Source organism: Python bivittatus, unplaced genomic scaffold (assembly GCF_059951505.1).
Source record: "Python bivittatus isolate LINGU-HERP-01145 unplaced genomic scaffold, Pbiv_v1 ctg000980_np1212, whole genome shotgun sequence".
Taxonomy (NCBI): Eukaryota; Metazoa; Chordata; class Lepidosauria; order Squamata; family Pythonidae; genus Python; species Python bivittatus.
Window position 1 is genome coordinate 66,006,123 of NW_028277125.1, and position 270,302 is coordinate 66,276,424.

General features: G+C 39.4%; 2 protein-coding genes, 1 long non-coding RNA gene and 1 pseudogene across 7 annotated transcripts; 3 read left to right on the forward strand and 1 right to left on the reverse strand.

Annotated features, from left to right (window-relative positions):
- Nucleotides 1-695: 695 nt before the first annotated feature.
- On the forward strand, nt 696-75,860 carry LRRC27 (leucine rich repeat containing 27). 2 transcript variants are annotated; one of them, XM_088131942.1, is made up of 11 exons: nt 696-1,020; nt 7,089-7,360; nt 7,636-7,766; nt 10,063-10,121; nt 25,387-25,539; nt 36,310-36,550; nt 39,996-40,127; nt 41,313-41,412; nt 57,401-57,540; nt 71,543-71,669; nt 74,664-75,860. In XM_088131942.1, exons 2-11 carry the CDS (start codon nt 7,151-7,153, stop codon nt 74,802-74,804), a joined length of 1,434 nt encoding a protein of 477 aa, XP_087988068.1. In that variant the 5' UTR covers nt 696-1,020; nt 7,089-7,150; the 3' UTR covers nt 74,805-75,860. The 2 variants fall into 2 exon arrangements, with proteins under 2 accessions (XP_087988068.1, XP_087988069.1); XM_088131943.1 differs by lacking the exon at nt 71,543-71,669 and having other exon boundaries at nt 74,664-74,812.
- LOC148213608 (large ribosomal subunit protein uL10m-like) lies at nt 11,335-14,772 on the forward strand (annotated as a pseudogene).
- Nucleotides 75,861-88,951: 13,091 nt separating the features above from the next.
- PWWP2B (PWWP domain containing 2B) lies at nt 88,952-125,103 on the forward strand. Of its 3 annotated transcripts, XM_007431146.3 has the most exons (5): nt 88,952-89,043; nt 92,568-92,664; nt 92,965-93,364; nt 114,179-115,838; nt 124,541-125,103. In XM_007431146.3, exons 3-4 carry the CDS (start codon nt 93,222-93,224, stop codon nt 115,818-115,820), a joined length of 1,785 nt encoding a protein of 594 aa, XP_007431208.1. In that variant the 5' UTR covers nt 88,952-89,043; nt 92,568-92,664; nt 92,965-93,221; the 3' UTR covers nt 115,821-115,838; nt 124,541-125,103. The 3 variants fall into 3 exon arrangements, with proteins under 3 accessions (XP_007431208.1, XP_007431211.1, XP_007431210.1); XM_007431149.3 differs by lacking the exon at nt 92,568-92,664 and having other exon boundaries at nt 88,982-89,043; XM_007431148.3 differs by lacking the exons at nt 88,952-89,043; nt 92,568-92,664 and adding an exon at nt 92,799-92,880.
- A 28,361-nt stretch (nt 125,104-153,464) lies between these two features.
- Nucleotides 153,465-240,275, reverse strand: LOC112540990 (uncharacterized). Of its 2 annotated transcripts, none has more exons than XR_015794350.1 (4): nt 226,694-227,036; nt 186,774-186,934; nt 162,490-162,598; nt 153,465-154,662 (listed from the first exon to the last, which is right to left on the reverse strand). It is a non-coding gene; the product is annotated as an uncharacterized LOC112540990 (long non-coding RNA). The 2 variants fall into 2 exon arrangements; XR_015794349.1 differs by lacking the exons at nt 153,465-154,662; nt 162,490-162,598; nt 186,774-186,934 and adding exons at nt 202,144-202,734; nt 238,475-239,570; nt 240,178-240,275 and having other exon boundaries at nt 226,694-226,814.
- Between the last annotated feature and the right edge of the window lie 30,027 nt (nt 240,276-270,302).

The following is a 270,302-nucleotide window of genomic DNA, read 5'->3' on the forward strand; positions in this document are numbered from 1 at the left end:
TTAATGAGAAAAAAACATGAATTTGAGTGATTGCAGTATCGGGCTGCAACATAACAAAATTGAAAACAGCGAAGGGGGTCTGAATACTTTCCGAATGCACTGTATATTACCTTATCAGGCTGCTTTAAAAAGGTATAAAATTGTGATTCTGTTCAAGTCCTGTGAAAACTGAGAGACTTTGTTCAGGAAGAGTGCCTGAAAAGAGGCGGCAATTAAGTATACCGAAGGGGTGCTCCTTGCCCATGGAACCAACCCACAGGCAGGGCACTTTCAAGGGCAAAACAATGGCCAGTTTTAATGTTTTAAAGCCACGCTGGTACCAAAGTATGCTAAATCATTATGGGTGATGGCTTATCCTGAGAAGACGGTGGGGGAGGGATTCGAGGGCGAGCTGGTGCCTATCCAAATAAAAAGCTAGAAAATGATGTGGGGTGCTTTTTAAAGCTGCCAAAGACTGGCTTTTTGCAGCCTTCATTATTTTAGATCTCTGCCTAATTTAAAGCCGAGCGTGGGAGGAAGGGGGATCTGAGGCTATGAGGTGGCATTACTGGAGGTGTCCGGAGCGAGAACGTTCGGAGGGGGCGACAGACGGTGGGCGTGGCTGGGAAAAGAATCCAAAAGGCGGGGCGGCTGTCTACGCCTGCTCTCCCTCCTGCTCCCCCTCCCTTTCTGCGCTGTTTTCCCCGCGAGGCGAGCAGCGGGGAATCCCGTGCAAAATGCGAAGGCAGCCGAGGGCCCCCAACGTTCCTCCGCGGCCGCAGAAGCCGCCCCGCTCTCTCCCTCCCTCCCGGCGCCAGCGAGTCGAAAGGAGGCCACCTCCGGCGCTTCCCAGCAGCTTGAGGGTTGCTATGGCGACCCCGGCAGCTGCTTCCTGAGGCCTGTTTGTTGCCTTTTCGCCACGACATAAAGAAAAGGCGTGCGCCAATATATGCCCGGGGTGGGAGGCGAGGGGGCGGCTGAGTTGCAGAGGGGCAGTGGGCCTCCTCGGCGCAGCTGGCGGCCCTCGCACCACTCCGTGGAGTAAGTTGGTGAGAAAGGACGAGAGAAGCGAGGGCGGGGAGGAGGAGGAACGGAGGCTCATGGCAGTGGGAGGGTCTGCAAGCGAAGTCTCAGGCCGCGGGGAAGATGTCTTGCTGCTTTATTGTACCTCAACACGAACGCGCAGCATAAACATAAACGCATGCTAAAAATTAAATGGCAAAGGAAAAGAGGGTTTACCTTTTTCTCCGGGGTCTCTCTTCGACGCAGTGAGCACTTCGCGGGATGGGGTTGTGTCCATCCTGGGTGTAACTTAACTCCCCAGGCAAAAAAAAGTGATTTGCCGTTCAGAAAATTGCAGATTCTCATTTAGCGGCTCCAAAAGAATAGGCCAGCCCGCGTTCGGCAGAATCAAGCAGAATTGTAGACGGAGCAGAAGGGGGAGTGTGCCTTTGTGGGTGGGAGGGGGAGAGGGGCTGATGTCCCACCCAGCTTCACAGGTGGCAGGTGACCTACACAGAATTGCAGGGCCAAGAAAAAGCACATTGATTGCCAAGGAATTGTGTCTGGTGTGGTGCATATATGCATACATAGTACTGTATGCACAGGCATATATGATTGTGTGTGTGTGTGTGTGTGTACCTTCGGATTCGGTTTTTGATTCATGGCAACTGCTTAGACTAGTCCCTGGATTTTTCTTGGCAAGGTTTTTCAGAAGCGGTTTGCCACTGTCTCCTTAGAGCTGAGAGAGAATGATGGGCCCAAGTTTCATGGTCTCCCAGTGTCTAGCCTGATGCCTTAACCACTTCACCAAACTGGCTAAATATATATCATTAAATATGAATTACTTATTGTGTAAAAGGGAAGAGGCCAACAGCAATAGCAAAAGGAGCAACTTTAAAATTGGACTCTGGTATGCCTTTTTTCTGATAGTATTCAAATGAACAAAAACATGCCGCAACTTTGAATATCTCACTGATCTTGAAAGTAAGAGATGTTTGATGCTGATTTACAAAGAGTTTATAACTGTTGCCATAATTCCCATATCTTTCTCTGGTTTATGAGTAGAAATTTTCAAAAATGAGTCAAAATTGTATCTACCTTTTTGCCTTAGCATCCCTGAAAACTGTAGCATGCCAAAGTGTATGATCCAATTAAGTTGGCAATCTCCTACAAAGTTTCAGATAATGACCAATGCAGATTTTACAGATTAGTAATATCCTAGGATTTTTCCTCCTTCCTTTTCTGTTCTGCCCTCATTTTGTTTAACATCCATCCCTATGAAAAGTTTTAAGAACTCAATTCATAAGTTTATCTATTATGTTGTGACATTTAGATTGGTCCCAATTGTTATTGTTACACTATGGAGTTTGAATTACATAATTCTATGGTTCAGTGTTGTTACTAAAACAAAAGCACCTATCCAGTATCTCATAATAAATGTTGCTTACCAGCATGAGAATAATTTGAAAGATTAAAACAAAATCTAACTATTCTGGCATGTTTTCCAAGAATTCCAGAAATTAGCTAGTGTACATCAGTACACATGCTTTAAAGACTGTTACTGCAAGTAAAAATTTAAGAAAATTTTGTTCTTGTATGTTGTCAAACCTGACAACAAGGCTCTGAAGCTGATTGGGAATCTCATTAAAGAAAGATGGAACCAGGAAGCAAGAAATTAGTGATCTTATTTGTAGGGTATTTATCCTGTACACATTCCCTAGGTCCAGGAAAAAAAAAGACTGGTGTCTGTCAGATCTGTTCTTCAAATACATGATAGGACACCCTATCACAGTGCATGAATAAAAATAGGGAGTCAAAATTACTTCTCCTGCCTCCAACCTAGTAGCAGGATATAGTGAAGGACATATCCAGCACTTAGAGACTATAGCCTGAGGTTTTCATATACATCATTGGAAGGAGGATTGTTGAGAATTTATCTTTTATACTCACAACATTCCATTGCTTGTACTGAGTGAAACCAGCAAAAGAAACAAATGTAAATTAAGTGATTGAGGTAAGGGGTCTTATTATAGAACACGCATGATAGAAAAGGATGCTTTGAGTGGGTGGAATGAAGAAAAAATTATACTATGAATGGAAACAAGTAACAGCAATGCTGAGAATTCTGAAGTAGAGACCAAAGGAAATAGTTCTTACACGGGATGGCAAGAAGACTAAAGATAGTCCTTGTTTAATGACTGCCTCATACAGTGACTGTTCACAGTTACAGTAGTGGTGAAAAAGTAACTTTGCAACCAATCCTCACATTTACAACCTTTGCAGGTCTGTAAAGCAAAGGAAAGCTGAAGTAAGTTCATAAGCACAGATGCAGTTTCAGTTAGCAATCACTTTGCTTAATGACCACATTGCTGGTTCCAATTGTCGCTAAATGAGGACTACCAGTGCACCATATAAGCTAGAGAGATAAAACTCTTATTGCTTTAAAAAATGAAGAGTTCTTTCAAATTCCAATGGGGTTCTTTTCTGTTGAGGTTTGGGCCTGAAATTGGAACTAAATTTGTGACTGTCAGTCTCAATTTGGGGACTTCTGTTGGGAAAACTATTATTATTATTTTGAATATGTGCCATCAAGTTGTTGACTCTTAGTAACCACATTGGTAGATGTTCTCCATGATCTTTCAGCTCTTCCAGTGGTGCCCCATCGCCATTGTAACTGAGTTCATCTGCCTTGCTGCTTGTCATCTTCTCTTTCCTCCCACTTTTCCCAGCATTAGAGCCTTCTCCAGAGAGCTAGGTCTTTGCACAATGTGCCCAAAGTAGGATAATTTGAGCCTGATCATTTGTTCCTCAAAGGAGAACTCTAGATTGATTCACTGGATGACCCATTTGTTGATTTTCTTGGCTGTCCATGGTATTCTCAGGAGTCTTTTCCAACACCAAAGTTCAAAAGTGTCAATATTCTTCCTATCCTGTTTCTTCAGAGTCCAACTTTCACTTCCGTAAAATGTTGAGGGGAATACTGTAGCTTGCATGATTCTGATCTGTGTAGGTATAGACACATCACAGCATTTGAATAACCTTTCCAAAACAATAGGAGCAGTATAACTCTTGTTTTTCCTAGATCTCAATACCTTCTAATTCCATCAACTGTTCTGAAAAAAATGTCCATTTTATAGTGGTCCTATTCCCTCTTGGATAGCAGTTTCTACAAGTTGATGCTGGGGAGTTTCTATCTGACTCCATATCATTTATGTACTGAGGTTGCATAGATCTCCAACTTACCCCTGTGCTATTTAACAATTAAATTAAACTGGTGGATAAGGTTATTTGGACAAGTTCAGTGACATTACATTCCTAAACATTAAGTTTGTAGCTTAGGATACTTGGAGATCCATCTTTGTCGGTGAGATACAAATGTCCAATGTGACATGGAATACTTTTTTTCAGAAGAGGCAGGTATTCCAACCGTAATCCTCCGATAGTAATGGTCTGGTTTCAGTGATCTAATTTCTAATTACTTAGACTATTAAATACATTTTATGTAGATTTTATGCCTTTGAATCTGACTGTATTTTGTATTCAGCTAATACAAAATAATGATAGTGTACTGACTGAAACCTGGCATTATGATCATATTACATCAATATTATATCACCATTGTTGGTTCTTGCTTCATATCTAAATCCAATTTAAAGTGCTAGTGCTATCTATAAAGTTCTTCGTGCTTAGGAGCCCCAGTTTCGAAAGCATCACCTTTTCCTACCCATGGGTATCTAAGCTCAGCCAAGCCCTGTTGATCAGACTCCCTACTAACATGCTGAAATGTGGCAGATGGCCACCTAAGTGCAAGGTTTTTTCATTCATAGTCCCTGAAGTTTGGAAATACTTCACAGATACATGTCTGGTACATACTTTTCAGCTTTTTAAAATTCTTTCTTGCCATTCGCTGTATATTTCTGCTGCTATGCTATATTTTTATCTCTGATATTTTTAGCTTTTGTGATGCCTGTTTTAGCTTGCTACTTTTAAGCATTTATTATGATTTGGATTTTGTCTCAGAGATACTAGTTATAAGCTGGCTAATACATTTTAGAAGCAAATAATACACTGTTAGTATTTCAGATTTATGAAATTAAGCTAAATTCATAGTTTGAACAGTTCCCTATTACTTGAAAAGGTGGTGGCAAATATAAGGTTTGAAGTTATGATGGTGCTGAATGAAGGGATTTACAACTGGTCCTCAAAGTTCCGGCCATTGCAATGCACTTGCGGTCAGGTGAAGACAATTTGGGCCCATTTGCATTTACAACCACCTTTCGGCCACTTGCCTACCAGCTGCCCCCACTGCCCAGCCCTGCCTGCCGCCCCATTGTATGCCACTACTGTACCAGCCAGGGCCTTCTTTCATGCCGCCGCCTTTGCACCGCTGTAGGTGGGGCCTTTTCTCACACCCCAGCCAGGACCTTTGTTTACATGCCGGCCAGGGCCTCTGTTCACGCCCCACCCAGGGCCTCCTTTCGCACACAGGTGCAAAAGAAGGCCCCAGCTAAAAGGAGGCAATAGCCGACATGCGAACGGAGGCCCTGGGCAGGGTACCAATGGAGGCCCTGGCTGGTGCATGAGAGAAGCCCTGGGTGGTGTGCAAGAGAAGGTCCTGGCTGCACTGGCACAAAAGAAGGCCCCGGTTAGTACAGTAGTGGCGCACAGTGCAGCAGTGAGCAGGGCTGGGCAGCGGGAGCAGCTAGTGGCAGCGGGTAGGCAGGTGGCCAAAAGAACAGAGATTGGGGGGAGATAGGTGGATGGGGTGAGTTGAAGTGGAGGCAGTCCCTTATCTTTTTCCAAGAATGGCTTGGATCCAGGTGGGTTCTTGCCTAACGACCGCATGAGATTCACTCAACAACAGCAACTAGGATTGCCAGAACTGCCATTGCTGGAGTGGTCACATGACATATCACTTAACGATAGTGTCAATTAGAGTCATTAAGTGAGAACTACCTGTACCGCATAGTGTCAAAATGACTTGGTATCTTGGAGTTCAGTAATTAAACTAAAATGTGGAGTGTTAGAGATGTCCAAAAAAAAAAACAAAAAAACCCCAAGTCATGTTGTGACAGAGGCGTGGAGAGATGAAGGAATGTATGGAAGGCCCCTGAAAGAGGAGAGAATATCCACAGATACTGATGTTAGCTCCCAGCATTATATTATTGTCCACTCTGGTATGGTATCCAGTGTGAATGAAGATGAAGAGTTAGCTACCCTAGGACTTTTGAAATAAAAGGATAGGAGCAGGCTTTGCTGGTGTGTGATTTCAATGGCATTGACTTCAGTACCTTGCAGCCTATTAAACACAAGGTCAGTAAGGTGTAGATACTTATACAATGACTTGTGTCCCCTGTTTGTCTTTTGTTCTACCTGTTTTTTGTGTAAGAGGTAGTTAATCTCTGGTCCTTCCTTCTGCCTTTGCTATATAGGCACACATACAAGCAAGCATTCTTCTCTTGATTCTCCTCCTAATAGGAGGTAGCAAGCAAAGTGTTAGGCTCTTTTACCAACTCATGTTTTACTCTAAGTGAACCTTTCTGCTAAAGGTAAGAAACGTCTTCACTCATTCTTACTCAAGTTAGATTCCACTGATTTCACTGTTCAGGAGTGCAAAATGTTTCCCTTCAAATAGGACCTAGTGCCCAGAGTAGGCCTGGGGGCTCCAGTTAGGGGAAAAGAATGTCAGTTTGATCAGGTTTAGCAGCATGGGCCTGTGCCTTTTGACAGCTACAGTAATGAAGCCTCAAACAAATGCCATCTATTTATATAAGGCATACAACCTAAAACTTAGCAGAGGGGAAAAAAGACAGCACTGTCTTTTGATTTTTTTGGCATCTGACTTATAAGACCCATACATAGTCCAAATGCAATTATAATTTTGTCTTCTGTTCTGATCTGCTAGTGATACTAGCAATTCTGGAAGGTAATTCTTGTCAGCATTCAGTTCTCCAAAATTGCAGTATTAGAGCTAGCACCATAGTGAAGCAAGGAAGCCATTATTCCTTATTTAAGAAAAAAATATTCTATTAATGCTAAATGTATTTAGAAGCAATAGTATGTTTATGTTGTTGATTTACACATATCTATTTTTTGTTGTTTTTCAGTTTATTACTTATCTTTGGATAAAGAGCTGCTAGATTTCTGGTTTAGTCAAAGTTAATTAACAATGGAAGAAAAGTGGTATTACACAGAAAATGATGGCAGTGGAGATAACCTTCAAAATATTCAAAGGAGGAGTGATTCAGTTTCTAGTTCATCAAGGTGCATCCATGAGGCTCTTGAAAACCTTGGGTCAAATTCATCAGTTTCTTTGGATCTGAGTCGAAAAGACCTACAACATCTTACTACAGAAATATACAAATTATTTAACCTTAGAGTAAGTCTTTCAATGTTAACATATCTAATCATTAAAGGATGACTGAAAAAATAGATTATGTTTTCCCACTTTTTAAGATGTTGCAATAGAATAGACAAATTGCATTTTAAGATTACTGTATCCTTGGTAATCCTTTAAAATCACTTGAATAATTTCAACATTTTTTAGTATTTGGGGGGAAATTGTAACACACAAATTGTATATTAAGCAATGCAATCTCACAGGCCACATATCCCTCTCTCTCTCTCTCTGTCTCTCTCTCTCTCTGGTCTTAGCATTTACATCTGGAAGGAAATGCCCTTTCTGTAATTCCTGAAGATTTTTTTCAGAACCTGCCAAATCTTACTTGGTTAGATCTGCGTTATAACAAATTTAAAGAGCTTCCTTCTGAGATTGGATGCCACAAGTAAGTTTTCTGCTATATTATATGTCTACCATTTTTTTAAAAAAGGAATTTGTTGAATAGTTCATTTATTTATTTACTTATTTCTTAAATTTATATGCCACCCATTTCCCCTGGAGGGTGACTCTGGGTGGCTCACAATTAAAATCAAACATTAAAAACAGTAAAAATATAAATATCCATATTAAATTAGCTAAAAAATAATACTATATAAAGCAATTATTGCTTTATCATCAAGCAATTATTTATGATTAAATATTAACCCTAAAAGGGCAAAATATTAGAAGTACTTTTAGCACAGTTAACTAAGTGGTGATCTATCCTTTGATATCTCAACATTTTTTAAAAAATGTGTTAGTCTGTTTTTATTGTGAAGAAAAAGCAGCCAGGGTTCTTGTTCCAGGCAACATTCCATATCTGGTGTAGGACTGCAACTGTCTCCTTGTAATTCTCTGTTTCCTAACCTGGGCAACTTTGCAATGTGTGGACTTCAGCTTCTAGAATTCTTAACAATGGCCATGCTGGTTGGGGAATTCTGGTAATTGAAATCCACACATTGTAAAGTTGCCCAGTTTGGGAAGCACTGTTATAACCATACCCTTCAGCTGTTCTTTGTCCTCAGAATAGACTGGCCTGAGATACATTACGCAGTGCTACCTCCCCATTTAAGAAAGACAGGTACAGTTATTAAAAAAGTCCTAAAGTTTCTTCTCCATTGCTCTGACAAAATAGTAGTAGTAGTTGTAAATTATTGCCCACTGGTATTGCCTATCCAGTGATTTGGCAATTTCACAAAGCAATGAGCCACCAGCCTCTACAAAAATCAGCTTTGATGTAGGCTCAGGCTACATCAGGCTGAGCTCTGATTTGGAAGAGGCCATTACCAGTATCACTAATGAAGTGTGGGGCAACTAGTAATAGCAGCTGGGGTTAATTCTTAAATAGGAGATTGGTGCAGAGCCCTGATTTGAGTTGTAGTTTTTTTTTATTTGTGCCACATGGATGCATTTTTTTCATGATAAATAAGCATGCTTTTCAAAAAGCAAGAATAATGCATATACAGTAATATGTAGTTTTAAATAAATTAATTAAAAAATGGGAACAGATTTTTTTTCTTATTCAAGTGTCTGCCAACTTCTAGAAAGAAAGTGAGATCTGATGTTAATATCAAAAAAGACAGATAAGTGAGGGAAGCTGGCTCCTTTCCAAAACCATGCCACACCTATCCATATTCAGCATGGCAGAGATGTCCCACAATGAGTCATCTCCTGGAACAACCTGTACTGAATAGGCAAACTGAAGATTTTTGTAGAGGTTGGTGGCTCATTGCTTTGTGAAATTGCTCAGTTTCTGTGTTGGGCTTGCTTGTTTCTTCAGAAACAACTCAGTACTTAGGAAGCTTCTGGTTACTACTTTAGCACTGCATATCTAAGCTGTGACCCAGACATTGCCACTGCTGCTTGTAGAGCAATGTTGGCTTTATCTTGGGAAACAGTCTCTAGGGTTCCCAGCTGTGCTAAGAGCAATCACATGACATATATGCTGCCTCTCATCTCCTGAAGAAATCTGATGGCAATTGAAGTGAGTCCTAACATGTCATGATACTTCCCTGCAAACTCTTCCTTTTTTTGGCTTTGATACTAGAATTAAATTAGGCTAGGGGGAAAGCATCAAAATAATGGGCTGCAGAAAAATAGGGTCCACAGCGAGCTTTCTTCACTTACATTGTTTCTGTTCTTTCTCAGTTCACATATAAATACATGAAGAAAACAGCGTGAATATGTTTGTTGTGACTTTTTTTTTTTTTTGCATTTACTGCCAGTCTGGCATATATAATGTTTGAAATGGCTCTTAATGATAGAGTGAGGCTAATTTCAAATTATGCTCTCCTGATTTGTACAGCAGATAGATGATGGTGATGATGATGATGATGATGATGATGATGTAACGTTTTTATGGACTAAATATTTAAAATAATAACCCTTTGAAAAATCATTCTATAGCTGATATGACTAAATATATTTTCTAACTAGACATCTGAGGAGACATCATAGAAAGCATCTCCATCCTGTTGGCCCCTGATGTGGGCTAGGAATTGATAAACAGTATTCTTATACATGCACATATATTACATCATAATTCATTAATTAGATCCATTTAGATTCTTTCAGGAATCTACTCTTTCATTAAAATGGTATAAGAATATATACATTGTCTCTTATTTTCTTGACTAATCATATTTGTCATTTGAAATTCATTATATATTTAAATGTTTGTTATTTTCTTATTTATTAAAAAGGCAGTTGAAAACTCTTCTGTTAGAGAGAAATCCTATTAAAAGGCTGCCTGTGGAGCTTGGTAAGTATTCTGTCTTCTCAATAATATCTAGGTAAACTTAGCATACATATATTCCTTTCAAAATACTAATTCATATATTGACTTTTATTCTTCAGACTTTTATTCTTTCTCTTTCTGAGGATCTCATCAGTTCTATTCAGGCATGTCTTTCTTAGTCCTTCCTTTCTTCTTAACCTATTCACTGTTCTTTTAAATATTTGTTTTGCATTTTTATCCTCATTCATTCTCAATATGTGACCAAACCACTTCAATGTACTTATTTCGTACTGATCACCCATTTTAGTATTCAATCTACACTTACTCATAACCCACTCATTTTTGTTCCTATCTCTTCTTGTTTCATCTTCTTATTTTTTAATTCTAAAAATGTTTTCCCCAAGTTAATTGTTTTATTGAATTATAAAATGTGAATAATACATTATAGAATACAGATAATAACTAAAGACAGTGGTGTTTATACAAAAGAAACTAGAAATTGTTACCACTGTAATGATTTAGATAAATTAAACCTTTAAAGATGAGGAAAAAAGATTATATTGATGTTAAATATAATTTCTAAAATGTAATGATAAGGTTGCTTAAATTATACAATTAATGCTGAGTGTGACGTGGATAAACAGTTTCAAAATGCATTGAGTTATTTTATAATATGAGAAAATTGTTTATCTTTAAGCTTAATACTTAGTGCTAACATCTTTTAGTATTATTTAATGTTTTTATAAACACTAAAAAAGGGGGGAAGGAGCTGCATGGAAAAAGTAGATAGATATTTAATTTTTATCGTCCCCCTTCTTTATTCTCCAACCAATTTACAGTTTTCATAAACATTTAGACCCCCTAAAAACCATACAAGTAGTCCTCAACTTAGGATGGCAGTTGGGACTGGAATGTCCATCGCTAAGCGATGCAGTGGTAAAGCACAACCACATCGCTTAGCAACAGTATTCCCTGCAGTCCCGGTTGCCGTTGTTAACTGAATCCCACGGTCATTAGGCAAGGTAACTTCCTGCCAGCTTCCCATAATCAAAGTCAGTGGGGAAGCTGGCAGGAAGTTGCAACTCTCAGGCTGGCAGGCAGGTAAGTGGTTCCTGCTGGGTCCGCCAGAATATGAGGGGGTGCACAAGAGGCACGGCATGGGTTGGGGAGGGTGTGAGAGTGGTGCCGTGCGGATCAGGGAGAGTGTGCAAGGTGCAAGGGGCTGCTCAGGTGCTGCATGGGTCAGGGAGGGTGTGAAGGTGTGCGTAAGAGGCGCCACATAGATCAGGGAGGGTGTGCGAGAGGCGCTCTGTGGGTCAGGTAGGGTTCACAGGAGTGTGGATCAGGAAGGGTATGCGGGGGTGCATGAGTGATTGGCACGGCACAAGCGCAGAGGGGCAGGAGAGGGTGCAACTTGCAACCTTTTCTGTCAGCTTCCTCATTGACTTTCTGGGAAAGCCAGCAGGAAAGGTTGCAAATGGTGATCATGAGGCACCTGGCAACTGGTTGTAAGTGTGAACAGGTTGCCAAGCTCCCAATCGTGATCACGTAACCACAGAGTGCTGGGGCAGCTGGAACTCTGAGGACTGGTTGTAACCTCCATTCACTGTGTGCCATTGTAACTTGGAACAATTGCTGGCCGAATGGTCATAGGTCAAGGACTACCTATACAGACAATTTTTTGCCATTCTTGTGAGGTTTTCTCTGAGATTGAGAATGGCACCATTTGAAACAAGTAATTTATCTTGGGTAATATGTTCATTTTGATAATTGCACTTGATCCTAACCAGGAAGGCTTTAAATTTCTCCACATTTTGAGATCTTGTTTGATTTCTTGCCATAATTTGGTATAGTTATTTTGATACATTTCTTGATTATAACCTGTCAAATGGAAACCTAGGTATTTCACTGAATGGGTTATCTGACAGCCAGATTCTTCCTGCAAGAGATTAACTTCTCTTTGTTTTATCTTCTTAAGCAACCTGTTCTCATTCCACTTAACTATTTTCATGTTTCTCCTGACATTGTTCCCATCTCTCACTTCCATATACAGAAATGTGTTTTTATATATAGCCATTTTTGCTTCTTTTGACAAATACTTATCCATCACAAAATGCCATATACTCTCCACTGCATTTCTACCAGGATTTGCCCAACTTTTTTGTTTGTTTTTCTACCCTTAGTAAATAAAAGGTAGAAAAGTTCATCCACTTGATATAGTTTGTCTTCATTTATGTATTACTTGGAATCATTCTTTCCATTTTACCTGTCAAACACAATTATCTTGATCTTTAATACATTAATTCTCAGATCCATATTCCTTATGGCATCAGGCAAATATTTGCTGCAAATAATTCAGCTTCTCAGCCAACAATGTGTCACTGTCTGCATACAAATGTGCACACATATTCACATCCCTAACACACTTCTAATGTTACCACAAGCATTCCTTACACATTTATCTATAAATATATTAAACAATCAAAGGGAAATCAAACCTCTTTATCTTAATCCTTTCTCAGTCTTTACCTATTCATTAAGCATTCCATTTATTCTCATGCATGCATTATTTCCATCATCTTCTTACATTTAGCAACTAGCTAAATTAAATATCCCTATTTGCATTACAGGTGATCCTTGGGTTACAACCACTCATTCAGTGACTGTTCAAACTTACGATGGCACTGAATGAGTGGTAGCTATGACCAGTCCTCAGAGTTCCGGCCATTGCAGCATCCCCATGGTCACATGATCTCAAGCCAGGCCATGGGTGGCCAGCTCATGATTACAACGTTGCAATGAGCCATGGTCACATGATCACAATTTCTGATATTCCCTGCTGGCTTCCCATAAGCAAATCAATGTGGAAGCCAGTCAGAAGTCGCAGTCATGTGAGGTCCTCACTTAACAACGTGCACAGTCCTCACTTAATGACAGCAGTCGGGACTGCCAGAACTGCCATCACTAAGTGGTGCAGTCATGTGACTGTGTCACTTAGCAATGGAAATTCTGGTCCCAATTGCCATCATAACCGGAGGACCACTTATATATGTTCCTTAATTCAAACCTATTCATTTTATCATACTTTCTCTGAATCAACACAAACAAAATAAAAGTTCTTTCTCACATTTATTCATTTTTCAATTACCTGCTGAATCTCAACTGTCTGGCATAAAGCCACACTGCACTTCCCAAATTTTTCTTCCAGTTGTCAAGCACAGATGGAGCTTTGACACACACATTGAAGAAGTTGCACAGCCACTACATATGCAAGCCAAATCAATATTTTACATTTCTCTTATGGCAGACTCACCATCTTTCAATATTCTGAAAAATTTTCTTGATGTTTTTTCTTGATGTTTATAGTATTCATTTCAACTCCACTTTCTAACATATCACATTTCACATCAAAATGCTCTCTCCAGCCTTCCCTCAGTTTCATCCCAAATAATTTCATCACTTTTATTGCTATTTTCATTAACTCATTTGGAGACTTCTTGTTTAGCCTTTTTACCCACTTTCATTTTTTAAACTTTCCATCAAAATTCTTCTCTATCTTCTCTGCTTCTTTTAATCTTAATTGTTCCTTCTCTCTTTGACTATAATCTTTGCAACCCACTTTTCCGACTACACACATAATGCAGTATCTTTTTTGTTCTTTTATCCACACCTTCTCAAGACAGCTGCTGTTACTGGTTAGTGTAAAAGGGTTTGTAAACCAGCTATCTGCCTACCCTTCAGCTCATCCTCCATGGCTCCAAAGCTATCTGTCAACCCTTCAAGGTAGACCAGACTTGGAAGCCAAAGTTATGAATATTAAAGCTACGTTTATTATAGGGTTACAGTGACAGAATCTTGCAACTCTGAAAGTGCCTTCCCCCTCCCTGCCTTTATCTACAAGAGAACTAGGGAAGGTCAAGTCTGAGACATTTTCTCAAATTACATTTCTGCTTTGGACTCAGATTTCTCTTATCTGACCATTGTCTTGGTCCAGCTCTTCCTCCTGTTCCTCAAGGTTATTCTCTTATCCCATTACACTATCACGCATCACTGGAAACCTGTGCACATTATGAGGGAGAAGCTGATGGCAGTGACTGAGCACATCCCACCAAAACTTTGGTTTCAGAATCATGTATGAAGCCCCATGTCATTCTTCCTAAGGAAGAGAATGGCTATGAAATACTGTTGCTGCTGCAAGTGAAATAAGCATTCCTTGAGAATAAAATAATCAATGTGTGCCAATACAATTATATACATGGAAACATTGGCTCCAAAAATATAATATTCATGTCGCATTTTCCCCATTGAGATGTAATTCATTTGGGGGGGGGGAATCCAAATATAAGAATCTTCTTCTCTTTGTGGACTGCAACCTTCTAATTGTTAGTATGGAAACAAGTCCCCAGGAAATACTGCAAGTCCTAAAGTATGTGCTGCAGATTGATATCCTAGGAGTTTACATTGACAATGCTGTCCTAAGCAAAAAAAGCCTTTATAGATTATGTTAAGATGCTAACCATAACAACTGCCCAAGGGAAAGAGCTGGTGACATTTCACATTTCTGCAGTATGGTCCTGCTCACTTGAGTTTCTTGCTGGACCAATATGTTCAACAGCAAAGTGAAACAGTTCAAGAAAAGCAGATGGGAACTTCAATCAAGTTGGAAGGCCTTTGATTCTTCAATGTGAAAATGCCATAAATTTGTTGCATGTCCATGATTTGGGTGAGAGGAATTAGTATGATCAATAAAATTCTGTGTATCAGTTACATTAAGAGGAAAAGAAAGAGGACAAGGTCATGAATAATTGCCCTATGGAAGTCAAATCAATAATTGATTCTTCTCCTCCCTTCTCCTCCTCCTCCTCCTGCTCCTTCTTTGCCTTCAAGTCAGTGTTGACTCCTGACAACTGCCTGGACCAGTACCTGCAGTTTTCTTGGCAGGATTTTTGGACGTGGTTTGCCATTGCCTTCTTCCTAGGATTAAGAGAGAGTGAATGGCCCAAGGTCACCTAGCTGGCTTTGTGCCTAAGGGCAGGACTCAAACTCATAGTCCCTAGTCTGGTGCCTTAACACCAAACTGGCTCTCAATTCAAATCTATACTGATATGTATATTTCAGCAAGTATGGAAGCATCCCCAAAGATTAAGTACCCAAATGGAAGTCTGTTACCATATAATAGACTGGGAACTAAAGAAACTATGTACAGTGGTACCTCTACTTATGAACGCCCCTACTTACGAAATTTTCGAGATACGATCAGCTCCGGCCCCAAAAATTTACCTCTACTTACGAACTCGCCTCGACTTACGAACCGGATCCGCGGCCATTTTCCGCCCGTTCCACGTGGTCCGCGGCCATTTTCCGCCCGTTCCACGTGGTCCGCGGCCATTTTCCACCCGTTCCACGTGGTCCGCGGCCATTTTCCACCCGTTCCACATGGTCCACGGCCATTTTTCCACCCATGCCACATGGTCTGCGGCCATTTTCCGCCCTGCTTTGTGGTCCGCGGCCATCTTCTGCCCGTTCCACGTGGTCCACGGCCATTTTCCGCCTGTTCCACGTGGTCCACGGCCATTTTCCGCCTGTTCCACGTGGTCCGCAGCCATTTTTCCGCCCGTTCCACGTGGTCCACGGCCATTTTCCGCCCATTCCACGTGGTCCGCGGCCATTTTTCCGCACCTGACGCGTGGTCCGTGGACACCGGAACGGATTAATGGTAATTACATTGAACCTTATGGGAAAATTTACTTCAACTTGCGACCAACTCGACTTGCGATCAGAGTCACGGAACGGATTAAGTTCGTAAGTAGAGGTACCACTGTATTTAATTCAGCCCTATGCTTTTTGTCATGGTACAACCTCCTAAAATTTAGTACTTAAAGAATTGTATTAAATAGGGTGGAATAAAAGTGCACTTAATGAAGAACATTATCAAGGTAATTCCCAAATTTTCTAGCCTAAGCTAGTTTCTCTCACACGTTCCTCGTATTTAATTAATTGGATTAGAGGGAAAGCCAAATTATATTTGTATTTTAAAAATCTACAGAAATTATTTGTTTAGAAAGTACATAAGGTGGAGTGAAGAGAATGTAGAAGTGTTGATGCCCTTGAGTCAAGCTTGAGTCCTAGTAACATGCAGTTTTTTCAGCAACATTACAGAAGTGATTTGCTATGCCTGTCCAGGATGTTTTTCAACTTCCTAGTCTAGCCTACCCTCCTGGTATTCTCTGATGGTCACACATCTAAGTATTAAGCAGGCCCAAACCTGCTTAGCATTTAAGCCCAGACAAGGTCAATCAAGTTCTGGCATCTGCTGTTATAAACAGACTGTTGGTGAATGGCTTGTTTTCACAATTAAGACACCTTTTGTATCAGAGTTAAGTTCCAACCTTACTCATTAGATGTAGAAACAGCTTAAACCACCATACACACACGCACACACATACATACATACATAACAAGAAGTCATAGAAAATATCCAGATTCTTAAGAGCTAGGGCATCCCTGAGGTAACTGATTTTTCAAAATTTGAAACTGTCTCCTTTCTTACTCAGTCTATTGCTCAGATATAGACCTTTGTGCTAAGTTCGACACATATTATGCCGACATACATTTAAAATGTTTCTAATATATTCACCTCATATATTATACATTAAGGAACATTTTAACATTACCGCTATGCAAGATTCATTGGTATTATGTGCAAAAAATATATATAAATATTTCATTTTCTTATATTACTAAATGGTGCTGTAGGAGCCTTGTATTTTCCTAAGACAGTATTTCTATAAGAGCAGCAAGGTCCACAGGCGGATATTTTTGTATTATATCAGAAGTTAGAATACTCATGAGAATGAATAAGAGCAGTGTAGAAAAAGGGAAAGAGGCACAGAAAGTGTGAAACTGGGAATAACAAAATTACTGCTTGTATTACTGCTGAGGAATATTCCTGAAAAGAAAATTTGTTTTACAACATTCTTAATAGGGTTTAATTGACAGCAATTTAGAATAAGGGAAACCTGATAAGAAAGATATTTGTCTTCCAGCACTGTTTTTGCAGCAATAATTTATATACAAATATACCTGTAATCATGAATAAAATACAGACTAATGCAGAATATTAAGTACTACACTTTCAGAAATTAAGAGCAAAACCGTGGAAATAGTAATCAGTCAAGCTGTGAGTGGACATTTTAAAATACCATTTTGAACACAGTGTGAAAAATATGTTATTGGCTGCATTATGATCTTGGCAGTTTTCATATAGTTTTCCCCAAACTTACATTGGTTCTGTTTACTTTATATTACCCAGATGTATTTGTGCTGTAACATTTTTCTTAATGAAATTAAACTGCCTTTTGTAAAAAGAAAAAAATATATGTTGTAGCCAAGTATATTTGAAATCTAGGTGTAATATAATTAAGACGTTTTTTCAATATACTTTTTATCCAAATGTGATAAGTGCAATGGAAAATGAAGAACTGTAGATAAAAGAGTAGATTTTGGTCTTAATAATAATTCTAATCTACTTCTATCCCACTCTCATTCTCAAGGGACATTTATTATATACTTATCATGACTCATTAAGAAATGTTTACAAGGGATCCAGACAGTGTTATCTTTTATCTGAAACCTTGTGTTTTCTCATATCTAGAGAAAGGAAGAATAGCTGCACAGTATCTTTTGATTCAAAGCTCTAGGAGCTACCTATCTGGGAGCACCCTCTTTTTACAGGGCATGCTGCTGATTAAAACAATATTTTCATTGATTTCATGGAAGCAGGGACATGCATTTATTAAAAATAGATAGCATAAACATTAAATACAGCAAAGATATTTCGTTTTTCTACTAGTGATAAGGGAATTTCCTGCCCTCTGGTGGAGACATCTGTGAAAAACAGGTGGGAATGATAGCGTAGGCCATATATGCCCCACTGCCTTAGATTGGGCCTACCACCTCCCCAGTTACTCAGTTAAATAAGTGCTTAGTCGGAAGAGCAAAGTGACTAGGCCTAGAGCATAAAGGAAATTAGACTGCTTCTGCCAAACTCTAGAAAGTAAGGGATTCAAATAGACTGCCTTCCTCTTGTACTACTCTAACATTTGGAATGCCCATGAGGAGTTTTAGGCTTCCTCAAATCCTCCACTGACGCTGCAAAGACTCACAGAGACACAGAGATTCAGGTACAAACATATTACACACTGCCAACTATATTTTCAAGTTGTTGCCATGCCTATTTCTCAAAGCCTCTCTGCCTTCTGGAGTTACATATAGCTGGGCACAGTCCAGCAGTCAGGATAGAAATAGATTCTACAGGGTCTGTTTGATATGTAGGGTAGTTTTATCAGGTGTCTATACAGCGGTAATACTGTAGGTGCTGTACAGAATTAGTCCTGAACAGTCTCGCCTTGACTGCCTATTACAAGGAGTTCCTTTATATATTGAGGAGCTCCAGGAGATAAAAATGGATGAAGGGACTCCTAAGATACTAGGATGACATCCAGAAAGATTGTGTTTGTAGGTGTTTGGAGTTAAATGGAGTTTGGTGTTTTGCTTGCTTTTAAAGTTGTGGAAGATATGGTAGATCACTGTGTGCACAGACTTTTTTAAGGACTTCAAAAAAATCTTACATCTTCCTTGCTTGGAGGTGGTCCCAGCAGCAGTAATGGTGGCCTGCACCAGATGAGCAGCAGATGGAGATGGAAGCTGGCACAGCACAGTCTGAGAATTAGCAGCCCGAAGCTGTGTGAATTGACTTCACCAGCAGTTTCTTCTGCTCTGTGAGTTTCTACTTTGCTAGCTCACAGATAACCCTAGAGTGGGGTCAGAGGGTCCCATTCTTGCGTGTGCCAGCAGCTAAGCAGAACAGATTTGACTAGAGTTTCTTCGTCTCTTCCATCTGGACAAATGGGACCAGCTTGCCAAAGGAGTGCTGATGGTTGCCTTACCTCTTAAGAAGTTTTTTTTGAGGAGAAGCACCTGGAGGGAGCTGGGGTGATAAGAGTGGATCAAGTTGAGGGACTGCTTGTTATTACCCAAGCCCCATAGCTGCTCTGGAGTTTTGCCCTCTATACCCAAATTAGATGGTTGATCTATCCTACTGGGCATTTTCCAGATTTTCATTTTTCCATTTTGTACAGTCTATGGCTTGAGACTGTCTTGAAGGAGACTGGCCTGGTGTGATTTACAACCCTATTCAGACTGTCTGAAATGGGGTCCAGAGATGGAAGGAGAGAGGATGGTATATGGGGATGGATGGGTGGTAAATGGGAGTGGTTAGTGACCTACAGCAATTGTTTTACCACCATGTTGCTGAGTGTCTGAGTGCAGGAGCAGCCAGGAGAAGGTATGTTATCTGCCATGGGGGATGAGAGCCTCTCTGAGGGAGATTAAATACTGTATGTTCTTTAGCGTGCGAGGCGGATAGCTTGGGATGAAATTGGGGGAGGAGAGAGTGATTCCATCAAGGTTATGATATATGAGTGGGTCAGCCACTTGTGGGGAAAACAAGTCTGGTGACTTAGAGCTGTCCTGCCTTCCAGCCCTCAGTAGATCAGGTCATCAGATTCTTGATGCCAGGCCAGTATGTAATAAAACTGCCCTCATCCATAATTGACTGTGGATGAGGCAGTCCACTTGCTGTGTGTAACTAGGCTTGAGTAGCCCAGGAGAGAAGAGGCCCTTTCTCATAGATATGCCCATCTGGGTTTCAGCTATGAAGCCATGGTAGTGGTGGTGGTGGTGGTACAGTTGTCATCCATAAGACTTTAATGACTTTCAGAGTTTCTGCTTTCCAGATAATCAGGTAGGAGGCCCTGGCTAAAGTTGAGCTCTAGGGAACAGTTGGAACTGAAAGAACAGTTGGAGCAGTTGGAATTGAAAGAACATCACGGTGACAGGCATGGGCATATAATGGTGGGAAATTGGCAACGGGCCATTCTTGTCTTATACCAGTTCTGTGTTCCAGCTTCCTGAACTCAACCCCTATTCTTGGTCAGCAGACTTTCAGAGTCCCTGGCTTTTGGCTGCTACTACTAAATGCCAAGTCAGCTTGTAATAAGGACTCCATAAGACATTAAATTTGTGATCACAGACGAGAGCTGACCTGGCATGTATTACCAAGACGTGGGGGGGGTCCCCCTTTTGGAAATGTGCCCAGCTTAGTTTCAGATGTAGCATCAGCCAAAACTTAAGGGCAGGAATGGTGGTGTAGCAATTGTCATCCAGGATTCTCTTAAGGCTTTCAGGGGCGCTGCTCCACAATTGTAGGATGTGAGACCCTATTAAGTTGGGCTCTAGGGATCAGTTAGGATTGTTGCTACTGTACCAGCCTCCCTGCTATGTAGCAACCTCCCTGCCTAAGCTGCTTGACTCCATTTCTGGGTTGGTGGTGGAGTTCCCCAGACTTATGGTCTCGGGGGACTTCAATCTGCCTTCTCTGGGAGTGGAGTCTGAGGCAGCTCAGAAGTTCATGGCTACCATGACAGCCATGGGCCTATCCCAAGTCACCCAAGGCCCAACACAGGACAGTGGTCACACAGCTGATCTGTTTTTCCTGTCAGAGCAGTGGCAATGTAATCTGGAATTGGAGGAATTTCTAGCGTCTCCCTTGTCATGGTCTGATCACGCCCTGATTACCATGGGATTCTCCAGTGCCACTATCCACCTCAGGGAGGCAGGACTTATTAGATCAGTCTGCCCGTGGTGACTGATGGACCCTGATGGGTTTCAAAGGGAGCTGGGAGTTGTTCCTCCTGGTCTGCTGCACGGTCCATCTGAACCCTTGGTGGCCACATGGAACAAGAGGGCTGCCAACACCTTGGATCAGATTGCACCTATGAACCTCTCCCCCCTCATGGATCCCTTCACTCTGTGTGGTTCACGAAGAATTGAAGAAGATTAAATGGGAGAAGAGATGTCTAGATTATCACTGGCGCTCAAGAAGGGACAAACTCAACTAAACATGGGTTAGAGCCACTATTAAGGCCTACCTCGCAGTAAGGGCAGCAAAATGACGATACTTCTCTGCCCTTATTGCGTCCACAGATAGCCATCCTGCAACCTTGTTTTGGGTGACATGTGCCCTCTTGGGTAGAGGAGACTAGGAGATCCTTCTAGAAGCCTGTGTGGAAGAATTTGCTCAGCTTCTGTCAGACAAAGTTGCTTGAATTTGTTCTTAATTGAAGTACCAAAGGAGACTTTAGAAGAATGGAATCAGAAAATAGTAGCCACAATGTCAATAATGATGTCTGCTTCTATGGATAGAGTATGTCTAAAAGAAATGACAGATGTAGAACAAATTTTACCTGACAAGATAGAGATGGTATTGAAAGTGGATTTACAACTGACAGGCCAAGAGAATGACTGAGAAAATGATGTTTCACTGAATCTACAAAAGAAACTGGCTGAGGTTTTAAAATTTAAAAGGGAAATACAAATGACCTGGATAATTTTTTCCTATTGAATTTACCAAACAGGCTTGTTAAAGCCTTGAAGAACTCTGTGCGATGGAACAAAGAAGAAATGAAATAAAATCCTACAACAATATTTGAATGAACTAAAGATTAAGACTGTTAGAAGTAAAAGGAAGGAATATAAAATTGGTTTATTTGATCAAGGTTAAAACAAGATAGGTTGTTACTTCTGGCTACCCTTTATGGACTTTGTTGGTGCCAGGACTGAAAATATTATGTTTTATGGATTTGTTTATAGATAAGAGATGGGATATGGGATGAAGAGATAAATGTTTGTAACCTCAGAGGGGGTGAAGAGTTACTAAATTTGTTTATTCTTGTGATGAAGGTTGGAAGTCACCTCTTTATACATTTCTTTTCTCTTTATTATTTTCTCTTTTTTTCTCTCTTTTAATTTAGTTTATATTAGATTTTACTATTATCAAAACTCTTAGTAAAAGTCATACAGTATATGTGTGTATGTGTGTGTATCAAAAAAGAATTCTCAGTTGGATGTCAGCATTGCTGCAGGTCCCAGGGAGATGCCCGGGGCAAAGTCTGGCCCTGTTATCTGGGAATGATTTGAACTTATTGGGCCTGAGGAAATGGTTAGGGTCATGACTGTGAGCTTAGCCACCTACTCTTTAGATCCATGCCCCTCCTGGCTGGATACAGCTGCCTGGGAGATGTTGTGTGGGTGAATTCTAGTGGTGGTTAATTCTTCCTTGAGTAAGGGGGTTGTTCCTCCACTCGTTAAGGAGCATTGGTTCACCCCCTCCTCCAGAAACCATTGCTGGATCCCACCATACTGGGCAATTTTTGTCCAGTATCTAACCCCCTTTTTGGAGAAGGTGGTGGAAAAGATGGTCTCACAGCAGCTTCAGAGGGCTCTGGATGAAGCAGATTATCTGGATCCCTTTCATTCAGGCCTGAGGATGGGACAGAAATGGCATTGGCTGTGCTGTTAGATGATCTCTGCCAAGAGCAGGATGGAGATTGTGCATCCATCCTTGCTCTGCTTCACCTCACAGCAGCCTTTGATACTATTGACCATGGTATCCTTCTGAACCAGCTCTGGGGATTGGGGATGGGCAGCACTGTATTGTGCTGGTTCTCCTCCTTTCTCCAGGGTCAATATCAGTCGGTGGTGATGGGGGGAGGGGTCTCACCCTCAGCCCCTACTATGTGGGGGTCCACAGGGTGCGGTGCTCTCTCTGTTCCTATTCATCATCTACATAAAGCCACTGGGAGATGTCATCCATCACCATGGGGTGAGCTATCATCAATACACCAATGATATCCAATTTTACCTCTCTGCCCCTGGTGAACAAGTGATGCTGTTGATGTCCTATCCCGATGCCTCTCTCTGTCTCCCTCCTCCCCCCTCATATATATATTAAAAACTTTATATATATATATATATATATATAAATAAATGACTGAGCCCCAGGCACCTCAGCTGGACATACTAATTGGAACTAGCTGCCCAGAGTCGTATATTTGAGATGGGCAGCTATATAAATTTAAATAATAAATATCAGACTCAATAAGGGTAGAGAAATACTGACACCTTGCAGTCCTTATCACCATGGGATAATTCCAAATATGGACTCTTACTTATCCTTTTTCAGTCAGACTTGCTTCGGTCTTCAACAGCACTCCATGCATCTCTTCTTGCACTTAATTTCCTAGTTAACCAAGGTGCAGCCTGGAATTGATGCACAGGGAGAGGCTACATAGGAGAAGTACAGTCCAAGGCTCCAGCCATCCACTCACTCCAGACTCTGACTAAGGCTGTGGCCCATCAGATCCTCAGGGTTCCAAGCTCCCTCTGGAATCCCACTAGGCCCATCGCCTGGGGCAGGCCACTCAAATAGGCCCTTTCTCTTTATGGTTTCTGTATTATTCTATTTACAGTTGTTTGTGATGTAGATTTGGGATGCAGATGATGATGATGATAACAATAACCAGATACCAGGTTTGAGTTTACATTGCAGCAGAAAGAATAGTGAAGTGGAATTGTTTCCCTGCCCTTATTGCATCTGCAGAATGCTATCCAACAGCACTGTTTAAAATAGCCTGGAATCTATTAGGAAAGACTGGGCCAAAGATCTGTTAAGTGGCTGCTGTGATTTTTTTGCCTGGCATTTTCTGGTTCATATCAGTCATATTTACTCTGAGTTGAAAGCCAGATGGTTAGGACGATTAGAATCCGATGAATCGGAAGGAGTGATTTCTTGCAAGATAGCCTGGGAGGCTTTTGTGCCTACATAGGAAGTAGACAGTCTGTTATGCTAGTTTTGCCAAACATGAGCTTGAGTTCTGACCCCAGGCTGCCAGGGAAGAACAAAGGTAGTAGTCAATGCCTCAGTGCAGGAGAAGATGCCAGCTGCCTTGAAAGAGACCTGCCTCGGACCCAGCAATCCTTGATAGCTATTGCTCTATCTCCAACCATCTAAGTTTAGGAAGACTGTGGAGAAGGTGATGGGGTTCCAATTAATAAAAATTCTGGAAGAATCAAATTACCTGGACCATTTAGACCCAGGAATGTGATCAAAATGCATTGGTCATTCACAGGATTTGAATATAGGGGGTATGATTATCCTTGTCCTGTTGGCTCTCTCAGTGGCCTTCAATATACAGTATCTTGTTGGATCACCTCCAAGGATAGGGAAAAGGGACTGTATCGCAGTAGTTCTACTCTTTCCAAAACAGATGTTTCTTGTTGGTGGTTATGTGGAGGAGAAGTTGAGGCCTCAGACACTCTAATAAGGGGTACACCAGAACTCAGTCCTCTCCCCCATTTTGTTTAATACCTACAGGAAGCCTCTGGGAGAAGTTGTCTGTAGATTCAAGATGATATTCATATGCTAATGATATCAGTTCTCTATCCACCCTGAGTCAAATGAGAGATTTGCTGGAAGTCCTGACCCAGTTTTACAGATTGTCAGGGACTAGATCGGGAGAACCAGGCTCTAACTCGAGCACAGCAGTACACAGTAACTGTTAATTCAGAAGAATGCCAATTCTGGGTAGCATCACCTTTAATGAGGTTGCATTGTCCTTGAAAATGCAGGCTCACAATCTGGCAGTCTTTCTGGATTCATTGCTCCCACTACAAGAGCAGGTAGAAGTCCTTTGCCCAGGTTGGGCTGCTGCACTAGTTGTAGCCATTCCTGGAACAGGAGGTGCTGAGTACAGTCACTCATGTTCTTGTCATTTCTCAACTGTATTAGTGTAATTCACTGTACATGGGACTGCTCTTGAAGACCACCTGGAGATACCACCTGTTGCAGAATGTGGTCGCCTATGTGATAATGTTCCAGTACTGCCGTCTTACGCCACTATTATGGAAGCTGTACTGGTTACCTATTTCTTTCCTATTGCAATTAAATAAAAGTGCTGGTTGTTAACCATAACATGTACACATATATGGCTTAGGACCTTAATTTCTTCAAGAATGCCTATTCCAGGTAAAATCTGTGTGCTCAGTACACACAAGCAGGTAGTAAAGAAATGGAGTAAATAAGTGAGGAATGCTTGCTGAAGGTCCTCATATTCTGGGATATCTAGCAGGAGACAGCACAAAAGCTGCCATTTTCTGTGAAGCTTTGCCTCTTACAGAACAGCTGGCCCTTGGGGCAAGAGTGGTCTTTCCTCATACTCTTCCAGAAACTTATTAAAATGTGGTGTTCTAAGTGTACTCTTCTTGCTAGTCAATAGTCTTACCGTTTCTAAGTAACTTTACAAGTAAGTCATTTCTCACCGTGATATGAGGAGAGCTTTTCTTCTAAAACATTTTAACATTGCATCTTTTTTTTTTCTTCTTTTGGTAGGTAACTTAGTTTCACTTACAGCATTAAATCTCAGGCACTGTCCTCTGGAATTTCCCCCTCTTGAAGTGGTACAGAAGGGTCTGTCAGTTATTTTATGCTTCCTCCGAAAGAACAGTAATAAAAATATTGACTGTGCAGAGCCTGTTACTCCAGGTATAGTAATGTTTTAATACATGTTTTTGAAATAACTGTATTAACCTAATAAAGTGATTAAAATTGATATGAGTTTTATACAATTAAGATACCAAGTGACCTGAAAATATTTGTGGGACTTTCTCCCATTGTTTCTGCTCAGTCCACCAGATCTTGCAGTGAAGGCATGCTCCAGGTCCCCTCCATTAAACAGCATCATCTTGTTGGACCCAGGAGTCATTCCTTCTCTGTGCATGCCTTCTCTGTGGGAGAACCAGATAGGCCCAAACTGGTTAGTCTTTCACAAGACTTTAAGATCTGGCTGTTTCCCCATGTATTTGGGCCAGGAGGTTAGCTGAACTCTGCTGTTAAACTGGTTTTTGTGATTTAGGTTTATTGTTTTAACCTTGAGTGTTATGAGTGATACGTTGTAGTTACTGTTTGTATTCAACATCCAGAGTTTCTGTTATGAGATGGGTGGCCGTATAAATAATTTAAATAAATAAATAAATATTATTTCCATTTAAGGCACAAAATATTTTCGTTGACGAATCTAAACAGAAGTCAGTTTAATAATACATTTGATATGATGGGGATGGAAAGAGGGAGGGGGAGAGGAAATAGGCCTGCAGTTTTGTTTGGTTTCTGTTTGGGAGAGAGGAAATAGGCTTAAGATTTTGTATGGTTTCTCTTTGGTTATTTCTCTTCATTACACTTCATTGAGTTGTATGCCCTAAAAGAGGATAAAAACCCTGTGCCCCACTTTTGTCCTTATATAAGACTTTCTAATTGTCTTTGAGAATCATTAGGCTCTACAGTATATAGGCCTTTTCTGTGCCAGCCCAGGGTTCAAGGATGCCAGATAGTAAATCTAGCATCTTCTGTGTTATGGTTGGTATTTTACCTATTTTGCTTGAGCTCCTAATAAAGGCTCTGCGTATATGATATACAGTATTTAGCTACTAAGACTCTATAGTAGCTTCAACAACCGCTTTTTGAATGTTAATGAATTAAATGATTAACCACAGCCATTTAAGTCAATCCTTATTTCTTTATATCCTTGATTGATTGATTGATTGATTGATTGATTGATTGATTGATTATATGCCATCAGGTTGGTATGAACTCTTAGTGACCACATAGATTGCTTTTCTCCAAGACAGACTGTCCCCAACCTGGTACTTTTGGTCTTTCAGTGGTGCACCCATTGCCACTGTAATTGAATCCATCCAGCTTGCTACTGTTTGTCCTCTTCATTCTTCTTACACCTTTCCCAGAATTATAGACTTCTCAAGAGAGCTATGTCTTTGCATAATGTGCCCATTATTGGGCCTGATCATTTGTTGTTGCTGTTGTTGTTATTGTTATTATTTGTGATCATTTGTGCCTTGAATGAGTACTTTGGATGGATTTGTTCCGTGATCCATTCTCTTGTTTTCTTGGCTATCCATGGTATTCTCAGGAGTCTTCTCCAACACTAAAGTTCAAAAGCCTCATTAGTCTTTCCATCAGTCTATTAGTCTTTCTGCTTCTTCAGAGTCCAACTTTCTGCTTCTTCTCATAGCATGTCACAGGGAAAACTACTGCCTGCACGATTCTGATCTTTGTAGGTATAGACACATACTGGAATCTGAATATCTTTTCCAGGACCCTCACTGCTACTCTACCAAGTGCTGGTCTGTTGTGTATGTCTTGATTGCTGGTTCCTTTATTGTTGCTAGTTGATCCTAAAGGCAGAAGCTGTATACCACTTCAGTGTCTTTATGGTCAATTCTAAAGCTGGTTGCTGTGCCTATTGTCATTAGTTTGGTTTCTTTATGTTTAATCTTAATCTCATTTTTTCTGTGCTTCTTGACTTTATTACTAGAGCTTGCAGATCATTTGCATTTTCAGCTATTGGAATAGTGTCATTAGCATAGCTCAAGTTATTGATATTTCTTCCTCCAGTTTTAAAACCACACCCATCTTTTTCCAATACGGCTTCCCTCAATATATATTCAACCTTATTCAGTATAGGTTGAATAAATAAGGGGAGAGTATACAGCCTTTTCTCATTCCTTTGCCAAATGGGAGCCAGTCTCTTTTGCCATGTCCTCTCCATACTGTGGCTTCCTGACCTGTGTATAGATTTCATATGAGGACAGTGAGATGTTCTGGGGTTCCCATTTTACTAAGCACATTCCACAGCTTGGCATGATTGACACAATTAAAGGCCTTTCTTTAATCAATGAAACACATATTACTTCTTTTTGAGATTCTTTGGCTTTCTCAGTTATCCAGCACGCACCACCAATACCTTTATGCCCGTACCTTTGATTTATTCTTTATTAGTAGTTGTCTTAATGCAACTGTAGCTGATCATTGGCCTTCTCAATGATCCAGCATGCACCACCAGTAACTTTATGTCCATACCTTTGATTTACTCTTTATTAGTAGGTGTTTTATTAATGCAACTGTAGCTGATCAACTGAAAGAAAGCATTGTATTTTGACATCTAGGAAATAGAATTATAAAGTCATCCTCAGTCCAAAGTGGGGAATGTTTTAAAAAAAAATTGAGGGTCAAATAAACAACCTGAACTTTTGGTTGAACTCTCAATGAATGACTGAAGGATTCCTCTTTTATTACAGGGAAAAAAGTAGTCAGATGAATCTATCATGAAAATAGTATAATGATTTGATTTCTGGAAATAGCTGAAATCAAAACAGTAGATGCATCCAGAGAGAAAAATACCCCCCAGTCTCCCCAATCTATAACTTTCTGAAGCAACAGTAGATGAAGAATAATTGTGATCTATTATGTGATTTCTAGGGATCAACAAGTTGTTCTAAATGCATTAAAATTTTTATAAAGTGCTTTACTCTCCAGTAATTTCACAGAACTGATGTCAGTATCTACAGAGAACTGATGTCATTCTAAACTGTCAGTATCAATACTCAAAATATTCGTGATATTTCTGATAGACTATACTAAAAGCATTAAAAATGAAACTCCTAAAATGTCATCTTGATTTATATGTACTTGCATGAGTTTGGATAAATAGGTATAGTAAATCCTTCTAAATGCAATGTTTGTAGGGCATCTACATTCTGATGCCTAGTATGGTGTGTATCATTGCATCTAGAGGACTATCTGAGGATTGGGGGATTTGGGTGGAACTGCCAATCAAAGGATGGCAGCAGGCATCTTCTCCCTAATTATATTCCTGTATAGAGTACTTGGAGAATGACTCTCTGCAACTGATAGCTTCTTTGATACTTGGTGACTATCCCCAAAATTTTAGAACGCTAATTATCCAGGGCTTTGGAAACCTAGGGTGAGTCTTCATAAACAAAGTAATTTTTCATCTATACCAGTGATGGCAAACCTTTTGGTCTTGGCATGTCAAAAATTTGGAAAATGCCTAACTTAACTCTGCTGGCAAGTCACACACGCCACCCCCGGAACAAAAGAGAAACAATTCTTTACATATTTATTTTAAAAAATACAGTCCACTCATGTGTGGTGCTAGGTATTATATAAAGAAATGTCAAATAATTATAAAAATGAAATACAGGTAAAACAAACTCAGTTTCTTTGGTAACTCATACAGGGAGAATAGTTGTTGGCAGGTGTTGGTGAATGCTGGCGTGTCACCCAAAATGTCGTGGCATATCACCTTTGACACACATGTCATAGGTTCACCACCACTGATCTATACACAGTTTCCCTCCACATGTAAAAGACAGCAAGAATGTCATGGAGTGGAGCTAGCAAGCTCATTCTGTCATCCCCTCCATGTAGAGCTTAATCACAGAGAACAATATACAAAGCGCTTATTCCAGCACAACCGTAAAGGACAAAAAATACCAGAATGTGTATCCAGTAATACTGTGCCATATCCACCATTTTTTAATATGGAACAGCTATATCCAGATTTTTTGCATTGAAAACCATGACAATTGGTTATTTTCTATACTCGTCACATGCTTCTGAGTGGTATTTACAGTTTGGAGAGAGACAGAGATGCGGGGGGAGAGAGAGAGAGAGAGAATATACTTTTGCTATTCATGAAACTCATACAGATCTTCCCAAATAATTTAATGTCTCCATATCTTTTGAAGATTTTGCATGGAAAGAGCTGGAAAAGAAATAATTTTGTCCCTATTTATGCTATAGCAATCTTATCTTAGAGCATCAGTAATTCCATCCTTTAAAAATTCTAGATGTGTTCTAAATAAAAAACTGCATAATAAACATACTATCTTTAAAAAAAAAAAAGTATTTTGCACAACCTTCTACATGCTACTCTGGTATTTTATTGATCATCAAAGGAGGATGTTCGTAAAAAAAATTGTAGCAGATCATCACATGTCAGTGTAGTTGTAACATGTGCACATACCTTGAAATTCTGTATTTCACAGACTTGCCTTCTCCGCTAGAACAAGAAGCAAAGGCCATTGTTAGAGAATACAAGAAAAAATGTGACAGACCGCCTGATCGTAGGAAAGTTTTCAACGCTTTGTGGAAACAGATGAGCTTCTTTAGTGAGTTTAGTAGAGCACTAGAGTTGGAGGTCAACAGTATTTTGATACTAATCCTTTGTAAATATTTCCGAATCTAGATCATATAGTGGTTTGGTTCAAATATTGTACTCAAAACTATGATTTAGACTGCATGGCTGTATCTCAAGCTCATTTTTTTCATGTCTCCTTCAAGCTCCAATTCCCTCCTAAACTTGGAATAATAAAATTTGCCATTGCATCTAAGTAGAGGAAATTATGGTAAACCATGTTACCTCAAAACCAGAATTTGAAATTAGGCTGATGAAAGTTTAGCCCATTTGGGACTAGAAATGAGTAATGAAGTTGGAATATGAAGAAGAATAGAGGAACTATCAGTTGACAGCCTTGATAACTAAATAACAATTATAACAACAATAACAAAAATGGCAGTAATTACCTGGCTGTGATGCCTAAATCAGTTCAGTGTAAGAAAATATTGTCCATCACATATAAATAAATGTTTGGATTCAGTTAGCAGATCCAACAAGAACATTATAGATTAGATTGTTTTGTGCCAGTTAAATAGCCATTTGCTGGATATTGTCCCCAAATATCTTGCCCTAGCTCAAACTAACCAAATCATTTCTTGGAGAAATCAGAGTCTTTCTATATTCAAACTATAATATTAAGTTTCTAGAGAAATAGTATGTGTAGCACAGAAAATATTTTGTATGTTGTAATACAGTGGTACCTCGGGTCACGATTGCTTCTGTTCATGAACAATTTGGTTCACAAACAGCACCATTCGCAAAATTTTGCTTCCGTTCGCAAACTCCTCATTGGGTGACGAACAGGATCCGCGGCCATTTTCCCTGCTATGACACGTGGTCGTGGCTTCCTGTAGGGAGGGGGACTCTCCCTCCAAACAATAACTGCCTCCCCACCCGCCTTCCTGTCCTCCACGCCAGAAGTCACCTCGAGCAAGGTTAGTGTTCTCTCTCTCTTCATACTGTACTGTACTGTACTTTGTTTCATATTTTTGTGGTTTAAAAAAAAAATACATATGGTTCAGAACAGATTAACCATATTTACATTGAACCTTATGGGAAAATTTGATTCGGGTCGCGACCAATTCAGGTCGCGACCAGAGTCGCAGAACGAATTAAGTTCGTGACCCGAGGTACCACTGTATATCTAGTTTGATGGTGTCCTCTGCTTTCAACTAACTTTATTTCAGATGCTCCTTAATTAGTTCCTTCTTTTATGTTATTTTTTTTCCTACTAGCCTGGATGCTGTGCATTTTGTTGGAATAACAGTCTTCCTCTATTATATTAAAAAAAAACGAAAATCCTCAAGCTAAAATATTCACATTCCTTCCCAATGGAAACAGCACTGAATCCCTGGCACTGGATCAGAACTAGTAATAATTTAACCCTTGTAGTTTCACATATTTTTAGATCCCTAAAAAGATCTGATTTTCACAAATGACATAATTATTTTTTAATTTTGTGATTTATAGATTTAATTCGGTTTAAACCCAGGAGCGCTCGAAGAATCAGTAGTGTGTCCAGTAAAGGTAGCACTTAAGAAATATCTTATTTTTAATTAAGTTTAAATAGTGCTCAGCTTATTGAGGTGTACATAGTTAACATTTGTGATTCTTTTTCCAAGCCTGAAGCAAATAACAAATATATATTTAAAGATTGATCTTTTTAAAAAAAATGATCATTGTGAAATTTGATGCCCTCTTTTGCTGGTTATGTTGCCTGTTACAGAAACAGAAAAAGGTTTGGCAGAAGGCATAATGACCATGTTGGCTTAATTTAAGATTTACTGTAGTGTTTCATACAGCACACTTTTAAAGCAGTTTATACCAGATTGCAGTATCAAATATGGTTTAGTACTAGCACTATGGCAATGTAATGCTAATAACTCTGACTAATCTGTTTACCAATCTAACAATATAGGTTTCTTAAGCTTACAGCACTTACACAAATGTGTTTGACATTAGAATGGATTGAAATGAATGGTCAAACTAACATTCTGCATATTCTTTCTTGAATTCCTTTTTGTTACTGTTGGATTTTGTTTAAGAATGTATTTAAAACACATAACTCTAAAGATTTGTGCCGTGGTTTTAGAATTGTAGAGAAAAAATAGTAATATGGTATTATACATGCTTTTTTGCCACCAAATATCACTTTTGAAAACTGTGACGCTTTGAAAAGGCCAATGAAAGTAAGGAAAAGTTATTCTTTAGCTTGAAAATGTCTCATCTTCAGCCTTTTTGCCTAATGTATGTTATAGAAGTTTGTAACATTTATTGCTATCTTAACTTACTGTGTCAACTATCAGAATGTAAAGAAATGGATAGATGTTATTTATATATTGTAATAGTAATTTATTTATGCACATGTAACATTTGTTTTCAAAACTGTTACATTTCTGAAAATTTTGTATCTGATGGCTATATGTTCAGAAATCATAACAGCTATTTGTATAAAAATAAATTGTACTTTCAAATACATGGTAGAGTTCTGTGACTAATTGTTTTCTTTGATACATATATGATTTGTTTGTTATGTATATTGTTTTCCCATCCTTAGCTTTGAATTTAGATCAGGAAAGCTGCGCAGGAGAAGATACTGGATCTCTCTTCCAGTGTTACTTTTCCTAACTTCAAAGCAACTGAGAAAATGGGAATGCTGATTGCCAATCTTTTGCATAAATTACATGGATTAATTTCAGAAGCAACATTTCCAACACTACCAATCAGATTTTTCCATCTTTTCCTTCTTCATTTTTTGTATTAAAAAAAAAACTGCATTGATAGTGGGAAAATATGGGAAGATTGCCAGGAAAAAACAATGTCTTAGTGTTGCATAAAATTCATGACTAAATATTTTACCCTGCAAGAAGATTTGGAAATATCTTTTGAGCAGTTAATTCAGTGAAGGAAGCTATTAAAGACCAAAGTCACAAAACTTTATGAAGAATAGAGGTTGTGTAAGGTCAAATTCTTATTTTAACCTGTGTTCTAGTATATGAACAAATACTCATAAATGAATAAAAATTAACTACTTTTCTACCCAGGAGGCCAATTAGAACCAAAACTTTCAAGGGTTCCATGTACCATGCATAAATATTTCCAACCTTGATGACATTTCATAAGCAGGAAAATGTTATGTTCAAGCCAAATTTGTCTGGTGATATCTTCAGGGTTTAAGCTTTTACTATGTCAGCTGAGTATGTTGTCCTTTTATCTGATGCATATTTTCTCAGGCATTTGTTTTACATTCTATTAATTGTTCACAGTAATTTCTTATGTTTCCAGCAATTTCCACTGGACATGGTCATAACAGAGCATAACTAAACATGTAAAATTAAGGATAAGGCAATGCCATGATTGGTGAGAGAACCAGTTTGGTGTAGTGGTTAAGGCATCAGGCTAGAAACTGGGAGACCATGAGTTCTAGTCCTGTCTTAGGCATGAAGCCAGCTGGGTGACCTTGGGCCAGTCAGTCTCTCTCAGCCCTAGGAAGCAGGCAATGGCAACCCACATCTGAAAAACCTTGCCAAGAAAACTGCAGAGACTTGTCCAGGCAGTCACCAAGAGTAAAAACCGACTTGAAGATACACGCACATGCACACACACAGAGTGCCATGATTACATATGCATTTTAAGGAGTAAGTAAAACAATTATCCTACTTTTCTAACAACAAATCTGCTGCAGATCTTTGTACCAGAAATTGCAGAGCATAGCTAACCAGTAAATCTTACCTGGAATCACTGCCTTAATAGACTATGTTCTGGAAAGGCACTGAAAAGGGCAGTTAGCGTCATATCCTTTAGGATCTCTGATAGCCTCTTTTTTTTTTCTTTTTTCTTTTCCTTTCTAAATCCTTTCTAATACCCTTGTGCCAGAAATTGCCAATCATGGCCATAATCTCTTATGAGATATCCTCCAACAGGCCTTGTTCATAGTCCAGATGGCCTTTGGGCCAGGTTTCAGATTCCTGTTTTTTTCATAGTTTGGGTGTATGCACATGTATAAAGCCTGACAGCAAAAACATCTGTTTTTGTACTGTTCTCAAGCTAGATGGGGAATCTGCTCTCTGCCTTGTATGCATCTTGTAGAATCAGAATTGTTGTCTAGTGTTTCTTCATATGGGTTATATGGTTTATTAATTAGTACAGTGTTAACAAAAATAATATTTATGTTTCCTCTGCATTAGGCAGGGAGATCCCAAGTCTGTGAACTCAGTGCAAATTAAATACACATTATTTGACAAAAAACTCAAATCTAATTATCTGAGAATCAAGTGGCTAAATGAAGATTTGGAAGAAGCTATGCATCCCTGAAAAGATGAAGCTAATCAATCCATAATTACCAACTCTGCTTTGACAATTACAAATATAGGTCTTACTTTCCATATAAGTATTTCCTTAGAATTAAGGGTAGCTATTCTCTCTCTAAAAGAATACTAATAACCCACCTTGCAGTTTAAAAAAAGACCCCAAACAGCTTACAGCAGGCACACTACATTCAATTCAGTCGTTTTGCTGGGTGTGTGGCTCCAATCTAGAATGTATTTTATAAAATAAGCTAAAGCTAATATTTTATTTATTTATTTATTTAATTTCTATAGCTGCCCATCTCAATCAAGTGACTCTGGGCAGCAAACAATTGTAAAACAATAAGAACAGTTAAAAACAATACAAAAATAAATATATACAGCATCCAAGAAAATTATAATAATTATCCATATAGCCAAGAGACAGGGCCCTTAACATATTTGGGGCCCAAGGCCTGGGCAAATAGAAATGCCACTCAAAATAAAGATTCAGTGGAGCTGATAAACTAGGTTGCTGTGGCTACACTGTATTTACTTATGTGCAATAATTTACAATACTGTGTCAACTTGATTGTGTATTTGTAAATTCAAGATCATCATTCCAAGAACACAGGACAGTAACTTGTGGTACATCTCTAAGCACATTTGGTGAATAAGCCCATGAAACACAAAGGGGATTCAAAATAAATCTGCATAGAATAGTACTCTGCATCAGTTTAGTTTTCCAACTTCAGTTAAATATCCAGACATTAATCCTCAAGTCCTCAACAAAAAACACATCTTGATTCATTTCTACTAGACACAATTTGTGGAAACCCATTTCTGGCCAGTGCCCTATAATAATGAAAGTGATTGATAGAAAAGATGCCACACCCTAAAGTTCTTACAGAAATTTCAGAAAGGTGTAATAAGTCAAGATTTGTCTTTTGTATCAAATCAAATTAGCTGCATAACATATAAGAAGAATATACTATATGTTTCAATATAATTTAACATTCTTTAGGTCTATAATCCTTCCTCCAACTGTATCAGAAGATACTATATTTGCTGATAATGGGGTAGCATTTGAGATAAATCTTAAGACAGAATTAAATAAATGTGTAGGGCCTTCTCCTGGACTCCTAACAGATTCCGAAATCTAAGGAGAGGGGTTTATTAGAAATCATGCCTACCTGTTTGGTTGTAACTCAGGATAATTAACCAGCAAATAAGAATCTATTAAACTGGATTATTTTGCATATAAAGAGAAATAAAACATAGAATGCAGAGAGATGTGGGAGAAACTGCTTGGTAATAGATCTTTTAGGAAGTAGAAGGTGGCTTTTCAAGAATTCCATTGTTTCATTTATATAATTACTGGAAACGCAAAACGGCAATGTGGACAACCAGACTCTAAAGCAGGGACAAATAAAATTTCAACACTTGGAGGACAATTTCTTAATATTCGTATTTTAGGGAGCAGCCAAAGGGGTGATGTTATCCAGTGACATAAAAGAAGTGTGCAGGGCTGGTGGCTTTGAGGTCTGGGCTTCTGTTTTAGTTTAATTTTGATTTGTTTAAAAAATGCTTAAATATTTTTTCCTCTGAAAAAATCAGGGGAAATCATCAAAATCTGACAATTCAATTTTGGGGAGTCTCGAGTAGTATGGGGATTGTGAGCACATTTGCATTATACCCTTACTGATATGTAAACCAGATTGAGTGAAGAAACAGTACATTTCATTTCATATTATTTTATTTTCATTCTCTATACTACTGAGCTGGGGGTTTAGTGATTCTTCTGTTTCCTTTTTTGATGATCACTGCATTAAAATAATGAAGAGGAGAGCGGGTGCAAATGTGTATTTCTAAATCTGAAGAAACAAAAAATAAAAAATAACATTTTCCTATTTTCCTTTCACAATTGGTTCCATTTATGAGTATAAAGCAACTTTTTTTTTATTTCAATAGAAATGCCTCCTGTTGAAAAATTAAACTTGGCAGACTTTATGAAATCCAGTTTGGATTTGTCAGATGGATGGCCTAATGAGGAGGAAATGATACGATTTCAGAAGCTAAGGGATGAACTTATCCAAGATGAAAGACAAGAGTACCCTGAAGACAAAATAGTAACCAATGAATCCATGCCTATATTAAGGAGAACCAGGACAAAGGAAAGCATCTCTCGTAAATCATCTATACTTTCATCAAGGTAACAAAACATATAATCCAGTGTATAATATTTTTATATACTTTATGGCAACTTGCAGTTTGCATTCTAATGTAAATTATGTATTATTGCAGCATGTTAAATTCCAAAAATGCACGATTTAATAAATAGTAGAAATCTAGAAAACCCAAAGGGAAATTAGCAACTTTTCTTTTTAAAGCTACAATACCAATAATAGAATTAAAAATGTCCATAACAATTATATAATGTTGTAATCACTGTAACAAAAAAAAACCCCTTAATTAAAAAAAAGTCTAATAATCTTCCAGGTATCAACATTCTCTTGAATGCAGTTTAAATGCATGACTCAGCGTCAATCATTATAAATTATCCTTTGGATGAATTCTTGCTGCTTTTTCAGAGATTTTTAGTATCTTGACACACTTCTGTCAATGATTATAATTTATAATCCTTATAAATGGCTGTAAAAATAGATGGTGCATCTGTATCAGGTACCATATGAGTAATAGGAATTGGGAAATTCTGGATAGAAATAGGAAGGTTTTTGTGTCTGAATGTTGCATAGATCATATTTGACTGTTCGTTCTTCTTGTGGCGTCTCTGCTTGCTTGCATCTTACCTGAGCAGAAGAAATAGATGTATGGAACTGGATGATTTACTGTGGTATACATTAGAGTGGCAATTTGTGCTGTGTTCCCCCACCCCAAATTTACTAATGCTGGAGTAGACTATAAACAATGAATGGAATCTAAACATTACAAAAACTCGCCCAAATTTCAAAACCTGTCTACATGATAATATCCACAAGAGTCATCATCACAATCATATTGCAATCTGATTGTCACACAGTTGAATGAAGCTAGAGTACTTGCAGAGAGGAGCAAAATATTAATGCAAGTACACAGATCAAGGATCCTGTCAGTTCTCATTTCTACTCTTTCTCTGTTTACTAAATTTGATGTAGAAATTGAATCTAAAACTTTTACACACCCTAACAGAAAAATAGGCTCAGAAATTGCTTCTTAAAATGTTCCCTATTCTTTCTGATTATTCTAGTAGAACTCTTCAAAAGCTAGAACTGTATTTTACTACTATTACTACTACTACTACTACTACTACTACTAATAATAATAATAATCTAGATAACTTGATCTTGTTGAATAACCTACATAACTTGATCCTGTTTGACTTATCTAAATACCCTTCAGTGTATTCAAAGATAAGCATTTCTTGAGGAACTAAATAGCTGCCTGCTGTTCTGGTAGGTGAGAAAATTATGCCACTTGGTATATTTAAAGCAGAGATAGTAAAAATACATGTGTTGTGTGGTTTAGTGTTTTAGACTATAACGTATCATAAAATTCATTTAACCTACAAGGCGCATCCCAGTTAAACTGAATAGTGCATACTTAGTACAAGGATTTCTGGAACAAAAATAATTCCTAATTTTTCTTCTTTCCCTTAGTAATGCTAAAAGATGGCAGATTGTCATTATAGAAATTCTTAAGATTTCATTCCTTTCTGTGGATTCAAATATAGGCCAGGATCACAAGAACAATGTAGCTTATGACTTCAAATTTATATTTCTTAAACAGCAACTATACCTGTTACAGAGAATTAGCAGTTTTGATGTTCAAGGCCTGTTTCAAAGAGAATTTGAGTGACAGGCTACATCAAGGGCAGGGCAGTATTTAGGAAGAGCTGGGGTACAATTAACATTGCCCCTACCATCTTGTGTTTGGGGATCTGTGCACTATGCCTCTGTGTATTTTTTTTAAACTCCAAACTAGTTAGCAATCAGTTGATCATTTTAGGAAACCAATACAAATATGCAATATATATTCACAACAAATATAACCAATTAGCAGTATATTTTTTAAAAGTAGGAATTAAATCAAAAATAAGACTAAAGAAATGGTCAGTTATCATCTAGAATTTATAACAGCAAATATTTCCAGATTATTATTCCTATCAGTGTTTTGTAGCAAAACTGATAAAATACAGTGGAGTCTGTGGCTTCTTAAAGACTCACAAATGTATTATCTCATAATAAGCTTTAATGAACCATGAACTATGAACATTTACATGATAATGAATCAGATACTTTTTAAAGTGGCAAAGGACATGTGAACTGGAATCTAAAGCCAGGAAGAAATGAAGCCCGTAAGATATGCTTGGACAATTAATTCCTTGAAGTGGTTCCCATTACAAAGCCTTTCTCCTAGAAAGCTACCAGCTGCTAATGCTGGTTTTGGAACATGATCCTAATGAGGATTTAAATTTGCAACGGATATTTCATTAGAAGCTTATATATCTTATATGAAGTATTTTTTAAAATCCTTAAAATAGAGTAATTTTGTGAATGCTTGTTTTGCCATTTAAACTTGAACAAATCCAAAAGCAACCTTGTAAAGGTCATGAGATCTTATGATTTCAATGACCTCACTCTTTTCTCGAAGCAAATGGGGAATGACACCCCCTTGGTCAAAGCATGCAGTCTTCTGTTTAAAAAAAGCCACTGAGCTAAGCTAAAATAGTGATTTAGACGGTTTTGATGGCTTGAGGCAGATAGAACATAGCAACAGATTTTTCTTCAAGAATTCAGGAGGTGGGGAAAAGGACATAATGTTTTGTGTTATGGGATCAGCATATAAAGGAATAGAATACATATTTTTGAATAAATGAGCATATATTTAAGACCTAATATGAATTAAAGAATTGCAATTTTAATTTTGAAGACATCAGGAAGAACTCACCAACACCTACTTCATAATGCCTTCCTGTATTTTCTGCTATTTTCATAAAAATCTAATTCTTCATTCCAATAAAAATGCAACAGTTCTAAATGTATCAAGATAGAGATGGTTTTGGCCCAAAGTTAGTCATGGCTCAGTCCCTCTGAAGCCAAAGAATAATAATAAGTCTATTCCCACATAAAGTAATGACTGACTTCAGTTGGATTGAGCCTGCATGCTTTTTTAATTCTGTCATTTTTTTCTCTGTCTGGATATAGTTTATAGAAATCTAAGCAAAATCAAAGGTTTAAGTCTAAATTACCAAAAGAACAAATAAACAAACCCCAAATAATGCTCAAACCAATTTTATTATTTTAATATTTATCTTGCATATACAGCTTATTTCAATTTACCACAGTCATGTCAAGAAGCTATTTATGACCTTTAATTTCTGGGGAAAAAAATGCATGGAACAAGTGTGAATTAGATCAGAACCAATCAGAAAAAGGATTGTGGGAGTTATATAACTCAAAAGTCACTGTTTTGTTAAACTGACTTCTATCTGGAGCAGATTCTGAAGTAGACTTTGTTTTTTAAAAAAATAAATAGAGCCTGGAGATATTAGAAATGATTATAGACATTTTTACAATTACTTTTTTTTCAGCTACTGTATTTTGTGTAGCTTTTAATGACAAATGTAATTGATTGAAGCTAACAAGTCTATTTCAAAGGGGTAAGAAGACTCTGTTTCCTGCTGCTTCATCATACGATTTCATAATCCAGAGTAAGAAGGCTGAGGAGTGCAGATTGGCAGCATTAAAAGAAATGAGGGAAAAACAAGCTTTAATTGAACAGCGGAGAAAGTAAGTATTATGACTATTTTCAACAATATATTATTATTAGTGTAGATAAGTCTGCTATAGATGGGTTGCAGAAATCTAGAAGACCACTAGATGGTGGCAAAGAGTTATTTTCTTCTGTAGTACTTTTCTGCCATCTGGCAGTCATCTGGATTTTTGCAGCCCAGATATGGGAGCCAGGATGTAGAAATTCTTACCACTTGACAGAAAAACACACCCCTTTTTCATTTTATAAATGAATATATTATTATTGTATCCATCCAGCTTTGATTTGCTTTTTGCTACTTGCAGAGTGCCCGATTCAGGGCACAGATTCACATAATAGGACCAGATTCATGATTTTAAATCAGTAAGGCAGAGAATTATTTTTAGTGCAGGAAAACTGCAAACAGAAGAGAGATTGTTATTCACCTGCTATTTTTCACTGCCATACTCAATCAGTTCCTTCCTACTGTTACTTTTCTTTCTAATACTCCAAGCCTGCATTTTCACAGTGTGCATAACAGGGTCAGTTAAAACGTAACGTGTTAAACAAACTCACTAACCAAGTGATTTCCAGGTTAAGATCATACTCATTTAAGAAAGGATAGCTGGGGAGGTAGACAGTTATACTTCTCTACCTACTCTTCCTCACCGTAGCCTCTGAGCAATTTTCCTACAACTTTACTCTAGCATCTTCCCCATAGTTGCAGGATTTTAACTTAATTCATCCTGATTTAGAATGCACAGAAAATATTAGACTTATTGACACCTTTGCTTTCTTGTTTCAAATTAGGTCTTGAGAGTTTAAAACAGATGTGTAATTAATTTCACTATTTCTGTTGTGATTCCCAAGAGGCATGTGGCTACTTTGAAAAGCACTGAAGCTTGGATAAGGGAGATTTAACCATTTCTGCTATGTGAATACCCTCAAGCTGCTCTTAAATCCATATGCATGTGAGTGTGCATGTACACACACAGCCCATATTGCATTTATGTGTTACATTAAGTACCAAAAAGTAGAATCATTTTAATTTATTATGACTGATCATCTACAAAAATACTATACAAATTTTGCTTGCTCCAGAATAAAATTCCAGTATGATTTTCAAAGTTGGTGTCTTTCTGGGTAGTACATCAAAGTTGGTTCCAATATTGACTATGTGGCTTACTGGTGAAATGTTAAATGCTTTTAAAATCTTTTTGAAGAGATAAAGAAGTCCTTCAGAAATGGAGAAAACAGGCCAGGAAGATAAGAGAAAGGAAAGGAGTATTGTACACATATTCACCCAAAAAAGGAAATACAATGGTATGTAATAGCATATGATTTTGTTCTGAGGAAATGTGAAGTTGTTTCTTATAGTGAAATACTGATATTAGAGTTCTCTGCAACATTGGCCTAAATGCTTTATACTGTATTTCACTGCAGTTGTTTCCCCATAGCTGAATTATGTATCTAAAAGACTTCTGATGCCCCAGAATGGAACGAGCTTCATTAATCCTATGAAAGTAGTTTCCTTCCTTCCTTCCTTCCTTCCTTCCTTCCTTCCTTCCTTCCTTCCTTCCTTCCTTCCTTCCTTCCTTCCTTCCTTCCTTCCTTCCTTCCTTCCTTCCTTCCTTCCTTCCTTCCTTCCTTCCTTCCTTCCTTTTTTTCAATTTGTATACCTGTCTACCCATACATGACTCTGGGCAGCCAATAAAAGTTTTAAAAATATAATAATTAAAACAGCAATAAAATGGCCATACTGAGAGAAGAAAGCCTCACAATTTCCACAACTCAACTTCAGTGGTGGGTACATCTAACAGTCTAGCCTAGCACCTGTGGAAACAACCAGGTCTTCAAGGTTCTCTTGAAGGATAAGTATCCTTAATAAGGATTAGTACTTGGAGGATAATGTTATTCCAGGGGGCTTATGCAGTAACAGAGAAAGCATGCTTGCAGTGTCCCGCAAGTGACCTTAATAGATGAGACCTGAACATGCCAGCCCTATTGGATCTTACTGGAAAGGCAGATACAATGGGAGACATGTGATTCTGCAGATATCCAGCCCCTATTCCAGTTATACCTTTATAGATAACAAAGCATCTTGAATTGCACTTGGTAGCCCACTGGTAACCAGTGTAGTTTGCATAGTAGAGATGTTACAGGTACAACCATAACTACTTGTGCCAGCAATTCTGGACCAACTATAGCCTTTTAATTATCTAAATTATACTTCCTTAAGTATGTAAGAATCCTTTGGTCTAACAATCTCCAGATATATTGAACATAATTTTTTTAAATATTCCATCCAGCATAGCAGTTGGTTACATGCATGAGCATTTTGAAATTATAGCTCTGTATATTCAGGAGAGTACTAGTTCATAGGTCATGGGCAATAGTTGTCATTAAGTCAACATTCAAACTCTGGTTAATTGCTGAAATAATGTAAGAGAGTGATCCTATCCTTGTGGCATATTTGAGGCTATTCTGAGTGTTCTAATAAGCCACTGATATCAATATTAACCTGACCATCATATATATATATAAATATGCAATATACAGATGTTTTGGACACAGGATTAATTTGGGATATATATCGTATATCAATTTTGTGATGTTGGGGTTATTTACAAACATGATTAAAGAAAAACAGAATAAGCACTCTTGCAAGCATCAAATATACTGCTCCATATCAGAACCCCAAAGGGTCAGTCTTCTATCTCCCTCCAGCTCAGACCTTTCTGATTTTCTCTGTATTTGGGATATCAGTACTGTTGCTGTTGCTTTGTGTTACAAAACTGGGATAGCTGATCATCTGGTAAAAACAAAACACTGATTTTAATAGCGATCATAGTTTTCATAGTCTTCCTGGAGATACTAGGCCTAGTTCATGCACTGTATCTGTGTGTCTCTCTTGTGGGTCAAATGGCTTCAGAAAGGGAGGACTTGCATCAGAAAAAATGGTGAATGCAAGAATGGGGCTTTTTTCCCCCTCTAGCAGCCACTTCTCTGCAGTTCCCGTCTTCTTCCAGATACTTCTCGGGCTACCTTCCTGATCAATAGTTGTCTTGTAAAATAATATCAGGAATAATGAAAGTTTTGGTCTTTGTGTAGAAAATGGAAAAGATGCATTCTTAATTTTAATGATTAGATATAAAAGAAAATCTTGAAAATATGTAGATAGCTAAAAGCACAAAAATTAGGACTTTGGCAAAGTTCTTGGGGATTAAGGCGTCTCAGATAATCTAATCATCTCTTCAAGCCTTTAGCTATCTTTCTGTCCTTAATCTATAGTGTCACTGGAATGAATAATTTGTATTTGTGTGAAAATATATGGATTGGTTGAATCAGCATAATTTGATAGATCCTGTTTAAGAACTTTTTGGGCTCACTCGGGCCAAAAGTACAGTTCAGGTTAGATCTTGAGGTTGAAGTCCAGGATCCCCCAACCAGAGTTTCCACCAAACAAAGACCTAGAGAGCAACGGGTGATAGAGGCAATAGTAAACATCAGCCTCTGATAGGGGCAATGGTTATCACCCAATATATATTCACAAGTATTCATTGTATTATTATTATTTGAAAAATGTAGTCACTTTTTCTCATAAAAATAGAGTTTTAAATGTGTTTACATAAATTAAAATGTGAAAGTTCAGAATATACATTTTTTAAAATCACAGCTGAGAAAATACTCTTGTTTTTCTGGTTCTAACATATAAGGTACGTCAAAATAATAATAAAATATGGAACAATAGAGGGTAAGATAAGAAATGTTTATTTAATAAATAAAATTGTATAGATGGCAGTTAAAGAGAACTCACCCAATGAGATAAGTCTGTGATATGGAATGACCTACAGGAGCTACAGCAGTGATTGCAGCACAAAGTACATTTTCAGATCCTGGCCTTTCTTTATCCTGAGTTAATCACTTTTATTTATTTATTTATCATATTTATATGGCCACAATCTCACAAAACCTGACTCTGGGTGGCCTACAATTTTGCCAGTTAAGATATCATATCTACATTAGGACTATAGCATCCTAGAGCTAGAACTTACCACTTGCTTATCTAGATCAGCCTTCTTCACCAAGATGGTGTCCTACATAAATCAGTCCCTTGTAAATTAACCTACACAGTAAACTTTCTCTTCAACTTCATTTTAAATTATTGCTACCCACCCCCAGAACTATGGAGGAAGCATGTGCAAATGTAAGTAAATACTTACACCAGCTCTTCACAGTGCAGCAAGGACCCATGTGTGCTGTAGGTGTCAAAACATCCTGCACATAGCTATTCAAAAACTGTGGCTGCCCAAGCTGTTTGGAGGCGTTGAAACAGAAGGGCTTTAATTTAAAATAGGATTGTTGATGGATGTCTCCTGAGATTTTGCCTCTGCCAAATTGAAGTAAATGTAGGCTGGATGTTACAATCAATCCAGAGAGAAAAAGCTGTCATCCTGGTCCCAAGACAGAACCTCTTTGTTTTGTAAGGCCCTGTAAATACAGCAAGTTCCCTCTGTTCATTTAAAGGAGTAAAGTCTTCCTGTACTCCTGGTGATCACGTGGACAGGCCACGTAGTTGTCTTTGACAACAGCGAAGACATAGCTGCATTTTTTCTATTCTTTTCCTCCCAGTCAGGCTTATAGATCTGTGATTTTCAGGTGGTCATCTATCCAAATAACAATGTTCCAATAGAAGAGAATATATGTAGCTCAGCATTGAACTGTGGAGTCCTCAGTGCTCTCTGAGTTTGGTTGTTTACTTGCAGATGTTTCATTACCCAACTAGGTAAGATCATCAGTGCTGGGGTTTGCTCCCTGTGGAGCACTAGCACTGATGATGTTACCTAGCTGGGGAATGAAACATCTGCAAGCAAACTATCAAGCTCAGAGAGCACCAAGGACTCCAGAAATAACAATGTGGTCTAACTCTGCTTAGCTTTACCAGTGTCATTAGGTGATGCCACTTGCTGTAACCCTATTTATTATAATTTAACAAAACAATCAGTGAGAGGTCTTTGGGACAGGTAGAGCTGGACATCTGGGTCATGCTCCTAGATTCCATATAGCAAAAAAGAATGGCATGTATCAGCCTTTCATTTTTATTTTTTAAATATTTTAAGGCCATGGGATAGGCTAGCTGTATAATTAGATGATCATTTTATTGATTTTATTATAACTTTTTTCTTTTTTTCTCCCCAATACAGTATTTTTACCATCATCATCATATTTATTTCCGTCATTGACCAATAAAATACATACAATAAAACAGACAACAGTATTACCCCTTTCATCATATTTTTACCAAGTAAATGGGCAGCAGATTATTTAAATAAAGTTAGTTAAGTGAAGTTAAAATGAAAAACTATGCAGACTTAGGCTGTTTTCTAAAAAATCAGGGCTATCAATATTGCTATGTGTTTTTGCTAGTGCTGTTGATTTGGCACTCCTTTCTTAGCCAGGTTTGGTTTCTAATGTACTTCTAATGCACTTAAGAATTCCATAGAAAGCAACATCAGAACTTGGTTTAGACTTCATGCTCAACCATGGCTTGCTTATCCATAACTTCTTAACTAAGCTGCACTTAAGTACACACAGTGCCATAAGTCTTGCCATAAACAATTGTGTTTTGCTCACCCAACATGTTAAGTCAAAACCAAATAAACTGTGTTATGGTTTAGCAAAATGCATGAACTCAATCTAATTAAGGTTATGCTGATGTGGAGAAAAGAGTTTCTTCTGCTTCCCAGTCTGATGAGAGTTCACTTGTGGAAAATTCAGGTTCTTCCTATAGAGGCCACAGGGAGAAATCCACTGATAATATAGAGACCATTCTTCCATTGATCTCTAGAATCTTCAAGGCTCAATTGGTTGTGGTACTGAATCCTTATGTCTTTGATCTTCACATTTTACTCTTAAAAATAAAACTAGGACTATCCAGTAAATCAAAGCAGTGAATTCTTTGATTAAAAAATATGGATACCATACACATGGTTAATATTTACACCAAATTTAGTATGTTATAATGGCATGAGTTTGGATATTTTGTATGTTCTTTAGAATATTTGAATATTCTTTTCTTAGTCTCTCTCCAGTCATATATATGAAACACAAGAGGGCACTGCAGCACCATAGCATTCAGTTGCAGTGAGGCCACAAGCTTGCACGATCAAACGAATAAGAATGCAAATCATTAAGGAACAAATATGATCATATTTCCTTTATTTCAGTTCTGTCAGTTGAATATTTAGAGGGTAGTTCTAAACATGATTTTGTAGATAAAGTGTGACAAATTCATGGTACAAGTAGTGCAGAAGAAAGCGCTGCTTGGTGTATTATGGCTAAGTGTTATTGGGTAAGTTGTAAAATGGTTATCTTTGGCTGCATAGCACCTAGCTGACTTTGTCTGATTAAAAAAAAAAAGGGCTACAGATCTAGCTAATCCTAGGATGAGAGATCACTACCAGTTCCTAGGGCTGTAGTTTAGACTGGGAAATTGAAAAAATCCTGGAAGAAACAATGGCAAACCACTTCTGCATTGTTGCCAAGAAAACAACATGATCTTGTCCATGACAGAATGAGGAGTCAAACTTCTGAAGGAGACTTAACTTTACATTACCTTTGATTGATTGCTGTGTCAGACCACTGGATTCATTTATCTGAATGGCTTAGTGGGAAGTAGGAACATAAATTCAAATATATACACATAGAGGTATGCATAGGCACAATGCTGCTTTTCATGCTTTTTGTCACTGCAAGGCACACATTTTAGTAATCCTTACAGTTTGCGAGCAGAAGCTAAGTTATTATCTACTGGTAGGTCTCTGGATGATTTGCAGTAAATTAGCTAGTCTTCCTGACTCTCAAAGGCCTTAACATTGGCAACAACTTAAAAATCTTTTCCCCCAAAGATTCCAATAAAAATTGAAAACAAGGTATTGAATGACTGGCAGAGACAAGTAACAAATTTTATATAGCTAATAAAAGACTGAACTAAAGTTCAGGCAGCCCTGAACTTTAAACTATATTATCAAGGTAGCTGTTTAATTTGGATTACAGACTGGATTATATCACTCTGTAGTTCGGTTACCTTCACTGAGGGAACAGGATTCCCAGACAGACTGCACAAATTATCTTTAGATCGATGCAAACAGAAATAAACAACTTATAAGTGATTGTACAATAATAAGCAATGTATTAAAAGTTGGGAATAAATAGAAGCTGTCCAGACTTCTCATCTCTTGCCTTATTTTTGTATATTTATTTTCATGAAGATAAAAGGATGAAGAATTCTATTCAGTGGAGAAACAGCAAATCATATATACAGCAAGATGTGATTATTAATAAGACAAATATATAATCATTGAGGCTTTCTCTTTGGAATAGTCAGTTTCAATATCTTCAAATAAACACTATAGCTTTAAAAGAACTGCAAAAAGAAGAATAGATAATTAGAGACCTGACTGAATTTGAAAACCTTATAATACAAATTTTTCAGCATTTTCTGGGTCTTGCTTATAAATTGCTGATGAATATATAACTCAGAAACTGAACAAGTTAAAGACTGTATGATTAAGATGGAGAATTTAAATACAATTAATGTGTAACAGTGGGAATTTCAATGGGAGAAAAGCATTAAGTTCACACCAAATAGTAGACTTAGAGAAAACTGATAATGTTTTACCACTGGTATATTTTTCCAGTATTAATTGTTAAAATTGACAGATTATTCTCTAAAAATTTCTAGAAATGTAACAAGCATGTTGGATCATTTTTCTATATTTGGTGATAATGTAAAGCTCAACTATTTTAGAAAATAAATTTAATTTAATGTATTCAGTTTAGGCACTGCTTGACTCCAAACTGACTCTGTGGTATACAATAAAACCAAACAGAATAGAAAATATAATATTTTTTTAAAAAGGAATAAAGAACAAGAACTAATGGTGAGTCCCACTATCAATACCCATACCTTTAAAGAAATCCAACAGAGGCCCCAACCACCCAAACCCAAAGGCTGGGAGAAAAGCTTTAAGGCTTTCTGGTAGGCTATCAATGTGGGAGCCACATGGATATAATTCAATTACAAAAGGATTTATAATAGAATGAAACTAATTTTAAAATCTCAAATTTCCTTTCCAATCTGCTAATTTTTTTGTATTAAATATTATTAAACCGTACATTCCTACAAAATATGCTAAATTAATTTTGTATATGGTAAATGCTGCAAGGATACTGTATGCATTCTATTGGAAAGTATGCATAATTCCATCTGCAAAAGGATGGCTAATTAAGCTCTGGAAATACGCCTTGATATCCAAAATAACTTTGTATTTTAAAAATAAATCTGATACATAATTTAATTCAACTTGGAAATTATTTTTATTGTAATTCAAAATATTGACTTGTACCATACTGAAAAGTTGGGGGTTTTTTAACATAAACTTTTAATTGCTTGGATAGAAATTACTGTAATTCTTAATCTCATTTTATGATTTTTTACTGTGCTGTTATTATTGATATATTACATTGGTTTTAATAATGATTTGTAGCTTTTAAAATAATGTATATTCAGTTATTTAAAACTAATCAATGAAATACTGGAAATTTTAACCTAGCCTACAATGCTTGTAAATTCCCTGTTTATTTGCTTTGCACTTTATTTTTCTTTTTTTTGCCTCTTTTTTCCCTTTTCTCCCCATTTGGGGGGGCCTTTTTCTCCTTGTCCTTTTCTTTAAAATGCTCAGTAAAGATATACTAATAAAAATCTTTCCCCTTTAATTTAGCAACTTAAAAAGAAATTGAGAGCAAAGGTGGAACATGAGTGATACTTGGGATCTGCAAACTCAGTTCTGCTATTAAATCTGGGTCCCCAAGATCACAACATGGATAGTTAATGTGGTTTGTCAGGACACCTTGAAGCCCACCACAATCCTTACCCCAACTTTGTGTATTCTCTTATTTAAAGAGAAGTAAAGCAAATCCCAAACTCCAAAATTATTTTGTTTCCAAAATTCCTCTGGGCCCCAAATAGGTGTCCTATGCTTTCTTAAAAAATAAAAATGGAGGTGTTACGCACTGAACGGAAATTCTCTTAGCCCAAACAAACTGAAAAAGTTGGCTCATATGTATCACTTTCAGCCACAAATTTAGGATTTGGTAACTCATCAACTGCTTGCCTTTCTGAATAATTTTCACTGGTCTAGGTCAAGCATGCCAAATTATGACCACTTGTGGGCAGAAATGAATATTATTCAAAGCACCGAAGAGCTGGGATTTTCACATCTCATGGGGTTTACTAATCTATAGACTAATGACCGCCTTATCTGTGAAGAACGCTCATTCTCTTAATTTGCAGCTGCTTGTTTCAGAGACGTTCCGTTTTACAGCACATTCTCTGTGGCTTTGAAGATCTGCAGAAGGGAAAAAAACGTAAAATCAAAAATAGATACATGTTTTTATTTGTAGTGAGCAAAGAAACATCATAGGAAGCTAGGGAAAAATCTTTAAGTCATTCTCTTTTCATAATAATTGTTCTTATGTAGCTTAAGTGCAAACATCTTTACCTGCTTGTTGCAGTCATTATTTAGATGGATGATCTAACCAGAAACTTGAAGATTACAGAAACAGATAAGGCCATGAGGGGGAAGGAATCCAGGTTCAAAAGCTCTTTGTTGGTGGTCCCTCTGAAAACCCAAGTATCCCTGAGGTGGACCTTTTATATCTTTCCAGGACTGTGATGGATTCTGCCTTCCTCAGTACACTTAAGGTACAAAGTCCATTTTCCTGACCTTGATTTCTGATTAATCAGTCCTCCTGGGTTCATATACAATTTCCATTGTACAGTCTGGTCCATCCTGATAAGATCATGATTCCATCTTTTTTGAGAAGAAGGATTTGGAAGTATGCCTAGAAAAAAAAAAGAGAAAAGTAAGCTAAGATGGTAGAGAGTGATCTAGGAAAGTTGAGAGAACAGCAGGGAGCAACCCCCAGGTTTGTGTATTCTCAAGCATCCCATAGCATCCATTTTGGGAATGCAACTACAATATGTTGTCCAAATTCCCCCACCTTTTGAGGGGAAAAAGTGATTGTTTGCCTGAGACACTATTTTGCAACTGACTGACTGGTGGATTTCAGAGTTTAGTAAACCAAGTAGATCACACAAACCTGAATTTTGTCCAGCCTTAGCACCATTTAGACTTTAAATATCTAAACTGCTTAACATACAAAACACCTCAAATGATTCCTAGGCCCCCTGCTGGCATTACTGAAATGATTTAGGGTTCACGCATGCAAAGGTTCTTCTGCTGGAGATATTTGTACTCAGTGCAAAAATTCTTGCCACAACCAATGTTGTTAAGGCAACAGGGACTGGGGGGGGGGACTCATTATCTGAAGGGCTTGCATGTTGAGCATTCCAAATCTAAATGCATCTGCCATCCAGAACAAGGCAACTGCCTTACAGTATTCCTGTGGGATAAATAGTCAACTGCCAATAACTCTCTTGTGTTAATCATGTGAGGTTACTCGATGAGAGAGGTAATAGGACTGCCTCATTGGCCCCAGCCCTCAAATCATATCTCCTCTTCACGTAATCTATATCCGTTTTTGTTGTAGTTTTACCCTTTCATATGTTAGCCCAGAAGGACTATGAAATACTGATGATATTATGTATATATTCTCTAAGTGTGGCAAAGTTCAGCTCACCAAATTCTGGAACCAAAATAAAAACTGGGATGAAATACAGTATTACAAATATCAAGTGCCTCTCCAATTTGCTTCAATTTATCTTGATATTCATCTAAAAGAGACATGGATATTGGCATCAATAGATGTATCAAAGGAAAAGGTTATATCATGATAACAAATGGTTCTTAATGCTTGGAACAATGACATAGCCCAAACTGACTAAAGCGTCTTGTTGCCACTGGTGAGAATGGGATACCTCTAGCTAAGTATACAAATGCTGTGAGCAGAATTCATATTATACTTTTTGGAATTACAGTGCCCTTTTCACCTATGCTTGTCTAGTGTACATTATGCAGCACTTATTGAAAGCATGACTAATCTGTTTTAAAAGTACTTCCAAACAAGCAGTTTTTAGTGCTACCAGTCATAAGACATTGTGGAATCAGCCTGCCTTTTTCTTGCAACTGAGTTCTTTTCTAGTAAGCAAAATGACAGAAGAAACTATGGGGTTACAAATGGAAGATGGTAACATCTGGACCCCATTTGGCACTGGTTAAATTCCTTGCCTGTAGCAGGGCAATTGCATAATAAAAGCCTTGTTTGGAAGCAGCTTTTCTAAACAAAATGTTACTGTTTAGTTAGGAGGGAGAAGAGAGAAGTGCCTAAACAGTTTTTAGGTTCATTTTCAGAAAACATACAACTGTCCTTTTTTTTTTTTTTTCCTGTTCAAAAGGTTTAGCCACAGCAACCAATAGGGGGAAAATAGAGATGAACAACTAATTCTCTAAAACTTACGAAATTTCCCTGCAAAATCCAGAATTAAAATCCATTTATAAATAGTCATTCATCAGCTGTATTTACAACATCTAACTTGGTTACTGAAGTAATCCATCTTCTGGGTTTGTTCAAAATATTGAATCATAAACCAATTAAACGAACACACTAAGTCCTACCATAAAAATTAAAAGCCCACCAAGGTTAGACTAACCAAGCTTACCATGGTGCATGAATGCAGTGGTTACACCTCAATGTTTAAGTGACTCAGTTAAGGTTCTTGTATGAATCCGGCCAGAGTCAGGACAAAGACTTAGTTGGAGGGAAGCTATAAGCCAAATGAGAGACCAAAAGAAATAGGGAAGGGTTGGTCCCCTTCCCTATTTCTTTAGCAAAAAGGTATCACATTTGGTTTAAGAAGTGGCAGATGGATTACTCTGACATCCCCAACCAGTCCAAAGCACCTTTTTGCCTCCCAATCAACCACACAGCCCTAATAACTGTAGCTCTTTCATTGTGAAGATATGGAAAATATATCTGCTGTAAGGATGTCAGCAGCTGCCCATTGGAATTTGAAACCTCATACCTTGGTGCAGAAACCCTGCAGGCTTGGTAGCTTCCTAGGCAGTAGATGCCTCCCAGATTGGCTGTTGGTCTCGATGGACTATGAAAGCTTCAGGGCTAAGCTTGAATTTCTAATTATTCCATGCTTGATGACTGAGTTCAGGGAATGTAATACTTATTGAACAATCTGATGGAGAATATAATCAGCATCTCAGATAGTAAAACCACTCTTAAATGTTGATTTGGAAAGGAAATAAAAGGAATGGTGCTGTAGATAATTCTGAAACTGTGCCTCAGACATTTCCATATACACCCTACCCTCCCTGCACAACTGATTTACTTTTTGAAAAGTTTAATTCTGTTAAGCACCCTAAAATCAAGAAGCATAAGGGGAACTATATCCATTCCACCCTGGGTCACACGACCAGGAGAAAAGAAGGAGGACACCTTAGAATGGAGCAGTCAGCAGCATTCCAAACAACTCTCCATAAGGATGCACTGGGGGAATTTTTTTCTGAATGTTTGCCTAAAGCCTTCAGCATAACCCAGTTCACATCTGAACACCAATTTTTTTCGTTGGTTTCTCCCATCATAGCAAATTTGTTCCTGTTCTGTTCAGTTTCAGGAGACTTATCCTATTCACAGAGTTCTGAGCCCCTTCACCTAATTTCTTTCCAACATTCCATTGCTTTGGAAAGAATTTAAAAAATTGACTTGATTATTAATCCTTTTGTGCAATCGTCTCCAACCTAGCGGCTTCCAATTGTCTTGGGCTGCGAATTCTGCGAGTTGCGATCCAAAATATTTGGAGGATATTGCATTAGCAAAAGTTGCTTTTATACCTTCATGTTTGTTTATGTAACTCACCTTGAATATGTCTGAAACTATCCAAGGTGTAAAATCTCTAATAAACTCAATAACCTGATTCTTTGGAACACTTGTGCTGTTTCCTCTGCAGAAGTACATATAGTCTTGTTTGAGTTATGAACCCCCTCAAAACCATCTCATATATCCCCACCACACGCGCACGCACACACACACAATTGGGAAGTTTATCCAAGTAATGCATTTCATGTGGACTAATTATAGTGTAACTATTACTGGGAAGACATGGAGAAGTATCAGACCATAGTTACCATTCAGGCAGGTTTCACCTTATTTTGGTTATCATGAAGAAGACCTTCATTTTCCAGTCTCATTTAAGCCAGTGAAGAACACAGGAAGAGATCTGTTTATACTGTGCATTTTGAATGTTTACTAACAGCTATTCAATGTAGAACAAAAAGATTATTTAACATTTACTGCTTTATTAAAACATGTAGACCTTGCCAGAATGCTAGGACTGAAAGCATATACAAATCTTGCTGTAAACAACATCCAAATTTCTTTACTTATTTAAACGAAGATTTTCTTAGTTTTTGCCTACTGAAATATTCTCATACCATCTTTATCCTACAACACATTTCTCTAAAAATAAATGTTATTAATACTTTGAAGAGTCAAGATCTGATAAGAAGTGATAAGGGTTGGGTTTTACATGGAATGTCATTGACATTATCTTTAAGGCTGTTTTGCAAAAAGCAAAGTGATTTATTTTGCAGCAAATTAGGAAGAGCAAGGACTTTAGAAATTATTTTGGGGTCAATGTCATATCTGAAGATTCTATTTTATTATTGTGACATTATATAAACAAATAAATTGGTTAGCTATGTAGCCTGTGGTTATCCCATACCTCCTAGCTTCTGTACTAAATGTTGTGCTACAAAGAGTAAGATGTAAGATAAAAATGGTGTCTTTGCCACTGGGCACAATAGAAGAGCTCACCCAAATATAGGGAAATCTGCCTCTTGGATATCTATTATCAAAAAGTCAAGTGCAGGATATAAGAGGGCTGCCCCTTCTCCAAACAGTGTCATTCCTCTCCCCAGAATAAAAAAAGGACAATAAATTACATAAAATGTGCATGTGCTAATTTGTATATATGCGTGTGAATTTAGAAAAAAATGAATAAATAGATATGTAATACATTTCACTATAAGGAGAGGTATGTTAACAGAGAAAATATATAACTGTTTAGTCTAGGTGACCCCTGAGCAATAAAATAGGCCTGCCTTTCTAATTCCCCTTGCTTTGTGTCATACTGGAGTGGTTTCAACTTTTAAAAAGGAAATGGTTTTTTATCCAGTGGATTGAAAAGTTCTTCAAACAGAGGATGCTTTGAAGTGGAGGTCTGTTCTCTGTAAAGAAGACCACACTAGGTAGGTTATTGTCTGATTTTAAAAGCAACCATTGGGCTCAGCAGATAGACAATGAGATAGAGATTTGGTTCTGGGAGCCTGGATTCATTCTGTATCATTTGGCATAATTAGCTCTCCGCTTTCGATCACCCCTTTCTTATAATACTGGGAATTATGTTACTTTTTCTTCTTACAAAAATGATTGGACTACCTAGTAATACATTTTCATTAGAACAGAATAAATAGAATAGAGAGAAATTCTGGCAATGAGGGGTTTTGTCTGCTGTTTGCTTTTATAATTGCAGTTTACAGAATTCTCTTTCTTATTTTTGGAATTAATGGCTTCTAGATATTTTTTCCTTTAACTACTTATTTTAAGGTGTGAAGCAACCTACTGCATAAGAGGAGAGGCAGGTGGCTCCCTATAGTTCCTCACATTGCTTTGACGTAGCATTCATTGCCACGTATAATAATAACAACAATAATAATGTCCATGATGTTACTGGCTTTCCATAAGCTTTTAAAAATTGAATTGTTTCAGAGAGCCTGTGGAGGATGAAATAATGCCATTGGTTTATTATTATTATTATTTTATTTTATTTTATTTTATTTTATTTTACAATTATTAATTTTATATTATGGGTGTTCTGTTGTATTTTGGTTGTAATTTTGTTGTACCATTGATTGCCATATGTACAAAGCCAAGATTCCATGCATAGTGGCAGGTATAATTTAATAAACAAATAAAATACAATAGGCATTTATAAACTTCAAACTGATTTTATATTGTGGTATCTCATAATTCATGAATGTTATTAGCAATTCAACTCTCAAAGTGTGGATCATGAGTTGCTTCCCAAGGCAATAGCTTTCAGAGTAAATTCCAGTGGAGAATGCCATCTTTTCACAGCTGCATGCATGGATGTCACTCAGACAAGCCATCATACTGCTCTCCTGCATGCTTATTTATGTCATACAGCTGTCAAAGATGCTGTGCAGTTCTGAAAGATGGGAAATTGGATGTAATTAACTTTAGGTTTTAGAAAGGAGAACATTCACAAATGTCATTTCATTAAAACTGACTCTCTTAGTATGAGGATTCAGAATAGACATCTTGTCTGGAACAGTTTGCACACAACTTGAGATGGGATCTGTTGAGGAAGTTACAGAAGTTGTGTTCTGAACTAAATAGAAACTCCAAAGGACAGGAACATGAATCCTATGCACTTCCCACATCGGTGATCCATCCAAGGGAACCAATCACCTTTAAATTTATACACAGTTTGGGATGAAACCATAAGACCAGTTATAATAAAAGGTGGTGATTTTATTAACTGGCATTCTTAACAAATACTTGTTTTTGAATTGTTTTGATCTGCAGTAAAATTTCAAGGACAATGAGCCGTGTTGATTCAATGCTCTGAGGAACTTGTTTCCATTCTTGCATGATTTTAATTTATGTGAGAAATGAAGCAGTGATTGGCATATCCCCAAAGAGTATGATTTTTAAACACCATTAATATTGAATCCTCCTTCCAAAATGATGAGCATGTTTTTCACTTCTCTCTCTCTCTCTCTCTTTTATATCCCATCATGATTAAGTGAATCTCAGCAGTTTTCTTCACATTTAACTGTCGTAAAGATTACCCCAAAGTCATTCAGTGATTTTCTGAGCCCACCTTTCTATTGTTAAACCTAGCATGCCCTTCACTTCTGACATTGGCTGGGTTAGAATTATTATCTATGATAGATCCCTATCTTAGCTGAAGTTCTGGCTGGGTCAGTAGTTCAAAATGGAAAAGCCAGTCTTTCAAATGATTTTGAGGACATCTTGTCATTATTGCTCAATGCCACAGTTGCTGGCAGTGCTAATTTCTGCTATTAGATTTGGGGGCTACATTTGTATTATGCTGAAATTAGGGTCTGTTTTTGGCAAAATATGTGAGCATTAAATAGGCCAGATGCTGAAGGCATAGTCACAGACAGAGTGGAAATCAAGCAGCCAAATAAGTTGGTGAAGGATAAGAAACATGGATGTAAACAGAAAATAAACTAACGGTCAAGTATTGACTGACCAAATGAGAATCTAATGGCCCAAGACATGAATGTATAAAAAGAGAGACCAGATGCCCATAGAAAATCAGCATATGCTTTTTGGGAAAAATGGCTTATGCTAGGAAACACATATTGAAAGTTATTTTGTACAGCCAGATGGATGCAGTCTCTTAAATCACATAGACCTACTTTGATTGAACTGTGATAGCAGTTCTGGCTCTAGATATGAGAGAGATGATGCTGCAGCCTAAAGAAATCAGGGCAGTCATTTCTCAGTTTGCTTCCCCAGGCTCTGACTGAGAATGTGTTGATGGAAAACAAATATCAGCTATGTCTCTTTTCTTCTCTTCCAAACATAAGTGGCCTGTCTAGTAGGGAATGGCAATAAGAGTAGTGGTACCTTTTCTAAAGAGTAGAACTGGGTAATTAAATTAAGGAGTCGTGTTGCATTTGTACATCTTTTACAGGGAGAGGAATGTTGATTGCCTTTAACCGCTTGATGTCTTAAAAATATAGTTTGTCTTCAATCCTTCATATGAAGAGAAAAAGTAAGTTGTTATGTATATGATGCATTCAACTTTCTTGTTCAAACTGTGATTAGGGAATAGCTGCTGTAATATTTGAAATCATTACATTTGATTAAATGAGTTGTGAAGGAAGAGGGATTAACATTGGTGAAATTTAAACAAATTTTGTAGCTTCAGTATGTATGTATGTATGTATGTATTTATTTGATTATATTCTACCTCTTCTCCAGAAACTCAAGATGGCATACCTAGCACTTCTTCCTCCAACCCTGGGTGGCGACAATATGAACTCTCATGGCTGTAGCTAGACTTGACTCTGTCTTCCCAGTCCCACTCCAATACTTTAACTACTCCCTGCTAGGAGATTTTTAAGGCATATTGCTGTACTGTGTTAAATCCAGCCAACACAATGAATTACTGTTTTTCTCCAAGTTGTGCTAATGCCATTATATCCTACATTTTCTTTAGGTATCACAAAATGCACCTTATGCTACAGATAATATTAAGTGCAATGATAAGCTAGAAGGTTGGAGAGAACCATCTGACCAGGATGAACACATGGAAACAGTGCAAAATATAACTTCAATGAAAGCAATTGATGCCTTCAGGTAAGAACAAAGAGTTCAACCTCACGTCCCCATAACTATAACAAAAATATGTCCTAGTAATCAACTTTTATGCCATGCCCTCATGACGTTGCCTTCATCTCATTCTTCACCTGGGCAGAGACTGTTTAAAGTTGTTTTTGTCTATTCCAGTTTTAAAGTACTGTTTTCCCTCTTCTCCCAACACAATTTTTGCCATAGACACAATCTAATATACTTCACTGATGATGTAATTTATGATGTAATCAGGGTTGGCATCTGCAAAGCACCTATGTACAACTTTAGGCTGTTGCAGGCACCACCCTTCATGGACTTTTTGGCTTGAGCTTCAGGAAAGACAGGACATCTAGATTCCACAGCAGTATCTATGTAATGCCTGACCTGAGCTAATCATGACATTTGTCAGGTTTTATGTGGGCTCCTTATAAACATGGATTTACCTCTCTTTCAAAACAACAATAACACCTCTGCCCCTGTAACTTGTAAGTTGGGCAATTTGACAAGTAGTTTAATCAGCTGTTCTGTCATACACATAAATTTGTCCATCCTTGCTTTACCTCAAGAGAGCAATTGATTGTTGTTTCTCAAGCCAGTGTCTGGCATGCATTGGGAGTAGAAATGAAACCAGGGGGATTCACAAATCACTTTTCTTGAATTAAAATAGTTAAGGACAACACCAGTTACCAGGCTCATTATCAAGGCAGAATAGGGCTAAACTGAGGTAGTGAATTTATGCAGGCATACTTTTCTGTTGGCTCATTGATTGGAAGAGAGCACTTTAACATGGTTATATGGGTGCACTCAAAGAGATGTGGCTGTTTGGAAATACTCCAGTAATAAGGCCTTGTATCTGGAGCTTTTTTCTTTTCTTTCCATTTCTATATAATGTCCAAAATCGCCTTAAGTTATCTCAACTCCAGCTGAGCAGTATGTTAATTAATTTTCTCTCCCCCCCACAAAAAAAATACCCATCATGCCCTTTATATCTGTTTAGCCATTATCATAGCCAATAGCTGTTTTAGGAAATGGAAGCATTTATTCAGTATTCAGTGGGAAATGTCTACAACATGTTATTTTAAACAAAATGCTTAATTGACACATTGCAAATACTTTCTCACTGGGAAACTGGAATTGCAGTTTTCTAACATTCCAGGCCCTTTCTTTCAGATTTAGCAAAACCAATTAACAACTAGGTGCTTCCTCCTCCTCCTCCTCCTCCTCCTCCTCCTCCTCCTCCTCCTCCATAATTTCATGAGTACATTGCATCTGATCCCACACTCTTAACTCAGAAGTTCTGTACTAATGTATAGATGCCAGTAGCATTTTAAAGAAAAAGTACTTTGAGCCTGAAGAAGGAGATGACGTTCATTATATCAATATATTGCTGTCAGTGTTATTTAATGAATGGCTGCCATAAAAGGGCAATGCAGCTGATTACTAGGTTTTATGAGACAAAAGAGAAACTAGGGATTCAATTAAAGGCGTAACAGTTTCTGGTTGGCAGTTTAAAAAAAAAACAGCTAATTTTTTTTTGATGTTCTTCCCCATCCCAGAAGTGGGATCCTATATAGGCATTTAAAGAAGGAGACAAAATTGCACATGGATAACACTGGCATAGCTGAATCCAATCACTGTAAAATATAATGAATCAAATATCCAAGGTGAATGGATAGTAAGAGTTCTCTCCTTATGAATAGGAAAGAAAAGTTACAATCCAGTTCCATTTCTGCTAAGTATAGTATAGAGGATGATGTTTACTATCTTTCAAATAGGTGTGGGAGAGGGGACCCAAACAAATAGGAAATTCTTTTCTTCTGTGTGCAGAAAGTATTGCAATTCTGTTCCAGCTGTCCTCCAAGGAATGTATCATGATGTACAGTGATTTTTTTTTGTTTCCTCTCACCCTTCAATTTATTCCATAGGGTAAGTTTGCCAGTGAGCAGAGATTTGAACCAAGAGTCCTTTAGTTTAAGGCAAACTAATTTGTTCTACTCTTTCATTAGTACTATGTGGCATGTCAGTCCTGAAAAAATGAAGTTCTGTTCTATAAACACATCTCTCATGACTAACACTGTTTAAAATTTGGTACAGGGACAGAGAAATAGAACAAATGCATCCACCCTTCATGTTTCTACTTGGAAACATATCAATATTCTAGTATTTATTTGTGTGTTTATTAGATCTACAGTACATCCTGCCTTTCTCCCAGGAGCTCAGAGCAAAATACATACAGTGGGGCAAAAAAGTATTTAGTCAGCCACCAATTGTGCAAGTTCTCTCACTTAAAAAGATGAGAGAGGCTTGTAATTTTCATCATAGGTATACCTCAACTATGAGAGACAAAATGGGGGGGAAAATCCAGAAAATCACATTGTCTGATTTTTAAAGAATTTATTTGCAAATCATGGTGGAAAATAAGTATTTGGTCAATATCAAAAGTTCATCTCAATACTTTGTTATATATCCTTTGTTGGCAATGACAGAGGTCAAACATTTTCTGTAAGCCTTCACAAGGTTTTCACACACTGTTGCTGGTGTTTTGGCCCATTCCTCCATACAGATCTCCTCTAGAGCAGTGATGTTTTGGGGCTGTCGCTGGGCAACACGGACTTTCAACTCCCTCCAAAGGTTTTCCATGGCGTTGAGATCTGGAGACTGGCTAGGCCACTCCAGGACCTTGAAATGCTTCTTACGAAGCCACTCCTTCGTTGCCCGGGCGGTGTGTTTGGGATCATTGTCATGCTGAAAGACCCAGCCACGTTTCATTTTCAATGCCGTTGCTGATGGAAGGAGGTGTTCACTCAAAATCTCACGATACATGGCCCCATTCATTCTTTCCTTTACACAGATCAGTTGTCCTGGTCCCTTTGCAGAAAAACAGCCCCAAAGCATGATATTTTCACCCCCGTGCTTCACAGTAGGTATGGTGTCCTTTGGATGCAACTCAGCATTCTCTCTCCTCCAAACACGACGAGTTGAGTTTAGACCAAAATGTTCTACTTTGGTTTCATCTGACCATATGACATTCTCTCAATCCTCTTCTGGATCATCCAAATGCTCTCTAGCAAACTTCAGACGGGCCCGGACATGTACTGGCTTAAGCAGGGGGACACGTCTGGCACTGCAGGATTTGAGTCCCTGGCGGCATAGTGTGTTACTGATGGTAGCCTTTGTTACTTTGGTCCCAGCTCTCTGCAGGTCATTCACTAGATCCCCCCGTGTGGTTCTGGGATTTTTGCTCACCGTTCTTGTGATCATTTTGACCCCACAGGGTGAGATCTTGCATGGAGCCCCAGATCAAGGGAGATTATCAGTGGTCTTGTATGTCTTCCATTTTCTAATTATAGCTCCCACAGTTGATTTCTTCACATCAAGCTGCTTGCCTATTGCAGATTCAGTCTTCCCAGCCTGGTGCAGGTCTACAATTTTGTTTCTGGTGTCCTTCGACAGCTCTTTGGTCTTGGCCATAGTGGAGTTTGGAGTGTGACTATTTGAGGTTGTGGACAGGTTCTTTATACTGATAACAAGGTCAAACAGGTGCCATTACTACAGGTAACGAGTGGAGGACAGAGGAGCCTCTTAAAGAAGTAGTTACAGGTCTGTGAGAGCCAGACATCTTGCTTGTTTGTAGGTGACCAAATACTTATTTTCCACCATGATTTGCAAATAAATTCTTTAAAAATCAGACAATGTGATTTTCTGGATTTTTTTCCCCATTTTGTCTCTCATAGTTGAGGTATACCTATGATGGAAATTACAGGCCTCTCTCATCTTTTTAAGTGGGAGAACTTGCACAATTGGTGGCTGACTAAATACTTTTTTGCCCCACTGTAGCACTCCCTCTTATATACCCAGAATGTCCATCCATTATTTCATGTACTGTGGATGAGTTGCACATCTTTACACTCTATCCTTCATCTCAGCTACAGAAAAATCAGAAGCTTTTCTTTCCTGTTTGATTAATCATAGATTTAATCAACAGGCTGGTTTAAACAAACCAACCCCTTACACAATAGTTCAAAGTCTACCAGTTAAAAACTAATAGTTTAGTTTTTCCAATTCCTACTTGCTTCAGTATTTATTTATTTATTTTATTTATTTATGTGTCACCCATCTCTCCCAGAGGGTGACTTTGGGCAGCTCACAATTAAAATCCAAAACAGTAAAAATATAAATATCCATATTAAATTAGCTACAAATAATTATATATAAAAAGACTATATACAATCCAAGATGATTGGTCGGGGGAGCAGTATTGATTATCCCACCAGCCAATTCCAACAAAGCGAAACCCCATCAGGCCCCCAGGCTATCTGGCATAGCCAAGATTTCTCACTTTTCCAGAAGGCCAGGAGAGTGGGGGCAGACCGCACCTCAGGTGGTAAGCTGTTCCACAGGGTGGGGGCCACAGCAGAAAAGGCCCTCTTCCTAGACCCCGCCAACTGAAGTTCCTTGACTGGTGGGGTCTTCAACATGTCCCATCTGCTGGACCGAGTGGGGCAGGCTGATATAACAGGGGCGAGACAGCTCCTCAGATAACCTGGTCCTGTGCCATGAAGGGCTTTAAAGGTAATAACCAACACCTTGAATTGGACTCAGAAGCAAACCAGCAACCAATGCAGCTCGCAGGCCAGAGGTATTATATGTGCCCTCTGAGGGCATTCAAAACTGCCCCATGTGAGCGCATTGCAGTAATTCAAACAGGAGGTGAGTTTGAACTAATTATTTCATTAATAAGATATCAAAAGCTGTGGTTTACTGAAAATGGAAGCAAAAGCTTCCCAACTCTTTGAAGCTGCACAGGAAGGAAAGCACACAAGCCAAGAACCATTATTTTGATGCTAAAGCTCGGTTTATATTGGCCCATAGATGGAGCAGAGCTTTAAAAAGTATTAGAACTTTGCAGAGAAACTTTAGTATTATAAATTAGAATTGTGATACTGTACCTTATAAGAAGAATGGAAAAACTATGATCTTTCAGATGCTGCTGAACTACAGCTACCTACAACTTCAGTCAGCAATAGTGAAGGTTAATAGAAGTAGTTCAGTAACATCTTCAGAACCATGAGTTTCTATCCCTGCTAAGGACTAATATTTATTGTGAATAAATTTTCATGAACTCACACTACTTTATCAGATGAATGGTGCTGCACACCTGCAAACATACAGACATAGACATGGAAGAAAATGTAATCAGTGGAGCTCACTGTCCATGACATGCAAAAAATATAAGCTTTGTTCATGCCTTAATTTCACATGTCCAATTCAACATGTGAGGAGCAATGAGTATCCTCTCCCTGTTCCTTATCATGGTGGTGACATAAGTGAACAGATGGTCTCCATGCTTAGAGCTTGATTGCAGTGAGAAGTCTAGCTCTAATGCAAATGCTTCCACATGAGATGATAACTTAATAATGGAGGTTCGAGTTCCTTGTAGAAATATGTGTCTGTATATGTATTTTCAGTAACATCTTCAGTGCAACTAAGAAAGGGCGTGGGATTCTCATCTCTTCCAAGTGTTGAAGTGAAATGCAAAGATAATACCTGAGAAGCACTGGTCTCTGTGAAAATTCTGTATAAACCTTAATATACACAAAATAAAGTCTGGCTATCTGTTCTTGATCTTGTGTATGGCCATTGAACTTGCACACAGTTAAGATTTGCTTAGAAATGTTACAAACTGAACTTCTTACAAATTATGGTATTTTGTCACCATTGTTTTTCTATTCTTTTTCTTTTCTTTTATACCATACCTGTTCATGTATGCAGTCTGTAAAAATGTTTAAAGTTTAAATGTGAACTTGCTACACCAACCTAATATACTTTCTCCTTCTTCCTGGATTTTGCTCTATAAGTTATTTTTTGGAAACTTCTTGTTAATAACTGGGTACTTCAGAGGAAAACTATGTTTAATTGCTTTAAAGCTGGTTAAACCTTGAAGACAGGAGACAGATGCTTTGTGCTTAATCAGCTTAAAGAATCTTTTCCTTAGCTGATAGCAAAGTAGTTGATACACACAGTGATCAGAGAGAAAAAGCAATGTGGTAATATTCTGTTGATCTCTAAAACAATGGCACAAGCCTTCTCTTTCTTTGCATACAGATGGAATAGATATTACTTCTGGATTTTCAGAAGTTTCAGTGTTTGAAATATTTTGCATGTTTTTTTTTTCAAGAAACATGTCCAAATAAACAAGCACTACTATAATAAACCAAACTCTGATTTCTGAAGAAGTCTTCAGATATTATGTTTATACACAAATAAATGTTTGTTTGTCATTTGAAGATACATGCCGGAAGGAAGCTTGGAAGTATCACAGGCTCCCTAATGGCAACTAGGATGTGCTGTCTTGAATTGTGTAACAGAAAAGATAATGTAATTCTTAAAAAATAAAATAAAGAGAAAGCCCATGTGGAAGGTGTCATATAGAGGTTAAAATATTATATTAGTATTGGAAACACAAGTTCAGCTTCTTAGTCATGGAAGCTCACTGGGTGACTTCAGACAACCTAGCTCACAAAATTATTGTAGAGGAAAATGAAAGAGGAACTGCTTTTTATATCACTTTGGGCTGTTTGAGGAAAAGCAGGTTGTAAATCTAACAAAACATTCAAATAAAAATTAAATAATGTTAGAATATAATTACTTTAAATATAGGATAGCAAATAGAAGCCCTTGGTGGATCATCCTGCCTTCATTATCATTATGAGTTTTTAAGTCAAAATCAAAAAGCACAGGCCGGTGCTACAAGGATGCCCAGTTATGATCATTTTATGCCTAAGTGCATGCAGTGATATTTGTTTTGTTCTCAGAAAAATCAGAAAGAGCAGGTGGCAAGGACAAGAGAGCCCCAGATGGTAGCAGTGGCCCACTCGCCTAATTATCTCGGTATGTCCTCTAGAGATTATATTAAAAGGAGTTACTCCCACAAGAACTCTGGATATTTGAAAAGCCATCCAAGTCATCCTCCTGGCCAGAAAGGCCATTGGTAGAAAACATGCCCCATTTGAAAGCATTAGCATTTCAAATTATATCAGCAAGTTTCTTTTATTTGCTTTCATGTACAAAAAATTAAGAGACTGGGAAAGAAATAGCAAAAAGAAGAATGAACAAAAAATACGACAGGAAAGAAGAAGAAAGGAAATGAATATATAGGAAACAGTTGATTTCTAAAAATTAAACATAGGATTAAACCATGACCACATGGAATAATATTGGTCAGGATTTCTGTTACATTGATAGAGAGCCAGGTCATAAGCAGAGTGAACAAGCATCATCAGTCCAAAACTATAAGTGAAGGGTAGCACTATTTTTCAATTTTAATACAGTACAATAATCCTCTTTATCCATGGTCAATAAATCCAAAATTCTTCATATATTAATAAATCTTGACTATATTAATTCAACATCACATTGACTGATTTAAACCCCATACTGTATATTGTCTTCCATATTGACAACACATCATGCAGCAAGGCAAATACAAACATTTTCAAAATAGTTTTTAAGGGGGTTTAAATGTTGATAGACACTTAAACCCCCTTAAGGGGAGGTTTGAGATTAAATACCTATCATATTTATCTTTTCCATGCAGCTCTCTTTTTTCTCTTTTCTTCCCACCCCCCCTTTTTTTTTCATTAGTACTCATAAACAACAATAAACAATATAGTGGAGATTTTAGTATTATGTTTGTGAGGGTTCTTTGCTTTCCAAGGAGCAGACACACCACAGCGTAGCAAATGTGTACAAAATGCTTTATTGTAGCACACACCTTCCCCAACAACAGACTACTGCTCTCCACCCATCTAGGACTTGCAAGGTGATGTTGCCATATAAATATGTCTTTAATACTCAGTCCTTTAATACTTAGTTCAAGAAAAAGTCTGTAAAGTGTATAAAGTCTATATAAATCTATAAAGTCTGTAAAGTGGCATACAACCTTCCCCTCCTTCCAAACATTCTTACTGTACTTCGGATGAGGAGCCGCTTGAGTGTGGTTCTTCTTCTAGTTGCTACTGAGCTCCCACCAAAGCTCCAAGCTCCAGGCAGGACTCACCCAGATATGCTGCTCACCATAACTTGTGGTCCTGGCAGTTGAATGATAGTCCTCTTGCCTCCTTGTAATAGCTGTCAATCTCCAGATGTCGCCTCTGCTTCCCTGTCTCTATGCTGTTTGGTTATCACCTTTCCTCCTACACACACCTCCCTGCTGTGTCTTACCATTTGCTTTTGTAAGCTAAGAGCCTGGGTGAGGTAAGGCTGCCTATGGACATTGGCTCGTCCTTGAAAATGCCAGAGTGTGGCTCAATTGTCATAGGCAGCTGGAACGCTGGCTTGGATGCTTGTGAGTAAAGTTGTGAGTTAATGAATGAATGTATGAGAGAAATGGGGTGAGAAGCATTTCTGCCTGGCTGCAGCTAGTTTTCCCAAGCACAGACACCAACCCCAACTTCACTTCCTCACAAAGTTATACAAACTTTTTTTCATATTAAAAAATAATGCAATGCACTTTGCAACTTTTATCAATGTCATACTAAGTGTCAACTGTACAATTTAAGTAACTTTATGTTACACATATTTTAGAAATCATATTTAACATTGATAAAGATTTTCTATTTTGAAAGGATTAATTTAATTATCACAACACTAACAGTTTCTATTGAATAGACACCACTGTATTTAGCTATTATTTGTATTCTACAATGTATTATTTGTATTCTATAATAAAACAATTAATTTGAAAAAAACGTATGGGAATTAAACTAAATGGGACAATAATGAAACAAGTCCATATCATATATAAATCATTAAGAGTTGGTTGAAGCTGGTGATATATAAAACAAATACATGTGTAAGTTTTCTTCCATCTTTTTATGTTATCAGTGTAATTAAGTGGACAGTTGATCCTTTCTAAGCACTCTCTGTCCAATTTTCATGAAAAAAAATATTTTGTTGAATTAATCTCATCTTAATACAATAAATATATTGAATGTTTTTTTAGAACCTTAATCACTGATAATTAATATGGGGCATTCCTACAAAATGTAGGCAAATAACCTATATAGTAATAGTCTTTGTCTATAAAAAATCCTGTAGATTTTAAATCATTCAAAAGAATTTTCAATGGTAATAACAATAATGGAATTTTAGATACAGCTGATACATCCACATGAATGAGAATAAGGCTCAAAACTACTTTTTCCCAACATACTTCAAATATGTCTTGTAGCCTTTAATTCTGAAAATACAACTGAATTTTGACCAAGAAAAGGAACCAATATTCAGTGGAGTCATGTAATAGCTTTCTGATTGTGCCCATAATAGTTTTTAAATTTGATCATTTGAATTCCCTAAAGAAATAGAAATCAAGACAAAGTGATAAAGCTAGAAAACTGAAAGATAATACCCCCATCTTCATATGAAATCAAAGGAATAAAATTTAGGGTTCTCCTTCCCACAAAACTTCCTAGACAATTTATCCATTGGCTTAAAATAAAATAAAGATATTAAAGATATTAATATAAGAATCCATCTAAGTGCATGTTTCAATCTTGAAGTAATATGCATTTTCATTCATTTTCACCCATTTAACTTTCCCCATTAGATAATTGGGGTTTTCAACCATATATTTATGTTAATATTAATCTGAGATAACAATTTGACATATTCACATTTACAAATAAAATTTTATTGGAATAATTATTTCAAATTATTTATAATATTTAAAGTATCAAGAAAAACCTCAATTTTTACACATTTCCATTGATATATTAGAGCCCTTATGATTTCTATGAGACATTACAGTTAAATGAGTAACTTTACAGTTTACCAAATTGTTGTACTATATCAATACATTTGCATATAGAACTTTCATAATCATCAATATGATATTATTATCAGCTTATAATACTTTGTGTTCAGCTGCTTTTATATCCAGAACATCCTCTGATTGCTGATAAGACAGGTGAGTTATTCTAATATCAAATTAAATATGAGAGGCACTAAACAGCATCCTTGATGAATTCCATGAAGCATTTGCGAGGTGAAGAATTAATTCCATTTGTAATAACCCTGGGCAAAGGATTAGAATACCACATTGTAATCTATCTGATTAAAACAAAACAGAATGAAATTCATATTAGCCAAAAGTTGCTGCAAAAATTGGAACTACTTTTGTTCCATATCCAACAAAACCACTGCTGCAGATTCCTGTTGTTCTGGATATTTATCTAAAATATGAATTAATAGTCCAATATTAGAGGCACCTTGCCCTTTTATAAAACCAGATGCACAGAATGGATAAAGCTATTACTTTCCATGTGCCAGGGTAGTTGTCAAAATTTTGGCATCAGTGTTTAATAAGGAAATCAGGGGATAACTTGCACAATCAGAGGAATACTTACTGGGCTTTGAAATCATAGTTATATAAATCTCATGAAAAGAAGTTGGAAAAACTTTATTCAAAAAGTGTCATTATAAATCTCCCACAATGTAAGAGCAAATAATATGTGGGCATGGGGCCAGGTTACCTGAGGGACCGCCTCTCCCTGATTACATCTGCCTGTCCCATCAGGTCTGGAAGAAAGGGCATGCTGCGGGTCCTCCCTGCCAGGGAATTGCATTTGGCAGGTCCCAAGAGGCGGGCCTTCTCTGCATGGCCCCTGCCTTATGAAATCATCTTCCCCCGGAAGTGAGATTGGCCTCATCCCACTTAACATTCCACAAGTCCCTCAAGACCTGGCTATGTGATCAGGCCTGGGTCCCAGGGGACCGGGGAGATTTTGCAATGGGTCCCTTACTACAATTAACATCATTCTCTCCTGTTTTGTGTGTTTTTTATAGTTTTCATAGTTTTAATTATTGTTTTATATGTATTTATGGGTTTTTTAATTGAGCGTTGTATGCTACCCAGAGTAACTTTTTTGTGAGATGGGCAGCTATGTAAATATGATAAATAAATAAGTCTGATATCGCTTGATAGAATAGCCATTGGAGTTAAAAGATTTTCTAATTTTCATAGATTTCAGAGAAAGAAAGGTAAATTAAACTGAATAAAATAAACTGAAGAAGGAAAGGTAAATAAACAACTTGGTCATGAGTAATCTTTGAAAGATCTACATTATTTAAAAAATGCTTTCTTCCTTAGTACCCATTGGCTCAGTGTTATAAAGCAAAATATAAAAATTTAAAGATGCTCATTTGCCTTGAGCATCCATAACAGTGAAAATAATACTACTTTGTGGTCATAGCTTAGCAAGTTAAAGCACTGCTGAACTATATGTGATCTGTATTCTTCCCCCTAGAACCATGATTTTTGCAGTACTCAATCAACAGTACTCAGTTAATTATCTGAGGGAACCAGGAACTTCATGTAGGTCTGGTTTCATCCCCCAAAGCCAAGTTCTTGATTGCATTCTTCTATCCCATTGCATACGCCTATTGTATTCTGTTTTGAAATCCATAACTGCTCTCAAAGCCAGCCCTATTATTAAGCTAAATGAAGCAATCACCTCGGGCTGCTGATTTGAAGGCTGTTAAGAAGAAGCTCCAAACTGAGCATTATGTAATGTTATTGTAATAGCATTTTTGCCAGGGTGGGGCCAAGATGTTCATCAGATGTTCAACTGCTTCTAATGCTAAGCAGTTTGGCCAGCTGTGGGTATTATATACCTCCTCAAGGCTAGGAGCATGACTTGCTGTTTGTCAAATGTTTAGGACCAAACCTGAATAGAGATGTTCTCATCTATATAAATGTATAGTGTTTTACTGTCCATGTTAGTAGGCTGATTTCTATTCTGTTGTGAAAGAGGAGTGTACTTTTTTTTTCAAAGATCAGTTAAAAATCAAGATCCATTTTCATTTGCATCTTTCCCTGTTGAGCCATGGTAAAGGATACCAGGATGAAAAAAAGTTAGTTGGGAAGGGGGAAAGGAGAAGAAAACTATGAGGGAGCAGAAGGGAGCTTCCTGGAATGTTTAGCGGATGGGTTAACTTTATTAACATGTTTCCTCCATGAAAACTATTGCTTTTCCATATACAACTTTCATAAAGATGCTTTGCTACAAAGAAGTGGTGTATGTGGTCTCCTTAAGAAACAAAAATTTGTTGCATGGGAATACTTAAATAAGGAGTAATTGCTTATTGGTATCCAAGGTCTTGACAGGTTTTCTGTTGTAACCCTGGCCTTACTTGTAATTCTGTATTGCCTGATGTGATGCAAAATTAATACCTGTGTTATAATCCATTTTCTCTGGGCTCCAAAACAAACCAAACCCTCTTTGATTTCAAGCCATCTTGCTAATATGCTTGCCCAGATAAAACAACTGCCCTGCAAAGCAGATACAGCTTCATTTTCTTATGAAGTACCTATTATGGCTTTTGAACTGGGTTCCAGACGTGGCAGTTTCACCCCAACTATGAGCTCAAAGCTATGGAACTTTGCCACTTCTTATTAATGTTTATCTTTGAGTCCATTGGCTCTGCCAGGGCAAAACTGGGGTGCCTGAAACCCTTTAAAGCTGCTGAATGACGTGCTTCAGCAGCCCAAGGCAGCATGACCAATGTGAGAGATCCTGGGAGTTGCACTTCAGTCACGTATGAAAGGCTTAAGGTTTCATATTTCTGATGTAGAATACTGAGGGGAAGTTATTCTGTCTCCAGGTAAATGCAACTATCTTCATATCCATGGCCTTAGGTAATTTCTGTTCCTGGTGTTCCCTTTTCTGGTGTTATTTTCCTCAGAGTTAGAGGTGTGTCCCATCTTTTGCATTCTTCATTCCAAATTGTTTTGGGATAAGCAAATTTTATTGACTCGGGGATTCCTTTCAGTTGTCTTGATCTCCAGAATCTGGCTATTTGACTGTTTCTAGATAACATAACGCACAAGAATGTCTAGACCGCCATAGTTGCAGCTCCATTTTCAATTCATAATCAAAAGCCATTGATCTGATATTAACTTGAGCTCCTGTGAGTTTCCAAGTACCTACAGTGAAACTGAGATTTATATTCTCTCGATTTTAGAACGTGATAATGATACCTCCTTTAGTTCAATTTTTGTCTTTCTCCTGAAATTTCATGGACTCTCCATTTTGCCTTATACATGGTCCACTCTATACAATTAGCCCTTGAATTACTTTGTACAATAGTTTCCCAAACTCTGCTTTCCTACTACCCTCACTACAATCCTTTATTGGCAAATGCTAAATCACCTTGATCTTTCACTATTGTATCATTATTATAAAGAATATTGTGCTTGTCCAAGTGTTAGGGCAATAAGCAAGCATTCTTCCTCTCCATAAGATACTTTTCTGTTTTACAAAATGCAGTTCTGTCGTGTATGACCCATAGCAGTGGTGGGTCTATCATATCTGGGCTGCAAAGATCCAAACCACTAGATGACAGTAAAAATTACTTTTCTGTGTCTCTTTGTTACCATATAGTGGTCATAATGATTTTCAGCCCAGATTTGGTAGTACCTATGTTAAAGATTTCCAGGTTAGTCCAAGTACAAATACATTCAGTAACGCTAGCAAAAGGACTTGGTCTGCTTACCTCCAGCTGAAATCAAGACTTTCAAAGCAATACAATATAAGTTTACTTGGAAGTAAGCTCTATTGGCCCATAGGTTTGACTGTCAAGTAAGTATGGCTAAGATTGCAGACTTAAACATGCCAAACATTACAATTCTTGGTGTTTACTAAATCCTAACTGAATTTATTGAAAGTTATTTCTAAGCAAGATTGCATCCTAACTTTTTGTAGACTAGGATAAGCGTATTAAAAAGTTCCACAGTTTTATTCAATTCTATAGTTTTAGAAGCTTAAATATATATCCCAAACATGCAGACACTCAGAAGCTTCAAGCCTTTTAAAATATTAGTCTTTTTACATTATCATAATGGCTTTTTAATTGCCGTTACAGTATTTATTAGAAATGTAATTCCTAAGTAGATCTATACATGAAAACAAGACAAATTGAAAAAAATAGTTAATTCTGTTTCTTTCAGAGCTGCAAAATACAAGGAAGTAGAGAATCGCATTAAACAACAGACACAAATAATGAAAGAAAGAAGAAAAAAGTTAACAGGGCTACCCAAAGAAAATATGGAAAAAGCAAATCAAGACTTTGAAACTGTAGGTTGCATTTATTCCCTTTGAAATATAGGATTAGTTCATACATACCATTCCTAATTACTCAGATCATGATTTGGAACACTGAGATAGAATGTGATTTGTGTTCATGTCACCCTCATCCCCTTGGAATTTTCCAATCCCATCTCTTACTTCTTGATAAGGAGCAAACCATATCATAAACTATTTTGTGAGAACTTTGGTTTGCATATAAATCAAGATTCCAAGGCAGTCACTAACACAAATATATGCAATCAGTTCGGGGATAGGATGATAAAAGCTTCCATAGGTTAAATGACATGAATGAAAAAGGTAAACCAATATCAGAAAACAAAGTGAAGAAATATCAGAGAAAACTAGTTGAAATGAGATTCAGAATTCTGGTTATATTGCTTTGTGATGAATGAAATAAAGAACATTTCAAGCAGAGATCATTTCAAATACCAATGGAAATTATGTATACCTATTTTAGATTAGATTAGATTAGATTATGAAACCTATGTATACTATGTCTACCCTAAAGGAATCATTTTTAGAACTGACAATATACTAGTACCAGAAATACAGAGAAACAGAACTGGACTAAAAATAGTGCAGGATATTATTCTGATGTGGTCATGACAGACAGATTTTTTAAATCCAAGACTTGGGAAATGGTCTTGTGATTTGCTATTGATGGGTGGAAAAAGAAACATAAATAAATAGGTTCCTGCTCACTGCTTAATTGGTTGGTTTAAAATAAATGTTTTTCAGTATTAAAAAACTATATGGTAGGTGGTTAAGAATGGTAGTTTCATTTAAATATGGTTATGTTTTATAACAGAATGATGGTCACTGATTTAGATCATTGGTCCACTAAGCCTAGTTGACTTGTCAACTGACTAGTTAGACCCTGACTAGTCAACTGACCAGCATCAGGCTACATTTTTTTCAGCCCTATCAAGAAATGCCAGAGATAAAACCAGTTCTGCCACTGAGTTATGGCCCTGCAAATGCTGCCAAGAGTTTAGCAGATCCTAAAAATGTATGTCACATTAAGTTTTTAATCATATGCACTTTAACATGAAAATAAATCCTGTTAAACCCAGTAAGATGTACATTCAAGTAAAAATGAACAGAGTTGAACTACAATAGAAGTATGAGAATTATTATTGTTGTAGTTGTTGCAAAAGCTGTTGGATTAAGCCAAGTTGCTTGTGAATATTTGACAACAACTGAGTTTAACATTTCCATGGCTATACTAGTACTGTATCCAAGGAAGTTCATGGTCCAATAAATCTAATTATCTTTGAGATATTGCTGGAATCCAAGCTATTCTTGTTGCAAGAGACTAACTGCACAATTCAAGATATTAAAAAGTTCAATGGGACTTATTCCTAGGAAATTTGGCATTGGATTATAGCATAACAAAGTAACTTCCCCATTTTTGACTGTGGTACCCATATTCTGGAATGTCTTGTTCTCATAAATATAAATATCCTGTCTTTGCTACAATTTAAGTATATGGTTCATTTCATTTGCCATAGAAGTTGGGAACCCATGGTGAGACAACCAAAGTAATAATTGCCATTACTACATGCAGCGCCGTCCTGCGCAGTAGTACTAAAATGCAGTTATCCAGGATGGACATCTGCACAAAAGTACTCAGAGAAGTCCTGATGGTACTTTGGGCATCTCTTCTGCCTTGGCAATGAAACAGAATAGGGGTTCTAGTCACACTGAGAATTCAGAGGAGAAAAGAGGTGGGCTGTGAATGTCTCCTTTAGTTCCAGTTATTGGCAGCAGAAGATTCATTGGTCTTCTCCAATCCTACAAGTGGGACCGACGAATTGGCACCAAAGAAACCAGTCTCCATTGCTTCTCTTCCCCCCTCCCCCACTCTCTCCCGCTTCTCCTGCAATCCATAATTTCATTTTTCTCCAATGAAATAGGAGAAAAGACCTTGTCCCCCCCCCTTTTCTCCCCTCTGCCTGTCATTGATGACTGTCAAACAGGAAGAAAGCAGAAAGTGAAACAGGTCTTCTCACTGTTTCCTGCAGGACTGGAGGCTCCACAGCCATGTTTCCTGGCTGCCATATGCAGCCAGAGGAAGTGTTTCTTTCACACACTTGCAGGAATTGAGACAGCAGAGCCTCTTCTTGCAGCTTAAAACATTTACTCCTGAAATCTGGGATGGGGGCAGGAATGTGAGAAGAGTGTTCAAATGTATCTCCAGCACTGCAGATACGTTTAAAATACACCTCCACTACAGCTTTGGCATTGCAGTGCTAAAGACAACTGGGAGGAACCCATGTACTGCAGGAAAGCCCCCATGGTGCACCACCCCACAGGTTTAGGGCCAAAGTTATGTCCAAAGGTGTGCTGGTGCCAGTTGTTCAGTCCAACTGAAAAGGAAATCAGTGGCTAGGGACCTGGAGGATGGGGGCGGGGACATCTGACCACTCCTCATGGCTTGTGCCAACAGAGGAGTGGAAATATACTACAATTAAAGGTGAAGGAGAAACAACAGGTGGAGGCTGCCTTTGTGGTGGGTCAGGATGGGTTGGGCACATCATTGCATGTTCGTGTTCTCAAGAAACAGTTAGTGGTTATCTTCATGTTGGGACAAGCAGGAAATACAGGGAGCTCTTGAGAGTTTCCTTCTTGCATTTTATTATTTCCTACCCTAGAGATGCACTACATTCTATTCCGTGAGCTCTAAATATATTATTATTATTATTATTATTATTATTATTATTATTATTATTATTATTATATCAGCAACAATACTGAATTTACAGAATTCATAATTGAAGCTTTCTTGGCCAAAGGCAATTCAGGATCCATTATTTTATTCTGACATGAGGGTGGCAGAGAGCCAGGTTTATCTATCCAGGTTTGCAACTGCATAGTTTTGTTTGAGGCACAACTGAAAATAATATGGTCATGTTACATTAATTTGATAATTAGGTGTTGTGTGTGGGTTGTTTATTCATTTCTTAATCTTTGCCACCACAGGCTCAGCATTTTGAGGAGGAGCTTGCTGAATTGAAAAAGGACCTTCACAAGGAGTATCGTTTCACTGCTTTTACAGGAGAGCTGCTTCCTACTGCAGATAATCTACTACCCACAAATATATTTTCTAAAATGACATTTTAAGTACATAAAAGGGAGTTTCTCATGCAGGAGCCTCTCAGTACTTGTTTTTCAGGGAAATCTGTTTTTAAACAGACTTCATAAAACTGCATATTCCTCCTTTATTGTTTGTTTTTATTTCATAATGTTAGAATTTAATATATGTCCTAAGGCTTTGGAGCACCTTATAGCTGGAAAGTGGGTCTGAGGATAGCGTGGTTTTATTTTGTTTTTCTATCTTCTCAGAATTCTGTCACACGCCTTTTGTGAAGGTATGTTGCATCATTTAATCCACATTAATGAATCTTAACAGAAATAGAAAAGTTTTTATGTAATTAGATATTGTGTTAATTCTGGTATAATAACCTGAGGAACCAAATAATTGGGTCACAGCGTCAACAGCCTTTCTTGATGAAAGTTTTTGAGAATGGAAGATAATCAACTTGGCATCCCATCTCTCTGAAACCAATGGATCCCCACCCAAAAAAATTGATTTAGAAACTGATATTTGGATCATTAGCATCCTTAGTTGAGAGATCTGTTTCCCATGTTATGAAGATGTTTGGCTTCAAAGTTTCCTACCATATATCAGATTTTATTTTTGTGCCGTCAAAAGTGGTAAAAAATTGTCTCTGAACTTGGATGCTCAAGGATTTTGTTATTATGGAAAAGTCAAGGCTGATAGAAAGCTACACATTGAACTTGAACTATGGCTATAAAACAAATCTCACTTAAGCAATTATTCATCAAATGCATTTTATCACATTTAGATTAAGCAAATAACTTTAGCAGAGAGCCATTGCCAGTGTCTCCATAGGTGATGTTTGAAATCATTTAAGAAATGCAGATATTTTACAATAAATATCAAGGAATCAGTAACAAAGCGGTCAAGAGACAAGTCTGATATTTATTTGTTTAATTGATTTATGTAGCTGCCCATTCATCGCCTAACTCAGCCTACTTAGATTTAAACAAATTGTTCAATACAGGATGTGGCTGTACCAGCTGTATTTCTCTTGATACAATAAACAGCTGATGTTCCTTCTCTGTTTCTGAGTCCTGTCTCTGATTAGTGCTTGGCTTGGGGCAAAACAACATTTTCAGATGAAGCACACTTTCTAGCAAGCTTGTATTATGGTGGTACTAATACTAGCCATCTGTGGTTGTATTCTACCCACATAATGAAAGGGAGAGATACTGCTGACCTTGCAGCAGGGGAGAATTTGTTTTTAATGTTTAGAACAGCTGGAGGCCACAGGAACAGGAATTACTCTTTATTCATAACTCCAGAAAAATATATGATTAGCACTGAATAGCAGTCTTCAAAATGGAGCTAATATGGCTTGTTCAGTTTCATTGGTTTATTGCAAAGCCTTCCTGGAAGAATCTTCCTGGGCTGTCCTTCTTCCATACCCCATATGTGAGAGTTTGTACCCAAATGGTGCTATATTTCCCACAATACACCTCATACCTCAACACAACAAACACAAATGAGATGTTACTCATTTCATCCATCATCTGTTGTTTTGCTCTTCTCTCCTGAGCAGTGTCGCTGTCAGGGTAGGACTCTGAAGCAGAAATTTTGTAGAATGAATCTTCTATTCAAAATGTACTTTCAAAATGCAGCAGGGCTGGCTTAGTTCAATTTGGAGTAACTTACATAATAAGTGTAATTGATACAGGATATGTGTCATAAAACTGTTACTCACTGTATAAAATTACTTAATTACTCAACTGATGATAAAAAGTTTCCTTGGTCATTTAAAATGTGAGGAGGGAGGAGTGCAGTAGAACAGGTGATAATGTTAAGTAGATGGACCTGTGTCATTTCTGTGGATTGTGTTGCATTTTTTTGGCCTAGATTTTAGGGACATCTTTCTTCTTTGCTTTAAAAATGCTACCATTAATTTTGGCAATCGTGGTTATGGGGGGGGAGGGCTACCAAAAATGGATATGGTAGCTACATGTGGTCTGGGACCCCAGGTTGATCATCCCATCTCCACACCTCACCAGATGGTAAGGTACCAGATTCTTCAATAGAACCATAGAGCACAAGTTGATTGGTGACTCTATCCAGACTCAGCATCAGGACACAGCTCGGTTGAGCAATGTCAAAATCCTTACCATACATGTCCAGCCTCCAGCTTCTAAAGGAAATGCTATACAAAACACCAACAGTCACCGCTATCTTAGCTAGCTTAGAATTCTCTGGTACATACGGGTCAGAGCAATTCTGGGATAGCAGAAAGGATGACTGCAGCAGCTCCTTCATTTTGAGCTTTTTTTATGAGTGCCAGACTGAGCTTTTCCCCTGGTGCATTTAATGGCAGGCAGTTTGCACATGATAACACAGAGGCTATTAGAGGAATAATTCTACCTTAACTTTGCTATGGAAATCTTAGAGTTCTTATACATTATTTATTATATTTATATGCCACTACTATTCCAAAGGACTCTTGGCAGTTCACACTATATACAATAATAATTAAAACATCCACAGTTAGTTTAAAATTATACACATATACAACATAACAAAAGCCCAAATGTGGCACAATATGTGTAATGGGCTGTGAGAATAACCTTGAGAGACAGAGGAAGAGCTACAGTCTAGACAATGGTCTGGTAAGAGAAATCTGAGTCCAAAACTAGAATGGGAGTGGAGAAAGTGTCTCAGAATTGACCCTCCCTAGTTCTCTGGAATGTAAAGGCAGGGAACAGGGAAGAGCTTTCAGACTTGCAAGATTCTGTTACTGTAACCTTACAATAAAAGTGATATTAATATTCTTGCTTTTGGTTTCCTTCTCTGGACTATCTTGAAGGGCTGACAATATGTCAACAGCCATCAATTTATAAAACCCCACCCAAGACAACTTTGTGCCCCAGATGCCCTCCAGAAAAACTCCATTTTTAGCTGTTTCCAGAAAGCAGTTAAAGAACTAGGCTAATTTCCACTGGAAGGCAATTTCAAAGAGCTGGCATTACTACCCAAAAGCAGCATCTCTGAGCCTCACCTCCACCCCCCACAACCTATCAAAAGTGGGGAACTACCACGAGTTTTCCCAGCAAGATTGAATTGGTCAGACTGATTCTAGTGGGAGAATGTCATGAAGATAACTTGATGCCAAGCCTTTGTATTTCTGTCCCAGTTTCTGGTATTCCTAACAAAGCCACCTCAAATCTGGTTGAGTTTAATTCCCAAGCCATACTGACTGGAGAATTAGGGGACTTGAAATCCCCTAATAGGAAGGGCACTAGGTTGGTGAAGGTTGCCTTAAGATTTAGGAACAAATGTAAAGATTTAAGCCTATGCTTTGTCATCAACATCTGAACCATTTCTCAATTATTTTGTCTTCTACCCAACCCTCAGCTAATTCAGGTTGACCAGATACTACAGAACTGGAAAATGATAACAAAGGAAAATCTGAGCAGTCTGAGGGATTTATAAGAAACAAGGCTTAAATACCCCCTGGGAGACCTTCTTAAGAGCACCAATTAGAAGTAAAGCTGGAATAGACCAATGCATCTGGGAAAGAGCGGTGAAATTGTACCTGATGTATCTTTAAGGATGGTGCAAATGGAAAATATACACCATTGCTTCCTTTCCTCCTTCTCCACATTTTTTTCTGGTGGAATGGGGAATTTTCCCAAACAATTGGGCTAGGTCATGGGCAGAATTGTTTCAAAATGGGTAAAAATTCTTTAGGGAATGTCAATCTGGTGCTCTTCAGATATATTGCATTACAATTCACAAATTTCTTGGTCAAGAGGCTTAAGCTTAAGGTGAATTGCAGTCCAATACATCTGAAAGACATATGATTGCTACATTTCAGCAGAGGTGCCTCTGCAATAATTTTTCCTTCCATTGCAACTCTGCCCCCATGACAGACATTTCCATATGGCCCATTCAACTGAATCTGCAATGATTTGTTTTAAATGATATTTTGGTGGCCAAGGTCAACTATTATGTCATCTTTCTTTCTCTTTTAGGTCTTTTGACACATGGAACCACCAAATTTTGTGGTCTCACTTTATTCAATTTGGATGCCACCCAACTCCAATCAACTCTGGGTGGCTCACAACAATAAATAACATAAAAACAGCAGAATACAAAAAATTAACCAAAACAAGAACAAAAATAACTACAAAATAATCCACCTCAGTATTAGTACCACAGCACTTCCCTGATTTCAATCTTATCTCTTGGGTTTACTTTTTCTGTTGATTGGAATTGCACTATCCTTGTTCTTCTTTGTTACCTGTTGGGGTTCCTGAGGATTTCATTCACCCACCCCCTTTTATTCTTTATTCTCTCCCCCTTGGTTCTTTAATTTCAACTTTTCCATTACAGTGTCACATTTATGCCAACGCCAGGATATATACTTTGTCCCCGTTCAGATGACATATGTGGAGCTCTTTGTCAGATTTCCTTGCAGGGATCTCAGTTTCAATGTTATCATACCACCTAAAGTTCAACATGGACCAGACAGCAATTGTTTTTTTATCCTGTTTCCCCTGCCTCTTCATTGTCTATTTCTTCCTTTTATTTCCAAGGCTATCAGCTGTTTGTATCTTAAGTGGTTACCTGAGGGTTCTGGTAATCACTTAAGATAAACTCACTATGAATCCATTCATTGCATGGTAGGACTATTGCAATTTCCAGTTTAGGAATGCATGCAGCATCTCCCAGTTCTGAGATTGAAAACCAGTTAATTCATGACCTGATTATTTTACAGCTGAACAATTTTAGCAGTTTGTTCACTAGGCTTCCTCAAAGGCTTCTCATTCAAATCCAAAACAATGTTACAAGGGTTGTTCTGAACTTCCCAGTTTTTCTCAAAGTCCCCTTTAGATGCAGTTTCTCCCACTGGCTTCCGATCCAGTCACATTATCAATTTAGACTCCTTGTTTTGGTATTCCATTCTCTTGGAACAAACATTCCAACATATCTTCATGCTTTGTTAATACCTTATGTTAACCTGATGTGGTCTGGTTATCAATTCCACTCACTAGAATGGCAGCATCTCATCTTTTGGCTTATCTAGCTAGTGCCAGTTTTGTTGAAACAATTTTCTTTGACCCTTCTGTGGAGTCGTTGGTGCTCTCTGAGCTTGGTTGTTTGCTTGCAGATGTTTCATTATTCAACTAGGTAACATCATCAGTGCGAGTGAGTGTGGGATTTGCTCCCTATTTATATACAGTAGCTTGCCCTACCAGTGTTGATGGGAGTATGGTTTTCTCCTTGGTAGTTCCTTCATTAGGGTATTGTTTTCTGCTTGATTGTTTGCCTGGTGTTAATCCCTGCTTATCTGGGTGTTGGCTGCTAGAGTGGATGTGTTCTGGTCTTTTTGTTTCCTTCTCAGCTCTTTTCAATGATGCATAAATGTGGTTCCTCTCTATGCATCTATTGATGGCTGATTTGTCTGAACACCAAGCTTCCAGGTTTTCCCTAGTGTTTTTGGATTTAGCTTGGTCTAAGATGTTCACAGTTTCCCAGCTGAAACAGTTTCCCAATTGAAAACCACACGCCCACCAAAACTGGCAGGGCAAGCTACTGTACAGGTGAAACACGAAAAATTAGAATATCGTGCAAATGTTCATTTATGTCAGTAAGGCAACTCAAAAGGTGAAACCAATATATGAGATAGACGCATTACATGCAAAGCGAGATATGTCAAGCCTTACTTTGGTATAATTGTGATGATTATGGCGTACAGCTTATGAAAACCCCAAATTCACAATCTCAGAAAATTAGAATAGTGTGAAAAGGTTCAATATTCTAGGCTCAAAGTGTCCCACTCTAATCAGCTAATGAATCCATAACACCTGCAAAGGGTTCCTGAGCCTTTAAATGGTCTCTCAGGCTGGTTCAGTAGGAATCACAAGCATGGGAAAGACTGCTGACCTGACAGTTGTGCAGAAAACCATCATTGACACCCTCCATAAGGAGGGAAAGCCCCAAAAGGTAATTGCAAAAGAAGTTGGATGTTCCCAAAGTGCTGTATCAAAGCACATCAATAGAAGGTTATGTGGAAGGGAAAAGTGTGGTAGAAAAAGGTGCACAAGCAGCAGGGATGACCGCAGCCTGGAGAGGACTGTCAGGAAAAGGCCATTCAAAAGTGTTGGGGACTTTCACAAGGAGTGGACTGAGGCTGGAGTTAGTGCATCGAGAGCCACCACACACAGACGGATCCTGGACATGGGCTTCAAATGTCGTATTCCTCTTGTCAAGCCGCTCCTGAACAACAAACAACGTCAGAAGAGTCTTACCTGGGCTACAGAAAAGAAGAACTGGTCTGTTGCCCAGTGGTCCAAAGTCCTCTTTTCTGATGAGAGCAACTTTTGCATCTCATTTGGGAACCAAGGACCCAGAGTTTGGAGGAAGAATGGAGAGGCACACAATGCACGATGCTTGAAGTCCAGTGTGAAGTTTCCACAGTCTGTGTTGATTTGGGGAGCCATGTCATTTGCTGGTGTTGGTCCACTGTGCTTCATGAAGTCCAGGGTCAACGCAGCTGTCTACCAGGAGATTTTGGAGCACTTCATGCTTCCTTCCACAGACGAGCTTTATGGGGATGCTGACTTCATTTTCCAGCAGGACTTGGTACCTACCCACACTGCCAAAAGTACCAAAACCTGGTTCAATGACCATGGGATTAGTGTGCTTGATTGGCCAGCAAACTCGCCTGACCTGAACCCCATAGAGAATCTATGGGGCATTGCCAGAGAAAGATGAGGGACATGAGACCGAACAATGCAGCGGAGCTGAAGGCCGCTATTGAAGCATCCTGGTCTTCCATAACACCTCAGCAGTCCCACAGGCTGATAGCATCCATGCCACGCCGCATTGGGGCAGTCATTGCTGCAAAAGGGGCCCAAACCAAGTACTGAGTACATATGCATGCTTATACTTTGCAGAGGTCCGATATTGTTCTATTTCCAATTCTTGCGTTATTGATGTCATGTAATATTCTAATTTTCTGAGATTGTGAATTTGGGGTTTTCATAAGCTGTACGCCATAATCGTCACAATTATACCAAAGTAAGGCTTGACATATCTCACTTTGCATGTAATGCATCTATCTCATATATTGGTTTCACCTTTTGAGTTGCCTTACTGAATAAATGAACATTTGCACAATATTCTAATTTTTCGAGTTTCACCTGTATATAAACAGGGAGCAAACCTCACACTCACTTGCACTGATGATGTTACCTAGTTGGGTGATGAAATGTCTGCAAGCAAACCACCAAGCTCAGAGAGCACCAAGGACTCCAGAGTTTCAATCCTGAGTACAGATATTCTCTTCTGTTTTACCCTTTCATTAAAGACTCAGTTAACGCAATTTAAAAGGGGGCTTAAAATGATAATGTTTGATATCACACTTTAATGGAAGGACTATTACAATTCTGCAGTGAACTAACAACACCATTAGCTGTGTTTTAATTATTTTCTAAATGCTAGTAGAGATTGAACATTTTGAGAAGAGCTATTAAATATTATTGCATATGTATTACATGGTATCCAGTTCAGTTTGTGTGCCAGTTACATTTTAGCTTCTGGAACTAGATTTGTTGTTGCATTGTTATATTGAGGAATTATTTGATTTTAATTGTGCACCATAATGCTTTTTGCAGATGGGATATTGCAGTTAGTATTGCATATCGTGTGAAGTATTTAGTTATAGGCACAAAATAAAAAAAGGCTATGGCAACAGCTATAAATATATTTCAACAAGACTCTTATTACTCTTACTCATTACTAATCTAGAGGTATTCTACAGTTTAGTACAGTTAAAGTAAATGAATAACTAATATCATAAACTGAAACATGGTATTTAAAAGGAAATAGCTTTTTGTTTTAATGTCTAAATGCTGATTCAGTGGACGCTTTTTGATACACACAAAGAACTCTTGTCTATCCAAGTTCTCCATTAATTTCAATCAAGGCAGCAGTTATGAATGTGTATGGCTTTATAGAGGCAGATCTGCTGCATTTACTAAGAAGAATGGGAAGGCTATTAAGTATGATGATTTTCACTCTGATCTATCATTAGCTTCAAGTAATTACATTCTGTAACCAGTGGTGATGCTAGGACTGGACCACTCTGCCCAGGTCCAAGGACCCTCTAGAGTGACCCTAAATTCAGAGCCACATATGGCTTTTCTAAGAAGTCTTATTAATATTACCATGTTGTTGCCCCATTAAAATAGACAGAAATAAAACGTTCCTATTGCCTGGTAAAAACGGGTGGCAGTGAAAGAAAGTGTAGTAGGAAATTAAAACCAAAGAACAGTGGATGACTCCTGCCTTTTGCCATCTCTGTCACTAGGATTGCAGTTTGCTCGGTGTGAGGTTGCCCTTGAGGATGACTCAGAAGTTGCAGCTGGCACAGAATGTAGCTGCTCGCCTACTGACCAGTGTGAGCCAGTCCAGCAGAGTAACATCTATATTGCAAAGCTGCATTGATTGCACAGGCTTCCAGGCCCAATTCAAAGTGCTGGCTGTCCCCTAGAAAGCCTGACATGGCATGGGCTTTCATTACTTTCTGGAACATTTTCTCCAGCTTAGGAACTGCCTGCCCTATGCCATCTGGTTGGGAGAGAATGCTGCAGGTGCCCCTCCCTGGAGTGATCAGGGATGGGGTGGCCCAGAGAATAGCCCTTTTAGTGGTAGCCCCCTCACTTTGGAATAGTGGGCCCCCTGAAGTCAGGCTACTCCCTACCTTTTTGTACTTTAGGAACTAGGTTAAATCCATCCTCTTCTGCAGAGCATTAGGGGAGTGAATGTTTAATGGAAGACAGCAACCTATTCTTTGGATATTGTACTGTTTTATGGATTTTTATGGATATTTTAATGCATGCTGGTTGGATCTGTTTGAGTAGGTGGCAAGCCAATAATTGTAATAAATAAAAAGGAGAACCAGGAGGAGGGAACTGGAGGAAAGAAAGGTGGGAGCAGGTAGAATGCCTAAAAGTGTGGTTTTGATTGGGAGACAGCTGTTTCAGCTGTGGCAATGCTTTCTTCTGGGATTGTTTCTTTTTTTCTTTTTTCTTTTTTTGACACAAAAAATAAATACAAAATACTTAATATTGCTGATATGCATCACAGGAAGGCCCATCAGGAATATTGATTTCTGGGTAGGCAAAGCCCTTTTAAAATACTGTCTGATTGCTATGTGTAGCTCTACCTTAACAAAGCCTGGTCACAATCAGATTATTGACACAATAATATTTATATTTCTCTGCTAATCCAGGGTGCCTCTGAGATGTCTCCTAGAAAAGAGGAACCTATCAGAAATTAAGGCAATGCACTTTCCACCATAGCTATTGAAAGAAGGGCTTACATAAGGGTGGGGGCGGGGTGTAGAAAAGAAGAAAGGAAGAAGCAGAGAAACCAGGGAGAAGTAAAATGTAGGGATGGGTATCTAGCTGGGGATTTGAAGCAAAGTTGCATATCTGCTCCTGGCAGATGCTGCTTATCGCTATTCATATTCTAACTTATCTCAGTAAGCCAAATATTTTTCCCTACTTGAAAGTCATTAGGAATCCTGAAACATCTCACTGTTCAGGAAAGTGAGGAACATATCACAAAATCTATGGTTGAAATCCTAGCCACATTTAATTCAGAGTAAATAGTTTAATGTAAATAGTTTAAGACCGCTGCTTTCTTACCTTCCCCCCTGCAATGTAGCAGCATCCCTGCTTGAGCTTGATTCTGTGGCTGAGTTGGCAGTGGAGTTTCCCAGGCGTATGGTCCTGGGTCCTTCAACATGTTTTCCATGGGCCCACGATCAGAGGTGGTTGGGAGTTCATGGCCACCATGGCCCTGATCCAACTTATTAATGGCCTAACCCACAATGGAGGTCACACATTCATTAGATCTGGTCTGTCTCGGAGCAGTGGCATAGTGATCTGGGTCTGCAGGATATTAACATCAATCCCTTGCCATGGTCATATCATGCTCTGGAGCCCCGTTTGCTAACCCCTCACTGCAGGGAGATGGCGCCTATTTGATTGGCCCGCCCCAGGCAACTGACAGGTTTCAGAAGGAGCTTGGGGTTTTTCCTGAAGCTCCAGCACACGGTTTGGCCAAGGCCTTGGTCACGGCTTGGAATAAGCATGTGACAAGGGCCCTGGATCAGATTGTGCCTGTGCAGATTATCTGGATCATGGATCTCATAGAGCTTCTTGGTTTACTGAGGAGCTGCAAGAGATGAAACAACATAAGAGACATCTGTCTTTCAGTGGGAATATGTTGTTCAGTGTTCTCTACACCAAATCCAAGAAGGGAAGCAAACATGATTTTAGAATAACATTGGGCCTAAGCCATTTTCCAACCCCCTTGAATGGTATCTTGGGAACACTGTTAGACATGACTCTAGTTCTAAGTCAGTGACTGTGAAATGTGCTCTTCTCCAAGCCAGTTGCCTTGTTTTCTGCTACTATGGAGCTCTATTAATGCCTGCTGCTGCACAGCAACCATGGGAGATCATTTGTGAACTGCACACTACCTATCAAGTAACTACGCAGCAACATGGACAGACTCGCAAGGAATGTCATCCCATTTCAGCAAGGGAAAAGAAGGTGGGACTGAATGACTCAGCCAGGGCAAATGACTCACGTTCTTCTGAACAAAAAGTCCTGACTATAGCAGGCACAATCCATCAGGAATTTCCCATAAACTAAGTCCTGTTGCATTTCAGTGAATTGTAGTGGTTGAGTAAGATCACAGTTGCAATCTTGCTCAATTTCTATTCATATAAATCCAGTGGGGGTGAAGAAGACAATGCCAGGAGGTTGTGTGTCACAGCTTTTACTGGATTGTACTTCTCCCTTGGTATCAAAGATCAGTTCTGTCACTTCCCACATAATAGGTTAAGAGTCTACATAATTCATTTTGCATATACATGGCATGGCCTTGGAGACTTGCTGTAGAACATCATCTCATAAGTGATACTGGTTCAGTTCAGGCATCACACTGATTTTTGTCTTAGCATAAACAAGCAATGCCTTCATGCAGTGCTGCTCAGTTATTTCCCTTTGGCTCCTCTCACCAGTGGAAGCAGCTAAACAAACCACCAAATATTCATCTGTGATTTTTGCAGGGCTGGGTAGCCCTTGGCCAACCAGATGTTGCTGAATTATATGTTCTAGCACCCCTTACCATCAAGCTGTACTAGCACCAGACTGAACTAAGACAATGCCTGAAAGTCTAAAGGCTATCCAGCTCTAATTCAACATGACATCTCAATCAAAGCCACAAAATCCTAAGAAGCCAGAGTTTGAGCCAAGGACAAAGCTGCTTATTTACACTAAGCTAAAATTAGAACAATTCTGGTTGTGTGACATCCAAATATAGTTGTTAAATGGTGCTTTCCTCTGTATCTATCGTCCTTGATACAACCATCAGTGGTTGAAGCATATACTTCATCTCCATGCATGTGATACATACACACTAAATATCAACAGCTGTGACTCCTGACATATATCCAACGTGTGATCCATACTTCCACATGCATATATAAATGCACTATCTGCATATCCAGACAGCATATAAAATGCCAAGTGCTAAAATGCAGTTTAGGATCTCATGGCCAGATTAATAATGAACTGGCTCAGATTATGTCTAGCTCAACACATGTGTTAAGGCATACACATAATCTTGTTTTCTGCATTGGACTAATGGAATACAATATCTGGGTGGAAGGATTTGTTGGGATGACAGATCAATATTTATTTGATTAAACTTAAATCACTATATAATTTGAACAAATGAATACATCTCCAGATAAATCTGTAATGGACTAAGGAGGAAGGGATAAGTGTAATGATCCATCTCTGGAGGCAGAAGAATCCAAATGTTTTTGGTGGTTTCCAGGATATTTTCCTGCAGATTTACACCCACAGGGGAAAATGTAGAGCTGTTTTGGTTCTCTGAGAGGCTGAGGAGTTGATTTAATGCTGTGTAACCAATTAGGCTTATTGGAACAAGGAACAGGGCCTTACTGGTGGCAGCTCTCACTTGTGAATTGCTTCTGATTGACATCTGCCAGATTCCAACATAACGAGCCTTCAGGTACCAGAAGGTGGCTTACAGATCTTACAAATAAGTAAATTAACCAATGCAGGGTACAATTTACCCCAGAGATTAAAAGGCCTCTAAAGTGTTCCCAAATCATAGGACTGATACCAGAAACAGTCTGCACCAGAAGAACATTCCATAAATAGGATGCCACAACGGTGAAACCTCTGCCCTCAGTTTGCATCTGCCTCATCTCAGACTGAAGGAGGATTCCCAAAGGTTATTTCAGAGTAATTTGTACTATCCAATCTGGAACATTTGCTGGATTTTAAAAACCGGTATGAGTTTTTCAGTCTTGATAAACCTTACAATCAAGATAATTTCATAAAGGCCGTCTTCTGCCTGTTTCAAGTATCTGTCTCAGGAGTTCTTAACCTGGGATCCAAGTTAAGGTTTCTGGGGGTCTACAACCTTGGATGGGGAAAAAAAAGTATAACTTTATTTTCACTAAGCTCTGAAATTTAGCACTTCATTCAATAACAGATAGAGGCACCCAAGTAATTTATGGTCTCTAGACCCCAAACATGTCTCTCACTCTCTAAAATTATTTGAATCTATATATACTACTAAAACTCTCATGTCTGTAGTCTTCAGCTGGGCGAAACAGTGCATTCATGGGGCAACAATTTTTGAACCAAGGTTCCTCAGAAGGGCTAACTTACAGAATGTGTCCAAAATCTGGGATCCATTACTCCTATGGGATTAAAATTTGGGAAAGTTGTGGCCACTTCAGCACTGCTGTGCTGCCATGCCACTGCACTCAGCCCAGGTCACATGATCATCATGGGCATATCCCCAACCTCTTTCCCGCCTTCCTCTGTCCCCTGCACTCAGTCGGCTGGTGGCAAGGGCCAACAGGCAAGCGGCAATTGGCTGTTTTGGAAATGAGGCAGAAATTTGAAATCTCTTAATAGAGGTGGGGGTTGAGGGAAGGATGAGGGAGCAACTTGGATGCCTGCTGATGAGATAGGGCTGGCTGGGGGGTGCCGGTGGTTAACAGGTGAGCCTTCTTCCTCCCTCAAGGGAGGAGGCCCTTGGGGACACACCAGAAAGGGGAGCAGGGGTACAGTTTTCCTCATGGTCAGTGGCTCCCTTTGTTCCACCTCCCCCCAGCAAAGTGGCAGGCAGTTCAGTGGGTCAGCCGAGGAGGAAGAGGAGGAGGCGGCTTCACTAGGGCTCTCCTGAAGGTCGTGAGGGGAGGGCAAATGGCGCACGCCTATATTATATGTGGAAAAGGAGGGAGGGAGGAAGATTTCTGACCTCCCTGCCAGCCTCCCACAAGCAAAGTCAATAGGGAAGCCGGTAGCAAGTCGTAAGTCACTCACACTCCCACTGCTTTTTTGCCCTTGGTCATTCTGTTTCTCTGTCTGGGTAAGGAAATATCTCTGAAATGATGACCCAGCAGGTCATCAGTTGTCTAGTTCTTTTAAAATATTTTGATAATTGTGTTTGAGCATAATGGGTTTCCTTTGTAATGCAGTCTATGCATCTTATTTTATGCAATTTTCTGAGAAGGGATCTGTAGGTTTCACTAGACTTTCACAGGGGTCCATGGCACAAAAAGTCCATGTTCTGCTTGTACAAGAAGGCCTCTATCAGAAATGAAAAAGGAATCGTTGGGGCAGAGGGAATGGAAGACTTTTGACTGACTATTTTCAGTTATGATCACTGTAAAAGAACTCTGAGAAAATAAGGCAAAATCGGCGGCGGGGTGGGGGGAGTTTTTAGAGCTTTTCCACAACTTGAACAATCATTCGGGTTTCACCTAGCCTTATCGTCTGAATCCTGAAGGACCTGAAGGAGGCGGCTGCTTTGCAAATCTTTATTCAAATGCTGCAGCCAGAGACTGCCGCCTACCCCTTCGAGGAATGTTTTTAGAAGTAACCAGGAGGTCTGGAATGTGCCTTAGGCTTAAGGTGACTGATGCCCCTGCCGCCCACCCCTGCCTCCGGCGGCGACGATCACCCTGCTGTCTGCGGCTGCTCCAGCGTGTCGGCTGCGTCTCAGGCAAGGGAGGCGACTCCAACGCGAGAAGCGGCCGCAGCAGCCAATTTTAACGAGGAAATGCCACAGGCGACCGCTAGGAGGCGCATGATGGAAACGAACAGCCCCACATAGTAACCTCCGCGAATTGTCAAACATTGCTATGGTTAAAAGGGCCGGAGAGAGACCGTGATCAAGGTAATGCGAGCCACGGACTTTCTTCTCCTCGTTGTTTCTGTACTTTCGACTGCTTCTCATTCGCGAGGGTTAAATCCGTACTTGTTGGGGTGGTGCGTGTTTCTTTGTTTTCCTCGCCTTTCTTTTTTTTTAATGCAGCCTGCATGCCTTTTCTTTTTGTCTGATTTTAATTCATATCCAGGCTGTAGAACCTTGTGGGAGACCTTAAACATGAATGAAGCAAAGCTATCTCCCTCCCTTCCTCCCCTTCTTTAAGAATAAAACGAAACTAAGCCTTAGACTATAAATACGCTCCCATTTGCAGGCTGAGTTAAGAGATTTTAAGTTTGAAGAACCCACTAGCAAAATTGGGAGAGAAAACACAGTGACTGTGGTGGTCACACTTGCCAAAGGTCTAAAATGTAACAGAAAAATGTGAGGGTTATCTGGCTTCAGCAAGCAGTGGCTTTGCTTGGCTCTGTAAAATATATAATATGTGAAGGATAGAGCTTTGTAGGGGGAAAAAAAGGCTGAAGGGGGAAAAGCCTATACTGATGTTTCAAATAAATTGAAACACATTTTCTACGCTGTATTTAACCACTGTTTTTAGGATTTGCTTCACTGTATCGTAACAGCTTAAGCTAAAAGTAGACTGGTGCATCCTCAATACAAAGAATATAAGGCAATTGTTGTTTTTTTTTAAATAGAGGATAATCTAAAAGATCCACAAAGCATTATACTGATTTTGTCTAAATTGAAATGTGATGGTTTTTATGCACTCTTTTTCCAATTTCTGCTTTATACTGATCATTTTGTTTTGAACAAATGTGTTCAGGGTAGCGAGACTGCTTTAAAGATAAGAAAATGTCTTTTTTCTTTTATTTCCTTCCTTTTAAACATTGCTTACTTTTAATAATTCCCTTTAAATCTTTCTTTCTTTCTTAAACATGGAGTCATACATACTGGAGGTAATATGCTACATTTCCATAAACTTTGCAGTCTACATCAATGTCACTCATCTGATAAATTTGATTAAATATTGCAGCAGTGAACAGATTTTTGACAGTATTGTAGATTTATATCTAAAGAGCTAATTCAAGACTGGCAGAAGCAGGAAAAGATTGGTGACCTTGGACCTCTTTTGAATGTAAAGGGGGCGGGGGAGCAGCCCTCCCCTCTTTGTTGCACTGTGCTTAGGCCTGACAAAATAATCCTATGCAAGACCATGTGATTCCATGTCATTCAGTTCTAAGAAAGATTTGGATCATTCTCCCAGCCCTCCACTCCAGACTCAGGCAAAAATCTTCAAGTGTCTCTAGGAAAAAGCTTAACCCTTCATATCTTTAGTGAAGAAACATGCACATATCTACTTACACTTTTGTTACATTACCATACGAGGTCCAGAAAAGGATCCAACGTATTACAGTTTTAATTTTTCTTCCACTGGTTGCAACTGAAGGCTAGAATGTTGCTATATTATAAACATATTATCTTATACATTTGCTTTATAATGTTATCTGAGAAGGATGACCACTTGAACATATTATACTTGGAAGTATGACTGCCCCCTCCTCCTCCAAAAAAAAAAAAAAACCTTGTGATCCTTACTTCTGTGTGATTTATGAGGACAAGGCTGTCTGAGCATTTTTCTTGCACAATTACTGCTGTCCAAAAATACTGACCCCCACACATACAAATTTCTCCTCCTTCAGGATGATAGTGAAGCAAGGCCAACATAAATCCTATTATTGCTACCTACTGAAGAGAACCTATAAATCAGAACAAATCACAAATCCCAGAGTCATACAGAAATACTTGGAAACATTACAAAGCTGCCTTTGGAACTGCTCTGTCACTAGGCATCCATAAAGAAAGAACTTGAACATCCCAATGGCAAAAGCTTCCTGATGGTAACAACTGTACAATAGTGGACCGGTCTATCTACAGAAGTTGTGAACAGTCCATCTCTGGAGGTGTTTAAGAAACAGCTGAACAGCCACCTCTTGTGGAAGGTTTAATTGGTCTTCCTGCATATTCTACAGAGGTGGACTAGATGATCCTTGTAGTTCCTTCCAATTCTACAATTTTATGATCATGTAACTCAAGTGGGAGTCCCTACAACAACTGCAACAGACCCCAAAGACATGATCTGGCACTCAGTTAAAAAAAATCATGCACTCCTGATGCATCCCTTCCAGTTCTAAAAAAGATTCCCCTTTAATGCACAATGACATGACATGACATGACAAGACAAGACCCGTACACACGCTTTAAAAACAAAAATGTCAGGGCTATTTTTGGCAGTAGATCCTTCAGAACTCAGTGGGACTTAATATTCAGTTAAGATGCAAAATACTGGGCTACCTCTTGCCACCTGGTTGTTTAGGATTCTGTTGCTATGCTCCCTCTTCAGAATGTCTGTTTTGAAAATGTCCTCTATTTACAGAAGAAAAATTACCTGGAAGTAATTTCCATTAAACAGAACTTGATTCCAAGTAAATATGCTTAGAACTGTACCACAAGCCTGCCCCTATAAAGTTGAATCCATTTGTCTTTAATAAGATTATTCTAGAGTAGTTACTTTGTGGATTGCTTCCTGTTTCTAGTTGCACACTTAAATGCATTTATTAAGAAACTCACTGAATACTATAGGGCTTACCAATATATATAAAGATATCTAGCCAAGTAAGTATTCACAGAATGGTACCATTTATTCCTGTATATTTCCTGTACAAATCTAGTCAGCCTTACTGAAATATGAAATAAATCTATTCTGTTTAATTATGCTTACTCCCAGGTAAGTGATTATGCCTCCTTTATTTGGGAATACCTGGGAATAAATACTATTGAACACAATGGAACATGGATCTGGAGAGAGAACTTTCCACTAGTCAGTTGTGACTATATGGCACAAGAATATATAACTATTCCTTAAACTTTATTTCCAAATGCAGAGGTGTTCATATATTTGATTTGGGGATGAGTTTTAAAGTATTTGGGAACAGGTTATACTGGAGATGAAACATAGCTTGTCTGACATTTCTTATAGAAGTTAAAGAGTATGGCCTATTGTAGCACTGCCTTTCCTCTTCAGAAAAGGGGTTGAGGGAAGAGAAACCTTTCTCTTAAATCAACAAGCAAGTTGATTAGAGGTTAGTGTCCCAACGTTCGGTTTGAAAGGAAATACCTAGACTTTTGGACACTGGCTTTGTCAGTAGAGAAGCACATGGTTCCTAATGTGCTGAGTCTTGGAAAAATCACTTTTCTTGGGTCAATTTACCCTAAAGAGCATAGAGATTAACTGAAATCTGCTGGAGTAAGTAGGATAAAGCTATTCATGGCTACAATCCTGTGCATACTTCCTTGGAAGTAAAATCCACTGACTTCCTTCCTCACATATCCAGACACACAGGTACACATAGAGGAAGTGTTAAAATTGAGCAACTCCAGATTTGGCTGAAACAAAGTAGACCCAAGTGGCAATCAGAATACAGGGGCAACCTGTGTTTTACTGGCAGACTAGAAAGATTTTTCTTGTTCAACAGAGCCACGTGATGGAAGAAGAGAACATTCACTTTACTTAGGAACGTCTCTAGAAATCTGGATGCCGAGTGGCGCGTGTGTTCCACCCATCCACTCCAGGTAAAATATCTCATTTGCAGCGGAAGTGGAAGGCATTCTGCATGTTTAGCTAACAGAATGCACAGAATTTCATCTATGCTTTGCCAGATTGTCAGCAACAGTACTGGGACGGAAACAGTTTAGCCTGGATAATCACTTGACCCCTCCTGTAGGCGTAAGCGTGATGCTTCTAAACGGCTCAAGTGTGGGGCAGACGGGAAACCTCCTTTCTAAAGGGTAACTTGCTTGGTAAAGCAGGAGGGGGAGTAGAAACACCTTCTCGTTCTATAATAAGTACCCTAATATAGCCCATTGTTTCAGGATTCCGCTGTGGAACGTTCCCGGGAGGGAAGCATTGTGACGTCAACGCACCTACTAATCCTCCCTGTTGAGGGGGAGCATGGAGCCATGAGGTCATCGAAGCGGCCAGTGTAACTATCCCGAGAGCAGCGCCAGCGCCTGCAGGAGCTTCAGCGGCGGGGGGAGGGGAGCCTGCCCAAGCAAGGCCGCCTGGGATCTCGCAGCCGCACTCCAGCTGCAACCGAGGCTTGCCGCCGCCGTGAGTTTCTCGCAAAAGCATGGAGGAGGCTGACACGAAAGAGCTGCAGGTCGGCTCCTGGCTGCCCGTCCTGGTGGAGCAAATGGTGAACGATACCCTGGTGGTCACCTTGAGCTGTGGGGAGAGGCGGTTCACCGGGATCCTCCTGGATTGCACTAAAAAGTAGGAGCATTAATTGCTATAATTATTATTCTCTTTGCCCCACCCCCATCCCACCGTAAAAATAAAATATAATTTCGGAAAGGGAGGGGGGAATTGCAGCTAAGAAGTTTACTGTCCCCGCTAGGCCCTGCTGGAGGGCGAGGACAGAGCAGCTGGGCAGAAGGCGGGATTAGGCCATAATCAGATTAAAGAGTTGCATGGCTCATTGCATTGGGGGAAGGGAGAAAAATCCGGGAGGGGGGAGGAAATGGTAACGTCGATTTTCTCTCTTAGTGTGCCTCTTCCCCCCCCCCCCGCTTTTTTTAAATGGCATATTTTGGTTTCATTTTCTGTTCGGAAACCAGTGTGGAAGAAATGTTTCTCTTTCTGAAAAAGTCTGCTTTCTAGTTTGTGCACTGTACAATCATGTCCTCCTTCGGTGACGTTTTCGAAGAGGAGTCGCTGTCGTGCTTTCTGAAAAGGCTGCTGAAATGAGCCATATTTTCCTATGGGGTTAGGCCCTTAAAAAAAGGTGTGTCGCTCGGTGGTGGGGGGAGGGGAAATGATTGTCTTCATCTTTCAGTGAACAGAGTCCTGTGTCTAACAGGCTGACATTGAAAAGGCCAGGTTACCTTCTGCAAACGTTAGAACTTTGCTGAAGTTCCCCCCCCCCTTTTCTTGACGAGACTCCACTTGTGCTGCATGTGGGCTGCTGCTGGTGTAGCACAATAATGTTCTCATGAAGACACATGTTGCCATAATTACAGACTTCTTTGTTTAGGAGATTCTGTACACTTCAAAAAGCTTTTATCTTGAGTTGAAACTGCCTCAGCTTGCCATTTTCCCTTTTCCCCATTCAGCAAAAGTATGGGCCTCCTTCAGAGAGAGGGTTTGCATGCATGAGAAACATAATGCATACATAAATGCAGGGTAACAGCAAAGCTCATTCCCTTTCCTGTTTTGCAGTTTAGGATATATCCAATTATTCAATGAAGCACCAGCTCCTATAAATAGTTCTTGAGTTAACAATGTAATACTTCCAAAACTGCCTCTTTCAGTATCTTCAAAACAAAAGATTTGCCTATATTGGCTATTACAGGAGATGTAATAGTTTGCTAAAAGTGTACAAACTGCTGTCTAAAGGCCCAAAGTCTTAAAAATTGAAACTTGGAAAGCTGTCAGTGACAGAAAAATGAACTTAGCCTAGTTATTGGCCTTCCATTTAAAATATTTTCTAAACAATTGGAAATAATCTTTCTCCATGTCTTTGGTATGCATATCTTCTGTACAAAATAAAATTTCAAATAGTCTGTTGGCATGTAAGACTCCTCAAATATGGGTTTTCCCCTTACCATTGAATTTTCTGAGTAGAAATTATAAATGGCTGCCACTTTTGGAGGCCCCAAATTCATTTTTCTTAATGAGGACTCCATTTTGGTGACAGCTTCTCCATTTCATCCCCTCCCCCCAGCAATATGCATTCATCAGCCTTTGACAATTATCTGCTAGAATTATCTAATTAGGAGATATGCCAGCATCCATTAACCGTAAAGAGATGTAACTTAACATAGGGCTTCTTATGAATTTCAAACAAACATGTTTGTATGTAGACGTAAATTTTCTGTTAAAAAATCCTGTGTTAAACAATGTACTTAGGTAACTGGGAGTGCTGTATTACTCTTGTTTCCTCCTGCCATCCCATTGTCCTGATAGCTAAGTTAATGTTGCTGATACTGTTAAATAGCCACCAAAGCCTTACTGCAGCTGTATTGATTTCTTTCTGGCACTTGAGACTGTGAAGCAAATTAAAATGGCATGATGCACTGGGAATCTTTGCATATGAGCACATTGCAACAAATTGCAGGGATGCAAAAACTAAGGGGCATTAAAAAATCATGCTAATTTTCACAGGCCAAGTATAAGAAGAATAGTTCTCTGCTAAATTGTGACTATGAGCTGTGTTATGCTTCTATACCAGTGGGTCCCTTTCTCTAGATAGGTGGCTCACAGATTTGAGAGTCTTCTGTGATTCATATGGTTAAACTGTGGGTGGGGCTGAAACAACCAGGGAGTTGGGGCAGAGCCCAAAGGATTTTGCGGGGCACACATTATCTCTCTGAGGCCTTTTTCTCTGACACTCTTCTCTCTTGTTAAGCAGAATTCTGCAGGAAAAGGACAGGTAACTGTTATCTAACATCCATTGCAGGGGCTATTTGAATTTGATTCTAAGGTCTACATGAAGTTAGCCCAAGTATGGGGCGCAGCCCTAAGTCTGTTCACCCCAATTTTAAATAGTGTGAAACCATTGGGCTCAGTAGCCCAATATTGCTTACTACTCCAAGTGGCAGCATTTCTCTGCATGTCAGGAAGAGACCTTTTTATCACCATTACTCAGATCCTTTTATCTGTGGAGTCCTACAGACAAGGCATATTCTTAGCCCCTCCCTATTCTGTACAAGCAGAAATATTGTCCTTGATTTTATATAGTTTTAATGCATCATAATTACATCCACCAGCTTCTGAGCACATTTAACGTATTCAATGGATAAATAATAGTTTTCCAGAAAGAAGGTTTAAGGAACATCTGTGCTGATATTCCTGGCTTGGCTGGGCAATTGTTTTCCTTTGAGCAGACCTTCCGGAATAAATTGGATCTTTCAGTTGCTTCAGTTCAAGGCTTAAATAGCTTTATATCATGATTTCTTTTCCAAACCACCCAGACAGTTCAAAAGCTTGATGTGTATCCATTCTGAACATGCTTCCCCTCCTCTTCTTAGTTTTTCTAACCTCTTTCTAATCTTTCTATTCAGTAGGATGAAGTTGCTTCAAACTAGTTGAATATATTCCTTACGAGACATTAAAAAAAATATTTCCACTGTGCTATGTTTAATATTCCAGAGTCACTCTGCCTATTAATATGTAATATTTGATGTTGAAATGCATTCACAAATACTCCAGTAAAGCCAAAAGCCTAAATGGTTGCCTCAAAACTCAAGTTGGTGCTTTGAAGAAGATGGAAATGGAATAAGGGAGAGGGAAAGTCCAAAATAAACAAAAGCTGAAACATCTCAACAGACAATAAGAAATGAAAGGCAAATTGGAAGGAGGGAGAAAGAGGCCTGCATCATAAATCAATGCAGCTGAAAGCAGACTAACAAAAATTGTTTGAAAGGAGGTATCAAAAAAAGGAAAATTAAAAACTCAGGAATGAAAAACTAAAATGTTTAAAGATAACATTCCTGGAAATAAATGCTGCAAAGATGTTACAGTTTAACTTAGGCAGAAGATTGTCCAAGAACTGATTTTTTTAAAAAAAATTTCCAGCTCTCAGTGGTCTAACAATAGCAGCAGATCAAAATGTGTGTCCCTGTTCCCGTTATACTGCTGAAGTAAAGAAGCCTGAAATAATTCAGGAGTTGGTTGTTGTATGAAGACAGAACTCCATTTAAAACCAGTTCCTGAAGTACCAGTGTTTATTTCCAAATATGTCTACTATACCAGGTTCTAGTTAAGGGTCATACAAGTTGCTTACAGATCTGTGTGTGTGCCTCCACTTAATTATACACCAGGCTATCTCTTATGCATATCATTTGTGCATACACACGTCAAGAAGCTGTGAGCAATTTTGCTGGGAAGAGAATCAGGCTTCTCCCATCTAACAATCTATTACAGATTGCTGGTTTTCCATTATGAGAAACGATGACTTTAAGCAGTCATGGGAGGGATAGGAAGAAAAAGATCCCCTCCCTCTCAACAATACTGCTCAGTGTTTTTCCCCCTGCTAATTGCAGAGGGAAACAAATGATCTTAAGCTGGATTGCTGAAAGGAAAGAGAAGGCAGCAAGGTTTTAGTCTTCCATCCAGCCCCACTACAAGCTGCTAGTTTTTCATTGCGAGGAAATTAGGGAACTGGTCTCTGTTAGCCAGCTGATTAGCTGGCTCATGGGAAAAGCTAGTAGTGCTTTGTATGTCAGGACAGGTTACTTTTTTTTTTTTGGTGATTTAGGACTAAATGTATCTTGCCTACCCGTGCTTTAGGGTTTGGTTTTGTTTTTTTTTAATGAAAATGCAGAGAGAGAGATTGATTTTCTGCATGCTTGAAGTATGTCTTCTACTGTGTATGCTGTTGGTTCCAAAAGAGAGACTTTTTGTCTTTCAGGTGATTTGATAATACCCAGGAATGTTTAAATTTCATTTAACTAATAGTAGCTGACATTAAAGGGAAGCGTCTTGAGTAGGCTTTAAAAAGCTCATCAGTTTCTAACCATTCTTGATCTCTTGTGGCAGAGAAATTTGCATCCGATGTTGCTTTCCCATATGGTTAGATCCCATTTCTGGCTGCCTTGTATATTTCAGTGGTGATTAAGAATGAAATAAAACACTCCCTATATACTGTTTGGGACCAGAAGAGATGAGTCCACTCCCTTGTCAGCTGTTATTTGTGGTGACTTTCTTTAGCACAAAGAAAGGGCTCTGGAGAACAGCAGGTTCTCCTTTCGTAAGTGTATTGATAAGGAGGGTAAGGAACCAGAATTTTGTCTGCTGCAACAGAGAGATTTCTGTTTCCTCCTTTCTTCCAAGTATAATGAAGGTTAAATTTCTGAGTAGAGGATGTCTGGGTAGTTGCTGCTTTTGTTCTGCGAATCAGAAGACCAGGAACCAAGGCTGTTAGATGGATCTGTTGTCATTTTGTTATAAGTTGGCCACACATGAAAATATGTTGAGCCAGTTTTACATCATCTCTGGATTTTTTTTTTTTAAAAAATCTTTATACACAGATACTTTTCTGTATGACTAATGTTTCGACAAAAATAGGAGGACAATGAGGGAAAACGAGCTACTGTGTCCACCCATTCCTCCTTCTAGCTAGACTGGTTTCAGCAGTATTTGCTGACTCTGTGGAGACACAAGACAATAATGGAGAAGTTTTTCTCCTTTCATCGGATGCTAGATTTTTAAAACAATCTGCAGAATTTTGATCAGCAGTCAGATAACTCCTAACCTTAGTTGAACTACAGTTTGCAAAAAAAAAAAAAGATGCCATAATCCACCATTATTGTGAATAAACTTATAGACCAATTCTGTGCATGTTTCCTGGGAGGTAATTACTGTTGGGATTTACTCCCAAGTAAATGTGCATAGGATTTGCCTTTACTGCCATTCTCTTGTGTTTGTGAATTCTAAGAGCTGTCAGGTTATAAGTAATTGGCAAGGCCGTAGGAAGGTAGCAACAGAGTAGCAGAGACAAAAATTACACATATATTAAATTAAACGACAAATGTAGCAGGATGGCAGCATCATATACAGCAGTAAAAAAGTAGAAGCTTTTGTTCCCCCAGCTGGAAAGGGATTTATGAAAATATTTAAACCAGGGGTGGGGAATTTGTGGGTTTCCAAATGTTGCTGAAGTACAAATTTCAGCAGCTCTAGTCAGAATAGGTAATGATACTGCAACTATCTGGCAGTTACTGGAGGATCACATATTCTGATTTTATAATCTCAGTCTTCCCAATTCTAATCCAAAATACTAGCTGCTACATCGGAAACTTTCCACATGGGTAGATGATTTGTCTATCTCTACCTCTCCTGACCTTGTACTCTCCAAATACGTTGGATTGCACCTATTGGTCAGTGGGTGGGGGTGATGGGAGTTGTAGACCCACACATCTAATGTGGGCAGTTTGATCTACAGCCTCTGCCCAAAGAGGTAATGCTTTCCTCCTGCATATGCCTAAATTACTCCAGGATTTATCGTAGTGATTGGCATCATTCCTATATCTTTTTCAGGCATTCGGAAGTCAATATGAGCAGGTTGGACAGGATGGGGGAGGTGGCATAGCATCAAGCTGGATACAAGACGCATACAACATAACATGTTTATGAAAATGCCTGAAGAGAGTCCTTATCTGTTTACAGGCATTCTAAATGAACATGCATGCAGTGACAGAGATAGTCACACACACCCCTCATATGTGTGATTGTTGTAGTTTACGTTAACCAATTTATTGTAGTTTATAAACTGGTTGGCTTACCTTTATGTGTGAATTGGATCACTCTAAAGTATTCATCCCATGGCTCAGATGTCTTTCCCAAATTGACACCTTCCAAACATGTTGGACTTCAGCTCCCAGAATCTCAGCAATGCCAACCTATCTGGGGGATGCCAAGTTGGAAAAGGCTAGCTTTGTGATGTTGGTGAACCCAGCCATAGTGTGGTGGGAAGAGTCCTGGCCTTGAAGAAAAGCCTCAGCTTTTCCAGGTTTGGCCATAAATCTCGATTGTTAAGAAAAGTCAGTATGGCTCATCTTAACCTGCCACACCTAACACACACTTGGACAGAATGTTGTGATGACAGATAATACCATGACAGTTACCATGAGCTATTTTGAAGGGGAGTTGGAACATGTATGTAATAAATAAGTTCTTATGGTACGAAAACTTGGGTAATGAGTATATTCTGAGTAGTGCTTAGGGAATGGGGGGGGGGTTGTTACCATCCAGCATTTCTTATATGTAATGCAAATTCTACAATACCGTACAGATCTGAAGACCTTATCACTGAAGGCATTTCAAAACTTGCACCTTCCTTTGGTGATCAGAGCTGTGAGCAATGAGATACCTGAGGGCAGACAGATAGGCTTATTTGAGTTGCCTCCGGTGTAGATTCTCTTGTGTAGGCAATAATTTTTTCGGGCCAAGTCACTCTTTTAGAATTTAATGAGCATATTTTGAGTGCTGTTGCAAAATGGCTGCCATGTAGGAGTACATATTCATAAAATGGCTGCCATAGTGGGTTGGACTAAGGTAACTTATCAGGTTATTCTATGCCATACTCTGTCTCTGTAGGACATTCCTTACCATCCACATTTACCTTTTTCTTTCTTTCAGAGGCGAGGACACACTTTCAAACAAAATACTTGGGCTTTAGCTATTCCCACCCACCCCTTTCTATTTTCTTAGAATGTCTGTGGCATCTACTTGTAGCCCAGGGACATCCATGATACAGAGATGGTACTGGAAGCTGGCAGTCTGCTTTGCAACATGCAAGCCTCCCATTTCATCACTTTTTAAAAAGTTAATTTAGATTTAAATTAAAGATAAAATTAAAGATAAAATCAAATGGGGTGGGGAGCCTGGGACACAGTGAAGGAGGTATCCCGAACACATGGGCATCTGGTTGTCACAGTGGAACCATTGTGAGAGAGCTGCTTTCATTTATATATATAGGTGTGCATGCAATCACACACAGATACAAATATGCATATTTATATACATACATGCGTACCTTGGAGAGAAAAAGAAGAGCCAAGGCATAGCTGTTCTGAGTTCCATGGACTGAAGTGTTTATAATAATGATGACAGGACATGGCTTAAAGCATAGCATTCTTTTTTCCTCATTGGATGATAACTACAAGCTTTCTGAGCACAAGGGGGGTCCTTTCCAGGCAGGCTTGGTTTCAGCTGCCACTCACTGCTTGGACATGAAGGGCTGAACAAAACAGCAAGTGGGAAGTCAGGCCAAGAAGCAGGAGCAGATGCCATAAAAGTGAAGGCTTGCTGTTTTTAAGAGGTATTTGACAGTTCCTTATTGAATGTTAGTGCAGTCATATCTGGGAGGGGGAAAGGGGGGCAGAATGATGAAAGCAATATCCTGGCATCAGAATGCAAGCCCCCCCCCCCTTTTGTATGTGCACAGTGATGTTGTGTGCAGGTACGAAAGGAGCTTGCAGGGCAATGCCTCTAACTCTGCTTTGATCCTTCTGATTAAAGCAGCCAACTCTGCTGCAGACTCCCCTGCAGAGAAGGTAATGTCCGAAATAAGAGCGTTTGTTGTTTTGCAAGGCGAGGAACCTTCCCCAACATCCACCTCTTTGGGGATCGTGGCTCCTAGAATGCCCAGGCTGAGAGAAGGCGAAGAAGGAGGTGGCTTCAGAGGGTAGGAAATTCTTGTGGTAATGCAGCCAAAGGGAGCATTGGTAGAACAAAATGTTCGCGAGGGATGCTCAACTATTTGCTGAACAGGTTTTCTCTGTGAATTGTCCCAATTAAACTCCTGAGTTTACTGTCACTTTCATAGCCCAGCTGTGAGAGGCAAAGAGTGTTCAGAGCAAAGTTACAATTTGGGGGACCTCTGCAGATGATGCAAAGAAGCCCTCCTAGCCCAACAACCAAAGTTCTTTTGCCAGTATTTTCTTGCAAGGATAACATGTTGCTGGAAAACCTTTATTTCAGAGGTTGGCTACATGGCATTTTGCAGACACCGTAATGTACGTGACAGTCCCAGGTAGCATTGGCAGGATCTCTCTCCCTCTCTCCCCACCTTAATAATATCTAAAATCTCTCACAAATGCAAAAATCTTACAAGATGTGGACCATTTTAAATTTTATTTATTTATTTACTTATTTATTTGCACTCTTGCTTGAAATCATATAATGGCATCCGACACAGGGAAAGATTGACGATTCCTGCTTTTTTATATTTGTTTAGGGATTTTTATGCAGCATTTCAGGACCGTTAAAAAGTCTTACAAATTATAGAACTATCAGTGAATATAATACAAGAGAACATATCCCATTAAAATTCCATGGAAGCTAATAAATTGAAGAGTAACATAATACGATACAGTACTGGCCTAACCCTAAATAGTTGCAAAACATAATGACTTTTAACAAGGCTAGTAACATAAACTTCTCACACGTAAAGCAAAGTTTCCTTCAAAAAATAAGCATGAGACTATCTCTCTCTAGATCAGAAGTTCTACTTTGAGGAGCCATCAGTGATAAGGCCAATCTCTTATCCTCAGTGATTGATTATTTTTACTGGTGACTGCTTTAGCTACTAAACTAAGTATAGGTTGCTATAGGTAGTCCTCCTTTAGCAACCACAATTGGGAGTGGCAACTCAGTTGTTAAGCAAAGCGGTCACTAAGTGAAACCATGACTGTGCTTATGATCTTACTTCAGCTTTACTTTGCAGACCTGCAAAGGTCGTAAATGTGAGGATTTATCACAAAATTGCTTTTTCATCGCCATCATAATTGCAAATGATTTCTCTCCAAGGAAATCGCTAAACAAGGACTACCTGTATGTTAACACTTGGACAAAGAGTGTATGTGGAAACAATCCATTAAATAATTTGGTCCAAAATTGTGTAACTTTTTGAATAGGATATTATTGGGATGTGTTGGTACTCCAGTTCTCATCACCATAAATCATGGTGAAGAGAATGAAGAGAATTGTAGTCAACATATCCAGAAAGGTGCAAGTTTGACAAGACTAACAGGGCTTTAAACGTGAAAAGGGGCACTTTGATTTGGGCTTAGGTGTGATTTAGGTGTGAATAGGAATTTTTACAGTTGATGTAATACTGCCAGGACCAAATGCTCCAGACAAGTGTCTGGAGAGTCCCATTTTGCATAAATTAAGTTTTAGAGACAATCTCACAGGAATTGTCTTTATTAATCCTACCTGGATATGACCAGAGGATGAGTAATTGTGAAAAGGTGGATCATCTTAAGGGCTCCAGCTGCAGTATTGGATGAAGCTGCTAAAAAGCACTCCTGGCTTGAATAACAAGAGAGTACATAATCCTGTTCTGGTTGAGACTTTTGGGAATTGTAGTCCAGTACAGTTTGGTACATCAGGTTGGGGGTACTGATCTGGAACATCAGATCAGCAAAGAGGTTTTAGGTATAAGGCAGTATTGTATACTGCCTGAGTCTCTGTATATTGATAAGAAGAAACCAGAACATTCATTTAGGGGTCTGCACTACATGCTAGAACAAAGCACTCTAAATCAGAGCTCCTTCTCCCCTCAATGGTGCAAACATGCACTTTGAGTACCAGTCTTATGGTGGGCTGTAAAATAAATTGGGGATTACATCATACACTTAGTCTATCATCACAGGTAATTTCCTTTTGGCATTTCCCTGGTTGGCTCCCATTTGTGACATTTGCTTGATAAAAAAATGAAAAGCGCTAGTAGTTTCACTCTTCAAATTACCAGAGGATTTTCACATACACACTTGCTACAGCTGAACAGTCTGGTTTTCCAGTGTCTTGGTATTATAGTCTGATATATTGGCTAAGCTGTAGATATTGATAGGAACTAAAGTCCAAAAATCTGATGCCAATAGAGATTATGGGAGTGTTGATCCAAAACATCTCTGGCTTTGCATTCAGATGACCCATATTCAATCCATGGCATCTCTATTGATTAATAATTTTTAAATTACATATTCATTGTTAAGAACTATCCCCAACCAGGAAACCAATTAATTATAAGCAATTTACAATAAATGAAAAAAAAGTTGCATGATCATGACATTTAGTAAAAGCCCTGTAAAAATACATTTTTAAAATATAGGTAGTCTCCAGTTAACTGTTGCCTCATTCTGTGACCATTCGAACTTATGATGGTGCTGAAAAGGGTTTACAACCTGTCCTGGAACTTATGACGGTTGCAGCATCCCCGAGGCACATAACTCTGATTCGGGCACTTGGCAACCGGCAGGCATTTACGATGGTCACAGTGTCCCACAGTCTCATGATCACCATTTGCAACCTTCGCAGCTGGCTTCCAACAAGCACAGTCAGTAGGGAAGCTGGCAGTAGGTCACAAGTCATGGTCATGTGACATGCTTAACAAATTCACAATAAGTTGGGTACATGATGTTTCACTTAATGACTGTAATCATGAGGTTTTGCTTGATGATCATAAGTTGGGCATCGTAAGTCGGGCATGTGATGCTTCACTTAATAACTGTGTTACTTAGCCATGGAGCTGCCCGTCCCAATTGCAGTCATTAAGTGAGGACTACCTGTAATAAAACAAAAATACTCAAGTACAGAATTTCAGTAGAAGATTCAGGGGTGCAAAATTTAACAAAACACTATACAGGTGAAACTCGAAAAATTAGAATATTTTGCAAACGTTCATTTATTCAGTAAGGCAACTCAAAAGGTGAAACCAATATATGAGATAGACGCATTACATGCAAAGCGAGATATGTCAAGCCTTACTTTGGTATAATTGTGATGATTATGGCGTACAGCTTATGAAAACCCCAAATTCACAATCTCAGAAAATTAGAATAGTGTGAAAAGGTTCAATATTCTAGGCTCAAAGTGTCCCACTCTAATCAGCTAATGAATCCATAACACCTGCAAAGGGTTCCTGAGCCTTTAAATGGTCTCTCAGGCTGGTTCAGTAGGAATCACAAGCATGGGAAAGACTGCTGACCTGACAGTTGTGCAGAAAACCATCATTGACACCCTCCATAAGGAGGGAAAGCCCCAAAAGGTAATTGCAAAAGAAGTTGGATGTTCCCAAAGTGCTGTATCAAAGCACATCAATAGAAGGTTATGTGGAAGGGAAAAGTGTGGTAGAAAAAGGTGCACAAGCAGCAGGGATGACCGCAGCCTGGAGAGGACTGTCAGGAAAAGGCCATTCAAAAGTGTTGGGGACTTTCACAAGGAGTGGACTGACCTGAACCCCATAGAGAATCTATGGGGCATTGCCAAGAGAAAGATGAGGGACATGAGACCGAACAATGCAGCAGAGCTGAAGGCCGCTATTGAAGCATCCTGGTCTTCCATAACACCTCAGCAGTGCCACAGGCTGATAGCATCCATGCCACGCCGCATTGGGGCAATCATTGCTGCAAAAGGGGCCCAGACCAAGTACTGAGTACATATGCATACTTATACTTTGCAGAGGTCCGATATTGTTCTATTTCCAATCCTTGTGTTATTGATGTCATGTAATATTCTAATTTTCTGATATTGTGAATGTGGGGTTTTCATAAGCTGTACACCATAATCGTCACTATTATACCAAAGTAAGGCTTGACATATCTCGCTTTGTATGTAATGCATCTATCTCATATATTGGTTTTACCTTTTGAGTTGCCTTACTGACATAAATGAACATTTGCACGATATTCTAATTTTTCAAGTTTCACCTGTATGTATGTATGTATGTATATATATATACACACATACATACACATACATACATACACATACATACACACATACATACACATACACACATATACATACACACACACATATACATACACACATACACATACACACACACATACATACATACATTCATATATATAGGTATTTGTATGGTACTCATTCTAGAGGAATCAGTATGACTGAGGCTGGTTAACAGCCATAACTGAACAAGGAATAAGTTCTTGGGTACTTATACTAAGGATGCCCTGTCAGGTGAATGTATAACAAATCCCAGGTAGATGTAGTCTTTCAACAGCTGTTTCAGTGGAGGACTGCAGCCAAACCGAAAAGGGTTGACTTCTCTGTTCCATGAGAAAGAAGGGTCAATGCCACCTTTCATCTTGTCCCCTAAGAAGGAGGAGATCCAGTCAGTCTTTGATCTACATGTCACAGAAGAGTTGAAGGTTATTTTTCATGTCGCTCCAACTGGAGCTAAATTAAACAGGCAAGCAAACTAATTTGAAAAGTGGATCACCTGCCCTTTTCTTTCCTGTCATGATTTATGGGGAAAATAATCTGTTACTCCATCTGAGCTGCCATCCTCAGCATCCCTTCTGATCTCTGATCCCTTGCAATACCTCTGACAGAGCTCTGCTGCCTGTTCAGCTTTGCTCTAGTGGAGAGCCAGTGGCAATGTTTTATACTGGGGAGCTGCTGATTACAGCTCTCCTCCCATTAGCTATTGGCTCAGGCACAGCCTTTTTTCAGTGATGCAACTGGTATGAAGAACCGGGGTGCCAGCAACCCAGCCTGGATCTAGGACCACTGATCTTGGCCCATAATGCTCATTTCTTCATATAGTATGGCAGTATGGACCAAAAGGGAAGCCAGCAGCCTGAATCCATGTTCAGTTGCATCTGAGGAAAAGAATCTACTTGTACTTGGTTCTGCCATGCTTGCTGTATTGTTGTCTCCTTATTCCAAGACTTTGGACTAACTGGTGATCAGTTAGTTCCTCCTTCATCACTACCTCTTCTGGGAATTCACCAGTTAGGCCTAACCTCTCATCTAAATGTTTTATTCCTTGCTGAATCCCTCATTCCAGTTCTGTGGAAAACAAGAGCAAGAACTCCTTTCTGTTGGTTCTTAAGAAGAATCACTATACCTCAAAGCAAGGAAGAAACCAACAGCCTCCTTTTATAGTCAAAATAGACAGACGTACACCTTTCAATTTAGTAGTCCCAAAGACCAACTTCCCACTAGTTTTCCAAATCCACTTCTTGTAGATATAGCTAAAGATATAGATACCAAAATAAACAGCATTCAGCAAGATGTGCTTTTTGGTCAGGTAGGTGATTGTAGAAATTCTACTGCCATTGGGATTCTGTTATTGCAGACAAGTGAGTTCTGGAGGCAGTTTACCTAGGCTATGTCTTGAAGCCCTTGAAGTGTCATAGAAACAGACTGATTATGTCTTCAATTTATGAGAATATAGAAAAGCAACAGTGGGTTCTTCATGCCATTGTTCTTCTGATTGTCAGAGCCATAGAAGTGTCATCAGAAGAGCTCTTCTCCAAAAAGCATGGTTCCCCAAGTCTTCATATGCTTCACACTTGTCATGTTCTGTTCCTTGTTCTTGATCCAGTAGTAATGGGTCACAGTTTTCTTCATATGTAGTTTCTGTGCAGTTGAAGTCCTGTAACTAATGAGTCTTCCTCAGTTAGTTTTCGTCCTGTCTTCTCATGGAAAAAAGGAGCTGATTCTTTTCTGCTGGGTTCATTCTCCATGGACAGAAGGACATTCCATGGTCAAATCCAAAGTCCAGATTTAGTGAATGGCCTAATCATGTTGTATGTCAATTTCATTCAGTAGCTCTTAGCGGAACAAATCAAATACATGTGCTGTGTAAGGCTCTGGAGAGCTTCAGAGTAATCACTCTTGGACCATATATATCTGACCTGGCATAAAACAACTTCTTGGGTTCCAACTACTGGCTGAAAATATAGAAGAGGAAAGAGTAGAATATGATTGTCCTACATATTTTGAAAATACAGTGGAAGAAAGGAAGAATGCTTGCCTTCCAGATGTTTTGAGTTACAATTCCATGGGCCATGGTTGATGGAGAATTTATGAGAGCTATAGTCTAAAATATCTGGAAGGTACCAAGTTACCTATTCCTATCCTACATAGAAGGGCAAGTCAGTATATGTGGTTCAAATGTTTTTAGGGAAACCTTATCAATAGCAAGGAAATTCTGTGTATACATGGCTGCAGATGCATATATGTGCACAGAAAATTTTTTTGAAGGCAGTGCAGCACATCACTTTTCTCAATTTTATGTATCTTTGCTATGACCTTGATAATATCTTCCTGAGATAAAAACAGTTTACTGGTTGGTTGATTGATTACTTTTGTTTTGTAAGTTAAGGTATGGTTGAGGGTCTTTTTCTGTTTAGTGGAACCATACAATAGTGTTGATGTCTTCAGAAGCAGTTCTGAATCTAAATAATACTGGATTGCACTGAAAAATAAAATAAGATTTTGAACAGCCAAATAGGTATACTAAACTCATAATGATTGTACTGTAGAGATTAATCTATTCGCTTAATTCAGTTCTCGTCTCCCTTTTCTGTTTTTCCCCAAATTAATTATTTTGCAAGGGATCAGTAGGGGAAACATGCTGACAGTATAACTGGAAGCAAAATTGATCTGTGGAAAAAAGCCTTCCAAATCAATGCTTCAGGTATTGTTTAATGCTACAGTGAAAAATGTATTTGGACTAGACGAGCTGCAACAGGACTGGCCATCTATTGGTAGCACGGGGCTGCAGTTAACATGGCTGGGAGTGGGGGAGAGAGAAAGGCCTTGGTTGGGTGACGTCTCCCAAATGGGAAGGGCAAGAATTTTCTGGGGAAAGAGTTCCTTCAGGGTATTTCTTTTCATTTTTCCGTGCAACTGTGCAAAGGTTGTGTTAGGCCTGGCACTCTGATGGTTCATGTGTTTTTTATCACAAACGGAAGGTAATCATGTTGCTGATTTTCCTTAATTGTCAGGGCCCCAAATCATTGTAGTTTAGATGCTCTTCAGGCTTTCTGCTTTTGCATTACAATGATGTTTTCAGTATCAGAATAGTAATACAAATTGCAGTGATGTTAAAGCACTATTGCCAAATTCTTTTTTACCTCGCTGTTTTTATTAGTGTCCAGTAAGCTCAACTGAAAATGTTAGAAAAGCACATTTGATTCCTTGGTGAGATTGTGGGGTGCAGGTACAATGGGTTTGGAAAGAACCTGGATATGAGAGTAAGTTCTATTAACCAGCCTTAATTATAGGCCATACAATGCATCTTAGTAGACTCATTTTAAGGTGACACTTTTATGGATGCCTCTGACCTATGTTACACAGAAATTCTTTCCCCAGGCACAGAAACTATGCACCTGAGTGTTGTTGCTGGCCGAGTTTGACCCTTGAATTGCAGATCTGAGACAAAGGCATTGCTGCAGTTCCTCCAGCAAGAAAGCTGAAGCTTCAGATGCTGCCAACAAGACTTGAGTCAGCCCAGTGTCTTGTCAGCTGTTTTCTCCATGTACTGCTAATATTTCAACAGCTTTTAAATTCTCTCTTTCTTCTGTAGATTTGCAGATTCCTTCTTTTTCTTTGTAAAGGAGCTTTATTCAACTGTCTGAAGTATATAGCTGCATGGGGATATGCGAATGTAAATAAATAGAATAGCAAATCACTATCAAAATAATGATTGCAACCTGAAAAGCATAGGACAATGTTTTCATAGATCAGGTGCCTAAAATGTAGATTAATCGGTTGGTTTATAAATGTTCGCACGGTAAAAATCAAGACTTTGGAAATAATCACAAAAGCAGGAAAACATCTCAAAAGCCTTCCAAGCCCAAACATCTGCCAGTGAAAGAAATTGTGTACCACAGCTCCTTGGAGTCCACCCCAGCACGCTGTTGTTCATTGTCAAACATTTAGTACTTACAGGGCACAGTTTCTACAAATCGTTTGTAATTTGAACCTTCTAGAGTCTATCCTCTGCATCAGGGGTAATGAACCCATAGAAGACTTGCTTGTCCCAGCCCCATCTTCTTTTGTTGCTGAATTTCAGTGACACATTTCTCTCACTATGAACTGCCTATTTGACATCGTTTTACTTCACCATGGTTCTTGTATGATACCGTCTGCTGTCGCTGCACTGGTAATGCAGGACAATTGGAGTTTGGCTCTGTTTAGGGTCCCCCCCCAAAAAAGAAAACTTCATTGCAGCTGGCTAAAATGCGCTGTTTGATGTGTGAAATAAATAAATTGGTGGGGTAATGAGTGCAAAAGAATTATATGTCAGTGAAAAATAAGAACAAGCTAAGAGGAAAAGGAAAACAGGCACGTGATCATTTTGGAGTCCAGCACCACCAATTTTGGGCATGTGATTCCCCCACTGAATACATTCCTTGATTCAAGTGTGTCAGCTCCTGTTTTCGTCCAACAGAAAAGACATTTGCTCCGTTGTCTGACAGCACACTTTCTTTGCTTTTAGATGATGAACGCGGAGCTTTAGCTAATGACTATGTTTGAGAAATAGGGCTTAGGGTTAATACATGATTTTAAAACAAAGCTTCCATGGATGAATTGAGATACGTTTTTTTTTAATGATATGATGAAGATGATGAGTATTCTATTTTCTCCTCTCCCAATATTAAACCCCATATTAATTTATGAATAAGATAGAAAAAGATTCCTCTATGGAAGAACATCTTAGTTGGTGTAGCCCAATCAATATCGCCAAAGCCTATCCTCACATCATCCACAACTGGATGTGTACACATATCAAGTTGTATGTACCTATGGCTTATATACAACTGTATTAAAAAAAAAATCGGGATTAGGGACACCAATGGAACATATGATTTTATCTTACCTTCCCCCAAAATCTTTCTATTATAGCATGTTCTAGATCTCTATTAAATTTATCAGTAAATGCTTTGGATTATATTGGGTTAGAGGCACTTTTGATGTTTGTATAAATGTGCTTGGGCTTCAAAGTTCCACATGATCGCTGCCAGAAGATCTGAGTTTGGGGGCCTCAGTTCCACCAAACAATAAACTTGCACTAGAAATGTAGTTACAGTTCACCCAAACCACTTCTTGCTTTTATCCTTGCTAAGTACCACTGCCAAATTGTCTCCAAATTAAAAATTGCCTCCTTAATATTTAGACACTTATGTTAATGTCATTGCTGTGCTGAGACTAGTAATGGACAATTTTGAATTTAAAGGTATCAGATATTTCTGTATAGCATCACTTATCCTTCTTTATAAAACCCATTGAGTGTACTTGCCATTTTAGAAATGGCTTTGAGCAAAAATAAGGAAGATGGTATATAGTGTTTAATTAATGTACAATTTTGTCACTGGGTCTTAATTTATGATAAAATTAGACTTATCTCGGGACCTTTCTTTAAATCCATGTTCCATTCAAAGGTAATACAGAAGTTTCCTTCTGGCCAGTGACTTTCTTAAATAATTTCCTTTGTAATTGTCAAAAGGAATTCTGTAATGTAATTCTTCTCTGAGCTCATGTTATTTCAGGTCAGGTTATATTCCCCAGTTTAAAGCTGATTCTTCCTTCTATTGTAGCACTTTTATAACATTTTAATTTGTTTGTATTTATTTATTTACAGGGCTTATAGGCTTCTCCAGTCAGCTGACCCTGAGCAATATACAACTCCCCAATACAGAACTGGGATTAAAAATAACAGATACAAATTGAATTAAAAGCAGCACCATATCATGTAATCATTTTTAAAAGAGACTCATGATCAAACTTTAAAAACCAAGTTATCCAGAGAGATAGTCATAACAACCCCATGATGACCTCCACCAATTTTTCACTAATTTTCTGAAGATGAGGAGGAAAGGGACCAATCACATATTGGAGAAATATTATTCCTGACAGCTGAAAAGATGTGCTTCCTTGGCACCTGAAAATGGCAATCTTTGATTTAGGGGACACATAAAGAGCCTGACCTAGTAGTCTTATTGGGTGGGCAGATGTTACCGGGAGAAGGCAGTCCTGTAGATACTCAAGCCCTGAACCATTGAGGGCTTTAAAGGTGACAACTGGCACCTTAAAATGCACCCAGAAGCCAATTGGCAACCAGGGCATCTCTCCATGTAGAGGTGTTACATGGGTGTCCTGAGGTGCACCCGTAACTATTTTGAGCCACTGTATTCTGGGCCATCTGAATATTATATAAGGGCAGCCCCATGTAGAGCACATTGCAATAGTCCAATTAAGGGACAACTGAAGTATAATGGCAGTAACATCTCTCTTTCCAGGAAGGGTTGTTGTTGCCACAATAAGATGGAGCTGTACAAAAGCCCGCTTGGCCACAGCTGCCACCTGTTCCTTGAGCAGCAGCTGTGAGTCCAAGAGGACACCCAAAGTGTGAACTATCTACCCCAGGGAGTACAGTCCCATTCAGAGTTAATAATAGAATCTCTCTGGAATCAATGGTCCTTCCAAGCTGAAGTCCCTTTATCAGGCTGGGATTGAGTCTCAACTTGTTCTTCCCTACCAAGACCAGGACAGCCTCCAGGCATCTGAACAGCAGTTCAACATCATTTATATGATGGTTTTGAAGCCAGTCCATGTTGTTCCAGTTCCTTCTCCATCTGTCTGGAGATGATTTTATATGTGTCTGGAGATACTTTTTGATGAGATCAATATTGGAATCCACTTGGATCTAACCTGTCAACAATTCTGTCAAAGTATCTGTAGTTAACTAGATACTTTTTCATTCTGAAATTTTTTTTTTTGTCCCAAGCATTTCAGATGCATTTAAATTGGCCTGCTTTTCCATTGAAAAAGACCCCGGTTGCCCAATTCTTAACTTCAGCTTCAGTCTACAGGCTATATCATGACTTAATTAAAAGCCTGCATCTAAAAATCTGAATTGTCCGCTTTACAGCAAATTCTCAGCTACAGTGTTTTTTCAAGCTGTACTTGCTATTAAGAGCTTTCTTCAAAAGATTATATCAGGAAGAGTTATTTTATAAGCCAAAGCCAAAGTCTGCTTTCTGTAGACTAATCTAGCCTAAATACAGGCAAAGAGGTCAGCATCAAATGGGAAAAGTTAAGTTTAAAGGAAATTGCTTATGAGAACTGGTCATGTTTGTTATTGGTTCCATGTGTGTAGCAGTGATTGTTAAGTAGGAATTCATTTGAAAAGGCCACATGAATGTTTGAGTAGGGCTTCCCAGCCTTTTCTCACTACCTGTAGAGTAAATATCTATCTTGCTTATGATGGTGGTGACTGAGCTCCCCTTCCTTCACATTTGTTTTCGCTTGGATTTGTGAAAGGCCCACATAGGCAGTGAAGTTTGGCTGTTTAATGACTCTAAATGTTGGAGTTGGGGTGACAGTTCCAATCCTAACTGCTGTGAATTCAGAAGGGGGCAGCAGGAATGTGGTCCTGATAGCAGTCACAAATAGGCAGTGATATGGTGGAAGTGATCAGCATTTGAACTAAAGAGTGCACTGGAGAAGTTTTGTTCAATTATACTTTCTAGACCAGTGTTTCTCAACCTTGGCAACTTTAAGATGAGTGGACTTCAACCCCCAGAATTCCCCAGCCAGCCATGTCGAAGTCCATTCAAAGTTGCTAAGGTTGAGAAACACTGTTCTAGACCATAGAAAACTGGTCATTCCTGTGTAGCCTAATATAAAATCAACAAATTTCAGTAGCACTTCTCATTTGAGTTTTGTGATATGAAAATAACTGGTTTTCTATAATAGAACTTGATAACCAGCTGACTAAAAGAGCTGTACAGGTAGTTCCCAGTTTAAGAACAAGTTCCGTTCCCAAGGTCTATCCTTAAGTTGAATTTGTATGTAAGCTGGAACAGTATTATTGTATAACACTTTTTAAGTAGTATTATGTAATTAACTTGAACCGTTGTGTATTTAACTCAAATTTTGTTACAAAAGGCTCCGTTCGTAACTATGGGTCATCCTTAAACCGGGTGTTCTTAACCCAGGAACTACCTGTGGTGCTACAGAAGTTGAGCAGTTTTCTATAATATAAGTTCTGATTAGCAACTGCTTTTGTCTGATGCAGAGAGCACACCACCCTGGAAACGTTTCCTCAAGTAAACCATTCCCCTGGTCTAAGACATCACAATGTTTGCTTGCTATGTTGTATAGCTTCATATCTTTGTTTAGCTTCATATCATTGCTTGAGTACCTATATATAAAACAGGCGCCTAGTATTTAAGCAATAGCCTGATAGCCATTTAAGCAATAGCCTGAAATCCTGCTTAAGGATGAAGCAAGATGGGCTGGTAGAGGGAGGAGAAATAGAAATGCTGCAGCGTAGACATTTATGGGGCTGTTGCAACCAGGACAAAATGGATTTTAAATAATGGTAATTAAATAAATAGATTCCATTCCACCTTCATTAAACTTTTTTTTTTTAATCAGGTTAATAACTCTTAGCATTTTTCAGATAAACCCTGTCATACAACCATCTTGTGGCATCTTAAAGACTAATTTATTTAACAATCAGTCAAACTTATATAGCCTTTATATATTGTCTTACATAACTTATAAAGTTATTCTTGTGGCATTAGACTTCATGGGCCACAGTCAAGTTTCTCATGCATGTGGAACTTTCAACATTGGAAATCAAGCTTTTTCAGGGTTGTGGAACAAACAGGTTACTTCTGCTGTGTAACCGCAGGATTTTAACACTGATCTTTGCCATGTCCTATATAATCTTAAATAGGAAGTACAGTTCAATCTGTTCTGATGTTGCGCTTTCTTTTCTTCCCCCATTTTTTTTCCACGTTGATCTAGGTCTGGACTATTTTGTGTTCCACCAGCTTCATTACCAAAGACAGATGATCCTCTTAGCAAAAGTTGCACTAATGGGAAATCTGAAGACAGACCACCCATAGAGCTGGAGGCTGACCAGTGGTGTTCAGAAGGAAAACCCACCAAGGCCAATGGTGAGGAACAAGTCCCGCCCCTCTTGCCTCCACCACCAACGGGCAGTGTTCCTCCTTACCCTCCCTATTTTGAAGGAGCCCCTTTCCCCCCTCCATTATGGTTACGGCACACATATAATCAGTGGGTACCTCAGCCACCTCCAAGAACTATAAAAAGGACAAAGAGGCGCTTGTCCCGAAACAGAGACCCTGGGAGGCTTATCATGAGCACAATTAGGCTGAGACCAAGGCAAGTGCTTTGTGAGAAATGTAAGAACACTCTGAATCCAGAGGAGGGTAACAAAGCCCACCAAAATGCGAAATCCCAGAGGAAGCTAAGCATGCAAGATAAGGAGCAAAAAAGACACAGCGAATCTGAATATGTGGAGAAAAAGAGCAAAAGAGAAAGGCGGGAGGAGGAAAAATTTTCCGGGGAACAGCTGCAACGGACTCCAGTTATAAAAATATCTTACAGCACCCCCCAGGGGAAAGGTGAAGTTGTGAAAATTCCCTCCCGCGTTCATGGTTCAGGGAAGCCGTTTTGCCCTCAGCGACTTCTCCAGAATGGGGAGGACCAAGATGAAGCCCAAGACTCAGAACAAGATCAGGAAAGCAAATGTTTTATGGACAAGCAATCCAGTGGGCACCATGCTTCCATTCCAAAGTTAAAGTTAACTAGGCCTGTGCATTCCAGTGCAGATGTGCCCCCTCCCAAAATCCGTCTGAAGCCCCACCGGCTCAGTGAGGGGGATAATGTTTCCATTTATAAAGCAGAACTTATTGATGAGATGAATGTTCTTCCCAGCAGTGGAGAGTCCCCTGCTGCGGCGGCAGCTGCTTTTTACAGTGAGTCGGCAGAACGGAGTTTAGCTGAGATGTCTTCAGGGAGCTCCTGTGAAGATGATGACTTCAAAAGGTTTCCTCAAGGCAAAGATGGGCACGATAACTTGGCTTTTCTCATGAATTATCGCAAACGGAAAGCAGATTCTTCTAGCTTGTCAGTGTGCAGCAATGACAGTCTTGATGAATCCAAATCTTCAAGCTCAGAAGTAGCATCGCCAGAAATATGTGACTTTTTACCTGGTGATGATGCATCTGTCTCCTCATCTTCTAAAGATGACCGTAAAATTGTGCCCCCGCTAACTGTTAGACTGCACACCCAAAGTGTCTCCAAATGTGTCACTGAAGATGGAAGGACTGTTTCAGTGGGGGATGTTGTCTGGGGCAAAATTCATGGCTTCCCTTGGTGGCCTGCCCGTGTGCTTGACATAAATCTTAGCCAAAAGGAAAATGGAGACCCCTCCTGGCAGGAAGCAAAGGTTTCATGGTTTGGTTCTCCAACAACATCTTTCTTGTCACTATCAAAACTATCCCCTTTTTCCGAATATTTCAAACTGCGATTTAACCGTAAGAAGAAAGGGATGTATCGGAAAGCTATTACAGAAGCTGCCAAGGCAGTGGAACATTTGACTCCAGAAATAAGAGACCTCTTAACGCAATTTGAAACATAATTTTGTCTTCAAAAACAAGTAAGTTATGGAGGTGCATAACCCCTTTGTAGTGTAGTAATTGGTTTACGCATACATGTGTCAGTTTGCCTGGAGTTTGCTTTTGAAGGTTCAAGAGGATGCTCTGTTTCAAGGGTTCACACACTGAAACTATATTGTTTAATATTCTCTCAAATAAACACCCCAATATAAACACTGAAAATCATAAGGATTATTCTAATCCCTAACAAACCATCCAGAAGCTTCTGCGTTTTGAAATACAGCCGCATTGATGTAATACTATAATTTTTTTAAAAAAATTGGAACAGATATTTATTGAGGCTCCTGCCTTGAAGGAGCAATATTTTGTCTTCTTTTTCTCCACCTTTTTATTGTTGCATTGTTTTTGTTGCTTTTTATCAAAGTGAACAAAGCATCAAAAATATAAAAATTGAAAAGGTAAATAGCAAAAACAAAAGACTGGGGAAGAAAAAAACCAGACATCTTATTTTCATCCTGAAAGGAATTTAAACATACGTTCCTGCATGTTCTTAATGGTAATTGCTTTATATTGATCCCATGTTATGTGACAGGCAATATATTTTAGGGAATTCCTTTATCTTCCTGGGGTGTAAGTCTTGGGTATGAAGTGACCATGAAATTGAATCTTGCTTTTAAAAGAATAGAAAATAGGGGCTGATTTTTTTGAGGCAGATTCTGTGTCTCTTCCACATTCTGTTCAGGCTTTTCCCCCTTGTGCTCCATAATTTTGGCATGCTTACAAACCTTTGCCATAGAAGAGTGTGCACAGAAGAGTGTGCATGTTAACTTGAGCCATAAAAAGTAAGCGTAAAGGGTAATCTATTTCTGACAAAGAAAAGGATGAGAGAATTGTCTTACAGTAATGTGGTCTTGCAGTGATAGTTTATTCAACATCAAGAGAATTTAGTAGTTTGCAGTTGTTCGTTCTGGAAATCAACCACTTTAGGTTATTGTTGAGAGCTTGGATTCTGGAATGTAATAATGAGTTTGCTAAGACAATCACAATTGACTTATCTAGCCAATTAGAAGCCAATAATTAAGACTCTGGGGAGAAGATTTGAAATGGGAAGAAGGAGATATGCTTCTGGCGTGGCTAGAGATGTATGGGTCTTTTTTCTGAAAAGAACCTGAGACTATCAAGACATCTGATACAATCTAATTAGCATGTTCACAGCCTACTTCCGCATTATGTCAAAACTAGCTGAATGCAGATTCAAGGTATTGAATTTCATCCTTTTTTAAAATTACTTTCAGTCCCCCCTCTGCCCCCCTTTTTCCTTTCTTTTTTTTTTAAATGGTTGCCATCTTTCCTGAAGTGGAGTTCTGGAGAACTCAAGCTCTCCACAGTGTTTTCTGAACTTGAGTTAGCCATATTTGTTCTAATATGAATTATTGACACAGTTAATTTATGCATTTATAATTACCGAACCAAAGATTAAATTTCTGATTTTAAAACTTAATATTGACAACAAGACAAGCCAAACCTGATTACCAAACTCAAACAAAACCAAGGAAAGATTAGCAATACAGGTAGCCCTTCACTTATGACCATTTGTTTAGTGACCATTCAGAATTACAATGGCGTTGAAAAAAGTGACTTACAACCGGTCCTTGCACTTATGACCATTGCAACATCCCTGTGGTCATGTGATCAAAATTCAGATGCTTGGGAACTGACCTGTATTTGCAATCTTCCCAGCTGGCTTCTGACAAGCAGAATCAATGAGGAACCAGGTGATTCATTTAATGACCGTGGTGGTTCACTTAACAACCACTAAAATGTTGTAAAATCGAGTGTAGCCACGTGATGCCTCACTTAACAATCACACCACTTAACAAATTTTCTGGTCCCTATTGTGGTCGTAAGTCGAGGACTACCTGTAGTTTCTTCAGCAAAGGAAAATTCATTTATTGGATGTATTATGTATTCACGAGATCAGAATTCCACCTCTTTACCTGTTTCCTATTATGAGTTCAACCAGTTACTGAAGAAAAAAGTTAGCTGTTTTGTTACACTGAAAGAGTTAATTCTATAAAAAATAAAATTTTGCTTCTAAGGCTACAGGTGATGGTCTAAGGAAATAGATGAAGGAGCATCTCGGCTGGATGATTGTAACAAAGCATGTGAAGAAGCAACTCTTGAGGATAATTCCTTATATACCGAAGGGCTTCTCCTGTTAGCAAAGGCTGGCCCTTTGGTCACTTGGCTTAGAGTAGAGGATATTTGAATCTGCAGATGGCATTATGATGCTCAACATATAAGCATTAAGACAATTCCTCTTCAAACTCCGAGAGGTCTAGAACTGTGGGGATCAGATAGAGTTTACTCAAAACTGATCCATGTGATAAATTGGAAAGAAATACTTTGGTAGGAAGCAAGAGGTGATAATTGCAGTTCTCTGACCCACAAAGTGATAATCTCTAATGACCAGTGGCATTCTGATATGTGATGATTCCTACTGTTACCCAATTTCAAAATGTAAATTGTAACCACCAGACACTAATAAGAATGCAGGGCTCTTTGGGAAGAAATGGCAATTTGTGTTTCAGCCAATGGTAGAATGCACTAAGTTCATACAGGCTTTGACAATAATGGGGAGAGAGTAATCTGAGTAGAATTGTTTCAATAAATGCAAGCTTCATTTTATTGTAACCTTGTCAGGTTTTTTCCTTTCTCAATGCTGTGCAGCAACAGCAATATGACTGCAAGGAAGAAAACAAGTGCTGGGAATCTTGTCTAGTCTGCATATTAAGGCTCTCTCAAAGCTGCAGTCTTATTTTTGCCTAGGTTAAAGACCTTGAATTGTTGGTGTAGTTTTCTTAGCAACAATACAGAAGTGGTTTGTCAGTGCTTTTCTTTGGGGTATATATTTATTTACCTTCCAGTTTAGCCTACAGCCCAAATCTTAACCAGGTCCAACTCTGCTGAGCTTTTTTGAGATCAGCGAAGTTTGGCTAGGTGCCGGGTCTTCTAAGTAGACATGGATAGAGCTGGGGAGTTCAGAATTTTTTATAGATAGCTGTCTTAGCATTTAAACGCACCACTAAATACATATAGTCTTGGAGGTTAAAGTATAAAACAAGGAGAAGATATGAAATTGCAGTTGTTAAAAACAAGTATTAGGCAGCCATTGTTAGAGGGCCAGAGACATCAGGGTTATTTATGTGGAAGGTATAAATAGCAATGCTGAAGTTCACGTAAGATTGAGGAGTGAGAAGTAAGAGTACTTTGAAAGATGTGCTGTAGTTTATCCCTTGACTTCATAAATTATTTGAGGATAATGTAATTTAAGGGATTTTGATATGTCTTTAAAGAGGTCTCAACATGCTGCCTTCAGGGAAATATGGCCATTGATTGATACACCGGAGAACCAGCATGGTGTAGTGGTCAAGGTGTTGACTAGGATTGGAGAGACCCAGGCCGAAGCCCAGTGTTGGCCTTAAAAGTTCCCTGGATGACTGTAGACCAGTCATTCTCTCTCAGCCCAACCTACTGAAATAATTGTTGTGGGGAATTAATGAAGGAAGTGTTATATGTATCAATTTCAGCTACAGGAGGAAAGGTAGGGAATAAATCACATAAATATATGTATGCAAAAGATTTTGAGTTTTACTTTTTTTTAGCACACTGGAAATGTCTTAATCTGAAGGAATAAAAATCAGAGATCTTCCAGGAAAGTCAACATGGTTTTTGCACATCTCTTAAAGAGAATTCTGTTAAGGGAAGATTCTAGCCATTGCAAAATCACTGGGTTAAAGTCTAATACTTCCTTAGTCCCCGAATCATATTAACAGAAGAATGGAGGTACTGACATTATGCAAAATATTGGGTAGGCATATTTTGCAAAAGAAGTTAACATGAGCACTGTCTCCTTCCTTCAAGTGTTAAAGCAGCCACATCCTTTTGGAGATTCAGATGGCTGCTTTGATTTGCTGGTGGTCCCAGCAGAGGTGTTTGTATGTGCTTGCACGGAGTGCAGGAGATGGCACATATACATTAAACATTAAATCCAGAAATCTAAAAAGTGTTCACCTGCAATCTAAGAGACAGAAAAAATACTGGGGCTTATTGTAAATACATGAAGAACACTGTGCAAAAGATATACTGTAAAAGTCACAAGATCTGAACTGCCAGCTGAGGAATTCTGGGAGTTGGAGTCCACACATCTTAAAGTTGCAAAGGTTGAGAAACACTGCTCTAGAGTACCGAAACCAGCAACAGAAATTCAGATTTTGTGACTTTTACAGTGTATCTTTTGCACAGTGTTCTTTGTTTACGTATTTACTATAAGCCCCAATATTTTTTCTGTGTCTTAGATTGTAGATGAACACTTTTTAGACTTCTGGATTTAATGTTTAATATACATGTATGAAAGAGATACATACTGGGAGAGCCAGTTTAGTGTAGTGGTTAAGGCACCAGGCTAGAAACCGGGGGACCATGAGTTCTAGTCCACCCTTAGGCACAAAGCCAGCGGGGTGACCTTGGGCCAGCCCCTCTCTGTCAGCCCTAGGAAGGAGGCAATGGCAAACCGCTTCTGAGAAACCTTGCCAAGAAAACTGTCCAGGCAGTCATCAGGAGTCAAAAACTGACTCGAACATACATACATGAAAGAGAAGAGTTTCCTAAAACCCAAGGTTTATCAATATAGATTCAAATGCTCTTAGAAACTCACCTGGCACACATACTTAAAGGAACAAAATATGAAGACAAGCTGTCCAGGAAATTTGTTTTCAGCACAGCAGAGCATGTAATATTTTACCACATTAAAAACAGCCCTGTTTTTCCCCCTAAGTTTTGTTAATACAGTAGTTGCAACCAAAGTTGGAGGAAAGGAAGAAGTCCTTTCGATTGTTCATATTGTGAGTCACAAACTCTTGCAATCTACTGATAGATTTCAGATCCACCCTCTTCCTGATCCTGCTTCAGGCTCTTGTTTAGTACCATAGCTATTCTGTTTTCAAGTTGAAATGAACCATGAAAGCTGGATTTTTTTTCCTTTGAAAATTGTTTTCTTTTTATTAGTGGCGTTATATATATCGTTGTGTTCCAATATTTGTGTCATAGCAGACAGGCCTGCTCTCTGTAATGAAATTGCTTCTCTTGTTGTCAAAACAATGAAGTTAGCTTTTGAATTGGGCCTCTTCTGTCTCAGCAAATTTATGAAATATATATTTCTCTTAGGTAGTGGCTTGGCTGTTCAAGGCTTCAAAAATTTGCAGCACTTTAAAACAGTGAAAGTTAATGGCAAGAGAACTGGATTGCTTTCTCCTTCTGCCAGAAACCTGGTTAAGCTATGAAAAGGAGTTCTTTCTATTCTAATTTTGCATGTGTTCACCACTAATAGTTTGGTAATTGGGTAACTGTAAATTTTATGCAGAGCACAGCCGGTTTAGACACAAGCTAGATGGTGTGCCTATTTTGGGGTAGTGGTGAAGGTGCTGGCCTAGAAACCAGGGAGTGGTGAGTTCTAGTCCTGCCTGAGGCATGAAAACTGGCTGGGTGACTTTGGGCCAGTCACACTCTGACAGCCCAACCCACCCCATAGGGTTGTTGTTGTGGGGAAAATAGGAAGTAGGAGTATTAGGTATGTTTGCCGGCTTGAGTTGACCAAAATGTATTTTTTTTAAAAAAGGCTGGATAAAATAATTATTATTATTGAAAGAGGATTGCAGATAGAATGGCAAAGCTTTCTCATAGTCTCAGACCTTCAAGGTTTTTCCTTAGCATCCATTTGCCTGTTGTAAATCTTAAAATGTGGCATATTGTGGCATGCTTGGATTTATCAGCCATTCCTTAGATCCTGTTTTATAAAGCCAGCATCGTTAAGATCTCTGGATATCTTTTTATGCCCACTCAGAACCTCCCGCTTAATTTCTAAGAGCAGAACAAGGGAAGTGATTGCAGAACCTTCTTTTCCTCAGAGAATGGACAAACCCAGAACACCTTTATTTGTGACACTTTTTTGTTTTGTGTAGTTTTTAATCTTGTCCAATTCCAATTTCAGCTTGCATATTCATGAATTTTTAATATAAAATGAATATGTTTTGCCTGGAGACTTTTGACTGTGTGCGACTCACATTTTTTTCTTTTTCATTTTTTAAGAATGGGGACATTTTGAAATACAGCTATGGGCGAAGTTGAATGTATCTATAAACAATTTCTGTTATTTACAGGAAGACATTGGATCCTCCAATAACTTGAAGGATACTTTTCAGTTGTAACTGACTTTCTTTCCCTGTGAATATAACCTTAGCTTGAGCACATTTTAACTATGAAAATATGTCTACTTTTGTAACCCTTATTGAGAAAGAGAACTGCTATACAATTAAATCCTTACTAAAACATTTGGAGAGATTTACCTTTTCTGTTTCCCAACCCTTACTGTATTTTAGCATTCCAAATACAAAGAGCCTTTCTCCACATGCAGGCAACATCCTCCAGATGGGAGGAAAGCATGCCGCTTCAAAACGTGAAGGCCCCCACAGGGTTCCTTTTGACATGCCTCCAAAATTAGGCCAGCAAAGTTGCTGCCCTTCCATGAGGACAGAGCTCCAGCTGTTGGTGGCTGGCACCTCAGGGAAAGCGTGGAGGGGAGGGCCGAGGCAGGGAAGGGGGAAAGAGCAGGGAGGGTGGAGGATCCCTTCCCCTGAGGTTCTCCTCCTCTCCAACGACGTATGGTGGCTCCCTGGAGAGGAGAGAAAACTCAAAGCTTCTCTCCAGCAAGTGCAGAGGCTTGTTAGAGAGGAGAAGAACCACTCAGCAGAGGCTGCTTTTAGGAAGAGCAGCCTTCTTGATTCCTTCCACCAAGACATTGCTTCTGCTGGAGCCATCAAAAAACTTTAATGGGTAGGAAGGTCCTGTTCTCTGGTGGGAGGGGCCCTTGTACAGCAGCCGAGCTGGAACCCTGCAAGTTGCCAATCTCCCTCAGCCATCTCCTCCCTCCATGCCAGTCAGGAAGTCTGCTTAGGAGGCGGCCTTGTAGTTTCCACTCAGATGGCTTTGATCTGGCTTCAGCCTGGCATCCAGAAGGGACCTGCATTCTGAAGACATCTCCTCAGGGCTATCTCGGTGGATGTGGCACCTTCATTCCACTATCTCCTGCTTTCTCAAGTGGTTCTTTTCCCAAAAATACCTACTTTGGGAACATTTCATATTATTAAAAAAAGGCAGTTTTTAAAGAAGAAATTTATTAAGAGCACAAACATATTTTCCTCTTCTTTTCAAATTATTTTCTTTCCCCTCTTTCTCTCGGTTCTATAATTCATGGGTTTGTATTTTAGTAAAGAAAAGGAGGAAATATAAGTTGTTATTTCAGCCGAAGTATCAAAAAAGCCATCTGTGCAAAAAACTGCTAACAAAGATGCTTGGATAAAGTTTTGTTATGAAAAAAGTTTAACCATACTTATTATTTCTTTATAACATCATCTGAGTTTGTTTAGTTTTTTTTTTCCTTGTTGCTTTTGGCAGGAAAACAAGGAAAACTATTATTTTCTTAATGAGTGATGCTGGAGAATACTTGATGATCTTGTGTAAAACATTTGTATACTTTTTAAGTTAAAAAGTTATACTTGTTATGAGGAAAATAAAATCCATATTAACTCAACAGTTTTGGAAGTTCAGAAGCACATTTTTTTATAAAGCTTCTGTCGGCTTAATGAAAGCATTGCTTCAAGAAGAATTTTGAATGATTTTATAACTTCCTCATTACATGATGCAATTCCAAGTACACATTCAACTAAAAGTCAAGTTTCACAGGGCTTATACCCAGATAAAGCAAATATAGGATCAATCTTATTTGTGATGTAATATGCAAAACATAGTGGATTTACCTTAATTGAAATGCTTGCATTTGTGCAAGTGCCCAATCCCTATTTTTTGCTAATCCCCTGTTCTACTCACTTATATTTTCTGTTTCTGTTACTCACAGAATAATGATATTTAGGGTTGGAAACTCTCTGGAACAATTGGAAAAATGGTCCGGAGAGCTGCAGCAGGAAGAAGAGGTGGAATTGGTGAATCTTGTCCATGCTGGTTTTCAAAAATGGAATTGCTGCTAGTGCAAAACCACTATTGGATATCACCCATAATCAAATGTGGATAATTCACCTAAAAGACAGCATCTGGGCACTTCATGTTCAGCTGCAGCCTCAAGATGAGACTTCATATCTAGACATTAATTTCCACGCACTATTTCAGGAAGGAAACTGAACAGTTGTTACCACAATAATAAGCTTTAATTTTGCAGCATTTTTACTTCAAATACATTTACACTTTTTTTTTTTTTTTTACTCAAATATAGGTGTAGCAAGGGACTCAGTAAAATCTCTTTTCCTGTCTTACATTTCCAGAAAAGGAAGTGAGAAGGCTGGATTGAAACCTTTTCTATTAGCTTAGCTTTTCCCTACCCAGGAGAAGTCAATGTTATAAGAAAGTTCTAATTGCTGCCTTGATTAAGATGGTTTGTTAACTCCACGCCCCCCCCCCCAATTCTCTAGCAGATGGTGCTTCAACTCTAGTTCTTTAGGATGAGCAGGGCTATTTAATGAAACCGTAGCTGTGCCTCTCCAGTTTTCTATGACCAAATTAGACTGTGAGGTTTAGGGCTATATTTAGATAGGTGGCTGCATGATCACTTCTTGTAGTCCAGGACTATTCGATGCCATTCTCTGTAACCTCTCCCTCTTTCACTTTCTTCAAGGTAACAGAAGACAAGAGCACAGCTGTCCTAGAGTTTCACAAAGTCTGTAACCATCCTGACACGCTTCCCTCGGAGAATCGTGAGGTTTCATTGCACAAGGCGGCAGGATAAGTTTCCAGACTGGCCTTGCTCATCATCTGTGAAAGAGAGCTGGCACCTGGGTTGCTTAGGAAGTCTTCCAGAGGCTGGTCTGACCAAATGTCATAAAGCTACTTAACACAAGAGAAGCAACTTGGCGAGTAGTATCTCGAAGAATTTGGGGTAGAATGAAATACTACACCTCGGAATGTATTTATTACCTATAAAATGTTAGCTACTCTTTATAATTTCCCTTCTCCTCCTCCTCCTCCTCCTCCCCCTCCTCCCCATCCCTGTTAGATACACATTGCTGCTGCTTTTCCGTAACAAGATTTATCACGTACTCTTGTTTAATTTTAACAATGGAAAACTATTGACTCCAGTTATGCACATTCTTGAGAAGGGATATGCAATAGAAAAGAATCAGTGTAGTCTTAAAGTAAAATGGACTCACTTATGTCTATTAAAATTTGGAAACTGTTGAACTCATCTTCCTTGGATGACTTTTATTATGAAAAATATGGTTGGGCTCTCATTTGCATATTTTAGGATTATACAGTCTCCCTTCCCGTTGCCTTCACACATTCCATGGGTATTGAATTAGCACCAAATATTTCAAGCACAGTCATAGCAAGGAGACAAAAGTACTTTGCGGTTGCTTTTTAAAATAATAGTAATTGGGCTAAGGCTTCCTTAGTACAGATCTGGGCAGCATTTTAGGTTGGGAGAACATTGGAAATTTTGAGCACATATGATGAGTCCTCCAAAAGTAATGCCTGCCATGGGAGATTTACCTATTTACAAAATGGCTACCATGCAGGGCATGGCCAGCCACAAGGCAATGTATCACCAGGAAGCAATCTACTCTCCACTCCGAGAATTATTTCTGTCATCACAGTGTAACTTTTGCAGTCATTGCTGAAAATAAATACAATGTTTTGATGCAAGATACCAGTTTCCAATTTTAAAAAGTCTGATGGGACCAGGCACCTGGAAGGTACCAGGCAAGGGGCCTGAGGGCTCACTGGTGCTCACTGGCACCACCTTGCCTCTCCTGAGCTAGGATGTTTGAGCTTCCTGAAGTGTATATATCCAAGGCTTGGATGGTCCCTTGGACTGCAGATTTTCTTAACTGCAATTTAGCCTGGTGGAAGCCTTTTTGTTGCTGGGGTTGTAGTTCAACCACACCCTCTTTTAAAATGTTGATTGCCATCACACAACCTGGTGCTCTTCAAATGTGCTTCCCTACAACTCCCAGAATTTCCAGCACTTTATGAGGGAACCAGACATCCAGCCATGGAATCATCCAATCTGTTGCTTTTACAGTGGGATCACATTCTCACCTTTTCAAAGGTCTGCTTTTTTAGAGTGAAAGAAGAATTGCCAATCAGCCTTCTGAATTTCTCCTGTTTGGAAAGAGCCAGGATCACAGTTGTGAATCCTGGAGACATGTAGCAGTCAGCCTCCTCTGGATACAAGTAATTATTTTGGTGTTCATTAGGAGTGATTGAATGATCTAATCTCAGAATTGCTTATCATTAGAATAGATAAACCATATTGGATGGTTTAGACATCCACAGTTCTATCCATCAGAAAATAAGTAATTATTTTGGTGTTCATTAGGAGTGATTGAATGATCTAATCTCAGAATTGCTTATCATTAGAATAGATAAACCATATTGGATGGTTTAGACATCCACAGTTCTATCCATCAGAAAATAAGTCTCATTGAATTGTAGGGAATTGCTGGTGTATACAAACAGGAATAAATTGGTGAAATGCTTGCTAGGCAATGCTATGTTAAACAAATGACCATGTACTGATATTTAATTTTTATTGCATGGTACCATTTTATAACACTTTATTTTGAGAAAGTTCCTAAACAAGAGAAGATTGAAAAATTATTATACAAAAGGCTAGTGCAGAAAAGCCCATTTTATTTACTTACAAGAAAGTCCACATTTTATTTGTCATTTACTTTCTAGGTGAGGGTAGGGCTATATGGTTCCAAGTTTCAAAATGGGTGGATTAAAAAAAAAATGAAGATAGGGTGGGGTGTAAAACACATTTAGAATTCAGACCAGTTTGAATGTAAAGGATTTAAAGTTTGAAACATGCTGCCTCAAGCATAAAGCAACTGTTTTGAGTGTGAAACAAGCTGTTTTGATCATTTGGAAGTCTTTCAAGTTAAGAGCATGAATGCATATTTTGAAATGTTTTGCACATCCCTACCATGAAGATAAACCTAAAGCTTGTTTATTTGGGCAGGAAGTATAAGAAGATTGAAATAATAAACATGAAGTAGAAGAAAAACTAAGAAGCGGTACTGAGAACAGGAGCAAGCAAACTATGGCCCTCCAGATGACTCTTTCATCATCTGTTACCATTTTCATGCTGTCCAAGGCAGTTAAGAATTGTAGTTCAGCAATTTCTAAAGGGTTATTGTGTGAAAAACAATTTATTCCCAGAGTGTTCTGTGTCCACACACCCCTGGGAAAATGGGTTGATCCAAACAACTGAGATACCTTAAAGTCATTCCTCTTCTAGAAGATGCAAGTCCAAAAATGGATAAACTACTCCACAATGCTCAGATTAGCCTGTTTCATGAGAAAATGGAACAGTCCATATTGCTTTGCGCTTTAGTACTGAAAGTTAGGGTAAAAGCATTTAAAATGTATAGAAACACATACTGTGTTCCTTTCTTGACAGATATATGGTAAACTGCCCCTTTGAACCAGGTCTGCATTTATTATGGAAAGCAGTCAATCAGTAAATCTTTACAGGTAGTTCTCGCTTAACAACTACTTGTTTAACAAAGGCTCGAAGTTTCAACAGCCTTAGAAAAAGTGCTTTACGACCTGTACTCACACTTATGACCGTTGCACCACCCCCTGAAGTCATGTGATCATGATTTGTGCCATTTTTTATGATCGTAAAGTGAATCATGGTCACTAAGCAAATCTTGTGGTCGTTAAACGAATTCTGGCAAAAAATTCCATTGGGGAAGCTGGATTTGCTTAACGACCACGTGATTCACTTAATGATAGTTGTGATTTGCTTTACGACCATTGTAAAAATGGTTGTAAAATCGGGTCTGGTCACGTGATGACTCGTTTAATGACCATCCCGCTTAACCAATTTTCTGGTCCCTATTGTGGTTGTTAAGTGAAGATTACCTGTTCATCATGTCTCAAAGGAGGGTTAAATGTAAAAATAACATAAACTAATCCACTGTGGTTTTGCAGACATTGTAGGAGGGAAGTGGGTTCATGCTAAATTGTTCAGAAATGTTGCCCTTGGTCAAATCAAGACTGGGTGACTAATGATCACTGCAATCTTTTAAAGCCCTGAAGAATTTAAGCCTAGGACTTCTGTCTGTTGACATCATTTGCTTCTATAGAAGTTTGCCTGTCTTTCAGTTCTACCTATAGAGGCCTTGCATTCTGCCCCAGCTTCCTTCCTTCCTTCCTTCCTTCCTTCCTTCCTTCCTTCCTTCCTTCCTTCCTTCCATTTATATGCCACCCATCTCCCCCAAAGGGTGACTCTGGGTGGATCACAATTAAAATCAAACAGTAAAAACAGTAAAAATATAAATATCCATATTAAATTAGCTAAAAAATACTATATAAAAAGACTATATACAATTCAAGATGATGGGGGGGGGCAGAATCGATTACCCGATTACCCGATCAGCCAATTCCAACAATGTGAGCCCCCATCAGGCCCCCAGGCCATCTGGCACAGCCAAGATTTCACACTCTTCCGGAAGGCCATGAGAGTGGGGACAGACCATACCTCAGGTGGTAAGTTGTTCCACAGGGCGGGGGCCATGGCAAAAAAGGCCCTCTTCCTAGACCCCACTAGCTGAAATTCCTTGGCTGGTGGGGTCTGCAACATGCCCCTTCTGCCAGACCAACTGGGGTGGGCTGATATAATGGGGATGAGACAGCTCCTCAGATAGCCCTACTGGAAATGCAATTGGTAATGACCTTGGCCTGGACCTTTTCAGAAGTGATGCATAGGCAGTGTGAGATCTTCTATCTAACCCTGAAAATACTGCTGCTGTTCTGTCAGTCCTTTACCTTAATTTTAACTTTTTCTTACTAGTAGGCTTTATCATTTTGTGTCTGTAATTGAGTTGGTTGAGACCCAGTTTGGTCTGGTGGTTAAGGCACTGCATTAGAACGGAGATCCACATTCTAGTCCTGCCTTAGGCATGGCAGCCAGCTGGATGATTTTGGGCTTTCTCAGAAGGGCCTCAGTCTTTCTCAGCACTAGGAAGAAAGCAATGGTAAGTCACTTCTGAAAATATTGCCAAGAAAACTGCAGGGACATGTTCCTATAGTTGCCAGGAGTCAAGACTGATCTGAAAGCAAGGAGGAGGAGAAGGAAGAGAAGGAGAAGAAGCAATTTAGCTGCTACTGATTTCTGATCTATAGATTTATTTTTGCATTTTAAAAAGTATGGAAATTGCCTTGAGAGCCTTCAGGCAATATATAAAAATAAAATGTTTAGAACAAAGCGCAAAGTGGAGACAAGCAATAACTTGCTCAGATAATGGACGATGATTCAAAGAGGGAATGCTGTATTGCAGTGCGTCCATGCCACTGTTGTCTCTTGTAATCAGGTTTGGCAGACATTTTGCATTGTTTCCCAAACCTGTTCGACGAGCGGTGAAAGTGATAAAATCAAGGTATAATGCACCTTGGGAAGTAATTGCAGCCACTTTCTGATGAATGTAAAACTAGATTGTATTATGTCTTGGCTGGTGGAAGTTTCTTTGACTCTATCAGGACTTTGTTTTAGCAAGATCATCAGAGCTGGAATTGCACAATGGTTGCTGGAATGACCAAAACTGTCCCTCTGGCTACAGTGCGAGTTGCAATCATCAAAATCAGCCTTACCCCTTCTTCTGCTGTCAGAAGCTGCAATGAGACCGATTATTCTGTTTTGGAGAACCGAGTCCAGTAGAGTAGAACTACTGACTCTAGTCATAATTGCAAATTATGGGATTAATCTAACACCAGCCAGCTATTCACAAAATGTATAATGTTTCATTTTCAAAGAATGCTCAAAGGATCATATGGTTTTGTTGGAAAGATAGCATATCAAATAGCAGTATGGAACTAAGCGGCTTGTTAATTAGCCAGCAACAATAGGTAGACTGCTTTGAAAGTATTCAACTCATTCAGACCACAGAAGGTACAAATTTGAGCACAGAGCGATGTCTGAATAAGACATAGAGGTATTTTTAATAAAAGGATTGGGAAGGCTCTAGTCACATAGAATGGGAGAAGGGTGATTAACAAAAGTAACATTGCTTAAAGTTCTGGAACAATCTTAGCAAACGTTATTAAAAGAGCAACATCTCACTAAAAATAAAATTGAAAGTTAATCTTGTATCAGGTATACATTTAAATCGGGTTACCTTTTCTGGCTTAAGGTGGTTCTTCCTAAATCACACATATCTTGTGAGATGTTGGTATCTGGGGGAAATCTCAGTCATTGCATTTCGTGATCTTGCAAAATGTCAGTGAAAAATGTTTTCATTAATTTTGGGTGGCTGGTGGCCTAATTTGCATTCTGGCAAATATTCTGGTGGAACCCTGTTGCGAAACCATCTTGAAATGCAGTCATTGATCATGAAAAGTGCAAGTGGTAGCAGATCAGACATGAAACTTTTGATAAAAGGAAGGGGATGGGTTAAGTTGCCAGGACTTACTGTTTCTTCTGCTTTTCATTTGTAGATGGTCTGCTGAGCAAGCCTATTGGTCATTGCAAGTATGACTTAAGCAAAAAAAGGTCCACCTTAATGCTGCAAAATAAGGAAAAACTCGTTTGGATCTACTGTATGTGCAAATATATTTCACTGCTCTATTTTGGCAAATGGTGCAAACTGTATTTCCTACCCTCTCCTAGTTGAATAGCATGGAAATACACTCTGTGGTGTGAAATAAGACTGAGTTTGAATATGAAGACCTGTTTTACAAGTTAGGTTAAATGTCAAGCTGCAGAGGTGGAGAAGCCGAGAGCTACATAAACAGGCTGCAGAAATATTTGCTCAGCTGAGGAAATGGTCTCAGCTTCTGACCAATCGAAGTTAAGTTTTAAAAAATTAGTTACAGTGGACTAGTCCAGGAAGTTCTCAAATGCTTTAAAACTGAGTTTGCAAGAGAAGCTTTAAAGAAATTTTCTGGGCCCTCATTAATCCTGGAAAAAGTATTTGCAATTTAATATGTTCATTCAAATAGCCTTTAATAGCTTAAGACTAAATTGGAACCCTGCCACCAACACAAACTCTCTGGGTTTGTATGTATGTATATGTGTGTGTGTATGAGAATATATACTGTATATGTATATACTGTATACATATATATATATATATATCCCCATGGGAGTCACCCTGAAGCACAGAAATACATGTGAATTGTCAGCAATTCCTCTCATCATTGTAGCTGGAAAAAATATCTGAAATGATTATAGGAAAAGTTGCTGACACGATCCGTAGTTCGTACATTACATTTTCCACAATGAATAACCAAAGGTCAGCAGGTCACTTATCAGAACGATGCATAATGCATAAACTGGTTCTTTTTAAGGTTTGGTTTGGTTTTTCAAAAACTATTTATGCGGGGAGTATTCCTTCTAAATGGAAGGATAATTTAATGAAGCTGAACGTAAGTTTAATTCAACCAAAAAATAGAAATTAAGATGGAAGAATTTCTTTGATTGGAAGGAAGGTGAAAAGATGGGAAAAGAAAATGTGTCTCTGTCACTCTTGGTTCATACTGTTTACGTAATAAGAGGATGATATTGTCAGGTTCAGCCCAAGAGCAGCAGCAAGACAGCCCAGAACAGATTAGCTCCTTTATTAGCTTACACCTAACAGACAGAATCTCGCCAGACTAAATCTACACCACAACAGCAGTTACTATAACCATGAGGCCCTAGGGAGGGGCCAGCCTCATTCTCTTGGCTTTCCCACACTCCGGCTGGGGACTGAGGAGGTGCTTCCTCTGGAATGTCTCTCCTCCCCCCTGGCAACCTTGAAGCTCCATTCCAGAACCTTCCCCGCTCATGCCTTCCATCACAGATATTAACTTCACTATCAAATTGGAATCTGAACTTTTAATTTCTCTTGTATTCTTTCCTTTTTCTCTCTGCATTGAATGGGCCTGTTTGGGTCCTAGAATTTACTTGTTCATTTACTAGGTTTATATCCATCAAGGCTTCTCAAGGGCTTATATTTTATTCCATTTCTCGTTCAATGTTTTTATTATTATTTTCATTGTACGAATCTCAACTGTGAAGATAAATAAACTGGAGATGGAGATTATCCATTCCCAATCGGGATTGTTTATATGCCATAGTGTAGTGATCTGTCATCTGAATGAAGATGAAACAATTTGCTGTTCTCTTTGCAGCCCCCTCTCCAAATCAGCTCCAGGAGCTTTGGAGGCAGGATAGAGCAGATTTTGAAAGGTGCTGGAACTACATGGGGGAGCTGCCAAGAGGACAGTTGAGCTTCATAAGGAGATACCAGCTGATGCGACATTGGTCTTTGCCATCTTACGCTTCTTAAATTGTGCTAAACAGGTGAGGTACAAAATGTGATTTTCAAGCATCCATAGTGGTTCTTAATTTAGATAGCAATGAAGCAGGGGTTGTAAATTAAACCACAAAGACTGGATAATTAGAATGCAGTATATAAAAGCCATCTTGGAAAGAGCAGGAACTTCAATTATCTCCATCCTGCTGCTAAAATAACAGAAACAACTGTCTGAATTATTTTGACTTAAATCTTTTGACCTTTTCATGGGAAGGGTCTCTCCTATTCCCCCACTGTTGATTTCAAGTGAGGCAAGAGATCCAAGTCACAAGGTATCACTTGGTATGTGCTATTTTCTTTCTGGTAGCAATTTGAGTGCTAAAGTTAAATAAAATAAACATAAATAAAATAAAAGCAGATCCCAAATCTATCTGGTTTGTGGTCATTGACAAGAGTTCTCTCCAAATGTTTAGTTTAGTAACTAGATAGTATTAGTTGCATTTTTAATAGACAGGTTTTATTGGCGGAGGGCATAACTTGTTTTAGGAGGGTATGCCCATTATTCATTATTGCCAATGGTGAAATACTGTATATATTTAAAAAAACCTACAACACCACCAACAAAATGAAATAGAAAGAAAACCTAGATGTATTATAGTGATTAAAATAAACTAAATAACAACAACAACAACAACAAACAGCTGATGTGGAAGATATCTAGTAGAATTGCTTCCATATTGTCCAATAATACTCTCTTTCTATGCATATTAAATATTCTAGAATCAAGTTTCTCTTTGTGGTGTCCAACTTTATGTTGAGGTTATCTGAACAGCTTCAGTATAATGAAATACAAAAAAGTTATTAAGAAGCAAGCCCTTCAACTTCCACTCTGGACCTATTTGCACAACACAATTTACTGAGTCATGGGGTAAGCATGATGTGTGAACTCCTAAACTGGATGGTTGACTTTAATTAACCCAGATGGGATAACAGTTAGTCCCAAACAGGCCCAGGCTTGTTTAGGGCTATCTCCCTCACATCACCTAACTCCCCATGCTTCATGACATCTACTTACTGGAGAGTTACTAGACTTTCTCCTTATCTTGAGATAGATAATATCTTAGAGAGGTCCCATGAAAACAAAGGAATGCCTGATTGTTTTTATTCTCCCTTGACAATATAAGGGTGTGTGAAAATGGGACAGAAAAGGGAAGCAACAGCAGCCCCCCCAACACACACACACACAAACACATATAAGTAGTTGTGGTGCTGACTCCATCAGTCACATGTTAAACTATTTTTTCCCTTTGGAGGAATAATTGGGAGAACTACTAAATGTCTATCCTTTGTTGCCTACATGCAAAGGTGAGTCTACTGAGACTGAAAGATGTGAGGGATAGCTGGGTCCTACATACCATGAATGTTACCAATCATATACTTCAGAGGCACTTCTTTCCTACCTTCAAGGCATGGATGGGGCAATCCTAAATACCTGAATGGATGGGGAGAGGTCTTCAGAGCCTCAGTATCACCTCCAGAGTTCTGTTGAGTAAAATTCATGAGGGTAGCTTCCTTGAATATTTTTATGGGTGTCTTTTCCCCCAGCTTAAAATGTTGCCTCTTCTTGAAACAATTAACAGTAAAATTAACTATGCAGAATTTACACTGGCATGGTTTATAGACCCAGTCTTGGGAATTAGCCTGGAAAATGAATGATTGCAAGTTTTACATAAATGGTGAAAAGTTAAAGCAAGTTGATAGCTTTGTGTATCTTGATTTTGATTATGTACCATCAAGTCAGATGATTCTAAGCATTATTTTGCTAAGGATATTGTACAATAGTTTGCACACTCTGTTAAGTCTCCTTTCTATGGTATTTGTATGTAGTCTGACTTCTTCCAATCTGTGGCCGCTCTTTCATTCTCTATTTGTTGATATAATTTGGTTACAAACTTTACAGATTCTTTTTCTGTTGCTTGCCATATTTTTGTAGGATATTGTATCAATTCCTATAACTTTCTGACTTGGCAATGACCAGAGTACTGATCTAACTTCTAGTACTATAGGTTCTCATAAATAGGGAATATCTAGTAAGGCATCTTGGATGTTGACATTCCTACTATAGAGAATTTCAGTGTATTCCTTCTATCTTTGTCTGATCTTCTTTGAATCAATATCTGTCCAATGGTGTCTTTTATTCCAATTCAAGATTGGAAGTCTTTTCTGAGTTTGGAGATCTTGGAAAACTTTCCTTGTTTTTCTTTGTCTGTTTCCACCCTCAGTGTATTTACAGATGTCTTTGTAATGCTGCTGCTTGTCTCTTCTAACAGCTCTCTGAAATTCTTCTTTGTAAGAGCTTTGTTTTTCTTGGCTTTGGCTTCTCTTCTTGATAATTTCCATGGTTTGTTCTGACATCCAGTTTGTTTCTTTTCTGTTTCCTGATCATTGGCAGTGTCTTTTTGCATTCATCCTTAACAACTTCTTTAATTTCATTCTGCAGTTCCTCTGGTTATGCTAGTAAACATATAGCTAGTAAAATATAGCCGATAGTGTGTGGTCTGTTATGAAAAAGGAATGAAAAAGGTCTGCATATAAGAATACTTCTGGCCACTTTGTTATATGGAAGTGAAAGTTGGCTACGACACGAGAACCTAATATTTATTTATTTATTTATTTATTTATTTATTTATTATTACAATTTATATGACTCCCATCTCAAATGCGTGACTCTGGGCATCTAACAACAGTCAAAAACACCATAAAAACATATACCATAAAAAAACAACAACACAGAGATAATCAGCAGATGAGATAATAACAAAACCACCAACAACAAATCAACATAACCATTGCACAGGCTCTGCCACACATCCAGATCTTGGTGAAAAAAACACACGTACTTAAGGCCTTGCAAAAGGACAGCAAGGTCAAGACTAATCTAAATTCTGGGGAGATGATGTTCCAAAGGGAGAGGACCACAAAAGAAAAGGCTGTCTTCCTGGGCCCCACCAGATGGCACTCCCTAAGACCAGGAGCATGCCTCTCCTGACGGACCTAATGGGTAGACATACTGTAATCAGGGACAGGTGAATATATAGCCCAGGCCCTTGCCATGAAGGGCTTTATAGGCCACTACCAGCACTTTGAATTGAACCTGGAAGCTTAGTGGCAAATAATGCAGCTTGCAGAGCAGAGATATAACATGTACTTATCAAAGGGCGGACATAACTGCCTACGCTGCTGCATTCTGAACTAGCTACAGCTTCCAGATACTCTTCAAGGGCAGCCCCATGAAAAGTGCATTGCAGTAGACCATTTGGGACCTGACTAAGGCATGAGTGACCATGAGCAGAGCCTCCTGGTCCAGGAAAGGGTGCAATTGGTGCACAACATCAATTAGTGGAAAAGCCATCCTTGCCATGGGTGCCACCTGTTCTTCAAACAGAAGCTATGAATCCAGGAGGATCCCCCAAATTGGGCGTTGGTTCTGCTTAGGGTAACGCAGCCCAATCAGGAACTAAAGATGGAAAGTCATTGGAACTGGGGAGGCCCTAAACGTCATTCTGTCTTGTTAGGGTTGAGTTGAAGCCTGCTGTTCCCTATCCAAACCCCCACAGCTTCCAGACACTGAGACAGAACCTCCATGGCATCACTTGGGCATTCAGAGATGGAGATGTAAAGTATGCTGATGATTTATTTGTTTATTTATTATTAAATCTGTATGCTGCCCATCTCCCCCAATAGATGACTCTGGGTGGCTCACAATGAAAAATCAAAAACCTATAAACAATTAAAACTAAAAATGATAACTTTTCCCATGCCATCAGATGACCTCACCTAGCAGCTTCATGTGATGTTCAACAGGAGTGGAGAGAATACTGAGCCCTGTGGAACCCTGTAAAGCAGAGGCCATGGGCTGGAACTCTCCCCCACATCAACACTGATTGAAACCAGCCTTGGATGAAGAAAAAGAACCAGTACAACACACTACCACCTACTCCCAACCCCTAAAGCCAATCCAGAAAGATACCGTGATTGATGGTATTGAAAGCTGCTGAGAGGTCAAGAAGAGCAAGGACAAATGCACCACCCCCATCCCGCTCCTGCCAGAGGTCATCTACATATGCAATCAATGCCATTTTTGTCCCATACTGTACCTAGGTCTGAATCCTGGCTGAAAGGGATCCAGATAATCTGCTTCCTCCAGAATTCTCTGGAGCTGTTGCACAACCACTTTCTCTACAACCTTAGGAGTAAGTTGAATGCAGTAGGGATGGGTTATTTAAGAAGTATGCATCGTATAACAAGAAAAGCAACAAGAGTCAAGCGTGGTTTGCAAGGGTATGGAGAATGGTGTTGGTATAAACCAGATTTAGTTAGATTTCCTTTTTTTCCCCCTCTCTTCTCTCCTGCCCTCAGTTTCTTTTGCCTGCTACTTCTTATTCTTTTTTCTGCACTTTGGCATAACTGCTTCCCCCTAAAAGGAATAGCATGATGGGTATGTAGGTATGTTTCTTCTTGTGTGGCAGAGGAATATGAACCATATAAGCCAGTTTTGCACCAGCTGCCCCCACGCCAAGTAACAAGCCTGACCTTGGCACCTATGGACCAAATAAGTTTCAGAGAGTGCCTTTTCTCACTCAAAGCAACCACAACTCTGCACTGATATAACTTGGTAAGCCTGCCATGATGCATGCTGCCTTTATGAGATGAAACTGAGGCTGGCACAGAGCGATGCTCTCAGAGCTACAAGCCTGGGGATTGGGAATGTCTTCTAAATGCATAAACACACTTTTCTTCTGGTTGTAATGGCGAGGCAGAAGCAAGACTTACTTGCTTCTAACAGCTACCTGAGGATTGGGTTGGGTGCTGAATGTTTTAAATGACTTTTTACCCCCACTCTATTATATAGATTGCACAGGTTCACTGCTGTTAAAGCTAGTTTTTCTTGTTCATGTCAGATCTGAGAGTAATTAGTTTTGATTAGCAGTAAAGGAGTCTGACAAGTTTTAGTCAGGGTTTAACCCTTCCAGCTTTACATTTATTTTATCCCCTTTCTGCATCAGTCATTGCATCATAGCCCCCTTGCGTGCCTTATAGGCAAAAAGATGGGCTAAAAATGGTATAAATAAAAATGTAAAAAACAATTTTCTGGAATTTCTCCTAAGGCATGCATTTTAATAGAAAACTTCTAACATGCTGTTTTGAAAGCAGTTTCTCTAAGCCTGTTTTTGCATCTTTTTACCAACTTACCAAGGTGTCCATGGGGGTCAAAAAGGTCAAGATGGTGGCTGTCCTTGTGTGATCAAAGCCCTGCCCTTTTTTAGATGTTTCAAAGCAGCACAGTTCACTCTCTGCTTAGAACTTGGGGAATGGGGGTGGGATGGGGAATGGCACTGCCATTTTGCTTTGAAGGACTGGAAAACTGCAAACTTCATAGAAGCAAAACACCTCTTCCAACCTCTGCATGCCTCTTATCTCCACTATGTGAGCTGAGCTAAGCCAGAATCTCACATTTTTCCCAATCTGCCTGGGCAAGCTGGCTGGCTGGCTGGCTGGCTGGCTGGCTGGCTGGCTGGAAATCTTGGAGCATAGTCCTATCAAGGCCTTGGCTTTGCCTATGCATGCAACAGCCTATCCCTAGCAAAGGTATCCTGGGCCTTCCCTTCTGCACCAGCTGGATAAACAAGCTTGTCCAAGCAAAGCAGGAAGAATGTGAGCCGTTGCCTATCTCTAATATATGTGAAAATTTAACAGTTGGTTCTCATAAACTTGGCTGAACTGGCTAGATAACGACCCTGTTGAAAACTAGAGTTGTTGTCATAAGCAGTTGTGAAAGTTTTGCTTTCATGTTTTGGCCTGCAGATTGTGAGCTCTTTGAGAATGTCATTTGGGTGCTACTCTTTTTCTTAAACTTTAACATTGAATTATCCTCTCAATTGTGGAGTCCTTAGTGCTCTCTGAGCTTGGTTGTTTGCTTGCAGACATTTCATTACCCGACTATGTAACATCATCAGCACTGATGATGTTATCTAGTCGGGTAATGAAATGTCTGCAAGCAAACAACTAAGCTCAGAGAGCACCAAGGACTCCACAGTTCAACCTTGAGTTACATATATCTATATACTACTAAAACTCTTGTGTCTGTAAGCTTCAACTGAGTGAAACGGTATGTCATAGGGCCACAATTTTTGAACCAAGGTACCTCAAATGGGCTAACTTACAGAATGCGTGCAAAACCCAGGACCCAGGACTCTTGTGGGACTGAAATTTGGGAAATTTGTAGCCACTTCAGCAATGCTGTGCTGCTGCGCTGCTGTGGTCAGCCCAGGTCACATGCTTGTCATGGATGTATCCCCGACCTCTTTCCTGCCTCCCTCTGTCCCCTGTGCCCAATTGACTGGTGACAAGGCTTGACAGGCGAGTGGCAATTGGCTGCTTTGGAAACAAGGCAGAAATCTGAAATCTCTCAGTGGCTGTGGGCATTGAGATAAGGATGAGGAAGCGACTTGGATGCCTCCTGGCAAGGTAGGGCTGGCTAGGGGGCTCCAGTGCTTGATGGGTGAGCCCTCTTCCTCCCCCAAGGGAGGGGCCCCTTGGGGGCACACCAGAATGAGGAAAGGGGTGCCATTTTCCTCATAGTCCATGGCTCCCTTTGTTCCACCTCCCCCCAGCAAAGTGGCAGGCAGATCCGCTGGTCAGCTGAGGAGGAGGAGGAGGAGGAGGAGGAGGAGGAGGAGGAGGTTTCACCAGGGCTCTCCTGAGGTGAGGGGAGACCAAATGGCATAAGCCTATATTATATGTGGAAATGGAGGGAGGGAAGGAAGGAAGGAAGGAAGGAAGGAAGGAAGGAAGGAAGGAAGGAAGGAAGGAAGGAAGGAAGGAAGGAAGGAAGGAAGGAAGGAAGGAAGGAAGATTTCTGACGCTCCCTGCCAGCTTCCCAGAAGCAAAGTCAATGGGGAAGCTGGTGGCAAGTTGCAAGTCGCTCACACTCCCACTGCTTTTTTGTCCTTGGTCTTTCTGTTTCTCTGTCTGGGTAAGGAAATAACTCTGAAACAATGACCCAATGGGTCATGGGTTGTCTAGTTCTCTTCTAATTGGTATACTCTGAACGTCATGCCATTTTTTCCATAACTTTGTGGCATGACATTCAGAGGATAATACCTTTGTAGTGGGTTCATCATGTTCCTTTGTTCACTGACTGGTATTTCAGTGAGCATCAAATTTAGTCAGATCTTTCTCAGAATATTTTTGATGCTCATAACATTTAGAGAATAGCACATGGCATCTCGCTATGGTAGGAACTAACAGGCTGGTATCACCTTATGGAGTTCCTTTTGCTATGGTTTTCTATCTGAATGCATGAACTTCCTGGTCTGTAGGTATCAAACTGGGAATGAGGGCAATAGACTTTCAGGGAACAACAGGATTTCCTTGCTGAGTGTACTGATGCAAGCCTGCCGGCCTTCCTGGTTTAGCATTTGTGGTAAGGAATCACTGGTACAGTGAAGGAAGGCAAAGTTATCTGTAAAGTGTGTAGCAACCTGAAAGCAAAGGACACCATATAGAATGAGGGTGTGTCATCATCTTTGGTAATTCAGTCCCATCCCTTTGCCAGGTCTTTGGATCCTCCTTTGTTGTTTCTTCTGAGTTAGTGTGGAAAAGTTTGTTGTACTTGTTATTGAATGTTGATTCCATTTTTTTTTCATTGTTATATAAAGTACTCTGGGATCCAGAGGTGAAAAGTATTATATAAATCTCAGCAACAATAAGAATAAATAATAGATATCATTTATAGGATTATATATTATTATAATTATATTTATTAACTGATTGATTATGTGCCATCAAGTCATTTTAGACTCCTAGCAACCACATAGATTTTCAGTAGAAGAGAATATATGTAGCTCAGGGTTGAACTGTGGAGTCCTTGGTGCTCTCTGAGCTTTTGGTTGTTTGATTGAAGATGTTTCATTACCTGACTAGGTAACATCATCAGTGCTAATAAGTGTGGGGTTTGCTCCCTGTTTATATACAGTAGCTTGCCCTGCCAGTGTTGGTGAGGGTGGGGTTTCTCCTTGGTAGTTCCTTGATTAGAGTACTGTTTTCTGCTTGATAGTTTGTTTGGTGATAATCCCTGCTTATCTGGGTGTAGGCTGCTGGAGAGGATGTGTTCTGGTCTTTTTGTTTCTTTCTTAGCTTTCTTATTGTCTCTTTTGAATAGTATGTAAATGTGGTTTATTGCTATGTGTCTATTGATGGCTGATGTGTCAGAGCTTCCAGGAATTCCCTAGCATTTTTTGATTTAGCTTGGTCTAGGATGCTCAGAGTTTCCCAGTTGAAATTATGGTTGAGTCTGTCCATGTGTTGTGAGATTAAGGAGTTTTCATCATGTCTTCTGACTGCTACTTGGTGTTCATGGATGCGCTCTGCTAGTTTTCTGCCTGTTTGTCCTACATAGAGGCTGTTACAGTCCTTACATTGTATGCTGTAGATGACTCCTGTTTTTGTCTTATTAGGCTACTGGGTCTTTAAGTTGTTTTGGAGGGCTTTAGTTGGTTTGTGTGTTATGATGATGTGGTGTGGTTGTAATAGTCTGTTGGTTGTTTCTGAGAACAACCAACAGACTATGACTCCTGTTTTTTCTTCTTACAACCTATAGTCTATTACAACCGCAAGGCATCACTGTGCACTGAATCCATCCACCTTGCTGCTGGTCATCCTCTTCTTCTGTCTGCTTCCACATTTCCCAACATTAGAGTCTTCTCTGGAGAGCTAGATCTTCACATAATGTGACTGAAGTAGGAAAATTTGAGCCTGATCATTTGTGTCTCAAGTGACAACTCTGAGTTGATTTGTTCGATGATCCATCAATTTGTTTTCTTGGCTGTTCAAAGTATTCTTAAGAATCTTTACAATGATTAATATTGGTAGGAAATTAATAATCTGTATTAATTAGGACAGTATATAAATTTACAAATAAATAAATAAATATTATGGTGGTGTGGTTGTGTTTCTAATCACCAGCACAACCCATCTGGATTTGGGATTCCATTGTAGGCAAAAGGGAGTAAACAGTCTTAAGGACAAAAACACTACTGTACTATCAATTCTCCCAGACCTGATCAAGTATATAAAAACAGGTCTGAGTATATTAAAACGGACATCACAGGTTAGGGAAAAGTAACATAGAATTTTGCTGTCTGAATTTCAGGAGGGCACAGAGTGCAGAAATGCTGGATATCAGCCTAAAGTCAGAAGGAATGGATTGCGTAGTTTCTGATTGTAGCCAAAAGGCTTTTATGCAACAAGTTTTTCTTGCCTAATAATCAAAAGGATACTTTTTTCCTGTCTCTCCTGCTCTCTTTAGTTACATCAGACTCCATTAGCATTCATCCTTCATGATGTAAAGAATCAAGTCAGCTTTCACCCTAACATTATTTCTTGGAATGATAAGGCTTTTCCCTGCAAGTCAGATGACTGTGTGGCAAGCAACGTAGCCTTCCCTTGTGCATTGGTAAGCTATTTTTCCACTGTCAAAATCTGGGTTTTTTTTTCTTCTTTACTGCAAAAGGTTCATTGCACATTAATGTGTATCAGCTTTTGTCTTTGCCTTGCTTTTTGCTATCACAGGGAAGAAAGTGTGCCCTCCTGGAAAATGTTTGTAATGTAGAATCATTAGTAGCATTATGGTCGATAAACTTCTCAGTTTGGGCTCTGTATTTTCAAGAAGTTAGCCCTGGGCAGGCTTAAAACCTTAGCCCTGGCATTGCTAAGATTTGCTATTCCACACTAATATGGAAGTGGGATTGCAGCTGTGGTTCCCAACAGCCCCTATTAGAGTACAATATTTTGGCCGCCATCTTGTAATACATGCCTGTGTGGCAAAAGTACCAATCATCCTTTTCCTTGAAAAATATCTTTGAAATATTTTCCTCTTCCCATTTTGCTTGTCAGTATTCAGTTTAATATGTCCAAAAATTGGGAAACTTTGTGTGTATGTGTGGGTGTGTGGGGGAGGGAGAGAGAGAGAGGGAGAATATATTGGAGTTGTCACAGAATCATCTGCGGTTGGCACATTCTCTCTCCCAAATTTCAGGTATTCCTCATAATGCTTCTCTCTCCCTCTCTCCCTCTCTCCCCCCCCCCTCATATTTATTAATATATGCCTAGCTTATTTGATTTTTACAGTGTGTTTGAATTCCTACCATGCTTTATTATTCCTTATGGGCAAGTAATTGGATGGCAAACTGGTGTTCCTTTGCATCCCGAATGTAGCAGGATGTTTTAAGAACAGGCTTAAAAGCAATTATATTTCTCAAATACCCTCTTACAATCACAGCGAGTAGCCCTAAGTAAACCATGTATCAATTGCTAATTAACTCTGTGTCTTGCCTGCAACAAAGCAATTGGTTTTACTTCCTGCTTCATTGCACACGTCATGCATATATAAATTGATCTGGCTTTGTTAAGAATCTACTTAATTTGAGTTGCTTCAAAACTATTTATCCTTAAATTGTGTATTACTGATCTGTGATCTCTTAGTCTTCCTGGACAATCACCTTGCCTGTGCCAGGCTGAGTAAGGAAGAGACTGTTCCAGGTCTATAATCACACCTAAGAACTACAGACTTTAGATATAAAGAGGGATGAGCATATTTACTTTGATCTCTCTTCAGTTGTGTTGGGGGGGCAGCCCTGTCCAAGCAGCTGCCTTTGTACATGTAGGACTTCATTTTGGCTGGGAATTATGGGAGTTGAATCTAGTACATGAGGAAACAATTACCGCCATCTTGTAATACTTGCCTGTGTGGCAAAAGTATCAATCATCCTTTTCCTTGAAAAACACCTTTGACATATTTTCCTCTTCCCATTTTGCCCCCCCAAATAGTCTTTTTCCTCATTCATAGTTTCTTCCATTCCAAATAACCAAAACAACCTTGCATTCTGAGCTAGCATCTTTATGTAAAAAGAACTAACTTGTTTTTAAAATATTTTCAAGGGACATCAGGAATGAAACAGGATGAAGATATTGAGATGGGGAAAGCAACTAACCTCATATCTATATTATGGGGATGGCAAATCAGTACAAATGCTCATCTTGTCTACTTGCATTTGCCCATCTAGCTTAATACATCGAAGCAGTTTTGAAATTCGCAGAATTACTTGCTTGTGTAATGAAGGTTGTTCCTGCAGGAAAGCAACTTCTATATTTAGACTGTGCCTCAGGTAAGTAGGTGGTTGAAAGAAAACCTGTTTGTCATCTCCCAGGAGAGTTTCTGCCTCAGTTCACATGTCACACTAAGCCATGGATTAATTGCATGGATTTGGCACCACATACTTAGTAAAGGGGGCATAACTTCCAAGGGGTTGAGTGCCACATGGACCTTTGAAAAGTGGGCATATACAAGTGCAGAAGAGGGGAGGTGTTATTTCTAAGAAGGTGCATGTGCAGGGGTTTGATACATGTATACAAACATACACAAATTTTCATATATACACACACACACATGCTGTTGTCTGACACCTACACATTGCAGAGTAATCAGAAGAGCAACAAGAGTGACACCTGGAAAATTGGCCACGGCAGACTGTTTTTGAAGGACAGATTGTTCTCCGTCTCCGATTACAAGAAGAGAAACTAAAGGCAACAAGGGAAAAATGGGTAAAAACATTGTGCAGAGGGAATGAGGAGAAGGATGAGAAGAGCATTGGTGGGCAGAGGAGGGACAGAGAATGAAGGTTGGCGGAGGAGGCAAGAAATGTGACAACAATGGACAAAGCGAGAATGAGACTGTGCGTGGATAGACATGGACATAAGGAAGCAGGGCAAGCAGTGCGAAAGTGCAGACAGGAGTAAGAAGGTTGAGGAAGATGGGGTGTGCAGTTGCACCTTGGCAGTCCTGTGCTAAACTATAAGTTATGGTTTACTCATCATAGTAGATGAGATCATACAATCTGCTAAGCTGGACCAAACGCATCCCCTTATGGCAGGCTGTCAGTCCAGTGGCTTTTTTCTGGAACAATGCGGGAAACATACTCAGATGAACAAAGGGAACACAGAGTGTGGCTTCGCAGCCCAATGCTGCTCACACAGAAGAGCCAAATTCTCTAAGCTAAAAGGCGTGGGACTGAAGTCTTAAAGTCCATTTCACTTCCTTATTTCTGGGCTTGGTTCAAGCTCCACATTTACAAAAGGATGACAGCATCTGGTTGTTCAGCTGTTCCTGAAATCAAGTACGGATGAACATCTGATTTAGTTATGACTTTGTTTCAGTAATAAACCATTTTTGCCATTGCAAAAAATAGCTATAAGCTGTGACTATTTTCTTCCTGTGATTATAGATACATGAGCAGCGATCTGCTGCTCCCATAATGGTAGCACACTGACTTTCAATTTATTTGTGTGTCTTCCCTTCTGGGGGATCACATTAACATTTTACTTACTATACCCAATTATTGTTAGTATTCCATAAGTATAAGTGAAATAAAGAAAACAAAGTGAGATAAAAGGAAATCAGATAACAAATATGAAACACATTACACTTTAGTACTTAAATCATATTTTTTTAGGCATCTTTTATGGGAGACTCAGATTTTCCCTTGCAATTTTTGTGGTTCATAGATGGGCATATTTATCATTCCAAACCTTTCAAGTATTCTGAAAGAATGACTGAAAACAATTTCCCTAAGTTACCTGATGATATAAAAATCACATTCAGCCAACAAATGAATAACAATGAACAAAATGTACAAAAATGTTAGAAGACATGATCTGCCTGCAGATATATTTCATAAATCTTGTTCTATGGATGTAGAGTTGGCTTTAATATTTTCCATAACCTAGGCTGCAGGTTCTATACTGTCCATTTATTTAGGAATAAGCGAAGTAATCATTGCTTCCAACTTTTGCATAACGTTTTGTTGCCATTTACCTTTTTTCATCCTAGATTCAGTGTCCCACAAGACAGGCAATGTTTTCCTTTGAAAATCTGCCAGAATTTGACCCAAGGTTCTTCAAAAGGGGATGGAGAGTTTCCTAAGACCACCCCATCCATACAATGGGTAGACAAAAGAACTTGCTCCAGTGGTATGACCAGTTGGCATTGTGATGGCTAAGGCTGAGGCAGGGGAAGTGGCCACCCTAACTTCAACCAGGTAGCCCACTCCCTCTGTTAGCAATCAAGGGCCTGAGGGTCATGCTCAGAGGAGATGGGAGTGTCCCTGTCTTAGTCTGAGTCCATGGACAGTAAGAGTAATTACCTAGGGCAGTGTTTCTCAACTGTAGCAATTTCAAGATGTGTGGACTTCAACTCCCAGAATTCCCTAGCCAGCATATTTTCTGGACAGCAACTGAGCAGAAGATTTTAACCCAAGCAGAAGAAGAGGCTTGGTCACTGCTTCTTTTTTCCCCTTCCCTTCCCTTCCCTTCCCTTCCCTTCCCTTCCCTTCCCTTCCCTTCCCTTCCCTTCCCTTCCCTTCCCTTCCCTTCCCTTTCGATTCTTTGCTAAGGGGAAGTTGGAATTCATGTGGGCAACTGGATGTCTTAGCTTCCAAGAAAAAGCAAGTAAAAGTATGCACAACTGTGTTTTATACAGAAGGGGTACTAGTGTTGGGGCTGCAAATGCCAAGTACAACATTGACTTTGGCTGTTTCATTCAGTTATCAGGGAGAATGTGCTCTGCGCATGCTTATGTGACCTGCCAAATGTTCAGAGGGTATTGAAAAGACCAAAACAATCTATTCAAGATGGTTTGGGAAACTTTATACTCTCCCTTGTCCTGTGCTACATTTCTGCTTAACGTTTGCTGTGCTGGGTCTGGGAATGTGTACGTGCATGATTCTTGTCCTGGTCTCAGCTTTTCAGAATGTGTTTCTGTGGTTTTGGTCCACTGGGACAATACTGTATTAGTGTTTTTTATCCTCATGTTTTTCTACTTATCCAAGCAAGAATTCTAATAAACTGCATTACTTAGCTTAAAAATTATTTTTAAGTTATCTGAATCAGGATAACAGCAAATCCAACAGGAATGAGAAAACATATAGTAAATCAAATGTGTTTGTCCCTGCATCTGGCTGCTTCTGGCTTAGCTGGTGGATTTATGCTAACTATTAGATGTTAAGTGGTGCAAAAAAATGCTGATGAGAAACATTAGTCTCCTTCTCTCTTTGACTGTTAGCCGAGCAACCTAGGAAGTTTCTTTACAAAAATAAATGATTTATTTATCTGTAGACATTCTTCTAGGGAGTTCTCATGGTTTTGTTTTTAATGTTCCTTTCTCTAATCTTTATATAAGTTGGCTGGCTGGTAGCAATTGTCATGGATCTCCCCCTACTTATTTTCTTGTGGCCCTGGGTGTAAAACATAAGAGAAAGAAGCTGATTCCAAGTTCCCATTGTCTCCTGAAGGAAAGCTTCAAGTTTTTTTCCAGCAAACTAATAAGCCTTTTCAAATCATTTCAAATTTAATTACATGGCAGTGTCACTGAGCTCTTCCATAGGAACAGTTGGAGTAGGGCTGATTTGTTCTGAACTGAAAGCAAAGTATGTGTTCTATTTCATGCACATCCCTAAAAAAGATTAAGCATAAACAGTCTGGTACCTAAACAGGATGCTAGTAAGTCTAGCATTCTCAAATAATAAATTCTGTGTTCTAGAGCCAGTATATGTATGGACTGATAGGTATGAGATGGGAGACATTATAACCAGGAAGTTATTTTAAGTACAAGGGGAGATTTTCTTTTTAAAATCATGTTTAAATGTTACACATCTAGAGCCTTTGGGATAGGGTGAAGCTACTAACTGATCAATATGCACTGCTTTGCTGACAAACTGAATATTTTCATATAAAGCAACTATATCATGAGAACAGGAAGTTTGAATTTCCCATGGATACATTGAGGGTTTTGTGGCCAATGCCAATTGCACTGAGAAATTCTGAAAGCTAGGAGTCTCTAGAATACAGAAACTGTAATCAAACTTCATAGTATATGATCTGATTCTTTTGGGTTAACTTTGGGTTCTCTTTTCTGTATTAGAAGTCATAGCTGACTTGTACAGAGTTATTTTAATAGCTTTACAAACGTTTCCATTTCAATAAAGCTGTGCATACCCAATCATTATTTACCAACAAGAGCACTATTTTCTGGAGATTATTCTTGATTATACAACACTTCTGTTTTTACCTTATTTTGTCCTCCTGAGGAGAAGTACGTTCAGTGGGAGTTATTCAACCATAATGCATAAGAATGTAATCCTGATTATTATATCCTGAAGTGAAAGAAATGAGGCAACACCTACTATTTTACCCCAAGCTACCAGCCCAGGCACAATTCTGGGTAAACATGCACAAGATTACACTACAAACATTTGTTCTATTCAAGATCATTAAATTTAATGTTACGGTCAGTTAACACCACACCCTGCATTGGAGCCACTGCAAGATAGGCTGTTGCGAAATAAAAGATTACTGTGTACAAACAACACAAAACGAGACTCTTCCACTGTGTTTAATTCTCGGGCTCTAAAAATATGAGGAAAAGGTTGTTACAAACATTATTTAGAATTCCAAAATATTTCCTTACAAAATTTTCTTGTCATAAATGGTCAGAAACTAACACGGTATCGATTAAAGTATGTCATCTGAAATAGGTAGAGCTGGAAGAAAGCATATTAAATGGGTGGCATAGAATAAATAATAATCTAGAACAGTTTTTCTTAATTTTTTTTCTCTCAGGACCCCTTCCCACTTTAAAAAATTATGGAGGACCTCAAAAGAGCTTTTGCTGGTATGGGTTATATTTATCAATATTTACCATATTAAAAATTAAAATGGATGCATTTGCTGCCACTACTGCTTCTCATGATAGTTTGATGGGATTTTAATATTGTATTATTTTTCAACATAGGCTGGCAAATAATTTTGATTTTGCGAACCCCTGAGATGGTCTTGGGGGACCTGCAAGGGTCCTAGGACCACACTTTAAGAAACACTGCTCTAGAGCATCCAAGTCAGAGATAAATTCCAATACTACTATTACTCCTTCCTCTTCTTCTTTGGAAAAAGAGACATTTGGAAAAATTTAATCAGTGATTTAATATGACTAGAGTTGTCAATTTTATTTGTTTTTAAAGAATCTTTATGTATAAGATTAAACAAACTAATCTTGTAATAAGACCCTACGAATTGGCAAATCCATGGTACTTTTTCTAATCATAAAAGGTATTAATGGCTTATTAACATGTCCTTGTTTTTATTTCCTAAAAAAAAAAAAGCAGTTTATTTACTGATATAGACTGAAATCTGAAAAACGGGAGAAAAAACAGATTGATCACCCATCCTTCAATTTTGCCTTTTGCCTTTTTTTCCTTAAGTACCCAGCTCTTGTCCTCTTATTTGGTTTTAATATTCTGATGCTTCCAATAATGAATTTGACCAGCTAATTTTCCTTTGTAAAAAATTCCCTAGATAATGACTCATCGTGTTTCACAGCAAAGCAGGAATTCTAAACAGGGCTTTCCAACACTTGTACATGATCTCTCTGCAGAACCCACAGAACTGCACTAAGTTACCAGAATGAGTTGCTATATGTACTTTAATTTTCCAACCAGCGATATTTGAAACTTCTTGGGAAATGCCCTTCTAACTTGGTTCTAATGTTTTAGGTTATGTGAAAAGCAGCAAGTGGGACAGTAGCAATAAAACCACTTTTGTCTAAGATGTCTGCAATACCTATTGTCTCCAGAATGACAATAGGACAAGGCATCTGCTCTGGGGTGTCCATGGGGGGGGGCGTCAATAAAGTCAAGATGGCAGCCACAACTATGCAATCAAAGCCCCATGCTTTTTTACATGCATCGTGATGTAATGTGATTTCATTGCATGGTTGAGGCAACCATCTTGACTTTTTTGGCTTCCTATGGACACCCCATCAATGTCTGAGGAATTGCATGGGTTTAGGAGCAAAAAAACTGGTGGAGTTTATGGGAATTGAGGAACGACACTTCCAAAAGGCACAATGTTGGAAAAGGCTGATGTGGCATCACATACCACATTTGTTTGTTTGTTAAGTCAACGTCTATGGCCACCCAACTTAGAAAAAGAGCACAAGCTCTCTAAGGCATTTTGTTTCAGGGGTAGACAAGTTGAGGCAAACTCCAGATTGGATAGGCCTGGCTAGGACTGTAAGTGGAACAGTCAAGGCTACCAACTGTAGTATCAGCTGGCAGGACCTAGCTGACCCTGCCTGTTACCTAATAAAGAAAAGAAATGTGTAAGCCCTACACTGATTGCTGCTAAAATACTGGGGACTGATGGGGTTTTTTTGCGGGGGCGGGGGGGAGAACCTTTTTTTTCTTATTTTTTAAAATATTGTTCTACTGTATTATTATAAAACACAAGTAGTACATTGTACTATTTGGGTACAGTGGTATTTATACAGTGTTGACTGGAGATGATTTACACTCTAAGGTTTAGCTAACTTAAACCTTTCAAGGTAGAAAAAGAAGTTTATATCAATATTAACTATGGTTTCTCAAATGTTAATGTTAATAAGCATAAAGATGTTTACATTTTACATCTAAAGCTACATGTGGCATTAGTAAACAACTGCAAAGAACACTAAATGATTTGTTATATAATAAAGGCATCTTAGTAATACTTAATACTAAGGTCTCTACAACGTTGTTATTTATTATTAATGCATATTAAAAAAGAAACAACAAACAAAAAGAAAAAGTAAAAAAAAAGTTATTTCGTTTCTAACTTCCCCCTTTTTTGTGCCTCTACCAATTTGTGGTGCTTATAAGCATTTAGCCCCCCCCCTTAGAAGCCATACTGGAAGTGTTTATATTTGCCATGCTGTGTAATATATTGTATATATGAGAACTGGGGGCTGGGAGGAAGGAATGTTGAATACTGGGTTTATACTAAATGTCTATATAATTTATACTAAATTTATACTAGTAATATTCATAAGTATAAAAGACCTAACATAAGAAACTTTGAGAAGACCCTGTAAGTTTAAAAAAAAATGTACTGCATTCCGGAAAGTTAAAGAACGTCCACTTCATTTAAATATCATTTAAAGTTGCCTTATTAAACAGAGATAGGGGAACTTTCTTCTTTTCTAGGCCAGATCTTAGCCATAGCTGCTCACCCCCTGTATACCTTAACCAAGTGTTTCTCAACCTTAGCAACTTTAAGATATGTGGACTGCAACTCCCAGAATTCCCCAGCCAGCCATGGCTGGCTGGGGAATTCTGGGAGTTGCAGTCCACATATCTTAAAGTTGCTAAGGTTGAGAAACATTGCCTTAACGTATTCTGCAATGGATGTCATCTGCACTGCCAACAGTTACACCATCAGGCCAGCATGGTGCCAGGAAAATTTTCCAGCTTGATTTGGACCAGGAGAGTAAAATATTTCAACAGAAACTTAAAAACATCAGTCTGTAAAACTGGCACTATATAGTGATTAATGTTTTAATAAAGAAACTGCAGGCTAACCTCTGCTGCTCCATTCACTTGAGGCTGAGCACAGTGAACTTTTTCATATTTCAAAAAATGTTACATGGAGGGCAGAGTTTGGCCAGTTCCTCCTCCTCACACTCCCCACCATGAGCCAGTATCTGTACTTCTTTACAGCCAACCCAGCCAGGTCAAAAAAGGATAATTCTGCCTACCAGGAGTGTGGTAACACCTTTTCTGACTAACAGAATAAAATTCCTCCTGATTTTTTGCCTCTGCAGACCAATATCGTACTCCTATTCTGCCTACCATCGACACTAGAAAAGATGACCATTATTAAAGCATCAGCATAAATCTATACAATAAAGGAACGCAAAACTCTTGATGAGAACATTGAAAAGGAAATGCTTGCAATGATCTCACTCATGTTAAGAAAACTGGAATGATTCGGAGTGACAGCTGAATGTAGCCACTCATTAATCAACAGAATTTGCATTAATTGACAAGGATTTTCCTTTTGTTGATGGCTGCATTTTCTCAAATTTAAAATCACTTCAGCTGTCAGTCACAGCAGGTGTCACTACTTACACAACCTTCACTGAAACTGAGAAAGCTAAGCAAGGCTAGACGTGGATGGGAGACCACAAAAGATCTCCGGAGTGCAAAATAGACTGTGCAGTTGTGGGGCGGGGGGTAGAATCACAAAGCACTGCCATGATGTTGCTGAGAAAACTTCATGAACGTGTCCATTAAGTCTCCAGGAATCAAGCGCATCTTCAAGGCAGCTATATTTCACTCTCATACCTGTCTGTAGACAGAAGCTTAGACTGCCCTGCTCTGTTAATGCATTTTCAGGCTGATGAAATTTCTCCTTTCTCAAGGAGTCAACAGGGGTGAGGTTGACCCTTCAACTAGATCCTACAAAGACAGAGGAAAGTACACTGTGAGGTTCACAGTTTTATACAGCATGAAGCATGCAGTGCTTTGAGGCAAGGGAGGTGGGTTTTTTCTCCTCTCTGAGTGCCAACCCTCCCCTCAATTTTTTCTGATCCCCCCTTCAGTTGCAATATGTCCTGAGAGGTCAAAATGCATCTGCCTAATTTGCTCCTTTGATATAATTTTTCTCTGGTCTTTTTGTTGACAAATGATAGCGTACCTTTCCTATTATAAATCACCTTGACATTCCCAGAGGCTGCGATTATTTGTCTGCAAATCATATGAATGGTTTTTTACAGTCTCGATACAAGATTTGCAAATTAACCTGGGATATGAATGATCTAGAAAGATTATTTATCTCAAAATTAATCTTTGGATTGGGTTTCCCTGTGCCTTTGCCCTGAATGCTTATTGAAGTTGAGAGTTTAGCTCATTACGTTATTCCTTTTTTTTAAAAAAAAAATAATTTTATTGAAAGTGTAGGAAAAAAGAGTAAAAATTAATACAAACTAAAATAAAGTAAGAAGGGAAAAAGAAAAAGGAATAAAAGAGAAAGCTACAGTGCAAGAAGAAAAAAAAAGAAAAAAGGTAGAAGAAAAATAGAAAAGAAAAAAAGATATAAAGAAGTGGCTTCCAATCTTCTTATAAGTACAATTGTAGATTTACCTCTTTCTGTAAATTTACACTCTGTCTTCTTTCTATAATCTATCCTATCTAATCATCAAAATCACAGACCATAAATTCATTTTTTTTCTGTTTTATGCAAAAAGTCCATAAGGGGTTTCCAGTCAGCAATAAACATGGTATTCTTCTCTTCCTGAAAACTGCTGGAGAACAAAAGCAAGGCATTTGTTGCCCCCAATCAAAAGAAACAAGAGTCTACAGTTCCCTTCAATAAGTGTAGTATTCTAAAAGGTATTCTAAAAAGATATATACCATAATAATAAAAAGTATCCTAAAACGATGCTAATTCAGTAGTCCTTGATGGTGTTCAAAGAAAAAGAGGTTCTAGCATGTGAAAAGCTTGTTCCTTCCAGGGTATCAGATCTCTTTAAAAACTCTGCATTTTGGTCTGTTCTCTTCCTTGCAACTTAACAAACAAAAACACTGCAGGAGGTTGTCAAATAAGTCAATATTTGCCTTGCCTTGTACCTTTCTGTACTGTCTGTAACCAACGAAGCCATAGGGACAAACATCCTCCTTGGTCTGCCCCCAACCCCAAGTCCAGAGGAGAGGGTTAATAAATACAAGATGGCAGCCACAATCATCCATCAAAGTCCTGAGCCTTTTTTAAGTGCATCATAGAAGGGCAGGGCTTTGATTGCATGTTGTGGCTGCCATCTTGATTTTCCTTTTACTCCCTTCCATGTGGACACCCCAACCCACCCCCACCTTACATAATTTCCAAAACAATGGCCAAACACCTTTCACTGATCAGTATTGATGGCTCCGTACTATTGTACAGACTAATCTGCATATTGGAGCACACACATATTGGATTTCTTGATGGGTATCCTCTTGGGCCCATTAGCAGATGTGAAATAGGTAGATCTCATATTGTCTTTCTCTCTCTGGAGAGATAGAAGATATACATACTATTCAGCAAATTCTTCTTGTTGGGCTGTATGAAAGTGCATTAAATAAATGGGTGGGGGGTGCATTTAGATACTTTTTAAATGGCTACATGTACTTTAATGGAAAGTATGCATCCTGAACTGATGCTGTTAATTTCCAGTTGGATCAAAGTTGAAGAAATTTTTATCCCCAAGAACCCCAAATATATAACGGATTATTTTTGTTCCATTTTTTTTAAAAAAGGAAAAACAACAAAAAGGGTAGTGAAATAAAGCATACTTTATTAGTACTCCTTTTACTTTCCATTTATTCTATCAATTATTAATCAGTAAAAATATGAACTTTCATGTGATGATACATTTCATTAATTTGTGAAGTGTAATTTCTTACAGAAATAAGCAGGGTTGTCCACAGGGTATGGTCAAGAAAGTCAGAATAGCAGCCAGGATGGTGTGATTGAAGTTCTGTCTATTTTTATGTGTGTTGTGATGCACATAAAAAGGGATGGGGCTGGCCACCATCTTGACGTTTTTGACTACACCTTGTGGACACACCTGAATAAAGCCTATTTCAATATGTAATCTTGATTGCTATGAATGCTGAAAGGCTACTTTTATAAAGATATATTGAAGGAAGAGGTAGTAATGTCTTCAACAGCTCTTCACTTAGAAGTTCAGGTTCAATTAATTTTTTTTCCAAAAGTCTTCTAGTGATGCACCTCTTTGTAGTCATATCCAGGTGACATTTGAGGAGAGATCTCTTAATTCATGGTTAGGGTATTTCTTTGACTTCTGAAACGGAACTGATTCAAAACCATGCGCACACACACACAAACACAAATACCCTTCGCTTAGATATTGGGACCACCACACAGAACATCTTCAAATTGTTTGGAGAATATTGGTTTCCAAGGAACAGAGTTTTGCGAAAGTTTTGGGCTAGATTTCAATGGCCCAGTCTTCACTAGTACCTGGCTGAGTGACTCATGTCACACCAATCTTTTTATCAGCTGCACTGATTATAATTTTGCTTCCTGGTTACTGTTTTGCTTGTGGGAGTAATTTGAAGTGCTGGTTTGACCTTTGAGCCCTAAGCAAACTGATATTTGAAACTGAGTCTCTGAAAAGGGTGAATCTCTTTTATCAACGATCTTAACTTCAACCATATTTTATTATGCTAGAAAGTATGCATACAAATGTCCAAACTATGCCCTCTGCTATTTTTTTTTTAATTGCTCTGAACCATTTAAGCCTTCCAGGGTTTCTAAAGCTTCCTGTTCAGCAAAATAACTATTTATATTCCTGTTTCACACAGCCAGAAGTTATACTGTTTTCCTATTTGCCTCAGTAGGGATGGTCTGTCCAAAATAAAATGCAAGCAGGTTGATCTTTTCCACATCAGGAAGTGACCGTTTCTTGGTTTTCAGAATTGAGTCTTCTTATTAGAATGTTTTATCCTATTTTGACTGAAGAGCCTTTGTGAGCGGAAGCAGGAAGGAGAAGTTGGCTGCCGAAAGCCTGGAAAACACAGACAATCCATTTGATTTTGGAGTGCTGCCAACCCTTGGAAGGTTTAGGGACTTGAATTCCCAGACCAATCCAACTTTTCTGGGTGTCTATTAGGCCTAAGTTTTCCAGGAAAAAAAAAAAAAGAATGCCCTGGTCTTGAAGGTTCAAAATTGATCCCTTTTTTTTTTTTTTTTTACAAACCATGTTTTTCTTGTTAAAAAAAATCAAGAGGCTAGGCAAGGAAAGTGGAACTACTGTATGTTGTCCTCCTTGCTGCTAAAGACTCATAAAAAGGAAATTTGTCAGTCCCTCATTTTTTAAAAAGTATACTTTACACTATGGTAAATGTTCCATTTTGTCAGCAAATGCAAGTTGTTTCAAATCAGCTCCCTCGTGCTGAATTGGTGGAAGAAATCTGTCCATTCCCCCATAGAGAAACTGCAAGGAAAAGTGTAAATGAAACTTGCATTGGGCAAATATGAGTGATTATTTCAGACTGTGCTGGGCTTCATTCCCTTTCCCTAAATTCACATTCAAAGCAGCTTTGGAACTCCACACTGCACATTCCAACAGCAGGCACCATCTTGTTCTGCGCTGGAATGCTGGCCTCACAACATCTGTGTAAAATTTTGCACTAGAAGAAAGATCTAGGCTGCCCTCCGTGATTTTATATATAGGGGCACAATTGATAGCAAAAGTGCAATTAGAAGCAAAGAGAAAAGAAAACAGCTATAGGAGCCATCAGAACAGCATCCATTTAAGCTCAATTGGTGGCAGAGAACAGGATGAAATGAATATATATATATATATATGTTTGCTCTGAAAGCAGAAGAGAGAGTAAAACATTCCTACCTGGGTTAAAGGGCATTAATGGTGTGCTCTTTAAAAACAGCTTTCACCTGCTTACCACATGTTTAACTATGGATAGATAAAAGGATCCAGAAAAGGATCTCAGATGGAGAATTTTTTTTTTCTTCAGTCTGGGTTGAATTGCTTTAATACACTCTTGTGGCAGCATCTAGCCATCCTTGGGGCTGATCTTGAAAAGGTAGGCAGAGTCCCCTATACTTAGTACTTAGATGGGAGCAGGGACATTGACAGAGGGGGGACGGTGTCAAAAAATCAGGATGGCAACTGTGACCACACAATCAAAGCCCTGCCCTGCCCTTTTTTAAAGAGTGTCACGTGTGTGATACATGTAAAAAAAGGGGGGGTTGATTGCATGGTCATGGCCACCATCTTGACTTTATTGATAGCCCCTTCTGTGGATGTCCGTGGTTGGGAGAACACAAACAATCCCAGATCAGCAGACTAGACTAAACATCACCATCATCAACAACAATCTTGGAATAAATATGGCAACCACTTCAATCTTCTTGTTCAAGTGAGTCCATGAAGACATCAGGAATCACATTTGACCTGAAGAAAGCTTTGTTTTTATTCTTTTTAGGTTGTATGAAACTTATTCTGGCAATCTAGGTTTTTGCATTGTGTCTGATATATTTCCTGAACATCAGGAAATGTTCCTGATGCAGTGATACTGTTTCATAAGAAAAAGCCGGTCAAAGTTTATCTGTCTTTCTGTTTTTCTAATGCATGTTTTAATCAACATATAGCTTCTCCATTTTATAAATACTGATTCAGGTACAACTTATGAAAATGATCTTAAAGAGGAAGAGTCAAAAATTAAATTAAATAAAAAATATTGACTATAAAATTAGTTTGGATTCTTCCTTGTACACACATTAAAAAATATACATTAAAAAAAATGCTGTAATATGAGAATTACCATAAGCCAGACAGGGCACTCTTTACTTTTCACATCAAATGTGACCATAAAAGGCTTGAATCCAGAGTGTCTGAAGACGTTTTAATTTCCATATGACCAGTTACAGTTTTCAGATTTGCCCAATATTCTACCTTTATCAGAGGCAAAGCAAAAAATGATGTAGAAAGGAATCTGCTTGAGTGGATTTGAACACCTGCTTTAAACTTGGATTAAAATGAGAGCATCTCTTTCTATAACCATAGTTAGCATATCAGGGGCAATGTGAGTGGAACATTTATTGGGAAAGATGGAAATGAAAAACTCCCTATTCCTGATCCATGACTATGAAATTGGGAGCATTTCCCACGCATTGCCTTAGAAGATGGCTCTCTTATCCTCTTGGAATATTTCTCCAGGTACGGCAGGAGACCATTTCTAGCCTCGCTGAGTCCTGGGTTTACTTTACTTGTACCAATGCAGGAAGATTGGAAGCTGACTTCTTCCATAGCAGACTAGTCTCCGCACCTCAGTTACAGGCTTTGCTGCTCAGAAGCCACTCTCTACAATTTTAGGCTGGAGGTTTTGCCTGGCCTCTTTGAAGAAACCAAGGATTTAATTTGGGACCTTCTGCATGCCAAGAATGTACTCTCTCTCCTTCAGGATAAGGCATACCTGGAATCCAGATGGCAGGGCCCAAAATAAGTAATAATAAAAAAAAAATCATGGACTATTAAGAGCTCTCAGAGGAATCTGCATCATTTCCAGATTGTGCAAACATGTTTGTGTCTTGGAAACTGCAAAAACAGGCAGAGAGGTGTCTGCTTCCACACAGACAATATCTTGTGTATTCCAAAGGTATCTGGCCTTTCCAGTAATAATGGAATCGCCTCCAGGAACTGTATCCTTTGCCAGGCCTGTCTGCCATTCCTTGTATTCTTTCAGGCTGTTCTGAAAACAAATGCTGGGCAGCTGCTCATACAGTTCTATAGCCTATCCTGTCATCTGTCAAATTCGCATGTATCTGCAACAGATCTACAGGCCAATCAATAGACAGACAGGGAGATAAATAACAACCTTAAATGTATGCATCATATTGAAACGATCATGCATGATAATCGTATGCTAGTCCAAAAATTACATCTTGCATTCAGCTTGCATTTCAGAACACAAAATATAATTATTGAGCTATCCAGTGCTTAAAAGTCAGAATGACGTGGTATGAAATAACTGTCCATAATTATTCAGAATAACAAACATAAGAAAACCAAGAGCTCACTTCAAAGTAACAATCAGAATAGGAAAGCCAATAGATAACAGTGATTTTTAAAAAATGAATAAGTGATTGTGCCCTTTAAATGAAACATACAGATCACAAATCACTAAGGAAGGTCTATGGCCATTACAATGATCAAATGGATAGGGTGTTTTTACTGATGATAAAAGCTGTACCAGCTGAGTAGAGGTTTCCTCCAAAGTTCAATGACTACCATTTGTCTACGGCAGTGCTTCTCACCTTGGCCACTTTAAGACCTGTGAACTTCAACTCCCAGAATTCTCCAGCCAGCATGGGAGTTGAAGTCCACAGGTCTTAAAGTGGCCAAGGTTGAGAAACACTGGTCTACGGATGTGTGTTCACTTGGCATAAAACACACAGTGCTTCACGACTTTGCCATATATTTCTTCAACTCAGCCAGTGCATTTTGAAATATCTCAATATTCCTGCTATACCCTTTCTAGGTGGAGGAAGGGAAAATGCATCCAAAATACATTCAAGTTTCTGGGTCCTATTTTTTTTTCTTGCCAGTTTACCTGGAATGAATACAAGGACAAGATGAATCCTGAAGTGAAACATGGTACAATAAACCCAAACCAAATCCTATTTCAGTTTAGGTTAGAAGAATACCAGCAGTTGATGAGAAAAGTATGTTTTGCCCCTTATGCATTTCAAAAAAACCCAAACAAACAAACCTCCAAGCAATGTTTTAAATTATCTTAAACCTGGAAATAGAAGAGATCAAAGGATAATGTATTTCATGTGTTTATATGACTTGGGGAAAGGACCAGCTTTCCTGAATTTGGAAGAGAAGCGCTAGTTGGGAGTGAAAAGTTTCTTCCTGCAATAAAGGTCCCTTTTCTGAAACACTATTGTCTTTAAACCATCCGGAATTCTTCTTAAAACTAACCACACTTGGATCGATATCTGTGTAGTTGAAGTAATATCTAGTTATTTTTCCTTCTAATGATTTACTATCTTGTGGCCTGTCTTGGAAAGAAAGATAGCATAAATAAAAAAAGAATAATTAATTGAGGCTTAAAGTTGGCAGCAACTCCAAGGCGTGCCGGGAGGGAAAGAAATAGTCAAATGATCCCAATAAACTGGCCCAAAGTCCAACAGCAAATATTTGCTGCTTGAAAATAACTGCAGACACATTTTGTTTAATCAGTAATTTTAGCCTTTCACCAAACTCAGCTGTGCACCATGACTTAAGTAGCCCTTTGATTTTCAGGGATAGCTGATTTCTTTTATAGCACCAACATTAAAAAAAAAAATTTTTTTTGTGAACTCTACCTAGTGGAAAAGGTATCTGGATTTGGACTTACATTTTCATCCAGAAGCCAGGCTTTTATACTCTAGATCAGTGTTTCTCAACCTTGGCAACTTGATGATGTGTGGATTTCAACTCCCAGAATTCCCCAGCCAGCACTGGCTGGGGAATTCTGAGAGTTGAAGTTCACACATCATCAAGTTGCCAAGGTTGAGGAACACTGATCTAGATTATTAGCTTGTCATCTTAACACCAAACAGAGACCACTAAGTCTGTGAATGTTTGCTTGCTTGTGTTATTTTTATATATCAATACAAAAAAAAAATAAAATTAAAAATACATTGATAATGCAATTCCTCTCTCTTAGTCCAAACTACCTCATAGAGTTGTTGTTGTGGGGAAGAAGAGGAGGGAATGCTACATATACTACTTTGAGCTCCCAAACAAAAGCTGAATAAAAATCTAAGAAAGAAAAAAAACGGGATGTCCACGGGGTATCATGAAAAAGTCAAAGTGGCAGCTAGGATGGTGCGATCAAAGCTCTGGTCATACTTTATGTGTGTCCAATGCACATATATGAAATGCAGATGTGTTGCATTTATACAACACCTAAAAATGGGTTTGTACCATTGTGGCTGCCATCTTGACTTTTTTTACCCACACCCTGCAGACATGCCTGATACCCACAACAGTCAACATGGAACTCCTAGCACCAGCTGAATTTTAACACATGGTTTCTACACCCCCAAAATCCCCAGACAAAGCTGCCTCACTTGCCCCACTTCTCCAGAGAATGACCAATTGCAGAATGGCCCTGTTGACCTGGAAGGGCCTTTTTGCATATGAGGCCCCTGAGGGCTGACTGACATTTTGTAATCCACAAACGAAACACTCCTTCAAACTCCAACAACTGTGCCAAAGTCCTCATTATCCTTGTCATTTTTCTTGGCAACAATATGGATCAGTGCGAAAAGATTCACAAAAGCTCTCCCTGGGTTTTCCTCCTCTATGCAAAGAACAGCAGCTGGGGGAAGGTAACTTTTACACAAGAAGAAGGCCATGAAAAGAAATGATTAAACACATACACTCTTTTCTTTCCAAATCTCACTTCAGTGCAACCCATTGAGAGCAGTTACTTAGTGCTTTGTTCTTGTTTCTTAATTCTATGGAACAGCGTCATCACAATCCTTGTGCTCTTGTCTAGGATACCCTCTCTGCTTTTTGGTGGTCCATGGGGTTAAATTTACTAGCCCGTTTCATTGTTGCTTTTAGGTAATGGCCATTCTAGAAGTGTTTGTGCTGAAGTGTGAGCTAAATTGCTCCATCAGTCAATTAAACCATTTTAATTGGGTCTGTTTTAAATTATATTCATCTCAGAGATGGAAAAACACTGTGCTGATTACCTTCATTTTTATGATGGCTGTGTTTTGTGCAAACAGTTTTAAAACAGTGCTTGTTCTTTGCTGGTCTTTGGTTACTGGTAACAGGCAAAAATAGTTGGACGTTAAAGAGGTTTGACTGCCTACCTTGCATTTTCACATTTCTCCTACAGAGTTTGCCCCTCTGAAGCACTGCAGGGCAAGTGACTGCAATACCCTGGTGTGGGAAGCATCCACCTTCCTTGTTTTCTCTCTTTCCTGAAGAGAAAGATGGACATCTATTGAGAGCTACAATCTCCTTGGACACTTCCTTCTCTAGTCACAAGCACTGGATTGCCCCACAGGTCTTTCCCAAGACTTAAACTGGTCCTTTACACATATTCTACACATATTCTCTTCTATTGGTCCTTTTTTCTTTTATCAATTTCTGTGGCAAGCTTAAAGCACAAAATAGAATTTAAAACGTACAAATTTAATGAGATACTAAGTCACCAACCAGTCAGTTCAGCTGGAAGAAGTCAAGAACTTCAACTCTGCTGAAACTCCCACCACCAGCATCAGGCTGGACACCCAAGGGACTGCTGAGGGAAGGGGACTCTGTTGGTATTGGTACAGTGCAAAGCATTCTGGGTAGCAGAGAGCAGACCAGACTGAACTCCTATACAAATTAGGTCATCGGCCATTTGAGTGAATGGCTTTTTTCAGTTGCTGGCCTAGAGTTTCCTTCCACGCTTAGGAAAAAATCCTAGTACTGTAAAGAAAATGTAGAAATCGAATTGCCCTTCTCTCCCCATCTCCTCTGAAATACTAGCTCAAGGTTAATGCTAATATGTTCAGGAATTATTTACTGGGGTTCTTCTCCTTCTTGTTATTCTGGAGAATTACCTATGCTGTATGAGAATAGCCTTCCTTGGCTTAGGAAGCAGGGCCCTCCCTGGAGTGTATGTTAGTGTATTCTTACCCTCTGACTGATAGCGAGAGCAGAATTCTCACAGTGCAAATCTACTCAGAGGATCACATCTTGATATTCTCTCCTCCATGCAATATCAGGGGTTCCTGATGCTTGAACCAACAACCTTAGTTTAATGAAGTACCTTGTGTTGCATTAATACAACACACTTGCAAGCTTTAGTTTAGACTAAAATAAAACCCTCATTTAATTCTGGATGAGTCTTCAACCTAAAGTGTTCTCAATTAACAGGCTTCCTCCCCCAAATTTGCTGTCAAAGTACTTCTTATTCTCCTTCTAGATCCTGAGCCTGCTCACTTATTTCTATTATTTCTGATACACATCGAACCACAAGTACTGTATTCCAACCCCAGTATGATTCAAAAGAGAATAGAATATGCACAGTATCAACCCTGCAGGTAGCAGCTAATAGAAAGGCCCTGCACTGTCCACCCCTAAACTAGCCAGGCTCTTGCCCAGCCAGTAATGTGGAGCCTGGAGCTTCCCATATTTCCAGTTAGCTCTCCTCAGCCACCCATCCATCCTTCATTTTGGGGATATCTGCCCAACCAAAATAAGAAAGACACTACTAATCTTCTAGGTCAGCATTCCCTGTATGAGGAGAGGTAGCAATCCTTTGTTGTTTCAGACAATGTTCTTTCAGTGCTTTTATCTGGACTCTTTAGCACAGCACTGACCATTGATTAAGTAATAGTGAAGGCTCACCAGAACTCTTCCATAATAATAGGCCAGTCCATCATGATCAGGAGTTCCTTGGTGAAAAGGTCAATGGACAGGTGAGAGTTCCTGAAAAGTAATTTCCAACCTTATCCTTGTTCCATCTCTCTCTTTCTCTCTCTCTCTCTCTCTCACACACACACACCTTTTCCTGCAATGCACATTCCCATGGGAAACGTTGGATATTCTAGAGCACATTGAGTTATACTGAATTTTAGGCCTATCTAGGCCTGAAAAGCACATAGCACTGAATTGAAAATGACCTTTTCTTACAAGAAAAAAAATCCTTACATTAAAAAAAACCCTGCTCTTCCTCCTCTCAGAGCAGTCCAATTTATTGTCACCATTGTAGTGTGTGCTAGTTTGCAAGAAAGTTCCTTACTCAAGGGCACTTGTGAAGGCCTGTTTCAGAAACCTTTGAATTGTTATAGGCAGATGGGTTCTTCAGCAACCTACCTGATAGTGAAAGGATTTCTGAATGTGGGAAGCTTGAAAGCCTCTGAAATGGGTTGAGTCTAGTTGTTCCTCCCCTGCCCAGTCAGGTGCTTATTCAATGATGATCTCACTGGAAAAACAGAGGCATAGTGTGGGTTGGAGATGAGATCCCAATCTATTCAGATCATTAATAACACAGATCTCAACAGAATTGCAAAACCCTGGATGTTCCTCTGCCGAACAATGAACATTGATCACAGGAAATATGGCAGGAGCTGAAGTTATCATTCATAATGTGGGAGTCTGGGCTATTGTTTAAATATCCAATATATTTGCATATTTCATTGTAAATATTCAAAATCTACCTGGGAAATACCTTGTTTATGCAAGTTTCCAACCACAGATCTTCTGTGTAAAAATGAGGTTAAAATAATAACCTGTCTCTTTTATAATTATGGTAAGCCTGAGCAAGTATTTTGTGAATCAGAAATGCCAGCCACATTACTGATCCATATACTGCAGGATCCAGAATGGTAACATACTACAGAGTGAGACTTTTTCCTCACTGTTATGACAGCTACAACATTAATTCTGGGTTGCATTAGCATCATACTAGATGCTAAGTTGGCAAACTTGGTATTAGATTTAGGTCACCTTTGAATGCACATAAAAGTTTGAGGAGGTTAAATGCACCTTCAAGGCTGTAGCTGGCCACCCAACCATACAAAGTATGTATGCAAGTAATTTTAAGCACTACTTGAAGATGCAGAAGGGTGTGCAGACTGTTCTTGCTCAGATTTGCTCTTGGAGAAAAGAAACAGATAGAGAGAAGAAATGTTCAAGGCACAAGTAAAGTATGAGGGAAGAGTTTAATACCCTCGTCACACTTTACTTTCAGCTGTTAACCCTCTACTCCACTAGATGATGTTATCTGAATTTACCATAACCTATATCAGGTTGTCCTCTCATAATATGTAATTTACCTTCTTGTCTTAAGTCAGAATCAATGTGGGAAAATCACAGTACTGTACACCAATTCATTTGCAGCTTCCAAAACTAAGTAAGGAAGACTCAGCTCTAGGTCCTCCTTCTTCCAAAGAAAAGTGATTTTACTGTGATAGTGTATGGCACTTCCCAGTTACAGAGGGGAGTGGCAAATCAACACATCATTATAGGTTCCAGAGTCCTAAGGTTTATCATTTACTGCATTTAACCCACGCAGCACTTTGGGGTGGAGGAATCATAATCCAAAGTACCTTGGGAAGACATAATAGACTCTCTGGAACTGAACTGATCTTCCTCTTTCCTGCTGCTTTTTCTGTCTTACTCCTGTCTCACTACACACCTAGGGAGTGATTGGCAAACGCATTCCATCGCTCTAAAAATACAGCCTATAAATTATGGGAACAGCCGCAACCAAATGCTCTAAGAGTTCATCCAGTAGCTTATTGTTTGCTTTTTAAAGGGAAGGGTTTTAAAAAATCCAGTAAAGCCACATCATGCATATTTTCAGCCTGTTTCTCAGAATCCTAAAATGAAACCTATTATTCCTTTCAGAGTGCAATCAGTGTGATCCAGGGTGTGTGTATTGCAGGCATATAGCTTGTAAGTTTCCTATAGTGTTAATATGAACTCGTCCTCTTCTTTAACCAAATAATAACACTATTTTTCATGCATAAGTTTACCACTCCTTGAAATTCACACTCTAAAATCTGGCATTATTAAGTTTTGTTTTGCTTTCTTGCTTCCAGGTTTATGAGGGATGAGAAGATTAAAGGTTAGGATAACCGGTGGAAGATCGAAGCCTTTGGCAGTGATTATTACTTTGGCTTTCAAAGAATCAGACTTTTTTGTAGTGGGGAAACCTCCCTACGCAGGGTCAACTCAAGACTTTTCACTGCCTGAGGCAAACAATACTGTGGGCCTCTCTTTTCTATGTACTGAAACCTACCTGATTGGGGGGAAAAGCCCAGGGGCCATGGAGCAGAACATGTTTGTTGGCATACAAAGCTCAGGCTAGCTTAAAATGAAGCGCTTTAACCATGATTTGTAAGGTTGTAATTTTTGTACCTTAACAGTGGCTATTTGTGTTCTCAAATTTAAATGGATGAGTTCACCTGAGTTTTTTTTTTCTTTTTGAATGCTCTTTAAAAGTATTTTTACTGTTGGAAGGGAGGGAGGGAGGGAGGAAGGAAGGAAGGAAGGAAGGAAGGAGAACATAAAAACAAAAACAAAAAAGCATTATGCTGTATACAAGAAATAATTCCTGGGTTTTAACAAAGCACTGAATCTTGACCACACAAAATAATAGTCATCTGTCTTTCACGACATCAATAAATAGCCAGTTTATAAACTGGAAGAAAACACGTATCTCTGATCCAAGATGATAAATTTGGGACTGCACTGCAACACTCAGAATGATCCCTTTTGCTTCCCCCCATCCCCTGCATAGTCAATAAATTCTCAGTTCTTCATATGTCTCAAGTTTGGGGTATATCATTCAAAAATATATTCCCAGCTTAAAGCCGTATTGATCCTTGTTGCACAATATTAGCAACAAACCTATGGACAAACCAAATCAAGACAGGGCAATACAGTGGAACCTCGGGTTACGAATGCTTCTGTTCACGAACTTTTCGGGTGACGACCAGCTCTGGCTGCAAAATTTTGCTTCGGTTCGTGAACTCCGCCTCAGGTTACGAACAGGATCCGCGGCCATTTTCCTTCCTGTGACCCGGTCCCCTGCCATTTTCCCGCCCGTGACACATGGTCCGCGGCCATTTTCCGCCCCGACACGTGGTCCGCGGCCATTTTTCCACCCCTGACATGTGGTCCGTGGCCATTTTCTGCCCCTGACACGTGGTCCGTGGCCATTTTTCCGCCCCTGACACGTGATCCGTGGCCATTTTCCCACCCCTGACACGTGGTCGTAGGGAGGGGGACTCTCCCTCCAAGCAATAGCCGCCTCCCTGTCCTCCACGCCAGAACGGATTAACAGTAATTACATTGAACCTTATGGGAAAATTTGCTTCGGGTCGTGACCAGAGTCACGGAACGAATTAAGTTTGTAAACCAAGGTTCCACTGTAGTAGGATAAGCCCATACCATATGAACGAGTGCTCTCACAAACATTTTACACTTCCAGTATAATTATGTTAATTATATTAGTTAAAAGCATTCTCTGAAGTATCCAATAAATGTAGAAAAGAATCTTTTGTTGAATTAGTCTTGTCTTTGATTATAAGAAATATAGTTAATATCCTTTAAGACCTTTAGCCATTGGTTCATAAATCTGGGATATTCCAATTCCTTTCAGAGTTCTTGCAAATAACTAATATGCACCCTAGTGACTTTTTAAAATTATTCGTAAAAATATACAATTGACTTAGTATCATCTAAAGCATATTCTAGTACTAATAGTAACTTGGGAGTTTTAGAACAAATTAATCTGGGCCAGACTGCAAAATCAAGAGACGTTTTAATTGAATATACTACCATTTCACGATTTTAAACATTCAAAATTCTTTTTTTAAACTCAAATGTTTTTAAAAAATTGATTGACAATAAGCTGATCTAAAGTATTAATAGTTTTAACTGTCCATGATTTCTGGAAAAAGGGTTCCCTGCTATTTTCAGACAGGGATCGTTCTACAATGTATATTTACCAAGTGAATAAGGGTCAAATCTATACTTCTATCCCAATGTCTTCCATATGTGCCCCATACCCTTTAGTGCAGGACATACAACAGCCAATCCCATGACATTATGTCAAAAGGGACACATAATCATGTTCTAATTGTGTTCTTTTTTTTTTTTTTTACGTGACCGTTCATATTCCATAAAAAAACTGAAGCCAAATATGTGCCCGATGATAAAGCTGAAAGTCAGGAAAGATAAAACCCCCAACATCACTTGAGGTTAATCCTACCTCTGGCCTCCAGATACAGAGGGTGCAAAATGGGGTTGCTTTAGTGACAGCATTTCTTTTTCTTGTGCTTCTCTTTTTACACTCACACACACATACAGCTATCCACGTCTATACTTGGTGAAAAACAGATGAAATGCAGATTGATGGTGTGGAAGCAAGCTCAGTCTTCCTTGACCCCACCAAAGCAGATTCTGGCTCCCACTGAGACCTTGTCAGCCCTACCAGGTAGACCAGACAGGAAATACAACTGGATGAGCTAATTCTACTTTATTGTAAGGCTACATTAACAGAATCTTGCAAGTCTAAAAGTACAATTCTCCCACCGTCTCCTTTACAGCCTGAAAAGTTAGGGATGGTCCCTTCTGATCCTCTTTCTCCTTCCATTATGCAGCTGTGAGCTATGCCATCTCTTATCTGACCATTCCCTAGGCAGCATCTCTTTGCTCCATCCCTCAAGGTCTTTCTCACATACAATTTTATCTCTGCAGTAGCCACTTTCATCCAATACACTTAACTGGGTTACTGAATTAATCATTTTCTAATCATGTACAATACATTGACTCCCTACTAACTAAGCTGGTTTGGTTTTACAACACGCTAAGCAAGAAACTATATAATAAGATTAAAGCATGTTCTGCTGCTAGGTCTTTAACTGAGTTGATGTTCTGCTTTAAAAGAATGCATTTATATATTTAATGTTAAATACATAACATGTATGTTAAATGTTAAAAAAAAGATCCTGAAAATATTATCATTAAGGTCACTGATGTACAGGCCAAAATGGTCTTGGTTTGATGTGTCATCTAACACCAGACCAATGGATAAGTAGGCCAAATTTATTCCCAAACTATAGGAATCCATACTAAATCTCATGGAAAAAATAATTATAGGTTTTGGTGAGAGAGAAAGACTTAAGAGTACTTTCAATGTCTCTCACTTTTGGGGATTATTTGGTTTTCAAATCAACCCAGTAATTAAAAACAGAATTTATTCAAAGAAATGAGTAACTGTGGGGGGATATATCCCTGATTTCTTCATACAAGTAGTTACAGAGCTTCCAGGCCCATTCAAACAATGCCCTTTTAAAAATGCAAAGCAGAAACCCCCAGTTCTATCCTACAGAACGCAGTTCGCAGATCAAACTGGCTTCTCTGACTCTGGGTTGGCACAGGCACTGATTGTTAGCTCAGAAGTAGTAGTTGAAGGCTGTCAGAGAAGACGGTATGGATTCGGAAGGTAGGAGAAGAATCGGCAGCAGGAAGCTTTACTGAGGGAGATCCAAACTTGAAATATGGAAGGATTTCCTGATTATGAGGACTGTTAAGCCTTGAAACAGCCTGCCTCCTGAAGTCATAGGTGCTCCATCATGGAGGTCTTCAGGTAAAGGTTGTCTGGGATGGAATGAAGATTCCTGCCTTGGGCAAGTGGTTGCACTAGAACACCTTCAAGGTCCCTTCCCACTATATCATTCTATCAATAGCTTTGGTGTGGATGTGCTGCATACATGTATCAAGGAAGGACTAGGAAATGGTAGGGAGGAGAGAGAATTCCTGGACCAGCAGGCCTTGCTCACAGTCACTCATACCTTAGTCACCTCCCAGCTGGATTACTATCATGCACTCTGCATGAAGACCATGCAGAAGCTGCAACTGGTCCAGAATGCAGCAGCGAGCACAGTTCTGGGTACTCTGTTGTTTGCCTGAGTTACACCACTTTTGTGTGAGTTGCACTGGCTCCCAACAGTTTTCTGAGTGTAATTCAAGGTGCTGGTTATTACCTTTAAAGCCCTACACTGGACAGGGCCAGGTTATTTGCAGGACCTCTTCTCCCCAAGGGTATCTGCCCATCCCACTAGGTCAGAATTGTTGGGTGCACTTCAGGTCCCTTCCCTTAAATGTTGCCATCTGATAAAACCTTGGAGATATGCCTTCTCTGTATCCTAGTCTTGGGCTAGGATAGGGGTTAAGGCAAAAGGTTAACAGTTTGGTTGGTCTGGTGCCTGATGGGAAGGGTTGTTTTGTTTTTATTCTGGGTTTTTATTGGTGGTTGTGAGCCGGTTGGGACCGCTATGTGAGATAGGTGGCCATATAAGTTTTATGAATGAATGAATGAATGAATGAAGTATCTATTTAAAAGCCAATGCTTGATAACTTGATGAGCTAAGTGAGCTTTTCTGACTGTAGCCTGAAGCTGCTTGACTTCTTTGCATAAACCAGCGAGAAATTAAACCAGCTTTCTTTTTTCCCTTTTGGCTTTCTTTTAAGAGAAAAAGCCATGTACGTGTTGCATGCTGGGTGTATCTAATACTCTCCCCACTTTTTTCTTTATTTTTTTTAGTACATAAAAGTGCTTTAACATAAAAGATATATATATATATATATATATATATATATATATATATATATATAACAAAAAGAAAAAATTAATATATTGTTATAACAGTGAACAGTTATAATTCTATATATGCTTATCTAATGCAAATATTATTCAAGTACATATATATTTCTAATAGAGTTATATGACTATCATGTTTTTTTCTTTTAACCCAGTGTATTTTGTATAAATGAGCTCCATATTTCATTATACTTGTCCATACAAAGTCTACGTCTATAGGCAATCCACTCATAGGTGGCAAGCGCAATCAGGTCTTCAGTCCATTGAATGAATGGGGCCATAATTTATCTTTCCAATGCTGCAATATCAGTCTTTTGGCCATAGTAAGGGCACAGAGAATCCATTTACATTGTCTGGTTGTCAAAGTCCATGTACTAGGTATGTAGTTCAAAAGAATATTATCCTCTGAAAATTTTAGCTTTTGTTGCACAATCATATTTATATAGTCCACTACTTTCTCCCCAAACTTAATAAGTATAGGACATTATAAATGCTTTAAAGAGGCATTGCCCTTATTACATCTGACTTATTGTATAAATTGTAGTTTAAGGTCCATTGACACTTTTGCTATAGAAGTTAAGACACTCTCCCATTGTCTAGGCAATATAGAAATTTCTAATTCTTTATTCCACTCATCCCTTAGCATCTGCATATCAAATTGTTTTATTGATAACAAATATCTATACAAACTAATAGTAGGTTTTTTAGTTTTGAAGGATTTAATAAGTTCTAATAACTCAGGTGTCTCAAAAGCTGAAAATGCTGCTGGTCAAACAATATTGTTAACAAACGCTGTAACTGTAAATATTGCCATTGGGTTACATCAGATAGATGATATATATCTCTTAACACAGCATACGTTAAAAATTCATCTTCATCATCTATCAGTTGGTCCAAAGTCAATATCCCTGCTTCTATCCAATTTTTCCATATTACCATCTCTTTCCCAATTTTTAAAGTTGGGTTTCCTCATAAAGTCAACTTGGTGTGGGAAAAAGGGTCAAATCTTTTTTTATTACACATTACGTTCCATAACTTTCTAATTGACAAAATTGTTAGAGTTTTAGTATATTTCAATCCTAATACTGTCCATCCGACCAAAGGTGTTATATAGGTATATTCCAAAGTTGCCAAAAATCAGAAAATTAACACCACTTGTTGGCTTCCAGTATTTAATACTTGACAATAGGTAAGCATAATGATATAGCTCCAGGTTTGGAAGACTGAATTGTCCCTCATTAATTTATATCAATTATCAATACTCTCCCCATTTTTTTAACAAAATGAAATGCAGCCACCTGAGGCTATCTGACTGGAGAAAGGAACCCATGATTTCCCCAAGGTGACCATTTTAACGAGAAAAACTACTAGAAATTTAAGAGTTAAGCTGCCCATTGTTGCTCTACTGCTACTAACAGCTTTCCATGAAATGTTTTCATTTTGTTTTAATTGGGAAAGTGTTACCTGCACTTATGGTCTGGCTTGGCCCTAACAGAGCAAAGCATGAACCTATCACGGTTACACGAGATAATCTTAAAATAGGTTTCAACATAAGAGAAAAATGTGTGCCATTGTGAGCAAGTGAGATTTACAGCAACAGCTGAAACCTGGAAAAGTGGAGGACAGATTCTGACTGAAGAAAAATGTTGGCTGTGCCTGCATTTGAAGGCACTGGACAGATAGTAAATAATCGGTGAAATCGCTTGAGGGCAAAATGCTCCCTTCTCACAGTTTCCTTCTGCAGTGATGGGCATCAAAGTGCTGAAGTATATTTTTAAAGCACTGCTTTATACTGAGCTATTGTGGTAAACAAATAGGCAAAATAAATGGAGTTGAAAAGGAAAGAAAGATTTCTTGAAATTACTGAATAAAAATCCCCATTGACAGTCAGCAAGTGTATTCATTTTTCAGCTGTATTTCAGGCTAATAAATAATTTGAAAATGTCCTGTATCAAAAAATGGCAATTCCTATGGTTGCTGGGAGGACCTTCCAGAGATTATGAGATCTTATGAGGTACAGAACTGGTGAGAAAGGAAGGATCTAGGAGTACTAGGAGAACAACTGGTGGAACATGTACCAATAGAAGAGAATATGTGTAGCTCAGGGTTGAACTGTGGAGTCCTTGGGGTTCTCTGAACTTGGTTGTTTTCTTGCAAATCTTTTGTTACCAGCTAGGTAACATCTTCAGTGCTCAAAGCCGGGTAACGAAATGTTTGCAAGAAAACAACCAAGCTCAGAGAACCCCAAGGACTCCATAGTGGAACATGAGCAAGCAGGCTGACACAGCAGGTGTACAAGCCAAGGCAATCCTTGGCTGCATTGAGAGAAACATTAGATCCAGTTCATGGGTGGTAATAGTTTCATCATCCTCTGTACTAATTAGATGGCATTTAGTACTCTGTTCAGGTCCTGGCCCACACTTAAGAGAAGGTTCAGAGAAGAGCTATCCAGAATGATAAGAGGTCTGGAAATCAAGCCCTATGAGGGACAGTTAATGGTGGAAATATGATAGTACTCTACAGCTATCTAAAAGATTGTGACATGAAAAAGGGAGTGGGCTTGTTCTCTGCTGAAACCAAGAACATAATAAGAACCAACAGGTTGAAATTAAAAGAAAAGAAATTGAAGTGGAATATTAGGAGGCCTTTTCTGAAACAGACTATGAAAGACAGTCATGGATTCCTTGCTAGAAGTTTTCAGACAGATGTTGCCAGGGATGGTTTAGTGGATTCCTGCAGGGGGTTAGACTGGATGGCCTATAGGTTCATCCCAACTCATTCATTCTATGGGCTCTGACCATGACAGAAAGAGTTCATCTTCAAAGAAGAAAAGTTAGAAGGCTAGAGCAGTATTCTTCTACAGTCCATAGGGTAGCAGCTAAAATTCTTTATAGAATTCCAAGAATCCAATTTTTGCATGTTTTCTCTTTTCCAATTGCTATTGCGGATAATAGAAACAGAGTATTGAGCATAACCTCTGGGCTATATTTTGCATCTGTTCAATACTACCTAAAGGTTTTTGGAGAATTCCTGGGGAAGAGGGAAGAAGAGGAGGGGGGATCCAGATTTAGTTGGAATAAATGTAGTAAAAGAAATGGGAAATTAATAATGATGAATTCAAGGTCCACTAATTTATTCATCATACTGTACGGCATCATTCATGGCCACAAGGCTTTATAGAGGGCAAACAGATGAATCCTTTGTGTTCCAGGAGCTTGCAAACTAAAATTTGATACAGTAGAAAAAGAGGAAGTGGAGTCAGAGATAAAAAGAGAGAAATACTATTTCAGTTGCAAGTTGCTAGGGATAGATGCAAGTTAATTTTCTTAGAGTAGAACATGAGAATGTTTGAATCCAATTCTGTTTTCTACTATGCTGGTAAGAATTTCTCTTGCAGTTTTATTCCATTTTATTCAGAAAGCAATTTTTCACCAAGTGACAGTTACTTTAGTCATAAATCACATCACCATTTGAAGTTGCTTATAATATTTCATGCCAAAATTGTGTGATAAGTTCAGGCTCTTCTCAATTCCTAAAAGAAATAGAAAGGGAAACCCCAATAAATCAGAACTGTTGGCCCTTTTTTCCATTGTTCCCTTTAAAATAAGCAAAGCAAATGCAACAGAAAAGAAGAATATTTCCATAAACCTTTGTCAATTTTATCTATTTGAGAGAACATGACTGCAGTCATGGTCAAGTCAAGTCAAATCATGGTCACTCTATTTAATTATTCCTTCTGAATCATATATTCCTCCTGTTTTCTCGCCAATCCTTTGGTACCTTTTATTTAAAAAATCCCATTATTGGACATGATTGGAGAAGTAGAATTGCTAATGAGAAAGCTAGAATCAAACAATAATATCCTCTAGGCCCAGCGGTCCCTTTCTGAATTCATGTTGTATCAACTGGAACTACCTACCATCAGGGTCATCCATCAGGCAGATGCTAAGGGTGCTAACTCAATAGAATTGTACAACACAGAATCAGCCCTGCGTCCCCAAAACATGACTGCTGGAGGCAGACAACATCTGGACCTCTAGCTCTGGATTGCAGCTCCCATCATCCCTTGCCACTAGCTAAAGCCGATAGGATTCAGAGTTCCAAAACATGTGGAAGATCACATGTTGCCTATCCTGCAGTGGCAGATGCTGTTGCCCTCCTAATGTTGAAGATCTAAATGCTAGTCTGGTGGTTTTTTGAATGTAGAAAGTAGGAAGGTGCTATCTTGTCCTTCGTTTCAAGAAGCAAAATGTCTTGACCAGCCCTGTACAACATATCAGAAACAAATGGTCCAGGGACACTATCAGGCAGAAAAGAGTTAAATATCATTGTTTCTTAACTTACCTACTTTAAATTACAGTATCTAAAGGAAGCTTTGGAAAAAAGAAGTTGTTGAGTTAATGTTGCATGTAGCTACAGCATAAGGTGTAGTTTGACCTAGAAAGAGAAATCAGAGCCAGTCAGAGCCTGCTTGCTGGCTTTCATTCCTGACTCCTGATTCCGAAGAAAATGTAAAACCAAAGTCTTCCTTTGGGATGAGACAGAATGGCACCAGCCCTTGTGTAGCCCAATTTAATGAGTGCTAGGCTGGTGCTAATGGCCTTTTGTTTTGATATCAAGTAATTAGGAAGGATCAAAGTTGCTTTTGGATCTGTCTTTTCTATTATTGGACAGGAAGTTTTATATCACAGTTTTCAAAGCAGCTGCTATGACAAGATTGCTAAACTACCTTTGGAAATCTGTCAGAAGGGTATTTTCTGCAATGGTACTTTAGTCTCATAAGATCGAGGATAATGTACTAGATTCTTAACTTGGCTAAAATATCTTTTTCCTCAAAAATGCCGTTTTTTCCAATGTGGTGCCCTTCAGGTGAATCGGATTATAGACCCCATGACTCCCGGTCAGCATGACACACATATAAGGAATTGTGAGGACTGTAGTCAACTCTACTTGGAAGGGAGTTGATAGAAGAAGATTGCACTGGAATAATTTACAAAAAACGAAAGCATCTTAAGCCCACCTGATCCTGCAGGTTTCTACTAAAAGTTGCCATACTTTTGAAGTTCATTGATGCCAACAGTTCCGAAACACATCTATTTTTTTTAAAAAATATTATTATTTGGCTGCTCAAATTCTGTGGGATCTGTGTAGCGCACAGTCATGAAACACAACTTGTTCAGATATATTTTAATTATCCTAGCTATTGTTATCTTTAAAGCTCTTGTCCTAAGGTTATTTGCAAGACCTTGGGTAACATCACAATCAAGCCAGTGGAGATCTTAGATCCATATCCACAGTGTGCTGACAAAGGAGTCTTGGAGAGAAGTAGATTTCAACAAGCCTGCAGATTTTCCTTACACTGAAGCACCATGCTGGCTGGGGAATTCTGGGAGTTGAAGTCCACACATCTTAACATTGGTGAGATTGAGAAACATAGGATGTTTTGCTCTTAGAACTGGCATCAGCTGCTTGGAGCGTTAGGCCAAGCAGCCAGGTTCCTGTCACAGGTTAAAATGTAATTGCTTTGCATATATGCACAATAAATGGTTGCCATAAAAATAAAAACATTGCAGCAGCAGAATGAGGAAAGAGAGGCAAAATTATATTTGTGCAAAATTTCACTTTCCAGTGCAGATCTACTGTAATCCTGGTGTCCTCTTGTTTCACTTTAAGATATCACTGCTTCTTTAGGCAGACTTCACAGAAAAGGGGCTAACTGCCTATTTCAAATATTAGAGGTCCATCCCATTCTTCCCGCAGTAACTCAAGACCTTTGTAGCCCTAGCCGATGGAAGAGGAGAGACTGACAAATGATAGACATATTTACTTATCTTAAAACTTATAATACTCCTGTGGGAAGCACTGTAATTATATTCAGTTGACTGTGCTTCTACTTTCCTCACAGACTTTCCAGGTCAACCAGAACGGCTGGGTGGCGCTGGGGTTGGGATGGGAGCCGGCAGTGTCAGAATGTACTTCTTAGTCAGCCTCCATGCTTAGGTCTGCTGAATGGCTGCACAGGAGAGATGGTTCGGGAAAAGAACAGCCATAATAATGTGAAGCCTATGCTTTGTGCTTAGGTGAAACTACAAGAAGTATCATCTATTTACATGGCAGTATTTTAATATAAAATAGTTTTATTCCCAATCATTTCAGTGAGTGACTGTTTTAATCCTAAATGTTTCTGGGTAATAAAGCTATGTTTTGAATGTTTATAGAAGATGATGATGATGATGATGATGATGATGATGATGATGATGATGACGACGATGATCTATTGAGGGAGGCTGGATTGGAAGATGAGCTTGGTTTTAAAATTGGAGGAAGAAACATCAATAACTTGTGTTATGCTGATGACATTACAGTACTCTGATAGCTGAAACTGCAAATAATCTGCGAGCTCTAATGAAAGTCAAGAAGCACAGTGAAAAAAATGAGACTAAGATTAAAAACTGTATAAAGATCAAAATCATGCAGATAATGGTTTTCCCTGTAACTCTGTATAGAAGTAGAAATTGGACTTTGAAGAAGCAGAATAGAAAGAGGATTGATAATTTTCAACTTTGGTGTTGGGGAAAAGTCCTGCAAATACTGTGGACAGTCAAGAAAACAGAGGGATCATAGAACAAATCAATTCAGAATCTTCATTCCAAGCAGAAATGAAAATTATACTTTGGACACATTATGCAAAGACTGAACTCTCTTGAGGAGTCTATAATACTGGGAAAGGTGGAAGGAAAGAAGAAGGCAACCAGCAGCAGGGTGGATGGACTCAGTTACAGTGATGATGGGTTGGCTGTAATTGAAAGTCTATCTATATACTGTAGCTAGTAAGAGTTGACACCAACTTGATGGCATATAATCAATCAGTCAGTCAGTCAATCAATTATTAAGTAACAAATTGCCACATGAAAAATACCTTGCCTCCTAAACAAAAAAACAACCTAATCAAATAAATAGTACAATCCAAAAGAAATTTCCTGCTAATAGTTTTTAAGTCCAAGCCCTCCATTAAAGTAGCACAGTTTGTGGTTTTATAGGGAGAGAAGGGAAGATATTTATTTACAAGATCATTTGTAAGCTATTTTACAGTTACACGGACATCCTTATTGCACTCACCGTGAAAATGAACGTATAATTTATCTAGCCATTTCTCATACCAAATCTACAATTATCTATTTTGCATGCAGATGCCAAGTTCTTACAAAAGCTTTTATTCACATTCCCTGTATTTATCACTCATAACCAGGGAGGGCCTAACTCGTATGTCATTCTGAAGACATTCTTGTAAATAGAAATCAGCTTGCAAACTCAACCAGCATTTCTGGATGGCCTCAGTCCAACTCAGCCCTTCCCTAAACTGCCAAGCTAAAATAAACACAACTAAAATTACACAGCCACCTGTATTCTGGATTTCCCATGACTCAGAGCCATGCAAGGTAAGATCGCTGTGGCAGCTTATATTAAATATTACACAAGCCTTCTGAACTGAAAGGCTCAGGTAGTCTAATTTCTTTGGCTCAGGGTGTTGGACTGTCATTTTAGGTTGATCTGGCATTTGCCAAGCAAGTATGTTGGATCTGCATATTCTTATTTAAAAAGACGGTTTTTGTTTTTCGTTAATCTAGGAGGCAGGTCATATATGCATGGTAAGGTGAATTGCTCTTGTATTTAAGCTTATTTCTACATGCATATTTACACACATACATACAAATCTGTTATTTGATTCCCTTTACGGACAAGCAACCTTATGCAAAGTGCAGAAAATGAATAAGGCAAAGAAATTAAAGTCATGAGAAAACAAAAAGAAAAGTCAATACAGCTATACAAAGTTTAAGCAACAGCGCTTGCCAGACCTCTCTAATACCTTCCTATTTTTGCAAACCATCTTTCTTTCTACCACATCTACCCACCACTTCATACATTGCTTTTTGTTCTTTAAACTTCTCTCTATCAGGGAATCTTATCAACTCCATCCAACTCTCTGTATTGCATGTGCTGCGTAAGGAGGGCAGCTGTACAAATCTCTTAAAAAATAAATAATCTCACTCCGGCCAAAGAGAAAACGAAGTACAGTATAAATAGCAGCTTTCCCAACAGCGCCTGCAGAGGGGAGAATGTCAAAATGGTCAAGATGGCAGACAGAATATTGTGATGCAAGCCCCACTCCTTTGAAACATCTGTTGACATTGCATGTTTGTTCAGAAGGGGCAGGGCTTGCATCACGATGCTCCGTCTGCCATCTTGACCATTTTGACGCCCGCAGATTCCACTGATTCTGTATTTTCTGATGGTAGCAACTGTTGCACCACTGAAGCTCCAGTTTGTGGATATAGCTTCCTTATACCCTCACATTTAACTTCTTTGATTCTGGCACCGCCACTAAAATGGAATACAGTATGGAACTGGAAAATACTTTGTGGATGCTTGGAAAATAAGCATGTCTGTCCAATGTCAAGGATGCTTGAAACAGATTTTGTTACTTGATAGTTGATGCTAATTCTGGTCATTTCTCTCCTTCAGGAATGAGGCACCAGCCTCCCACCAGATGCTGGGTTACAAATATCAGCCCCAGCTATTCTGGCCAATCCTCAAGGATGATGGAAGCTGCCGTCTAACAATATTTGCAAAATCCTAATTCCCCTTGCTGCCTAAGGTGGTTTTGAAAATGCATGTCCTGAAGTGGCAGAAAACTTCTGCATATGTTCATCTCACTAATTGATATGTATGATCATGGAGCACACATTTAGCAAACCTCACTGGATCTCCAACATATATTCAAATCACCTGGCATTTGAATGTTAGGCGGAGTCTGGCAGCAGCTTTTCAGACTAACAGATTTTGTAACAGGGCATAAGCTTTGCAGCCTGAAAAGGTGCTACCAGACTCCTCCTGATTTTTGGCTACCGTAGACTAACATGATTCACCTCCCACAATGTCTAGCATTCAGACATGACCATTCTGATATTAATCAGGCCATTGTCTGGCTGTTTCTACACATACACTTTTCAAAATATGAGAAACTTGAGAAAAATTATATTAAAAATGGTTCAGGTTGGAATACCTACTGTATGTCATTCTTCCTAACAGACCGAAGAATTGAACTCTAAATCTTACTTAAACAAGACACTGAAAAAAGAAAAAAAGAAAGAAAACCATAATCTATTCATCCAAATGCTTACTTAAATTGGGCCTCTGGCATTATATTTTCATTTTTAGTATTTGGAATATTACTACCCAACTCCTGGGTGCCTTTTGTAATAACAATACATATTGCTGTGTGTTTGAAACAAGATTTTTATCATGTGCAGAAAATTGGGCATGTTTTTCTTAACAACTGACAATAAAAATAAAGAAAAAATATTTTGTTGTGGTTTTTATAGTTTTTATGTTTTTACCGTTGTTCTATGAGCTGCCCAAGGTTATGGAACATAAGATGGGTGGCTACACAAGATTTTTAAATAAAAAAAAAAAATCAAAGTCAGAGATTGGCAATGTGATGCCCATGAACACTAATGTGCCTCCTTTGGCATCCAACAGACTCCCTGCTTCTTGTTTTTAAAGGTTATTTTTCATTAAAATGATGGATGGAAGGAATAAAAGTTAGGAAGCTAAAGTGCTACAAAGCCAAGCATCAGCCTCTGACATCACTTTTACTTCCAAGAGCATCTCTGACTCCCACTGGTATTTTTAGAAAATAAACATGGTGGGAGGGCTGTAACCACAGTTCTTTGGAAATGTGCCCACCTGCCTGTTGAAAAAGGAAAAAAAAGGATACGGGGGTGGTAGAAAAGTTAGCATGGTTGTCTGTAGTGTATGGTCAAAAAAGTCAAGATGGCAGACAAACAGTGTGGTCAAAGCTTTTTTTATGTGTCGCTCACATTTCAGCTAATTCTAATGCCTACAATCCCTTCTCTATATTCCATATAGATTCACATATTGCATCAAGCCATCCCATGCTTTATTGAATGTTGGCTATTGGCTTAGTGTATTGAACTCAACTAGGTTGTTTATAAATCATGGTTTGGCATTAGTAGGTTTGGTAAACCCAGCAAATTGTGGCTTATTTGAAACAAACTATGGATAAACAAAGCACAGCACCACGTGCAGACCTACTGGTTATCTAAAAACAGTGCTGAAAGGCAAACTCTGCGGCCTCACAATCACTAGGCTTCCAATATTCCTTCTCCTAGCTGGATAAAGAACTCCACAGCACTCAGAAGATGGGCACTATTGATGTTTTTAATCATTCTTGCCAACATAGCTGTCCTCTTTTTGGGGAATCAAGCATATTTTTGGGGAAATAACAGGCCACGCCTTCTCAAATTCAATGCTGTTACCGCTCTCTAGCCTAGAAAAGTCTCATCCACCTAACTGACATCATCTCATGAGATGCCTCACTATTTCCATTTATGACTCAGATATGACAGTATTCCTGTTTACCAACTAGCTTCCAAAACATTCCACAATGACGGCTTTATTCTGGGATATGGAACTATGCATTCCCAGTAGTTAGCGACATTTACCTTCAACAGTTAAGTGACATCAATGTACTGTAGTGGCTGTACTGAATATGCCCCACTCTGCTCTTTTGGTGGCCTAAACTGTGTTCTGCAAACAAAAGAAGAAAAGCATCAGGGCATCTTGCACATCTGGAAGGTCACCCAGAGGACAGGCAGGTGCTCAAGAGGAAGGCCAGGTGTGGATTTCAGCTTCACATTCATCACCCAGTGAATTTGCAAGCTGCATCTATTTCATAAATTTGCCTCTTAGATTGCAGAAGATTTTGAATAGCATGTTGTTATATTTTGCATATTTTTTCCTCTCCTGACATCCATGGAAAGTTGGTGGGATTTTTTGTTTGTTCTTAAGGAAGTTCCTCTCTCAATTTAGTGAGTGAAGGCCAGAGTTTGGATGACACACGAGCAGCTGCCTGCTCTGAATAATAAGGCCTACCCAAAGTACACAAGATATCACCATTTGCATTTCTGAAATGAGTAATGGAAGGCTGAGATTTGCCTGAAATCTCTGGCATTCTGATTCCAATCAAGTTCTCTCAATCCTGTCTTCCGCCCACATCCGTCTATTGAAACAGTCCTCAGTTTCAGAGAATGGCTGAAACCCACTCATCAGCCAAGAAAAATAAAAAGCAATTTCAAAAAAGGAGGGACTTTGAGAAAGATGACAGAGTTTGAAATGCCTATATACAATGAAGGACATCTTTATAAATTGTTGCTGAAATCTGAAATCTGATAAAACGGATGAATAATTTGAGAGAAGTAATTATAGTGGACCAATGGGAAGGGCTATGGGAAAAAATCAATAACACTTACTCCAAGCTACAATTTAATTGATACAAAATGTTCTACAGGTGGTGTATAACTCTGTCTGCAACTGCTAAAACCGATAAAGCAGATCACAACAATTCTTGGACATGTCATAACAAAGAAGGAACATTTTACCACATGTGGTAGTCATGCAGAAAATCAAAAAGTATTGGAAACATCCAAAAATGTCTAAAAATAAAATTTGAATGGAAACTACAGACATAATTTCAGAAAGGGTAAATGAAAAATTTTACAATTTACTAAGATATATGTTGACCACCACAAGAATACACCTAGCACAACATTGGGAAAGGGATACTTTGTTTGTGATATCAAACTGGGAGAATAAAATTGGAGAATATGCTGCAATGGCAAAATTGAGAGTAGAGATCCACAACAGAAGTTTCAAGTAGGAATGGCTCCTTTATAAATAATATATCAAAAAGCAAGGCAGATTCAGACATCTGGAATATGGTTGTCAGGACTCAGATAGAAACTAACAACAATTACCCATGTTTGATGCAAAGTTCAAATATCTACCTTGTGGCTAGTGGTTGAGGATAATAGATGGGAAGAGAAGGATGTATTGCTAAAAAATAATTTGCTTTTTCCTTTTTTTCCTTTTTTCCAATTCCAAAGGAGCAGTCTTTTTTTGTATCATCTTTCTCTGTATTTCAATGTTTGCTTTTTCTACTTTCTTTGTATTTTAATATTTTAAAGATAAATATATGGATAATACTGTAAGTAAAAAATACTTTTCAGAGAAGTTTGCAGAGTATGGTCAAAAAAGTCAAGATGGTGGCCATGATGGTGCAACTGAGGCTCAGCCTGTTTTTATGTGTCTCACACTTGTGACAGCCATAAAAAGCAGGCAGAGCTTTGACTGTGGCCATCATCTTGACTTTTTCTTACCATGCCCTGTGGACATCCTTGGGAGTCCTTCCCTAATTTTTGCAGCAATAATAAAGCCACCTGGAGCCATGGAAAATCACTGGCCCAATCACTCTCAGCCCAACCTACCCAGAAAGTTGTTACGGAAAAAATGGGAGAAGAGAGTGGTACATACTATATATCATTTGGGCTCCTGAATGAAAGAGAGCTCAAAGAGGATATAAAGCTAACAAATAAATAGGCAAATAAACAATTCTGTTGAGGTAGATTAGTCCAAAAGATTGTGACTCATTCAGAATCTAAGTTTCCATGGCTAAGTATGAAGTATGAACTTGGTGACTTCAGTCCTAGTCCAGCATTGTATATTTCTGATCAATCAAAGATTCACTGAAGTAAGACCCATTTCATTCCATAAATACAGTTCTGTTTCCTCTATATCAGTGTTTCTCAGCCTTGGCAACTTTAAGATGTGTGGACTTCAACTCCCAGAACTCCCTAGCCAGCACTGGCTGGGGAATTCTGGGAGTTGAAATCCACACGTCTTAAAGTTGCCAAGGCTGAGAAACCCTGCTCTACATTAAACAGTGGCTCTGCTCTGGGCCCCTAGAGTTAGCCGCAGCTTTTATACAGAAGATATAAACCAGTGGAGTCTTCCATAGTTCAGAACTGATTTGGCCAAAGGAGACTCTGCTGTGGGGATGCATTCTGCCTGAAAAAGTCTTCCAGGTGCAATCCTAGATTTCTGGCTGTTGATCCCGGCTGGCTGTTGAGGAACAGGAATGGCGGGTGCCCCCGTCACTGCTTTCTCAATTAAGCTGATCTCCATGTGCCATACCCCAGCCTCCAGTCTGCCTGCATGTCTGGGGACACCACTAATGTCACTAGTGCCAGTTCCACAACTAGTTAAGAATATCAGAGAGGAGTAAAGTGGAGAGAGGAAGGGATGGAGGCATGGCCAAGAATGGACTTCTTATAGAGGTGCTGGCCACACCAGAAGGCATGGTGCCATTGGGATCTGGGTCACTCAGTGGCATACCCAAAAGGAGTCAAAGCAGACAAGATGGTGGTCCCATCACAATCAAACCTTGCATCTTTGTACAGGCATGTGAGGTTGACATGCATGCAAAAGGGGTGGGGCTTGGATTATAAAGCTGCTATTGCCTGTTTTCTCACACACACACATGCACACACTGGGTGGACACTGCTACTAGTTCAGAATCATTGTCTAGGCATTCTCATAATTCAGAACTGCTTCTTGTTCCAGAGAAAGGCTCCTCAGATACCAAATCATTTTTATTTTCAATTATCTTCTTGACAGACTACCTTTAAACAGAAATCCAAACAAAAGCACTGTGAAACTACAGTCAGTTCCTTGGTCTATCAGACAAGTGAGGGGGGACAACTTTACTGCAGGGGGGGCAGCTAGCGCCCACTTCCCCCACTTCTCCTCCCATCCAAGTGGCCGCAGGAGAGGTACAGAAGAAAAGTAGCTCTTTCAAGGGCCTCCATCAGCCAGGGGCCAAGGATGGGGAACAGGAAAGCCTTGACAAGAGCGTATGGGCAGACAAGGGAGTCTGTAGAACAGAGTTTCTGGCTTGCCTAGAAGAGTGTGCACATTCTTGGGGCGAAGCTGGCCTTGCCTGGGCTTGCAGCTGACTGGCCCAGATGTGCCACAATTGACTGCTATTATCCTTACTCTTGGTAGGGAAAGCTGTAGGGGTACAATGAAGACTGGTATCTTTGTTGCAAGGGCAGAAGGGTGTGAAGAGGTGTACTGGATGGCGTTGGTGTAAACTAGTTTCAGCTTTGTTTCCTTTTCTTTTTCTTATCTCATGTCTTTACTTTCTTTGGCTTATGGCTTCATGCTCCTTTTCTGCTCTCTGAATAACGTTGCTTACTCCAAAAGGGTATAGCATGATGGATACGTATTTAGGTAGGCACCTACGTTTCTTTCCTAAGGCTGGCAAGCTATAGATTCAGTCTACAAATCAGGGCTACACAGAGCAGTGAACATTGAACTACATTATCAGCATTAAAAAAAAAAAAAACTTTTATTGTAGCACAGTTTGCCATTTGCAGTGAATTACAGTTTCAGGAAAGTGATCAGCAGTGAGTTTCCTGCTCATTATTTGGAGATATTTCTTGGTTTGAACCTAGCTGAAGACTGTCCCCTGGGCCCAAACTATTCCAGCCTCAGAAACTAATCTCTTGTTCTTCTGGATCTACTCATTTAGAGTTTTAGCAGCAGAAATATATGCTGATAGAAAAGATGCATAAATAATTCAATAAATAACATTTTCTACATACAATACATTGATTTTTTTTTAAAATTCTAACTTGTTGGCAGGAATGGTGCTCCCTGCTACTTCATCTGTTTTCCAGGAATGGGACAACTAAAAATAAAATTAAAAAGCTCAAAGCAGTAGTTCTCAATTTGCCAGAGTTTTAACAAATGAAGTCTTGGAAGATATATGTCTGTCCAGTCATATCTCATGGGCTTCCTGATTTGTTTCAGTGTTTGTATTTTTAGTGTAGCTACAGCTTGGCTTTACAACTCTGTTTGTGAGTCAGAGATATGATGATGTCATTCCTGCAGCTGTGCATTTATTGTATAATAAATATATCTTGCAAAAATGGTTACTTAGGAAATTGACTGTGTAGGGACAAAGAAAAGGATAATTGTGGCTGCTGTTGTTGCTAAAGTCACATTGCATGGACACAGTGCACATTTTCTAAAATAGAGTTCTGCCAAAAATAGTATATGTGGAATGAACACATGTTAAATTCCTCGAAAAGATATCACATTTTTTATTCTCTAGCCTAGGAGTGAGTAATTTGTGCCCCCAGCACTGCTAGGAGCCCCCAAGTCCCCTTTTGGTGTGATTGCTGAAAACTGACAACACAGTTGTATGCTATTTTGACACGGAAAAACCCTAAAATAGGCACATCATAGTTCAATAAGAAAACAACCCCCAAACTGTCCCAAAATTCTCAGTCCTAACCACATATTGAATGGAGTATATTCCCTTTGCAGCACTAAGCCATCCCTCCAAACACTGAGGCTCCAGCTAGCAAAAGATTGCCCAGTTTTTCCAGCTCAAAGAAACACAGTAATGGGTCAGTGTTCCCTTCCATCAGATACTGGAGAGCTAATGTCATAAACAGAGTTAGACATTTGTTGTTATCATTTAACAGTGACAATAAGCCAATTAGCTATAAACTATCTTTGAAATGACCAACATTTCTGTTTCACAACCCTACTCAAGCTTGTTTAATTCACATTCCAATTTGGGCAGTTTTCACTGTTTGCAGTCATATTAAACATCAAGATCCTCTGAAAACAGTCATGTTTATATGGTTCTGAGTCTAGACCAGTGTTTCTCAACCTTGGCCATTTTAAGATGTGTGGCTGGGGAATTCTGAGAGTTGAAGTCCACACATCTTAAAGTTGTCAGGGTTGACAAACGTTGTTCCAGACCATTGCAGTGATGGGATCCCAGGATCAGGTAGGTGTGTGGGAGGGGCCAAGAATCCCTTCCCGTGGGAGCAGAGACCACCCTCCAAACACTGCTGTTTCTGAACCAGCATTCTTTGCCTTGAAAGAGCATGTCCCCATCCACAGACAGAATGTCTCCTGCATAGCGATATGTTGACATCGCTTGAAATTGCAAGCCCCATTTATGATAATATGTGGTTAGTGGTCATTATTTCCCACTACTGGGACTTCGCTTTTCTCTGGAAGAGCTGATTGTCCTGGCCAATATGACGCAATTCCAGAATGACTCACCCTCTGGTTTGTTCACACCATATGGGTGGTATTTAAAGTATTGATTTCCTGTCTTCAAGGTAATTCATGAAACAGCTAGTATTTGCATGCCAACTGCACATACATGATCATATTTGTGCTGTTCCTACTACTATTACTGTTACTATTGTTATTTAAATCCTCTGTGCTAGGTTAAAGCATCAAATTCAAAACAGTAACAATAAAGACAGCACATAATAAAACAAGGACCATTAGCGAATGCTTAAATGAGGGGTTTATACTATGTTTTTAAAACTGCAATGAGGATTTGTGCTATGTTTAAAAACAGAGCTGTTTCCTTTATGCATTATAGTGTTTTCTCCTTTTTTTCTGTTTTCCTTTTCCTTTTATCTGTTTCTATTTGTTTTTCCTTTTCTGTGTCCTCTATTTCTGTGCATGAAAGCATTCTTTTCTGAAAAAGCAGTAAAGGCCAAACATGCTGCAGCACATAAAATGAAAAGCAAGCTTTGAAGAATAAAAATATCTTTATCTGGGACTCCAAAGGCCTCAGTCAAGGTGTCAAGAAGACAGCTTTGGGCAAGGGGATTTCTTAGATGCTGCATCACCACGAAAGGAGCATCTCTCATAGCCACCTGCCTCTTAATTAGCGGGATTAGCTGAAGAAGGACCTCCATGTATGACTTGAGGAGCCAGGTAAGGACAGACTGGAGGAGGTGCCTTTCTGCTAACTTGGATTCAAGTTGATGAGAAATTTTAAAACAAGCCGCTTGAACCAGGCATATAAATATTGTAGACTGGCCATAAGAGAGGAAGGGAAAGAAAATAATATGATGGTTTTTTAAACAAGTTAATTCAAACCTTAAGAAAGGTTTTATGCAGTATGTCACTGGGGTGGGGTGTGAAGCCCTTCATGGTTCATCCCCACCCAACCCCTCTAGCCAGGATCCCCAAACCCTGAAGTCCCCCCAAGGGTATCTCCCAGGGGCTGGCAGAGGTTAGCTACCATCCTTGTTATGAGATCAGGTTTCTCCTTTACAAGGTTAAACAAGAAACCCTTTCCCTTTGAAGGCTTACTCCTAGGTTTGATGAATGTGAGCAAACCCCATGATTGGGTCTTCTTGGAATGCTTCTTAAGGGCTATTCCTTAATGAATAATTTCAACTGAATTTCTAGAATAAAGTTCCTAGAGACAATATTCTCTTCATGTAACAGTGCAGAGCACAAAACAGATCCACACTAAAGAAAGATCCTCATTTGACGCAAATACAGGGAGAATCATGAACCTATCACATCATCTTTACATAAGCTATATAATACTTAGATCCTATCCATCTGGGATAGTAGGCTGGCTAATTATGCATCATGAATTAAGAGAAAAGGTATGGGAAAAGGTAGGCGTAAATTTGCATAACATTGGGATATGCAAATGTATATCTAGATATCATCTTTGAGATGGATAGAAATACAGTGCAACTTAGCCTACTGGAAAAGTTGCAACCAGATTCTTTATCTGTTCCCTCTACTTTCCAGATACAATATATTAATAGTAACTAGAAGGTTCCTGTTTTCTTTTAGCTCATCTTTAAAAAAGACTTGAATCGGACAAAGACCCCTTCAAACAAAGGATTATTGTCTGAGGACTCCGGGTCCTCTCCATCAGCCTACCACAACTGGGTGCCCTCCAGATGTGTGAACAGCTGTCAAGATTCTCAACACTAGTTAGGAAATTCTGGGAGTAGGTCCATATATCTAGGTGGATTGCTCTATACTGTTGAGGAATATTGTCTCTACTATAGGACATATGATCACTCAACTGCACAGTAAGAGAAAAAAGGAGGTTTTTTTTAGAGAAAAATTGAGCTTTAGCAGTAGGTCAGTATTCATGAAGCCATTATGTGGTCAGAGCAAAGAGCTTTTTCAGCTTCTATCTGTCATTATGATCATTCTATTCTCATTATAATACATGCAAACTTGGGGGGGGGCATTTTAAAATCATTACCTTTTTTTTTAACAGTGAGGAGCCATTAGTCCTTCAATAGGTAGTAGGGATATTCCATCCAACACCATTTTCTTTTCCTGTAGTATGCAGTGTCTTTCTATCAGGTGCTCAGCTTAGCGATGGGCCATCAAAGCAATGGGTAAATTACGTGACCCACCAACCTGCCAACACAAAGGAAATGGTTCAAATGTGACACTTAATTTTTAGTGTCTGTAGCAGGCACCATTAAAAAAAGAAAAACCTATTAAGAAACCCTAATAGTGACTTTCATTCAAGTAGCCAATGGATGTATCTATGGCACAACTTGAAAGAGTGCCAAGCACCTGTGAATCAGTTTAAATAGCAGCCAAAGAGGACCGTGGGGTGGGTGAGCAGGACAGGGACTGGATGGGAGGGGGTGACCCCACAAGAACCTGCCAGAACCAACTGAGGGTACAGGATTCTTGGCACAGAGCACATCATTTCAACCCAACTCCCTAGTGGGTTTCAACATGCCCTCCATGTAGAGAGTCTTGAGGCAGAACAGTAGGGAAAACACCACTTCTAGAGTGGAGCACCTTTACCTGTTGTCTGGAAGGCTCAGCTGTGGGTGGACACTGAGACAGAGGCTATGGCATGTACATATGTCCTCCAGAAACAGTTAATGGGCCATCTAATGCTGGGGGGAGGAAAGTTTGTGGATGATGTCACCAGAGAGGAAGAAAGCTAAGTTTGCACCTGATTCTCTTCCTCTTGAAAGGTTGTATTTAAATTTTATATATAATTTTTATTGCAAGTTTTAAAAGAGAAAGATAGAAAAAACAGTATACAGAAACAAATAAAAGAAAACTAGTAATATCCAACAAATTAATTATGAAATTGTAATTCCAAAACAAACAAAAGAGGGAAAAGATAGAAAATTACAGAGAAAAAAACCTAAAAAATTAACATACTAAATTACTATAAATCACCTAAACTATCATATATTCCTTTTATCATGTATCAAATGTATCAAATTGTGCATTAAAACTGTCTATTCTTGTAAAATATTATGAAAACAGTGCCAAAGAAAACTTTATGGTGTCATTTTTTGATCAGTAGAAAAAATTGCCTTTTCAAAAATGGATAAATTACACATTTCTTAAATCCAATCTTTGCTACCAGGGGTAATAGCACTTTCTCTATTTCTTAATATGTTGGCTGTTTCCTACACCCAGTATAACTGATATTCCTCAAAAACAGTCAGATTCCACTACTCTGGAATATAATTCAAAATAATGTTGACATCTTTAACTTGAAAATATTTACCCAGACATAACAGTTTTAATTAAATGATGTCATCCTAACCAAAACTTAAAATATGTATTTTTCCTACTTTCCAATTGACTTTGGCAGTATGATCTTGGCAACTCCAAATTCATAGAAAAGAGACTAACTACCCATGGACTGTGAGTTCACTCTGTATGCTATAAGCCTTTCCTAAAAAGCCATCTTCTCCTAACACAGAGAAGAAAAATCTGTTTCTAACAAACAGAAAAATCAGCTTTGTGTTATTCTTCTTTTCTGCATCTCTTTGCATTGTCTTATTCCCTTTATGGATCAGAGAAACCTTATACATATAAAAAGTTAATCATGATTTAAAAAAAAAAATCAACCAAGTCATTTTTTAAAAAGAATCTGTTACTCTGATTATCAGGACTTGCTGCTCTGAAGTCCAGCAAGCGCAGGCAGGAAAGAATTTGAACAATTCTGTCTCACACATTTTTTGGGTCTTATCCCAGCCCTCATAGCTTCTGCTCTGAAAACTCTGCATGGTTGAGTTGACTTCTGGAAGGAAGTGACTAAGCACATTTTTGTCCAAGTGCATTGTCTAGCTGAGGGGGGAAAAATCCCACTGTTTGCCAAATTATACTGCCAAAAATAGCGTGCAGACTGACACGGAGGAAACTGCTGCACCTTGGAATTAATTTTCTACTGATTCAGGAGGCCTAGGCTCCAAAAAAGATATAAAGAGTCTATTACTTAACAGGCAACAAATTACAGGCATTTCTAATAATTATCTTAGTTCTACAGAACACTTTGAGAAGGAAAACAGGGTTGAGATGGTCACAGGGGAATTCAACAGGTATAGTCATGCCCAGTCAATTAGATGCCCAGAATACCTTATTCCTTTTCTGATTTCATGAGATACTCAGTACTATTCTTTTTCTCTCTCTTACCTATGCCATACTCATCGCCCTCTGCTATTAATTTAAAGTCATTAAAAGATTTACATCCTCCCTGAAGTATAAATACAATTTTTTTTTTTTTTTGGTACCTTCAAGAAGTTTTTGACTCCTGGCAACTGCCTGGACTAGTCCATGCAGTTTTCTTGGCAAGATTTCAGAAGTGGTTTGCCATTGCCTGCTTCCTAGGGTGAGAGAAAGTGACTAGCTCAAGGTCACCTGGCTGGCTTCGTGCCTGAGGCAGGAGTAGAACTTACTGTCTCCTGGTTTCTAGCCTGGGGCCTTCACCACTACACCAAACTGGCTCTTTAGCAGCTAAAAAAACATTTAAAAACAAATAGCAAAAGTTATTAACAGAGTCAATAGTAACAGGAACTGTTGAATTGAAGAATAATATGATTCCAATACATCATCTAGGTTTCTTGATTTTAAATCTTAATCCTAAAAGATTTAAATGTATAATCCTGCTCCATGCATGGAGGTTCATCATCAGGATTATGCCCCGAGTTGAGGAAATGGGTTCAAGTTTGCATGGATTCCTTAATGAAAGCCCCACAGTTGTAGAACTCCTTTTCTGCTAATGCGCCTTATACAGACTTCTAAGAAAACTTTCAAACATGCTTAATGTGTGTGGTTTTTTTAATACATAATTTTTATTAAATATTTTTAAAAAGGAAAATAAAAATTAATATAAAGTAAGAAAAAGAAAGAAATCAAAGAGACAGCTAAAAGTGCAAGAAGGGGGGGGGAAGTAAAACAAAAATAGAAAAGAAAGAAAAAAGATATAAAGAAGTAGCTTCCGATCTTCTTTACAGCAGTTATAAGTACAATTATAAATTTACCTCTTACTCTACGGTTACAACATAACTCTCGTCTTTCCATAATCTATCCTGTCTAATCATCAAAACCATAAATCATAAGTTCATTTTTTTCTGTTTCATGCAAAATGTCTATAAGAAGTTTCCAGTCAGCAATAAACATATTGTCTTTTCTCTGATCAAAAAAGTCAATTTAGCCATCTCAGCAAGTTCCATCATCTTCATCAACCATTCCTCCATTGTGGGTAGTGCCAAATCTTTCCATCTTTGTGCATACAGTAATCTTGCTGAATCATACTTAATATGTCTGAGTCCCTCATCCCCTATTCAGGTTATTTTTATAATTTATATGTGTTTCCTTCCAATCCTGTTATTATTCACGTAGCATCCTGTAGGCTACCTCTGAAAAGTGTGGAAGAAATATACTGAATAAATAAGACAAACTGGGTAAATTATGCAAGTAGGTAGCGTTGAAAATGTGAATTCAGCAGGAGACCTTATTAGGGGATGTGCTCCTGAACATGGGCAGACTGCTAAAAGAATACCAAGTAATTAAGTAGCAGCAGGCCCCATTTAGAAAATTAAAAAATGCTCTTGATACAGTTACTTTGGATATAGACTATAAATTTAGCCCAGCTATCAATGATTGCTTACCTCTATTCATTATCTTGGAGGTAAAAAATAGATTCATTAAGAAATATATAGGCTAGAAAAACCTCACCTTTATCTAAGATTTATCTTGGAGAGAGAGAGAGAGGGAGGGAGGGAGGAACGGAGAGAGAGAGAGTCCTAAACACAGAGACTCATTTTACTAACTGTAGGTCTGGCAAGAGGCAGATACGGGGGGGGGGGGGGGGAAGGGTGCCCAGAACCTGCCACCTATGTATTTCTCACCATTTGCCCTACTAGTCAAAAAGGTGATGGAATCTCCATAGGGAGCTAGATAGGCAGAAGGCATGTTAAACCTTTTAATGAAGATGTTAATCATTTGCTTGCTGCTTCTTGGAGAATAATGTGCTGAGCAACTTCCAGCTTCCACACAAGCTGCTATTGTCAAGGATTGGGTCATTTATTGGTCTAGATTTATATCTCGGTTTTCCTCTAGGAGCTCAAGCTGATGTACTCAAGTGCTTCCTGAAGTTAATTGATCTAAAAGTATTGTTATGTATTTGTTGGACTTCTCATAGAATGCTTTAAGAAGGATGGCTATCAGACTTTTTGTCCTGACTTTGTAAGAAATTTGAAGGCTCTTTGACTCACATGATTTGGTCATGCCCAGCCATGGCTCCCTTCTGGTTTCAAGTTACAGCATAGTCCTGGGAGAAAAATATGCTATACTTCTAAAATATGGAATATTTTACATAGATGAAAATCAATGTATACTCCTGATATGAAGGGATGGATTCAAGAGATATATTTTTAATTTCCAAAATGTCTTTGTGTTCTAAAAATGAGAAAATGGAGCAACATGTTTCTATATAGTACTGTATAGTTTTTAAATTATTTAATAAGTATAAAGATTGAATTAATTTTGTGCTAATATCAAATGGATCTTATTTTTTTCTTAGTTCCTTTTTTCACTCTCTCCTTATGTTCACTTTATTTTAATCACTGTAAAATATGCAGTTTCTTACTGTACTATCACTGATGTGTCCCTTTTTGTTTATTATGCTTCACTAATAAAATTAAAACAAACACCTGCCCCCCACCTTTTCTCCTCCATTTTCCCCTATGGCTGAGGATAAACATGGAACATGATTCCCAAGGTCCCAGTCCAATGTCCTACCATTACACCATGCTACAGTGGACCAAAGTTAATGTGAACTTTGGGATACAGTGAGCAAGTTTCAAATGAAAAAGAAGACCATATCTAAGATGAGTATTTTGACTGCTTCTTTTTAAATCACATTACACTGTAGAACAGAAATGTTTGTAAAAACAATGAAGATCCTAACTTCTATATAAAGTATTCTTCTATTCTACTGTGGCATACATTGGACAAAGTACTTGATGTTTGGAGTTTTTCTGAAGTCATATCAGTGCATGTATTTTCCTGGGTAATAGGTGTACACACATAAAGTACATTTTATGGAAAATATAGACTCAGATAGTGTAGTAGGAAGACACCCATAGGAATGGTCTGTTCCTCTGCAACCTACTCTGACATTTCCAGCTCTCTACTCTTCCTCTACCTTCTTTGATACAACATCTCTTTCCCCATGTTATATTCCAAAATACCAAAGATTTCATTCTGCCCTGCAAGTGACCAACAAGTTAATTGGATGGACAGAAATTTGGGATTTGGCATCTCTGTCTCTCCTAACTGTGTGCCAATGATTAAATACATGACTTGGCTCACTAGCACATTATCCAATAAGATATACTGAACATCTGTAACTAAGAAGACTATAAGTAGTCTTCATCAGTGGCTCTTATTATCCATACAGCCAACACAGAACAGGTACTAAAATTACTGCTAGCAGAATCATTATGTGATGTAGTTACTAGCTTGCCTACCACATCTGGTGTGAGGTCTGCTTAATGTAATACATACTCCCTTATGAGAGTAACCATTACTTTATGCACAGCTGTTGGGAAATCACCAGCCTTTCTGGAAAACCGTGTGTCCCATATGCTGTTCTCAAGTCTTCCTAGAGAACTAAAGCTGTCACCTTGGGAAATCTTTATTTCAGCAAGCAATAATATAGCCAGATGTGTTGAGGCTAATTTATTAATTTGGTTTCAGGGGATTTGAAAAGGAAACCTCAAACCTCCTTTCATTTGGAGACACTGATTAATTTGTGGAGTTAATTGAAACCCACTAGCCATTAAAGGGCAAAAATCAAAAGCTTGCCTGTCGGAAACCTGAAGGGTGTGTGCGTGCGTGCAAATAAAAGCAAAGCAAAACTCAGCAGCACAATCTTTTGCATGCCTATACATGCAATTCCTGTTGCATTTAGTGGAGTTCACACCCAAGGAAATTAGTTTAGTACTGGGGTAGTTTCAGTATCACCAAGATATTCTGAAATGCCACTTCAAAGGAACAGACTGGAAAAGAATACATGAGCTGGAAAGCCAGAGATAAGCAGCATATGTTTACATATTATTCCCACAATTTAGATATCTACAATGGAATGTAAAACTGCAAATGATAATGGTGTTTCTTCTGGAAGGGAAAAAAGAAAGGTTACAATAAACCGATCAAAAGCCATGATGTATTTAAGAGAACGTTACTGGAAATGCATGAAAAAGTCTGCCTTGACAGAATGCATCTTTTGATTTTCTAAACAGATTCCTTTAGCAGGAAGATGAGAACTTCAATTTACTCCCAGGATAGAGCTGGGCAAGTCAGAAGTGTTTTTTTTTTAAAAAAAAAACTATTTTGATTTGATCATTCATAATCTCCACTGCCAATCTTTTTGGCGCCTCCAGGAATTTAGCAACTTTTGTCTGCCGATTGCAGTATCCCCATCATGAAATAAATGCTCCAAACATAATTTCTTTGAACAGTTCCTGTTGAGAAGGATATTATTTCCAAAGAGAGTAATCCATGAAATAACAATGTCTTTTTCCAGTATTCTGGGAGGGTTGAAATCCAATCTTTAATCCCTGTTTAGAAAACATACTCAACAGAGATTGAAGCATCTGCCATCAACCTACCTCCCTTAAATCCAAAGCAACAGATTTGGCCTTAGGAGAAAGGAAGGTTAAAGTGTTAAGGGTTTAAAAAGTAGTCTGTTCTTCTTTCTTCACTTTTAATTGTAGGGTTTGAGCAGGGTGCTTGTCTCTGTGAGCATCTCTAATCAAATTCTTGTGAGGCTCTCTTGGTATCCTACCTGCATTAAGCAGAGCGTTCTGCCCCAAGGGCCCAGACAAGCATGGGATCTATTGATCAATTTGGCCCATGCAAATCCTCCCCTCCCACTTGCCTTCCTCCCTCCCTCCCATCCATCCATCCATCCATCCATCCATCCATCCATCCATCCATCATAGAACTATTGACATAACTATCCTTAAGCAATAAATATTCCGTCTGATCTGGCTTTGGTTTCTGAGATGTCCACAAATATAAGTTGCTAGTCCTAATGTCTAGCAACTTTCATTTAAAAAAATGAAATAAGTTCACTGAATTGTACCAGATCAGACTCCAACTCCATACCTGCACATTGCAAATAATGTTACATGAAACTTATACAGCCCTGGAATATTGTTTCCCCACTGCCCCTGCTTTTTCTTCTTTTGGCAGTGATCTCCTACCTGGTTGTAATTAGAACTGTGGAAATGCTGTTTTTCACAAAGAAGGTATCTGATCATCATGGGATACTCCCCCCCCCCAAAAAAAAACAACTAGTAGGAGATGTGGCAATCTTCAATTTTCTGTCCTCTCTGCAGCACCACAGTGCTGCTCACTGCAAAGGATATAGTAGTAGCAGAAACAGTGCAACAAAGCCAAATGTCCTGTTTAAGCTTTGCTTCAGAATATACATTTGGTAATTATTCTTGTAACTAATCCTTTCAGTGGAACTCATACAGTAGGCCAAGTACCTCTAATGGGTTCTCAGCAATGGCTCATAGCAGCCACCCAAGAACTACTCTTTGCAAAGGTATCCACAAGGTGCGCTGTTGTGATCCAGACTCCGCCCCTTTCATATGTGCATGTGACATCATAATGCCTGAACAAAAGGGGGTGGATTTTGCTTTTGTCATTTGCTCCCTGTGACCTCCCAACAGATGCCTCTGTTTTTTATAAACTATCCTGAGATTTTCACCTGATCAACAGTAACTTATTTGTATAATAACTTCATAAGTAACTTAATTATTAATAATTAATATTATTAATAAGTTACTTACTTATATAGGAATTCTTAGCCTATTTTTCTTAGTATAATTCCCATTCTCCACCTAATTCTTGCTTCTGTTCTGAATTCTTCATCACCTTAGAATTTCTTAGTTCTGAGGTGCATAACAGACTTCTAATCACCTCTATTTGCATATGAAGATTCTTCTGTCTGAAGAAATGGGGTTGCATCTTCCTACACAAATTAACCTTAACAGATTGTTTCCCCGCTATATCATCTTTTGCACTCATCTAACCACCATTCTGCCAAAATATCACAGAATATTTTTTACAATCAGGCTGCTGGTTTAGGATTGTTTTAATTACCCCCCATGGAACCATTCTCCATTCTTCTTTTACTCTGAAGAATAGTGAGACTGGTACTGTTCTGGAGTTATGGACTACATTGGGAATAATGCCTTCTTAAGTATTATCTTCACTGGAGGCATCTTTAAGGCTCCTATTTCTTTGCGAGGCTCTGGGGAAAATTCTTCTGCTTGACACACTAGGTCCATTATGACAGTTGCTTCACAACTCTACCTCTGGACAGGATATTGACTATAAAATGCCCTCGGCAATGTCATTCTTGTTACCAAGGTCTTCAACGGATGCCCCAGTTTGTTAGAAATGAAGTGGGCTCTGGGAGCTTCTGTAGACAGATTCTGACATCAGGAGGACAACGGTAGCACAGTGTGCAATCACTGATTTGCAAAGACACTTTCCATGGTTTTAAAGAATTATCAGGACTTACATGTGGTCCCTAAAAGAAATGCTCACTGGCCTTATGGTACTGGCAATTTCTCTCACTTCTCGAGTATAACAAGAATCTGAAAAGTCAGCCAGTTTCTTACATTTCTGCATTCCTCGGTCCAGGCAGGACTTTTGGGCATGTAATTTTCTGCAGCAAGTACATTCAGAGCTTCAGCTCTGTTGGGACAGATGGCCCGGATTGTGGGCACAGCCCATCTGCTTTGGTTTGCTGTCGGTTCTCTCTCTAGAGCTTTGTGTGGGTAACTGAGGGCTTCTAGCAAACTCTTGTAGCCCATGACAGTTCCTTAGCCCTGGCTCTGGCCCTTGATCAGTTTGGAGTTTCTTATCAGCCACCTAGTCCCACGTCTTGTGTTGAACGTTTCCATCTGTAGCTGTATGGATACAGTTTTGGCCCAAATGCTCACAGCCTGTCTCTGATAGTTCCATTTCTGCAGCCTCACAGTCATCTGCTTTCTTATGTCAGCACTTTAGGCAGGCCCAGCAGATTCCACTGGTGCTTGTTTCCTTTGCTGAAAGCCAGCCTTCTCATACATCAGATTTGTCTTTGGCACAAAATAGCCATTGACATTTCTCAGTACAAGGACGCAGTTATCTATAACAGCAGCAGCAGCAGCAGCAGCAGCAGCAGCAGCAGCAGCAGCAGCAGCAATGTAAATGAAAATAATAATAATAATAACAACAACAACAACAACAGCCAAGGACATCAAGATATAAATGAGGACATATATCTCAATGTAGCCTTCATCTGCATTCAGTTTGGTACCAATCTATAACAAGAAAACCTCTGCTCCCAGTCAGGCCATCCAGCAAGCAAACTAAAATCAAAGGTCTCCAGTAGGAAAAATTTGGCAAACTGCCAGATTTCAGGCTTCCACAGGAATTCTTACTCACAGAAATCTCCAGAGCTGCAAGGTTCTTCAGATTTCCCACCTGTATTTGTTTGTTACAAACTGGCCTGAGAACTTCAATAATAGTGATGATGATGATGATGATGATGATGATGATGATGATGATGATGATGATGATGTTACAATAATTTGTGTATACAGACCCTAGCCTCCTTTTCCTAACAGAATTGTCAATTCTTAGCTAACCTGCTTCTCTTTATTTTGACTCCTTCTTTGCTATATGAAGAGCTGACTTCTCCTCCTATTCAATGTTCATTGCATAGACCACCAAATGTCCAGAAGTAGGAGTGAGCAATTTCTTGGTGAATGGAGCTACACTTCATCATTTGATGGGGGAAATATGGCATGATGATCCAAACAAGATGATGTCCACATTTTCCATGAATTGTATGTTATGTGAAGTTCTTTATTTTAAATCATATTAAATCTATTTTCAACCTTACTTCATGATCTTTGTATGTTCCTAACCCTGAAATGGCAGGAAACCATACTGTCAGAATGCGATATCATGGTCAGAGGAGGCTTTGAGGACAACAAAAAGGGCTTTGGGACCGCATGTTGCCCACTTCCACCCTAAAGTAACACTACCATGAGCATTATAAGAAATAAAATGTTCACCACCCTCCACTTATTTGATTTGTGTGCCAATTTAGAGTGCCACAATGATTCTGCATCGATTTGGATGTTACAAACATTTAAAGCTGCCCTACATTGATTATTTGTCTCTCTTGCCCAATAGCAACCCCTCTAATTGACAAGAGGTATCTTTAGTAAAGCAGTTTATTCCCCAAATCTGATAGCTGAAAATGCTTAGGTGTCTCAGTTGCATAAGTTTTATTTTAAACAACTTTGGCTAGATATGGACCAAGAGGGTTATTTGAAAGGATAGAGTGAAAAGAAAATAACTAAGGCAGAGACATGCTCCGTTCAGTGTGAGTGAGGCCTCTGATCTCTGATCTCAAACATACTAATAGGGGATTGCCCCAGCTTGTGTCATGCATTTATGTTGAACTACAATCTGCATAATTTCCCAGTCAGCATAACCAATGGCCAACCTGGCTAAGGAATTCTGGGAGTGTTGTCCAATATATCTGGAAGGCTGAGAAAGACTGGGTGGGACTATAAGCAGCACTGAACATCTTTTATCCCTAGAATGATTAATGCATCATGATTCAGAATGCTGCCACCTCAGCAGGTAAAAGACATTTGCTGACACAGCACACCTAAATCATTGAGTCTGCTCTAGGATAATTGAGACACACCCTGGCATTTTTGCATCATAAAAAATGGCATAATGACTATGGACTGCTTACATGTTGACATCTTGCGAATGATTCATAACATGACCCTACATTTCATGCAACATGCTGCTAGGGGCCTCCCAATTTCCCAAATGGTGACAAATTCCAAGGATAATGCTATTGGGCTTACCTTGCATTGGATGAAGGGGCACTGGGAAACCAGGGTATTTTTAGAAAGCAAAGTATCCTTATAAGTCACCCTGGAAAAATTCTGTTTATTCTAAGAATCAACATGGACTTGATGCCACACAATCAGTCAATCATTATAAAGCCTGTTAGCCCTATGGAATCTGCTGAATATCAATTCCCAACATGTCTCATTATTGGTTATGCCGAATGGGGCTGCTAAGATTGGCAGGTCAGCAACATCTAGAGGGCTGCAAGTTTCTTACCAAGTGGTAGTTTGCTCTTTGTGGAAATGTCCACACCCATTGCAAGTGGAAGCCCACAGCAGGCACTCTGAAAGTCAGAAGATCCACTGTACCATTTCATATTTCCAGAAAAAAATGAAGATTCATTCCAACCTACACACCCCTTTGTTTCCAACTGTTGCTTGGAGGTGATTGAAGTGGTAGAGCACTTGTCTCACATGTGGAATCTGTGGTATTTCCACTAAGGTATACAAAAGGTGAGAAGAAAGGTTTCTATCTGAGATGCCAGTCAGACCACACAATACACATCTTAATGGTCTAACTGGGACACATCAGCCCGACCTCAGTAAGCCACTGAGCACACATCCACATGCCTTCTTCTGTATTTCAATGGCTGTTGGAGGCTGAAGCAGCCTAAAGAAAGATGTAGGAGCTCTGTTACTCGAGTCATGTTTTCCATCTTATCACAGCTTGAGCTGCCCAGGACAATGTGCTTGAGGGAGGCGCCTGTCAGTCCTTCAAGATAGCCCAGACAGGAAACCAAAACCATGAGTACTAATATTAACTTTATTGTGAGGTCACAGTAACAGAATTGTGCAAGTCTGAAAGCACTTCACCCCTATCCTGCCTTTACTTTCCAGAGAGCTAGGGAGGGTCCTTTCTGAGATGCTGTCTCCACCTCCATTCCTCCTTTGGACTCAGATCTCTCTTTTCAGACTGTTGTCTAGACTGCAGCTCTTCCTCCTATCTCCCAAGATTATTCTCACACCCCATTACAGCACCTTACCACGACATGTTCTAAAACAGGGCCCTCCATATTGGTTTTGCTGCTGTGATTCTGGACCACTCCTTCCCTCTGGATCCTGATCACTGTGCCTGCTTCTCTTTATTATTTTGCCTGTGTGGGAGGCCAGATTTGTGGTGTTATTCTCCTTCTGTGAATGATATGTTGTATGAGCAATCAATTGGTCAACCACACGATGAGGCAGCGTCCCCAGACTCTTATGCCAAGGACTTGCTCTCTCATTAAATACTTCATTTACAAGGTACTTTACAGGGTACATGGAGTTGAGCGTAAACTGTCCTGTTACTATACAAGTCCAGACACAGAGCTCCATGTGCAATTATTGCTGTATCAATCTATATGCAGTGGCTGGTTAGACACGGCTCCATTCACTTTTCTCATTGCATTAATGTTTGCCTTACACTGAATGGGTGCCTGCAACTGCTTCAGTGCTCCATGCACTCTATAATATATCCTGAAGAATTACACACAAACACACAAAAATCAGAAAGCAGTCCGTATGCTGTTGGTGATGGCTTCACACAAAGTGGCTGCCTTCAAGGGCTCAGAAATCAGTTACCAATCACATCTGTTGCTCTGATATGTGCTAGGGTCAGCAGCATAGAACACACTCTGGGTGTGCAGCATTGGCTTCATCGTGGAGGTAGCAAGATTTAGGGTGGGTTGGGTTCCTGTTGGCTCTAGCATGGGATGACAGCTGGTTAGATTTTTTTTAAATATATTTTTCACATCCAAATCAAATCCTAGCTTTAAACTTCTCCAGAGCACTGTCTATTCAAGATATATCTGCAGTCCTTAATATTGTACTTGGAGCAGACATATTCATAGCAATCCAACATCTAACTCACAAAAATATATGCTATTCCAAAAGAGAGCACAGTTAATAGTGATGTGTCTAGACTACACTTCATAACACAGTTTTTGTTTTTTTAAAACTCCTCTCAGCTAATTCTTTGGCATATTTTCTGTTGATTATAAAATTACTGAGGTGGATTAAATATGCCCATGAGTTTCCTGAAGGGATTATACAGATGTTTTCTCTCTGTTTATCATGTCCAAGTGCTCTTTTTTTGTTATACGTTTTATGTGCTGATTCAGTACAATGAAAGGATCACCTGCTAAATATATCTAATCTCTTTAAGATCTATTTGGTCTTCACTCCCCTCTAGTCACAATATTTCTATTAGAAATCAATTTTTGTTATTACTTATTATGTACAAGGGACTATATCACCCAAAAAGACAGAATTCAGTCTTGAAGGCTTTACTGTCTAAAATAGATATTCTCATCCCATTCATCTATCACACATATTTCACCCAACAGAGGAAGTGGAAATAATTGGGGGGGCGGATATAAAAAAAGTGAGGAAGCTGAATAATATCAGGTCCGTGTGCTGGATTTTTTGGCATTACTCATTATTTCTATCACCACAGCTTTGCTATCCACCGCTTTCCCAACACCACCACTTCCACCACTGTAGTTTCCTTGTTGCATGACATATTTTATGGAAAATTCCCAACCGGTCATGCTGTCATTCAGAAACTGTTTGTCTCCAGTAAGTTCACAGAGACAGAAATGATGGTATTCCACTGCATCACGGCAAGCAGTGAGTTCACCCAAGGACATATTGTTGCCAGCCGTGACATCTTTCTACTTTGGGTCATTCCAAACAGAACTGAGCACAATAGGCCTTCTGCAATCCTCAAGCCAATTTATGGGCAGAGGGACTGGGTGAATGATTTTTCTGATTTCCTCTACAGGAGGAGAAATTCTCCAACAATTTCTCCATGACAGAACTCTCCCTTTGCAGTGATTTTTGCACCACCGGTATTGACAAAGCCTGTTGCCTCCAGATGTCTTCCTCTGGGATTTAATGGAAACATAGAAACCCAGGCAGGCTGCAAAATGCTAGAGGAATGTACAGTACTACACAACGAAGGACTGTGCCCTGACAAATGCCCCTTAGCCACCTCATAACTACATCAGAGCAAGAACACCACATACCAGATTTTTCTCTGAAAGTCCTTTCTCTTTTGAAAAAGTTTTGTTATGCAAAAATCCCTACTCTTTGCTGCCATCTAGTCGTCTTACAGAGTTTTTCAGCTCATTAGCCCTAAAGCAAATTCCCTTTCATCAGATTGAATGAGAACTTGCAGGAAAAAATGCAAAAGAAATTGCCTGACAGAATTAACAAAGGACTGGTGCTATATGTATCTGATGGATGTGCCTGAATCATTCAGGACTTATTGCCATGACAGGAACCTGCCCTCAGCTTCTTCCTGTTACATTTGTTAGCTTATCTGTAGTCATAACCATTCCTAGACTGATAACACTCAAAAAACTTTAGGAAAAAGGGTCAATTAGTAGCATATTGCCCAAAAGAAGAAAAATTGACAGATCTGTTCTGGATTATTCTGGTTTCTCTTTTCTGCTCTTCTCTATGTATAGCCTGTACCCCTGAATGTCTTTTCATTGGGACACTGGCAGGACCGTACATCTTTTATGCCAATTACCCTTTATATATTTTGATTTAATGATTCATTAGTCAGTGCCAAGCTTTTGTATGGATTTCTGGCTGCTTCAGTACTTATGTAACCCACCTTTGGGAGCTATCTGTAGGGAGTCTACAAGTTTGTTCTTATTTGCATCTCGACATCATTAACAGTTCAGTAATGTTAATGTTTCTAAAAAGGAATCAGATAGCTCTAAGCAAGTAGCATGTATCACCATGAGAAGAGTAGCGGTGTGTGTTGAAACGGCTCATCTAGATTTTATAACTATAATCAACAGTGATTTGAAAAAGAAAATCATGCTCTTTTTCTTCTGACAAGACTTGTCAGCACTGTTGTAAGTCATAACATTTTTATTAACGATTTCAAAAATATGCATTCCTGAAATATAAATGTCCTATCAAATTAAATACATTGCACAGTTTAGGATTATAGCATTCATACAATTCCTAAGGTATGGCATTACTCTGAACAGAAAGGACTTTCCAGTATCAAGGTGGATACCAAAGCTGTTTTGATCTCTAAAAGTTCTCCCACATGAATTCAAGTACAATTTCCCCAAAACTCCATTTCTGTTCTTTGCATGGCTCTCTTTTCCCATGGAGATACCTATCTTTGCAGTGGTAGAAATGTGTGAAAGATACAGAGCGCATTCAGAGTAATGCCATTTCTTGAGAACTGTATGAATAAGCTGATTCATACAGACTTCATACCAAATGAAAGTAAGTCAGATTGAAAAGTAGTAGATGTTTCTTTTGAGTGTAAGAGTTCCAAGAGATCTCTATACAGGTGGATTTTTAAAAGTCCTGAATTATAATCAAGACAGATTAATTCCCCTTCTTAATTTTGGATTATGGAAAAGTATGATAGGAAAGAATACTTAACTGTAAGAGAGCTGGAAAAACCTGGAATCCTAAAGGTGATTAGGATGATGGAGGATTCAGGATGAGAATGGTCTCTGCCCCATTTTTTATTTATTTACTTGGTACATTAATACAGCTGCCCATCTTACATACATGACTCTGAGCAGTGTACAAAGTTAAAAACACAAAGGCAATACAACAAAATAATAAAAAAAACCTAACAAAATCATTAAAAAAACATTAAAAACCATAAAAAACCCATAATCTGCAGGACAGCACACTCAATTTCCTTAATAATACAGCCACTTTGTAGTGTCCATACCCACATTACCGAAGCCGCAGGCCAGATGGCAAAACCATGTCTTCAGGCCCTTTCAGAAGGCCGGCAAGGTCAGGGCCAATCTGATCTCAGGGGGAATGATGTTCCAAAGGGCAGGTGCTGCGGCAGAAAAAGCTATCGTCCTGGGTCCCATCAGATGACATTCCTTCCTGGATGGGGCCTGCAACAAGTTCTTCCTGCCAGACTTGATGGGACGAGTAGATGCGATTTTCCTTAGGTCTTGGCAGTTTTGCCTGTAGATTCCATGAGTGAAAAGCAGTTACTATTTATATTAGGGTGTTGACACAAACTAAGCAAAAAGCAGAAGTAGGGAAATAAAATAAATAAATAAAATAAGAAAAATAAACAAATAAATTAAATAAAAATAGGAACTGGACCTCCCAATACCAAACAAGTTTGGAGCTGGGCAAGTGGTATTGCCCTTAACAGTTGTTTCCCTTTAATGTAAGACATGCTGTTCTGATGTACGTATTTAATGTATATATGTAAACAAACATTACCCTGTTCTTCTGCACCAAGGATCTGAACATATTCTAATGAACTCAGTAGGGCTTACTTCTGAGTACATGTGTGCAGAATTGTGAAAATACACACACTAGACGCTAACAGATCTATTAAATCTGAAAAAGTAAGTAGCACAACAGGCTTATTATTGCAGTTTTCAAAAGTCAATATGTTTACTGCCAAAAAGTCAGACAGATACTTCTTGAATGTACATAGCAACTTCAGGATTTTTCTGCAGGAATCTCTCCAAATGCTATTCAGCAATTTCTATAGCATTTTAAAAAGCAACTCTATTAACATCCTGGGTTTGGTCTCCCTTTGCTTTCTCTGGACTAGGAGGGAGATGGGGTCACTTGGAGCTGGGCTTCCTAACTGGGCACAGCCATTAATTCTTGGAAGGTAGAAATTAAGTTGGGGACTTGGCAAAGCAGTGGAGCAAGTTGGAAGGCTGGGAAGACAAGAATATCACCTACCAGAATGGCTACTCTCTGGAAAAGGAGAAGCCCCTGGAGATGTTCAAATCTCATAAATTGATTGCTTTAGTGGCAAAAAAAAAAAAAAGGATGCTTTCAAATACAGGCAAAACAATGATATAAAGCCTTAGTCTCGGTCAAAGTACAGGGTGAGGTTGTGCGGAGTGATGGCATGCAAAGCACCCAATGTTACTGTCACCTGTATGTGCAGAAAGGCTCTCAATGTGGGAGTGTTTATCTAATTGTGGCAGGGAGAGGGGGAAAAAAAGCTTTCCCCCTCCATTGCTCATTCTTCCATGTAGCAGTGAGGCTAATTGATAGCATAATCCAGCCATCACTGTGGCAATATGAAATTTGTCTCCACATTATCAATATATCATTGCAACAGGAGCTACATGGCCCTATAAATCACTTGTGTAGATAGTCTGATAAACAACATTGAAACTTTAACATCCATTCGTTTCCTCATACAGCCAAGATGTAAGGATTGACTTTTTCCAGATGGTGTTCTGGTGGACATGCTAGCCAAGAATGATGGCACCCAACAGAGAAGGCTAAGAGCCTTCTAAGAACTAAGAGCCAGCCTGGTGTAGTGGTTAAGGACTAGGGAACCAGGATCAGGAAGGCACAGGATCAAATTCACTTCCTACCATGGATATTTTATTGGGTGACTTTGAGGCAATCATTCTCTCTCAACCTAGTTTATTTTATGAGTTTTTTGTGGGGATAAAATGAAGGAGTTCCCCATGTAAGCTGTTATGCGATCTAAGAGAAAGGGTGGGATATAAATTCAACAAATAATTATTTAATCAGAAATGTTGTATTCCTCTTTTCCTCCACCTTGTTGTTTCTCTTCTCTCTCAAAGCCACGGTACAGGGCTTTATTTCCTTCACTCATATTTGCTCTTTGTGTCAACACCAGCTGCAGTAACAATGCATCTAGTTCTGGACAACTCATAAGTTGCAGAATTATATTAAACCAAAATCTTCTGTGTATGAAGAGTACATTGCCATGCCTTTGTAAGAAAGCAAACATTTCTTGTAGAAGAATAGAATCAAGATCTGAAGATAAATCCCATTTTAAGAGGTACTGGTATGAAGCATTGACAAACAAGGTAGAGCTGATTAAGATAATAGTGTAAGGTATAGCTCTGAATAATCATTTGCACCACAAACAGATATACTGTTAAAGATTAATAGATGTGAGAGGTCAGGTCTTGCCTTCTGCTGACAGCCAGATAGTTTTTTGCCCATTTTATTTTTAACATGATCATGTTGCCATGACACATTGCAGAGACAGCAGGAAATACTATAATACTTACTGATAACACAGAGTCTGGATAATATGATCATATAGTTTAGTCAGTAGATAGTCATTTGGTTGTATCCGGGCGGTATCATGAATGCCCGGATGGTGTGCTGTCCTTGTTTATACAGACAGGAAATACATGAATTCACAGCATTTCTTTCTCACAAAGCTTCTATGCATGAATTTGTACCAAATTTCCTTTCTGCCTCATTTATTTTCTTTGGTTCTTAGGTGAAAGAGAGCAGAGAAGGATAACTAAAGCAGTTTGATGTATAGTAGAGATGTGATAAAAGTGGGATGAAATAGGTTGTTAGATTTTTCCGGTATTGAACAATATAATGCACCAAATAGCTGCTTTCTCAGCCTTGTGTAAATATCCTTTGATCATTCACTAAATGTGTAATACTAAAACACATTTCTATACTTATATATAAAGCTATAGAGCTCTAGTAGTATGCATTTAAAAAAAATTGGGGTCCAATTGCAGAAAAACAAATGAGATAAGAAGGCAGAATCTATATAATTGTATCCATCACCATTAGCAGGAACAGACAAACTTTTGGTAGCTGAGTGTTGCATTTGGTTGTGGCGGGGGGGGGGGGGCTGACAGCCATAGTTGGTATGGTTGCATCACACATGTCAGTGGATATGCATTTTGGAGAATCAGATTTTACTTTGTTTCTAAACTGAAGTACGCCTATGTTAGGACTTCTACTATGCTTTTCATGTGTTTCCCTTTTCAAAATCACAGGAAACTGCTCTCCATTTTCAGCAACCATAGTTTGAAAAGCTGCAAAAAGGGGATTTAGTGTTGGTCCTGGGGCCATACTCTATTCACCTCTGATGTCATGGGTAATTTGGCACCTTCCAGATGTTGGATTACAACTTCCATCTTCACTGTTGGTCATGTTGCCAAGAGATGATGGAAGATGGAGTTCCTGAACATCTGAAAAGCCACACATTAGGTCCACATTCCTATTAAGTCAGACATCTTTTTCATTCAGGAGCCTATGGCGTGTGCATTGGTCTCCGGAAAATAAGGTTTCTTCATCAAATTTCTGATGAAGAATTTAGCAATGAAGGAAAAGCTTTCTTGAATAAAAATCTTTGGAATGAATTGTCGGTCACATTTTACAATGGAGCAGAGAAAATGTTCAATGACAGTGAGTTTATGAGTCAGGGAAAAGGAGAAGACCAATCAACAGAAAAACTGAGGTGGCTGTGTAGAGCCTGATCATTGCCAGATGATGATGATGATGATGATGATGATGATGATGATGATGATGAAGAAGAAGAAGAAGAAGAAGAAGAAGAAGAAGAAGAAGAAGAAGAAGAAGAAGAAGAAGAAGAAGAAGAAGAAGAATTCCTACCTTCTGATTTACCATGCTTTTGTTTCAAACTATAATAGATAATTTCTTCAAAAACAATGTCATTGTTTAAGCAAATGCACCATTCTGCGTGTTAGGGCAGAGTCAAAATATGCAACCCAGAGATCGAAAGAGACAGGGAGAAAGAGAGATACAGCCAGTCCATTAACAGAACAACTGTAGCTCAGACTCTGAGAATAGCTTAGGCCCAACTGTCTATACTGCATGTGCTAGTGGGATGTGATCAGAATTGTGAAACTTAATAAACAGCACTCATTATGCTGTTAATGTATGAAAAGCACCAGAACTCTGCAGCTAAGAAATTGCCTTGTTAATTCAAATCAATAGGACAATTTATCTTTTTTCATATCTGGAGGACTCCAAATTGAGACAAAAATGAGGGATAGACATTGAGAGACATGAATGGATGACTTCTTGGGAAATCAACTATTTGGTTCAAAAACTTCTACTTTTATTTATTCTGAAATACTTATTTATTCTGAAATGCTTCCTTTACAATGGGGTTTCTGTGCCCTTTCCATGGCATCACTATTTTCAGTGTTACAAAATAAAGAGAACTTTTTAATTAAAATATCAGCCTAATAAACATTATAAGGTAATTACAGTACTGAATATTTGTTGATGGCTTTATGTTTTGATGAGCTTTTTAAATAGCTTTGCCTCTTAGTGTAGTACTGAATTGTTTTAAACGTGTGCATGAAGTTAATAACTGGAGTTCAGATAGTTTCAAGAGATCAGGAAGAAAACAGTGCATAGATGAAATAAGAAGCAGTTGTTATTTTTTTCACATTATTTCAAGCAAGGCTTAGCAGCTTTTGATGAGCACATTTTCAGGCTACAATTCTGTTTTCTCAAACTGGTGCCAACCCCATACTTTCCAGATGTTGGACAACCACTTCTGACTTCTCAGTCAGCATGGGCATGACAAAGCTGTCTGGGGCACACTGGCAGGGAATTCTGAAAATGTTAGCCTAATCCAATGTTTTGCAACCTTGCTGGCTGGGGAATTCTGGGAGTTGAAGTCCACACATCTTAAAGTGGCCAAGGCTGAGAAACACTGGTCTAATATATCTGGAGGGCATTAGGCTGGAGAAGACTGGTACAGCCACTTACTTGGGAGTGAGTCCCATTTAACTTCTCTGGAGAGTGTAGTCTTAATGGTCCTAAATAAACTCCCTGGATTATACAAAGACCATCTGATCTGGTCAGAATATTCCAGAACTGAATCTAGAGTCATTTGATTTGATATCATTTGATACGAAGTTGCCAGCCCATTTAGAGCTTTACAGAAGGATGTAGTGCAAAGGGTTGGCTTGTGTCAAGGGAAGGAATGTTTATAAGGAATAATGGGATCCATTCCTGAATGCGAAGAGACTGTGAGTAGAAAGTGAAGGGACTAACTCCCTGGTCTTTTTCCCAAAATAAATCCATTGCTAGGGTAGGCCAACTAGTGAATGCAGTTCAGAAAAAAATTGTTTCACTAACACTCAGGACGAATGTTTGGTAGCAATGAGACAGAGCAAAGCTGGATCTCCCACTACCTCCACATCTCTCCATTGTTTGTCTGTGATTGGAACAATGGAGCCTGATTACGAAAACTCCTTTTGCTGGGGAAAAGACTTAAGGGCAGCTTTTTCTCTTCTGTCTGTTTCCACCACAATACTGTGTATCAGCGCCAGTAGTTTTTGTTTGTCATAGGTACCGTTGCATCGTCCTTAGTAGTTCTCCAGAGCATTAGAGAAGGAAGCATTGATTCATGAGACTCAGCGCCTGAACAGTGGGAACTCCATTTCAAGGAAATGAAGATCAGTCCTGAATTAATCTGCTCTGCCTCAGGATCTGGTGTTCAGGAAAACCCAGTGCAGACCCATAATGACTTTTCTTTCTTTTCTTTCCGTGTCTGAATATAAAGGGAGGATGTACTTACGCTACTGAGACTTTCAAGCGTATGGAAACCTTCCTCTGCAGAAATCCTTCTGAATACAGGGAAGCTTATTTCTGAGTAAACATGTATTGAACTGTACTGGAAAGGTAGTTTAAAAAGCATATATAGAAGTCACTCTCAGGCTAGAAAACTATGCTACATTTATAGAGATAACAATTTGTAAAGAGAACTAGCTACTTTCTCTTTATAATTATATTATTAGATAATTATAATTTATAATCCAGCCACATGGTCATCACCATTGCCATCTCATAAAGCATCCAGAATGGGGTTCAAAGAAAATAAAATATGGTACAATTACAACTAATCAATTAATACAAAGTACCCATTATGATAAGTCCAATTATCATTCATAATGTATTTATCTCTTTGCAACAAACATAACTCCCTGAACAGTGCAGCATTGGGATCCATCAAGCAACAGGTTGCCAGAACTGAATTTCCCCATCTGGGCCAATAATCAAGAAAGGGCCTACTGAATGTTCCTGCCCCTGATGAGGTCCCTGGGATGTGGATGAGATGACAAAGCTTCTGGAATATTCCCACCACTACCCCCACCCCCACCCCCAATGCATGCAGCCTCCATCTTTGAATTCTATAAACAGGTTAGAGCTGTTCCACATCAACGTGCTTTTGATCCCACTGTCTGACTGTGGGTGCCTATTTGGGTTTTATTCAGGGATTTTTCTTTGCTTTCTATAGTTATATATTTATTTGATTTGGGTTCTATTCTGATCCAGTTATAGATTATTGTGGGTATTTTGTTGTTGTTGTTGTTTGCTTGTTTTGTTTACTTTTTGTTTGATGTTGTATGCCACCCTTTGGGGTTGAGGAAGAGTTATAAATACTGTCCAGTCAATCAGTCAATCAGTCAATCAGTCAATCAATCAATCAATCAATCAATCAATGAAATACTCTTGAGGGTTGTTAGCATTATGCTTCCTAAAGGTATGACATTTGGACAGGACAGACTGACCATAGAGCAAAGTAAGGCAAAACATTTTGGATTGGTCATTTTGGGTTCCCCAGGTGGTGACCTCTGAGTGTTGCAATGGACCCCTAAACAAATCTGTGCTGCCTCAGGTGCAGTGGAAGGTGTAATTCCCCTCAAATGCCAGTCCTGCATGCAGAATGAGAGGGGCTACTACATGGCATAATGGTTAAAGTGATGGACTAAGAGTGGGAAGATCCAGGTTCAAGTTCACCTTCAACAATGGAGACTCACTTTGGGCCAGTCATTCTTTCTCAGCTCAAGTTACTTCTCAGATTTGTTGTCACGGGGAAAAATGGAAGGAGAGGGGACACTAGGTTTGCTGCCTTGAACTCCTGACTGAAAGGATGGATATGAATCAAATAAATAAATTTGTTCTCAGACAACACACTGTGTTAGCTCTGTGGTTGAATATAATGGCAATGAATATGAGATTTTCCTTTTCTTGAACCACTATGCCCATTGGCCATAGTAGTTGGGGATGATGGAAGTTGTAATCAGATGTTTCTGGAGTGTATCATTCAGAGAGTGTGGACCCAACTATGTAGCATATGTAGCACCATGGCTCCTTTCCTGTACTCAATATGCCCTGGCAGCTTAATTCAAAACCTGAATTAGAAATTTTTGGCTTGAGATCATACTGAAAACATCCAAATCAAAGGGTGCATTTAACATCTATCAGGCCAAGGACATAAATCCAGCTCTGTAGTCATACAGCATGGAGGTGATCTTGGGAGCTTCTGTCAGTATAGCAACATTTTCTGAAATACCAGTTGAATGATTAAAAACTTTCCAAATAAGGCATGTTATGTAATTATTAAGAACATCACAGCTATCTTTGATTCATCCTGCCTTGAATTACAACAATCTTTTAAAAATAAAATCAATCTACTGAACAGATGGGAACATGGAGGAAGATAAACTGATTCCTACTATATTAAACCCTTACGCTTCATCTTCTGTCTGTTTTTATCCTTTTAATAGCAAATGGAGTCAACTAGCAATGAAACAAACTTTCTTGTTTCTTTTTGGGAGGTCAGCAACAAGCACGTCTGCTGTTATTGACAGCCAAACATTCTTTCCTTGCCAGCCTTTTTCAACACACACATGCACACGCGCATGTACACAAACACAGCAGTGGCCTCAGCATGTTCTGGTGGTTGCCTGTCCAGAGATACATTTCATTATGATTCAGAGGCAATATATCAAAATAACAAGTCTTCAGGCTGAATATTTGACTGTGGGAGGGCTGGCATTGTTGTCGGAGGAGATGGGTTGGGAGAATCCCCTTTTCTTGAGATTCATTGCAGCGATAGTGCTTGAGACAAAACACAAGGCTGTACTTACAACACTGGTAGCCTGCACTTTGCTTGCTGTTCCTGCTGTGTAATACAATAATCTGTTGGGAAACAAAAAGGAGGAGGTACCATTCTTGGTAGGGAATCAAGATGTGGATCAAGATGTGGATCAAGCATCCAGATGAGGCTAAATGTTAGTTCCCAGGAGCCTCAGCGAACAAGACCAATGGAAAGAGATAATGAGAACTGAATCCCATAACATCTGGAAGGCTACACTTTTCTCACTAGAGTGAAATATGATTGCAGGCACTTAAAAAAGAGAAGGAGAAGCCAATAACTTATATGGCGAGGAAGAACAGACACAGAGAGAGAGAGCAGAGCCAGGAATTAGCTGACAAATGAAATTTTCTACTGGGAAAATCAGACTAAGGGTTTATCCACACTTCCAAGTAGCAGGATCACCAAGAGGCCTTGTACTCACCTCCCCCACCACCACCTCACTTCCTGCAAATGTGGTCTCCAGGCATATTTTTCTGCTCTGCTTTCAATGTTCTGTTTCCCTGCTTCTGTTGGCTTAACCACTATGTCTGGTTTGCCTGGAAAAATGCTGAAATGGTGCACCAGAGGACTGATTCACAAAGCCGCTGTCCAAGCATCTCAGACCAGAGAGGATTGTCTTAAGCCAGTTTAGAGTCAACCCAACAGGAGCAAAGGACAGGAGCAGCTTAGGGTACAGAGTGGACATGTCCAAAGGCCCCAAGCAATTTTTATATTTAGCTACTGTAAATAAACTAAGGTATTATTATTTAACTGAAAGAGTCCCAGACTGTTTTATATAAGAACAAGTAACTATTATTACCTTGCATGATAGGAAGGGTGTTCAGGTTTAAAGCAGGCTTCTATTAAAGAGGGATGTTGTTTTAGGTTTGAGGTTACGCCCTAAGCCTTGGGCAGACCCTATCTCCCCAAAGTCATACTATCCTTTTTCTCTTTTGATCCAAGATGCAAAATTCATCATTAAGTCACTCAATAGAATTAACAAATGTATCACAGCCTGTATCTCAAGGAATCAGATTGACAAGCCATCAGTTAGCAGTTTTGTTAGCAGGGTTTAAACGTGATTTACTTTGGCCAGTCTTGGGGTGGGGGTGGGGGAACATCACTTGTTTGTTTGCTTTATTTATTTACTTACTTACAGAATTTCTAGACCGCTTCGGCTTTAAGAGACTCTAAGCGTTTTACAAAAGAGCAGTAGTGATGTAGCCAATGCAAGTAATAAAATGAAATAAAATAATTGACATTGCTTTACATTAAAAACATATCTGCCACTGCCAATTGCACATCAGTTAAGTTCCAAAGGCCTTCTGGAAAAGCCAGGTTTTTGGGAACCATAAGAATATTGCCTCTCTTGGCTTGGTGGGGAGCAAGCTGTTCCATAGGGAGACAGCACCCGGAGAAAATCCCCACGTTTAGCCCTCTTTCTGTCACATCCTTTGTGGGGGAAGGGGGGACCTTCAGCAGGCATTCTCCCTTTACTCAGATGGGGCAGATATTGCATTTATCTGCAGTAGGCATTCTCACAGATACTGATTCATTTCTCTAGATATGTATAAGGCTTTTGATTCTTTGGAATAGGCATAATTATTTGCAGTTCTGTCCACGTTTGGCTTCGGAGAAGGTTTTTATATCAATTATAAAGTGCCAGTATAACACAACTGAGGCTGCAAATAGAATCAATGGGTATCATCGTTCACCAATAATACTACAGTGGGGAAGCAGACAATACTCCTATTCTCCACTTCTTTTTGCAAAAGTGACTAAGCAGTTTGCTGAATTTATAGCTCATAATACTTCAAAGGGAGTTTTCATCAACAATATTGAATGCAAAATAAACTTATTTGCTGATAATGCTGGATTTTTTTTTTTTTAATCTTCTAAAAGCTGCACCCTTTCTGCTTGCTCATCTTTCTTCTTTTCAAAAAGCTTCTGGATTAAGGGTCCGGTGCAACAAATCTGATTTAGGGTAAAGCTGCACAGCAGCCTAAGCTGCTTCTCTCCCTTGTTGTTCCTGGCTGTTCCTGAAGATGACTTTCAAAATTTCAGCCCAGATTGCAATGAAGCTGGGCTGTTGCTCAGTCTGACCACTGCAAGGCCTGCTGGGTTGTTCCCCTGATTCTTGCTTTTCTTATTCATGCAAGGAGGCGAAGCCTCACTGTGGACAGGCCTCACAGTGCCTACCTTTCGTTTTAGAGTCTGAACTTCCTTATTAGTCTCCGTGCCCTTCCTTTGCTGTCACAGAGGTTCCCCTATATGGATGCCTTCATACCCCCTTCCAAGTTCTCTCTTTTGACACGAATGCAAACCCTTTCATTGCTTTCTCTTTTATTGTATCATTGTTACCTGAAATAATTAATGCAAAGGGAACTGATTGGTTCTTCATTCATACATCCCACAGCAGGTCCGTGTGAACTTTGCAGCAAGGAAGAACTGATGGTTCAGCTTCACAGAAGCAAAGTTTGTAGCTTCATTTCAATGTGCTTATGTTGCAAATTAAAGATCTGGGAAGGAGAGGCTGGGAAGGAGGGCAGTATTGGGGGCAGGGAGTGAGAAAATAAGGGGAGCATGCTTCATACAACCTGGGCAGAAACTGAAAGGGTACCCACTGGGAAGTTCCTAAAAACCCGGCTTTTATTGTATGATGAGATATTTGATAAGGTCATTTTATCAGTGACATTTAATCAGGCTTATATTGCAATTATACCAAAAGCAGGTAAAGATCACACTCAATGTGCTAATTATCATCTAATCTCATTGATCAATGTTGATACAGAGATCTTAACAGCAGCGTTAGCAAATAGATTACAGCAAGTGATATCGTTCGTTATTCAGAATGATCAAACAGGGTTTATAAAAACTAGACAAGCAGGAGGCAACATTAGATTAGTTGCAGATTAAATAGAATTGACTAAAAACAAAGATCAGTTTGTAATTTTATCATTAGATGCTGAAAAAGCCTTTAACAAAATATATAAACAGTATATGTTTGCCATGTTAAACAAGTTCGGATTTCCTTTGGAATTCATAAAATGGATTAAGATATTACATGAGTCGCCCACATCTAAAATAAATGTTAATGGCATGTTCTCTACTACTTTCCCACTATTTAGAGGAACTAGACAAGGATCGCCACTTTCACCCTTGCTTTTTAATATCTGTGTGGAACTCTTGGCTTGTGCTATTAGACAACATAGGGAGATCTACGGAGTAGTACCTAATTCAGTGGGATATAAATTGGTTTTATTTGCATATGACATTCTTTTGCTTATTTCTAAACCTCACACTGCTATTCCAGTGTTAATGTAAAAGATAGATGCCTTTAGTTAAGTAGCAGGATACTCTATTAACTGGTCCAAATCAGAATTGATGCCAATAGGTGAAAATTTAGTTACCCATCCATTTAAGGAATATCAGTTCCGTATTTGTACAGAATCCATTAAATATTTAGGTATGTACATAACACAAGACATAACTCAATTAGTAACATGCAATATAAATAAAATATAGAGGTTTCATCAGATATCGATAGATGGGAGTCATTAAACCTCACCCTTTGTGGAAAGGTGAACAAAATGAATATTATTCCCAGATTAATTTATATTCTGAGAGGAATCCCAGTTCATATATCTGGAAACTATTTTCAGAAAATAAATTCTTCATTTGGAAAATTGCTGTGGGGTTCTTTGATTCTGAGAATATCTTTACAGAAAATGCAACTACAAATTAATGAGGGAGGATTCAATTTTCCAAATCTGGAGCTATATCTGTGAGATTTGCCCCGTTCGACAGAGAAACTCTCGTGACACGTGTGGTTCACAAAGAAGGTTTACTCATGCGTAACGTAGTAGTCACAAGCAAAGCCAGGACTGGCTTGGTACAATTGCATCACTTGTTATATTCCCCCCTTCCCGCGCTTTTTCCCGCCTCGTGATCGCGTTGCAGCTGTGGACTATTGGGCCCCCCAATGTCCCCCTTGATTGTTCATGATGGCAGGGTCGGTCAGAGTCCATTGTCCTTGATTGCCAGTCCCCCTCCGGCCGGGTTGGTCCCTCCCTGCTACTTGCAGACCCGCGGGTTCTGTGCTGCGTTGCGATCTTGTTTCGCTGCCCTGCGGCCCCGTTCCTTGCATGCTCGCGCCGTTATCAGTTCATAGTTAAAAGCTTCCGCTGTGGTTTTCCTGTTTAGCTGGCCGCAGGTGGCTCGTTAATTAGCGGCGCTTTCGGTTCCTCTTTTCCCCGCTAGCTACCGCCGGTGGATTCCGCGTGGTCTGGTTGCGAGCTTCCCTGCAGCCCCGTGCTTCCCTGAAGCCTCGTGCTGACCGAACCTGACATGCCGCCCCCCTGACGACAACTCCCCCCCCTCGGTCCTATTTCGGCTTCCCGGGGTATTTACTGTAAAAGTCCCGCACTAGGTCCGGCGCCCTTATGTGGGTTTTACTCACCCATTCGCTGTGGGACTTGGGGAAATGTTTCCATTGCACTAGGAGCTGGGTCTGCCCCTTGTGCCTCCGGGCGTCCAGTATCCGGTTGATTTCGAAATGCTGCTCCCCCCCGACCATGATGGGTGGTGGTACTCCCTCCGCCTTGTGCCAGGCGTTCCCCGGCTGGTGTAACTTTAGCAGGCTGCAATGGAACACCGGGTGGATCTTCCCGAGGCTTTTCGGGAGCGTCAGCCTGACGGTCACCGGATTGATGACCTCCGAAATGGGGAACGGCCCCACAAACCTCGGGCTGAGTTTTTTCGATGCCTGGTGCGTCTTTAGGTTTTTGGTTGACAGATACACCTGGTCCCCCACTTTCCACTTTTCCTCGGGGAGCCTCTTGCGGTCCGCCTGCTTCTTGTAGTCGGCTTTGGCTTTTTGCAATGCCGCGTGCGCCGCTCGCCGGGTCTCGTCGATTTGGGCGAACCAGGCGTCCAGGGAGTTGATCTGGGATTCCGGCTGAGGCAGCTCCGGCATGGGGACGAAATCTCTCCCGGTGGCTACTTTGAACGGAGAGAACCCGGTGCTCTTGTGGACGGCGTTGTTGTATGCCACCTCCGCGAATGATAGTAGCTCCGCCCAATCGTCCTGTTGGTGCCCCACGTAGCAGCGCAGGTACTGTTCGAGCCCCCCGTTCAGGCGTTCCGTGGCTCCGTCCGTCTGCGGGTGCGCCGCGGAGGATAGGGCTTGTTTCGTCCCCACCCGCTTCAGGAACTCCCGCCAGAACCGCGCGATGAAGTTGCCGCCCCGATCGCTGACGATACGTCGAGGTGCGCCGTGGAGTCGGTAGACATGTTGCACGAACAGTCTCGCCAGCCCCTCGGCCGTGGGGACTCGCCGGCACGCTACAAAGTGCGCTTGTTTGGAGAATAAGTCCGTGACCACCCAAATGGCGGTCTTCCCCTTACTCTCCGGGAGCTCCACTATGAAGTCCATGGCGACCTCTTGCCAAGGGCCGTCGGGTTCCGCTACCGACTGGAGTAGGCCTCTAGGTTTGCCTTTGGCTCCTTTCGCTGTTGCGCACACCGGGCAACCCCCCGTCCTTCCGGAGCGTGGGCCACCAAAACTGCCGCCGGATTAAGTGGAGTGTCTTTACGAAGCCGTAATGCCCCGCGCTCCGGCTGTCGTGGGCTCTCTCCATGACCTCCCGTCGGCAACCCTCGGGCACGTACAGCTTTCCTTCGTGCCACCACAACCCCTCTTGGCCGGTTAGCGCCTCTCGGTTCTGCTTGAGCCAAGCATCCCGCTCCGCCGCCTCCGCGAACCCCTGCCTTACTTCAGACGCCGCGTCCCGTCGCTCCCCCTTGGTCTGGCTTCGGGTCACCGCCTTTGCAGCCAGCCTGCTGGCGGGGATGATGGAGTCCACGATCTCCTCCCGTAGGCTGGCGTGTTGGGGCATGCGAGACAGTCCATCCGCTAAGAAGTTGCGCTTCCCGGGGATGTGTTTCAGTGTGAACCTGAACCTCCCGAAGTATTGGGACCACCGTGCCTGTTTGGGGGATAGCTTACGCGGGGTCTTCAGGGCCTCGAGGTTCTTATGGTCCGTCCACACCTCGAACGGTTCAGTTGCCCCCTCCAGTAGATGCCTCCACGTGGCCAGCGCCCACTTGACCACGTACGCCTCTTTCTCCCACACCATCCACCTCCTCTCCGTCTCGGTGAATTTGCGGGAGGCGTAGGCGCACGGGTGGATGGCCCCCTCCGGGCTGGGTTGGAGCAGGACTGCTCCCGTTGCCACGTCTGATGCATCCACTTGGATTATAAACCGCCGGTCTGGGTCGGGATGGCGCAGGATCGGCTCCTCGGTGAACCGCCGTTTTAGTTCCTCAAACGCCCCCTGGCATTCTGCAGTCCACGCGAGTGCCATGCTGGGCATGGGGGGTTTCCCAGTGCCCTTGGTTTTTAGCAGGTCGGTTAGGGGAAGGGCGATTTGGGCGAAGTTCGGGATGAACTGACGATAGAAGTTCGCAAACCCTAGGAAGCTTTGGAGTTGCCTCCGGGTTCGCGGCGCTTCCCAGCCCAGGACATCCCTTACTTTCGCCGGGTCCATCTCAATTCCCCGGCTGGATATTCGGTAGCCGAGGTAGTCTAGTTGCTCTCGATGGAACTCGCATTTCGAGAGCTTTGCGTACAGCTGTGCCTTCAGCAGTCTCTGGAGCACCGTGCGCACCAGGCTCACGTGCTCCGCCAGGGTCTCGGTGTAGATGAGGATGTCGTCCAGGTAGACCAGGACGCCCCGGTAGAGTAGGTCGTGCAGCACCTCATTTATTAGCTGCATAAATACCCCCGGGGCCCCTTTTAATCCGAACGGCATCACGGAAAACTGGTAGCTTCCGAGCGGGGTGTTGAACGCCGTCTTCCACTCATCTTTTGCGCGGATCCTAACTCTGAAATAGGCTTCGCGCAAGTCCAGTTTTGTGAACACCCTCCCCTTCGACAGATGCGACATCAAGTCCTTCATCAGGGGGAGGGGGTATTTGTACTCCGTGCTGATTGCGTTCAGCCCCCGGTAGTCTACGCACATACGGAGCGAGCCGTCCTTCTTCTCCCGGAATAACACCGGGGCCGCTAATGGTGACTTCGCGGGTTGGATGAATCCCCGCGCTAGGTTCTTGTCTATGAACTCGCGCAGGGCCCCCATCTCCCTCCTCGACAGGGAGTACATTTTCGATTTAGGCAGGGTCGCTCCTGGCTCTAGCTCGATGGCGTAATCACTGGGCCGGTGTGGTGGGAGCTGGTCGGACTCCTTCTCCCCGAACGCTGCCGCCAGGTCTCGATACTGCCTCGGGATTCCGCCGCCCGTCGGGGGTTCCCCGGGTCCGGCCCCTCGCTTTGCGGTCGCCTCGCCAGTCGCCGCTGCCTCCCCTCGCCTCGGGATCGTGGCGGGTCTCCGGGGTCCCGGCGCTGCTGCTGCTGCTGTTGCTGTTGCCGCCCGGGTCTCGGGCCCCATCTGCTCTCGCCCCATCTCCCGGTGTCCCGGACCCTCCGCTTGCCCGCCGGTGGTTGCGGCTGCCTCCGTCTCCACGGCTCGGTCCCCTCTGCTCTCGCCCCTCGCCGGTCTGTCGACCCCGAACCGCACTGCCTCCGCCGTCCAGTCGACTCGTGGGTTCCGCCGCCGCAGCCACGCCAAGCCGAGTACCACCGCGTAGTCGGCCACCGGGACCACCACGAACCTCAGTTCTTCCCGGTGACTCCCGATCGTCATCTGGACCGGCTCGGTGTAATACTGAGCTGGCCCCCCCCCTGCCAGCGTGCCATCTAACTGGCTGAATGAAATGGGCTCCCGGAGGCGCCTCAGCTGTAGCCCGAGCCCCAAGACCACCGCTGGGTGCATCAAGCAGTGGGTGCAGCCCGAGTCCAGTAGCGCCCGTAGCCGCGCCTCCCCTCCGGATCTCACCCCCCGGACGTGTATCCTCACCCGGAACGGTGGGCAGTCCTCGTCTCCTATTGGGTCCGCGCGCCTCGACTCCCCTGCTCGCACTGGGACGCCGTTCAGTGCGAGCGCGCCTCGTTTCCCGCCGGCTCCGAGTCCTCTCCGGAGGATGCTGTCTCCGGGGTCGACCACCCCCGCGTCCTTTCTCGGTCACCGCCGCCACTGCCCCCTTCCGCGGTCGGTCACCGGTCCTTTTCCCGTTCGCACGCGGGGTTTTGACTTCGGGCCGTGGTGGGGCGCCTTCCCGCTCCGTCGGGCACTGCGCCGCTCGGTGGCCTCTGCCTCCGCATCGGAAGCACAGATTCGGGGCTCTGGTCGCCTCTCGCCTCCCGGTGGACTGCCGTCGACCGCTCCGTCTCTCCTCGGGGTCCTCTCCCTCGGCCGGTCCCTCGTCTGGTCCCGTCGTCTTGTGCTCTGTTGGATCTGCCGCCACGCCGATTCCGCCGTTCCGGCCAGCCAGATCCAATCCTTCACTGTGGACGGGTCGTCCCGCCCCAGTGCCCGTTCCAGGATCTCTGGGTTGAGTCCCCTCTTAAAATACTTCACCTTCAGGGACTCCGGCCAGTCCGCGAGCTTCTCGGCCAACCTCCGGAACTCCAGGGCATATTCCGATACCGATTTGCCCCGCTGTCTGAACTGTAGGATGTCGTCCTCTGCCCGCTTGGCGCTCAATGTGTCCTCGAATCTGTCCCGGAGTGCCTGCATGAAGTCCGGGAAACTCCGTAGTTCCGCCGCGTTGGCATCGTACAGCCCGATCACCCAGCTGGCTGCTTGGCCATCTAGCAGCTCGGCCACGTAGGATACCCTGTCCTCGTCTCTAGCGAATAGGTGACCACCCCTCTGCATGAACCCCCTGACGTGCGTCAGAAAGTGCGGCAGCTGTTCGGGGTCCCCTGAGAACTTCCCAGTGATACCTCGAAGTCTCAGGGCGTCTGCCGCCCGTTGGTCCTCCGACCGGGGCGCCGTGGGTGGTGCCGGCGGGGGTGTCGGACCGCCCCCCCTGTCGCTCGCCTCCTCGTTCACCGCTGGTGGCCCCACTCTCTGTAGTAGGGTCTGGAGCATCGCCTCCACGGCGTCTAGGCGTCGCTCGACTCTCTCCTCTAGTCGGGCGAATTTCTCGCTCCACTCACGGTTCCGGAACCCCGAACCCCGGGTCATCGTAACGCCTGAATCGTCTGGTCCTTGGTTCACGCCCATCGACCACCGCTCGGATGGAGTGCGCCCGGCCCTGGCCGCTGCCCCGTCGCTCCCGGGCGGCTCCGACCGCCCTTCCGCGAGCCTGGATCCCTCGCGCTCCAGCTGACCCACGGATTCCTTGTCGCTGGTCATGCCTGTATTGAGAAAGAAAACGCTCCTCGGTGGTACCGGGTAGCGCTGACGGTGAGTCCTGGCTTTATGTGAGATTTGCCCCGTTCGACAGAGAAACTCTCGTGACACGTGTGGTTCACAAAGAAGGTTTACTCATGCGTAACGTAGTAGTCACAAGCAAAGCCAGGACTGGCTTGGTACAATTGCATCACTTGTTATATTCCCCCCTTCCCGCGCTTTTTCCCGCCTCGTGATCGTGTTGCAGCTGTGGACTATTGGGCCCCCCAATGTCCCCCTTGATTGTTCATGATGGCAGGGTCGGTCAGAGTCCATTGTCCTTGATTGCCAGTCCCCCTCCGGCCGGGTTGGTCCCTCCCTGCTACGTGCAGACCCGCGGGTTCTGTGCTGCGTTGCGATCTTGTTTCGCTGCCCTGCGGCCCCGTTCCTTGCATGCTCGCGCCGTTATCAGTTCATAGTTAAAAGCTTCCGCTGTGGTTTTCCTGTTTAGCTGGCCGCAGGTGGCTCGTTAATTAGCGGCGCTTTCGGTTCCTCTTTTCCCCGCTAGCTACCGCCGGTGGATTCCGCGTGGTCTGGTTGCGAGCTTCCCTGCAGCCCCGTGCTTCCCTGAAGCCTCGTGCTGACCGAACCTGACAATATCATCATGCTTACCTATTGTCAAGTATTAAATACTAAAAAACAACAATTGGTGTTAATTCTCTGATTTGGGAAACTCTGAAATATACATATATAGCACCTTCGGTTGGATGGGCAGTATTAAGATCAAAATACACTAGAACTCTAGTGTCTCTGGAAACAATTGTGTCAGAAAGTTATGGAATATAATGTCTAATAAAAGAAGATTTGACTCCTTTTCCCATGCTAAACTGACTTTATGGGGTAACTCAACTTTAAAAATTGGGGAAAACATGGTGATATGGAAAAATTGGATGGAAGCAGGGATATTCACTTTGGACCAACTGATAGATGATGAAGAGTCATAAAAAATGAATTTTTAACATACGCTGTGTTAAGAGATAAATACCATCTATCGGATATAACCCAATGGCAATATTTACGGCTACAAAATTTGTTTACAATTTTGTTTGGATCAGCAGCATTTTCAGCTTTGGAGACACCTAAGATACTAGAATAACTTGTTAAATCTTTTAAAACTAAAAAAACTACTATTAGTTTTTATAGATATTTGTTATCAATAAATCAATTTGATATGCAGATGCTAACAAATGAATGGAATAAAAAATTAGAGGTTCCTATATTGCCTAGACAATGAGACAGTATCTTAACTTCTATAGCAAGAGTGTCAATGGACCTCAAACTACAATTTATACAAAAGTCGGATGTAATAAAGGCAATGCCTCTTTAAAGCATATATTTTTACAATGTCCTACACTTATTAAGTTTGGGGAGAAAGTAGTGGACTATATAAATATGATTGTGCAACAAAAGCTAAAATTTTCAGAGGATAATATTCTCTTGAATTACATACCTATTACATGAAATTTGACAACCGAACAACGTAAATGGATTCTCCGTGCCCTTACTATGGCCAAAAGACTGATATTGCAACACTGGAAAGATAAATGTATGGCCCCATTTATTCAATGGATTGAAGACCTGATTGCACGTGCCACCTATGAGTGGATTGCCTACAGACGTAGACTTTGTATGGACAAGTATAATGAAATATGGAACTCATTTATACAAAATACAGTAGATTAAAGGCAAATGACAGTTATACAAATATATTAGAAATAAATATATACTTGAATAATATTTACATTAGATAAGTATATATAGAATTGTAACTGTTGTAACAATATATTATACTTTGGGGGGTTTTCTGTTGTATTTTTTTCACTTTTTTAAAGCACTTTTTATGTGTTGTTTCTTTTTTTGAGAATGTATCTATCTGCATTATAATTATTTTTTAGTTTTATTTCTTTTCTTTTTCTGTTATTATTATTTTAAAAGCAATTTTTAAAAACCTGGCTTTTCCAGATTGTAAGGATTGAATGGCATAATAAAGTTCTAGAAGGGGTGAGAAAACAAAGCAAGGAAAGTTCATTGAAGGCTGGTGTGGGTCTTCCGGGCTGTGTGGCCGTGTTCTGGAAGTTCCGGAAGACCCACACCAGCCTTCATATGCCGGCCGTGAAAGCCTTCGACAATACAAAGTTCATTGACTTAATGGGTCATCGCTGATCAACTGCAGATTTTTTTTTAATGGCAACTGGTTACCACTGGTTACATAGAAGCCTGGAAGCCCAGATTGAAATGGTTGCCCAGGGGAGCCACCAACCCCTGGAGAGGAGAGGGCATGTCAGGTGCTGTAGCTAATAGGAGCTAGGACTTCTGCTAGACTGGAAGGAAATACTGCAGACTACCTACTCAGAAGGGCCTAAAACAGTTTAGGACAAAAAGAAGCAGTTTTGAAGTAGAGCTTCAAAACATGGGCAGAGGATAGATTTGCAATGGGCTGGAAGTGGGTGGAGGATGATGTCACCCATTCCTGCCGTCAAGAAACAGTGGGTGGCCCATACTGGGGATGGGCAGACAGAAAGTGCAGATCTGCCCTTAATCTGCCCAAATGCTCCACTGCAACAGAAGTTCAGCTTATCTGGCTGAACTCTTACATTTGAAATTTTTTAGTCTCTGGTTATAAGCCTTGAAAAAGTTATTAACCAATTAGTAGTAAGAAATTACAAAATATTAGCGGCTAAAATTAAATGGGATCTTCAATCATGGCAAACCTTACACTTATCCTTTTAGGCCATCTAGTGTCTATAAAAATGAAAATATTGCTTTGTTTCTTCTTTTTTGAACAATGCCCATCAGAAAAGAAATGGAAACAATAGCAATTGCATAATGCACATCTTATTCAGAGTTGGGGAAGGAATTCAAAAGTCTGAAGTCAATTTAAATTTCGGCAGAGTAAAACATATTTGCCAAGACCTAATCTTAACACATACCTCCTGCTTCACACTTGTATATTCTCTAAAATAACAATATATCAGTTTAGGTTTCAAAACCTCCCCAGAAAATATCAAACTGTTATGGATTCCCATTTTAAGTTTCTTCTAAGTCTTTTATGGTTATCCATAAAGGACTTTCTATACAACTATCCTTAAGATAGTCCCTCATCTAAAAAGTTAACCCCCTCTTCTACTACTCCTTTTAGCATTAATTTTTCCTGAAGTTTTCAAGAACAGTAATGCTGCTTTGATGCATAAAGTTTAAGTAGAGAAGGCACTTCTGAACTTAACGTTGCCTAAATGGCTCATATATATTGCTCCATCTGAGAAACTGACGTTAAAATGCTCAAGGAACTACAAGAGGGAAATGTAGTTGCCAAAAAGGGTTTCCCTTTTATTGTATTGTAGTCTAAGCTAAACATGTTACCTTGGTTCCCCAAAGATCCAGCTGTTCTTTTGTAGAAAGACATTCTAGGATGGAACAGTTGTAAGAGAAGAGAGATGAAAAGGTCCCCATTTTTTATGTATGGGTTTTTCTGCAGATAAGTAGCAGAAAAAGACAATTTAAGATTAGCTTTGACTGCCTGAAACTGCTGTTTAGAATGCTATTAATACCTACTTTTTGTTATGTAAGTGCTTCTAAAAGCCAGGATGGTATACAGACAGCCAGTATGTACACTGTGTAAAAATATACATGTGCACATGCACACAATCATGATTGCCATAAGCATTGAGGGGATCTTGCTGTTCTGTAAGTGGTACTCTGACTTTTGCAGAGTATTTAACAGAATACTTTAGGCACTCTTCCTGCATGACAGTAATATTTTAGCTTTTTTACAGAAAGTGAAAAATCCAAGACATTGCCTCACTTATACAACTCTACCCTGGCATTTCTTGCTACATTGGTTTTCATTTTATTTAATTGTTTGGATATGGATATATGCAGTTTCAAAATATATGCAAAATTTCCTTGAATTACAAAAAAGTGGGAGACACAACTATATGTTTCTTTTTCTTTTTCTTTTTACTCTGTAGGCATTTAAGCATCAGAATATTTCCATTTTTCTGTTGCACAAAGCTAAAATAAATGGGGACAACCTTTCACTGGAAAACATGCCTCAAAATATTTTGCTTCTTGTTGTATAAGTCAGCCCAAGGAGATATAATCATGTTAGGGTGTGCTAGTAAAATGTTTTGATGATCTACAACATGAAAAATAAAAATTGGTATGATTCGTATGATCCAGTTCAATGGTTAGAATTTCATTTCCCAGAAGTAAGACTTTAAAACATGCTTCGTTTCCCATTAAAATCAACAAAAACTTTATCTGCTTAATTTAAATGCCAGGTTATATCCAAAAGAAATAAATGCTGTAGTGAATATCAGTGTTTGATATTATCCAGCAATGCTCTCTCAACATCCGCAAGCGTGCTTAAAGGTAGAATAATGGTTGCACTGATGAAAATAGCAAGACTACCGCAGGCTGTGAATAAACGATGGAACTGTTCTAAAAAAGAAGTTTCCAGGTTCATATGAGGGAGCCTTATGTAAAATATTTCTGCTCAGAAATAGAAAACACTCCTCAGACGCATGGCATGCCTTCTCCCGGGAAACCAAAAAGTCGAGGCTGCATAAAATAAGATCTACTCTTCTTTTTTATTTATTTTTATTTTATTTATTTATTTTTCACTGTAGGATAGAGATGCCCCACAGTAAGATTAACAATAATTTGGTTTTTCTTTCTGGCTTAAGCATTTACATACATACAACATTGTCTGTCTGTCTGTCTACATGCCATGGGGAGATTCATACAAAAACCCCGTGAAGAAGTAAGGTCTGAAATACTTCCAGAAAGTGCAAAGCAGCCAACTTTCCTACTGTTCTCAAGAAAGCCTTGTTAGTGAATGGGCTTCCATGTACATACAGAGAAAGAAGGTATCAGGGTCCCAGGTCTATGAACTGGGCCTGGAAGTAGGACTATCATATCCGAGCTGCATAAACCCAGATGACCACTAGAATGCAACATACAGTGGTACCTCGGGTTACGAACGCCTCTGTTAATGAACTTTTCGGGTTACGACCAGCTCCGGCCGCAAAAATTTACCTCAGTTTGCCAACTCCACCTTGGGGTATGAACAGGATACGCGGCCATTTTCCCTCCCGTGACACGGTCCGCGGCCATTTTTCCGCCCCTGACACGTGGTCCGCGGCCATTTTCCGCCCCTGACACATGGTCCGCGGCCATTTTCCGCCCCTGACATGTGGTCCATGGCCATTTTTCCGCCCCTGACACGTGGTCCGCGGCCATTTTTCCGCCCCTGACACGTGGTCATAGGGAGGGGGACTCTCCCTCCAAGCAATAGCCGCCTCCCTGTCCTCCACGCCAGAACGGATTAACGGTAATTACATTGAACCTTATGGGGAAATTTGCTTCGGGTTGCGACCAATTCGGGGTGTGACCAAAGTCACGGAATGAATTAAGTTCATAAACTGAGGTTCCACTGTATATTAAAAAAGAGCAACTCTTTGCCCCTATCTAGTGGTCTTCCCAATTCTTGCACTCCAGTTTTGTTAATCCTCCCTGTAACAGAAGACAGAACTATCTTGGACTGCACCTCTTGGCTTTTTACCCAAGTCAGTTATTGAGAGTTGTCATCAAAGGCAGCCCTGCATAGAACACACTGTAGTAATTAAGCCTGGTAATTATGAAAGCTGGAATCAATGTTGTAAGAGGAGGAAAGCTTTTTCATTCATTAAACTCAAGAAAGATTTTACCTTCTCCTCCCTGTCTGGAATTCAGCCTCAAGGAGATCCTAGATTCATCTGAACTGAGGAAGTCACAGTACCTTGAAATATCTCTGAAAATGCATATAACATTGCTTCTTTCTGTTTCTAGGACACAATGCCCTACTTCTCCTTGAAGCTTTGTTTTCTGTTCCACAGAAGGAAGCTTCCAAAGTAACCATAAAGTAAGAACAGTGTATACGTATAAAAACAAATACATTCAGAACAGACAATCTACTCCTCAAGAGCCACACTACTGAGGCCACAGAAGGTGCTCCCCAGCAGAATCTATAATTAGCAGGTCAACAAGTTTGAAGACAGCCTAATCTGGCAGCATCTGTCATTTGCACTACTCAGTACATCCACCTCCGAAATCCTATCTTTTCTTTCAGCAGTCAGCATTCATTAGCCTCAAAAGTAACATTCAGTTGTTGAGACAAAAGTTAATATTCAAGGACAGACAGTCTAGAAATGCAAAGAGAAACAACAGAGGGTGGGCTTGGTGATCTGGACTGATCATAAATGCTAGAAGAGAGATGGGAAACATAAGGGTTCCAAAGCTGCAAGTGGCTTCAACTCTTTTTTTTTTTTTTTTATCACCCCCAAAAACTTCTCCAACCACAACTGTTGAAAACAAGTGGGATGACCTTCCACCATTTTGAGCCTAAAAAAAAGTAAATACATAAAATACATAAAAATGGTAGTGTCGGAACTGTGTTGGCGGGAGGGGATGAATGCACGATATAATGCTACTCACTTTCTATTATCAATCCTCCCACTGCAGCCCTCAGAATTCTTACACATATTATGTGTGGTTGCTGGCTACCTATGGCTGCCCGCCTCTTTGCTGGAAGCTGCCCCATACAAGAATAGAATAGAATAGAATAGAATAGAATAGAATAGAATAGAATAGAATAGAATAGAATAGAATAGAATAGAATAGAATAGAATAGAATACTTTATTGGCCAAGCATGATTAGACATACAAGGAATTTGACTTCGGTGCAAAGAGCTCTCAGTGTGTTTGCATAGCATCAATCAATCAATCAATCAATAAAAATAACAACAACATTATACTAAAAACTATGCAGTCAGAAGAGGAGAGTTGGAGGAAGAATAATACTGTGACTATTGACTAATATATATTCATTTTTAAAAGGAGAAGCTATTATCTAGCATATATTCACATTTAACAGAGCATTATCAGTCACATCTTAGCAGTCATATCTTACCATGCAATGTCAATCAGTATGTCATGCTGCATTAATTAGGTGTTCAGCAGAGCAATGGCATGAGGGAAAAAACTGTTCCGGTGTCTAGATGTTTTAACATACGGTGCTCTGTAGCGCTGTCCTGAAGGAAGAAGTTGAAACAATTTACTGTATGTCCAGGATGAAAGGGATCTGCAGATATCTTCTCTGCTCTCCTTTTGACCCTCACAGTATACAGATCTTCTATAGAAGGCAGGCGGGTTGCAATTATTCTTTCTGCAGACTTAACTATCCGTTGGAGTCTATATTTGTCCTGTTTGGTTACAGAGTTGAACCAGACAGTTATAGAGGAACAGATAACAGACTCAATGGTTCCTCTATAAAACTACAGATACAAGATGGATTTCCTGCATGGAAATTATTTCCGTATTGGAAATATGGTTAGAAGGAGGGGAAATAAAAGTGCTGCCCTTGTTGAGCTTCTCTAAGTTAAGTGTCCTCTTAGGCACATGTTCTCTGGATCTCTCAGGAAGGTGAGAAATAGCACCAACCACACACCTTCGCTATTCAGAAGTTAGCTCTCACTCTTTAGAGCCAAGCCTTGAAAAGTTGCAAGCAAATGGCATAGGACATTACTAGTTTCCTTGGAGAGTCACATGAGGGCTTTTTGTTTGAGGCTAACAGGCTAGATGGTATAGTAACAGGAATATAGCCTGTCATCCTCCCCCAAGTAATTAATAAATTACCACTAATTAAATCATATGCCTTGCTTCAAAGTACATTTTAAAATAACAACATTGTGATTACCACTTTTAGTGATCAGTACAGATTTAGTCTACAGCTATAAGAATCATTATCCTTCTTCAAATCCACCCATTTATTAATGTATAATTTTGCTTACATATCATTTATGATGAGCTAGACTTTTGCATCACTGGGAAATTAAAACACTTGTGAAAAGGGGACACAATTTCCCACCCTGGTGACTTCTCCTTGTCTTCCAAGCACAAGAACACTTTATTTACAAGGTATAGTTTATTCCTCCACTTTTTATTCTTTTGGCTATTTAAACCATTTACCAAAATGCATTAAATTCCAGATGGGGCTTGAAAAAACTGCTGCTCTCTGGAGTAACTATGACCATTGGTAGTATCCTACTGCATCGAGAGCCTTGTATTTTGCAACACACAGGGAAGGCTGTATGGACAGTGTTGGGATGTTGAGTTTTGTATCTGCTCTAGAATAGTGATGAGCAATCTTGTAGTAACAAGGGGCTATACTTTGCATGGGGTGGAAGGGAAAGAGAAAGGCTGCAGTGGGAAAGATGATGATACAAAATGAGTGGAGTGCTGTCACAATGTGGATAGGACTGGAACGTTCTACTCAGAGGTGTCCACAAAAGGGAAGATGGTGGCTGCAAAGGTGCAATTGAGGCTCTGCTGTTTTCTATGTGCATTGCAACATCATGGCCTCCACTTTTTTCATTACATCCTGCGGACACCCGTGGTTCCCCCTTTTTCTGGAAGAGTTGAGATTTCTTTAGTCTTTAACTACATTAAGACCACTTCAATGCTTGCACTCCAATTTTTGTAGGACCCCTATCTCTAAATGATGGGAAACCACAGAGCCAATTTTTTATTATCAAGCCAGCCAAATTCAGCTGTGCAGTTAGAGACAGTTCAGGGAACCACAAAAAGGTGTTTGGGACTCCTCTATCTTAGACCCCTCCTGCTTTAAAATGATTTGTCTGCAAAGCTGCAGACCTTAAAACAATATCTCTTTTTATTTGACTTTGTTGCATTGCTCCAGAGGAGCAATTGCACTGAGCATTTCAGTCAATTCTTTAACCTCCCTCCTCCATGTCCCCCACCTTGGCAATTCTGCTCTGTAGCCAATAGGCATGAACAACCAGTAGAGCTGTCTGTTTTACTGAAATCTTCATCCTGGGCCTTGAAGAAGTAAATGGGGGATTTACTTCCTTGAAGAAGTAAATGGGGACAGTAGCAGGGGAATAATCTCAATAGGATGATATCTGTCCCTGGTGCTAACACTACAGGAATATCCTCCCTTCCAACTTTTTTTTTTCAGGGGAGGGAGGGGTTTTTTTTTTTTGCGCATTTAGTTAATTGCAGCACCATGGTTGTTCTGTGACCAAAGTAGGAATGTAGAAGCATTTTTTTTTTTTTTTGGAACAGTACATTTCTCTGTTGTAGAAAAATCTTCAGAATGTCAACATAATTTCTTCTTCACAGTCGGCATCTAATGGGGTTTCTCAGTAGGGGAAGAGAACTGTGGCCAGATATGATGAGGCTCAGCAACAGTATAAGTAGGAAAGAAAGGCTTCATTCCACAGCTTTTCCAAAGAAACTGCTTTTTTTCCCCCTGCAGTAATGTGTACATGGATGGAAGAAGGGGAAGAAACCATTTTCCTAGGGGGAGAAGAAATTCTCCAGCGGAGCCAATAACACAGATGCTTTCTGCCTGTCTCTGGGTGCACGTGTTGTTTATTCACTGTTGTGGCAAGAAGCAATTGGAGAACCTGGCCTTATTTTGCTTCTTCCATATCCTAGTAGGCAGGGCCATTCATTGGTGAAGGGGATCAAAGTGGCAGCAGCAACAAAGCTGCCATCATGACCTTTTTGACATCTCCACCCCATGCAGGTGCTCCTCTTATAGATGTGGGGTATAGTGAATAGTGCTCACAAATGTTGCAAAAATAATGCTGGGTAATTATTATACAAGTACAGTAGTCTTTGTGATAACCTTCTTTTTCTAAGTGGAGATGAGAAAAAGAAAGAACTCAGAAATGATCTCAGGGGAGAGGAAAGGATTCTAAGAAAACTTGGCTCAGAACTAATTAGATCTACCTTTTTAGAATGAAGATGCAATATTTCAAAAGGGCTTTCAGGCTATAGCAAAACTGAATTCTGCACGAAGGTGGTAGACATCTATTGTGCAAGAAAGGAAGCCCTCATTTGTGACAATCACGCATCTTACTGAGCTATTGAAAACATCTTGTTTTGAAAAATAATTCGATAGCCAAATTGTTGTAGATTACTATAATTCAGCTCTAGATTCTGAACGGAGGGTGTGCAGAATGTATGCGCAGAATTGATGAATGGCAAAAGTTTTAAATGAGAATTAGAATCAAGTCAGGCGCACTGAATCTCAGGTTTTGCACTGATATCTATGCAGCAAAGATGTGATAATTAAACTTGTTAAACCCATGACAACCAAAACAGACTATGGAACACTGCATGCAGCCTAAAGTTTAACTTAACAAAATCCAACAGGTATAATACCTACAAGTACATTTGAGAGAGAAAAAGATACAGTGGTACCTCGGGTCACGAACGCTTCTGTTCACGACCAATTTGGGTCACGAACAGCTCCGTTCGCAAAATTTTGCCTCCGTTCGTGAACGCTGGATCGGGTGACGAACAGGATCCGCGGCCATTTTCCTTCCTGTGACACATGGTCGTGGCTTCCTGTAGGGAGGGGGACTCTCCCTCCAAGCAATAACTGCCTCCCCACCCGCCTTCCTGTCCTCCACGCCAGAAGTCGCGTCGAGCAAGGTTAGCGTTCTCTCTCTTCGTGCTGTATTTTGTGTCATATTTTTGCGGTTTAAAAAAAAAAAAACATATGGTTCAGAACGGATTAACCATAATTACATTGAACCTTATGGGAAAATTTGATTCGGGACGCGACCAATTCGGGTTGCGACCAGAGTCGTGTAACGAATTAAGTTTGTGAACCGAGGTGCCACTGTAGTCTGGGTATGAAACTCTCTTTCAAATCCTCAAGGATTAGTCCCATAGGATGTATATCCCCAGCACATATAAATTAAATAATTAATGGCATCAAGTGAGCTGTAGTAAATACAAACTTAATCCATCTGGTTCTTTGCTTTAGTTTGAATACGATTACACTTGCTTTCTTACTCATATTTACCACTCTTTCTGCTAGGAAAAAGAGTATGTAGATGGTATTGGACATGTGTGCTTGACACCTATCCTTCATTTTCCATCTATGTTGATAGGAAATCTAAAAATGAGAATGTATATTTTCAGAGGATCATTGTTAGAATCTTTAAAGCAGTGTTGTCCAAACTTGGCCACTTTAAGATGAGTGGACTTCAACTCCCAGAATTCCCCAGCCAGCATGGGAGTTGAAGTCCACTCATCTTAAAGTGGCCAAGTTTGGACAACACTGCTTTAAAGGCTTAGGAACCTTGATCCTGCTCATCTGAAGGACAGAGACGTTGCTGCATCTGAGCATCCTTGTCTGCCCCTCTGTACTAACCTTTTTCTAAAGCTTGAGAAGTGTTTGTCAACCAACCAAATATTCTTAATTCATAGCAGTGCTGGGCCCAACCAACCTCAGCAGCTACTGAGAAGCACATGGGCAGAGCAGGCCTAGATAAAACAGAATGTTGAGGCTGAGAATTGCACTGGTGGACATTGGTGAAAAGGACAACTAAGATCAGAATCATTTGTCAGATCTGTTTACGAAGCACAGAACACAATCCCTTTGTCATTCAAACTGGGCACAACAGGGAAAAGCATTAACTCCCTCCCTCCCAAGCTCTAAAATGAAAAGGATTACTCAATCAAATAGGCTTTGGTTTTCATAGCTGAAAGAAAAATATGACAGATAAAGATGAAAACAGTCTTCACAGATATAATTAAAACTGCACCATTGGATTAGACTTCTGAGCAATTGTTCTTCTGCAATACTCTTCTCCCTCCTCTGCAGGTTTGGTTTATCTTCAGCTGCCTGTCTTACTGAAATGTCTTTTATTTGTTTGTTTGTTTACCTAATGTTATTTATGAAAGCCAGAAGGATTGCACTTTCTTTTTCTGATCTGGGTTGGATATGTCCTTTACACACAGATGCTGCTTGGAAGCAAGCCGTCCATCTGTGAATACTAGTATTCTAGTCATATGGATGTATCTTTCCACATACTGTATGTACGTGTCTTCTCTCCCTGGAGGCCCTGTTTCTCCCTTCCAATCATGTATTTAAAGGGACAATATCAGCTGATGGTCTCCTGTGAGAATGGGTTCTGGAATGATTCAGATGATTAGTCATGTAGTAATCCCTTAAAAGCTTAGAATAAAGTTACATAGCAACTAGGAGAAAGTTTAGAGCAAAGTCTGCATGCCATACAGATAGGCAGTTGCTTAAATCCTTTGAAGGTATGACTAAGCTGAGTACTCTGTCCAGGAATTTCAGCTGAAGTGGTTACAGCAGAAATATGCAGATAAGTGTACATTCAGGTTATCTCAATGGGCATGGAGGGATGATCAAATTAACATGCTATCCTCCAACCCTTGAGTTGGCAGAAAGGTATGCCAGGCTAAATTGCATTACTCCAGCTGCTGAGTTGTATTCTGGTTTCAGGAATGAGGGTGATGAACAGTGCTATCTTGGCAGTTTTAAGACAGAACAAACTAAGGAAAACAATTAGTGGAGTCCCCTGGCTTTGTTTCTCCTCACATTTGATGTCACTTGGTGGTGGGAAGAACCACCACCATCACTGTCTTTAACCTGTTGTGGGACATGGTTGGACAAGGGTAGGTGAGTGCCTGAGATGGAAGGTGTAGCCCATGCAGCTTAAGTGGCCCCAAATAACAGGTTGCCGGTACAAAGATACACTCCAAACCAGTGACCTGTGAGCTGGGTTATTTGGGGATGTGGTTTTGTACTCAAAGAGCACTGGATCCTAGTGAAGAAGTAGATTGACTACAGGTATGGAAGAGGGATGGAGAGCAGCATCAGAGGATTCTTCCCACTTTACCCCAGACCACCCCCCAATACTCATGATCTATCAGCACAGAAGAAGGGCACAGAGTGAAGCAAGAGGCATCAACCATATCATCCTAGATTGTGTCCACAGCAAAGAAATGTGTTGGGAAAAGACTTCTTTAAAACTGGAACAGCTGAAGGCAACTTTAAGATGACTCAGCTGTGTTGAGAGAACGAGACAAAGGCAACATCATGAAGATATTTCATGTAAAAATGGATTTTGATTCATATTTGTGTGACAGTCTGAGTCTGGTAAGGACGGGCCTAATGTCACCAACTGTATTTATTTGTTATGTTTAGAAACCATTGTAATCAAATAAGCTCCAGGTAGTTTCACATACAGTATTATTCGATCCTTGTCGTATTATCCTTCCATCCTTCCCTTTTCCTTTTCCTTTTCCTTTTCCTTTTCCTTTTCCCTTTCCTTCTCCTTCTCTAAATAAAATATTACTGGGAAATCCACATCAGATGCTGTTTTGATAAACTGTCATTTTGTTCTCATTAAAATATCTCCAGCTATCCTGGGTCAGTGTTTAAGCAACTACCATTCTGTTTCCAGTCTATGGAAGCATTCGTTGTCTACAGATTGTAATCATCATCATCATCATCATCATCATCATCATCATCATTATTATTATTATTATTATTATTATTATTATTATTATTATTTATTTGACTTGTCCCCGCCCATCTCCCCACAACGGCGGACTCTGGGCGGCTTACAACAAACTAAAATTGGCAATACATAATTAAAAGATTATAAAACCAAAGTACAAAGAGAAAGATTAAAAGGCTAAATTAATTAAAATGTCATCACTTTGAAAGCAGAAAGTGTCCAACAGGGCAGCACTTCAGAACGTAGTACTGTTGGTTTAAAGCTCCAAAAAGATAAAAATGGCCCCATCCCTCATGTTTCCCCTTGACTTTCTTCAAGCATTTGCTTTCAAACTTCCAGCTGAAAGTACAAGTGAAGTCTAGCCCACCAACAGAGAACAGAAGCAAATCCATGCAGGTTTACTTTATCTGTTGCCTTCTGTCTGCACTGGATATGTTGTCGGAGAATGGTTAGATCTGTAGAGGGGCCAGTGGGGAGGGTGGACTGGTCTAATGCATAGCTGAACTTGCCTGACCCTTATCACTGTCTCCTGATCAACAGGAGACAAGATATTGGACCCTGATTGCTAGAATTTGCTCCAGCCAGAGATCTGCCTATTTTTTTTAGGAAGGTCTCAGAATGTATTTCAATGTATTTCTCATTTTGCTCGGGAAATTAGTCCTCTTAGATATACCACTGAGTTATGTCCAAGCTTTCAAATAGTTTCTGTTACTATGACATTGTTTTGGCTATGATTCATACCCCTGCTCATTTAATATTTAATACATTTACTTAAAATATGAGATCCGTTTGGTTTTAACATTTAGAAAGGGATATTTAGTATTATATTATTTTGTTTTCACTGAAAATTCATGCCACAATGAGATTCTCTGAGAAGGTATACCCCAGAAACAGCCTCTAGATTAGGCATTAATTTGCTGCAGCATCAGTACGCTATATAAATAAATCTTCCTTTGACTGCTATGAACCAAAGTGCTATACTGTACCTATTACTGATTTTCATACAATGGGACATTCCTGAAAGTTTCATCATGTCTGAAGTTGTTGGGTGCAGTCACTGAAAATTAATGTTAAGTTAAACTGGTTTCGAATATGAAAAAAACTGCACATCACAAAGATTCAACAGAGCTGTATTACTATGTCTGTAGCATGTATATCTAGTAATGTTTGCTTTTAAGGAATGTTCAGTGGATAGGGATAGAGTCAATGTTTTTGAGAAAATTCGCTTTCAGAGTTTTAATAATCATGCCACTGAAATATAGTCTGTACCTCTGGTATTCAAATTTTTTCAAGTCAAGGAAGTTCTATTGGCCTCGACTTGGCTTAGTAAATGTCATGGGAGCCCCCTAGTGGTCATTTGAAAAACTCCATGGAACAAATGAAAATACTCAAATGGTTCTTGGAACAGTCCCGGATGTCTGGGTGGTTTTATGTTTTATCGTTTTTTATAGATTTTTTTTTATATCATCCAGAGTCCATTGAAGTTGGGTGGCTATAACAAATTTAAATAAATAAATCAACTTGGGGTGAAAGCAATGAACAGTTCTATTGTTCTTTTTTAAATCAAGAGTCCCTTTTGCTATTGTTTTCTTGGGGTTTTTTTTAAAATAAACAGTAAGGAAACTGAAAATGTGAATACAGAAGACTGAAATCATGAATACAGAGTCAGCAAAGGCCAATTAAACCTTTTCCTTTCCTGCTATTTTGCTACTCAGAATCTTCCCTTGGCTGTTTCTCTGCCCCTTGGTGGAAAAAAGATCATGGCTGTGTTCACACAACACCTTGACCAGGACAAGTAAAACATAGAATCTACCTTTTCACAATATGCTAAACCTGGTTAGTGTTAACCATAATTCCTTTCTGGATGGCTGAGTTTGTTGTGTAAACCCAGCCTGTTTCATTCAGCGTAGGGTGTATATCAAGAAAATGCTTTAATTCAATGAACGAGTATATTGTGTGAATATTTTGCAGGTGAGAAAAAAAGAGGAAGGACCACACTGAACTCTTCCACAGGGCCAAGGGTGCCCACAGGTTATGGTCCTGAAATCAGAGTGGTGGCCGCTTCAGGGTGATCAAAGCTCCACTCGTTCTTTAAGTGTGTCATGTGTGCAACACATAAAAAAAATGCAGCGCTTGCCACGGCTGCCATCCTGACTTTATGACCACACCCCGTGGGCACCCCTGCACAGGGTTAGACCTTTGCTCTCAGTTTTTCGCCTTCAGTGACTGCTCTTCATTTTATTTTAGTTTTCAGGAAGAAGGTTCATGTGCATAGAAACACAGAAAAGGGATACACAACCCAAATGATTTTCTGGGCTCTTTTTTCTTTTTATAACTCAGAGTAGATTGAAATAGTTTCTTGCCCATTAGTACACTCTTTTCTTTATAATTTTAAACTTTTTCATTTTCCATCTCATAGTACAGTATGTCTTTTTTCCCCCTCTTCTGCATTATCACCCTAAATGTTTCTGAAGTATTTTGTCTTTCCACTGCAGAATACTTCCCTCTCTTTCCATTATCCTCTCCTCTGGTTTTCTACGCATAAGTCTTCCTGTATATTTGCTTCCTCCACTCCTCTGCCTTCTCCTTCCTCCTAACCACATATTGTCTATATCAGGGGTTTTCAAACCTTTTAGGCTGTGGAACCTGTTGCTTAAAAAAAATATATCCTGGAACCTTTGAGCACAACGGGCAAAGCTCTAGTGATGGAAAACTGGCTGTGTTCTGTACCCATTGCTGTTGTTTGCCCTTAGTCTTAGTTTTTGTGAAGCCCTACAGTTCAACAAAACATGGTGGGAAAAGCCCTAGTCGGAATCCACTATATCGGCCACCCTTTTTCTTCATTTTGTCCCACTAGTCATTTTGTCTCACTCATTCCCACCAGTGTCTCAGGCCACCTCTTTTCTCCCTGTACATAATTCACTTCTCTTCCTGTCTCTCTTATCTCCTGCCCCAATTATTGCCCTTTCTCTGTGTATAGCACACAAGACTTTCACTCTATTAACAGTTCCTATGCCTCATCGCATAGGAATATATTTTAAATATCACAGAATTTGGAAATGTTCCTTCGTACTCTGTGTTAAAACACTTGCCCTTTAAAGAAATATGTCACAACTATTCACTTTCTTTTACCAAAGGCAGCTACAGTATGTGATCCCTGCTCTAGACTGACCCTTGGTATGAGAAAAGAGAATTTAAATCTTTCCTCCTGTCTTTTTTTCTAACAAAAATTTCAATGGATTTATTTATTTGCCCCCTCAACAAAGTTACTATATCTTGCAAGGTCCAAGAATTCATCCATTCTTCTTTATGTATTCATTCACCCTTCGTTTCTTGTGGAACCCTATCTAGTTCTTCTAGTGAAGCCATAGAGTTCAGTGAAGCACAGTGTGAAAAATCCTGGTCTGTATCCACCATGTCTGCCACCCTTTTTCTTAATTTTGTATTTTCTTAACATGTATTTAATGCAGCATTAAATGAATAAGCTGTGAAAATCAGGTATGAGATGGACTTTCAGTTTCCAGCTGAGTTCTGATAAAGAAATATAAAAGACATTTCTCACATGTTGCACTCAAGATGTGTTGGACTTAAACTCTTAAATCTCCCAGCCAGTACAACCAATAGCTGTGTTACCTGGAGATAAAAGGGAGTGTATTTCAACACATTTGGGGGGCGCCCAGTTGTGAAATGCTGGCTTAGAGACAAAACCTAAGGCAGAGCAATTCTGCCTTTAATGAACAAGGTTTCTTTATATCTGAACCAAATGTTCTTGCAATTACCTTATTTATTTGACATATTATTCCACCATCTATCAAAATCTTTTGGTGTGCATTTCAGTACAAATCAACAATAGTTCTCAACCAGGTATCCTCCAGATATTTTGGGAATTATAGCACAACCCAGTTAGAGGACACTAACTTCAATAAGACTTATATGTTTGTGTTAGAATTCACACCCAGATCATCTTTTGACATTCCTATTGTTGTGAAAGTCAACTCAACATTCTCTATTTGAGTAGTTATTTGCTCAAGACTAATTATCTGAAACAAAACTTGTCCCAATCTGGAATGTTGCAAGGAATCTTCATTTTCTTTTTTGCCTTATATGGGCCTTGATATGATTGATTATGTGCCATCAAGTCATTTTCAACTCCCAGCAATCACATGGATAGATTTTCTCCATGATAATCTATCCTTAACCTGGTCTTTCAGACCTTCCAACGGTGCATCATCGCCATTGTAAATGAGTCCATCCACCTTGCTGCTGGTCATCCTGTTTTTCTCTTTCCTTCTATCTTTTCCACCATCAGAGCCTTTTCCAGAGGGCTTGGTCTCTGGAATAATGTGTCCAAAGCAAGATAATTTGAGCCTGGCTATTTGTAGCTCTAGTGAGAACTCTGGGTTGATTTGTTTGATGATCCATTGGTTTGTTTTCTTGACTGTCCACAGTATTCTCAGGAGTCTCTCCAACACCAAAGTTCAAAGGTGTCAATATTCTTCCTATCCCGCTTCTTCAAAGTCCTTGATATGTCTCATATCAGTCTGTAACTTGTATCCAAGACTTGTATCTCAATCTGTACCTCACGTCTCCCTACACCTTTCTACTGATTAGTCACGTATACTGGAATTCCTGAGAAGATTATTTTAACCCATCTAATCTTCTTTGCATTCCAAATGTCTTCCTCATTTATGCCAAGAAACTGTGGTGTTCCTGTTACCTTACATAACACACAGGAACTTTGGATATGTGAAAGGGCTGCTACAGTACTGAGTAAAATAAGCAGCTTGGTAGGCAAAGACAAGAAAACAGAATATATTGTATGCTGTGTTTTGGTGCACTAATTTAATGGATAGTGTTTGTTGGGAAGGGAAGGGAAGGGAAGGGAAGGGAAGGGAAGGGAAGGGAAGGGAAGGGAAGGGAAGGGAAGGGAAGGGAAGGGAAGGGAAGGGAAACTTACATGTATTAAGATATGAGCTTGATGGATACTATTTTATGAACATATGCTTTCCCTCCCAATAAATATGAGCTGTATTAGAGACTAAATATGTAGGGAGTCCTAACATTTCCAATTCTGAATAGTGATGTTGCTTAAGTTCACAATTTCTTATTCAGAATGCACACTACAGTATTGCCAATGCTTGTCTACATTCATGCTTGCTTTCAACGTGATTTTAATTTGAACCAGAGAGCACAGCCATCCTCTCCTAAGCAGTGCTATTGAGCAGTAACTCCAGGAGGAAAATCTTTTCTCTCCCTAGTGCCTGATATGCAGCCACAACAGATGAAGTGCCAGGAGCCTTAGGAAAATTATATTTCTCAAGGTTCTGTAATTATCTTTCAAATCATATCAAAGAGGAAATGACAGGAAAGGCACTTACCCTTCTTTCCCCTCCATTTGTATACAGTACTTTCATACTGCTACAAGAACATTCAGAAACTGACAAGTGTGCATGATTAGGCATATTTGCGAAGTAGCAAAGGTACCATGCCTTCAGATATCACTGGCACCTGCAGAAGTCTGCTGAGGCACCTCCAAAGCTCTTGGCCCCAGCTCACACTCTGACTCAGACAGGAACACAAATGGTGTTCATGCCCCATTTTAAAGGGCAACAGAGTTTATTTCCCTGGCTGTGCACACCCCCCCAGGCAACAGCTAATTTGCTCAGCTCACTGCTGGGCTAGGAAGTAAACAGAATTTTGAAACACTGCTGGTGTGGCTAGTTTTCCAACCAGCTGGCTGGCACAGTTTTGCTATAGCCTGTCTGAGGCAGGCAGGTAGTGAAATGGTGGGAGGGAAGGAAAGCTACATCAGGGAAGGCAAGGTAGCATGAGAGGAGGAGGAGGAGGGGGAGGAAACAGAAGGAATGGGGCAGCAATGCAGGAGGAAGTGGCAAATTTGATGAGGTATTGATTCCTACTGCAGGAAACCTTGGCTGCCTTGACTCTTTTGCTGGAAAGAAGCCACAAAGCTGTCTGGCCAGAGGAAAGCACACAGCCCTCCTTGCATGCAAGAAAAGAAGCCAAGTCTGCTCTCTTCTTCCTTTTCATGGTGGTGGAGCTGGAGCAATGGGAAGTGGCAGGAGAATGAGCTAGGCAGGAGCAGAGACAGTGTTGTGGATGTGGTTTGCTTGTTTGCATGTGAAGGTGTGCGTTTCCCTGAAAGCGCCTGAATCTGTTTAAGGGCGGTTGCATGTGTTTGAGGAAAGGTGGTGTGTCTGAGGGGTAAGGTTTGTGACTCTGGAAGTGTACAATACATATCTATGGGCATGGCCTTATTTGCTAGTTGATAAAAACCTGACTTCCTAGATATGTGTCTTTAGGCCCCCAAAGTCATCTATCCCTGCCCTTCTCTATATCTAAAAATCAGGAGGAGTCTTTCTGACTCACAAATTGCATTAAAAGGCACAAGCTTTTGCGAACAGCAAGTCCATTAATAATATTGGATGAATATTGTTTCACTGCAGCCTCCCTGAGCTAAAAGAGAGCAGAAACATTATTATAAAGAGATGCCATCTTGTGGTTTTGTTATTACATTGCCAACATTAGTGAGATACAATAACTGATACAGGAATACTTCAGTTTGAATGTTCTTCCCCATATCACTCTGAATTATAGCTAAACATGTAGCTGAATGTGTACAGGATTCAACTGTTGGCCCATAAAACAAAATCTAATTTAAAGTACGTAATAGATGAAGAGCCAGTTCGGTGCAGTGGTTAAGGACGCCAGCTAGAAAGCAGGAAACCGTGAGTCCTAGTCCTGCCTTAGGCACAAAGCCAGCTGGGTGACCTTGGGCCAGTCCCTTTCACTCAGCTCTAGGAAGCAGGCAAGGACAAGCCGCTTCCAAAAATCTTGCCACGAAAGCTGCAGAGACTAGTCCAGGCAGGTGCCAGGAGTCAAGATGGACTCAAATGCGCATGCGCGTGTGCACACACACACACAGGTACTGTATGAGGACACACAAGAGCTCAATAAATATGGCCAAAAAAAAAAAAAGAGCACAGTATCTGGTTGGCCACAGACATGACTGGTATTTTCATTTTGATGGATCACAACTTGTAGAGGCTTGGTTTATACATACCTGTCTCTCCAGGTGGAGGAAGAAGGAGACACTTTTTCCATGGAGAAACAGCACATGTCATTCCATATAGCATGGATCATCTCTCTCCCGTTCTGCCCACCCTGACTATTCATCTAAAATGTAAAAAAAGGAGATGCGGCAAACAGGGTCTGAGCTGGCAAGACAAGTGAACCACAAGCCACAAATAAACATTGCAGCCAGCCTGGGACTTGACTGATCCTGCCACAAAGCTATTCAAAGGAAAGAATCCACCCTCTAAAATGGTTTATTCATTTCAGGATAAAATCCAGGAAAAGTTCAACATTGTTTTAAAAAGCGATGGTAATCAAGTGTTTGCACTTTCAAACCTAACAAATCATTTAGAAACTTTTGGATGATGAGCCAATAAAATACATTTAAACAGATTTAGTTCATCCATAATGCCTTGTGTAGATGAATACATATTTTTATAAAGGCAACTATAACCCCAGGGAAGAGTCTCTTTTCTTTGCGGACTTTGCTGTAGCTGAAAACTATGCCAAGGGTCTCATTCTATGCCAGGGAATTGTGACTTTTGTTGTCCTGCTCTCATCTGTAGATCAGAAAAAAAAAAATCCATACTTTACTATCCAGTGGATAATGTAGTACTGTATATGCTTCTAGGAGTGAGTAGGACAGAAGCAGATGCTGCCAGTGGTTGGCACTGAGGATCCCTTGGAAAATGCCTAAGGAAGGGAAGATTCATTAGCCCAGTGTTTCTCAACCTTGAGAACTTTAAGATGTGTGGACTTGAACTCCCAGAATTCCCCAGCCAGCCATGCTGGCTGGGGAATTCTGGGAGTTCAAGTCCACACATCTTAAAGTTGCCAAAGTTGAGAAGCACTGCATTAACCTACCAAATTAGCCTATCACAATTCATAAATGTGCCTACAGAGCATTCATACCTCATCTTTCAATGTTTGTGGTCAAACAGCATCCTCCAAAAATTCCAACAGCTTTGCTACTTTATCAGATTCCTGTTTGCTTGGGATTTTTTTTAAAAAAGAAACCACTAAATAATTATTTTAAAAAGTTACCAAACTCTGGGATGGGTTGATGATAAGTTCTGGCCCAGAATTACCTAATTTAAACAAATTGCCAAAATGCTACTTGTAATGGGGACATGTGGGATTTCCTACTTTGGAAGTAGAATCATCTACTCCCAGAGTAGCTGAAGCTATTTCTCTGCATAATTATACTGCCATATTTAGCAGTGCACATGGCCAGCTGTTCCTCGTGTTGGTGGAGAGGCTGTACCAGTCTTAGCTGATTTTGCCATACTTAGGATGAAATATAGCAATACTTAATAAGATCCTGCTATTTTTTTTATTATTTTTTTTGTACAATCTTGTGACAGCCAAAAGTGTCCACAGGAGATGGTTGGGGGGACAGGGACAAAAAAGTCAAGATGGCAGCCACAGCTGCATGATCAAAGCCCTGATCCTTTTTTCATGTGTGAAAAGGAGCAGGGTGTTGTGCAGCTGACTTTGTTTCTTACCTTTAGGAACAGTAGTATATATGACTTCCCTGGGCAAAACACAAGGGAGGTCCGTATGAAGCATCTGCCCATACAGTTCGGTCTCAGCCTCTGGCTGGATGCTAAACTTTAGCTGCCTATTTGTCTTTCTATTCCATTAGAAGTCAGGTGGCTGCTGTTTTTCAGCCAGAAGAGAACATGATTCAGCAGTAGAGTCCCACAGCCTGGAATCAGGATATCAGTAGGGGAGTTGAGTGGCGCCCAATAGCACAGCAGGATACAACCAAATAGGGGCACCTAGAAAGAGTTGCACTCATTTTGTCATCCACTGCCACATTCTTAAACAGTTATCTGATGTCTGCGAGGGTGGCTCATGTTAGGGCAAGGCCCATCTCATCATATCTTACCAACCAATTTATTCTCCTTTTCCTGGGTGGCAAAGTGATAAATGAAATCAGCAATTTTTTTTTCCTCCCGCACAACTGGACATTGGCAAGAATGTACTTTCTGGCGTGTTTCTCCTGTTCTTTTCCTCTTCATTGGAGAGGCCGACTTTCTTACTATACCTCTTCTCCATGAAGTGCTCCAGGGAATGGTTTGCATAGCGTGTTTGATGAGCTTGATCAGCTCTGGCTGTTGACAACAGCTTACAACGGCTTGCCAGTCCAAGGGAACATGAAGTGGTGAGAAAAGCTGCAGTGAGAGGGAAGGTGGGCACCTCAAATGTAGATCTCGACCTTCAGATTCTAGGTCTCCCAGAATTTAAAAAGAGCTACCTGCTACAACTCTTCTCCAGCCACAAACAGCTAAGCTCAGCAAATATTTCAAGTAAATTCTGGGCATGATTGTTACAGCTCTAACTTCCTTTTGCAACTAAAAACAGATAAATAAAGCAATTCAACTAAAGCAACTAAACAACAGATAAAGATGAAAATGCTTCTGGGAACAGAGCCTAACTTAACAGAAATAATGGTCTATTTTTTTTTCTTTTTTCTTTTTTTTAACTATATCCCCTACCTGGGAAAGGCAGGAAATTCTCATGAAGAGATAGTTTTGGTCAACTGTTAGGCTGACCTGCTATACTGCATACATGCCCAGTAGGGAAAAAATAAAGTATTTCTGTTGGAAAACTGATTCATCTTCAAATGGCACACAAGTGTGTGAGAGAAGAAAAATGTGAGCTTTAGAAGATTTTGAGCCCACGGGCAAAGGCATCAGCAGTCTTATTGAAGGTTGTTATAAAAAGAAAGCAACACATTTGTTGCCACCAATTAAATGAAGGTAAGTAGGTATGTGTGGTTCCTTTAAAGTATTCTTTAAAATGTATATATTAATATTTATTTATCTATCTTTCAGTCAGTCAGTCATCTATCAAAATACTCTGCTTTTCTGAAAAAATAAATTTCAAAGCCACACTCTTGTTACCCTGGCTCAAATACACTGGCTTCTAAGACATTCCAGATATTCTACTACATGCCACACCAAAACTCACCAGCTGGTGTAAACTGTCTGCCAGTCACTTGGGTACTCTGATTGGCAGATGGTTTTGACAGATGGCTACAGCCACAGGTTAGTCATCATTCAACACTCATTCCAGGCGATCATCTATCGTCTCCCCTTCTTACCCGGGGAACAATCTGATCCACGTATTAGGCTAAAAAAGATAGAATGACTGGGTTGCACTAAGCCTTGTTAGTTTTAATCACAGTTTATTGAATAAACTGATGGGTTCACGGGATAAACTAGAGCAAAATTAGCAGTGTTAAAACTTAGCAACATGTGGAACACGGCTAAGAAAAAAATAATGAGGCTGAGAAAAAAATATTGAATCCAAGTGTCTCTAGAACTAATCTAATATGCTAATTCCAAATGTATTATATATATACTATCCACCTAAATTTTCTTTTTCTTATTTAGAAAGCCTACTTCTTGTTTTACTTTCAGTCCAATCAACATGGCAGTGTCTTGTACATTTTTCTGAGGTTGCCTTTAAGTTCATAAATCAATACACATTATAAATGTATTGAACAGCATTTTCCCCCTAAGTTATTTGAAAAAAAATCTTCTTGACCTGTAATGTTCAAAGTAGCATTCCTTGGGGATTGTGTTGGAACTGGTACTTCTAATTTGCTTTATAAACAGTATGGATTTAGAGGGAAGCAGGGATGTTGCCAAAATTGCTAAAGTTACCTAACCATTCAAGGAAATAAAATTAAAAAGTGAACGTGGAAAGCTCCAAAAGGATTTCTCAAAAACTGGGTAATTGGGTGCCACAATGGCAAATACAGTTTTGTATGAGCAAGCCCAAAGTGATGCACATTATCCCCCCAAAATTCAAAGTGCACATATATAACAATAAGATCTGAGCTAGCAATGACTGATCAGAAAAGGGATCTTGAGTTATGGTGCCTAGATCAATGAAAAGGTCAATCCAATGTGCAGTGCTATAAAAAGAAAGGCAGAATCCATGATTGGAATAATTAAGAAAGGATAAAAAAAAAAGTTAATATACTATATTTACTGAAATTGCATTTGCAATACTAGGTTCAGTTCTGGTCTTCAGTCTGAAAAAGTATTACTGCACAGCTGGAAAACATGCAAAGAAGAGCAGTCAAAATGATTAGAGAGACAGAGCAGTTCCCTCCTGAGGGCAGACTATGGCACCTTTTTGTTTATTTGCTTTAGTTTGGAGCAAAAATGGATAAAGGAAAATCGAGAGAAGTATATAAAATTATGCATGATGCAGAAAACATGGAGAGAAATATATCTTCCTCCCTTTCTCACAATGCTAGAACTTGGGGTAATCCATTAATGGTAATTGTGGGTAGATTCAAGATTAATAAAGGAAGCAATTCTTTATACAACAGATGAACTGTGGAATCCGTTGCTGCCCATTGTGATGATGGCCACAATGGATAAATTCTTGGGGAATCAGGCAAAAGTCACTGTGATTACCTCCATAATCAGACAGTAAGCCTTGAATACCAGCTGCTAGGGACCAACAGTGTAAACAGACTGACCTTCTGTCCACATTATCAGTTTCTTGAAAGTACCTGGTGAGCTACCATGATGCAGAACTCAAAGGGCCACTGACCTGATCAAACAGGGATCTTATTACATTAAGAATTAAAACTCTTCCAGAACCTATGAGCTGATTACACATGCAAACACAGAAGAGAAATAATGTTATAGTATAATATAAATAAAAATAAAGATTGTAACAATTAAAAACTAAAATAGAACATTTTTAGTAAATGTCACTCTCCCTTCTGACTACAATTGCTCTTGAAAGCCAGGATTACACGACCTATGAATTTTTGAGTTTTTTTGGACTGGCAGTTAACTCCAGGAACCCAAATGTTTTTCTGTTCTGACTTTAGTTATTCCCAGCAACTTCATGAGATTTCTATATATACTTTATCTTAGAAATATTCAGGGACACACCCAGGGGGACTCTTTCAGCCTTTGACCAAAAAGGAAAAGAAGCAATTCCTTGACTTACAAACCTGCCATTTATACTCTATGAAAAACACAGATGTTGGAACAGGCATGTTTTTTGTAATATGATAATTACAGGCTGCAATTTACTGAGATAATGCAAGCCCATGTGCTCATTAAAACTTCTTCTCACATTAAAAGAATGACTGCCTGCGTTAGTCTACTTTGGCTGTTGCCAACTATTGCATTTTATGGTACCAGAAGAAGAGCTTGGGAGTATCTAATTACTACACATCAGACTACTGGCTGTTAAAGCTTCTCTGCAATTTAGTCTTTTACTATTTCCAAACACTAACAAGTTCTTGCCTTAAAAATTTGCACTGTCAAAATGGGGAAGGGGGCAGCAATTAAATTGATTACATTGTCCTGGAAACTGGGAACAACTTTGAGAGGCAGACAAAAACAAAGTCCAAATATTTTGGTACAATACATTGTTATGGTTTTAAAAAGTCATGCACAAACACAAACTCAGGCACACAGTACAGACACACATTATTAGAAGCAAATTCTTTTGTTAAAATAGGCAATATATTTGCCAATAAAATAGGCAATCCTATACATGTTTATGTGGGCATAAGGCCACTGAGTACTTTGCAGAATGAGCAGAAGTTATTTTGAATACCTCACAAGTAATCAGATTTCTCCTCTGTGATCCGCAAGTTTAAAGTCTCTATGTTGTAAATTTAAATTTTGCAAAATAATACCGATCTATTGGGATCAATGGGAGGAAAGAGAAAGAGCAAGGTGACCAGCAGCAAGGTGGGTAGACTCAGGTATAGCAGTGATGGGCACCCTGTTGGAAGACCTAAAGGACCAGGTCCAGGACAGAGCATTCTAGAGAAAATCTATCTATGTGGCCACTAAGAGTCAACACTGATTGATGGAACATAATCATTACCATTCATTTGGATCAAATGCCACTAAACACATCACACACTTTCCAGGTATGTATTAATTACAGAGCAAATCTTCAGTAGAATAAAGAATGCAAGCAAAGAATGTATGTTTCCTAAGTTATGTGACTTTCACAAAAAGCTGGTGAAAGATACACAAAATTATTTGATATATAAACTACATTCTCTATTCGTTAGGCATCCATGGAAAGATAGAGGCACAAAAATTGAACCACAGAACTACCACTATAAAATATTACCCAGGATTTTTAAAAAATCACAATGGAACAGAATGGTGTTCTCTGCTGTATGAAAGAAAGTAAAAGAGGACCCAGTCTGTGGGAATCTTGCAACTAGGAAGCTCCTATCAATAAGTTAGAGCTTCCTTTTGCCATAGAAGATGGATGTGGGACTACTGTCAGCTCAAGGACCTTACCAGTTTTTGTATGGCATGTTGAAGACTACATTCCAAAAGTAGGTGGGGTCAGGGCCTATTTTGGGAGGGTCTCAGCAGCTTTAAGGGAAGAAATGCATGACTTTAAGGGAAGAAATGCATGAGATTAAGGTACCTGTTTTGTCTTAAAAATTGCAAAGTTTACCCCAAATGCAAAAAGGCCATTTTATTTTGGCTGCCCATTCTGTAGCCATAAAAGAGATGCCAATGGACCATATGCAGCCCCCATTTTTTCATCTTCGTCATAATGAAATAAAATGCAAGGTGCATGAGCAGGGACTTGTTGTGCAAAATGAACAGTCCCTACTATATTGCACTTCTCAATAGCTAGAAATCTGTAGCTTTCTAAAGCTTTCAAAGCATTAAAGCCATGTGACTCTTTGCATTTACTAGGAAAAACCATTTGTGGCCTGAGAAATCTTGCATGCAATTTGCAATCACTTTCCCCAAACTGAGCATAATTTGTCAACAATATTTAGTTCTTTACTAACAGACCATTGATTTTTGTTTCTTTTGTTCTTCGTTACTGGCTGGGATTTTATCACCGGGGTGTGTGTAGGGGGTATAAAAAAGTCAAGATGGCAGCCACGCCCACAAGTTTGAAGTCCTACCCCTTTTTATAAGCATCATGCATGGTATACGTTAAAAAGGGTGAGGCTTTGATCACTGGAGGTCAGCCACCATCTTGACCTTTTTGTCATGCTTTGCAGATATTCCTGACATTAGTATCTCCCATTTATTGTTCCTGGGATGCTCAAATCTGAATGATCACAACCTGGTTTTTAAGCCAAACTATAGATTAAGAAAAAACAAAAACAAAAAAAACTGTTGTAATTTGCAAACGTTTTTTACAGAAATTTGCTATAAAACTTTAAATTTATATTCACCAAGTACATAGATTTAAATGATGGATACTGAAAGATTCCAAGAAAAAAAATCAATTTAATATAAAAATATTAAATATCGCAGGTTAATATATAACATTATTGTGTTAAAATTCATCAAAAGTTTTTCTTTAAAATCCTCACATTTAATCTTAAATTAAATACATTTATATGGTTTCAATACAAATGAAAATGGCTTCCTTGTTTCCAGTGAGTTTATCGGTTACAAATATTTTCTTGTTCTCTATTTTTGTTGCTGTGTGAAAATAGCCTCACCAACACTACTTTGAAAAGCTGAAGACATTTATCAGAAAAGGGCTCAAGCACACCATTTCAAAAACTCAAGACTGCTGATACAAACAAAAATCAAATTTTAAAATGCACTTGTTTTATGCAATAGAACTACTTTCCAGGAGAAGCATCTCCTGGGAGATGAAGGACAAGGATACAATCTTAATGTTGAATCAAACTCTCTTAAGTTTATTTCTTAGCAATGAAAATGAAAAAAATAGATTCTTGCTAGCTGTTCTGATGTGCAGTTTGACCCTATAGGAAGCACCTTCGCATCCTTTTACCTTGATGCTACTGACAAACAAAAGAATATAAATATGTCAGTATATTATCTACTTTAACATTACCATGAAATTTATAGCTTTCAAAATGATTAGTATCTAAATTTTTATGGGAACACAAGTTCAAATTCTCAACCACACTGCTCCCTGTGTGACACTGGGCCAGTCATGGGGGTGTATATTGAATATAACATGAGGGAGGGGAAAACTTGTTCACAATCTCGAACTCCTGGAGAAAAGGCAGGATATAAAAGTAAAATCTGTTTTTTTTTAATTAATAATTTTTACTTATTTTTCTTAAGAATGATAAAAATTTAAAAACAGGAAACTGTGACGTAAAGAAAACAAACTAATGGATCATCGAACAAATCAACCCAGAGTTCTCATTCAAGGCACAAATGACCAGGCTCAAAGTATCCTATTTTGGACACTTTATGTGAATACCTAGCTTTCTGGAAAAGGCTCTAATGCTAGGAAACATGGAAAGAAAAACATGTGTCAGCCTTGCAAAGTAGTCCAGACAAGAAACACACCCAGAAGTACTAGCTCTAACTTTATTGTAAGTTACATTAACAGAATCTTGCAAGTCAGAAAGTACATCTCTCCCCCTCATCTTTATGGTCCAAGAAACTAGGGAGGGTCCCTTCTGAGATGTTTGCCACGTCCCCATTCCTTTTGTGGACTCAGCTGCCCTTGTCTGACCATTGTCTAGTCTGCAGCTCTTCCTCCTGTCTCCCAAGGTCATTCTCACATGCCATTACAAGAAGAAGAGGAAAACCAGCAGCTAGGTGGACAGTTGGAGTGAGTGCACTGTTGGAGACCTGAAAGACCAGGTTAGTGGCAGATTGTCATGGAGAAAATCTATGTGGTTGCTAGGAGTCAAAAACAACTTGATGGCACATAATCAATCAATTAATCAATCAATTCAAACACAAGATTATATATAAAAGGCCTAATGGTTAACATAGGTATGAGAAAAGAATAAAGTTAAAAATGTAAAAATGAACTCTAAACATTCTGTACTACACAAACAAACTTAGACATGAAACTGCTTAGGGACTTTAGCATAACTACAACACAATTCTGAACTTTTTTCTGATATAAGTCACAACATACAGTAGATGGCACTGTTGCTGAGTAAAGAAATAGCTGTGAACAGATGTTCCTGTTTTCCTTACAGTTTTGGCCATAGATCAGTTCTCCTAAATGTGTCCAAGATTTTCTGGACCAAAGGGCAGGAAGAGAAATATGCACTATTTTTAATTCTGTTTAATAGGCGGTTTCTATACCATAACAGGAATTCTTTCCTCCAGAAATGGCCACCAGTGTTTCTGGGTTCTATTTTTAACAAAGACTGTTTATCGAGCATTGACTAAACTGGAATATACATTTCCATTTTGCAATTTATTTTCTAATAATGTTTATGATTCATGAAACGTTTTCTTTCTAGGAGGTATTAAAAATTCTCTGGATATAAATATTTAAAACAGAGCTGTTACTCAAAATATATAGTATGACCACTGGAAACAATTTAACCAAAGTACATTTGGGCAACAGGCCTAATTTAGGCATCACACCATGATAGGGTATATACAACATTGCTCAAGACATTGACTGAAGATGGGGTCCCACTTTGTTTGTGGCTCAAAGAATGTACTAATTCTTAACACTAAAGATCAGGCCAGTGGGCCATATTTTTGCATTTGAAGCTTGCTACAAAATGCATATCCAGAAACAGCTAGGTTCCCAATCCATTTCTCTCTTTGCCCTGCTTCCTCATGTTGTATGGACATCTATCAAAGGTTATTTAAAATCTAAGATCTATGGGGGATGTTTTAAGGGGACCTCACTGCTGGGCAGAGGGAGCTGTGCCAATTTTCCCTAATTGCAACCCTTTAATATTGTCATCAAGCTTTAAAATAGTTTTCGTTGTTGTTAGCGGAGACCTTTGTAAAATCTAGTCAGGGCTGTCAGAAAAGTCAAGATGGCAGTCATAGCTGTGTGATCAAAGTCCCGCCCCTACTGCAAATGTGACACAGATTTTAAAAAGAGGCAGGGCTTTGATCATGCAGTTGTGGCAACCATCTTGACTTTCTGACCTCTCCCTGCAGATACTCCTGATTGTAGAATGTGAAAATTAAAATGAATGGTGTGCATGCATGTGGAAGTAGAGAGAATGGTGTATGAATGTATGTATTTCAGTATGTCCTATAACATAAAAAAAAAAAATTGGGTGCAGCTGTTAATAAACCTTGGCCCAAAGACCCTGAGATGAAATTTGTGGTGCTGCTAATGGGTTGACTGAAATATTTTTCTCTTTGTATCCAATAAGACCACCAACTTAGCAATATCTCAACCTCTCTGTAACCCTATCTTTTTTTTTCTTTTAAAGAAGGCTTCTAAGACCTCAATACAATGATTGACTGAAACATTTTAAAGCAAAATATTTTATTTCCTGTAACCTTTGAGGTGGCACTTCTCTGCTACTATCTGGACAGAATGAGAAATTCATTTCTCCCGCCACCCCCCCCCCAAATGATGAAATGAAGCCCACTGTACCAGGTTTAGAAGTGATTATTGTTTATACCCAATCCTGCTGCTTACTCTAAATGGTTGTTTCCAAGGCCATGGGTCTTATTAATAAGAAATTTAAAACTTGGACTGGGTAGTGCAACTCCATCATTCCTTATATACATTTGTATGCCACCCACCCACTTGCAGTGACTTGTCCAGAGGCACTACATTGGAGTCATTTCCATTCCTTGTATATCTCAGGATCTGTCTTTATGATAAGTCATAACTGCAGAAAAATCAGATGTTCCAGATGTCCCAAATCCTGGATATGGCCTTGGTGGAAGCCACCTATCAGGTTCAGCCCAAAGAACTCCACGAGACAGTACAGATACAGTTCTGTTGCGTTTATTAGCTTCCACCTCAAAGGCAGAATCTCTCCAGACTGAATCTACACTTCCCAAGCCAGCAAGCCAAAACACCATGAATTCCTTAGGGTGGTGCCAGTCTCATCTTCTTAACCTTCCCACGCTCCTGTTGGGGGCTACAGAAATGCTTATCTCCCTGAGCATGGCCTTCATCAAACCGTTCCATCACACCACCCCAGCCCCATATATCTCTGCTTTAAAATCTCTTCATGTTGCTTTATCATGATATGGCAGACTTGTGAGTGACTCCCATGACACCACAGCAATTATGCTTCCTGAAAACAGGACATTGGAGTGGGTTTTCTGATAATGTCAGTTCAGGGCTGTACATTTTCTGTCAAACTGAAAGAGGCTGAGGCTAATGTAGTTGGACAGGAAAGAAGAAATTCCTAAGTGAGGCATAAAATAGTGTAACTCTTGGGAAAAGAGGAAGCCATCTTGAATAGCTGGAACGTATTAAATAGCCTATCAGGAAATTAAGCAAATGACTTTACAATAAACCACTTAACGTACACAGTGAGTTCCAGACAGTTTCCATGATAAGCATCATGGTTTGGAAGTGTACTGGGCTGTATCTTTACCAGCTGGATAGCTAAAGTATGTGCTTTCTAAATTCCTACCTCCCGTGGATTTATTTATTTTATTCATATTCCACCTTTTCTCCAGAAGGTCAAGTACGCACAGTGCTTCCTCTTCCAATTTTTCCCCACAAGAACCCTGTGAAATAGATTAGGGAAAGAGTTAGCAACTGACCCAAAGTCACTCCGTGAGCTTCAGGGACTGAGGGTGGACCAGAACCTGGATCTCCCTGCTCCTAATCCAACACCTTAACCACTATACCATAGTGGCTCTTTTTTGTTCTGCTCTGAATGCCATCTGTGCAACAGATATAGACACTTATGGATACTTTAGCTGAAATAGCTTGTTCTCTTGTGTTAAATTGTTGTCTGGTCAAGTCAGATGTGAGGCCATTATTTACAATCTACCACAGATTTCCCCACCCTTAAACCATCCAGATGGTAAAGGACACCAGGCTAGAGAAGGATAGTTTAGCATAATATATAAACCATACTGGTATACGTATAACGTTTATACTATCAGTCATCACTGGATTATGTTTTTAGATTATAGTAACATTGGTATCCTTCAGAACCAATGTTACTTGTCTATAATGCTAAGGTTCAAATTTTACTTCCTATGCCAACAGTAAGAATAATGTTACTATGGTAGTTGCAATTATTGTACAGGACCTATGACAGAGCAATTGTAAACTGAGTTCCAAATCCAGATTCTATGAACCACTTCATTCTAATTATGTTGTAGGGGCAGAGGCAAACTTTATAAAATCCACTGCATTTTTCTGTCTTGTTTTCCTTAGAGTATGAATTAAATTCTGTGATACAGTACTTGTTTAAATACATATTGGGGATTCAAAATTCTAGACATTTAATCTTATGCTATGCTGTGCTATTAACTGCTTTTTCTGCATAATTTCATCCAGTTATTAAGATCTGGAAGGAAATTAAAGTTACCATTTCAAAAAACTGCTGTATCAGAAGGTGAAAAAGTACACTCCCAGAGGCTCAAAACTAAATTGGAGTACATGGGAATAATCTTGTACTATAATTTTTTTTAGCTAGATGTTGGGGGCATTTGAAGGTGGATCCAAAATGATAACTGACCTAATTAGTTAACAAAAATCCACAAATAACAAAAATCCTAAGTGACCAGGTGGCATAGATGGAAAATCTCCAATTTTATCCTGGGTAGAAACCTACAGGGAAAATCTACTTTACTCTATTTTAGAATACATATACACTTTGTTTTTTAAATCAGCTATTTAAATTACTGGCAAATAAGCACACCATTCTATCCCTGTGTTTTATGTTTTCTAAAATATTGTGTAGGCTCAGGAGTATCCACCGGGGTGTGGATGTGTAGGTTTTAAGAAGGGGGCATCTCTTTGTGTGGTTGTGGCCATCATCTTGATTTCTACAACCTGTTGCCATCCAGATGCGTGAAACCATATCTCCCATCAAACAATATGACCCCATTCAAGTTGATTAAAGATGATCAGAAATACTTGATCATTATCTCTATCAGATTCTTAAGGTGTTTGATATGACTGATTTTTCACAATTAAAAGGCAGCAATGGGGCAGGAACTTGGAATAATCTGAGTTCCCATAGATTTCTTTTCTGAAGATCACAATGGAAATTCGAGGAGGGAGTGTTATGTTCCCTACTTTTGCTCCTAGAAGAAAGCTGGGTTACAAATCTGGTAGGTAGAATTCAGAATCTCACTTTGCACATTTTTGTCCTCAGACAATTATAGTGTCTACTGCACACCTTTTTATTCTCTGCCTACATGGTGATAATTTCATTATGAAAGAAGAGACTTGACATCTTAGATTAATAGCACCATGAAAAATTCCATTTCCCCCAATAGAGCTCTGCCTTTGGGAATCTGCTTTGTCTCCTGCCAAAACCAGCCAGAGAGGTTTGAACCTGTGATATTATGATCTATACTGATTCAAAAAGTAAAAAGAACGAAATGTATAGGTATAAATTTCTAAGGAAGCTGAAGAAGATATGAGAGGTTGGGTCCTCTGGACTGCATGAATTAATCATGGTCTTCTCACAAATGAGCGTGGAGGAATGGCTCCTCAGATGCCCTTTCACACAGTTCAGACTTTCTACATTCAAACAGATACATACATATAGAGATACTCTATGTAGTGAAAGAATATCAGATCCAGCAAGGATCCTTCTTTGTTGGAAGGACACACAGTTCAAGCACCAAGTCCTTTCTCCCTTGTCTCAACTCTGTAAATGGCGAAGATGATGTGTCAGTAAGGAGAAAGAGCAACTTTTGTAGCCTTGTCCTTGTATGTTCCTTTAATTCATGGGGAGATCATTTAAACCCACCTTGTGCGATCAGAAGTACTAAATCCATAATGCAAAGAAAGAGCTCTGTGTATAATTGTTCTTGCATAAATTTCGTGCAAGTGTTCATCTGAATGTCTCCATCCGCACAGCTACCATGAGCCCGCTCTCATATATTGTGGGAAGGGGGATTTTTAAAACATTTAATTTTTTTTTTAAACTTAAAAGAAAAATTCAGATATTAGTTCCTCCATGTGTTGAGTGGACATGGAAAAGAAGGGCATATTCTGTCCCTTGAGGTATATGTCTTGCTGAAAGCCTGAGAAGGAACACCATGTACACAACTGTACCTGTAGCTGAGAAACAAACCTCTGGCACTCACAGATGCAGTGCTCTGATTCTACATCAATATTCACACCATCCTCTTTAGACTCTCAATGAATGAGAACAGACAGAAGCCCACGATCCCTCCATGTGTTTTTTGAAAGTTTGGAAAAATGAGAGCCTAATACTGGAAAGGATACATACCCAACGAAATATAAGGCTTGATGGGGGGGGGGGGGAATAAATAATCCCTGGCCTGAAGCAAGGATCTATAAAAGTGATATCACAGATGTTAAGGTTAGAAAGAACCAACCTGAGAGACAGAGAACCATAGCTCTTTATAATATGTCCCAAACATCTTTATTTTTGAACTTTGAATCCCATTCCCTTTCATGAGTGATTATATGCATATCCAAATCAGAGCAAGCGGTTTGCTTTATTAGTGCTCAAGTTACAAAAATAACTTAATAAATAAGCCTTAATTATATCCATAAGCCCACTTGAAGCTGTTCAGCCTTAACCAAATCCTGTCCACCAGGCAGCCTGATAAAAACCAAAATAATGAAAGTGACAATGATATGTTTTCTGCATGAATTTGCCCTTCCCCTCTGGTTTCTGTATTACTACACTGATGTGAAATATGGATTAAAGCCACAGTGGAACAACGGTTACACACCAGTGCTATTAAGAATTAGTCTCTGACTTTTGCTCTGAAAACCTGGAAAACCTGTGGGCCAAAGGAATGAAGCATGGAATTAGACTTAGTACTATAGGCAATTTTGTTAAGCAAAAGTGACAATGATATGGCTCAGAAAGAAACTCTATGAGGCTGCTTAAATCCAGTAGAAAGAAACACATTCAACAGGTAACAGTGCGCCAGGTTACAACTTCAATGCAGAATTTCAAACTCACGTCAGTAAAATCTTTTTATTTTAATAGTTTGGTATGGCATTTCTGTAGGGTGATATGTGATGACAGAAGAAAACATCTTAAGCAGTCTTCAAGAATTACAGCATCCTAGGTCAGATTTCCCAGGTTAGCATTTCCTCTTTAATTAGAGGTTATGATTTATATCGACTGAGAGCAAATAAATCCACAGGCTTCTTTTCTCAAGCTCTATAGTGGAGAGGCAGTTTAGAGAATAAAGGATGAAAGAGAAAATAATGATAAAAGTATTTCCCTTCAGCCATCATTCTTTGGTAATAAGTTGTAACAAGATAGCTTACCACAAACATAAAATCACCAGCAACACTTTGCTATATTGCAGGCTATCAAGCAATATACATCTAGCAAGCTTAAATTAATATCACTGAGTCGTATATCCATACCTAATTATCCCTTTAACTCTGGTGTCACTCTGACATTAGGTTTTATTACATCCTTCTAATGTTCAATTAGAATTCTGTGAGGCAGCAATATTGCTTAATGATCTCAGCCTTTGGTGCTTCAGCTAAGGCCGCTCCTATTTCTCTCCCACGGTGAATCTTCATATTTATTTTCTGGGCCACGAGATGTGCTTGTATCTCATCAGATCATAGAGTCAGGCCATTTATATGACTGGGCCCAATGCCCTTCTAGGCAGGAATCCACATGAAGCATCAGCAACAAAGGGGAGTGAAGTGGTGCCAACTACCTCTCTGAGTAATTGACTCTACAGTTCAACTGCTCTTATTATTAGGAAATTTTACTAATGTTCAAGTGGTATCTGTTTTCCTATAAATTAAATCAATTGTTCTGTCTCCTATTGTCTGGGATGACAGAGAAAAGGTCAAGGTCAATGTTGCAAATACTTTAAGAGTGCTATAATATTCCCATTCAAGAGTCATTCCTCACTTGCATCTAACCAGGGCACAAACATTTCCCTGCACCAGTAAATAAAGATATCCCCATTTGGTAGCATTCTGCTTGGAGCAGGATACGGTAGATAATGGGGGCAGCAAGTGTTACGGCAGTATAGGTTTTTGCTGGCACAAGGATGGGTGGCTAGCACTTTAAACGATCTGGGAATGACCCATGAAGCTCTCAGTCTATTTCTTTTATTTGGCAAATGATCCACCTTTCCTATTTCAAATTGGAACTCCCATCTTGGCTTGCAATATATTTATCCCTTAATATATTGCTTTTTCATCAACAGTTTGGACAACAGCAGCATTGATATCATACCTTACATATATATGATGGAACAGTATGAAAAGTGCCTTCCAAATACATGTGTGGACTCAAGATAAATCTCAAGTCTGAAATGTTTGAAGAATGCATTCTGGCAATAACTCAGGTGTGATCTACTCCCAGACTAGAGTGAAAAAAGATAATCGGCTGATTCTCACTTACAAGTCCATCACTTCATTTCTCAATTTTTGGTTTGTTATGTAAGACTTGACTATTCTCAGTCGAGCTGTCCTGAATGATACTGTGCTAAACACCATGACCTATGATTGCTCGTTCACATATGAAAGCCGTCATTTCATACTGCAGCCAACAAGCAGTAAATCAACCTTGAGGCTCTAATCTATCCCTAAATCCAGAATTAATTATCTGAATAAGGTTGTCCAGAGGTTGTTCAGAGACCCAGGGCAATATTAAGATGAAGAACTATGAACTACAGTTCTAAAGATAATTCAACTAAGACGGTTCACTATTACAGTATCTTTGATGATGGAAGGCAGGAGATTAAAAAGTAGAAATAGACTCTTTGTTTCCAAATAACAGCTCTTTTTCTAAGTTTTTGTCTTTCTAGGTGGTGAAATATTACTTCTTTTCTAAGCTATAGACTATAGGTTTCTGTGTCCTATTTTAAGAGATATGTCAAGGGTAAATGAAAAATTGAACTCTGTTCTGTAATAGTATACAGTTCCAAGATTAATAGCCATGACTGTCATTGGTATTTTTACATTGAGAGAGGGTATTTCTCTTGAATGCCAGACCTCAGAAAAACAGTATAGGGGAACTCTATTCCACATGTCTAGTAATGAGCCTCTTGAGATATCTCATTGCTCTGCTAGACACAAGGGAGTAGATACCTCTTTGCCTTACTCAAAAGGGAATAGTTATATTCTGAATATCTGGGGAAAACATAATACAGATATCTCACTGGCTGTAGAGGGCAGAGAGAATGGCCCTGAAGGATAGGAAGAAGAGCTGCTACCAAGGCAATGGTCAGATAAAAGGGGCCTGAGCCCAGGCCAAGAAAGTAACTTGAGAAAACCTCTCACACAAGCCCCTCCCTAGTTCACACAAAGATAAAGCGGGGGGGAGCACATTCAAACTCGCAAGGTTCTGTTACTATGCTTTTACAATAAAAGTAGTATTAACCTACATTGGTTACCTAGTCTGTTCTACTTTGTAAGGCTTACAATGGCCCTTTAAATTATAGTCTATTGATCTTAGGGCAAGAGGAACATTAATAAGAGCCCTTAAGATCTATTTTTATGATCAGTGAAATGTCACCTGAACTTGTAATAACCTCTGATAACTTTACATAGTGAATGGCTGGATCACAGTTTCACTGAGTTCCAAAGGTGAAGAGTAAGAATTCCATTTAAGGCTTTTCCCTAACAAAGTAAATTCAGATGTCACTGATCTCTGAAGAAACACAATGACATGTGGGGAGAAGCAGGAAGAGTATGCAACTGTGACTTCCTGAAATTGTTTGTTCATACAGATGAGGAATGGGCAATCCATATGGCTGGTGGTTGCATACAATAAACTGGAAACCGCTACTGTTATTTGCTACAGGTTACCTGCTTGGGTTCTACACCATTCCTCCACATTTCTATGGTCTTCGCAGACAGATTGCTTCAGGATAGTAGAAAAACAGAAAGCATGTCCTCTTAAAATTAAACAAAAAACAAAAAACCTGAAAGGACACTGTCCAAAATCTATGTTCAGACAGAGGGCTGTATAAGAGAACAAATCCAATAGAAGGGAATATATGTAGCTCAGGGTTGAATTGTGGAGCGTTGTGCTTTTGGTTGTTTGCTTGCAGATGTTTCATTACCCAACTAGGTAACATCATCAATGCTAGTGAGTGTGGGAGGGAGCAAACCCCACAATCACTAGCACTGATGATGTTACCTAGTTGGGTAATGAAATGTCTGCAAGCAAACAACCAAGCTCAGAGAGCACCAACGACTCCACAAGAGAACAAATGCCCACACTTCCCTATTCCTGGCATGTACCCAATGATGATAAGGTAAATGTTTGCTTCTAGTTTTGATTATACGCATAATCTAAATCTGGATAAACTGCTACTACCCTAAACTGTGGTTAGTGGAAATAAGGGAGTTTTGTGTAATAGCTGTGGGGTTTTTTCCTATCTGACCAGTTAACCATTTTTATGACAGAGTCCCAAGGCTACATAGGGTCACCTCCAAATTTCGTATACATGCAGGGAAAATAAAGTCTGGCAGGTTGTTGTATCTTTTAATCAGGATTGCAAAACTGACTAGAAAAGATCCTGTTCCTTGATAAGATTGCCTGTATCCATTCCCTTGCATATTTTGGTTGCAGTGAAGCTGAACAAGAGCTTAGTTAATACTGGAGCTGGGAGATGTGTTGAAACCAGAACAAAGTCACTAGACAAACAGGAGGGGGAGAAAAGTAATCTTCTCAGCTAATTGCAGAATATGATGGAGCAAATGTTGTCCAATTCAGGGTTACAGAGGAAACTTAACTTCTTTGTTTTATTCTTCACTATTTGGTTGGGAATGAGGAAGTGCAGCATATTTAGGATTCAAGTTTAAGAAACACTCTGACATGGCCCAAAGTCACAGGGTCAACATAATGTACTTTTAACATGTGGGCCTGTTCAGAGACATCTGCAAGACCCAAAGCTATGGTCAAAGTGATTAAAAGAGTGTGTCTCCATTGCAATGCAAGCTCTGCCCTTTTCATATATGTGTGTGTGACATAACTACATTCTTTTGCCATTTGGCCCACTGGAGATGCCTCTTGGACAGCAATAGAAACAACAATAAACCATGTAAGTTATTATGATGTGCTTGCTTTAAGATACTACTATACTCTCAGTTGTTTAAAACACTGTGTTAATGCTACACTTTGACCAAGGAAGAATCAGACTCATCCAAGATCACTTCATATTAATCAGCTTGCTGCTCCCAACAACCCAGAAGCCATTTGAGAGAGATGGCACGAGTATTCACTTCCAGTTTAGAGATGAGGAGGGGTAGGAGTTATTCAGTATTGGATGTATAATATTTCCCCCCAGATTCTGGAAAACTCATTGAATTCAAGTGTAATAGGCCCTGACCCAATGCAGTTCTATGCATAAAGTAGAAGAAAAAGTCACAAACAAAATCTAGAACTGATCCACCTGATTATGTGAGGAAAAAGGATCATCCACAAAGACCATTGTGCTTCTGTGTCTGTAAAACATACTTTGTGCAAGAACCTGTTCAGGCCAGGAATAGTGCACTGACTGGATCAGGTGAAATTGTTCCAGTAACTGGGATTCATTCTTGGAATGAAGAAGGCGAGATGTAATGGAAGAATGTAAGATCATGCCTGGCATAGAGAACACAAGAGCTAGAGAAAAATAGATCTTTTCTTCCTTCTTTCACAATGTTAGAACCTGAAACCCGGCATCCTATTAAACTAAATGCAAAAAGATTTAGAAGGAAATACTTTTTCACTCAGGGCATAGTTAACTTGTGGAATTCACTGTCCCCAATTGTAATAACAGACAATTTTGGTGGTTTTACAGGTTCAGCTCTCATTTGCTACTCGTATTGATAGCTGCTTACTACCACCTAAATCACAGGCAGCGTGTCTTAAATATGGTTGCTTTTTCCCATGTACCATCTTCTTAGCACTTCCCACAGCACAACTGTAAGGCTCAGCTGGCAAAAAGGCTCAGAATTCAGCAGCACCCTTATTCAGGAGAGGGGGGCTTGATCATCTCAAGGGGTGCATTGAATGAAGCCCTGAAAAGGCCCCATGCCACTCACAAACTATGGATTGCCCACATACAATCTCAACATGAAAGCATGGCAAAGCATTTTAAGGAGAAGCATGAGACAGCCACAGGCAGAAGGCTTAGCTGGATCACTTCAAGAATGTTCTCAGCTCCTTTCTGCACATCAGCATTCACAGTCCCAGCAGAAACATTGACAGTCCATTCATGGACATCTAGTCTACATCTGGGAAAGCCCTCAAAGAGCCCACCATAAGCCTTACAGAAGATGTGACTATCTCAGTACTATGCAGAGAAAGGCTATTTAGTGAAGTACCCTTTCAAATGTTGATACAGCCCTCCAAAATTCAAATATGAAGCAATCTGTGACTGTCTGCAGAAATCTATCTAGTCCTTTCTCTCTCCTGCTCATTCTCTCTTGCACACAAAAGAGTCATTTCTGCAGAAACATTTTATATCAGGCTAAGTGCTTCACTGTTAATTGTTATGGAAAAAATAAGGAAAGAAAACTTACAGAAATTTTACAGTGTATAATTTATATGAGCATGTGTAGTTCTTGATGAGTGTCCAACAACCACAATAAGAAACAAACCATCTAAAGCCAGTATCTCTATCCTATGTGATAAAGTAGGATACAACACATAAAATGTTAGAATCAATAGCAGGAATGAAAGAAAGAGACAGGCAGACAGACAGACACCTCCTTCAATCTGAGTGGAAAAAAATACACCAGTGTGTGGTTTATCATAAGACTGGAAAGGTAGAGAATCTTGTTTTACCTCACTTTGTTTGCAAAGCAAATGGGGCAGTATGATTTTGTTTAAATATTCAAACTGTCATCCTGGATAGCAAAACATCAATTCTGAGCACATGGCTTTATGTTGCACGCTAGAGTTAGCAGTGGATTGCCCTAAATAGATGCTGTTAAACTTCCCTCACAACCTTAATTCCTCCTCAAGCCACAAAACTGTCACTGAGAACAGCTGTGCCCATCAGTTCATTTAGGGGCTGTTGAGCACAAAACTTGTGTCACACCATTAACTCAAAGAAAAATTGCAGGCACATAAACAGCCCAATTTGTCACCACTCCATTCTGGATTGGTCCTTGCAGAGGTGCCTGTGACAGCTTAATTATTATCAATCAATTGGAAGCTTGTGCAGGAGACAAAGTAAAACACAGTAAACGGGGGGGGGGGAATGGAATAAAGCATCCTTCTGCATACTTCCATGGTCAGATCATGAATAGGTACTTGCATGTGGAAAAGTAAATATAAATGGAAGGACTGAATAAATTTCTGTAGCAAATGAAAATAACAATAAGCACTTGCATATGAAATAAACAAGGTCATAGGCTATGTTCACTCATGCATACCCACACTTGTGTTTACAAAAGGGAGATGCATTTAGAAAGGTGGTGATGAGGAGGCAAAGAACAGTTGGGGCAATAGAAAGTACAACCATTTATGTACATCATAGCAGAGCCAGTTTGGTGTAGTGGTTAAGGTGCCAGCCTAGAAACCGGGAGACCATGAGTTCTAGTCCCATCTCAGACACAAAGCCAGCAGGGTGACATTGGGCCAGTCACTCTCTCTCAGCCCTAGAAAGGAGGCAATGGCAAACCACTTCCAAAAACCATTCATTCATTCATTCATTCATTCATTCATTCATTCATTCATTCATTCTCCTAATCTGTGTGGTATGCTGGGGCATGGAACTTTCTGAAACATGTTTTGGAATGGAATGAAAGATAGAGAATGTATGAACTATATCTACAAGCCAACTTTGAGTTGCAATAATTTTTCTTAAAAGATCCAATGTGGGACAATTAATTTGTTATTTATAGATGCATCATGCTCTCTAGCTTGCTTGCTCTAATCCAAATATTGCAGAAATTTCATTAATTTCCTGCAGTGTTTTTCTCCCAAAGGGGGTCAAATTCAGGTAAACATTGCTCCTGAAATGCCTCACTGGGGTATGGGAATGTCATGGAATATTTTGCCAAATGGTTGTGCTGAAATCAAGCTATATTATACCCACAACATTCCTGGTATCTATTGAACACATTGCTTGATTAAAAGAGAGAGAAGGTTGTTTGAAAAATCTATGCTGACCTCTGATAATTACTGCATTTTTACCAGTGGCTTATAGAACAATCGCTTTTTATTCTAGAAGTGTTGATGATCAAACTGTTGTTTTTCAGGTGCTCTTTTCCACGTTTGAAGATAGAGACAATATTTCCCTTTATGATTTGTTCCTGTTCCCACTATATATATGCTATTTGTTGTTTTCAGATCTTCATTTTGGCTTCTTCTTGTGCTTCATTTTTTAAAAATTTCCTTTGAATTGTTTGTATTTGAGTTCTTTTAGAGATTCCCATCCACCTTGGGCTCCTTTTTCCATTAGCTGTTCCTCATTTTATCATTCCCCTGAGTTTATTAATATCTGCTCTTCTAAAGACAAAGATATGAATTCAGCTACACTCAGCTTTAGTTTCCTGTAAAATCCAGAATTCTAGCATTACGCAGTCACTTTCCCCCACAATTCCCCCATTCTTAACTACCGTATTTTTCCGACTATAAGACGATACTTTTTTCTAAAATCCTCACCCTAAAAACTGAAGGGCGTCTTATTCAAGGAAGTCAGCCGAGAATCGCGCAGTTCCAAACTGCCCATACTTTGTTTCTGCAGAGAGGCTTCCTCCTATTGCTAGCCTCCAATCACGAGTGAAATAGCTTGTCTCCCAAACAGACTTCCTCCAATCACGAGCCTGATGTAACTGACGTCAGCTGATGCTGAACAAACCAATTAGAGGAAGGCTGATTGCAGAGACAAGCTATCTGCAGTTTCAGTCGTGCTTGAATGTAATCAGTTAAGCAAAAGAGCCTGGAAATAGAGCTGCAGAGAGACGGTTTGGGCCTCCTCCCACCGAGTGTATCAGGTCAATGTTAACTAATTACTAAATAAAAATGTGTTCTGCACTATCTTTAAAATATTGATTTTTTAAATTTTGGGCTGGAAAAGTGGGGGTCGTCTTGTACATGGGGGCGTCTTATTCTCGGAAAAATACGGTAAATGCTTTCCTTCACCCTCAGAATGAAAATTGTATCCAGAATTTCCCACAGATATCGGTAGAAATTTCATGCTTGGTAGAATTTGTCTCCCAACAGATACTCCCAACAGATACCTCTCCTTACAAGTACTCCCAACAGATACCAGCACCTTCAAGCCTCTGTATGTTTCCCACACCTTGTTCTTGCTATCCTGGAATCCTCAGTACCCAGTGATTCCAACCATGTTTGGCATGGTGTAGAGCTCATAACAAGCACCTTCACTCTACGCACCTTCTCCCCAATAACAGCACTGAAATCACAAGCCAGTCAGCAAAGAGAGTCACTGAGTTCACTCCTTACAAGTACTCCCAGCCCTTTGTGAATCAGCAAATGGCCTTCCCTCTTCCTTAAGAAAAACAGAAGCAAAGCAAAAATAGAAATTAAAAAAAATAAATAGAAAACACCAGGGTAATTAAAATCCTGTATTATTACTACTTTATTTATATTTAAAGATCTGCAATTTGCTTTTGGAAAGCATCATCCATATATTCTCCTTTATTGGGTTGACAATAGTAGACTCCCCAAACAGCACTGTTTTTGTTCATTCCTCCACCTCTTTTAACCCAGATGCTCTAGACAGCCTCACCAAGTTCATTTACTTGGATTTCTGAACAGCACAGATAATTTGACATACAGTGCAACTCCTCTTTTTAACTGTGTTTCATTTGCTAAATTTCACACATGGGAGTCATTTTATCAGATCACCATTATTAAATCATATTTGCCTTTCTCTGCTAAGTATTCAACTCATCTTGCTCATACTCTGAGTATTAATGTTTAGACAGTGAAAGCCATGACCTTTATGAACCAATGTTCTTATGTGTTACTGAGTTGTCTAATAAGCCCCATACAGTAACACACCCACTTCTTTCTAAAGAACACAAGTCTTTATCTGAGAGTTTTACTTCAGGTTTTCATCTCCAACAATCATGGGATTCAGTTTTAAACCTTTGGCCAGACACATTTTTGTAAGTTTTTGTGAGGTGCAACCTTCTCATGCCAGCTAACCATCATCCAGATAATTCAGATCATAGTCTCAGAAAGTAGACCTCTTCCTGCAATATCATCTGCATTGGAAACCATACATTTTCAATATTATTCCTTCTCTTTCCAACTCTCTTCCATGGACTAGAAGACATCCTGAAGCCCCAGGTTCTTGAGTCCATGGTGGTATGATTATAGCAATTCTTTGCACAATCCTCTGTCCCTGTGGAGAGTAATAGGAAAGGATAATTGTCTATGGATTTGGTAAGGTTTGGAGGTTGTTCTGCCACATCCCTGAACTTTGCTGCTAGCAAACAAGACATTTCACAAACAGATGGGTCTGACTGGTACACACCCATTCCAGTTCTTTATAGTAGTGACTCACAAATATCAGGAACCCTTCATTGTATCATTCAGTTAATAGTGAGTTCTGCCACACCACTATGCCCTTCTGTTCACAAGTAATCTTGAAGGCACCTTCAAGCTACTGTATGTTTCCCACACCTTGTTCTTGCTGTCCTGGAGTCCTCAGTACCCAGTGATTCCAACCATGTTTGGCATGGTGTAGAGCTCATAACAAGCACCTTCACTCTATGCACCCTCTCCCCAGTAACAGCACTAAAATCACAAGCCAGTCAGCAAAGAGAGTCACTGAGTTCACTCCTTACAAGTACTCCCAGCCCTTTGTGAATCAGCAAATGGCCTTCCCTCTTCCTTAAGAAAAACAGAAGCAAAGCAAAAATAGAAATTAAAAAAAAAAATAGAAAACACTTTGTTTCATCACTATGCCTTTCCAGAAATCTTTGTGACACATGTTAACCCAGCAAATCCCTCAAGCCAGCAGACCTGCTTTTTTCCTTTAACTCCAACAGATGAGTATGCAGGACAGTGTTAGCTCAAAGAGGCAAGCCTACTTGTTTGAGCACCACCACTAACACAAACACACACATACACATTTTGTTCCTTTCCTTCAACTGGGAGGGAGAAAAATAGATGGTTCTCCTTTTCCCAAATGTCATTTGGAATCCCCACTTATTTCTTAGCGATTCCAGGCCATTACCTGTAATTTTCCTAACAACTGAAGTAATTAGGGCATGCTTGCCAGTGAGTATTAAGAAACTCGAAATACACATCCTAATCTCCTAGCCTTCACTTGTCTCAGACTGCATAGCCAGCAAATATCAATGTGAAGAATCAAACTAGGCTGTTGATCATTAGGATAACATAGGAGAAATAACAATAATAAGCATCCTTTATTTAAGAAAAAAAGCCCTGAGAGTAAAGCCCTAAGAGTAAATCTATAAAAATACTTTATATTTCTAAGCAATAGTTTGCTAACATAACAAAGAACCATAAATGAGACTTTAGTGTATTTATGATAAGGGCAACGGTTTTATTCAGGCTTGCAGTAAACATTTATCTGAGTTATGTATAGTTTATCACTTCTATAATAACAGTGAGTATTTGATTTACTAACAGCCTTGAAGATGAGACTGTATTTATGACATTCATAAATTTGAAGTTTCAGCTTTGCAGTGGCACTGTTGTTTAGCTACAAGGGTCACTGCTCTGTGGAATCCCTTATATTTATCTTCTGCGTGGCTTTCATATGTATATCTGTTTGGGTTCATGCATATATGATCATCTCAGATTCCTGATATAGGCATTGCAAGGCCTCCTGGCCATTTGTACCTGCCCAGCCATAACTCCTCAGAATATTCAACTTGATTTCTTCCAAAAGTATTATTGAGGACTGTGGATTGGCAGACAGACTATTTGTGATCCTGTCAGCTGCATTATAGTACAGGAATGAGATTGGCCTAGAATTCCCTTCTTGCATGGAGATTTATGTTCATATGTCACAAGGGCAGGCCTGTTGAGTGAGTTCCCATGCCTCCATTGTGTATGGAGTCTAGCTACGCTACCTTGTTTTATGAGCTGGTAAAGACTATTATTGCCTTGCTCATGCAGAGCCACATTAAGTAAGTGACAACTTCTCTTGCATGTCCATGGTGAATGTTGGTAAACATTCAGATATTGCATTCATACAAGTTTCAGATAAGAATTGGCAACTATAATGAGGACAAGATTGAGCTTCATGTTAGTTCTACCAAACACCTGCTGCCTTAAATTAATCTTAAATATATCTAACCCAAATATGTGAATTACCCTTCTTGGAAATATGACATCTAAGTCATCCACAGCCAGGTACCTTCCAGGTGTATTATATATATATATATTTTTATAGTACCCAACAATTGAGTGAGGATTATGGGAATTGTAAGTGAGGTATTTAAATGAGGATTATGGGACAACATCTCAAAGTGTCAGACTTGGGAAATTATACTAGGTGATTTGCTATAACATTTCCTTCAATTTTAATATAAATAGAGCAAGACAGAAATATCTAATTATTTTTCTCCCATATTACACTTTAAATTAGAAGAATACCAGCATATCCTAAAGTTGGGCATTAGACATACTGTAACTTAAAAATAACTTCTTTGGTCCTTTTAGCTGGCACATCCAACGAAGTACAAAATGAAGTACTGACTGTAGTAAGAATTGTTATGCAGATATTTTGATCTGTAGGTAATATTCCATATTGAGAAAATTAAAAGCAAATAAATAGCAAATGAGACATTAAACATTTGACTAGTCAAAGTTTTCTGTAGCAAAAAGTTGTTTTTCCAGACCTTCCCCTGAAACAAAGAGGGGAGTTTATCGCTAGGTCATTATGTTCCTTGGCATGTTAATTGTGATTAGAAAGAACTGTGACTCAGCTGGAAAATGGAAAGAAATCACAGGTTTCTTTAATCTACACCAGACCACACATTTATTTTTATTTAGCAGGAAAGATTTGTACCTGAAAAAATTGATCCTGCAGAGCTCCTGTTTTTGGATCAAAACCTTACACAGAAATTAGATACTGGTACATACATATCTGGATCTTATGCATCTGATATAATTTGCAACTGCATAGCTAGTTGATGGTGTGATTAAGGTGCTGGGCTAGAAACTAGGACCCTGTAAGTTCGAGTCCTCCCTTAGGCATAAAGGCTGACTGGGTAACTGGGCCACTCATTCTCTCTCAGCCCAACCACCTCTCTGGGATGTTGTGGGAAAGATGGGAGGCAAGAGCATTAGATATGTATGCCACTTTGAGTTGACCAGAAATAAAGGTGGGATAATAAATAATATAATATAATATAATATAATATAATATAATATAATATAATATAATATAGTTGGCAATTCCTGACTAACCATGATTTTGATGTGATTATGTAGACAGTAAGGAAGACAACTTTAACCAAGATAGGCCAGATCCATTACCAGAACAATGAGGAGAAAAACATAGCTTAAGTCCAAAAGCAGCAGAAATTATGTATCAGTGGTTTAGACAGACACCTCCCTAATTCACATGGGTATAAGAAGGGGAGGAGACACAGCACAATCAGAGTTATAACAGAGTTATAAGAGATTCTCTTATTATAACCACTCTCAAAAAAAGTAGTCTTAGCCTTCCTGTGGAGTTGATTCTTGGTCTGGTCTTGGTGAGACTGACAGGTTACATATATCCAAGTTATTTCTGGGCTCAATCTTCAGGGTAAAGGGTACAGATGAACTATAAATGAGGTTTTAGACTCTGCTTCCACTGCAATCCAGTGGATGTTTACTGGGAAGTAAATCTCCCTGTGTTGATTATATCAGTGATTCTCAACCTTTTATAGTTTAAAGCTCACAGGTCACTATCAAAGAAACTAGTCCCCACTAAGATAAAAAAATATTTTAAAAGGGCATACTTTTTTCAGGAAGTAAATATATATGCTTACAGGCATCCTGTTACTATATTTTCCATTATGTATCTTTTAAGTACATAAAAATGCAACAAATAATATTGACAATATTGCTGTAACTGAAAAAGAGAAGGAGAGAGAATTGTGATTGAAACAGTGTTTGCTTCTTCTAAACCCAAGAATATAATGATATATACAATATTTCTGAAAGAGAGAAGTCAGTTACATTTTTATTTCTATATCAACGTTGAATCCAATTCTGCAGTATATAAATATAATGAATAAATACATTCTTTAAAAATTTAACAATTTGCGTGATTTGTGACTGGGAATTTAGTTTGGGCATAAAATCTTAGTGGATATTATGGGACTGTGAGAGAGAGTTAATTAGTGCAAAGTGTTGCTATTATATTTTGTCTCTTAAGTTCAAAACTCTCACAAGTGTTTTTGTCAGCTCCAAGATGTAAAACAGACCAAGAAATCAACTTCACATTAAGATCAAGACTGCTTTTATTAAGATTGGCTATAGTAACAGGATCTTGCAAATCTGATTATGCATTACCTCCCCCCCCCCCTTGTACTAATGTGAATTGGGGAGGTGTCTCTCTGTGATGTTTTCACATTCCTCCTTCATTGTTTGGGATTAAGCAATGTTTCCCTCCTCACTGCTTTGGTAACTGATCTCCCCTATCTCCATCAAGGTCATCCTCTTTACTCTCTACACGTTTTAACTCTAGACCAAGAAAAGCTTTACTAAAATATTTAGTTCCTTTGCTTCAACCTGAAACTAGTGCTCTGCTATTCTTCTCTCTCCTAGGCACTTTCCCAAACTTTAATTTGCCTAGACCACTTATTGGAGGCTACATTACCTCTTTGCAACTACTGTATAAGTTTTTTGACCACTGAGGCAAATGGTGAGTAACTGATAAGAGGGAGCTTCTCTACACATGGTTCCTGCGTCTGCTCCTCAGGTGGCCTAGCATTACTAAAATGAATTTCTAGGAACTTCCTTTTTCTCCATGATCGAAGTGAAGCATTCGTATCCTATGTGTTTCTTAATAAATCTACTTTTTATTTCAAATATAATGAAACTCTGTTAGCTGAGCTGAGCCTATGCTCTCCATCCAAGACAATTACATCATGAGCATTTTTCTTTTTGAATGGGACCTGCTGCTACTTAATTATTGGGTATTTTTTTAGCATTGTTTATCTACTTAAGAACACATCCTCTAATGAGAGCTCCCACTGAATTAAAATCTCTAGCACTTCATCTGTGTACCCCCATTTGAGAAACACTGAGTACAGGATCATAGGATGCATCCCACAATAGGAAATCTAATAAAACCTTGTCCGAGTATTTAGACAAGGCAGGACTGGAATGCACAGGGAGAATATCTTGAGCTTGTAGAGAAGTGAAAGTTACAATTAGCCAGCCAAGTCTTCTATTTCTCCTCTGCCACTGTTGACTTTTTCCCCGATGCTCAACATTTCATGCTTTTGAGCATATTCAGTCTTTATTCTACTCTTTTGAAGTTTGGGGAGAGGTTGGCCCAGGGGCACACAATGCACTCTTGGAAGCAGCAATCTTCTTCTAGGAAAAAGAAAGAGATGGGTTTTCCTCTTCATGCGGTTCATAAAAACTATATTTAAAACAATGGCTTGGATGAAAAAAGAATTAATGAAAAGAGAAGCTATTTCTATGCTGCACAGTGAACTCTTACCCAAGTGCTAGCAGAAAACCTCTTGCTGTTTGGCATCACAATGTATTCCAGGATAATGGAAATACAGTAAATAAAGATGGTGAAGACTTTGGCATATAAACTGTCCTGGCATAAAAATAACTTGATAAAGAGTCTGCCCAAGCACAGAAATGCCTATGGATTTAGTGATCTGTTACTTATCAACAATTTTTCTCAGGATAGGAGTCCCAGGGCTATACATGGCCCCAGAATCCCTTGTTTATGTCCCCAGAGCCCCTCTGCCCACAATTTCTGGAAATCAGTGACACAGTTTCCCACTCAAAAGAGGCCTAATATCATTTAAAACAAAGCTGGGAAAGATAAAATAATAAAAGAGGTATGCTAAGCCTCAAGGGTTTAATATTGCATTTTTTGGGATGGGGAAAAAAATGGAAAAGTATGTTGCCCCAAGTATGCACTTTTGCACGTCATTGAGAATGCTCTGGGACTGTGAATGAGGGCTAGAGGCCTCTAATTTAGTGGATTTGTCATAAACTGGGTGGTAGGGAATGTTGTTAGCCTCTTCAATTGTTCATCTAAAATGTGCAAGTCTGTAACTTCACCTTCCCACATTCTTGCTAAAGATGGCTGATAAATGAGAGGCTTTAATCTCCTC

What these genes read in the sequence shown, in the direction of transcription:
- LRRC27 (XM_088131942.1), top strand. Translation starts at nt 7,151, where the DNA reads ATGGAAGAAAAGTGGTATTACACAGAAAATGATGGCAGTGGAGATAAC. An exon ending in TCTGAGATTGGATGCCACAA is followed by an intron (nt 7,767 to 10,062) that starts GTAAGTTTTCTG and finishes TTTATTAAAAAG; the next exon opens with GCAGTTGAAAACTCTTCTGT. An exon ending in TCATCTATACTTTCATCAAG is followed by an intron (nt 36,551 to 39,995) that starts GTAACAAAACAT and finishes TCTATTTCAAAG; the next exon opens with GGGTAAGAAGACTCTGTTTC.
- PWWP2B (XM_007431146.3), top strand. Translation starts at nt 93,222, where the DNA reads ATGGAGGAGGCTGACACGAAAGAGCTGCAGGTCGGCTCCTGGCTGCCC. An exon ending in CTCCTGGATTGCACTAAAAA is followed by an intron (nt 93,365 to 114,178) that starts GTAGGAGCATTA and finishes ACGTTGATCTAG; the next exon opens with GTCTGGACTATTTTGTGTTC.